Source organism: Lepidochelys kempii, chromosome 3, assembly GCF_965140265.1.
Source record: "Lepidochelys kempii isolate rLepKem1 chromosome 3, rLepKem1.hap2, whole genome shotgun sequence".
In the NCBI taxonomy this organism is placed as follows: domain Eukaryota; kingdom Metazoa; phylum Chordata; order Testudines; family Cheloniidae; genus Lepidochelys; species Lepidochelys kempii.
In genome coordinates, this window is record NC_133258.1 from 38670660 (window position 1) to 38959017 (window position 288358).

Here is a 288358-nt window from a genome sequence, read left to right on the forward strand (position 1 = left end):
GCCTGACCTTAAAAAACTCTAAGGAAGGAGATTCTACCACCTCCCTAGGTAACGCATGCCAGTGTTTCACCACCCTCTTAGTGAAAAAGTTTTTCCTAATATCCAATCTAAACCTCCCCCACTGCAACTTGAGACCATTACTCCTCGTTCTGTCATCTGCTACCATTGAGAACAGTCTAGAGCCATCCTCTTTGGAACCCCCTTTCAGGTAGTTGAAAGCAGCTATCAAATCCCCCCTCACTCTTCTCTTCTGCAGGCTAAACAATCCCAGCTCCCTCAGCCTCTCCTCATAACTCATGTGTTCCAGTCCCCTAATCATTTTTGTTGCCCTTCGCTGGACTCTCTCCAATTTATCCACATCCTTCTTGAAGTGTGGGGCCCAAAACTGGACACAGTACTCCAGATGAGGCCTCACCAATGTCGAATAGAGGGGAACGATCACGTCCCTCGATCTGCTCGCTATGCCCCTACTTATACATCCCAAAATGCCATTGGCCTTCTTGGCAACAAGGGCACACTGCTGACTCATATCCAGCTTCTCGTCCACTGTCACCCCTAGGTCCTTTTCTGCAGAACTGCTGCCTAGCCATTCGGTCCCTAGTCTGTAGCTGTGCATTGGGTTCTTCCGTCCTAAGTGCAGGACCCTGCACTTATCCTTATTGAACCTCATCAGATTTCTTTTGGCCCAATCCTCCAATTTGTCTAGGTCCTTCTGTATCCTATCCCTCCCCTCCAGCGTATCTACCACTCCTCCCAGTTTAGTATCATCCGCAAATTTGCTGAGAGTGCAATCCACACCATCCTCCAGATCATTTATGAAGATATTGAACAAAACCGGCCTCAGGACCGACCCTTGGGGCACTCCACTTGATACCGGCTGCCAACTAGACATGGAGCCATTGATTACTACCCGTTGAGCCCGACAATCTAGCCAGCTTTCTACCCACCTTATAGTGCATTCATCCAGCCCATACTTCCTTAACTTGCTGACAAGAAGTTGGCTGACAAATCACACCTGGAGCTGCAGGTAGCGAGAGATGTTAAGAGTAACAAGAAGGGTTTCTTCAGGTATGTTGGCAACAAGAAGAAAGCCAAGGAAAGTGTGGGCCCCTTAATGAATGAGGGAGGCAACCTACTGACAGAGGATGTGTAAAAAGCTAATGTACTCAATGTTTTTTTTGCCTCTGTCTTCACGAACAAGGTCAGCTCCCAGACTGCTGAGCTGGGCATCACAACATGGAGAATAGATGGCCAGCCCTCTGTGGAGAAAGAGGTGGTTAGGGACTATTTAGAAAAGCTGGACGTGCACAAGTCCATGGGGCCGGACGAGTTGCATCCGAGAGTGCTAAAGGAACTGGCAGCTGTGATTGCAGAGCCATTGGCCTTTATCTTTGAAAACTCGTGGCGAACGGGGGAAGTCCCGGATGATTGGAAAAAGGCTAATGTAGTGCCAATCTTTAAAAAAGGGAAGAAGGAGGATCCTGGGAACTACAGGCCAGTCAGCCTCACTTCAGTCCCCGGAAAAATCATGGAGCAGGTCCTCAAAGAATCAATCCTGAAGCACTTACATGAGAGGAAAGTGATCAAGAACAGTCAGCATGGATTCACCAAGGGAAGGTCATGCCTGACTAATCTGATCGCCTTCTATGATGAGATTACTGGTTCTGTGGATGAAGGGAAAGCAGTGGATGTATTGTTTCTTGACTTTAGCAAAGCTTTTGACACGGTCTCCCAAAGTATTCTTGTCAGCAAGTTAAAGAAGTATGGGCTGGATGAATGCACTATAAGGTGGATAGAAAGTTGGCTAGATTGTCAGGCTCAACGGGTAGTGATCAATGGCTCCATGTCTAGTTGGCAGCCGGTGTCAAGTGGAGTGCCCCAGGGGTCGGTTCTGGGGCCGGTTTTGTTCAATATCTTCATAAATGAACTGGAGGATGGTGTGGATTGCACTCTCAGCAAATTTGCGGATGATACTAAACTGGGAGGAGTGGTAGACATGCTGGAGGGCAGGGATAGGATACAGAGGGACCTAGACAAATTGGAGGATTGGGCCAAAAGAAATCTGATGAGGTTCAATAAGGATAAGTGCAGGGTCCTGCACTTAGGACGGAAGAACCCAATGCACAGCTACAGACTAGGGACCGAATGGCTAGGCAGCAGTTCTGCGGAAAAGGACCTAGGGGTGACAGTGGACGAGAAGCTGGATATGAGTCAGCAGTGTGCCCTTGTTGCCAAGAAGGCCAATGGCATTTTGGGCTGTATAAGTAGGGGCATTGACAGCAGATCGAGGGACGTGATCGTCCCCCTCTATTCGACATTGGTGAGGCCTCATCTGGAGTACTGTGTCCAGTTTTGGGCCCCACACTGCAAGAAGGATGTGGATAAATTGGAAAGAGTCCAGCGAAGGGCAACAAAAATGATTAGGGGTCTGGAACACATGACTTATGAGTAGAGGCTGAGGGAACTGGGATTGTTTAGCCTGCAGAAGAGAAGAATGAGGGGGGATTTGATAGCTGCTTTCAACTACCTGAGAGGTGGTTCCAGAGAGGATGGTTCTAAACTATTCTCAGTGGTGGAAGAGGACAGGACAAGGAGTAATCGTCTCAAGTTGCAGTGGGGGAGGTTTAGGTTGGATATTAGGAAAAACTTTTTCACTAGGAGGGTGGTGAAACACTGGAATGCGTTGCCTAGGGAGGTGGTGGAATCTCCTTCCTTAGAGGTTTTTAAGGTCTTACGAAGAGAGGGAAGAGCATCTTTGCCAGCAGGCTGGCTAACCTAGTGAGGAGGGCTTTAAACTAGGTTCACCGGGGGAAGGAGACCAAAGCCCTGAGGTAAGTGGGAAAGCGGGATACCGGGAGGAAGCACAGGCAGCAATGTCTGTGAGGGGAGGGCTCCTGCCTCATACTGGCAATGAGGGGCGATCAACAGGTTATCTCAAGTGCTTATATACAAATGCACAAAGCCTTGGAAACAAGCAGGGAGAACTGGAGGTCCTGGTGATGTCAAGGAACTATGACGTGATCGGAATAACAGAGACTTGGTGGGATAACTCATATGACTGGAGTACTGTCATGGATGGTTATAAACTGTTCAGGAAGGACAGGCAGGGCAGAAAAGGTGGGGGAGTAGCACTGTATGTAAGGGAGCAGTATGACTGCTCAGAGCTCCGGTACGAAACTGCAGAAAAACCTGAGTGTCTCTGGATTAAGTTTAGAAGTGTGTGCAACAAGAGTGATGTAGTGGTGGGAGTCTGCTATAGACCACCGGACCAGGGGGATGAGGTGGATGAGGCTTTCTTCCGGCAGCTCACGGAAGCTACTAGATCGCATGCCCTGATTCTCATGGGTGACTTTAATTTTCCTGATATCTGCTGGGAGAGCAATACAGCGGTGCATAGACAATCCAGGAAGTTTTTGGAAAGCGTAGGGGACAATTTCCTGGCGCAAGTGCTAGAGGAGCCAACTAGGGGGGGTGCTTTTCTTGACCTGCTGCACACAAACCGGGTAGAATTAGTGGGGGAAGCAAAAGTGGATGGGAACCTGGGAGGCAGTGACCATGAGTTGGTTGAGTTCAGGATCCTGACGCAGGGAACAAAGGTAAGCAGCAGGATACGGACCCTGGACTTCAGGAAAGCAGACTTCGACTCCCTCAGGGAACGGATGGCCAGGATCCCCTGGGGGACTAACTTGAAGGGGAAAGGAGTCCAGGAGAGCTGGCTGTATTTCAAGGAATCCCTGGTGAGGTTACAGGGACAAACCATCCCGATGAGTCGAAAGAATAGTAAATATGGCAGGCGACCAGCTTGGCTTAATGGTGAAATCCTAGCGGATCTTAAACATAAAAAAGAAGCTTACAAGAAGTGGAAGGTTGGACATATGACCAGGGAAGAGTATAAAAATATTGCTCGGGCATGTAGGAATGTTATCAGGAGGGCCAAATCGCACCTGGAGCTGCAGCTAGCCAGAGATGTCAAGAGTAACAAGAAGGGTTTCTTCAGGTATGTTGGCAACAAGAAGAAAGCCAAGGAATGTGTGGGCCCCTTACTGAATGAGGGAGGCAACCTAGTGACAGAGGATGTGGAAAAAGCTAATGTACTCAATGCTTTTTTTGCCTCTGTTTTCACTAACAAGGTCAGCTCCCAGACTGCTGCGCTGGGCATCACAAAATGCGGAAGAGATGGCCAGCCCTCTGTGGAGATAGAGGCGGTTAGGGACTATTTAGAAAAGCTGGACGTCCACAAGTCCATGGGGCCGGACGAGTTGCATCCGAGAGTGCTGAAGGAATTGGCGGCTGTGATTGCAGAGCCACTGGCCATTATCTTTGAAAACTCGTGGCGAACCGGGGAAGTCCCGGATGACTGGAAAAAGGCTAATGTAGTGCCAATCTTTAAAAAAGGGAAGAAGGAAGATCCTGGGAACTACAGGCCAGTCAGCCTCACCTCAGTCCCTGGAAAAATCATGGAGCAGGTCCTCAAAGAATCAATCCTGAAGCACTTGCATGAGAGGAAAGTGATCAGGAACAGCCAGCATGGATTCACCAAGGGAAGGTCATGTGCATAAGGGTATGTGTACACTGCACACTAAACCCGGTCTCTGACTCAGGTTTAAGCCCAAGCCCCACTTCTGTCCACACACAAATTAGTCTGACTCGGGTCAACAAGCACTCAGGATCCAGGTCCTAGCACACTGCTATGAAAGTGGGTCAGAGCCTCACTTTGTAACTCAGGTGCAAGCTCTGTCATTTTGCAGTGTGGGTACAGTTCAAGCTGCAGACCAGAGTCAGAAGCTTTGCATAGATGGATGCCTTAGCATGGCTGTGAGACCTGTGTCCAGCAATTGTAAACCCAGCCTTATAACGCAGTGTGGATGCTGAAGGATGGACTTGGAAAAACCAAGTCTACAAGACCCGGTCTCACAGACATGGATTCACCAAGGGAGGGTCATGCCTGACTAATCTAATCACCTTCTATGATGAGATTACTGGTTCTGTGGATGAAGGGAAAGCAGTGGATGTATTGTTTCTTGACTTTAGAAAAGCTTTTGACACGGTCTCCCACAGTATTCTTGTCAGCAAGTTAAAGAAGTATGGGCTGGATGAATGCACTATAAGGTGGGTTGAAAGTTGGCTAGATTGTCGGGCTCAATGGGTAGTGATCAATGGCTCCATGTCTAGTTGGCAGCCGGTATCAAGTGGAGTGCTCCAGGGGTCGGTCCTGGGGCTGGTTTCGTTCAATATCTTCATAAATGATCTGGAGGATGGTGTGGATTGCACTCTCAGCAAATTTGTGGATGATACTAAACTAGGAGGAGTGGTAGATACGCTGGAGGGCAGGGATAGGATACAGAGGGACCTAGACAAATTGGAGGATTGGGCCAAAAGAAATCTGATGAGGTTCAATAAGGATAAGTGCAGGGTCCTGCACTTAGGACGGAAGAACCCAATGCACCCCTACAGTCTAGGGACCGAATGGCTAGGCAACAGTTCTGCGGAAAAGGACCTAGGGGTGACAGTGGACGAGAAGCTGGATATGAGTCAGCAGTGTGCCCTTGTTGCCAAGAAGGCCAATGGCATTTTGGGATGTATAAGTAGGGGCATAGCGAGCAGATCAAGGGGCGTGATTGTCCCCCTCTATTCAACATTGGTGAGGCCTCATCTGGAGTACTGTGTCCAGTTTTGGGCTCCACACTACAAGAAGGATGTGGATAAATTGGAGAGAGTCCAGCGAAGGGCAACAAAAATGATTAGGGGTCTAGAACACATGACTTATGAGGACAGGCTGAGGGAACTGGGATTGTTTAGTCTACAGAAGAGAAGAATGAGGGGGGATTTGATAGCTGCTTTCAACTACCTGAGAGGTGGTTCCAGAGAGGATGGTTCTAGACTATTCTCAGTGGTAGAAGAGGACAGGACAAGGAGTAATGGTCTCAAGTTGCAGTGGGGGAGGTTTAGATTGGATATTAGGAAAAACTTTTTTCACTAGGAGGGTGGTGAAACACTGGAATGCATTACCTAGGGAGGTGGTAGAATCTGCCTCCTTAGAACTTTTTAAGGTCAGGCTTGACAAAGCCCTGGCTGGGATGATTTAATTGGGGATTGGTCCTGCTTTGAGCAGGGGGTTGGACTAGATGACCTCCTGAGGTCCCTTCCAACCCTATATTCTATGATTCTATGATTCTATGATTCTATGCCTGACTAATCTAATCGCCTTTTATGATGAGACTACTGGTTCTGTGGATGAAGGGAAAGCAGTGGATGTATTGTTTCTTGACTTTAGCAAAGCTTTTGACACGGTCTCCCATAGTATTCTTGTCAGCAAGTTAAGGAAGTATGGGCTGGATGAATGCACTATAAGGTGGGTAGAAAGCTGGCTAAATTGTCGGGCTCAACGGGTAGTGATCAATGGCTCCATGTCTAGTTGGCAGCCGGTATCAAGTGGAGTGCCCCAAGGGTCGGTCCTGGGGCCGGTTTTATTCAATATCTTCATAAATGATCTGGAGGATGGTGTGGATTGCACTCTCAGCAAATTTGCGGATGATACTAAACTGGGAGGAGTGGTAGATACGCTGGAGGGGAGGGATAGGATACAGAAGGACCTAGACCAATTGGAAGATTGGGCCAAAAGGAATCTGATGAGGTTCAATAAGGATAAGTGCCGGGTCCTGCACTTAGGACGGAAGAACCCAATGCACAGCTACAGACTAGGGACCGAATGGCTAGGCAGCAGTTCTGCAGAAAAGGACCTAGGGGTGACAGTGGACGAGAAGCTGGATATGAGTCAGCAGTGTGCCCTTGTTGCCAAGAAGGCCAATGGCATTTTGGGATGTATAAGTAGGGGCATAGCGAGCAGATCGAGGGACGTGATCGTTCCCCTCTATTCGACATTGGTGAGGCCTCATCTGGAGTACTGTGTCCAGTTTTGGGCCCCACACTTCAAGAAGGATGTGGATAAATTGGAGAGAGTCCAGCGAAGGGCAACAAAAATGATTAGGGGACTGGAACACATGAGTTATGAGGAGAGGCTGAGGGAGCTGGGATTGTTTAGCCTGCAGAAGAGAAGAATGAGGGGGGATTTGATAGCTGCTTTCAACTACCTGAAAGGGGGTTCCAAAGAGGATGGCTCTAGACTGTTCTCAATGGTAGCAGATGACAGAACGAGGAGTAATGGTCTCAAGTTGCAGTGGGGGAGGTTTAGATTGGATATTAGGAAAAACTTTTTCACTAAGAGGGTGGTGAAACACTGGCATGCGTTACCTAGGGAGGTGGTAGAATCTCCTTCCTTAGAGGTTTTTAAGGTCAGGCTTGACAAAGCCCTGGCTGGGATGATTTAACTGGGAATTGGTCCTGCTTTGAGCAGGGGGTTGGACTAGATGACCTTCTGGGGTCCCTTCCAACCCTGATATTCTATGATTCTATGATTCTATGATAAGGTCAGGCTTGACAAAGCCCTGGCTGGGATGATTTAAATGGGTATGGGTCCTGCTTTTGAGCAGGGGGTTGGACTAGATGACCTCCTGAGGTCCCTTCCAACCCTGATATTCTATGATTCTATGATTCTATGCGTGAATGGAAATTGCACCCTGGAGCTATGACTTCACTGAAAAGTTGTCCTGTAACTAACTTTGTTTTTGTGGTCCAAGTCCTTGAACACATCACACAAAACCAGCTACACACAATCTCCTAGAGAATTTCCCATCTAGTTTTGCATCACAAGATTGGAATGGCTATTGTAAGGTCCATGAATTATGTTTGTGTAGTTAAGTGTCTGCTCAGTTGGTTTATCTAAAACAGAATCCACATGCCAAGCTTCTTCAGGCCCTCTGGACCCTGCACATGGCTCTAGGTTTGTTCTGGGCTCTTCTTGAATGGTGGAGGAATTAGAACAAATATCCCTGGCAGAGTGAGAATGTTTGGAATTTATTTTCCAACCCACCTGACCAGAAGGTATGTGCGCGACCCTCACCCAGGATGTGGTGAATGAACTATCTGGAATGTATGCCTCTCACAGAAACCAGAGCAGAGAGGATGCTTCTGCATTATGTCTATGACCCTTCCCCTTGTCCACACCTCCTATAATAAAAGCTGCAAGAGAGGTAATGTCTAGTCATTTTACTGGCTCTGAACCACTGACAGAATCCTCCTACATCTTTCCACATTTTTTTGCATTAGGCAGCTGAGCTCTCCAGATAGAGACAGAGATGTACTCTGCAGTGTCCCCATCACCTCCCTGAGATCCCTCCATTAGGGAGTATTGTCTTGCATTGTCCCCAGTGGATGGCTGTGCTTTAATGATAGTTTTATCCTTAATATATTTGAGCAGTGATTGAAAGAGGATTTTTCATATTCTGTACTACACAAAATAAATAGAAAGTTGTAAGAGAAGAAAAGAATTTGGAAAGAGGCAACTCATACAAAAAGTACACACTCATACACCACCACCCCCCCACCATCGACCTCCCACCATATAGGATTAAATAGTCTTTAATACATCCTGTTGCCCTTTCTACCACTCTTACTAATTCAGAACAGCAGAAGTGATACCTGTTTTGGGAGCTCAGGCAACATGATTACAAAGAAATCTTAAGGTGCTAACTGAAGCAGAGCTTCCACAGCTGTATTGTTTCCTTTTATTAAAGCAATCTAAGGCCAGTTAAAACTGATTTTTAAAAGTTAAGGGTGACTGAAAAAGACTACTTCCTAAAGAAAGTTAGATCTTATACTATGGTGCATATGGAAAAAAGACAGAATTTATTTTGGTGCTTTGGGTTGCTACGAAAGGAACCATTCCCACTAGCCTTATGGAGTCCTGTTCCCTATAACTCATTTAACAGACGTCTTATATTAGAAACAGAATGCCCTTGTCACTCTGTTTAGAGTGGCTCCTGACCATACGTTCCTACCTCAGGGCAGACTGTCCAAAACAGGACAAACACCACACCAGGTGGCATGATCTATAATTAGATTTCACTAAGCCAATGACAAATGTGAACTCCTGGATCACTCTAACAGTCTTATCATGGACTCACAGACAGTCCCCTTAGAGACTCCAGTCAATCTTGCCACCCAGGCAAGCTGGATTTAGTGATAAATAGTCACTTACACCAAAAACCATAAAATATTGAGGTTGCTTCCAGGCCCAAGAGACCAGTCTCTTACCCTAGATCAATTTGTATCTTAGATCTCATGTCAAAGATGACGCCTGTAGCCAATCCAGTAATACACCAACTTAAAGGTTTATTAACTAGGAAAAAGAAATAACAGACTTATTTAGGGATTAAAGCAAGAAAACATATACCCACAAATGAGTTGCAATCTAAACCCTAAGAGTGACAGAGTTGTAGTGATCTGTCAATTCAAAATGTCTTTCAGGGCGGACCCAGGGACAACCCCTGAGGTTCTCTGACTTCAGTTTAGTGTGTCTGGCCCTGTGAGAGTTCAACCAGCAAAGAGATGGAAAATGTTCCTGTGTCTTTGTTTTATTTCCCTCATTTGGCCTCCAGGTCTATAGGATGAGCTTCCTTGCACATAGCATTTCCAAGGTGCGATAGCACTTCCTTGCACATAGCATTTCCATTCACCAATCCTTTGTATTATGATGTTCCTTGATGGTCCATCTGATTTTGATTAGTTCTTCTATATGGGCTGGGGAGGGGGGGAACAGCGGGAATTCTTCCCACCTGAGTTCACAAGTTTAGAGAAAACATTTTTAAAGTTATAAAGCAAAACTTACATATTCTTTATAGCATGGAATACATATATTACAAATAAGATTAATGCATGCAGTAACTTACAAACATCCTGTCTGAACACTAAATACATTCTTATAACACTAATTCCTACTTTGAGCCCCACTAACACATAAGTGAACTGGTCTGGTCTCCAGCTATGAGTTTGTCAGTTCTTAACTAATGCCTGCAGCTTTGGCAAGAGCTGGCACCTGTCCTGCCAGCATCACAGCCCCCCATGATGCAATTCCTTTCTAAATCAGGAAAGATGAACGTGTAAGGGGTGCAGATCCTTTTGCTAGGAGTTCACCTACTATTTTACCACAGATATATGTTAAGAATTTGCACTAGAAATATATAAAGGAAATAAACCTGTATAAAATATTCTTCCTCTAAGATGACATTTACTTTAAAATGGCTCTTTTGTGGTGTTGGTAAATATAGTCATTTAGTAAACTGAAAATGTAATCTAACAGATAAATTCCGTTAAAAGATCATTTTTGTGTTGTTTTACATTTTAGATAAATGGAAGTTTGTTTGTTTTTTTAAAACAGGTTTAGGCCCTGATTCAGCAAGGTACTTAAGCATGCATCTAACTTTAAGAATGGGAATACATCACAATGATTGACTTCAACTTATTTCTATATTTAAAGTTAGGCACATGCTTAAACACATTGCTGAATTAGGGCACTATTCCATATGTGTGAGCATGCAGCTAGACCAGGGATCGGCAACCTTTGGCAGGTGGCCTGTCAGTGAAATCTGCTGGCGGGCTGGGACAGTTTGTTTACCTGCAGCATCTGCAGGTTCGACTGATTGCAGCTCCCACTGGCTGCGGTTCACCATTCCAGGCCAATGGGAGCTGCGGGAAGTGGTGTGGGCTGAGGGATGTGCTGGCCACCGCTTCCCGCAGCCCCCATTGGCCTGAAACGGTGAACCGCGGCCTGTGGGAGCTGCGATCAGCCGAACCTGCGGACGCTACAGGTAAACAAACCGTACTGGCTTCCTGCAGCTTTCCCTGATGGGCCACGTGCCAAAGGTTGCTGATCCCTGAGCTATACTGTATAGAAGAGTACACTCACTGCTGACATACCCCATTGCAGCTATACGTAGCATAGCAGACTCTCCTGGTCCAGTGCCCCATCAACAGCCACTCCAGTGGTATGCCTCTTCTTGTGACTCAGTCCTCTGGCCAATCATTTTACAGTCTCACCCTTTCCAGGATAACCAAAGATCCACCAAACAATACTCCCACAACCTCAAGCCCAAGTCCCAGCTCAACACTCTTTCCACCCTTGATCACCATTTTCCCAGTGATCAGTAAGGGCACCCAGCCCACCCTCTTCTCTGGGCTCCACGAGAGGATCGCTGTAATAAGCATGCAAAGTTGGTATATTCAGGCCCTCTGCTTCCTTCCTGGGCGTCTCTGTATCTCAGCCTGTCTGCGGGCCTTTTCCACAAAGCCCTTCCTGGGCTCACTGTGTACCTGCATTCCTTTCAGGCTTCACTCTTCCTTTATGGCCATGGCTTACAAGATTCTTCCCTGGAGTACTTCCACTTCCACCCTTCCCAGGCTTGAACATTAGCCTCTTACAAGTCTTCCCCATTTCTCTGCTTCTCAGCTGAACTCCAACACACTAGAGCTGCCTCCATGGAGTCTTGCCCCTATTTTGAAACCCAGCAAAGGAGCTAACAGCTGCCTGTTGGCTTTTCCCAGATCTTTTCCCTGACATCTATTACACTGTTGCCAGAGAGCAGGCACTCCCCACTTTCTCTTTTCTCAATCTCTCTCTAACTGAGGTTTCTCAGGCCTCAAGGAACCCTGACTCCTTTCCAGCTGACCAGCTAATTTAGATACTTATAGAGTCATAGAAATGTAAAGCTGGAAGGGCCCTCAATAGGTCATCAACTCCAACCTCCTGCAACAAGGTAAGACCAAGTAAACCTACAACATCCCTGACAGGTGTTGGTCCAACCTGTTATTAAAAACCTCCAGAGATAGGAATTTCACAGCCTTCCTTGGAAGCCTATTCCAGAGCTTAATTATCCTATTGTTAGATTTTCCTTACATCTAACCTAAATCTCCCTCACTGCAGATTAAGTCTATTACTTCTTCAGTGCACATGGAGAACAACTGATCCCCATATTCAGCCCTTAATATATTTGAAGCCTGTGATCAGGTCTCTACTCAGTGTTCTTTTTTAAAGACTGGACATGCCTAGTATATTTAACCTTTCCTCATAGCTCAGGTTTTCCAAACCTTTTCTCATTTTTGTTGCTCTCCTCTGGACTCTCTTCAATTGGTCCACATCTTTCCTAAAGTGAGGCATCCAGAATTGGACACAGTACTCAAGCTGAGGCCTCACCAGTACCATGTAGAGTGGGACAAGTTCCTCCTTTGTCTTATATAAGACACTCCTGTTACTACCCCACAGAATCATATTAGCCTTTTTTCAACTGCATCACATTTTTGACTCCATTATCCAAGTCATCATTGAAAATATTGAATAATACTGGCTCCAAGGCTGAGCCCTGCAGGTCCCACTAGATACACCCTCCCAGTTTGACAGTGAACAATTGACAACTACTCTTTGAGTATGGTCTTTCAACTAGTTATGCCCCACTTTATAGTAATTTCATCTAGACCACATGTTCCTAGTTTGCTTATGAGAATGTCATGTGGGACTATATCAAAAGCCTTACTAAAACAAGATATGTCATGTCTAATTTATTCATAAATGATCTGGAGAAAGGGGTAAACAGTGAAGTGGCAAAGTTTGCAGACAATACTAAACTGCTCAAGATAGTTAAGACCAAAGCAGACTGTAAAGAACTTCAAAAAGATCTCACAAAACTAAGTGATTGGGCAACAAAATGGCAAATGAAATTTAATGTGGATAAATGTAAAGTAATGCACATTGGAAAAATAACCCCAACTATACATACAATATGATGGGTGCTAATTTAGCTACAACTAATCAGGAAAGGGATCTTGGAGTCATCGTGGACAGTTCTCTGAAGACTACCATGCAGTGTGCAGTGGCAGTCAAAAAAGAAAACAGGATGTTAGGAATAATTAAAAAAGGGATAGAGAATAACATGGAGAATATCTTATTGCCCATATATAAATCCATGGTACGCCCACATCTTGAATACTGTGTACAGATGTGGTCTCCTCATCTCTACAAAGATATACTGGCATTAGAAAAGATTCAGAGAAGGGCAAATAAAATAATTAGGGGTGTGGAAAGGGTCCCATATGAGCAGAGATTAAAGAGGCTAGGACTTTTCAGTTTGGAAAAAGAGGAGACTAAGGGGGGATATGATAGATGTATATAAAATCATGAGTGGTGTGGAGAAAGTGAATAAGGAAAAGTTATTTACTTGTTCCCATAGTATAAGAACTAGGTACCACCAAATGAAATTAATGGGCAGCAGGTTTAAAACAAATAAAAGGAAGTTCTTCTTCACACAGCACACAGTCAACCTGTGGAACTCCTTGCCTGAGGAGGTTGTGAAGGCTAGAACTATAACAGGGTTTAAAAGAGAACTAGATAAATTCATGGAGATTAAGTGCATTAATGACTATTAGCCAGGATGGGTAAGGAATGGTGTTCCTAGCCGCTGTTTGTCAGAGGGTGGAGATGGATGGCAGGAGAGAGATCACTTGATCATTACCTGTTAGGCTCTCTTCCTCTGGGGCATGTGGCATTGGCCACTGTTGGTAGACAGGATACTGGGCTGGATGGACCTTTGGTCTGTCCCAGTATGGCCATTCTTATGTTCTTATGTTAATGCTTCCCCTTACTAGACCAGTAACTCTGTCAAAGAAAGAAATTAGGTTGCTTTGGCATGATTTATTTTTGACAGATCTATGCTAGCTATTCCTTATAACCCTACTATCCTCTAGGAGTCTAGGTGCTGACAAATTGATTGTCTAATAATTTTTTCCAGTATCTTTCCACATATTGAAGTTAGCTGACTGGTCTATAATTCCCCTATAGTTCCCCTTTTGAAAGATAGGTACTATTTTTGCCCTTCTCTTGTCCTCTGGGACCTCACCGGTCCGCCATGAGTTCTCAAAGATAATTGCTAATGGTTCCAAGATTGCTTCAGCTAGTTTCTTAAGGACCCTGGGATAAATTTCATCAGGCCCTGCTGACTTGAATATATCTATTTTATCTAAATATTATTTAACCTATTCTTTCCCTATTTTGGCTTACATTCCTTCCCCCTTGTTGTTAATATTAATTGTGTTGAGTATCTGGTCACCATTAACCTTTTAGGTGAAGACTGAAGCAAAATAGGCATTAAACACTGCAATCTTCTTAATGTCATCAGTTATTACCTTTCCTTCCCCACTCAGTAGAGGACCTACACTTCCCTTCATCTTTGTCTTGCTCCTAATGTACTTAAAAGAATTTCTTCTTTTTGCCTCTTATGTTCTTCCTGGGTGTAATTCATTTTGTGCCTTAGCCTTTCTGATATTGTCCTTACATATTTGTGCTATTCTTTTATACTCCTTCTTAGCAATATGTCCATGTATGGTTCCTTTTTGATTTTCAGGTCATTAAAAGAGATCATGATGGCCTCTTACTGTTCCTCCTGTCTTTCCTGTGGATTGGGATAGTTTGCAATTATGCCTTTAATACTGTCCCCTTGACAAACTGCCAGCTTTCCTAAGTTCATTTTCTCCTTAATTTTTCTTCCCATGGAACCTTATCTGTCAGTTCTCTGAGTCTGTTAATATCTTCTTTTTAGAAGTCCATTGTCCTTATTCTGCTATTCTCACTCCTTCCTTTTCTTACAATCATGAAATCTATCATGTCACATTTCACCCAAATTGACACCTTTGGCTTCACTACCAATTCCTCCCTGTTGGTCAAGTCCAAAATGGCTCTCTCTCTCAAGGTACTTCCTTCACTTTCTGAAACAAAAAGTTGTCCTTAATACATTCCAAAAGTTACTGGAAATTTTGTGTGTGCCATATTAATTTACCAACAGACACCAGGGTAGTTAAAGTCCCCCATTATTACCAGGTCTCATGACTGAAAGAGCACCATCTTCAGGCCAACGGTAACAGGGTTCTCTTCCCACATGCAGGGGCTTTTGCAGATGACATTTCAGTGATGATTACAACTGCAGGGAACAATGAGACTTTGTTTCTGTTTACAGACTAATGAGAGAGCCTTGGGGCCCAACTCAACCTTCATAAGAGTAAGGTTATGTGACTTGGTGGGCATGGGAGGCCAAGGACTGCAGAAGGTGCAGGAGGATGGGAAGTTTAAAATATTAGGGTTGGATTTCTGTATTTGACATGTAGTTGGAACTATGAAAAGACCTTCAGGAAGGGATAGCAGGTTGTAGAAAGGTGGAAAAGGTGATGAGCTCCCACCACCTTCCAAAAGATAGAGGTTTTACATCAGTGCCTCCTTCACCTCTTCTCACACTTGAGGTGGGTATAGCTTCCACCCTCAGACAGAATTCTGAGGAAGCTGGTGGTGATCTTTTTTGAGGGTTCCTGGGGAAGACCAATTAACCTCTTGCGAAAAGGGCCTGAGTACATAGGGCCAAGGAACATTGAGTGGCTTGGGGCTCAGGGTCCCAAAGTGCTTTTTGTTACTTTATTTGTTCATTTTTATTTTCAGTGTGTGCAAAAGTTTTAGGAATCTCAGCAGAGCCAACAAAAACCACTGACTCCATCCATATGTGACCCACTGTCCAACGTTCCCTCAGGGAAGGCAGCTGGGATGTGCATGGCAGGGCTGGCATGTTGAGTAAGAAAGGGGTGTTTTCTTGATGGAGGTAACATGTCTTCCTCATGCCACTTGCTCAGATCACCTCAGGCAGGGAATTTGATAGTAGTGGCAGCAACATTCAGCCCAGAGTGAGTCAGGATTCACCAGAGAATGGGATGCTGACTCCCTTGTGAATGGAGGAGGGCTGGTGGCAAGAAGCAGCAGTATAAAAGATGAGAAAGAGAGAAGGAAAAGCTGGAAAGCAGACAGACTACATGGTGATAATGTTTAAATATCTACATTCCTGGAGAATGTGGTGGGAGAAAGTCTGGGGTCTTCCATGGGTCACGTATTACCAGTGAGTGCTGGAAAACCAGACATATGAAACACATCAGCTGGTGGAGTGTCCAGATGAAACCATCCTATCTGCTCTAATCTGCGGCTCTTAAACTCCAGCATTTTGCCTTTTAAATATAAGGAGACAGCTTGGCACATGATTCATGGAAGTTTGCAGTCAGGGAGGTATGGAAAAGAGACCCAAGGCATGAAAGGCTGTGTCCCAGAAAGGAGCTTTGACCAGGGGTGGTGGAAACTGTAGAACATTGCCTTATGGGCTGTTCCTGGGCAAGGGAAGTTAGGCAGAGGCTGGCTAAGTTGAAGGCCTTCCCTGTGGTGTTGGAGCAAAACGGGTCACAGTGTGCTTTAGGGGACTTTTTGGGATCAGCATTTCAGCAGTGAAATAGAGAGACTCTATTTTTGATCAATATAGTTATTTTCCTCACTTTTATGCCAGATGAGGTGCGAGGTGTGTGGCTGAAGTGTGCCAGGTAAAACAAAAGGAGGGAAAGAGGTGTGGGGGAAATGTATGCCAATGGTGGAGGAACATATGGCTTTGGGTGCTAAACTGTGCAGTAGGGCTGGGTTTTTCTAGTCTCTCTGTCATTTGTTTTCTTGGGGGAAGGAGGGCCAGAAGGACATGCTATGTTTAGGGATGTTATTGCCCTACTGCAACACTGTTGATAGGATGATGATTGGTTGCTTGGTTTATTTTGCTATACATCATTGATATGTATATCAATCCTCAGTCCCCGGAAAAATCATGGAGCAGGTCCTCAAAGAATCAATCCTGAAGCACTTACATGAGAGGAAAGTGATCAGGAACTGTCAGCATGGATTCACCAAGGGAAGGTCATGCCTGACTAATCTGATTGCCCTCTATGATGAGATTACTGGTTCTGTGGATGAAGGGAAAGCAGTGGATGTATTGTTTCTTGACTTTAGCAAAGCTTTTGACACGGTCTCCCACAGTATTCTTGTCAGCAAGTTAAAGAAGTATGGGCTGGATGAATGCACTATAAGGTGGGTAGAAAATTGGCTAGATTGTTGGGCTCAACGGGTAGTGATCAATGGCTCCATGTCTAGTTGGCAGCCGGTGTCAAGTGGAGTGCCCCAGGGGTCGGTTCTGGGGCCGGTTTTGTTCAATATCTTCATAAATGATCTGGAGGATGGTGTGGATTGCACTCTCAGCAAATTTGCGGATGATACTAAACTGGGAGGAGTGGTAGACACGCCGGAGGGCAGGGATAGGATACAGAGGGACCTAGACAAATTGGAGGATTGGGCCAAAAGAAATCTGATGAGGTTCAATAAGGATAAGTGCAGGGTCCTGCACTTAGGACAGAAGAACCCAATGCACAGCTACAGACTAGGGACCGAATGGCTAGGCAGCAGTTCTGCAGAAAAGGAGCTAGGGGTGACAGTGGACGAGAAGCTGGATATGAGTCAGCAGTCTGCCCTTGTTGCCAAGAAGGCCAATGGCATTTTGGGCTGTATAAGTAGGGGCATTGACAGCAGATCGAGGGACGTGATCGTCCCCCTCTATTCGACATTGGTGAGACCTCATCTGGAGTACTGTGTCCAGTTTTGGGAGGCTGAGGGAACTGGGATTGTTTAGTCTGCAGAAGAGAAAAATGAGGGGGGATTTGATAGCTGCTTTCAACTACCTGAGAGGTGGTTCCAGAGAGGATGGTTCTAGACTATTCTCAGTGGTAGAAGAGGGCAGGACAAGGAGTAATGGTCTCAAGTTGCAGTGGGGGAGGTTTAGGTTGGATATTAGGAAAAACTTTTTCACTAGGAGGGTGGTGAAACACTGGAATGCGTTGCCTAGGGAGGTGGTAGAATCTCCTTCCTTAGAAGTTTTTAAGGTCAGGCTTGACAAAGCCCTGGCTGGGATGATTTAATTGGGGATTGGTCCTGCTTTGAGCAGGGGGTTGGACTAGATGACCTCCTGAGGTCCCTTCCAACCCTGATATTCTATGATTCTATGATTTTATGATATGCCAAAGGTCAAAAATGCAGAAGTGTGTGCTTATTTCTGTGCTTTTTAACTTTATAAACTGGTTGATTGGTCCTGTTGTAAGTGTCTGTGTACGTGTGTGTATGGCTCAAGGTTTGGTCTGGTTTTTAGTTTGTTTGTTCCCCACCCCCACCCCCCTGTTGATGTCATATGTATGAAGAGTTTTAATTTAAAAAAAATAAATCAGGTCCCTGTTAATCCTCTCAGTACCAGTGTGTGCTTTAAACCCGATCACAATAGACAGAGTATTTTAAGCATGTATTTTGCTGTGTGGCGAGAAAAGTATTAACCATAAGCAGTGGTATAATTCGGCAGAAACGGCTGTAGGGTATTTTAACAGGATTTTTTTGATCAGAACTGATACATTCTTCAGGATTCTCACAGAGACTATAAAGGCATACCAGCACCAGGGAAACTCTTAAAATAACAGGTCCAAGCTGTTGGGACAAGGACAGAATAATGCATGCAGTAAGGAAAAGAGATAAGGAAAAGAGATGTTTCTTAAATACCAAGATAATGTTACTTCAGTAAGAACAGCCACACTGGATCAGACCTATGGTCTATCTAGCCCAGTTCCCTTACAACCTTCATTCAGCATCTTTGTGGATAGGCATTATGATAGTCCATAATTACATGATCATATCATTATTTTTTTCACAAGACCCTGTCTTGTTGAGAACAGACTGTACTCTGGGACTGAATTAGGGTTGTCAGACATCCGGTTTTTAACCGGAACGCCTGGTTGAAAAGGGACCCTGACGGCTCGTCATTAAAAGTCCGATCAGCAGCGAAGCAGGGCTAAGGCAGTCTCTCTGCCTGCCCTGGCTCTGTGCAGCTCCCCAGAAGCAGCCAGCTTTTCCGGCCCCTAGGCACAGAGATGATCAGGGAAGCTCCGCATGCTGCCCCTACCCCCAGCGCTGACTCCACAGCTCCCATTGGCTGGGAACCGCCTCCGCCGAGGGACCAGACATACTGACCACTTCCGGGAGCAGGGAGCCTGCCTTAGCCCCGCTGCGCCATGGACCAGGAGCCGCCTGAGGTAAGCGCTGCCCGGCTGAAGCCCAACCTCCCACCTGCACCCCAACACCCTAACCCAGATCAGAACCCCCTCCCAAACCCTAACTCCCTCCCAGAGCCCAACCCCCAACACCCACCCCTGAGCTACCTCCCAGAGCCTGCATCCCAGACCCCCTCCCACACCCCAACCCCCTCTCCCAGCCCAGTGAAAGTGAGGGAGGGTGCGGGAGAGCGAGTAACGGAGGAAGCGAGGCTGGAGTGAGTGGGGGACAGGGCCTCAGAGAAGGGGCAGGGCAGGAGTGAGGCCTTGGGGAATGGGTGGTGCAGGGGATGGGGCAAGGGTGTTCAGTTTTATGCAATGAGAAAGTTGGCAACCCTAGACTGAATCAGGGTTGTGAGATGAATGAGGCTGTTATGTGTAACATCATGCTTTATTTGTTGCAGAAATTGGAAGGCATACATGGGGCCTCAGCCCACAACTACCACCCAGTAGCTCATCTGAATAACCAGGGAAGGGGGCAGTGAAGAGTTAGCTCACAAAGGGCCCCACCCTCCAAACTCCTGATTGGGGGAAATATTCATCCCCCCGCTTGGCTGAGGGACTCTATATAAACCAGGAAGTACCAATTGGAAGTTGTCTGAGCAACTAGAGGAATCCCTGGCTGGGTGCTGCTACAGACCTGTCCTGCTTATCTGACTCCTGAGCCCTGAAATCCTTCCTGCTTCTGTTTCCTGTTTACCCACCTTCGCCTAGTTCTGTCCTCCTATGCTAGACTCCCATCTACTCCCAGTTCCTGTGTCCTGCCCTACTCCAGGTCCCTGCTCCTCCACCTTAACTCTAAAGATGTTTCTGGCTCTGACCCCTGGACTGGCACCTGACTCTCTCTCCAGCTTGGTACCTGATGCAGTCTTTGGTTTAGATCCTTGGCTCCAATCACTGGGCCCAACTCCAGTTCCAACCACTATGCCTGACCACTCACACCTGCTCACTGCAGGTTGCTTGGGCCTGTACTAATCTCTCCTTGTGGGCCAAGCTGAGGATGGACACAGCAGAGCCCCCTGTACCAGAAGGGGCATCTGTACTGCACCAGCAAGTGAGCTGCCTCCATGCAGACAACTGAGCTCTCTTGGTGCAGAATGTGCAGCTGGCCACTGAGAAGGAGGCATTGCGGGATCAAGTCCATCAACTCCACACAAAACACTGGGCTCTGGACTCATCCAGCTGTGCTGTTCCCTGAGCAAGGACCCGCTGTCCCTCTGCCCGAGTGTTTCGATAGGAGCCGCTTCAAATTTCAAGGCTTTATGAATCAGTGCTGCCTTTTGTTCTTACTTTGACTGCAGGTGTACACTTCTGACCCTACCACGGTGAGCTTGATTGTCAGCCTGCTGACAGGGGAGGCAAGGTATGGGAGGCCTCTTCCCTGTTGAAAACCAACAGTCCGGTTCTGTCTAACTGGGATGCCTTCCATCAGGCGATGTTGACCTTCCAAGCCTAATTGCATCTGCAATGCTGAGGCCACCCTGCGGAATCTCTAACAGGGCCCAGCCACTGCCTTTGTAGCTCACTTCTGCCATCGCATATCAGACACAGAATGGAATGAGGTGGCCCAGTTATATCAATTTTGATGGGCTTCTGGGATGAGGTTAAGGACAAACTGGCCCAAATTGAGACCCCAATGGCTCTGGACACCTTCATAAAGCTTGTCATCTATATCAACAATCATCTACACAAGTGACGAAAAATGAAGAGGAGCACCGCAACCGGGCCCTCACACTATTGGATTGCACCCAAACAGTTGATCTGATGCAGGTAGACCTAACCTGATAGCAACTCACTCCTCAAGGGGAAGAACACCAGCAAAGCCTTAACTTGTGCTACTAATGTGGCAATCCAGGCTATTCTATCTCCTATTGACCCATGAGGAATCCAGTCCAGAAGGAATCTGAGAAATGAGCCAGCCCAGGATTGGTGAAGGAGGCTAGCCTGGGTGTCCTTACAGAGTATGCCCCTGAAATACAGCTGAGGTCCTGACAGGGATATTCACTGTCTCCCATTGACCAGCATCACACCTAGAAGTCCCAGTCAAGGTGCGATGGCATAGGCGGTTGGGCCTAGTGATCAGAGCCAAGAGTCCAAACCTAAGACTGTGTCAGGTGCCAAGCCAAATATCAGAGCTGGAGATGGTGTCAAGTGCCAAGCCAAGTGTCAGAGGCAGCATCAGAACCAGGAACAAATTCAGGTGGCAGATCAGGGGTCAGAGCTGGAGACAGTGTCGGAGGCAAGGCAGGGAAGTGGGGACCTGGAGTAGGGCAGGATAGCAGGAACTGGGAGTAGACGGGAGTCTGGAATATGGAGACAGGAACCCAGAGCAGGCAGCAATGCAGGGCTCAGGAGCCAGGTAAGCAGGAGAGGGTCTGTAGTAGCAGCCAGCCAGGGATTCCTCTAGTTTCTCAGACTACTTCCTGTTGTTACTTCTGGATTTATATAGAGTCCCTTTGCCAATAGGGAGGACTGGATGTTCCCCAAGTTGAGAGCCTTGGAGGCAGGGCCCTCTGTGTGCTAACCCTTCACTGGACGTTTCCCTGGTTACTCAGGTGAGCTGCTGGGTGGTGGTCTTGACCTTAGGCACATCCTCGGGCTGCTCACGTTTGAGGCCCGTGATCCCTCACAGCATATAACAAATGAGAGAGGGGATTGTAGGAAGAGAAAAGATAGTATCATGGTTAAGGCAGTTGATTGTTGCCTTGGAGAACTGGATTCTATCCCTGCTTCTACCACAGAGTTCCTGTGTGATGCTGGGCAAGTCAGTTAAACCAAGCTTTTCCCGAGTGGCCACAATGTTCTTCATTTTTTGGGCAGCAACTTGAGATTCTGGGGTCTGATTTGCAAAAGTACTGAGCGCTCAGAACTGCAACAGAAGTCAATGGTAGCTGTGCTTTGAACAGATAAAGTGACATATAAAGCTAAGTACTCCGCAAAGTTGAGTCCTATGCTTCTCAGACTGGGCACCCAAAATTAATGGATACTTTTGACAATTTTGACTTTAACCTCTATGCTTAAGTTCCCCAGGTGTAAAATGGGGATAACAACACCCATCACCTTGTAGTGGTGTTATAAAGATAAATTCATTGATATCTGTTAAGAACTAAGGTTATGTGACAAGAACTCCAAAGAAAAGCTCATGAGGAAATTAATATTTCTGTATTCAATGCAGAATTTGACTAGTGTGCAGTAAATAATGTATGGAGACACAGACTGAACAATAAGGATAACAAGAAATATTGACCTGCTCATTCAGCAAGGACTGTTTATTCTGTGCACTAGATGAGGCAGGTGTCCTGTGGAAAATATAGCATGTGGTCATGTAACTAAAGACTGTATGATAACGCATATGTAAGAGGGGGGCAAATTAAGGTTGCACAGAAAATTCTCTCAGAAAAGTAAACTGTGGCTCCATTCTTATACATGGAACTCAAGAAAGGTCCAGAAATCTGTATTTCTATCAAAATATTTATTTGGCCGCATCACCATAGTCTGAACTAAATTTACTGCCCTTCCAAAACATCAAGACACTGTACTTCAGAATCACGAGTGGGAAATAGGGCATCTGTCTCCAAAAGGGCACAAGAATATTGTTCTTAGTATCTGCCCTGGATATTTACATTTGTTGTTCTCTGCACCAATTTAATATTCTGATCTAATTTTGACATTTTCTTGACATCATACTGCAAGTCTGTGCAACTAACTTTAACTGAAGAAGAAAATAATTGACTTCTACAGACTTGTATCGATTATCATGAAAGTATTGTGTGGTGCTAAATCAAAAAAGGGTAAATGAAGAGAGAGAGAGGGGAAAGAGTTCACAGGTGGCCCACGCTAAGCTAAAACCAAAACAAAGATTCTTTTCTGGGACAGCTGGTTATTGACCGGGGCTTTTGCTTAACAAAAGTAACACAAACCAGCAAAGTCTCTGGTGTGGCCATATTCCTTTTATGGAGCTTCAATTTAAAAGCAGCATCACCAAACAAATTATATATACGCAAAGCAGTTCCTGCGTATATATACACAAACAACACCCCTAGTTGCTCATGACTGATTGTCTCTCAACCTTCCTTCTCAACCCCCATCTCCCCTTTTTAAAGTTCTGAACTCAACTGGGCTTAGCTGCACCCAGTCCTTAACTTGTAATGAAAGAGGTGCCAGGGCTCAAGCAATTTTTTGACTTTCATAACTGATGTGGCAAGACCAGAGGTGCCTGGGCTATGAACTGCCCAACCTAGAGGTGCCGGGACTCAGCCCTGGCATAAATTAAGCACAGGCTGCACCTGATTGCTTCAGCTCAAACAGACCCTTTAAGCAGGGATTCTGAAAATCTTACTGGAGTTTAACTCAAAACTACGTAGCTGCAGTCTGGCTCAGTGGAGCTGCCTCCTACAGGAACTACCTCAAGGGGCTCCAAATGATCTATATATCTCATTACATGTGTACAGTAGCAACCTTTTACCACTTATGTACCAAAGCTAAGTAAGCACACAAAACAGATGGATTATGTACTCAATTTTAAAGAGCTGCTAATTATTTAGCTGGTTTAATGACTAAATCTTGCCTTCCCCTTTGCAAGCTCATAATCATCTTCCCTGCCATGCTATGGTTCCAGTGCATGGAAGAGTAGAATACTAGCAGCATAGGTAAGGCAGTAGGTTCTTCATCTTCTCTGTACTATGTACTAAAGGAGCTCTGCTCTTCAGGGGCTTTCTCAGACACAAAGGCACATGGGACAGAGAAAGCCAAGATAGACCTGAGAGAATCAGAGCATGGCAAAGCCATTGCTTCTAGCAATATGGACTCTGTCCTGAGCTGCGCTTTTCCATGCTAACCTCAGGACTTTCTCATGCTATAGTCCAGCTGACTAGTAAATACTACCTTATTTTGAAAAGGCTACCCTGGCTCACTGTAAATACGCTGCTGGTTTCCTTGCTCCTTAAGAAAGTAAAGCATCTCTCAGGATTCTGATCTCAGTTGGACTTTCTCTTGAGAGTCACAGTGGAAACCAGGAGGCACTGGAGCCCGAAGGCTCAGTCTAGGAGTTGCTGACACTGTGTGGCCTATTCTTGTGGGAGAGTATGGGCTCTTGAGGGCTGGTATACTAATGGGACTACTCCCAGGAGAGTGTTTAAAAGCTGGGGCAGAGCACAGAACCTGTAAATCTTTTTGGTGAATGGGGAGGTGGGGCCCGTATTAAATGAGGGGATTAGACCCACTGAAAATATTAACCAGAATGAGATTTGCATTAAACTTGTAACCTTGATGTAAATGACAGTTTGCAGGTAGAGGTCTGGGCCTGTGCAGAGCCCCACTGAATCCTGCACAACAGTCTGCCTGTGTGCTATCAATTGCAAGACTGGGGCCTTTGGCTTCATAAAAACAAGTTTTTACTAACATGAATCCAACAGAAATATCCTTTTGAATTTTTTAACAATGAAATAGGCTATTTCAAAGACAAATTAATATTCCTCTGCAATGTTTTTTGCTCAAATATTGAGCTAGTATATGAAAGTCTGAAACTGAATATGACAACTGGAAAAGGTGAAACAGATTAGCCTATTTTTTATTGCCCAACCTGAGATAACTGTAAAACCTAAATAAACAACATAAGTAGTAAATGATATGTTAAACTTTTTAAAAGCTTTCATTTTAGTAATATAAAGTGTTATTAGTACAGAAACATAAGGAATTTGAAAAGTACATGTTTTTTTAACCCAACTATCCTTTCAAAATAAAAATTAGTTAGTACCAGCCAGTGCTGGAGCTAAAGCCTGTACATATCAGCATGTTTTTATAGGTCCTGTACCATTTTAATAAAAAATTGAAAACACATACAAATCAGAGATCGGTTCTATTTTGTAATGAATGTCAAATCCAAGTCAATGTTCAGTTTCAATGCACTAACCTTCCATGAGAAAAGTGTAGACAAATTTGACCTTTTAGCCTAAAATGAGACAGAAACATGTAAAGTAATCATAATATTTAAAAAGAATAATTAAGTGCAACTAAAATATATAAAAAGGTTCTGACTGGCACCAAAACATGACCCATTCTATATACTATAGTGTGTGAAAGTCCCTCTGCTGAAGAATGGTAAGAATTTTAAGTTGGGATGTCATGTCATAGCAGAGTCTGTAGAAACAGATCATGATAATTAAAATGTACAACTAACAGGAGTATACCTTGTTAGAAATAATACAATGTGATGCCTGAAGCCTCAAGAGAGAAAAGATCAGATTATTAAGGTTATACCAAATGATGGATTAACCCTTTCTGGCTCCCTGGGCTGAAACTTTAAAACATTGACAACTATCTAAATGTGTCATGTCCCCCATTAGCCCCAGAAACAAACTGCAGTTGCTGCTTTAGCTCGGGTGGTAGATAGCAGTGCTAGAGGTTCAAGCATCAAATCCTGAGGAGAACCCATGTAGAGAGATCATTGTTTGCTAAGGATAGAATTTGTTTTTCAATGTTTCTGTTTAAAAAGCTGATTCATTTAATTCACACAGTGAGAAAATCGTTTTAAATAGGTTTTATCATTAAAACTTGTTATAATGTGTCAATTTCAGCACTATGTTCCACAAAAACACGGGTGTGCTGCACTTTGTTCATTTGTCACATATTCTGATTATTAGTGTCACACAGTGGCAAGTCTGCAAGCTGAGAGCTATGTGCAGGGGATGTCGGAGCCGCCTACACTGTCTCTAAAACCATTGGGGATTCTCCTCACACTAAGGGAATCCTCAGCTGGGGAGTTGCAGCCAGTCTTCATTCTTTTATGCTATGAGAACAGTGCAGAGAGATCAAAGCAGGCCAGGGGTTGTATCCCATTCTGTCCAGATGATGAGAGAACATTCACTAGGGACTTTACTGGTGCTATTGATTTTACATGAATGGGGCTCAGATACTATGGTAATGGGCAGAAGTATAAAATTCTTAGATAGTGGGCCACAACAAAGCACACAGCTGAATCAAATAAATCCATGATGGAAACATTTTATGAAAAATCATGTCTCTCTTTTCCCTCTCTTTACTATAATTATCATTTATAATATGTATTGTTTTTTGTTTGTTTTGCTCCAGTGCTGTACAATACACAGAAATAAAGGCTGTCCTTGCCCTGAAGTTCTTACAGCTTAAAAGACAGACACATACTGTAGAAGGCAGGAAGCACTTATGTAACTCTTCTGCCAGGTGCAGCCAGCCGCAACCAGGGCTATCTAGGGGTTCGTTTTCAATAATACAGCACTGAACCGGCTCGAGCCCCCACTCAGTAACCTAGGAAAATTACACACCACCTCTGGGCGCCTCTGAGAGGCAATGCTTCCCCACTCACAAGCACAGAACCTGAGTGTAGAAAAGAAACTTCTAATGAAAGGAGAGATGTCACCCAACATTAATTAAGGAAAATGCCACAAGCAGGATTCATAAACATAAAACTGTGAGTAGGACACCCACCCCAGAGTCCGTGGGTCAGAGTCTTCTGCCTCATGTTCTTGAGTTCTACAACCAAAAGTTCCTTTACTGTGCCCCCCTCAGCTCCCACACCATACCCCACTCAGTGGTTGTCCTTGGTCAGTGAGGACCCAGAATTCAGAGGTGCATCTATGTGAGTTCACCTCCCACCCATGGAAGAAGGCACCTTGCTTGCTCCACCATCTGAGCACTTGCTCTGGCTGGCTGTCCTGCCAGCCACTGTTCCTCGCTGCCTGGCCACCCTGCCAGCTGAAGTTCCACTAGTCAGCCAACTGCTTGCCACTTTCACCAGCTGCCTGTCAGCTTCCTTCTACTACTACCTCTGTAGATCAGTCTCTTAGTGATTTTTAGCTCTCAGCAGGTTGGGCAGAAACACCTCCTCGCCACAAGTGATTTCAGCTCTTACTGAGTACTTGAAATAACAAAAGGCTCCTAATGTAGCCTATTTAGCTGTATCTTTGAACAGTGGAGAGGAACAGGTTAAACCAGACTGGGGACCCTTATGGAGAGGTTATGCTAGCTGGGATGGCTGGGATACCTGTCCCCTCCTACTACTTATTTGCACAGGGAGCTGGCATTTGAGCCCCTGGCTTAGCGAGTTCCTTTCAGTTGAGGGTGACCCCTCATCTGGAACAAGTTCAACACAGTTCTGCTCCCCTTTCATCATACAATAAAGATAACATTGATAACATTTCTCTATCCCTGCATTCAGTACTAAAGTGATTTGTAACCCAAAGCTGATCACTTGGAGCTACACAGCTCCCGTCTGCTATGTACTTATGCAGAGTACGTGTGTTCATGTAAATACAGTTTGCTCCTGAAGTCTCTCCCCGTCCCCAACTAGCTGTCAGAGAAGAGTTCATTCAGACCCTGCTTACACTTAGAAATCCAGAGAATGGAATAATATGGAGCTTTTTCTCCCCTTATATGTAAGAGAAACTCCCCTTATGCTACTCGTGGGGCATAGTGAAAGAACTGAGTTTTTCAGGGGGAGCTGAGTGAAGTGAAGGCAGTGTTCAGTGAACTAGGATTGGGGGGAAATCATTCCATGCATGAAAGCAGTGTGGCAAAATGCATGGAGGTTTGAATGGGAGAAGGAAACAAATGTAGCATAAAAGCTGTCTTAATAGAGCACCAATGGCTACATTCACCAATATGCTCTGGCTGAGTGAGTTGGGTTTTCATTTGCTTTGCATTGCTGCAGCAGTAAAAGGCAGCTGGAGCATAATCGTGAATCTGCCCCAGGGCTGAGAAGTAGGTTGATGTGGAGTTGTGCATGGTCTTAAATTCACAGACTGAAAGAGAGGAAAAAGACAGAAAGAAAATTGTTTTATAAATATGCAATGGAACATTAGACCAGCTGAGTCTGTGACACTGATGCTTAGGAAGTAGATTGAAGGTCTTTAGTTTTTGTTCCATCGCTGATTGATGGGATTTTAATCTTCTTGGCATTTGAACCAGGTAGGAAATGGGGAGAGCCTTTAATGTGTTCCGTTGACTTAAAAATCCCTAACATCTGTTGAAGTTATATATGTTATCTGGCTGATTTCAGCTCTGGAGAAATTTTTAGTTTATCATCTCTGTCCACATCAGCAGCTGTTGCTGCAGTGGGCATTACTTTTGAGAGTTGGAGACTCAGAGATGACTGAGCCAGGCACATAAGTATTATTTTACATGTATGCACTATGTCTCATATTGAAAAAAGCATTTTGCAGTTTGGTAAGTTTGAAAGGAGATCCTAGAACAGGTGTGGCCCAAGGGCCACATCAGGGAATAGAAATTGTATGGCGGGCCATGAATGCTCACAAAATTGGGGTTGGGGTGTGGGAGGGGGGTGCGGGCTCTGGGGTGGGGCTGGGGATGATGATTTTGGGGTGTAGAAGGGTGCTCTGGGCTGGGACTGAGGGGTTTGGAGGGTGGGAGGGGGATCAGGGCTGGAGTAGGGGTGCAGGAAGGGGTGCAGGTTCCAGCTGGAGGTGCGGGCTTTGAGTGGGGCTGGGGATGAGAGCTTGAGGGTGCAGGAGGTGCTCTGGACTGGGATTGAGGGGATTGGAGAGTGGGAGGGGCATCGGGGCTGGGGCAGAGGGTTGGGGCATGGGGAGAGGCTCAGGGGGTGCAGGCTCCTAGTGGCACTTACCTCAAGCGGCTTCTGGAAAAAGTGGCATGTCCCTTCTCTGTCTCCTATGCGGCAGCTTGGCCAGGTGGCTCTGCACGCTGCTCCGTCCGCAAGCACCTCCTCTGCAGTTTCCATTGGAGCACGTGGGAGCCGGAGCGGGGCCATGCCATGGCTTCCGGGAGCTGTGTGGTGCAGCCCCGATCCAGCGCCCCAGCCGGAGCACCGGAGCAGGGCCGAGCCGTGTGGTGCGGCTTGCAGGACGGCTTAAAACAGCTCGGCCCGCAGGCCATAGTTTGCCCACCCCTGTCCTAGAATAATGTTTGTTGGATGCAACACATTTTTCTATTTATTGGGACTTTAATATCAATTATTATAATTGCTTATACAATTTGAATGCTTGCTAGAATATTAACAGAAACTGACACATACACAAACATATATGATTAAACTTATACTGAACAGAAAAGAAAAAGTATGTGTCACCTACTCAGGTTTTCTTTATTAATCAGTTAGGATGTTTTCTGTTCAAAGGACTATTAACTGTTATGTCTAACAAGAGGCTGAGCCATAAACAATATTTCTGGTTGTAAATTTTGAATTTTGAATGATGGATGTGGCCAATGCTTTGGAAGTCCGGTTGTTATGTCAACCCATTGATATCCATTTCAGTGAACCAGAGTTACTAGCACCTTCTTGTTCAGTCAGATTCATCTGTAGCTGCAGTAGGACAAATTTTGCTTCTTATTTGCTAGTGCTGCAAAGTCTGTTTGTTTGTTTGATTTTAAAACAGAAAGTTTTACTGTTTGATTTTAAAACAATCTCAAGCAAACATGAGGTTTTAGGAAAAATGGATTTAAAAACATTATTTTGAGTATCTGAGTTCAATAAAGAGCAGCTGACACCAGAATGTATTTTTATAGTCTCGTCATAAGGACACTCATGGGAATTTTCTGCTAAGCACACACACTGTTCACATGCTGGATATAACTTTGATTCAAGCAACCAGCGCTGTTCTGCAATTGCTTCAGAAGATGCAGCACTTGGCTTTTATTAAACATAGATGGGAATCTTTATGTCTGTTATAATCAGCTGGAACAACAGCATGGTTGAAATGCTAAGCCTCTTAGCATGAAAATTTCACCAGTCTTACATGGGAGAGGACCATAAAGTGCATATTTGCTTGTTGTTTTTATGTAGGCCAAGTAAGTCAAAATTCAAGGTATTTCCCTTTACATTCTAGCATGGTATGGTATTATCAGAATCAGTGCTTGTTAGTGATTTGATACCCAAAAAAGTGTGACTAATGTGTTATTTCACAAGAATATTAATCCTGCATATTGTTTTTGAAAACAAGCAAAACTCCAAATCCCAAATTTAGTTTCTGCTTCAAGGACCACTTTGTTAGGTTTCCATATCCAACTCAGGGAGTGAAGAACAATTCACCAAATGAATTACTATACCAAACAGCATATCAGTTGTTGTTTTATATGCTTGCTTACAATACAAGGTGGTCATTCAGAGGATTTGGAACATTTCTTTTAAAGACCAGGTGATGTTTTTGATTATTATAGATGTGTAGATTCATAGATTCTAAATCCAGAAGGGACCACTGTGATCATCTAGTCCAACTTCCTGTATAACACAAGCCACAGAGCATCAACTAGTAATTTCCCACTTTCTATTCAAATCCCATATGGCAGGATTGTGTCACTCTTACTCACATTGAATAGTACCTTACTCTTTGAATAGTTCCATTGAAATACATTGAATTATTTGCAGAGTAAGGTACTACTCAACATGAGAAAGGGTAACCCAATCTGGCCCTTAAATTCTTATCACATTTATACTGGTGTAAATCTGGAGTAACTCAACTGAAGTCAGTGGAGCTATTCCAGTTTTGTTTTGTTTTAAATACACCAGTGTAAAACAAAATCAGAATCTGGACCTTAATCTCAAAATGCCTCAGCATTTATTTCTGTAAAACATATAATTGTATTTATCTACTCAACTCACTTTGGTTCAATTAACATGTGTAAAGCACTTGGAGAGTCTTTGTTGAAATGTGCTAGATTGGTGCAGATTATTTCTTGTTTGCATGACATTAATTAAAAAAAAATACTAAAAATCAGAAAGAACAAGTGCTCATAAAATAGAATAATGTCCATCCAAGTTAATTTTTTTTAAAAAGTGTCTGATCTGCAATTGCATATGTCTGCTTCCCAAAGTATGTATTTGTATGAATGTTTGAAATGCTAAAGTAGAAGTTTTCATGTAATTAAGCAACCCCACTACTACATCCTAATAGAAGGGCAAATGAAGCTTCTCGAATGAGAACCCATAGGGGAGTGGCAAACCCTGTGTTTTGAACAGCACTGTGTATATGATACCTAAGTAATGTGTACTTCCCTAGATGACCAGAGGTCACTGTTTGATATGGATGCACAGTGAATAATAATCATATTATTTGTATGTTATACAAGTATTATACTCTTGCAAAGCTGAGCTAATCTCTCCAAGTTTCCCTGCATTTCAAACTGACAGAAAATAAATAATAAAGTAGAAAAGAACATATTTTCTGGATTCCTATCTAAACTGATCTTGCTTTGGATGTCTTTCTTAATTATGCAATGTTATGTATTTCCCATTGGTTTCCAATAGCAACCTAGATGTGACTGCATAGACTGAGAGAGTATGGAAGGGGGAGGCTGTTACATCATGTATGCAGGGGTGCCATTGGGGGGGGGGGCTTTCTCCCCCCCCCCCCGGAAGTTTCATACAGGAGGTGTGCTCCCAGGCAGAGCTCTTAATTGCTCAGCATTAGTGTGGAATGTGAGTTCTGCAGAGAGGTGCTTCTCCCAGCTTGCACCCCTAGGGCAGAGTCAGTATTTTGTTTACAAACAGAGGCAGGGTGATTAAGATGAGAAAGGGCTGGTAATTAAATTAAGGATCTGGAAATCATTAGATGAACCTGTAAAACAGAAATCCCACTGCAGGGAGTGGGAGGTGTTGAAGAACCCCCCACCCCAAGTCTGCAGGGGACTCAGAAGAAATACAGCTACGCCCTCTGAGCCAAGTTTACATTAAGGCTTTGTCTAAACTACACACCTTTTAGTGACCCGGACGTGTCGCTAAAAGTCGGGCAATGTAACCGCTATTTGTTAGCACTTTTGCCGACATAACACTTTCACCCCCTATGAGTGGGTTTCACATTGTCGACAGGAGAGCACTCCTGCTGGCAATGTGGGCATTCACACAGGCACTTTCTGGGGTAAAACTTTTGTCTTTTGGGGAGGAGGGGGCTTTTTAAAGCACTCCTTCAATTGGCAGTGTAGACAAAGCCTCAGAAAAGAGGGAGATGTGAGGGGCATAGGTGAAAAGAAGGGGCTAAAACCCAGGGAAGGGATAGCAGTGGTATAGAGAAGTTCCCACACTACCTTACGTGGCCTCATCACCATAGCATCTGAGCACCTCACATCGCAGCCCCTTGGTGCGGTAGAGCAGTGCTGTTAGCCACATTGTACCAATGGGGCACTGAGGCACAGAGAGAGTAAAGGCCAGATTTTCAAAGGTATTTAGGCATGTAGTGGGATTTACAAAAGTACCTACAAGGCTAGGTGCTTTGTAAATCCCACTAGATGCCTAGCTGCATCTTTTGGTGCTTAAAAACCTTTGAAATTCTGTCCCTAAGGCACTGGCCTGAGGTTATACACAAAGTCCATAGAGGAGGGGAGTAGAAACCAGATCTTTCAGATCTAGTTCTCTATCCACTGGACCAGCCTTTCTCTTTGCTGCATGTTGCAAAAAAAAAAAGAGGACTCTGATCTATGGAAGCAAAACCAAAGCAGCCAGTTCTCTGAGACTCCAGCAATTGGTCCCAGGCAATTGGGAAGGATGTCATGGTTGACAGTATGAAAAGCAGCACAACGGTCAAGAAGGATGAAGAAAGAAAAGAGAGAGAATGAGAGTCAGATGAGAGGAGAGCACTTAACTGCCAATGGGTGGCAGGTTCTGTCCCAGGGTGAGTTGTACAGCAATGCCTGCTGTGCAATTTTAGATTTTAACTGAAAACCATTTTGTTTTGTCATTTTTTGTTCTGAGTTTGAGAAAAGGAAGGAATGAGAAAGTGTCATCTGAGTATCAGATGTGATTATACATCAAATTCTTGGAGTTTCAGCTGGATTCAGGCCAATTCCAGAACAAAGAACAGAAATTGTATCCACAGAGTGCATAATGTCAATGATTATTGCAATGATTTGTATTATTCACTGGGCACCATCTCTGTGCTCAGCACTGTTCAGAATGTGCCAGAAAATGTAGTCCCTGAGCCAATGTGTATAAAATGTGTAACTCTGGATAAGATGGCTAAGATATTTAAGTATGAAGTGTACAGTTATTGACCATATATTATTGCATATTTACTGTGATGTTAATATCTATGAGTGGAAGCCCTGATGGCAATAGAAGTTTTACTTGATTAAAGACTAGACGATTCGACCCTCCAACTTTCTTTCAAGAGGAAGAGCTGCCTAGAGCTCCTGTGCCTGTTTATTTTCCTTTCCTGCCTGCAGTGGCCCTGATGTACTTCAGAAGTCTCAATTTTTTTCTCAACTTTAAAATGTGGAATTTTCTTGATGTTTGGTTTTAAATGTTCTCCTGTGAAAACTGCAACTCAATCACTGTAGTGTTGTGTTTAAGACCCTTCTGGAAAGTAACTAGCTTTTAAACAGAAGTGAAAGTAGTGTTGCCAATTCTCATGATTTTGTCATGAGTCTCATGATCATTATTGTTTTCCTTAAAGCCCCAGCTGCTGGAGTCAAGTGGATATGTGATTATTTCAGCCTTCATTCTTAAAGAAAAAGTTTCTGAAGTTTCTAGCCCTCGTGGCTGTGAAGAAAACTTAAAAATGTGACCCCAGTGCATCCTAAAGGCTCAAAAAGCAGAATTCAAATAAAAAGAATACCAGATCTATTATTTTTACATAATCTCATTATTTTAAAGCCAATATCATGATTTTTGGTGAGTTTGATTCATGATATTTGAACATTTGGGATTGGAAATACTATGAAAGTGACTTGAAAGTTTCAAGGAGTCCGGTGGCACTTTAAAGACTAACAGATTTATTTGAGCATAAGCTTTCATGGGTAAAAACCTCACTTCTTCAGATGCATGGAGTGAAAGTTACAGATGCAGACATAAATATACTGACACATGAAGAGAAGGGAGTTACCTCACAAGTGGAGAATCAGTGCTGACAGGGCCAATTCGATCAGGGTGGATGTAGTCCACTCCCAACAATAGATGAGGAGGTGTCAATTCCAGGAGAGGCAAAGCTGCTTCTGTAATGAGTCAGCCACTCCCAATCCCTATTCAAGCCAAATTAATGGTGTTAAATTTGCAAATTAATTTTAGTTCTGCTTTGTTTCTCTTTGAAGTCTGTTTCTGAAGTTTTTTTGTTCAAGTATAGCTATTTTCAAATCTGTTATAGACTGTCCAGGAAGATTGAAGTGTTTTCCCACTGGCTTTTGTGCGTTACCGTTTCTGATGTCCGATTTGTGTCCATTTATTCTTTTACGTAGGACTGTCCGGTTTGGCCAATGTACATGGCACAGGGGCATTGCTGGTACATGATGGCATATATAACATCAGTAGACATGCAGGTGAATGAGCCTCTGATGGTGTGGCTGATGTGGTTGGGTCCTCTGATGATGTCACTAGAGTAGATATGGGGATGGGATTGTCGCTGCTCATACAAGCCCTGTCTGCCCCCCCCCCAAAGCTCTGCCTCCACTCTTGTATGGGGCTGGCATTGCTGCTCCCCCCCACATTCCTCCGCACCCCACTTTTTTGGCACAAGTGGGCATTTGCTCTTGTGATCAACTGATCAAGTTGGCAAGAGCAAATGGGACAAATGCCTACTTTTGCCAAAAAAGTCAGGAAGGCCGGAACTGCGCTTAAAAAAGGGACTGTCCAAACCAAACCGGGTCTAGGGTCACCCTATATATAAACTACTTGTAGGGTTTAATGAAAAGAAAATCCCCTCTGCTCCGTGTGAGTGTATGTGTGTGTGTGAGAAGGGCTTTAAGTTGTACTGATGAAAAGTGCTATATACACACCTACACAAATACAGAGTTTTCTCTCCCTCACACACTCTCTTTCGCTCACACACACTGTATGGATACAAAGACGCGAACTAGACTCAGGCATGGAAAGCACGTTCACCGGGCTTCAGCAGAGCAGTACTCTAGCCATTGTAACAATTTTATTGTAAAGTTTCGCACGCCCTGAAGAAGTTTACATGCACAATCTGGAATGTACACCCAAGAGAAAGGAAGGCTCGGGGGAATGGCTTCTGGAGGAAGGGCTCGGCTTAATTGCAGCCCCTGATCTCGTTCCGTTTCTTTCACCTCGGCCTCCCAGTCACTTTCACTTTGCAGCGGGACCACCCCCTCTAGCGAACGCTCCCCGGAGCTTAATTACACTCGCTGCCACTACGTGTCGCTGTTGTCAGCGCCTGCCTAGGGGATGGCACCGTGTTCACGGCTTGCCTGACACAAGTGTAGCAGGAGAAGGGGAGAGGGCGAGGGGACCGCTCTGGCTTTCCAGCTCCTAGCTTCACCTACCGATCGAGGTACACAGGCGCTGGGGGGCGTCCCCTCCCCTGCGTGGAGAATATGCGCCCCCCCCCCCCCCCGGCTCGATCCGACTGGATAGGTGTCTGTTCGCTGCTGCGAGGGTGAGGTTTAGCCACGCAGTAAAAGCAAACAGAAAAGTTCAGCTGGATCATGTTTCAGCATCAGCCCCTGCCCCCCTTTCAGTGCGTTTTTTTGAGGCTGGGTGGGTGAGTATTAATGTGGCAGGATTCCGACTTAGGGGGCAGGGTTTTGCTGGGTGTCTCAAGGGGGCAGTGGGAAAGCTCTCTGCCCCGCGGCACTCCCCGCCGTGTGTGTGTGTGTGTGTGTGGGGGGGGGGGGGGACCGGGAGCGGCTCCGCTTGGGACAGCGTCCGCGCGGGATCGCGGCGCCTCGCTCCCCGGGCTGGCTGGGGGGGGGGGGGGGGGATTTCCAGTCACGGCTCCTAGCGCTGGAGAATTACCCTTTACCAGAATAACTGAGGGAGGCAGATGCCGGCTCCTACCCAACGCTCCCGCGGCCACCTAACCGCAGACTTCCCGACTGAGGTGCCGCGCAGCTCCGCCCCAGACAGACGGACGGACGGACAGAAAGTTCCTGGCAACCACGCAGCTTCCCCCCGCGTGACCGCCAAGGCGCGCAGGCGGCGGCGCGGGGTCCGACGGGGGCCGGCGGACGGGGCTCGGCGCGGCGGGCGATGCCGAGGTCAGAGGCGCCTCCGCGCTTTCCCCGTTAAAGGCAGGGGCACAGCCCCACTCGGGACCGGCTCCTTACGTCGGCGCGAAGCTGAGGAGCGAGCGAGCCTGCACTGGGGAAGGGGGGGCTCGCCGGGTTGCCAAGCGGACTTTTGTTGCTTTCCTCCCACTTGCGAGTGACTCGATCCCATCTGCCGGAGCCGCCGCCTCGTGTATGTCCCGTAGCCTTTATAAGCGGCGGCGCCGGGGCTGGCCGCCATGGAGTAGCTTGTGGACGCAGCCTGTGCACCGGGACGGGGCGGGGGGCAACAAGGAAACTCCGGCACCGCGGGCTGCTCCTGCCGTGGGGGGAGCGAGCCAGGGCGGGCCGGGGCGGCGCGGGGGAAGCAGAGACAGGTAACGGCGGTGCCGGGCTGGCGGGGCGGCGCTGGGGCCAAGCGCTTCCCGCGAAGGTCAGACCCGGAGAGCCGGGCGCGCCAGGGATCAGCCGCGGGGCTGCTGCCGGCCGGCGCGGGAGGGTTACGCGACAGAGGCAAGGCAGGTGCGAGGCGCCTTCCCCTCTCCGGGTGCTTTAGGAGCCGGGAGGGGACTGAGCGCCGCTGGGCTCCCACGTGCCTTCCTTCCCTCTGCTGGGGCAGACTCGTGCCCGGGCCCTTGCGGTGAGACTGCGCAGGAGCTTCTCGACTTCCCTAGGGCAGGAGGGACGGACTGCGCTGGGTCCCCAGGCTCCGGCAGGGCAGCAGGCACAGCCCGCTCGTTTGCAAGCCCCTGGGGAGCAGGCTGCCTCTCTGGGCAATGGGTCCCCAGCGCCCTGTTGCCGCAGCCGGGTAGCGGGAAGCGGTGACTGCGCATGCCGGGGGGGGGGGGGGGGGGTTAAACTTCACTCACGCCAGCGCTTGGACTGGCTGGGCAATGAACGCTCGCCTGTGGCTGTAGCAGTCAGAGCGGGTGTTAAGGTGCAAGTTTTGGAAAAGTTTCCGCAGCGGGCTGTTCCCTACTGCCTCTCGCTGGGCGGGCAGACGCCTCTGTTTACACAATTGCCCGCCGCCGGGATTTACTCTGCTGTGTTTCAGCGCTCAGGGATTACCCTCTGCTGCCACGCTGGAGATAAGAAGTGGGGGTGGGATAGGAAGGGCCAGGGGAGTCCTAGGAGTGTGCTCCTCCGTGCAGCCGCCTCGCTCTCTCCATCGGTGTAGGCTACAGTGACTTTTAAGAATGCCTTTCCTCTGGATCTGTGCGAGTCCCCCTTGCCTGGGCACTTCGGAGTCAGCACTGGCTGGACTTGTGTAAAACGTGAAGGCAGCATGGGAGTACTTTGACTCCTGTAGCTTTCGGGCGGCTGAGCGGCTCTCTAGTCCGCACTGCAGGCGAGAATAAAGTTGCTGCTGGCAGGGCAAGTAAAAGGCAGATTGGGTCATCTCCTCAACTGGTGCAAATCCTCTGACTTCACTTGAGCCCCGCCAATTTGCACCAGTTGGGAATCTGGTCCATTTTAAAATCTAAGGAGGTGGTGGGAGGGAGGAAACAAGGCACCCTGATTACATAATGTGCAAAGTAGCCTCTTTGCTCTTCCCCTGTAGTATTTCTGATTTCACCCCCGTGACTCGCCCTCCCCCCACCCCCATTTTTCTCTTTCAGTGAAATAGGAGTCCCCCCAAAGTGGATCATTTCTTTTCCTCTGATCATTCACTCTCCAGTTCAGACTTGCAATGAGTGGACTGAGGTCTCCTGTGCTGCTGGTGCTGGTGCTCTTAATGTTGTCAGCAGGTTATTGCAAAGAGAGAACTGACTCCATAGACCTAAAAGACAGGCAAAGCCTCTTCAATCTCATCATGGAGATTATTCAGGAACTGAAAAGGTACCACATGGAAGAGGACAACGGGGTGCAATACTTCTCCAACCACGATTATACTTTAGACCGAAGAGAAGTAGCTGATTATGGAGAGTACCAGGACGAGCAGAGAGCTGGTAAGTCTGCTCCTTTCCTTTCCTGGCAACTTTGCTCCCCTTGAAGGGGAAATCAGGCATCACTGTGCTAGTTCTTATAGGAGGTGCAAACCCCCTCAGGAGATCTGCAGACTTGCTTCAAAAATACAGAGGATTCCTACACAAGAAACTGCCTTTGAAAATCCCAGCGTAGAACTCCACTCTCACTTCAGTCTAATGTACTTCAGAAATGCATTAAGTTCAAAGCCAGAGCTGCATGAGTTTTGGTTTTATACACTTTATATTTATAAAGAAGAACAGTGAGATGGACTGGGGTAAAAAAATCAGGGATGAAAAGTCCTGTTTATCCTAGGTCATCTAGTCCAAGGGCCTGTCTTGTGGATTATACTGTTTTAAATAGCCCTGGATTTGACCATCTTGCCATCTCTCTGGGGAGACTCCACAACCTAATAGATCCCACACCTGGAAGTTTTTCCTGCTAGGCAGCGTCATTCCCCTTTTTGCTAACCTTATTCATTCCTTTAGCTTTTTGGTACTTGCACCTTTCAAATATTTGTCAATTTCATCATTTGTCCCTCACCACCATAGATTTTAATTCTTTCCTCCTAAATCAGCCCCTACGCCATTCTAATAATTTGAGTTGCTTTTCTTCAAGCTCTCTCCAGTCAGTATTGTTTCTGGTAATAAGGTTTTTCAGAATTGTATGTAATATCCCAGATGCAGTCACATCAGACTGATGTAGAGAAGGGACAGTTATATGCCTGTTTCATGATATCCTGCTTCTATGCATGCAGCTCAAAATTGAATTGGCCTTTCTTGCTTCCCTATTGCATTGTAAATTCATGTCTAGTTTGTTGTTCACCATCTCTCCTAAACAGAACTACTGCCTCTCAATTTTCCTCTTCCCTTGAGTATCTAGGTTTGGGATTATTTTTCACTAGAAATTTCAGTTTACACTTTCCGAGATGGATCTCATTTTGTTATTTTCTACCCATCTCTTTTGATGTCTCTAGACCCCTTTGTATCTTCTCTTTGTACTCAAAGTATTCACAGCTGCTCTTAATTTGGTGTCATGACTGTCATTAAAATGTGATTTTTAGCCCCTAATCTAAATAATTAGTGAAGATATTAAATAAAACAACCTAACAGTTCCCCATAAACTCAGAACAATAAGAACTGGTTCCTTTTTCTTAATATATGGTACAAGCTTAATGGGCCAAGTAACCAGTGCACTCTTGCTACAGTTGCACAGAGTAGTTAAGCAAAGCCAGCTGTAAACCCAGTTTTACAAGGAGGTTAAGCAGAGTTTATGGCCGTCCTGCATAAGCAAATCAGTGCAAAGCATCTGTCATGTACTGATGAATATGGCTCAATGAGAAAATCACTTCAGAAACAGACTAGTTGGTACAAGTGTCATTGGCTCTTGAAAGGGATGTTTTATTATTATTGTTATTATAATGGAATTTATTCCCAGAAAAGCTGCTGCCACTGAAAAGAAACTATTGCTTGGAGCCCTCCTTTATTTCAGTCTTAGCATCACTTTCCCAGCGCGTCTGTCCCATGGGAAACTTCTGAGAGAAGCATGTAAGCTTTCAATGCTTGTCATGACACAATTAGGTCAAATATGATATGGTAAATTTTACTCAGACTGACTAAAGTTAGAAGTAAACGAAGAATGACTTTTGAGAAATTTCTAAGCTCACCAGTGAATCAGATCTGGGTGGAAATGTTCTCTGATTTAAATGTGATAAGAGGTGCCTGGGGAATGAAAAGGCTGTGTAGGCATTTATGGTCAAATAAATAAAGTACAGTATCATATGCAATCAATGTGTCAGCATAGAGTTAGTAACTGAAAGCAATCAAAGATAACTGTAAAACAAGACACAAACAAGGGTTGACGCTAACATGGATTTCAGTAAACCAGTTTCATTTTGGCATCTGCTGAACACAAAATCCAGAGAAGCAAACCACAAGAGTGGGGAAAAGCAATTTGTTTTTTATATTCCTTTCCTGTGAATTTTATTTAATGCTAGAGATAAAACAAGGACTGTTTCTAGATTTCCTGTAAATATAACAATTCGATCTCATGTTCACAATAGTTATTTCAGATAGTGCTTGTCAATACTTGCCTGTGTGACAAAACCATGCAGGTGCTTGTAGGAGAATGTTGCATAGACAGCCACAGAGCAGCCCAGAGAGCATTCCCTGGTGTGTCTTTGAACCTTTACCCCTGGTAGAGTCTGCACGGTTTCTAAGCACCAGTGATCTTAAAGACCTAGATAAGGGGTAGCCAAAATGTGGCCCACAGAGCCCTACAATGACAGTGACTCATGCTTACTCTCATTTTTATGTGATTGTGGTGGGGCTGCTGGACACTAACGGTCCCAGCATTGTAATGCTCCATAGTCCTTTTAGCCGTCTCGCTATATGAAAGATAAAGGCAGCTGCAACTTGTTCCACTTTATGGCTCTCAATCTCCTAGTAAACAGTTATTCTGAGTCTCAGCTGAGCAAAATTTTGGCATCTCCTGTGGTTGCCCTACCATCCTGGACAAGTATATTTGCAGTGGAGTATAATTACTACTTTTTTTTCCCCCCAACAGAAATAGTTCCTAGAGATTTGAGGATGAAAGACAAGTTTTTAAAGCATTTAACAGGTAAATTTAGATTTTGCACTGTATCCATCATTTCATACACATACCACCTAAGCCCCACTTCCCTTCTGGTAGGCCTTTTGTGCTGTGTTGACTCATGAGTTGTTCTTTTTCTGTATTTCAGGTCCTCTCTATTTTAGTCCAAAATGCAGTAAACACTTTCATCGGCTTTATCACAATACAAGAGACTGCACCATCCCAGCTTGTAAGTGCCATAAACCAAAACTAACTTTTTAAAAAAAGAAAGCTATTAATTGGGGTGGCTACAGGAGATAATAGTGGCAATACTGTGCAACTATACACTGCCTTTCACTTAAAGGGTTCAGAGTGCTTTATGGATACTTATTGATCTTCACCTCCTGCCTGTGAGGTAAGTATTATCATTCTCAGTTTAGAGATGAAAAAATTGAGGCACAGAATTTCCAGTGGATATACTGTGTAAAATGATGGTTAAAACTGCTTTCTAGGATTCCAGGTTTATTGTCCCTTGATGTCTCCAAATCAAGTGCACTCAGTTTACCAGAAAAAAATTAATTGCTAGTGCTGCAAACTTAACCTGGGATCTGAACGCCAAGTGGGGCTATTTCCTTTTCATGCATCATCACTTGTAACACATACTCTACAGACAAATTATGGCATGTTACATTTTGGCAACTTCCTGTTCTTCCAATTATGCCCTCAATGGCATCTTTGAAACCCTCTTGCCTTCCTCCAGTACATTTCCTAGTGCTTTGTGTGGTTTGGTAGTATCATAGATTTTAAAGGTCAGGTTTTATATATCAAGAACTACTGACACTTTAACTGTAACCCAGGCTGCTAGCTGTAGGACTGCAGGAGGTCTTTAACTGAGCACGTGAGCAATCTTTGAATAATTCCTTTTCCATCTGCACTGCACAGATTGTACTGTACACAAAACAGATCACTTGACTGAACTTTGTAGGTATGAAACATTGTCTACCGTGACTGCTTCAGTTTTACTCATTACAACACCACCACTTCTTATCTGTGTAACAAGACTATGCAAAGATCTAAAGAATATATTGTAGGGAACTATCCTATACTGCCGGAGGAAACAAGATGTAACTAGTCTTTTCTTTTAATTCTATGAACTCAAAGATATTTGGACACCTAACTTCTATTCATTTCAATAAGAGTTAGATACCTTTGAAGATCTGAGCCTCTAAGACTTTATTGCTCTGTTCCTCAATTGTTCGAGAAGGACAATTAGTTGGAGGACTGCACTATTATTTATCTTAGTATTAGTTCACTGAGAGCTGCATTTCAATGATGGGACAGTGCCATTTCAAACACCTAATTTGCACAATCAAATGCCATGATTGCAGCTTCAGATCCCGTACTTGTGCACACCATAGCTAGTTAGATGTATAACTGGCCATATATTCATACACACAAGCTGTCTGCATGCACAATTTTGCTGTTTGTGCACAGAACCAAACAATTTGCAAAGAAAATGCACAGCAAATAGGCATCTAATATTTGAATGGTAATTCTTAAGCATATGGGGCCAAGGTCTACCCTGTTATAACCTAAGTCTTTAAATTAAAGTACTTACTAAAGTTAATTATGATAATTTGCACAGCACCTCTATCAATTTTATTTTATTTTTTGAAACCAAAATTAGTGATTTTAGCAGTGTCATTAAGTTATTGCATTTATGGTTTTTTTCATGGCAGACTATAAAAGATGTGCCAGGCTTCTTACTCGGTTGGCAGTAAGTCCAATATGCATGGAAGGATAAGGTAAGCTTTTTGAGAGAGGTAATAACATTCTACTGCATAGCAAAGCTGTGGATTTTGCATTGTGGACATAAAAAATTCATGAGTGTAAAAACAATCTTCCTTTGGCTAAGGTATTCCCTTTTCAGAGCACTTGACATAACTATCTTAATCTGGGAAAATACTGGCCATAAATAAAGGGTACCCCCTACTGGAAGGCATTATAAAGACCCACAGACATCAGCTGTGAATTATTCGTAGCAGTATGCAGTTAGCAGATAGTGACCTTGCTTTTATAGAACAAAACACAGCAGCCATAGCTGATTTTTTTTCAAGTGGACTCAATGTACAATTCTGTGTACTGGCACTGGCTGCCCTTTCACATGCACAGCTTTAAATGTATTAGGTACATTTTAATATGGATTAATATACACATGCAAGTTTTTAAAACATAGATGTCATTGGTATTTTTAGAATAATTCAGTTACCATTTACTTAAAACATTAAAAAACCCCAATATGTATGTTACTCAGATTTCTTTGGATTTCCATTATGTTCAACTTCTACTCCAAGGAGTTATTTTTTCTTGATGCACATGCTTAACTCTTTTTAGAGAGAATGGGAATTTCAGTGCACAAAAGGAAGAAAGTCCTCCCAAAATATCTATACCTCTAGGAGTTGACATCTTGTACACAAAGACTAGTCCATGTCCTCTCCCCCGTCAGCTGAGACAAAAATACAGTTGTATGTGATTTGAGAATTTTTAATAAATTCTATATTTTAGTTTTCCCTGGATATTAATATAATATAAAGTCACTAAATGAAGGTGGCAGGTCAGAATTAGGACTTCAAATTCAGCCCAAATCTTTCCTCATGTTTCTTGCCTCTCTGACTTTCTTCCCTATTTTTCTGTTCATACAAGAGATAGCTTTACAAGTAAACCAAACCAGCCACAAATCAGGTCTGTAGGTTCCTGAGGTCCTATAGCTGGAGAACTGCCCCCTTTTCTGAAAGCTTCATTTACCCTTAGTAATGTAGTCACGGAGGCAACTCCATGATCCAGATCTTGCCTGGTTAAGGGAGAAATCACAGAACCTATTGCATATGGCACTTAGGCTCATGAGACTGATGTTGGGTATGTGAGGTAAATTCCTTGTTCTAGGTAAGGGAACTCTGCAGTTCTAAGGTAGTGAATTGTGCAATTCAGGGAGCTAGTTGGCACCTATCATCCATACAGTCTACTGCAAGACACAGATGGAATGGTACTGCTACAAATACCTGCCAGTAAGCATAGATGGGGGAGCACACCCTAAAATGCATTATTTCTTTTCCCCTTTCCCTGAAAGTCTCTCTGCATCAACACCTCCCACTGGCATTTTATGAGTTTTCAGGGTGAGAAGGGACAGCTTCTTTCAGGGGCACTTGTCCACTCTGAAACTTGGAGAGTTTCTATTAGAAAATCCATAATGCCAGGGGCTCAGACTCTCCTGAGAATGGGACATAAGGCGCAACCTCTGTTGGGTTGTCACTGATAGCAGCATAATTCTTGAGTGATTTGCTTTAGTGGGAAGGAGGACTGATTGTCATCACAGGTGCCTCAATATTTATAGATTTCACTAGCAAACTTGGAAGATCTATAGAGGACCATTCTTCCCCATAGAGATAATGCACTGAAACTGCCGCACAGTTCAACTTTTCCATGTAAGATACCTCCTCCTGTGGAAAAGCATGGTGGGGCTGTCATCATGTCCCATCAGCTCCCCGGAAGGAGCTCTGAGGAAGATCGTTCTCTTGCTCTTTTACACAAGCCCATCAAACCCATCTCTGTGCAGGCTGTGGATAATTTCTGTTGGAGCCAGCATTCTAGGTGCTTTTAAGAGATATTCAAAATTTTGCAACATAATGCCAATTAAATACATATACATACCAAACTGTAAAACCCATATCATATACTTAAGATAATTTAGCTAATAATCAAGCTCTAATAATCAGAATAAACAGCTGATATACAAGATAATAGAATGTAAACACGTCTTGCTTTTGCTGTCATCTTAGTAGCTACTAGTAAATCAAGAGTTAAGACAAACATTAAACATCAGGAACAAGGTTTTGCTTTGTTCTACCACTCTAAAGCAGTTACTTATGTGGAATTATTCCAGATTTACATGGGTCTAAAAGAGAGTGGAATTTGGCTCTAAATTCATAGTAGTTATAATGATGATAGATCTTTGGAATATTTTGCCACATTATGAGACATGTTTCATGTATACTCTTTCACTTTCCCTCACAATTTATACTCCAAATCCTCCCCCCCCCCCCCCATTTCATACTGCATCCTAAATTTAAGACAAAATTCATGGATGTATTCTTAATAAAAGTGCACAGCGATACATGGCTGCCTTTCCTCATTCGTTATTGCCATGCTAGCTTAAGTAGTGGTGTATAGGCAGTGATCACACATTTGGAAACGAATGAACCATACACTTGGAGGGCCCATTCTAGCAAAGCACTTAAGCATGTGCTTAACTTTCAACTCATGCTCAATGCTTTCCTGAATTAGGGCCTGAGGATAAGAGGACAAATTATGAAAATTCAGGAGAACTTTGAGATCTACAATATGTTTCTCTTCAATTTTAAAAAGAGGCTCTCTTGTTCTCAGTGGTGGGGAGTGGTTGCCTGCCTGCACTCACATCCTGCTATGGATAATACACCTTTTTATTCCACAAGTTTAATATGACCGCACTGTAAATTCTTAGTTATCTTTAAATCATGCTTTTGGGCACCTCTACCTAGTGGGAGATAGAAACAAACTCTTCATGGGGGCTGGTTATTCCATAAGTGCAGGGCTTCTTGCATATTCCTCTGAAGCATCTGGTACTAGCACCTGTCAGAGACAGGACACTGATAGAAGAACCACTGGTCTGATTCAGCATGAAAATACCCATGGTCCAAACTAATTAAATGACATTATTTTCAATTTCCATGTCTGGAGTATTTTCTTTATACAAGTCAAAACAGTAAGAGCTAGGGATTACTATATTACCTGGTGCTTTTCATTAGTAGATATCACAGTGCTTTACAAAGAAAAGTCAAGTTTCATTATCCCTATTTTTGGTACTTTCTGTCTTGCTCAGTAGTTCCCACTTTTATTTCATTCATCCCTTCCTGGCAGCAGGCTATGGATGTATTAACGCTAGTGACTGTTTGGAAAGCTGGCAGGTAGCTTTTGCTTATTTGCTTTGGAGATGCATGGACATATGTCCATGTTTTGAGATTATTTTGGAAAAAGGTTAGATTTGTTTTGGATTTCTACTCACAACATGTTCGGGATTATCACAACTTCAAGGTAGGCAGGAGGCTTCAGATTCCAGGAGGGAGATAAAATCAGTAGACACAAAGACAGCATTTAAACAATTGTTTCAGTGACAATACTTAACATTATGTACAATTTCTGCATAATACAGTCTTGAACAAAGGTGGATATTCACTAGCAAACCCAGCACAAGTTAGGCTGTGTGCTCTCAGGTTCAACAAAAGATTCTTAACATCCCTCTCTGCCATCAGATTCATAGAGCGACAAAAATCAATCTCGAGCAGTAGGAGTTCATTTACAGGTGCCAAAAAGGTTTAACCACATCCTCAATGAGAACATAGTCTCCTTTGTTCTTTGCTCAGCTGTTTATCTTAGACACTTGCACCACTGGCTGTCTATCCTTCCTTGTGAATTTTGGACACTTAAGATTTTTAGAAGTGACTAGTGATTTTGGGTGCCCAAACTGAGGCACCATAAAAGGGTCCAATTATCAGAAAGTGTATGTCATCCATCCTCTGAAAATCAGGCCCCTTTAAGGTGTCAGGTGAAGAATCTTAAAATTGTGGCACCCCAAACACTTTTGAAAATCTTGGCTGGTGTCTGATTGCTATTCATTGTGAAGCAGAATAGCCTGACATTAAGTGTTATCTTTAGGCTTAATTTTTGGCTGGATTTCTAGCTCTTCAGTATGCACAACTCCTTTGTGCCTGTGAGTTTCCCATCCAGTTCCACAACTTGCATGTGGGGAAATCCCTGATTGCATGTGCACCTATCAAGCCACATGCAACTATGATCATACTTTTGAGGTGAAAAATACGATTCCCTGGGGTAGAGCCACAATGTCAGAGACAGGGGCCTGTTAAATATTTTGTATACGGCTTGCTTTTTCTACTTGACTATAGTAAAACCGTAACATGCATATCATATTAGCCATCTCCCTTTTAGAGCATAATGAATTTTCTTAACATCTACTGAACTTCACAATGCAATGAGCCCTGAATATTACACCCTTCTGTAATTTTTTTTATTTTAACTGTTTAGCTATTAACTATTATCTTCATAAACAAATATAATTAACAAGTATTTACTAAAAAAATGGAGAATAAGGTTATAGTAATTCTTTATCTAAAACTTTTTTTTCCATCCAGCCACTTGATAGGACTAAAGATTTTTTTAAATGGCAGCTGTAAAGAAATAAAAATGCTTGAAATGTACAACATAGCAAGAGAATGCAATTGATACATCTTTAAATTAGAAAAATCAAAAGTCCCAACTATTAGTGAATCTAGGAGTAGTAAACTAAGGCTAAAAAAATAACTTTAATACCATGTAACAAGAAAGCATCATGATCAGCCAGTGAAATTTTTTCTAGTGAGGTACAGTAATTATAGTTTTCAAAGAAAAATAAGATCATTTTATAGTAAGGGAAACACTACTTTCTGCTTAAAGATGTAGGTTTCAATAGGGCAAGAATAGACCTTAAATCATATGGTATATAAATATCATAGGATGGTATATAGTATTCTTCTTAGCAGCATCTTAAAACTGGATGATGATAGTATTCTTTTGATGCACAGCTCAAGGACTGTAAGAACTTTTAATAACAATTTTTATCTAATGTGTTAACATTTGGTTATCTTCATGAAAGTTATCAATTCAGAGCTGTTAGAAATGCAACATAATACTTGAGATTTTTAAATGTACAAATTGGAAAACTGAAATACTGGTGTGTAGTGTGTTTTAGTCATTATTTCACAATTTCTAAATCAGAGCTGGGGTTCTTCTAAAAATGTACTGGAAATTACTTTCAACTGATGAGCACAGATCTCCCCCCCCCCCCCCCCCCCCCCCCCCGCCAGCCTCTTATTCAAAGCCTCAAACAGAACAGAATTAAATGTCAGTCATCTACTCACACAAGCCCTGTTTTGCATAAACTTCAGCGTAAGTTTGTTTCACAGCCATGGGCCCTCTGCCAAGATACCTATGATACCTATTTCTGCAAGGTGTACCCTGATCTGTCAAATACAGTATCATGGACATAAGCCACCAAAACAGGCTGTTTGGAAACAACTGCTGAGGTAACAGGCCCCAGATGATTTAGACTTTGTAGGTGAGGACCAGATCTTTGAACTGGACACTCAACTAGCTAGGCATTACTTGGTTAATACCATGTATAACATTACAGCTTTGTTACCTCCAAGGTGTGAACCACTGCAGTTAGAGCCTCATCCTACAGAAAAGTAGTTTCCTAGGCACTCACAGGTGGAAAATAAGGATTTCTGACCAGTGTTGCAATCTGGAATCCTACAGTGGCATAGGATTCTACAGACTGTGTGCCGCAGCTGTCAGGCTGATTAGACTGGGGCCTTCTAATGTCCTACAATTCTATTTTATCTGTCACAGCTCATCACTGAACCAGGTTCTGTGTAGTCAGTCATGCTGGATGGATAACAGGATGCTATGGCAGCATAACTTTAAATTTCTTGATTTTTGGTGCTGCTTAAATCTTAACCATCATGCTGAATATAGTTTCTTGTAATATAAAAGGAAATAAAAAAGGATGAAATGAAAGTGGCCTATTTGATTTTGCAGTCAAAGGGCATTCAGGGTCTCCAGCAGAATGACAGACTGAGCCCTGGTCTACATTACAAACTTATGTCGGTATAACTATGTCATCCAGCGGTGTAGAAAGCGCTATGTCAATGGGAGGGCTTCTCCAGTCAACATAGCTACTGCCTCTCAAAGAGGTGGAGTACTTAAGCCAATGGGAGAAAAAGTAAAAAGCATGTTCAGTAAGCACTGTCAGCGTACAGGAGTCCTAAGTGTTCTCTCAGCCGAGTCCTAGTCTATAGCAAAGTTGAGGTATTTAGTTGCTTGCAGCAGTCTAGTTCAAAATTTCAAAGATGTGGGGAATTTTGCAGCATTAGGATATCAGAGGAAGGTAACTACTAGCCAATTTTTGGCCCCTTAAGTGGGTTTCTGAAAAGGTAGGGGAAACAGGAATGAAGGTGTGATGTGCCTCAGCATAGAGCATCAGACATCCTCAAAGTCTAATAAGATATCCAGACAAACACACATGTAAGTCTGAAAATCCCACTCTACACCTATCAGTTTCAAGGAAGCTGCACCTATTTTCCCCCCCTGTGGTCCATTAAGGACACCCACTTAAAGGTTTCCAGCTCCTAGCAGTCATGTCTCTTGGGCAGAGAGCCGCGTCTCATTCTTTACTAATCAGGGGTTCTTTAAAGCTGCAGTTCCCTGCCTACACTATGATATCCACAGGAAGACAGACTGCTTAAAAGGCTAGCATCTGTGCTTTGCTTTCTCTCCAGAAGCTATGCACAGTGCATTGCCCGCAATTATAAATTACCACACAGCTCTTTCTAAGCAAGCACACTTAAGGTGAAAGCATTACAGAGAAAGTATTACCAAAAAAAAAAATAAATAACCTACATGCATGCTAAAAAGTTTACCAGAGGTCACCCCCATTCCAACCTCAGGCTCTGGTAGATATGAATCCTTCAAAACCCACCACAACTGGGTTCTCCCTGTTGTTTCAAGTTCATAACTGTCTCCGATTCCAAACCTGAACCCAGGGTGGGCAGTTCAGTTGTTTCTTTATACTGTTAAGACCTTTGATCTCCAGTCTCCAGAAACAAGTAATTAGCAGATAAAGACCTCAGGGTGTAACTTCAAAAAAGGACAGCTTATTGCATAACCAGATGTAAGGAATTTGCATTAACCTCGCTTTCGGTATTCTCCAGGAAATCCATTTTACATTTATCCCATCGTTCGTTCTTGTCTGGCACATTTTCAGTATAGTTCTTTGAAATCCCAGGCCTCATATCACACTTTCCCTCCTAGAGAGATTCCATACAATTCCAGTCCACAATACATTTGCATTTAATATAATGGACTCCAACATACCTAAACTTAATTCAGTAAGGTCTCCAACTGATATGGCATATCTGTCACAATGCACACTTAAATTAGTAACTGTGTGCTATACACTATTTCCTATTTTTCAAACTTAGCAAAGCACAAATTCCTGATTAGCAATTTATATGCCAAATTAAACATTTTAAATTCCCCTGTCTGAGTTCTCAATGGAAAATGCCTCAATTTTATTAAACAAAGTTTTTTCATGCTTAGAAAAAAATTTTTTTAACCTCACCAAAAAAAAAAAAAAAAAAATCACTTTGGGGTTTAGAAGCAGCATGCATTTTCAGCTAATTTTTTCCTAGTGATTATGAGCCACTGAAAATAACTTAGAATGAAAAAGCCACATTCAATTAGAAGGGCCTGTCTACACACACAGTGAAACCAAAATAACTAAATTGGGTTTTATTAATTATTTGTATTGTGGTAGCACCTAAAAATCCCAGGCAAGGACCAGAACTCCACTGTGTACAAATGCAGAACATGAAAGCCATTGCTGCAAAAGGTTTACAATCCTGCTATTTTGATGCAAAGTTAATTTTTTACTGACTTGAGTTAACATCAAAATAGGATACTCAACTGAAAATAGAGTGTCAACACAGACTTGTACCAATATAATGAAAATATGTGAATTAAAAGTAATTTAATTATTTTGGTCCTGGTTTGTGTGTAGACAAGCTTTAAAATATTAGACCCTTAAAATTAGACATAAAAATAACTTGAGAACATGGAAAAATAAAATACACCAGTTAACCAGTTTGTGGGGGAGGGATAGCTCAGTGGTTTGAGCTTTGGCCTGATAAACCCAGGGTTGTGAGTTCAATCCTTGAGGGGGCCATTTAGGGATATGGGGCAAAAATTGGGGATTGGTCCTGCTTTGAGCAGGGGGTTGGACTAGATGACCTCCTGAGGTCCCTTCCAACCCTGATATTCTATGAACCTCTCATTTTGTAATAAATATCCATTAAAATGCATACTGTTGCTTTGCCTGCAAAGCTGCATCATGGAGATAATACTAAACTTCACAGTAGTTACAATGCTATGCATAATTACAACTTTAAGTCTGATGGTAAATAAATACCACTCAGAGATAAGTGTTTTGATAAGCTTCCATATCTCAACTACTTTTGACTTAACATTTCTAGCCCATTAGGTAGTATCTACATTATTCAGCTACCAGGATTCAATATGATTCAGTATTAGTCATTACTTCTCAGGAGATGTTCAGAGAAGGGTTAATACTAACATTCTATAATTTGCTGGGGGGTGGGGTAGATTTCCAGCAAATAAAAGGTCCACTGTTACAATTCCTACTTGAGTTGTCCCACTGTAGTCAGACTATACTAGTAAGACTAGGTCTCAAAACACAATACTAAATTTTTTGCTGTCATCTCTCAAGATCTTTTCTTTGAACTGAGTAAAAAAACTCCTAATCATAACATAAGAGCTGCCACATAAACTCAGTGATCTATCTTGACCGGTATCCTATCTCTGACAGTGGCCCATATTAGAGCTTCAGGGGGAGTGTAACAGAACAGGGCAATTATGGAGTGATCCACCCCTGTATTCCACTCCTGGCTTTTGGTAGTCAGAGTTTTTGGGTCACTCTGAACATGGGGTTGTCTCCTCGTATGGAAGCTGTTCCATACCCGTGATCATCTCTGTTGCCCTTCTCGGTCTCTTTTCCAATTCGAATATACCTTTTTTGAAACAGGATGACCAGAAATGCACTCATTATTCAAGGTGTGGGCATACAATGGATTTATATAGTGGCATTAGGATATTTTCTGTCTTATTTTCTATGCCTTTCCCAATAGTTCCTAACCTTTTTCACTGCTGTTGAGCATTGAGCAGAAGTTTTCAGAGAACTATCCAAAATCTTTCTTGGCTGGAAATAGCTAATTTAGAACCCATTACTGTATGTGTACAGTTGGGATTATTTTTTTCAATATGCACTACTTTGCATTTATCAACACTGAATTTGATATTTTGTTGCCCAGTCACCCAATTTTTGTGAGATCCCTCTAATTTGTCGCAGTCTGCTTTGGACTTAACTACCTTGAATAATTTTGTATAGTCTGCAAACTTTGCTATTTCACTGTTCATCTCCCTTCCAGATCATTAATCAATATGATAAACAGCACAGGTCGCACTACAGAACTCTGAGGGACCCTACTGTTCACCTCTCTTTTGTGAAAACTGACCATTCATTTATTTCTACCCTTTCTTTTGTATGTCAACCAGTTACTGATCCATGTGAGGAATTTCTCTCTTATCCCATGGCTACTTTTATTTCTTTAAAAGCCTGAAAGATCTTGTCAAAGGCTTTCTGAAAATCCAAGCACACTATATAAACTAGATCATGCTTATCCACATGCTTGTCTATTCCCTCAAATAATTCTAATAGATTAGTGTGGCATGACTTCCCTTTACAAAAGTTGTGATGACTCTTTGATAATTCTGTTCTTATAGTTTCTACTATAAGTTTGCTAGTTTGCTTGATACACTAGTTTGCTTGATACACAGGTTAGGCTTACTGGTTTGTAATTTCCATAATCTCCTCTGACGCCCAGCATTACATTAGCCACCGGGCACAGAGGCGGATATCAGTAATTTTGTTACTAGTTCTGCAATTTCATATTTGAGTTCCTTCAGAACTCTTGGGTGAATACCATCTGGTCCTGGTGACTTACTGTTTTAGTCGATCAATGTGTTCTAAAACCTTTCCTACTAACACAATTTGGGACGTACTTCAGATTTGTTACCCACACCAGAGCTATTCTTTTTGGGCATCTCCCCCCACATCTGCTGCAGTGAAGACCGATGCAAAGAGTTAATTTAGCTTTTCTGCAATGGCCGTGTATTGAGTGCTCCCATTAACATCTCTGTCGATTAGTGGTCCCACTGCCTGCTTGGCAGGCTTCCTGCTTCTGCTGTATTTAAATAATTTTACTGTTAGTTTTTGCCTCAATGGGAGCATGCCTAGGCTCCTCAATCTTGATCCTGCCATTGGATCTATGTGGGCAGACCTTATGCCAAAACTATATTGGTAGTGAGATTTTAAGACTACAAAAATGACAGAACGTTAATAGCATTGTTGATATGTATTCAGATTTTGATTTCACTACTGCATTTAGAAATTGATTTATTCTGAAAAACTAAGCTTAAAGTATTAAATATTTAAAACAGTGGAATTTTGTAGTTTTCAAAATCTGTTTTCCAGGCATAGAGCATCAAAGAGATAGGAATAGCACAAAGAAGGATGCTTTTCCAAAACACTAATCTGTAAGGTTTCGTTAGTGAGTAGTGCGATATGAACAGAACAAGAAATGTACTACCAGATTTTCCAGAGACAGTTGTTGCAAAAATCTTTATTTACTAACTCTATTCAATCTGCCAGATGCATTTTAAACAGCTGAATTAAAATATGAAAATGATAAAAGGCAACTATCTTTTTTTTCCTTTTCCTTTTTTTTTTTTTAAACAGATATCACCATACAGAAAAGACACACCAAGAACCAGGAGAAGTGCCTTGGAAACCAACAGGGAAATAGAACTTAATACCTTTATAACATATTCCATTGTGAACAAGAGGGTTTATTTTTGCAGATTGACAGACTATTTCCCATAATTCTTTTAACTGTTTTGTATGTTTTCAACAGTTTGCAGATCTACATTCTTTACAGTAGTATAACTGCCAGTAGTACTTACTGCTCCATACTTAAAAGTACACTCCACATTTGATGTGTAGTGCTGCCAAAAATTACATGAACATGTACCCTTCAGCCAGAAATTAATGTTCTGTTGCTGAATTCTGAGACTTGGAGGGATGTTTGTTTATATACCCAGAACTCTTAATGAATCTACTCCACAGCAGTGGTTTTCACTTGATATTCTTCATGCTTATGCAATTAAGAGAGATTTTGGATAAAACAAACATGTTGGAGGGTCACATTGTACCCTTGGAGTACAAGTTACAAATTGCATGACAAATACAAAACACAATTCCAAGTGAACATGTTTTCTCAAGACAGAGGAGTGTGGATTTTGCATACACACACAAATATGCCATTAGTTTTCTGTTCAATAAATGTGTAAACATTCCAGCTAACGTGCAATATGTAAATACTGTAAATAACAAACATAAGTAATAAAGTGTTTGATATATTACATGATCTTCAATGTGTATTCTTTAAATGTCCCTTTAGAACAATGGTTTTCACAAACTAAACTCATGGTTACTCATGATGTTTTAGAGCAAAATAATCCGTAAATTATAATAAAATCCAATGCAAAATTATATCAGGAGCGTAACCTGTGAAAAGGTTAAACGAAGACTGCATCAGGAGGTCTCACTATGAATTTCACTTTTCTTTAAAATCACCTACCCAACACATCTGGTGCATGGGTCATTTTATTTATGACCAAAAAACCCAAACCAAAAACCACACACTATGGAGCATTTCTAATAAATGCACTCCAGACACACAAGTTTTGACACTTAAGCTTTCTTTCAAATAACCATCTATTTTACACAAGTCCTTTAAATCATATTAGACTGTATGGTATAAAACCTTTGAGTATGATACAAGTAACTGGGACTAGGATTCTCATAGAGTTTAAGGCCAGAAAGGACCTTTAGATCATCTTGTCTGACCTCCTGCATACCTCACACTATTAAATTCCATCTAAATACCCTATGTTGAGCCCAACAAAGTAAATTAAACCAAAGTACTTGAGTCCTCAGAAGACTAAACTAATGTGTGCCACAGGCAGTGAATAGGAGATACCAAGGTGCCACCAATGCCATGCCACAAAACTGATTAGGAGAGATATGCTCAGATGATCCTAGAAGGCAAACCACACCCCAGGCTGCAAAGGATGACAAAAAGTCTTCAAGGTTCCTGCCAAACTGACTTTGGGGAAATTCTTGTGATCAGTTACACCCTAGGCAGCTGAGGAAGACACACTAGCCAGTCATCTGAGACGGAAAATTATGTGTATCAAATCAGAGTGCATGTCCACCCTAACTAGGAACCTGCATCTAGCTGTGGCATATCTCTGATGCATCAGGGGAAGATGACCCCTTTACCCATGATAACTGATTTGGGAGGGAAATTCCTTCCTGACCCCCTGCAGGTGACCAGTTGAAGCCCTGCTGCATGAGATTAGATTATAATCATTATCAAATACAGAGCAATAGTGTTATGAGCAAACTGAAGACAATGTAAGCAAGCCTGTTCTCCCCAAGGCCTATGAAGGAAGGAGATTAACAACAGGGAGATTCATAGATTCACAGATTCCAAGGCCAGATGGCATCACCATGACTAGCTAGCCTGACATCCTGAACCTGAATTCTCCCAGAAACTGACTTCAAACATACCTTTCAGAAAAATATCTTTCTTCAAGGCTCCAAACAACAGTGAATCCACCACCTCCACTGACACTTCCCACTTAAATTTATGTTCCCAGTCAGTTGTGCTTAAACTTTTGAAAACTGGCCATTTGAAGATCCAAATATGCGCATTATTGGTTGGTGCCCCCACAAAGCACATATAACCACATCATGACCGCTGACATCATAAGTGCTAATTTTTAGGCCAGCAAAAAGTATGTATGCTGGCTAGCATATTATATGTCAGATTAATAACGTGTTATCCACACCATATGAATACGTATTAGTATGTATTAAGCACAAATATTGTAACAGTAATATAGCATAAACTGGCCTGTACCATAATCCTGTTCACTTATGCTAGGTATCTCATAACTCTTTGCAGTTGCTGAAGTAAGAATATGGTCTAAGCAGACAGGAAACCTGTCAAAAAATCAAGATACATTCATTTTATGTCTTAATACAAACTAGGGAAATACCTTCATGGACCAGTACCCGGAATGCTAGTCCAAAATAAAGATAGGAAGGAACAGAACAATAAGTTAAGGAATTGGGACAAAATGATGGGTTGGATTTTAGCGATGTGTAAAGAGATGTGTAAACTGTGAAATCATATAAATAATACCATCTAAAATGTATAACTTTGGGAGCACATCTTACGCTAAAGGTGAATGTAACATCTCTGCACAAGAGGGCTTCCCAGACACTGGCATCATATAGAACCTTTTTCCTGTAGTATGTTATTATTGGCTTATAGCAACAAACCTGACTGACATTGGTTATTTGGTCTCTTGAGTATATTTTATAACAAACCAAAGTGTGGTCAAGCAATTGACTATGCAATTTACCAACAACTGGTAATTAACTCTTTGTCCATCAGAATGAGATCTAATATTGAGTTATCCTTTGCTGGGTGCAGGACTTTGTGTTAAAGAATCTTCATCTATCATTTTTAGGAATTCCAAGGAAGTTTTGTTGTTGGTCACATAAGATGCCAAGCAAATATTCCCCAGTATTCTTAAGTAAAAGAATTAAAGGTGTCCATATCCCATCAAAACCCCAAGTGGATTTGAGCACCTAACCTCCTCAGGCTTCTTTTAGTAAGAGAAATCCATATTATGTGATTTATATCAGTGTTTCCCAACCTTTCCAGGCTACTGTACCCCTTTCAGGAGTCTGATTTGTCTTGCGTACCCCAAGTTTCACCTCGCTTAAAAATTACTTGCTTACCAAATCAGAGACAAAAATACAGAAGTGTCACAGCACACTATTACTGAAAAATTGCTTACCTTCTAATTTTTACCATATAATTATAAAATAAATCAATTGGAATATAAATATTGTACTTACATTTCAGTTTATAGTATATAAAGCAGTATAAGTAAGTCATTGTCCGTATGAAATTTTAGTTTGTACTGACTTTGCTAGTGCTTTTTATGTAGCCACTAGGCAAATATCTAGATGAGCTGATGAACCCCCAGGAACCCAGAGGAATGTGGTTGATAACCATTGATTTATGTGACCTCATGAGGCATTAACATGTCAACTGTCATCGACAGTTCTTACTACATTTGTAACAAAGTTCAGCTGAGAGAATAATGGGCTCCTATACAACACATTTAGGGCCAGATCCACAAAGGGACCCAAGTCTCAGTTTTAGGAGCTACTGCGATCCACAAAAACTCTGCTTGGCTTCTGCCTAACCCTGTAGGTATGAAAACTTGCTCAGAACCTAAAGTTTTGCTGTAAAAGTTTTCTAGGCGCCTAAATTTCTGCTTCTGGGCATGCTGCTTCACTTTAGGCCTCCAAACACCTGTCTCATTGCTACGCCCCAAAATAATCCATAAACCTGGGGAGCATCTATCTTGCCTGCAGGGCCTGACCCAGTAGGCAACCTTAGAGGCTGCTTAACGCCACACAAAATGGGGAAGGGGAGAGGACCTTCCTTATAACCTTTAGCCCAGTGGTTACATACTCACCTCAGAATGTGAGAGACCCCTGTTCAATTCTTCAATTATTTTCCCTGATTAGAAGTGATGTTCTCTACCAGTATGATGAGTGCCCTAGCCACTGGAAGTGATACTCTTGTGTGGGTCTCATTCTGTCTCTTGCTGAAGCTGTTCCACTTTAATTAAATAATTAAAATATTAATTGGGCTACAGCGAATCACTCTATAGTGCAGTGGTTAGGGCACTCAGAGAGGCTCCCTGACTAGATCTAAACATATCTTTTCATCTACTTAAGGTGAGCAGCTGCAGATAGAAAAAGAAGAAGGGGAAAGGAGTCCAGGAGAGCTGGCTGTATTTCAAGGAATCCCTGTTGAGGTTACAGGGACAAACCATCCCGATGAGTCGAAAGAATAGTAAATATGGCAGGTGACCAGCTTGGCTTAATGGTGAAATCCTAGCGGATCTTAAACATAAAAAAGAAGCTTACAAGAAGTGGAAGGTTGGACATATGACCAGGGAAGAGTATAAAAATATTGCTCGGGCATGTAGGAATGTTATCAGGAGGGCCAAATCGCACCTGGAGCTGCAGCTAGCCAGAGATGTCAAGAGTAACAAGAAGGGTTTCTTCAGGTATGTTGGCAACAAGAAGAAAGCCAAGGAATGTGTGGGCCCCTTACTGAATGAGGGAGGCAACCTAGTGACAGAGGATGTGGAAAAAGCTAATGTACTCAATGCTTTTTTTGCCTCTGTTTTCACTAACAAGGTCAGCTCCCAGACTGCTGCGCTGGGCATCACAAAATGCGGAAGAGATGGCCAGCCCTCTGTGGAGATAGAGGCGGTTAGGGACTATTTAGAAAAGCTGGACGTGCACAAGTCCATGGGGCCGGACGAGTTGCATCCGAGAGTGCTGAAGGAATTGGCGGCTGTGATTGCAGAGCCATTGGCCATTATCTTTGAAAACTCATGGTGATTGGGGGAAGTCCCAGACGACTGGAAAAAGGCTAATGTAGTGCCCATCTTTAAAAAAGGGAAGGAGAATCCTGGGAACTACAGGCCAGTCAGCCTCACCTCAGTCCCTGGAAAAATCATGGAGCAGGTCCTCAAAGAATCAATCCTGAAGCACTTGCATGAGAGGAAAGTGATCAGGAACAGCCAGCATGGATTCACCAAGGGAAGGTCATGCCTGACTAATCTAATCGCCTTTTATGATGAGATTACTGGTTCTGTGGATGAAGGGAAAGCAGTGGATGTATTGTTTCTTGACTTTAGCAAAGCTTTTGACACGGTCTCCCACAGTATTCTTGTCAGCAAGTTAAGGAAGTATGGGCTGGATGAATGCACTAAGGTGGATAGAAAGCTGGCTAGATTGTCGGGCTCAACGGGTAGTGATCAATGGCTCCATGTCTAGTTGGCAGCCGGTATCAAGTGGAGTGCCCCAAGGGTCGGTCCTGGGGCCGGTTTTGTTCAATATCTTCATAAATGATCTGGAGGATGGTGTGGATTGCACTCTCAGCAAATTTGCGGATGATACTAAACTGGGAGGAGTGGTAGATACGCTGGAGGGGAGGGATAGGATACAGAAGGACCTAGACAAATTGGAGGATTGGGCCAAAAGAAATCTGATGAGGTTCAATAAGGATAAGTGCAGGGTCCTGCACTTAGGATGGAAGAATCCAATGCACTGCTACAGACTAGGGACCGAATGGCTAGGCAGCAGTTCTGCGGAAGAGGACCTAGGGGTGACAGTGGACGAGAAGGTGGATATGAGTCAGCAGTCTGCCCTTGTTGCCAAGAAGGCCAATGGCATTTTGGGATGTATAAGTAGGGGCATAGCGAGCAGATCGAGGGACGTGATCGTTCCCCTCTATTTGACATTGGTAAGGCCTCATCTGGAGTACTGTTTCCAGTTTTGGTCCCCACACTACAAGAAGGATGTGGATAAATTGGAGAGAGTCCAGCGAAGGGCAACAAAAATGATTAGGGGTCTAGAACACATGACTTATGAGGAGAGGCTGAGGGAGCTGGGATTGTTTAGCCTGCAGAAGAGAAGAATGAGGGGGAATTTGATAGCTGCTTTCAACTACCTGAAAGGGGGTTCCAAAGAGGATGGCTCTAGACTGTTCTCAGTGGTAGCAGATGACAGAACGAGGAGTAATGGTCTCAAGTTGCAGTGGGGGAGGTTTAGATTGGATATTAGGAAAAACTTTTTCACTAAGAGGGTGGTGAAACACTGGAATGCGTTACCTAGGGAGGTGGTAGAATCTCCTTCCTTAGAGGTTTTTAAGGTCAGGCTTGACAAAGCCCTGGCTGGGATGATTTAACTGGGAATTGGTCCTGCTTCGAGCAGGGGGTTGGACTAGATGACCTTCAGGGGTCCCTTCCAACCCTGATATTCTATGATTCTATGATTCTAAGAGGTAGAGGAAATTCTGTATTTGTCCATTTGGCACAATATTTTCCTAAAAGCTGAGAAAATTTAGACCTGTAACTAGTCATCTTTATGGATAATTATTAGTGCATTTTCTTCTTGTCAGTTGCTCATCTTGCACATGTATGTTTGTATAATGCCATTGTGCAACTGTCCTCCCATGAAGGCTAGCCATTTACTACTCTTTCACCTTCTGCAAACAAGTCTTCTTTTTAAATGCAATGTTACTCTCATGGGGTCCAGTTTATCCAAGCTTTTAAGCACATTGAGCACTCTTCCTGAAAAGGGATGCACTCTTGAATTGGGGCCATGATATTTTGTCCTGCCACTTCCAACTTTATACATAGTTAAAGGTAGAGTCCCATTTACAACAATGGGAAACTGACCAGATCTGAAAGGAAAAGATGTTGAAAATTTAATACAAAATGAAAATTTCTGAGAGACTGTGATGGGGTAGACTAGGCCCAGAGGCCTCTGCTGGAAGCCTCAAGGTCCTGCCACACTTGCCTCAGAAAAAGGGCAGTGGAAAGGATCCCTCCAAGCTGCCTAGAGAGGCTGCATGGGACACAGCCAATCAGGAAAGAGGTTGCAGGAAGCAGTCAATCAAAGCCCAGCAGATTAGGATAAAAAGAGCTGCAGACCCAAAGTGAATTCAGTCAGCTGGTAGGGACTGGGAGAGTAAGAGGTACTTCTGGCTGACTATAGAAGCTGAAAGGCTGGACAGAGCAGCTGATGGCAGGGGCCGAGGAGAAAGGAAGATGCTCTTGGCTGCCTGCTGGGACGCATAGAAGACAAGGGCTGTAGGGAAGTGGCCAAAGGAAATACAGTTAGAGGGACATGGTTACTATTTAGATGGTCCCTGGCTTGGGGCCCAGAGTAGTGGGTGAGCCCAGGTCCTCTCTCCCAAACAGCCACCAGAGAAGTGGCGATGACTGTGGTTCTCAAATTGGGGGGTGAGGACCCTTCAGGGGGGTCGCAAGGTTATTACACGGGGGGGGGGGGTCGTGAGCTGTCAGCCTCCACCCCAAACTCCGCTTTGCCTCCAGCATTTATAATGGTGTTAAATATATTAAAAATTCTTTTTAATTTAGAAAGGGGGGGGGGCGCGTCCACACTTCGGATCAGCGGGTAGTGATCGATCTATCAGGGATCGATTTATCGCGTCTAGTGTAGACGCAATAAATCGATCCCCAATCGCTCCGGAACTCCACCAGGGTGAGAGGCGGAAGTGAAGTCGACGGGGGAGCGGCGGCCGTCGATCCCGTGCCACGAGGACGTGAAGTAAGTGATTCTAAGTCGACCTAAGATACGTCTACTTCAGCTATGCTATTCTCGTAGCTGAAATTGCATATCTTAGAGCGATCCCCACCCAGTGTAGACCAGGCCTTAGAGACTTGCTATGTGAAAGGGGTCACCAGTACAGAAGTTTGAGAACCACTGGGCTATGCCTTGAGAGAAGGGAGTTTAAGCAGACCGAGGGAAGGCACTGTATGTGGAACTGTTACCCGTGCCCAGAAGGTACTGAACTGAGCCTGACCCAGCTGAAGAGCTGGGGTCAGAGGACTAAAGGATAGGCGAAGAGTCTCCAGGGAGAAAGTCCAGGAAGCATTGCTGTATCTCAGAGCAGGAACCTTCACATGTAAACTGACCAGCTAGGATACTGAGATAGGCCCTGTTGGTCAGACTGAAGACTGAGTCCCGGGAGGGCTACAGGAAGACCTACCAGCTGATGGGGTACTGCGATAGGCCCCTGTTGGATTAATTAAGGGCCTGAGCCCAGGGATGGCTGCAGGTTGACACCAGTGGAGAGGGTACCGCGATGGACCGTGTTGGACTGTTAGAAGACTGAGCCCAGACAGGGCTGCAAGACATTTTGGACTCTGTACCCCAGAAGGGGTTTGTTTGTTTTGCATACTGATTGTGAATGACTCAGACGGAGATCTGAGTCACTGAAAACCTGCCTGATGAGCGCAGCAGCTGACAGGAGGCATTGTGAGCGGAGAAGCTGACAAAAATTGCAGGCCCCCACACACTCAGCTACAGAGATGAATGCATCTATTACAGCATTACTTTAGTTGGTCCCCTATTATCAAGTCACCTAATGCTGGATTGGTATTCAACTACTGGACATACAAATTTTCCTTAAGAACCTGAATTTTATAGAAACACATGGTTATAAATTCATGCACATAGAACTAGGAGTACTTGTGGCACCTTAGAGACTAACAAATTTATTTAAAAAAATTTATAAATATATATTATAAATATTTAATAAATAAAAAATAAATTTGTTAGTCTCTAAGGTGCCAAAAGTACTCCTCGTTCTTTTTGCTGATACAGACTAAAACAGCTATCACTCTGCAACCATGCACATACTTTTATATGTTAATATAACATCTAACTGTTTTCCCCTTCAATTCTTTCATATAAGCCTGGAACAGAAGTTTGTGTTGAACACTGGCTAGGGCGATGGTCAAACATGCCCACATGGGTAAGTTTTTACATTAATTGAACTTTCTCAGGACAGAGCAGAACTACCTCCCCATGGAGTAACCTCACACTAGTATTGTGAGACCTGTTGTCTTTAGTTTAAAACTGAGCTTTCAAATGCATACTTTTGATGTGCCACCTACTCTCCTTTGAACAGCGTTCAGTGACACTGGCTATTAACAGAGACAGGGATTATGAGAGATTTCATTTTCAGCTACAGTTTTGACTTGAATAGGTTAATATTGCTAGATCAAAATATGAATCTCAGTTATGTTTTTATATTGTACTACTTTATCTTGAAAAGCTCTGCCTGGCTGAGCTTTGAAAGAATGTCAAGATAAACTGTAAACTTTCAGGTGCATCGCTCTAAAAAAAAAAAAAATACTATGTGGAGGGGATGGAGTCTGGCAGCTTATCTTCAGTCAGGGGAGTCACTCATTTTCTGAGGATGCCAAAGTGTGCTCTACTTTACAAATTAAGATGTGGCCTCTGTCCCAAAAAACATGCAGGCTGATTTCAACAACTGAGACATAACAAAAGGTGGGAAGGGCGGAGGAAGAAGGGTGAACATCAAAAACGTGTGGTAACTCAGAAAGGGATGTATCGTTCATGAAGGATTTTAAAAATTTAGTATTTATTTTAACACTTTTCATCCCCCTTGATTTTCCATAGGCCAGCCAGCAGAAGTGAGTTTTTAGGAGAAACTTGAACAAATCAAGGAGTGAATGAATCTGGGTTAAAGTGTACCAGCTGGGTGAAAGTGTACCAGGGCATTCCAAGCATTAAAGAAGATCCCGAGCCCTTTGAAAGTGCTATATGAAAGGCAGAGCAAGCCTGGCGTTGTGGGGATCCAAAAAGACCAGGAAGAGATTGCAGCAGTTGAAGCAGGAGATTAGAACACGGATTGGTGATCTGGTTTTTGATTAAGAAACAGAGGGGAGATATTTGAAAGGTTGCAGAGAAAAAAATTCCCTCAATTCTTACTCGACAGCAGGCAACTATTTATCTAAGGGAAAGAGAGGCTTAGATGTTAGGGAAGTACAAGGAACTGGTCAATGTTCCCATTAGTTTATGTATTGGGAAGTTAACTCCAGCTTTAGGACTGCAGAAGTTTGCAAATACTACCCAGCTTTTATACAATCCCAACTCTAGCGACTTGTGTTGGACAGGATGACAGCTGAAGCGTCTGATGATGGGTTAAGTATCCACAGACTTGTCTGCAGCAAAGTCAGCCTTGTCTGAAATAAACAGTCCTGAAGGATGCAGCTATTTTTGTTGAAAAATACAGCATTCATCAGTTAATGCTCAATATATGTAAATCTGTGTCAAAACATTAAAGCTTCTGTTTCTCAAATCCCTTTTTAAGAATTCTTAAATGGGATATATGTACAAGAATGTAAGTTTGTATTACACACAAAAAAAAGCAAAACGTTAATTTTATAGTACTTAGACACTGAAAGAGTTCATAAAACATATTTATTCTGCTGATCTCTGAATGAAATACATTGTTACACTGATGCCTGACAAAATGGCTGATCCTCAAATACAATTTTTAAAACTTTTCCAAATTCTTCTGAGTTAGGCCATAAAGTAGCTACAATACAAAACTAAAATTAAGAAGCTGCAATTAGGATTTACCGCAGAGATACAATATTACATTTTAAATACATCAATCAATTGAAATTTATATAACACTTCAAAGAAGGAGCTAAATATTATTTCCTTTTAGAAATAAAATAGCGTGGCACTAATGAGACTTCTCCAAAAATGCCTTACAGCATCTAACACACTGCTCATAAACAGTCTCAAAGTCTTTTTCATTTCCCTGGAAAAAGATAAGAAAAAGAAAGGGTAAAAATATCTAGCCACCCAGATTTAAGTTTTCAACAGCTACTTTTAAAATTGTGTTTGTTTTACAATCATACATACATATTAACGTTTAAAAGTTCTCAACTCAATTTGTGATACTTACATAGTATGGATCTTCAATAATAAGCTGTTTCTGTGGATCATAGCACCCAAGGAGTTCAATTTTAGCTGTACAGTTTTTAACTTGATTACTTTTTCTTTTCAGATCTCTGTAAAGTAAAAAAGAAGCAATTTTGAACCATTGTTTTTATGGCAATGGTGATGTCTGCTCCATTTGGAATCAGCATTATAAATTCAATCATTCTAGAAAGTTTACAGGGTATGAATGAAGATGAAAGAGCTGCAATACTTTCACAGTGCTGTGTACTCTATGTTGTTGCTTACTTTTGTTAAATGTCAAGGTCATCTATATAAAACGAAGACTAACTGGAAAACAAATAAATCAAGCAATTGGGTTCTCGACAATGACCTTAATTTGGCTTCAGTCACTAAAAAAAGTTTAAAATTTTTTTCTCCCGTCATTTTATGCATTATTTTCAGTGTCTCCCTTTAGCTTTCATTATACAAAAGTCTCTCTGGAACATAGTCAATATATTTCTTAAAAATATGAGTAAGCTTCTTCCAGGTGTCCATGAAATGCTACTTCAATTGTTCTGTTTTTGTAAATTCTCTTAGCTCTGCCTTCAATTCATTTAAAAAATTCTTCTGTTGTATTCATATTACATTGATTGCTGAAATGCTAAACAAAGTCTTTCTTCCCATCAGTGTTTGTAAACATGTGGACGAGCACTTCTGATCATTCCGCTTGCTTCTGTTGATAAGGTATGTTGAGAGCCCTATGCTGTAATACTAAAGTTCTTATATAAAACCTGACCCAATACCAATCACAATGGCTAGCCAGTCTCACTTTAGGACTCTCAACACACCTCAACAGAAGCAAGCAGAGTGCTTTGATTCTGGGGCATGTGTGGAACGAAAGGCTCCCAAACCTGTGAAGGTATCCCCTTTCCTCCCGCTGCTGGTAGTATGCCAGCAGATAGAATGAGTCTGCCGTCCCAGGCACTGTGGTAGAACAACTTCGAGCACCACAAGGCTGTTCCTAGGGAAAGCTGGACGATACTGGGGCCGAAATCTGAGATCTAGAATGGTAGCGTAGATGGCAGAGGTGGCTGGGTGCAGAGTCCTCTTCCCACTGTTGGGCTGCTTCCCTGGCAGGAGCCAGAATGAATTTCAGTTCTCCCAAGTAATGTTAAGATCTTTTGAAATCACTCCAGTTCTACACTTCCAATATTTTTTCCACTTGCTTCGGTACAGCTCTTTTCACTGTGTCACTGACATCTTGGTAAGTGTAAAGGACACCAATATAAATGAAACTGGAAGTAAATCACCTAAGTATATCGTTTAGGCACTGACTAACACGTCAGTCAATTCAAGTGTCATACAGACAGTTGTTTCATGATTGGGTTGTAAAAGAGGTGGCCATTCACAACCATCTGAAAAAACTTGACTGATTTGTATAATTTCATCTTTATTTTTTAGTCTTTAAATCCTGAGAACTTTCAGAGGGCCATTGCTTAGAATTTCATACCCATTTAACCACTTGGCCCTGGACAAATGCATCCCCCAATTAGGGAGAAATTTTGCTACTGCTATCCAAATTAGCAAATTAGTCAGCTATTGTCATGCACAATTATTAAGCTCAACATGGTCCTGGGGAGACATGTTACCAGAATTACAGTGAATAGCAGCAAACCACCATTATTTTTCCTAGGATAATAAAGTGGCTTTTTCACACAGAGCCCTTTCTGCCCTCTCTAGCTGTAATGATAAAGATTCTTTTGACAGAACAGAATCTTTGAAAATCTGGACCTCACACCACTGTTTCCACCAGCTATGGAAGGTGGAAAACGGAGCAGGACAGGATCTCTCTGTCAATTGAGACCTGCTAAATTTTCTGTTATTTGCAGGTGTGTATACCCTAAAGCCCCAAGTTTTGCCCAAGAGTCTTAAGGTGTGAAGTGAGCTGTCTGTGAAATCTGCAAAAAGCTTCTGGCCATCAAGAGGTAATTCCCCATGGTAGATTGTAGCTCTTATGGAAACCCAGACAACTGAAGCCAGGAAGCTCACCTCATCACTACTGTGATGGAAACAGACTTGGCTGCAGCATTATTTCAGGTTTCACTAGATGCTGTGAAAGTCTTTGAAAAAAGCTGGCCCTCCCTCATTATGGCACTGAACTGTTCGCAGTGTTCCTGTGGTAAATGGTCAATAAAAGCCTTAAACTTCTCATGGTTCAGGTAATCATATTTTGACATCAGTGAATAGCTATCCTGAATTGAAGTGTTGATGATGAATACTCCTACGGCCAAACAGGTCCAGACATCTGGTCTTTATTATAATGGGTGGTCTTTTGGATATGCTGCCTGTCCCTGTCACTGACTGCATCCACAACCTGAGAGTTTGGTCCCATGTGAGAGAATAAAAACCTCAGCATCCCTGGCCAGGACGTAGTATTTTCTTAAATCAGTCCTCTTGTGAAGGGGGCTGGGAGGGAGGGAATTGCTGGAGTTTGCCAGATGATCTTGGCTGGCTCAAGGAGGACTTCATTGAATTAACAGTGCCACCTGTGCTGAGGTAGAGGTGTGCAATACATTCAGGAGCCTGTGATGAAAATCCTGGGCCTTCCTCTAGGGAAATTTGCAGGATGTCAGTGACCCAGTTAATAAAATCCTGGAATTGCCTAAAGTCATCAGCCAGCAATGGTAGTGATGGCCTTTGCTGCCTCATCAGGTGATGATGATGATGAGATTTTTGTAAGTGAGGGTAATCTCTTTGTCTGCTCTTGCTCCTTAAAGGTCCCCTTCGGCTCAGAGTGGAGAGGAGAGAGGAATGGTACCGGGGGATACAGACTTCTGTGTTTCCTGTGGACTGAGTGGAGGTACCTCAAAACTATTGCTGGTACACTGCCCATGGATCCCAGTAGAGCCAATGAGACCATAAGGAACTGGGGGAGATCCAGTATTGGTCTCTTCATCTGTTGGAAGCCAGGGCTCTGGTGTCTTGCCTTTGTTGCATTTGCAATGGAGGCAACAGGTAGAAAAAAATGGAGATCCTTGAACCAAAAGTTTTGAATTGGAATGCTTCTCCACATTCTGTATGGGAGGTGACAACCCCTCCTCATGGATAGTTGAAGAAGGAGAAGAGGTAGATCTCCCATAAACCTGAGCAGTCAGGAGTACTTGTGGCACCTTAGAGATTAACCAATTTATTTGAGCATAAGCTTTCGTGAGCTACAGCTCACTTCATCGGATGCATACTGTGGAAAGTACAGAAGATATTTTTATACACACAAACCATGAAAAAATGGGTGTTTACCACTACAAAAGTTCTCTCCCCCCCACCCCACTCTCCTGCTGGTAACAGCTTATCTAAAGTGATCCAGCATGGATTCACCAAGGGAAGGTCATGCCTGACTAATCTAATCACCTTTTATGATGAGATTACTGGTTCTGTGGATGAAGGGAAAGCAGTGGATGTATTGTTTCTTGACTTTAGCAAAGCTTTTGACACGGTCTCCCATAGTATTCTTGTCACCAAGTTAAGGAAGTATGGGCTGGATGAATGCACTATAAGGTGGGTAGAAAGCTGGCTAGATTGTCGGGCTCAACGGGTAGTGATCAATGGCTCCATGTCTAGTTGGCAGCCGGTATCAAGTGGAGTGCCCCAAGGGTCGGTCCTGGGGCCGGTTTTATTCAATATCTTCATAAATGATCTGGAGGATGGTGTGGATTGCACTCTCAGCAAATTTGCGGATGATACTAAACTGGGAGGAGTGGTAGATACGCTGGAGGGGAGGGATAGGATACAGAAGGACCTAGACCAATTGGAAGATTGGGCCAAAAGGAATCTGATGAGGTTCAATAAGGATAAGTGCCGGGTCCTGCGCTTAGGACGGAAGAACCCAATGCACAGCTACAGACTAGGGACCGAATGGCTAGGCAGCAGTTCTGCGGAAAAGGACCTAGGGGTGACAGTGGACGAGAAGCTGGATATGAGTCAGCAGTGTGCCCTTGTTGCCAAGAAGGCCAATGGCATTTTGGGATGTATAAGTAGGGGCATAGCGAGCAGATCGAGGGACGTGATCGTTCCCCTCTATTCGACATTGGTGAGGCCTCATCTGGAGTACTGTGTCCAGTTTTGGGCCCCACACTTCAAGAAGGATGTGGATAAATTGGAGAGAGTCCAGCGAAGGGCAACAAAAATGATTAGGGGACTGGAACACATGAGTTATGAGGAGAGGCTGAGGGAGCTGGGATTGTTTAGCCTGCAGAAGAGAAGAATGAGGGGGGATTTGATAGCTGCTTTCAACTACCTGAAAGGGGGTTCCAAAGAGGATGGCTCTAGACTGTTCTCAGTGGTAGCAGATGACAGAACGAGGAGTAATGGTCTCAAGTTGCAGTGGGGGAGGTTTAGATTGGATATTAGGAAAAACTTTTTCACTAAGAGGGTGGTGAAACACTGGAATGCGTTACCTAGGGAGGTGGTAGAATCTCCTTCCTTAGAGGTTTTTAAGGTCAGGCTTGACAAAGCCCTGGCTGGGATGATTTAACTGGGAATTGGTCCTGCTTTGAGCAGGGGGTTGGACTAGATGACCTTCTGGGGTCCCTTCCAACCCTGATATTCTATGATTCTATGATCTCTCTCCTTACAATGTGTATGATAATCAAGTTGGGCCAATAGATAAGCTATTACCAACAGGAGAGTGGGTTTGGGTGGGGGGGGGGAGAGAAGAAAACCTGGATTTGTGCTGGAAATGGCCCAAGTTGATCATCATACACATTGTAAGGAGAGTGATCACTTTAGATAAGCTATTACCAGCAGGAGAGTGGGGTGGGGGGAGAGAAAACCTTTTGTAGTGGTAAACAGCCATTTTTTCATGGTTTGTGTGTATAGAAAGATCTCCTGTACTTTCCATAGTATGCATCCGATGAAGTGAGCTGTAGCTCACGAAAGCTTATGCTCAAATAAATTGGTTAGTCTCTAAGGTGCCACAAGTACTCCTTTTTTTTTTGTGAATACCGACTAACACAGCTGTTACTTTGAAACCTGAGCAGTCAGTGACTCAGCAGACCGGAGGTTGCAAGGAGTGGAGACTCCAGCTCATTCAGTACCGCAAGCTCTTTCGGGTTTAGGAATTCCTGTGATACTGGAAGCACAACAGAACTTGGTATTGTACCAGTGATTCTGCAGAACCTATGAGAGGTACTGATGTTGGTACTGCAAGGTCCTTCTGTGGTTCTGGAAGTGCTACTGAACTTGGTACCAGTGCTGATGATGTTGCAGATGTCATGTGAAGGACTGACGTAAGTACCAAGGATTGCATTGAAGCCAGTCCTTTGGTGACAGTGATCTTGGTGGTAAAAAGCTCTTTACCACTGAGGTATGGAACTTTGATGAAGTCTTAATGTGCTTCATGGTAACTGAAGTACCCAGAGCCTCACTAGTACTCCTCTTGGGGTCTGAGGTCTCTAGTGACTGGATCTTCTTTGGAGAGAACTCTGATGTTTTGCTCCTCTTATTCCCCTTCCTTATACCTGGAGTGGGAAACTCATGATACCAGGGGCACAGTTATTGGTATCTCAGTCAAGAAGTGTTGGAGATGGAGGTTTTGATGTTCTCTTCCCCTTGGAAGCTCTTGGTGACAGTGATCTTGATGACGACAGGGCACTGACTGATAAAGGTGGTCCCTGTATGGGGAGGGGTGTTCTCTGAACCCAGGTGCAAAGTCAGTTCTTAAGACTTGTTAAGACTTAAAAGTCTATGATTAATTCCTCCCTCCCACCTACCCGCCCCCCATTTCTTTTTTTAATGAAAGAAGAAAGGGAACAAGTGCTCCATCTTTCCAACTATTAGGTACTAAACCTACTCTACTAACCAATTATACAGCTAAATACTAATAAAATAAGCAAACAAGTACACCCTAGACTCAGTCTCAGGCCGTAGGCAGTTGAAAAGGAACTGAGGGCAGTTTGCCTGCTCAGCCCTATCTAGTCTCGGTACAGGGCACGAGGATCTGTACGGTCCATGCCTAGGCTGAAAAGGCACTGCTATCAAAAATCTCTGATCAAAGGCGCAGGAGTCCTAATGTGGAGCATCACAGAGATACTATTCAAAGAAGAACTTCAAATTTGATTAAAAGTATATTTACTCTGTATATTTTGATATAGGTTGACAATTTGTGTTTTAATGGTTATAAAGTTTTAACTTTTTGAATCTCAAGGTCTATTGTTTAATAATTGTCTGACCCCCCACCCTAATAATTATCTGCAACTGAAAATTTAAATAGATATAAACTGAAAAAAAATGCGTAAAAATAAACATCTCATCTGTTGAAATTATATATATAGAAATAAAATTCTGCCAAAGCTAATTATAACTCATAAGAAAACAAACGGCAAAAGGTTGCACATTAGGCAATCAAGTCCATCTTCTGGATTTATCATCATCTACAAAAGCAGATAGTCAAATCAGAATCTCTCTTAGCATTCTACCATACCTTACCTTAGGTTGCTTTCATCCATGCAAAGTATATAATCAAATGTAAGGAAATCATCTTTAGTAATCTAGAATTAAAAAGATTTGCTTTAACTTTTGTAGCAAAGATGTGTTTGCTTAAAATACACAAAATATTGCAAAAGAAGTTACAATTTTACAATTCTTACTAATTATAAATATGTACATATAAAAATGGAATTGTGAACCAGCAAACTGGTTAATATATTCTGAGTCCAAGAGCTATCCTTCAGGTCAATTGTAACTGTTTTAACAAAACAATGAACAAAATATTATTAAGACTAAAATATGCAGTTGCACTTTTACAATAGTTTATTTTCAAAAGCTACTAACTAATCTTTTCATACCTAAGTGAAGATACTATGTCAGTTATTCATCCAGAATTATAAAAATTTTTACTCCACTCACAAACGTATAAAAAATAAACCAAGTCCGCAATAATTTTTATGTCCCCTAGAAAATTAAAGAGACAGGGTGGGTGAGGTATTCTCTTTTATTGGACCATCTTCTGTTGGTGAGAGAGACAAATATTCGAATTTACACAGAACTCTTCTTCAGATTGTAATTTCTACTGAAAAACTAGATTAACACATAGAAACAACATAACTGAACCATTTCCTATTTTTGCTTATGATTTTTCCATCATATTTTGCTCTTCTAAAATTAAGAGAGACAAGTCTTATCTTTAAATAGTTACCAGATGAGGAACAAATTATTTTTCCTTGATAATATGTAATTAGTTTCTATAGTCACTGTCCAGCTATTTGTGTATAAAGACAGGGTTTTTTAGACAGACTCAGATACAAGACAAAATTCGGAAGGAATATGTAATGTGATACTCCCTTAAACTATTTTTCACCCACATAATGCATTAAAGAGCATAAACTGTTTAACATTTTCCAGATTTTTTGGCTTGTAAAAGGTGTAAATTTAAACAGGCTGAGGGGCTACCTTAACCTACACCCTTGCACATCATATTATCAATTACTTTTCTTTCTATACATTCCTCTACTGTCGCTTAAGCATGAAAATTAAACAGAGTGAGCCAAGTTCAGAGGTATGTGTGGATCTACACTGTTGGTAAGTTGCTGTTGAAAGTGTGAATTTCTAAAAATCTTGACCACAGTAAGAAAATTTGTATTGGTGAAATTACATTGATTTAGTTACACTTTTGGAAACCCTTTTACATATTCTGCATGAATAAGGCTGTGTGTCTCTCATGGAGGTCACGGTTTCTGTGACTTTCCGTGACTTCTGCAGCAGCCGGTGCTGGCTTGGGGGCTGGCTGAGCAGGGCAGCTCCTGGGCCAGCAGCAGTTTCTGTGTGTGGGAGGGGGGTCAGGGCTCGGGAAGAGGGTTGGGGTGTGGGTCAGTTCCCAGCCAATGGGAGCTGCGGAGCTGGCACTTATGGTGGGAGCAGTATGCAGAGCCCCCCCAGCTGCACCTCCCCCTAGGAGCTGCAGGGACATGCTGGTCAGAGCCGGGTAGGGAGCCGGCCAACCCTCCACCCCAGAGCCAGTAGGGGTCCTGGGCTGTGCACCACTGCCCACCCCACCACCATCGTGGGTCCCGGGCCACTCCTCTCACCAGCACCTCCAATGCCACCGGACCGACCCCGCAGAGCACCTGGCACCCCTGGCCTAAGTTTTATTTAGGGGTGTATAGTAAAAGCCATAGACAGGTCATGGGCTATGAATTTTTGTTTACTGCCCATGACTTTTACTAAAAATACCTGTGACTAAAACATAGCCTTATGCATGAACTAGGTAGGGTTTACTGCACTTAAAGCAAGGGCTCATCTGTATAACCAGCAGAAGTTCAAAGATATAATCCAGTGTGCACTCTTGTTTCAGAATAGAGTGCCCGTTTTTAGTTTAGTTTACGCACATTTCCAACTGACATACACTAAACTAAAAAAGCAACTTTTATACCAGACAAGACTGTCCATGTAAGTGGTTATACTAGTATAAGCACACTGGTTTAAATTCACAACTTAAGTTATTCTGAAAAAGCTTTCCCACATCAGGCAAGGCCTACATCAATTTAAGGCCAAACTTTGTGCTGGTGCACTGCATTGATATTGGGGGTTTACAATGTGAATCAGTGAAATTAGCTACATAAATACTGCACAGTTCTACCCACAGTTACATATATAGCATCATAATTCAGCTTCTTGGAAAGTCTGCCTTGTAGATGTACTTTTTTGGGAGGAACTGGGGTAAGCAAAGGAAGCGTATGAGAAAGTGTCCTAGAAATAAAATAAGTTCACAGCCTGTGGAAAATCTGAACTTGTAAAAATTATGCATATGAAAAAATAGCCTCAATAGTAACTTGTAATGGATTATGATTAGACTTCCCCTAAATTGAGGTGGAGTGGGGTCTGGAAATCACATATGGGCTAAGAGCAAACATGAAACATTTCACTCATATAGGGAATTTTTCCTGCAGTAAATGCAAAGTGTAAAACAGAGTTAGAATAGAAGTCTCAATATAATCTCATCTAAAACTTTTGATAGTACTGAGAATTAGTGAAGATGTTTATTTTCAATGTAAAAATATTTGCTGTATTCATACTGTGCCTTTGACCTACAAAAATATTTTTATCGTGGAAATAGCTCTGTCTTCTAGCAACTCTAATAAAATCATTCCAGGCTTACCCTCGTGGCTCTCTGCTGCTAAATGGTGGCCCAAGTGAAAATAATCTTACACAATTATGGTTGCACTGAGGACAACAAAAATAAAACATGAAGACAGATGTACTGTACCCTGAAGCTACTTAAAAATTAAGTTATGGACCAGCATTATCAATGATGATAGGGCACCCCAAGTTGCTCTAAGGGTAACTTAGTTAAAAAGGAGAACAGTCCAGTAAAGGAGACTGCCGTTCAGGAGTTATTTTGACGTCCATTGCTTCTCTGAAGAAGAGCGCTGAAGAAGTCCCCCATGCCTCACTTGTAAAGGAGAGGAAAAAGGTTTGATTCCATAACTGCCTTCCACACCTTCTCAGGAGGAGATGCTCTCAGTGCTGTCAAGGCTCAACTTTCTGATGCTGTCTGAGCCTATACCGAGGAAGCAGGCTGCTGGAGTCCCACTGGGGGAGCATCTGACCCTACTGGGTTATGTTTAGGTTGCTGCTGCAATACCATGGAAGCCTGTGGTAATTCACTTTTCAGCAATTCCTTAAAGCTTGGGGCTGAAGTAGAGGCAGATCCTTCTGGTATTGCACCCCTACAAGTGAGAAGATTTTCCCAGCTTTGCTTTCAGCTGCTCCTTTGATACCAGAGAACTGGGGAAGGGGATTGCTTCATTACAAGAGATCTTGAAGAGTAGTGACTCAGATAGATACTTCTGATAGATAATTGGGTTTCTGATGCCCGGGAAAACCACATGGTGAACTGGCTGCTGGGTGTGAAAGTTGCAGCCCACTCCAGACTTCTAGATAGATGTATGTGCAGTGTTGGGGAGATGCCAATGGTCGTGGTACATGTAGGTACCAATGACATAGGGAAAGGTAAGAGAGGTTATGGAGGCCAAATTTAGGCTGCTATATATGAGATTAAAAGTCCAGGACCTCCAGGGTAGTATTCTCTGAAATGATTCCAGTTCTACAAGTAGGGCTAGTTAGACAGGCAGAACTGCAGGGTCTTACTGTGTGCATGAGATGGTGGTGTTTGGAGAAGGTATTTAGGTTTATTAGAAACTTTTTGAAAAAGGAGGAGCCTACACAGAAAGGATAGGCTCCAACTAAATTAAAACAGAACCAGATTGCTGGCATGAAAAATTAATAAAGGAGTTTTTAAACTAAGGGCAGGGAAAAGCCAACAGCTGCGGATGAGTACAAGGTTCAGACAGAGACATCCATTAGGGAATAGTTTATTAAAGTGAATACTCTATATCCTAGCAAAAAGAAGAGGATGGAAGTTGATAAACAATACGAACTGAAGAGAAGCCTATCAAATGAAAAAAAAGAGTCCCATTCAGCTATATCACATGAATGCAGACAACTAAACACCGACAAATTCAAAAACTGCTTCTAAACAAATGCAAGAAGTCTAAACACAAAGATGGATGAACTTCAGTGCTTGGTATTAAAGGAGGATATTGATACAATAGGCATCACCGAAATTTGGTGGAATGTTGACAGTTGATAGGACATAATACCACGGTACAAAATATATAAGAATGACAGAGCAGGTCATGCTGAGGGGGGCGTGGCACTATATGTCAAAGAAAGCAGAGTCAAATATAGTAAAAATCTTAAATGAATCAAACTGTACATAGAATCTCTATGGACAGAAGTTCCATGTTTCAATAATAAGAGTATAACAGTAGGAATATGCTACCAACCACCTGACAAGGATGATTACGATGATTGTGAAATGCTCAGGGAGATTAGAGAGGCTAGAAAAACAGAAAACACAATAAGAATGAGGGATTTCAACTATGTCCACATTCACTGGGTACATGTCGTCTCAGGATGGGATGCAGAGGTAAAATTTCTAGACATCATTAGTGACTGCGTCTTGGAACAGCTAGTCCTGGAACCCACAATGGGACAGGCAGTTCTTGATTTAGTCTGTCTGATGCAAATTTTTAAAAAGGATCCACAGGAGATCCTGGCAATTATAGGCTTGTAAGCCTAACTTCAGTACCAGGTAAGATGGCTGAAACTATAATAAAGAACAGAATTATCAGACAAGCAGATTGAACATGATATTTTGGGAAGAGTCAACATGGCTTTTGTAAATGGAAATCATGCCTCACCAATCTATTAGAAGTCTTTGAGGGGGTCAACAAGCACATGGACAAGGGTGATCCAGTGGATATAGCGTACTTGGATTTTCAGAAAGCCTTTGACCAGGTCCCTCACTAAAGGCTCTTAGGCAAAGTAGACAGTGAGGTAGCAAAATTTGCAGACAATACAAAGTTACTCAAGATAGTTAAGTCCCAAGCTGACTGCAAAGAGTTACAACAGAATTTCACAAAACTGGGTGATTGGGCAACAAAATAGTAGATGAAATTCAATGTTGATAAGTGCAAAATAATGCATATTAGAAAACATAATCCAACTACACATACAAAATGATGTGGTCTAAATCAGCTAAATCAAGAAAAATCTTGGAAGCATCATGGATAGTTCTCTGAAAACATCTGTTCAGTGTGTAGCAGCAGTCATAAAAGCTAACAATGTTAGGAAATATTAGGAAAGGGAAAGAAAAGAAGACAGAAAATACCATCGTGTCACTTTATAAATCCATTGTATGCCTATATCTTAATTACTGTGCGCAGTTCTGGTCATCCCATCTCAAAAAAGATATATTAGAATTGGAAAAGGTACAGAGAAGGGCAACAGAAATGACAAGGAGAAGAGAACACTTTTCAGATAAGGAGAGATTAAGAAGCCTGAGACTGTTCAGTTTATAAGAGAGACAATGAAGATCAGATATGATAGAAATCTATAAAATCATGAATGGTATCAAGAAAGTGAATAAGGAAATGTTATTTACCCCTTTGCATGAAACAGGACCTATGGGTCACAATGAGATTAATAGGTAGCAAGTTTAAAACAAAAACATAAGAAAGTACTTCTTCACACAATGCCCAATTAGCTTGTGGACCTCCTTACTGAGGGATGTTGGGAAGACCAAAAACATAACTTGGTTCAAAAGAGAATGAGGTAAGTTCATGAAGGATAGGTCCAACAATGGCTATTAGCCAAGATGGGCAGGGAAGTAACTCCATGTTCTGGGTGTCTCTAAACCTCTGACTGCAAGAAGCTGGGACTGGACAAAAGCAGTAGATCTATTCTATTCTATTCCCTCTAAAGCATCTGGTACTGGTCACTGTCAGAAGACAGGGTATCAGGCAAGCTGGACTATTGGTTAGAAGCAACTGAGGCAGTTCAGCAGGATCATGCCGACCTTTATTTTCTTAGGAGTGGGGCTTGAGGATATGGAGGGTGCATGTGACACCCCTACTGGATACTGCTTTTGTCGCTTCTGAACTGTGCAAGTCGTACAACCACACCATGAGTGGGAGCCAAATGCATGGGAACTTGAAGAACTCTAGTGCTTAATTATATGAAGTAGTAATAATATTTGGACAGCAGTAAGGAGCCAAGAAAAGAATAAATGCTCCTTAATGTGTTTGGTTATTTCCCCACCAGCAGATGACTTTCCCAACCTGCTCTAAAAGATATCCCACATGCTCAACTCCTTCCTTGGATTTGGCTTTATTAGCAAAGAAACAAAATTCAGTTCAAGCCTTTTCACTAGGCTTGGCTGATTCCAAATATTCTACCTCAATACTTCTTCACCTACACCTTTCATTCCCCCCTTCCTAGAGGGGCTTTGCTAGGTGTGGTCTCAAACCATCTGCTTCATCAGAGAGCCAGAAGGACCCACTTTGGTGAGATTTTCAAAAGGTACAAATGACAGTTAGGTGTTTAACTCCTACTGTCTTTGGATACCCAACTGCCATTTGTGCCTTTGAAAAGCCCCTCATTAATCCTTTTCCACCTGGATCAACACCTACCAACATGGTTGGCTGTTTTGAACAAACATTGCTAGCCTGTCATAGTCCCCCCAAAATTGTACATCTGTGTTTAGTTATATGTACAGACAGAGGAAATATATTTTATGATCAAACTCATCATTGCCTTAAGTTCCCTTTGCTGTAATCTCACCAGGTCATGTTGCAATTTTACTCTGGATATTTCCACAAATTTTTTCATGGTTGCATTTATACCATAAAAGATTTGACAAAGGAAGATTTGAAGCAGTCACGCAGAATGCAGATGTGCATGTGTGTTAGAGATTTGGTTTCTTTTTAGTTCAACTGGTCATAAGTGATCTAGAAACACCAAAGGAGAGTCTTTACAAGAAGCCTTGAAGACCTCTACATGTTTCACCATGGTAGCTGAAACAGCTTCACAGGTGAGTTTAAGAACCACTTACCTAATGTAAAAATAAAAGGAAATATGCTGCTTACAAGCAGTAAAAAAAATAAAAAAAATAAAAATCTGGTACCTGTAAATGGAAAAGACAGAACTGTTCTAGTATTAAAAGCGGCAAAATTTGCAATAGTGTGTTATGTTCAATTCTGTTTGTCATAAATATAATGGGAAGGGTAAACACCTTTAAAATACCTCCAGACCAGAGGAAAAACCCTTTCATCTCTAAAGGGTTAAGAAGCTAGGATAACCTCGCTGGCACCTGACCAAAATGACCAATGACGAGAAAAGATATTTTCAAAACTGGAGGGGGGAGAAACAAAGGCTCGGTCTGTCTGTGTGATGCTTTTGCTGGGAACAGAAACGAATGGAGTCTTAGAACTTAGTAAGTAATCTAGTTAGCTCTGAGTTAGATTCTGTTTTGTTTAAATGGCTGATAAAATAAGCTGTGCTGAATGGAATGTATATTCCTGTTTTTGTGTCTTTTTGTAACTTACGGTTTTGCCTAGAGGGATTCTCTATGTTTTGAATCTGATTACCCTGTAAGGTATTTACCATCCTGATTTTACAGAGGTGATTCTTTTACTTCAATTAAAATTCTCCTTTTAAGAACCTGATTGCTTTTTCACTGTTCTTAAAATCCAAGGGTTTCGGCCTGTGTTCACCTATGCAAATTGGTGAGGATTTTTATCAAGCCTTCCCCAGGAAAGGGGGTATACGGTTTGGGGAGGATTTGGGGAGGAAAGACGTTTCCAAGTGGGCTATTTCCCGATTATATATTTGTTAGACGCTTGGTGGTGGCAGCAAAAAAAAAGTCCAAGGGCAAAAAGGTAAAAAAGTTTGTATCTTGGGGAAGTTTTAACCTAAACTGGTAAAAATAAGCTTAGGGGGTTTTCATGCAGGTCCCCCCATCTGTACCCTAGAGTTCAGAGTGGGGAAGGAACCTTGGCATGGTGGCAGAGCGGTGGGATTAACTTGAAATCATTTTGAGATCAATTTGAGATTTTTTGAACCAGAAGCACAGATTTTAAAAGGAAATATTTTTTTTTTCCCCTTTGGGCTGCTGGAAAGCAGGTTTTAAGCTGAAAGCAGTTAGAGTTGGGTTTTTTTTTTTTTTTTTTTGGTGTCTGTTTGGGGGCCAGAGCAGAGACAAACGATAATTGTCTTTTGTGAGCTGGAGTTCTCTCTACCTAAAGGCAGGGTAGTTAACCTCCTGCAGGGAAATTCATAAGTCTTCACAGACCTGAAGTTGTTTTTTACCTAAGAGCAACTAGAGGGGTTTTCTGTCTATTTGCCTGGAGACAAAGGTGTTAGGGTTTTTTTGTTTTTTTTTTTAAGGATTTTTCTGTAGGCTGACAATCACTATCAGAGAATATAGGTATCATTATACAGCACAGCAAAATTTTACAAGCCAAGTTTTTTTTGTTTGTTTTATTTCTAACTCTCGAATGTAAAGTTAGTTAAAAACAGAGAAGCAAAGATGACAGAAACCAAGACACAACACAAATTGGAGTTAATCAGACTGGAGGCAGCAAAAGAGGTAGAAAAAGCCCTAGAAGCTGCCCACAGGAGAGAAATGGAGGCAAAGGACAAAGAAATGGAGGCAGCGAAAAAGGCAGAAAAAAAACAAGAGGCTGCCCACAGGAGAGCTATGGAGGCAAAGGATAAAGAACTGGAGGAGAAGGAAAAAGAGAGGAAGCATGCACTGGAGATGGAGAAGGCAAAGGCTCAGCAGAATATACCAACAAACCCTTGCAATCCTTCTCCAGGTACCACTTCCCATCCCAGAAAGTTCCCCACCTACAAGGCAGGCAATGATAAGTAGGTCTTCTTAGAAAACTTCAAAAGGACCTGCCTTGGGTACAGCACCTCTACAGACCAATACGTGGTAGAGCTGAGGCCGCAACTCAGTGGACCCTTAGCTGAGGTGGTGGCTGAAATGCCTAAGGAACACATGAACAAGTATGAACTGTTTAAAACCATGGCGAGAGTCAGAATGGGGCTAACACCCGAGCATTCCTGTTGGCGGTTCAGAGCCCAAGGTGGAAACCAGACGTGTCATTTACCCGACATGCCTGCCACATTGTGAAAACATTGGGATGCCTGGATATCAGGAGCAAGTGTTAAATCTCCAGAAGATTTGCCCTTCCTAATGCAAATGGAGCAGTTCTTAAAGGGTGTTCCTGAGGAAATAGAAAGATACATCCTAGATGGGAAGCCCAAAACTGTAATTGAGGTGGGGTAGATTGGAGCCAAATGGGTGGAGGTGGCAGAAAAGAAAAAAAACTGGTTGCAGTTGGAGCAGATACCAGAAGGGACAACCTCAAACCACACCCTACTACCGGGGGCAGCCCAAGGCCCCAACTACCCCCACAAGGAACCCTCCAGACACCTTATCATCCCACCACACCGTTCTCCAGCAACCCACCTCACTCCAATGACCAGTCAGGTGGACGATGTTTTAAATGTAACGAGCCAGGGCATGTAAAGGCCAACTGCCCGAAGAATCCCAACAGATTACCGTTCATTGCACGGGAATCACACCAGAGGTCCTCAGGCCCAGGTACCTCCCAGATACCCTCAGAGTGGAGGGAAACTGAGTGTGGGCAGGAAGAAGGTCACCGCGTGGAGGGACACTGGAGCACAAGTGTCGGCTATCCATGCTTCCTTAGTGGACCCCAATTTAATCGACCCAGAGATCCAAGTGACGATTCAACCCTTCAAGTCCAACTCTTTCAATTTGCCTACAGCCAAGTTGCCTGTCCAGTACAAGGGCTGGTCAGGAACGTGGATTTTTGCAGTCTATGATGATTATCCCATCCCCATGCTGTTGCGGGAAGACTTGGCCAATCATGTGAAGCTAGCCACGAGGGTGGGAATGGTCACCCGCAGCCAGGCTAAACAAGCCGTCATGCCTAGCTCTGTTCTGGAAACTTCTAACAGGACCCAGTCAGAGGTGACAACATCTGCAACAGCAGTAGTGGATCCAGTCCCAGAGACCCAGACAGAGCCAGTCCCAGAACCGGCAGCAGCCGATAACCCTACACAAGAGACTCAGCTAGAGCCTGAACCCCAACATAATGCACCAGCGGATTCACAGTCCACAGTAACAGCCCCATCCCCTACATTGCTTCCAGAGGGACCAAGCATAGGTCCACAATCCAATGAGGAACTGATGTCTCCAGCATCAAGGGAACAGTTCCAGACCGAACAGGAAGCAGATGAAAGCCTCCAGAGAGCTTGGACGGCGGCACGGAGCAACTCACCGCCTCTCAGCTCTTCTAATCAATCCAGGTTTGTTGTAGAAAGAGGACTTTTATACAAGGAAACTCTTTCTGGCGGACACCAGGAAGACTGGCATCCTCAGAGACAGGTGGTAGTTCCAACTAAGTACCAGGTCAAGCTCTTGAGCTTAGCCCATGATCATCCTAGCGGCCATGCTGGCGTGAACAGGACCAAAGACTGTTTGGGGAGATCATTTCACTGGGAGGGAATGGGCAAAGATGTTTCTACCTATGTCCAGTCTTGTGAGGTATGCCAAAGAGTGGGAAAACCCCAAGACCAGATCAAAGCCCCTCTCCAGCCACTCCCCATAACTGAGGTTCCATTTCAGCAAGTAGCTGTGGATATTCTGGATCCTTTTCCGAAAAAGACAGCCAGAGGAAAGCAGTACATACTGACTTTCATGGATTTTGCCACCCATGGATGGCCGGAAGCAGTAGCTCTAAGCAACACCAGGGCTAAAAGTGTGTGCCAGGCACTAGCAGACATTTTTGCCAGGGTAGGTTGGCCCTCCAACATCCTCACAGATGCAGGAACTAATTTCCTGGCAGGAACTATGGAAAGCCTTTGGGAAGCTCATGGGGTAAATCACTTGGTTGCCACTCCTTACCACCATCAAACAAATGGCATGGTGGAGAAATTTAATGGAACTTTGGGGGCCATGATAAGTAAATTTGTAAATGAGCACTCCAATGATTGGGACCTAGTGTTGTAGTAGTTGCTCTTTGCCTACAGAGCTGTACCACACCCCAGTTTAGGGTTTTCCCCATTTGAACTTGTATGCCGTGAGGTTAAGGAGCCATTAGAGTTGGTGACGCAGCAATGGGAGGGGTTTACACCTTCTCCAGGAACTAACTTTCTGGACTTTGTAACCAACCTACAAAACACCCTCCGAACCTCTCTAGTCCTTGCTACAGAAAACCTACAGGATGCTCAAAAAGAGCAAAAAGCCTGGTATGATAAACATGCCAGAGAGCGTTCCTTCAAAGTAGGGGACCAGGTCATGGTCTTAAAGGCACTCCGGGCCCATAAAATGGAAGCGTCATGGGAAGGGTGATTCATGGTCCAGGAACGCCTGGGAGCTGTTAATTAGCTCATGGCATTCCCCACCTCCAAACAAAAGCCTAAGGTGTACCATATTAATTCTCTAAAGCCCTTTTATTCCAGAGAATTAAAGGTTTGTCAGTTTACAGCCCAGGGAGGAGATGACGCTGAGTGGCCTGAAGGTGTCTACTACGAAGGGAAAAGTGCTGGTGGTGTAGAAGAGGTGAACCTCTCCATGACCCTTGGGCGTATGCAGCGACAGCAGATCAAGGAGCTGTGCACTAGCTACAGCCGATGTTCTCAGCCACCCCAGGACTGACCGAACGGGCATACCACTCCATTGACACACGTAATGCTCACACAATTAAAGTCCAACCTTACCGGGTGTCTCCTCAAGCTAAAACTGCTATAGAACAGGAGATCCAGGATATGTTACAGATATGTGCAATCCGCCTCTCTGGCAGTGCATGGGCATCTCTAGTGGTTCTAGTTCCCAAACCAGATGGGGAGATACGTTTTTGCGTGGACTACCGTAAGCTAAATGCTGTAACTCGCCCAGACAACTATCCAATGCCATGCACAGATGAACTATTAGAGAAACTGGGATGGGCCCAGTTCATCTCTACGTTGGACTTAACCAAGGAGTATTGGCAGGTACCACTAGATGAATCTGCCAAGGAAAGGTCAGCCTTCACCATACATCTCGGGCTGTATGAATTTAATGTACTCCCTTTCGGGCTGCGAAATGCAACCGCCACCTTCCAAAGACTTGTAGATGGTCTCCTAGCGGGATTAGGAGAATATGCAGTCGCCTACCTTGACGATGTGGCCATATTTTCGGATTCCTGGGCAGAAAACCTGGAACATCTACAAAAAGTCTTCGAGCGCATAAGGGAGGCAGGACTAACTGTTAAGGCTAAGAAGTGTCAAATAGGCCTAAACAGAGTGACTTACCTTGGACACCAGGTGGGTCAAAGAACTATCAACCCCCTATAGGCCAAAGCGGATGCTATCCAAAAGTGGCCTGTCCCAAAGTCAAAGAAATAGGTTCAATCCTTCTTAGGCTTGGCCGGTTATTACGAACGATTTGTACCGCAATACAGCCAAATTGCCGCCGCACTGACAAACCTAACCAAAAAAACAGCCAAATGCCGTTCAGTGGACCAAAGAGTGTCAGAAGGCCTTTAACCAGCTTAAAGCGACACTTATGTCTGACCCTGTACTAAGGGCCCCAGACTTTGACAAACCGTTCCTAGTAACCACAGATGTGTCCGAACGTGGTGTGGGAGCAGTTTTAATGCAGGAAGGACCAGATCAAGAATTCCACCCTGTAGTGTTTCTCAGCAAGAAGCTGTCAGAGAGAAACCAACTGGTCAGTCAGTGAAAAAGAACGTTACGCCATTGTCTACGCTCTGGAAAGGCTATGCCCATATGTTTGGGGATGGCGTTTCCACTTGCAAACTGACCATGCTGCGCTACGGTGGCTTCATACCACCACGGGAAATAACAAAAAACTTCTTCAGTGGAGTTTAGCTCTCTAAGATTTTGATTTCAACATCCAACACATCTCAGGAGCTCCTAACAAAGTGGCTGATGCACTCTCCTGTGAAAGTTTCACAGAATCAACTGGTTAAAATCGTCCTTGAGATGTGGAAAATATTGTTAGTCTTTATATACTTGGTAGTATATTTAGAGGTGCATGTGTCTTATTAACTATGTTTTCTCCTAGAGCTCCAGGAAGAAATCCCAGCCAGCATTTCACCCTATCTGTGATTTTGGGGGGGGGGGGGCATGTGTCATAAATATAAAGGGAAGGGTGAACACCTTTAAAATCCCTCCAGGCCAGAGGAAAAACCCTTTCACCTCTAAAGGGTTAAGAAGCTAGGATAACCTCGCTGGCACTTGACCAAAATGACCAATGAGGAGACAAAATATTTTCAAAGCTGGAGGGGGGAAGAAACAAAGGCTCGGTCTGTCTGTGTGATGCTTTTGCTGGGAACAGAAAGGAATGGAGTCTTAGAACTTAGTAAGTAATCTGGTTAGCTCTGACTTAGATTCTGTTTTGTTTAAATGACTGATAAAATAAGCTGTGCTGAATGGAATGTATATTCCTGTTTTTGTGTCTTTTTGTAACTTACGGTTTTGCCTAGAGGGATTCTCTGTGTTTTGAATCTGATTACCCTGCAAGGTATTTACCATCCCGATTTTACAGAGGTGATTCTTTTAAGAACCTCATTGCTTTTTTCATTGTTCTTACGATCCAAGGGTTTGGGCCTGTGTTCACCTATGCAAATTGGTGAGGATTTTTATCAAGCCTTCCCCAGGAAAGGGGGTGTAGGGTTTTGGGAGGAAAGCCATTTCCAAAGCAGGCACTTTCCTGATTATATATTTGTTAGACGCTTGGTGGTGGCAGCAAAAAAAAAAAAAAAAAAGTCCAAGGGCAAAAGGTAAAATAGTTTGTACCTTGGGGAAGTTTTAACCTAAGCTTGTAAAAATAAGCTTAGGGGGTTTTCATGCAGATCCCCACATATGTACCCTAGAGTTCACAGTGGGGAAGGAACTTTCACAGCGTTGTTACATAAAAATTAGAAACTGGAAAAGTCAACGGAGGGCAGTTAGTACGATTGAGGGAATGTAGTCAGAAAGGTTAGAGGAACTAAGCGTGTACTCTTTGGAAACAGAAAAAGTAAAGGATGACCTCAATAAGGTCTACCAAAATTCTGAAGGGAACAAAAAAGGAAAGATGCTAACAAGACTACTTGATTTTGTGTCAAATGCAAGAACTAGTGGGATGAACTCAAGCTAAGGAAAGGTCAGGTCCTAAAGGAACACTCTATACACAGAGAATAGTTAATGGAAATAAGTTATGTGCATTTATTTGAATGTCTAAGTCATTTAAATACATGAAGTTATGTTTATTTCAGTGCATCTCTCTCTGGAATGCAATGCCTGAAATATACTCACTAAATAAAAACTGAGGTAGGCATTTCCAAAACTTCAGACTGTTTCCGTTTAGTGAATGGTGCTTCCCTGACTCTTAGCGAGAGTGCCCCAAGTTATGTTTACAAAAAATATCTAGTTGTAATTCTCCTTTGAAGATATTTTGATATTATTTTCACTCTTGGTCTGAGCTCCTTAGTGTGAGACAGGAGCTCCTTCAACTCAAAGAATTTTGACCCTAAGAGCAGCAGTACCAGGGCAGAGTACAAGCCAGGTCATCTATTGGACCTGTACAATATAAATGCTGCCCTTCGTATCAGTTCCTTCACGTGCCTGGGATGTGCCATGGACTCACAAGATAAGACAATGCAAAATTATTCAAAATAGAAGAAATATGCCTCAGAGAAAGAATATTAAACATTTAAAGGTAGGGTTTTCAAAGTCACTCAACTGTTGGCCTAAGTCTCCTCCCACATGACTTCAACTAGAAGAGTGAAGCCAATGCTGAGTGCTTTTGAAAATCTCACTTAATAGTCAATCCTCCTAATATTTAATATTCAATCTGACACATACCATATACTCATCAAACGGCTGTTAAGATTGGTATGAGAAATTATGGCTGAACAAAATTATTAGTTCTGTCAAGAAATAAAATGTACTCTTTTCTACCTGCTGCGCTTTATGGGCTGTCTCAATGCCGTGATTTCTTAGACAGCTTAAAGCCCTTGCATCTGGGGAGCACCCCACGTTCCAGTCAGAAACAGCAGCACTGTCTGTCATCCACTGCAACAACAACAATAAAAAACACAAATACACATTTAAAGGAAATAAGAGTACAGTACCTGTCTGGCAATATGATTCATGATAATGCCATGCTGTCTCATACAAGTCTGTCCCCGAAAATCAGGAGGGTTGCCTATTTCATAAGTAGATGTTGCTGCACTGTCTATCCTCCACTACAGAGAAACAAATTCAAATGTTTATGTTTTCCTTCCCGCAGCTTATATAATACTGACTGGTAGAAGAAAGTATATTTTGGCAACAGTAAAAATAAACAACTGACCTTATTTTCAATGTTTTCATCAGTTACAAGTTTTCTAAAAACTGCTTCAGCTATGGGTGATCGGCAAATGTTCCCTAAAGAAACAAGAGGTTGAACTAAAGTTTATCTATGGTAAAAGAAGCAAGATAGGACAGGATTTTAGTTCACATAGTACTTTTACAGTTTATTTTATCATATCCCCTAGATGAATCCACAGCAGTGGAGTCAAGCCAAGGCCTCTGGAGCAGTCTCTGTTTATTTCCATTTCACTGCACCAGGGGAGTGAAGGTACTGCCCCATGGAACTTGCCACACAAGGGGTCACGTATCCCTTGCATATGATCCCAAATCTTGTACCCCTCCTGTATGGTGTAATTACATTGCTTTTTTTGTCCCCCTCCACAAAAAGACTTTCTGAAACCATAATTGAAAAAGCAGAATTTTGAACTGTATCTCAAATGGATGTTAATACTGACATTTTCTGTCTTGTCTTTCATAGTTTTACTCATAACAGTCTGGAACTTCTAGGGTCTTCAGATGTCCCATCCCCAAAAATCCTCTATGCACTGGCAACAAGTAGGATAAATTTCTGACTATGATTTACTGGATGATTTGCAAAAGTTTGCTTGAAGTATTTATCTTAATGGCCAGCATCGTTGAGAGAAAATTTTCCATTGCCTTTTTACCCCTTAAAAATGTTTTAAACAAACACTGCAGAATGCTAAAAATATTTGGGAATATATCACATCCTTGCCCAAAGTAAATAAAGTTCAATACCAAAGCAAGAGTCTGCCAATGCTATTGTTTGGGCTCCTCTTTTTAATGATACCTCCATAGATAAAACTTTCATCCCACAGTCTGCTTTTTCATATTCTACCCTTTCCCCACTTCAAATGTTTTGGAAAATTGAAAGCACAGTTATGATATGCCATTTATGTTCATGATAACTAAAAAGTATGATATTATTCCACTGTAGTAAAACACTATACTTCCATTCTTTCAGACTCAAAGGGAAGGTAATAAAGTATTCTGTTGAAGACTCAGGAAAAGTCAAACCACTGATCTGGTGGAAAACACTGGCTCAGCACCTGGAACTAGGGGGTTGTTGAGCTACTTGTGATGGCAGGAGCCTCTTCTGGAGGTGCACAGAGTGTTTCCTTAATTTGGACTAGTTCATTCAAGTTTGAGAAACTAAATGGGAGTTGAAAAAAGTAGGAAAGCTTGTTTTCCTTTGCTAATCTACGAATACATTTGAGGAGGGAGAAGATGAGCTCTACTAGCTCTAAAAACCTCAAAGGGCATGGTGACCAGAAGCAATCAATTAAAGTCACTAACAGTTAACACTTCCTGTTTTGTTTAATAAATCAATTAGTTTTAAATGCAAAAGATGTTTTTGAAAAAGAAAAAAAAAAAAGGAGTTTATGCTCCCAGCACTCTAAGGTAATTTTTATTTAAATAATAAACAACTTTAAAATGGATTTCTGTGAATTTTTAATTGAATTCAAATTTGTCAAGCTGCATTAGGAAAATCACGAGTAAAAAAATTAATATAGTAATAAAAAAATTCCATTTTCCAAAATAATAAAAATATAAAGATTAAGAATCTACATAAATGTACATAAACCTGTGTAATTGCTTACATAAGTGTATATGGTGCATCCTCATGGTTAGCAAAAAGAAATACAAAATTTAGTGTAAAGGCTATATTTACTTGCAAATCAAAATGCTTTCACGATTATACCAATCAATGTGAATGAACCTGTCTTTAGGAAAACAAAAAGAACAGATGCAAAACAAGATTAAAATGGATGATCTAAATAAAGGTTTCCTGCTTGCTGATTTAAATCATGATTAAAAATGGTGATTTAAAATTAATCCAGCCTGACAAAGGCAGGTTTTTAAACAGTGAATACTGTCTGAAGGAGTAGCCTGTAAGGAAAAGGAGTATTATTGGACACACAGTAACCTACTGAGAGGACAATGGGATTTTGCTGGTGTGCCAATGGTTGAAGTAAATGTCTTGCCACATAATTAAACTGAAACAACATTAAATAAGCCTGAAATACATTTCACTTTCAGCCTATTGCATATTGCACACTAAAATAAGTTGAAGGAAAGTTATATAACATGGTTATAGACCTTCAGATGAGTGGTGGATACTAAATTATAGCCTAAGCAATCCAGTAATACTTGCTACCCAGATGAATCTATTCTGAAGCATCTCACAGAGACAATAGCGGTTATCATTTAATATTCTGTTACAGCGGTGCTTGATATCAAACAAACAATTCACACTTTTCTGATGTTTTAGTTCACATTCAAATCAATAGGGTATATTTGTTTTTCCATTGAAGGGAAGTCACTTTCTTTCACCTCACAAAAATCAGAGTTCCATTTTTGATTTTGAACAGTACCGGATGGTGGCGGTGGTTTTTGGCAGCGATACAATAAGATGAGATCAGTTTTTAAAAAGTTTAAATTACTGCTTCATTAACATCACCTTTTGAAGGGTCATTCAACAAAAGAAAATAATCCTACAGTAATTAATAGATTTCACTTCCTTCTAAAACATCTGTTAAAGTCATTTAATTCATTAAAAAATATGGAAGCGAAACGAAGATATTTTAATGCAATATTAACTTTTGAGACTGTCTCAGTCATGTCCTGAAATTCAGAATTAAGACTCTGAAGCAACTTAGTTCTAACCCCTTTTGTGCAAATTATCTTATTACAGTAAATAAGATCTTCACATTTTATGATCATACAGAAACTATGGTAATTAAAATGCAACACAGTATGTGCATCTGCAGTTCGCGAAACAATGTGGTTCTTTTGTAGTACATAAAATTTATTATTTACCACACTGGTAAATCTATTTGGAAAGCCACCATATAGAAAGTGATGACAATATACACAAAATAGACTTTTCCCTTCAATCTCTTAAGCAACAGAGTAGGTACCACAGACAGGAGAAAAATGCAAACTTCCCCATATTGTACCAGCAATATGCCTCAGCCCTGCAATGATTAACTGGGGCAAGAGATAACTCGATGCCAATCGACACCCTTGTTGACAGACTTAGGGGACATCATGGGTAGAACACATACGAAGAATGGACTATTTTCTCAGAAGAAATAGTCCCTCCACTAAGAGAGAAGTAATGTTAGCATGGTTGAGTGATGAAACTTGCTTTTTCTATAGGCAGAATGCTTCATAGCTATGCAAGGCTAGGAGGGGTCAGAGTACACTTCTAGATATGTGATATTGCACAAAAGCCCTATATACCAGAGGTTCTCAAACAGTGATCCGCGAGCTCCATTCAGGAGGTCCGCAGATAGTTCCCTCTAAGGTGCATGCCTGGGTGGCTGCATAAGAGAGAATGAAGCGCCACCCACTTAACTAGTGGAGCCGCTCAGGCGTGGCTCCACTAATTAGGTGCGTGGACCCTGGAAAAGATGCACATATAAGGTGAGGTGGTGGCCTTGGAAGGAATAGGGGGTAGGTGGTAGGGCGAAGTGGGGCTAGAAGAGGGGGTGGGGGGAAATTGAGACGTGCAGGGCTGCGGTGGCCAGAGAAAGATGACTTTCCCCAGCTCCAGGGCTGCAGCTACTATGGAGAGACTGCCCTCCTTCCCAGCCCCAGCTCAGGGGCTGCCGTGGCGGGGGGAGAGAGGGCACATCTATCACATTAGAGAGATAAGATTACGGATATTAAAATATGAGTTGTATGCTTTTATTTGCAGACCAAAAAAACGTTTATTATTAGCAATTTTTTTTAGATAGCGCTTTTATCCAAAGTGCTTTACAATAGTTAGCTAATGGTACATATAACATGTGGAAAGATCATTAAGTGGTCCGCCGAGACACTCAGCAATTTTCAAGTGGTCCATGAGAAAAAAGTTTGAGAAGCACTGCTATACTACTTCAATAAAAGTAAAGGATGACATACCTAATTGAAACTGTAGGGGGAATACAAGCATGCAAAAGATATTACCTAGTTTTATAATAAATAAGATAAATTGGAATTTCACCAGAACACAAAAGCCATCCATCAACTCCTGCAAAAAGTGTATGGATTATTTTTTAAAAGGATTACAATCAGGGTCTCTCAGATGAAGAAACACAACGTCCCTCATCCACTGTCTACATTATAGAAATTTGCACTGGTAATGTACACATGCAGCATCATTATAAAGATGAATTTACATCAATGTAACTTAATCTGAAACTACCAGAGTAAATGCACCTGTGTAACCCACACTTTAGAATGGTGCAGTACATACACATTAAAGGTTTGCATTGGTATAGGTAAATTAATGGGTGAGCTACTACAACAAAAGATACTACATAAGTGTAAAAAGAGTAATTTTTTTAAAAAAAAGTCTTCCCTTAAATTAAATAAAAACTGCAACTTGTTCACCTCTTCTCAGTTCCAATTCCTTTTTATGTATTTGGGTTACTTATGTTGCTGGATACTTCATTTATTCTTCTGTGGTAGGAAAAAATTCAGAAGCAATCTAATTATGCAACTATTAAGTAAGTTATATTTTGCTGTGTAATGAATATCTGCTTCTCTTGTTACAAATAGAAAGCAGATGTTAAGTGAATATTTGACTATTAGTTTTTCAAAACAAATGTAGATGTAAACAACCTGACTTCACATGAATCCTTGTACTCTCTAGAATCAACTCTCAAGTGGATATCTTCAGAAATGACAGTCTGTCTCTCCCTTCAAACAGCTGAACACTTGAAATATTGGAAGTTTCAGATATTTGCAATGGGTGTTAAAAATAACATTCATATTTTTGAATTGATTGGGCTCAGCTTTTATTCTTTTTAAATCAAAAAATATCACATATACTTAAAATTATACTAATGCATCAAGATTACTTTTTAGGGCACAGGGAAATTTTAGATAACTGCTGAAACACAGCAAAACCCAACACTGGCAGAAGGAAAGCTCAATGCAATCTTAAAATACTTTAAATGAATGAAACTTTGACAGGTCAGCCTTTATTAAAAAAATAAAGCTGTTTCCCACATCATTCAATCCTTGTTGTCATATGGCACCAACTCTTTTGGGTAGCTAATATAAGATGAAGGGAAATTCCAGGGAAGTTGACAACATTTATTACAGTGATTTCACCCCATTGCTTGCACTTTCTGACTTTGTTCATTCTTCCCTGAAAATAGCGAATATGATTTATTCTCTCCATTCCCAAGTTTCTCTAGTATTATTTAACATTGGACTAGACACACAGAGTAAGCCATGTCCCTGCCCCAGAGAGTTTACAGTCTAGATGTGTTCCATTAATGGTTATTATCTGTTTTACTTACTGCAGACAGAAGACATTATCAAGCACTAAACTGTAATTTGCTGTGTAATGAATATCTATTTATCATTACAAATGCAAAGCAGATTGTGTGCATATATTTACTGATGGTTCCATAACACAGATCTAATTTAACAAATGAAGACTTGTCTTCTCAAGGATCATCTTCCAGTGCATCAGGGAGATTTTAAGGGCCAGGTAACCAGACTCACAGAATCATAGTAATACAGGGCTGGAAGAGACCGTCAGAAGTCATCTAAGTCCAGCCCCCTGCACCAAGGAAGGACCAAGTAAACCTAGATCATTTTTGACAGGTCTAACCTGTTCTTAAAAAAAAAAAACTCAGAATGATGGGGATTCCACAACCTCCCTTGGAAGTGTATTCCAGACCTTAACCACCCTTATATTAAGCAGTTTTTCCTAATATCTAACCTATATCTCCTTTGCTACAGATTAAGCCCATTACTTCTTGTCCTGCCTTCAGAGAATATACAGAAAAATTAAATATAGTCCTTTTTTAACAGCCCTTAACATATTTGAAGACATCTATCAGATTCTCCCTCAGTCCTTTTTCTCAATACTAAAGATGCCCATATTTTTTAACCTTTCACCATAGATCAGACTTCCTAAACCTTTTATAATTTTTGTTGTTCTCCTCTGGACTCTCCAATTTGTCCACATCTTTCCTAAAATGTGGAGTTCAGAACCGGACACAGTACTCCAGCTGAGTCCTCACCAGTGCAGAGTGGAGTGGAACACTTACCTCCTGTGTCTTACATATGACACTCCTGTTAATACACCTCAAAAAGATATTAGCCCTTTTCACAACTGCATTACATTGTTAACTCATATTCAATTTGTAATCCACTAACTCCCAGATCCTTTCCAGCAGTACCACCACTTAGTCAGTTTTTTCCCATTTTGTAATAAAACATTTAATTTTTCTTTTTAAGTGAAATACTTCTCATTTCTCTTCACTGATGTTCATCTTGTTGATTTTAGAAAATTCTCCAATTTGTTTGCAACCCCTCCAAGCCTGGTGTCACATTCCAATTTTATAAGCATACTCTTTGTCCCATTAGCCAACTCATCAATGAAAATACTGAATAGTATCGTAACTTCTCTGCAAACTTCGGTAGGTAGGTATTAAACATGAACACACAGCCTGGCATTACACTTACTATGACACTGTACTAAGCCCTCCGGGCAGAGATAACAGCTTGTTGGGGTGGGCAAATAGATTAGGAAGGGGAATGATGGTGGGTGGGAGATACCAGAAGTGTTTATTACATTGACAGGAGCTCCTCCCCTGTTCAGGGTGCACATCAACCCTTCCCCTGAAAGAAAGCCCCCCCACTGATATACTCACCTTCTCCTCCTTCCTGGTGGGGAGGGGAGACTCTATTCAGGGTACGGGAGGACGGACTCTACTCCTATCCCCTTTCCAGTAGGGAGGCTGCTAATTCCCTCCCCACCCGTCCTGCGGCTGTCCCGGAGCGAGGCGGGAACGGCCTTCTCTCCATCCACCAACCATGGGTGCCTCAACCTCCAGGAGCCCCGTCCCCTTCCCACCACAGCGCTGGGGACGCGTCCCCGCTCCAGTCCTGCTTGAGCGGCCGCCCCGCACTTACCCAGACACACGAAGAGCACAGACTTCGCTTCCCCAGCCGCCATCTTCTTTCCCGGGCAGCACCAAACAAGGGGGGTCCTTCCTTCTCCGAACTGTCGTGCAAACCTCACCGCGCTTTGCGGCACCACTCGTTAAAGCCGTCCTTTGTTTATGCCTGATCGGAAGCTGGGTGGGGAATAAAAATAATTTAAAAATATGCTCTCAGAGTTTGGCAAAGGGGCCCCGACCAGCCACTCCAACCAATACACCCCTCATGGCGTTGGCGTTTATGTGTGTGTGTGTAAAAATCAGGCACTTGAATAGACACCCCCCCAGCTGCACCTGTCCCAGGTGAGCAGCTCTCGGGGTCCTTCCTTCACCTTGCACGCATGTACGCACTCAGTGATGAGAGGTCGAGTTTGGGCCTGGCCGCGCCCTCTCTCTTCTATTGTAAAGCCGCAGCCAGGAGCCTTTGGAGGGTGTTACAGGGAGTGAGTATTGACACTGCTGTGTTCTCAGACCCGGGGAAGGGGATAACCCCATTGTGGGGAAGGATAGTGGTTCCTTGGGTTCTGCCTTCCCTACTTTTGCTGGTTAGGTGGAGAATGAGGGCAAGACTACCCTAGGGTTGCCAGGCATCCGGTTTTTGACGGGGCTGTTAAAAGTCTGGTTGCTAGCCTGGGGCTAAGGCAGGCTCCCTACCTGCCGTAGTTCTGTGCTACTGCCAGAAGAGGCCACCAGGCCCCTAGGCACTGGGGTGGCCAGGGACTGGGAGGGTATGTTCTGCAGCTCCCATTGGCCGGGAACTGTGACCAATGGGAGCTGCAGGGGACAACGCCTGTGGACGGGGCAGGGTCGCCTGGCTGCACCTCCACATAGGAGCTAGAGGGGGGGACATGCTGCTACTTCTGGGAGCTGCTTAAGGTAAGTGCTGCCCGGATCCTGCACCCCTGACCCCCCTGTGACATCCCCCTCCTTCCCTCTGAACCTCTTGATCCCAGCCTGCAGCACCCTCCTGCACCCCAAACCCCTCATGCCCACTCCAGAGCCCACACCCCAGCTGCAGCCCTCACACTCCCCTGTGCCCCAACCCTCTGCCCAATCCTTGATCCCCCCCTCCGAACCCTTCAGTCCCAGCCCTGAGCGCCCTCTCTACCCAAACCCCTCACCCCCATCCCAGAGCCCTCACCCCCCATGCCCTCAACCCCTCCTGCACCCCAAATCCTTCATCCCTGGCCCCACATCAGAGCTTGCACCTCCAGCCAGAGCCCTCACCCCAACTCTCTGCCCAAGCCCAGTGTCCCCTACCACACCCTGAACCCCCCATTTCACCCTGAACCCCACCCTGTAACCTGCACTCCATGCCCAGAGCCTGTACCTCCTCCTACACCCCAATCCCCTGCCTTGGTCCAGAGTCCCCCTCTCATACTCCGAACACTTTGACTCCAACCCCCACAGCCCGGAGCCCCCTCCTGTACCCCAAACTCTTCATCCCTGGCCCCACCCCAGAGTCCGCACTCACAGTCGGAGCCCTGACCCCTTCCTGTACCCCAGCCCCCTGAGCCTGCTCAGTGAAAATGAGCAAGTGAGTGAGAGCAAGGGACCGGGGGGTGGGGGCTGGTGGTGCCTCGGAGGAGAGGCAGGGCAAGGGTGTTTGGTTTTGTGCAAGTAGCAAGTTGGCAACCCTATCAAACGCCAGTCTAATGTAAGTAACGCAGTGTTTGCACTAACACTGCGTTGACCTAATTACATTGACCTAAGCGCTACACCTCTCATGGAGATGGAGTTATTAAGTTGATGTAGTTGGTGACTTACATCAGCAGGAGCAACATTGTAACGTAGATGCTTACAGAGTTAGGTCGATGTAAGACAGCTTACATTGCTCTAGTGTCACCTTCGGTACTCCACATCAACGAGAAGCGCAAGGGGAATCGACGGGAGAGTATTTCCCATCGGCACGCCCCAGTGAAGACACTGCAGTAAGTAGATTAGGTATGTCGCCTTCACCTACGTTATTCTCGGAACTGAAGTTGTGTAACTTGGATCGATTTTTTTCCCCCTTCTCCCTCCGAAGTGTAAACCAGCCCTAAGTTAGCTGCTACTCTACTAATAACTGTGTGGCCCCAGTACATCTTGGCATGAGTGTGCCATAAAAACTCAGCTCTGGGATCTGCTGGAATGTAGATCTAGCTAGTTTTTGGTCCCCACCTTGCAAATTAGACATCTTAAATACAAAACAAATTTATCAGCTAGTGCTTCAGCAAAAACATACAAACTAAAAAGATGTTATTGCAGCTCAGTACAACAGTGAGTACTACAAAAGCCTCAGTCTGGTACTGGGATTCTAGGGGATCCTGGTGGTTTTCAAGCTTTCAGTTTTCATTGGAATGTAGAACATAGCAGATACTACTGCACTTTAAAAATCTGGCCCCAAAATACTGATCTGACATTTCAGTCCTTCCAAATTTTGGCCCCAAATTAGATATCCATATTATTGAAATGGAGAGTAAGCGTTGCTTCTACTATTTAACCAAAAAACATCTAGGCCTCAACACTTCCTGATTTAAAAAACCCTGCAAAAACTCTAATTTGGCAACCGTATTATGCTGGTCCAGATAATTTTGATTGGCACCTCTTTGTCCAAATGTTGTTGCCTAAATTTAGTCAAAGTTGATTTTAAAAAAAGATTTCTTAAATGCATTTTTTGTTATAAAAATAAACCTATTTAAAATGTGAAAACATGGCAACCTATATTAAGGACTAAATTTACTATAATCTATTAAGGTCATTTAAACTACATTTTAAAAAAGTATGCTTGCTGCTAAAGTGTTAAAGGTTACTGAACTGTTGGAAATCATTGGCTAAGCACCTGGAACCAGGTTTTGGTGAACAGCTATGCCAGTTTTTGACAGCAGTAGTCTCTTCTGCAGGTGCAGAGACAATATTTTCTTCTTTTCAGTTTATTCAGCTAGTGCATTTCAGTGATTAATTCAGTTAAAGTTGAAAAATGGACTGGGAGTTGAAAAAGAAGAAAAGCTTGTTTTCCTATTCCAATCTGTGAATAAAAATGAGGTGTGAGAGGATGAGATCTGCTAGATTTCAAATCTTGAAGGACATGCTGACCAGAAACAACCTTCATTGCACCATGGGCTTTTGTTTGAGCTTGTGACTTGTTTACATGTTAGACTCCTTGGTCCGTGCTGGAGATCAGACTAGATGATCACGAGGGTCCCTACTGACCTTAAAGTCTATGAGAAACAACCCATTCAATTAACCACAGATAGTACTTTATTTGTTTAAATCATTAATTAGTTTGATAAATTTAGGGTTTCCCCCCATTTATCATGCATATTTAAGGTAGTTTAATTAACAAAGAAAAAAACCATTTTACAATGCTGGTTTTGTGTATTTTTAATAGAATTTCAAATGCAGCTTGACACAAATGATAGGTAAAAATGAAATCATCAAGTAAATAAAAAACATGTCATTCACCGTTTTCTAACATAATAAATGTTAAGATATATAATTGCTTAAATAAGGGTGTATAGCTCTAGTGTATCCTCCTTGGTAGGTATAATTTGGAACTTCTTTTTGCAAACAATCAGAATCGACTTTCTTTAGAATAATAAATAGAAAGTATAAATGCAAAAGTATAAAATTGATTATTTAAATTAAGGCTTCCTGTCTGGTGATTTAAATTATGATTAAAATCAGTGATATAAATCAATCCATCCTGAATTTGGCATGCATTCTCCTATTCCATCAGAATAATCCAGATGTTCTCTAAATAGCAGCTGAATTTGTGATGGGATCAAAAGTTAGCTAGGTTTAGATGCCATGTCTAAGTTTTGAGGTGCTTTTCTGCTATTATGTGGTGTCTGGAATCCTTTGGTGCAATAGGAACAGCTAGACTTATTCTCTATTTAAGTGGTGGAATTTCAGGGATGAAGGCCTAGATCAGTGGGAGGCAACCTGAGGCCCATCGGGGTAATCTGTTGGCAGGCCACCAGACAGTTTGTTTACATTTGCATGGCCGCCTGCAGCTCCCAGTGGCCGTGGTTCGCTGTTCCCGGCGAATAGGAGCTGTGGGAAGCAGTGTGGGCTGCAGGGACATGCTGGCCGCCACTTCCTGCAGCTCCCATTGGCCGGGAACAGCGAAATGCAGCCACTAGGAGCTGCGAGCGGCCATGCAAATGTAAACAAACTGTCTGGCAGCCTGCCAGTGGATTACCCTGACAGTCCACAGGTTGCCCACCACTGGCCTAGAACCTGTAGTTTTTAGCTTTTACCAAGATTCTGCAATTGTCAAATGGTGATGATTAATATTGGGTGCTTAAAGAGGGCACTGGGGCACCTATGGGCCCGTTCCTGTGCCTCTGTGTAATTGGGGGGCCCATGATCATCTATTTTTTTTTTAAATAGATGATTATGAAGATGGATGAAAGTTTATTTTCAACACACACAGTTTTGCGCACACTGTCATCACAGTATGCATATGTGTAACACCGACAGACCCCAGTCATCAGTGGGCAGGATCGAACCTGGGATCTCTGAAACTAAATACGTGAGTCTCTACTGCATGAGCTAAAAGCCACATGCCTTTTAGCTAAGGCTGTAGCAGACTCATTAATCTCTAAGTGGTCCCAGTGCCACTAGAGGGGACAGAACACCATGTCCAGGAGGTGTGTGGGTTACATATGCACAATGGTTTCTCTGTGGTAAAAACTATGTTGCTTTTGTGCAACAGATATCACTGTATGAAACTACTCTGTTTATTCAGTGACGTGCTTCTGAGTTGCTCTTAATTGTAACATTTCTTTAAACTATGCTCTGTGGAGCCTCTCCTGGTTCCCCGCAGACTAAAACACTTGGAGAACCTGGTAGTGGGGAAACCGGGAGATGTGTGTGAGAATTTCTCTGACAAAGTTGTTTGCAAAATATCATCATTGGATAGCCACTGAATATGAGTGGTGGGTCACGATTATTTCAGCCATTTATTATATGATTCTTTTCTCTGTGATGATAGGTCGGGGTAAGATGAGGTCCATGTCTAAAGAGTAAAAATATAATTCATACCTCTGTAATACTCTGTGGCAAAATTCTCTGTTCTGCACCTTGTGTAATTGTTTATGCTAGTGGCAAGTAGATATAAAATACTACCAGATCAGAATGGTAGTGTTTTACACCCACTTTGAATTGATCATATGACTTCCTGGCTACACCGGAGAGAGAAAGCAGTACAGAGTCCAATTTGATCTGAGAAATAGGTTGGGTAAGCCATTTATGTTACAGCTACTTTTACAAAACAATCTCATTTATGTAAAAACATATTATCTTGCATTTTTGTTTATCCATTTTGTGAGTAGGGTTAGGGAAAGGGAAAATAATAGAAATCCTGGCTCTTGAGTTTAATAAAGTCTGAACAAATATAATTTAGCTTAGATTACTCTGGTCCTTTGTTTAAAATGCTCCTTATTCCTCACTGTTCTAGTTAAAGCAAGGGTGGGCAATTTTTTTGACCTGAAGACCCATCTGGGTATGGAAATTGCTTGGTGGGCCATGAATGCTCACAAATTGGGGGTTGGAGGGCAGGAGGACCCTGGCTGGGAGTGCAGGCTCTGGGGTGGGGCTGGGAATGGGTTGGCGGTGCAGGAGGGTGCTCCGGGTTGGGACCGAGGGGTTCAGAGGGCAGAAGGGGGATCAGGGCTGGGGCAGGAGGGTAGGGGCACGGGACGGGGTTAAGGGGGGCAGGCTCTGAGCAATCATAGAATCATAGAATATCAGGGTTGGAAGGGACCCCAGAAGGTCATCTAGTTCAACTCCCTGCTCAAAGCAGGACCAATGCTTACCTCAAGCAGCTCCCAGGAACAGTGGCATGTCCCACCTCCAGCTCCTACATGGAGGTGCGGCCAGGCAGCTCTGCGCGCTGCCCTGTCTGCAGGTGCTGCCCCTGCAGCTCCCATTGGCTGTGTTCCCGGCCAGTGGGAGCTGCGGGGGCAGCACTTGGGGTGGGGGCACCGTGCGGAACCCCCTGGCTGCCCCTACGCATAGGAGCTGGAGGGGGGACTTGCTGCTGCTTCCGGGAGCCATGCAGAGTGAGTGCCGGAGGGGGGCAAGCTCCAGACCTCGCTTCCTGGTGGGAACTCGAGGGCTGGATTAAAATGTCTGGAGGGCCGGATGTGGCCCCTGGGCCGTAGTTTTCCCACTTCTGAGTTAAAAATATTTTGAAATTAATTAATTTCAGAAATTAATGCAGTAACTTGTGAACTTTGACTCTGACACGCAGACATAGTTGACGACTGATGTCAGAAGGTGGATGTAGGGGTAAAATAGTGGTGATTTTGTTAGTGCAATTTATTAAATCTTTATTATTTGTTATTGCTAGGGTAGTGTCTGCTGGTAATGGCTGGAGTCTGTGTATTTTATGAGATTATTATTAACCATGTTTATTATGATAATACCTAAGGGGCAATCCAGAATGGGGCCTATTGTGCTAGGCACCATACAAACACGAGTAGTAGACAGTCCATGTCCCAGAGAGACTACAATCTAAATAGACAAGACAGACAGGGGAAAGAGGTATAAGACACAAGTAGACTGAACAATGTGATATTGTCAGATGTTACATTTCCTATTTTTTAGGGTGTGTTTACTTAGGAGGGGATCAGCTAAATAGAAAGAAAAAGGAAGGGGGTGAGGGGAACAGAGCAGGAGAGAAGGTAGAAGGGGCAGGTGCAGAGTGAGGCTGAGGTGAAGAGACTCAAGGGAGAGGAAGGGTTGGAGGAAAGAAGCAATCATCACAGGGCAATGAAAGTTAGAGAAGTTTCTACAGGTGTGATTGGAATATCCAAAGGTGAAAAAGGTCCCTGCTTTGGTTGCTTCTGCTCCTATCAGCTGGAGTCTTTGGCTGGCTGCTTTCTGCCCCCCGTCACCTCCCACCACCACCACTACTTCTCCTTTAGGGAGAACTGCAGAGGAGGCACCCCTGGGGTCCTAGTGCCCCAGAGTATGGGAGTAAAGTTGTCTGCCCCGAACAATTCTAGGGGAAGGGATGGTCCTGGATGGGCTCTATTTTAACCTCTTTCCCCTCATGCAAAAGTCCCTACTTTGGCTGCTTCTGTTTCTATCTGCTGGTATCTCTGACTGGCTCCTCTCTGCAGTTTTTTCTTTAAGGCCACATGAGTTTAAGGATACTCAAGCCTATATAGGTCAGGGATTGGCAACCTTTGGCACACAGCCCGTCAGGGAAAGCTGCTGGCGGGCCACATGCCAAAGGTTGTTGATCCCTGATATAAGTTCTTATACTGCATTCATCACTGTAGTATTTGAGCACCTTCCATTAGCACCTTCCATTAGCACCTTCCACATTCCACCCTCCCCCTGTGTGATTAATGAGGGAGTAGGGCTGACCTGGGAGAGAAGAGTTTAAAAGCCAGAGTATAAATGACCAAGGGCAGCTAGCAATTAGGACAGCAGAGGAGTTTGAGAGAGAATTTGTAAGAGGGAGACATAATATCGCCCCCCTCTATTCGACATTGGTGAGGCCTCATCTGGAGTACTGTGTCCAGTTTTGGGCCCCACACTACAAGAAGGATGTGGATAAATTGGAAAGAGTCCAGCGAAGGGCAACAAAAATGATTAGGGGTCTGGAACACATGACTTATGAGGAGAGGCTGAGGGAACTGGGATTGTTTAGTCTGCAGAAGAGAAGAATGAGGGGGGGATTTGATAGCTGCTTTCAACTACCTGAGAGGTGGTTCCAGAGAGGATGGTTCTAGACTATTCTCAGTGGTAGAAGAGGACAGGACAAGGAGTAATGGTCTCAAGTTGCAGTGGGGAAGGTTTAGGTTGGATATTAGGAAAAACTTTTTCACTAGGAGGGTGGTGAAACACTGGAATGCGTTACCTAGGGAGGTGGTAGAATCTCCTTCCTTAGAAGTTTTTAAGGTCAGGCTTGACAAAGCCCTGGCTGGGATGATTTAATTGGGGATTGGTCCTGCTTTGAGCAGGGGGTTGGACTAGATGACCTCCTGAGGTCCTTCCAACCCTGATATTCTATGATATAATAACTATGATTAGGAAAGACCACATGACCAGTGCCAATGCTACTCCTGTCTCCTCTGCCTACACCTATATCCAGACATGGAACCTGACCCTGGATGCCTTTACCAAGATCCTGTTGTGGATTTGCAGAGACTGTGGCCTGCCTTTCCCCTTCATTGAAAGCCAGGTTGGGGAGACCATCCAGTGTGAAGAGTGTCTGCTGGTAGAATCTCTCAGGAAGCAGGTGGGAGTGCTACAGAAGGAGGTGGCTAGGCTGAGGAGCATCCATGCACATGAGTTCATCAAGAGTGTTCATATAGAGATTGCCAAGGCTGAAGAAGCTATCCACCTAGAGAGGACTGCTGTCACAGCACAAAGGGAGGAACATACGGCTGTGTCACAGACTACACTGACTGCTAGTTATTTCTGGATGCAGGCTCCATCCCGGTCCCAACCCACCAACTATAGTGATAAAAAACCATTGTGCTGTCCTGGCAACCAGGGACAGGGCTCAAATTCAGCTGGAGCTGTTTGGAGTGGAGCCCAGTAAATTTTTCAAACATTGACTCCAGCCTGATGCTGTTGCAGTTTTCAGCTGGGAACCTGTAGCCCTCAGCGGTTCCAGTTTTGGGGATCTGCAGGGTCCTGCAGCTGAAGTCCAGAGTCCTGGCACACCCTGTGGGGCTGAAGCCCCGAGCCCCAGCGTGCCCCTTGGAGAATGCGGGGGGAAAAGGAGGTGTTCTGGGGTCTGGGAAATACTCTGTGAATTTAAGCCCTGACTGGGGATGATAACTTCATAACTCAAAAATTGTTGTAGTCCACAACGGGGAATTCTTTATTAGACCTTGTCCTAGGAGAAGAGGGACTGACCACGGAACTAAAAATTAGTGGTATCTTAGATACAAGTGATTATGACTTGATGTCATGTGTAAGCAGAATAAGGTGAAAATGCCATTTGTCCATTACTAAATGGAAATGGTAAAATTTTCGCTAAAAATGAAGAAAAGGCAGAACTGTTCAATACATAAATCTGTTCTCTATTTGGGGAAAAACAGATGATGTGTCATATGGTGGTAATGATACTCTTTCCGTTCCACTAGTATCTGTGGAGGATATTAAATAGAAGCTGCTAAAGTCAGACATTTGTAAATCAGCAGATCCAGTTAACTTACATCCAGGAGTTTTAAAAGAGCTGGCTGAGGAGCTTGCTGGACTGTTAATGCTGATTTTCAATAAATCTCAGAACACTGGGGAAGTTCCAGAAGATTGGCAGAAAGCTAATGATGTCTTTGCGTAGTACATCAGTTCGATGATGATGTTTTCATGCTTTCTCTTTTTGTGGATTCTAGAGTGACTCTAAAGTCCAAAGCTTGACACGCATGCTTGTGAGCAGATCGGACAGAGAAAGTCATTGGTGAGCATCTTGGTAGCTATAGCAGTGGTATGACGCTTTGCCCTTGCAGCGAACAGTAGATTATTTCTGTCTTCTTCAAAGGCTTGGAAAGCTTTGAGTATTGTGTCACCATGCTGATCTATTTGACACAGCCTTCTCGAGATCATTGGGTTTTATTGCACCGAGATGTATGCTGTTCTTGATGCTGTCCTTGTAGCACTTTCTGGAGCAGCCTTGATTCTGGTGTCCTTATGCCAATTCTCCATAGGAAATTTTTCTGGGTCGTCAATGTTCAGGCATCCTAATGATGTGTTGTCCAACCCAGCATAGCTGGGCTTTTATCAGCATGGCCTCGATGCTTGTGGCAATAGATTTTTGGAGAGTCTCCAGGTTGATAATTTTGTCTTGCCAGCGGATCCCCATAATGGAGTGCAGAGACCACATATGAAAGGCCTCTAGTTGTTTGATATGCCATTTGTATGGTGTCCAGGTCTCACAGCCGTAAAGCAGAGATGTAAGCACAAAACCACTATAAAGTTTTATTTTTGTTGAGAGGGTTATGTTGTGGGGTTTCAGGACTTTGTTACATAGCTTTCATAGATTCATAGATTCATAGATATTTAGGCCAGAAGGGACCATTATGATCATCTAGTCTGACCTCCTGCATAATGCAGGCCACAGAATTTCACCCACCACTCCTAAAAAAGACCTCACACCTATATCTGTGCTATTGAAGTCCTCAAATTATAGTTTGAAGACCTCAAGGAGCAGAGAATCCTCCAGCAAGTGACCCGTGCCCCATGCTACAGAGGAAGGCGAAAAACCTCCAGGGCCTTCCAATCTGCCCTGGAGGAAAATTCCTTCCCGACCCCAAATATGGCGATCAGCTAAACCCTGAGCATATGGGCAAGATTCATCAGCCAGATACTACAGAAAATTCTTTCCCGGGTAACTTGGATCTTACCCCATCTAAAAACCCATCACAGGCCATTGGGCCTATTTACCATGAATATTTAATTACCAAAACCATGTTATCCCATCATACCATCTTCTCCATAAACTTATCGAGTTTAATCTTAAAGCAAGATAGATCTTTTGCCCCCACTACTTCCCTCAGAAGGCTATTCCAAAACTTCACTCCTCTGATGGTTAGAAACCTTCGTCTAATTTCTAATCTAAATTTCCTAGTGGCCAGTTTATATCCATTTGTTCTTGTGTCCACATTGGTACTGAGTTTAAATAATTCCTCTCCCTCTCTGGTATTTATCCCCCTGATATATTTATAGAGAGCAATCATATCTCCCCTCAACCTTCTTTTAGTTAGGCTAAACAAGCCAAGCTCCCTGAGTCTCCTTTCATAAGACAAGTTTTCCATTCCTCGGATCATCCTAGTAGCCCTTCTCTGTACCTGTTCCAGTTTGAATTCATCCTTCTTAAACATGGGAGACCAGAACTGCACACAGTATTCCAGGTGAGGTCTCACCAGTGCCTTATATAACGGTACTAAAACCTCCTTATCCCTACTGGAAATACCTCTCCTGATGCATCCCAAGACGACATTAGCTTTTTTCACAGCCATATCACATTGGCAGCTCATAGTCATCCTATGATCAACCAATACTCCAAGGTCCTTTTCCTCCTCCGTTACTTCTAGTTGATGCGTCCCTAGCTTATAACTAAAATTCTTGTTATTAATCCCTAAATGCATGACCTTACACTTCTCACTATTAAATTTCATCCTATTCCTATTACTCCAGTTTACAAGGTCATCCAGATCCTCCTGTAGGGTATCCCTGTCCTTCTCTAAATTAGCAATACCTCCCAGCTTTGTATCATCTGCAAACTTTATTAGCACACTCCCACTTTTTGTGCCCAGGTCAGTAATAAAAAGATTAAATAAGATTGGTCCCAAAACTGATCCTTGAGGAACTCCACTGGTAACCTCCCTCCAACTTGACAGTTCACCTTTCAGTAGGACCCGTTGTAGTCTCCCCTTTAACCAATTCCCTATCCACCTTTCAATTTTCCTATTGATGCCCATCTTATCCAATTTAACTAATAATTCCCCATGTGGCACAGTATCAAACGCCTTACTAAAATCTAAGTAAATTAGATCCACTGCGTTTCCTTTATCTAAAAAATCTGTTACTCTCTCAAAGAAGGAGATCAGGTTGGTTTGGCACGAAACTTTCCTAGTGACTGAGAAGCTTCCTGTATCCTGTTCGTGATCTTTTTGTCAAGAGATCCATCATTGGAGATGTTACTGCCGAGATAGGTAAAATTGTCAACTTGCTTTAGTTGATTTCCATTAATGGATATGCTACGTGATATGGCATGGAGTGGTGAACATGATTGATGTGTTTTCTCCAGGCTGATTATGAGGCCAAACAATTTGGATGCTTTGACAAAGCCATCTATGATGCACTGGAGATCTTCCTCTGTGTGCTGGGAGGGCACAATCATCCACAAAGAGTGCTTCTGTTAGTAGTAGTTTGTTTTCTTTAAGCCTTATAATATTGAAGAATGAGCCGGCATGTCTGTATCTGATGTATATGCCTCTTTTGAGCCCATCTGTAGCATGGTTGAGAATTTGGGTGAAGAAGAGGTTGAACAATTCAGGGGCAAGGACACAGCCTTATTTGACTCCATTTGAAATGGGAAAGGAGTCAGTGAGATCACCATTAAAAAGTGCCTGACCTTGCATCCCCAATGGAATAAACGAATTATATTTACCAGTTTTGGTGGGCAACCAAATTTGCTGAGGATCATCCATAAGCCTTCTCTATTGACTGTATCAAATTATTTTGTCAGATCAGAGAAGATGCTGAACAGATCCATATTATGTTCGAAACATTTTTCTTGCATTTGCCTGATACTGAAAATCATGTCTGTGGTGCTACGATCAGGTTTGAATCCTCACTGAGCCTCATGAAGATTGGCTTCTGAGACAGATGAAATCAGTTGGCTCAGAAGGATATGAGCAAAGATTTTTTTTTTTTTCCCCAGCAACAGATAGGAGAGAGATCCCACAGATCCGTTTTGCTGCCTAATGTGTGCTAATTTTTATAAAAGGTAAATGGGATGATCTGAGTAATTATAAGCCTGTTAGCCTGTCATCTATCCTGGGCAAGATAATGGAGTGACTGTTGTGGGACTCAATAAACAAAGAATTAAAGGAAAGTTACTAATGCAAATCAACAAGGGTTTATGGAATAGATCCTGTCAAGTTAACTTGACATCTTTGTTTTTGTGGGGGTTTTTTAATGAGATTACAAGTTTGGGTGATAAAGGCAATAGTGTTGGTATGGTATACTTAGACTTTTATAAGGCATTTGACTTGGTACTGCACCACATTTTGATTTAGAAAACTAGAACAATATAAGATTATCATGGCACACATTATATGGATTAAAAACTGGCTAACTGATCTCAAAATGTAACTGTAACAGGGAATCATCATCAAGCAGGTGTGTTTCCAGTGGGGTCCGGAAGGGATCGGTTCTTGGCCCTACTCTCTTTAACATTTTTATCAATGACCTGGAATAAAATATAAAAATATCACTAGTAAAATTTGCAGATGACGCAAAGAATGGGGACGTGGTAAATAATGAAGAGGACAGGTCACTGATTCAGAGCAATCTGGATCGCTTGGTAAGATGGGCACAAGGAAACTGTGTGTTTAATACAGCTAAAAGAATACATCTAGAAACAAAGAATGTGGACCATACTTACAGGATGGGGGACTCTGCATTGACTCTGAAAAAAGATTTGGGGTTGTGGTGGATAATCAGCTGAACATGAGCTCCCAGCCTGATGCTGTGGCCAAAAGGCTAAGGTGATCTTGGGATGCGTAAACAGGGGAATCTCAAGTAGAAGTATTTGGCACTGGTGCAACTGTTGCTGGAGTGCTGTGTCCAGTTGTGTTGTCCGCAGTTCAAGAAGGATGTTGACAAGTGAGTTCAGACAAAACCCATGAGAATGATTGAATGATTAGAAAATATGCCTTATAGAGATACACTGAAAGAGCTTAGTTTATTTAGCTTAACAAAGAGAAGGCTAAGGAGTGACTTGATTACAGTCTATAAGTGTCTAGATGGGGAACAAATATTTAATAATGGGTTCTTCCATCTAGCAGAGAAAGTGTTATAACATGATCCAGTGGCTAGAAGTTGAAGCTAGACACATTCATACTAGAAACAGGGCATACATTTTAATGATGAGTAAACTGTTGGAACAGTTTACCAAGGGTCATAGTGGATTCTTCATCACCGACTATTTTAAATCAAGATTGACTCTTTTTCTGAAAGATATGCTTTAGGAATTATTCTGAGAAAGTTCTGTGGCATGTATTGTAATGGAGGTCAGACTGGATCAAAATGGTCCCCAGGCCTTGGAATCTATGAATTCCTGTAGTATAGACAGTCTTTCTTCTAAACTTTTAGCAGCAAACAATGCATTGCTTGAATGTTTTTTTAATTTAATTTTTAATCATTTAAAAGATTATAGTAAGCTTAGATCTTAATATAGATTGTCATAAATTTAACATGAATTTTAAATAGTTTAACGTCCTTAATTTATATTAAAAAAATTCAATTTCAACAAACATTTTGCTTTTAAAAGAGTTTTTTCTAGCCTGATTTCAGTTGTGGTTCTGTTCTGGAAATTTCACTTTTAAAAATGGCATGGTCATGCTTGGTGTATGTGTTGTAATGATTTTCGTATGAAACATGCTTCGTTTACAAATAAATATGTTTTTTGTAACTGCCAGAGCTGCAAAGTCAACATGGGATCTTAGAGGGAAGTTGGGCTTTATCCTTCTTTAGCCTCATCACCAGTAACAGGGCTCTGCAGGCCAAATGAGGCCTTTAGTTGCACCTGCTCAACTCCATTGCCTTCAGCGGGGCTGCACAGATGCTTCTGCATTCTTCTTAGCACAAACTGCCTGACTCACTAGTTCCTCAGAAACTTAAACACTGTTTTCCTCATGTATTCCAGTTAATTAAAAGTGAGGAAGCATCACATAGCTGACTAGATTATACCTGAAACTTCTTCTCTGTGTGCTGTAAACATAGATTATTTTTCTTTTTCTAAAAAAAACAAGTGCCCCGTACAGCTGCGGCTGTATCCTTTTACTCTGTTCTGTTATCAGCCCTCATTTAGAGAAATTATCTTTCTAGCAGAATGAGAGGGAATTCAGTCTGTTTATTTAGGGGCTTGTTTCAAGCTGTTCTGAATACAGAAGCCACTAGGAGCTGAGATCTCCAAATGGTTTTCATAATACTTTTTTCCTCTGGACTATAATTGTCAAGAGTCAATCAGATTTGCCTGAAAGTTTTCTCAAGGCTAATAGTATGTGGGACGGAACATATATATGAAAACTAGTTACTAAGTGATGCATTATCTGGATGAGCTAATTTTCTGCCTTAAGTGAGCAAAGTAATGTAATATAAAAATCTGTATGAAAAGGATGCTAGATTATAAAAGGGTTTAATCTTCTTAAAGAAATACAAGTTTTGTGTCCAAAGTATACTTTTTAAAGAGCAACTACATAATTAGTGGCAAAAACTATAGAATTATGTAGCTGCTCACGTGAAAAGGAGAAACTAGGGAAAATACAAGAGGCCAACAAAACAATGTAAAATTGGAAGATAAAATACGAGACTGAGGAAACTGAATTTGTATACCGTAGTCTGGAAAACAGAAGTCTTGTGAGGGAAGGGATATTATAAGAAACTAGAAAAGAACTATGAGGTAATAGTATAAAAGAAAACAATACTCACAGATGGAGAAGTTGGTAAGGGCAAGAAGCAATATACCCTAATAAAAAAAAATGTAAACACTGTGAAAAAGTTCTTAATAGGCAATGAAATAAACTACCAAGGAGAAGGTACTCTGCAATCACCATAAATATTTTAAAATGGATTAATAGGAGGGAAATTAGGAGTAGTGCTGAAAAGGGTAGATGGTAATTTGAGGCATTCAGTGTAACCTTTTCTGGCTCTACTGACTATGGTTCTATGAAGTGTATAGTTTGATTCATGGTAAGAGCACTAGAACTTCTTAGTTTTGCTTTGCTCACCTAGGCCTAGAGCTGTGTGGAGGTTGCAAATTCGATATCTCAAAGATTTGAAATTTGGCTTCGTCCCAAATCAGAATAAACTCAAATTTTGAAGTTCTCCACAAAAGAAAATTCCCTTCACCCCATAGCTTTTGATTGATTGAAATGTTTCATTTTTGTTTCAACTTTAGTTTGTTGTAATATGTAACATAATACAAAATAAAAAAGTAAAAAATATTGAATTGTTTCAGTCTGAAAATGTTGAAACAGGATGTTTTGACATTGTCAGAATATTTTTTTTCTGGTTTTTCCTCTAACAAAATTTCAGTAAAATAAACATGATTTTGCAAACCATTTCAATTTTGACAGAACTGTATTTGTTCACAGAAAATGTTTGTCAACATTTTTCCGACCACTTCTACCAAGCTCTAATTCAGCACAGTGTACTTAAATATGTGCATTTCTTAAAGCATCTGAATAGCCCTATTGAAGTCAACTACGAATGTACCCAAGGTTATTCATATACTGAAGTACCATGCTGTGTCAGGATCCTAGATTACATATGACAGCAATTTTACTAAAAGTAGAACTCTAGATGGTAAATGCTTATTTTTTTTAAAAAAAAAATAGTCGATGTGGATTTGCATGACCGTTGTTAATCGCTTGTAGTGCTACTTCCACCATTTGAACTGAAGACTCGGTAAGGAGACTTAGATAGACGTTCATTCTTCAGATCATAGAATCATAGAATCATAGAATATCAGGGTTGGAAGGGACCCCAGAAGGTCATCTAGTCCAACCCCCTGCTCAAAGCAGGACCAATTCCCAGTTAAATCATCCCAGCCAGGGCTTTGTCAAGCCTGACCTTAAAAACCTCTAAGGAAGGAGATTCTACCACCTCCCTAGGTAACGCATTCCAGTGTTTCACCACCCTCTTAGTGAAAAAGTTTTTCCTAATATCCAATCTAAACCTCCCCCAAGATCAAGATCAAGATTAAAGAGGATAGTTCTGACTAAATCAGTTTAAAACCTTATTTAATATGCCAAATTACACACTGGGAGATGATCGGGCCATCAGATTTCTCTGTGTGAGGAAAAGATATATGAATATTCATTTGTTAGCAATAGCTATACTGTAAGTTTTAAGAGCCTTTGAACAATGCAAGGAGATAAAATAGCAGAAGGGCCATTTAAAAGGAAGCAGAAGAGGCAGAGCAGTTAGTTGCTGCCTGGAGCTCAAAGAGGGAGGACCAGGTGACTGACTGGCTGGAAGAGCAGCAAAAGCAGGGACAGCTCATTGCAGGCAGACTGAGCCTAGGGGACTGAGCCCAGAACCTAGCCAGACCAGATGAGGGTACTGTGATTTGGCCCTGCTGGTCTGGTTGAAGACTGAGTCCAGGCGAGGACTGCCGAAAGGACACCAACCGACGCTACTGACACGGGCCCCTGTTGGTCTGTCAAAGAAGGCAAGGCCATAGGAGAGAACTAGAGACTATACCGCGGAAGGGGAGTCAGTGAGTGTGACTTGGCTGGAGGGCTGAGTTGATGAAGATCTGCCTAACAACCATCGGCCAGAGGGGCGTGCTCAAGACGTGGGTGTCACCCCATTGTAAGAACTGAAAGAAAAGCAGGCTCATACCCAATCAGGGAGGGGTTGCCTGCAAGAGGTGGGTGCTGCCCCGCTCAAAAATGAGTGATTGCAGGCATATATCTGCCAGAGAGGAGCTGTCCATGAGAGGTGGGTGCAGACGCCATTACAAACATAAATTGTAAAATGAAGATTAGAGTGGGGAAACATAAATGGCTGGAATCCTATAGTCAGTGAATCATTTTAAAGATCATTGTTATAACCTGGCCTTAATTGTCTCTTCTGGACGGACTCCAGGGTGTTGTATACGCACTACCATAATACAATTAATAATAATGTTTCATTCAAAACTGGGACAGGTTCATGTGATTCACAATTCTACTGATCAGGTGTATTTGCTTGGGAAAACAGTGGCGAACCACACTTGTCTCGATTTTGAAAATTAAGACACTTTAGAGTGTGTTTGAATGAAGTTCCTTTGGTGCCATTTATTCAACAAATTACTATTAAGTAGAATTAATTTTAAAAAATTACAGGTATGATGCTAGGTATGATACCTCCTGTTGTTAAATCTACTACCAAAGCAAAACAGTTACCTGCTATACAGGGAATCCTCAGACTTACAACATAGCGCATAGGGCTGGTCACCTCCTCCCCATGCTGTGCTGCCCAGTGCCATAGTCTGGGAAACATCACCTGCACCGGATTTATGCTTTTCTGCCATTTAAAAAAAAAATTAGAACCACAAAGAATAGCAACTGGGTGTCTTAAGTTAGGCTGGACAGCAAGGCAGACTGCTCAGAATGCCAGCAAGGCAGGCTGGGCAAACAGGCAGCAAGGCAGGTGGCTGCTCAGAATGTCAGCAACATACTATGCAGAATTGGGCTTGCTTTTTACAGAGTTGCTTGTAAATAACTTTGGTCACATTATAATGAATGGAACTGGAAGAGGGTCCCTTGCAGTCCCTTGTCTGATTGGCTTCCACAGCCAGGGTAGCTTGTTGCTGGGTAGCCTTGCCGCTTGTTTTTGATTGGCTGAGCCCAGGGCCGGGAGCCAGTCAGAAAGCTTGAACAGTGATTGGCTGAGGCTTAGAATGTGATGTGTGCTGTTCTCCCTGCTGGCTTTTGTCATAAGGGCGAAACAAGCGTCGTGGGGCAAACGAGCAATCAATTGAAAAGCATTGTAAGTGGCGTCCGGCATAAGTCGGGCGTCATAAGTCTGAGAACTCCTTGTATTGTGCATACATTTACGACATCTCCAGAACTCCACTGAGGAGAAAATGTAGAACAATAAGTTGTCAGTGACGGTAACTCTGATGATCCTGGGGCGCAATCAAGACCAGTAAGGGGTTGTCACCATTTACCCTGGAATCCTGGTTGCCTCACAATGCTTTGCTACTGGAGCTCCCAGCCTGGGCCACTCACAACGGGCTTACAAGCTTGTAGGTCACACCCTGCGTGTCTGTGTGCTTAGACCAGAGGTTTTCAAACTGGGGTGCGCCCTCCCGGAGTGCATGGAGGAACATTTGGGCGGGGGGGGGGGGCGGAGGCGAGTGGCAACACCAGGTGGCTAATGTCAAGCCCGCATGGCGGGGTCCAGGGCAGCCCCCATGGGAGGCAGGGAGTGAGCACTCTGTTACACCCTGACACCCCAATATTTGTCACTGTCATGTAATTAGCATATGTCTTGTACAAAGTATGCCTTGTGAGGTGTCAGTCTAACAGTCTTGATCTGCTAGAAAGTAATATCTCGTTGGATTGTATGTGCTATCGTCATGTGCAAACTTATGAAATTTGGCTATGTTTGTGTTGCTGAAACATGTCCGGAGGTTGAAAACACCCACAAGCAGCCTTTCAGGTCTGACAGTAAAAAGGCCAAACAATGTTAATGGCTTATTGAGGAAATGCACGCAAGCACAAGGATTACCCCAGCTATTGTGTTACATAGAAACAGTAATCTCAGAGATAGCACTACACAGTGGGAACTGTTTGACCCAGGTCACAGCAAAAAGAGTTTTCTAGCAAGTGGGGAGAAGATATAAAAGGGGGAAAATAACATTATGGGAGGACCTTGCTCTCCCTGCAACAACGCACCTGGAAACACCAGAGGAACAAAGACTGAACTGTGGGAAGTGATGGTCTTAGACTGGAAGGATTTTTAGCCTGTGTACGAAAACCTGAGAAAGCCAAGGCAACTTGTGCCTTAAGAATCTCCCAGCCTGTATATAACTCAGAGTGAGAATTTGTTAATTTATATTTTACCTATCTAGTATGTGAAGCTCAGTTTGTGTTTTTTGCTTATTTACTAAGGTAATCTGCTTTGATCTGTTTGCTATCCCCTATAATCACTTAAATTTTACCTTTTGTAGTTAATAAACTTATTTCTTGTTTATAACAACCCAGTTTGTGGTTTGTGCAGTTCATATCTGGGGGGGTGGCAAGAAGCTGTGCACATCTCTCTCCACATTGAGGGGTAGGGTGAATTTTTATGAGCTTGTGCTGTGCAGATTTTTCTATACAATGCAAGACTATATTATTTTGAGTTTATCTCCCAAAAGGGGTGTGCACGTGAGTGCTGGGTGAGTCCCCTCACACAGAGCTGACTTCAGTTTCTATCTGTAGCTGGGTGTGGCCCTACCTGTGTGTGTGTGTGTGTGCGCGCGCGCACAGGCTGGAGAGCCTAATTCAGCAAAACAGGGAGAGGGAATCCAGGCTGGTGGAGCAGGAGAGGCTCCATGAAACCTCAGTACCTCAGGTGGCATCCCAGACAGAGGGGTCCAAGCCGTCACAGTGGCGTAGTCGAGCAGGGTAATGTGCACAGCTTATTGCTCTGAAACACTAGTGGTGATTTAAATGTGTTGGCTAGAGAACAGACAAAGTGGTTACTGGTTTGTTGTTTTTCTGTTTGCTTATTTTGGGCAAGAGAAATAGGAACAGGAAAAGCAGGAAAATGAGTGAAAGTGTGTAATTCTACAGAGTACCTGACATATAACTGCCCCAAATTGAAGGAAAATAAGCGCCCACCCTGCCTCCTGTTGGCTCGGTTGTCCTCAGCCCCAAAGTCTCGGAGAGTACCCCCACAACTTATCACACCTGCATGGTGGACACCAGCCCTGGTGAACCAGACAAGGAACACATTAATGTTGTCAAGATTGATGTCACAGAGTGCTTGGGTTGGAGGGATACTAGGGCCCAGTTCTCTCTGGTTTGTCTCAGTGTGGTCCCAGAGGCTAGTATTTTACCAGGGCAAATGGCCAGCATTAACAGGGTGGGGCCAGAAAGGTTCTGCGTACCAAAGATTTGTGTGGAGTGGGAAGGTTTGGAAGGTGATTTACTTGTGGGGATGCTAGATGGCATCCCGGTAGACATGTGGGTAGGGAATGATTTTTTCCACAAGGCCAGGGCTGTTCGTGTGGTAACTTGCAGCATGAAGGAGTATTGTGTAGGGTCCTTGAAGGGGGGAGCAGAATGTATTACCTGTCAGAGAGAAGGCTGTTCCAGCTGGTGGCTGCAAGCCTGTCACAGCTAAACCAGGGATAGATCCTGCTCTAGGAAGCACGGAGGTGTGTCTTGGAGAGGAGCCCGGAGAATGGTGTTGGAATCTTAGAATCCACAGAGGAGGTGGGTGAGGGTTCCACTGGCACTGCAGGATGGCAATGTGCTTCTAGGTGTGGGAGAGGCGGAGTCAGGCCTCTGGCCAACTGAAAGCAACAGGTCCCCAGGCCAGGTGGCAGGAAAGATGTCAGTGTCTGAGGACGTTATTCCAAGTGTTAACTGTTGGGAATGTGCAGCTAAGCAAAAGGCAGACCCCTCCCTACGCAGCATAAGGAAGTGTGTCCTAGAAGGAACTCTAGGAAGGGAGCAGGGAGGGGGAGAAACTGTATAGAGAGGCTCCTGTGGGAAGGAACAGAGGCCCCAGGCAACCCTTTAAGCAGTTGATTGTACCCAGCCAGCACACAGGGGCAGGGGAGGGAATTAATGCTGGTAGCACATGATGGTCCTTTTGCTGGTCACTTCGGGGTACAGAGGGCTTATGACAGGCTAAGGAGGAATTTCTACTGACCAGGATGATGTGAGATTATTTCAGGTCTTGGGTGGTGTGTTAGGGGATGAAAAAACCTGTAGGACCCCAGAAAGCTCCCATGCGTCCCTTACCTGTCATACAGGAGGCATTCCTGAAGGTGGCAATGTACATGGTGGGTCCTAAGCCATGTGTTACCAAATATGCCAGTTACTTTGGGGTATGCTCATTTATTAGGGTTACTCTTCAGGCGGGGGTGAGGGAGGGTTCTGTAATTCTATTAATGTACTGTTTATGTCACTTGTGTTTTCATATGGAGCTCTACTCGTTCCTTCTGCAAGTCCCTGCAGGATAGCTCCATTGGGAGGGACCTAGGTTCCCCAGAGCTGGGGTCCTCCAGCCCTAGAACTAGATGAACTCACACACTCTCACTCTCGCTCTCTCTCAACAGAGCACGTCGGAGCGGACTGGGTCAATCAGCACTCTCAAGCTGATACCCTCATATGTCCCTGTACTCAACGGGCTGGGTGTGGTGTTTAGATGTTGCTTGTAATTCTTAGAATTGGGAGCACTGGCTGTTAGGAGTCTGAAAGGACAGGAAACAGGAAGGAGGGGGGAGGAGTTGAGAGGCTGGGAGAAAGTTTACAGAGGGTGCAGGAGCAGCTTGGTAAAGCTTGTTAGTACCTTGCCTGGTTGATACAACATTTTGGCGACGAGGATGGATCTTCTGCCTCTGAACCCACCTGCGCCCTTTCTGCAAAGCCCTGGTGAGCCTCCAATTGCTTTTACTACCTGGATCCATATGTTTGATTGCAAGCAGAGAAGTCTCAGTGCTACAGAGATTTTTGAAGTAAGAAAGTGTGCTCTGCTAATCCACTGCCTTGGAGCAGAAAGGCAGCGTATATTTTACACTTTTCCCCTTGCAGATGATAAATATGAGACTGTACTCACTGCATTAAAGAATTTTTTTGTGCCAAAAGTGAATGTAGCAGCTAATCGCTACAGATTTCGCCACTGTGAGCAGAAACCAGGGAAACTACAATGCAGTATATTGCTTCCCAGAGGAGTCTGATTGTAATTTGTGACTTTGGGAATATGACAGATGAGATGATTAGAGACCAGCTCATTGAGAAAACAACCATGCTTTGTGTAAGAGAACACTTACTTCTAGAACCACAACTTACACTAGAAAAAGCAATAACCATTGCTACTCAGATTGAGTCAGCTACAGCTGAAGCCAAAATAATGAGCATGGATACAGGAGGCACAGTCCAGGCTGTGACTCCTTTGCAGAAAAGTTCACTACCACTGCAGACACACAATTGCAAGAGGAAAACTAATGAAAAACCACCGAATCAGAAAATTCAAAATACAGTAAAAGCATGTTTTCACTGTGGATCCCCACAACACCTTGCAAGCTACACAGGATATCCAGCAAAAGTAGCTCAGTGCAATCATTGCAAAAAGATTGGCTATTTTGCTAAAGTATGTCGCAGCAGCCAGTCCAATCAACAGGTGCATGCAGTTACAATGCCAGATGTTACTGTGCTGAGTGTGGACAAAATCACTACTGCACATATTCCGGAACAGATAAAGTGCACGGTAAATGTTTCCGCCATACCCTTAGGCAAACCACACTCTATTCAGCTAATGTTGGACACTGGCTGAGCAGTATCTACACTACCTGATTCAATCTATCTGCATTACTTTAAAGATGTGCATCTTACTGAACTCAAACTTCACTTGGTGTGCTATTTGAAAAACCATATTCCAGTACATGGCTGCCTGCCAGCAATAGTTGCTTTTGGTGATTGCTGTGTAACTGCATAGTTCTACATTGTCCACAAAGGCACTCCTATCCTTAGCAGAGATTTATTGGCTGCTCTAAATCTCAGCGTAGTTAATGGATGAATTGATCTTCTTCAGCAAAGCTCTCTTGCAGTACACACACCAGTTTCAGCTGGGACCCAACACCAGGTTGAGGAGAAACTCGGCTGTGCTTATGGCTTTCTGCATAAAGTTAAAATGCGGAATAATGTGATGCCTGTACGACAGAAATTACGGCGCTTACCATTTTCAGTCAGGGAAGCTGTTTCAGAGGAACTTAGAAAACTTGTTCAAGAGGACGATATTGAAGAGATTAACTCCTTGGAATGGGTTTCACCTGTAGTAGTGACGCAAAAGAAGGGTGGAGGCATTCGCCTTTGTGTGGACTTAAGGGAGCCAAATAAAGCTATTGTGATTGACCGCCTCCTCTTCCTCACATAGAAGTATTTGCAGAACTCTGTGGAGCAAAGATGTTTTCTACTCTTGATTTGCAGAGCACATACCACCAGGTTATGTTACATGAAGATAGCAGAGACCTCACAGCATTTATTACACATGAGGGCCTGTTCTGTTTTAAATGTGTTCCATACGGTCTCGCATCAGCCTCAAGTGCCTTCCAAAAAAGGATGTAATTGATTTTTGAAGAATCAACATGGAGTTCAGTGCTATTTGGATGATATTATCGTGTTTGGAAATACTTCGGAGGAGCATGATAGTAACCTGCATTCTGTACTAAACTGCATCAGCAAAGCAGGCCTCAAGCCCAAAGGTCCAAATGCAAATTTAGACAAACTAAACTCTCCTTTCTGGGGCATACAATTTCACAGGCTGGACTAAAACCTGATCCAGCTCATATCCTGGCAATTTCAAATGCTGCTCCTCCAACAGATTTGCAAACCTTACGTTCCTTCTTGGGTCTTACCTCCTGGTATGCAAAATTCATTCCCAATTATGCTTCTGTCATTATGAGAATTACTACGGGGAAGTTCAACCTTAATGTGGACAATGGATGAACAAGCTAGTTTTGAAACGGTAAAAGACTTGATTGTACATAGTCCAGTACTTGCACTATTCGGTCCTGCATTGCCCACAGTTGTAACTACTGATGCTTCTGATTATGAACTTGGGGCTGTCCTCACACAACTTCATGAGGACAACACAGAGAGGACTGTTGCATTTGCTTCAAGGACACTAAGTAATGTTGAGAGAAAATATTCTAAAGTCAAAAACGAAGCGCTTGTGTCTGGTCTATTGAAAAATGGCTGGTTGATACAACACTGGGTTAAGCAGCACCTTTAAGCTGTCACCCTTATGTGCCCCTGGTCTCAATCTGCTGAGATGAACAGCACTTTCATCTGCCCCCCCCCCCAACCCCCACCCCTTATATGCCACAGGTTTAAAACGTCCCTATCCCACTTTCACGATAAAATTGTACTGGTAGTAACCCACTTGATGAGCAAACCCCACAGTATTTTTGGGCACTACAGGGATCCTCAGCTTAGGTAAAAAGTGTTGCTGCAGAATAAATGGAAGAAGCTAAAAACACAAGAGTAAAGTTCAGAGAGAGAAGCAACCAGCTTAACCAGAATATTTATTTATTGAATAATAGTGATAACTACGCAAGGAGGGCTAAACCAACATGACATACATTAGTAAAGGTTAATACCTAAGGTAGAAAGGAAAACACAGAGAGAGAGAGAGAGCGGGATCTCACCCACTCCACGAGGCTTGAACTTGTTGGGGTTCGCAGGTAATGGTGGTAGCTCAGGGTCTTGAGTGCTGGAGACAAGCAGAGCCCCCAGCACAATCAGTCAGGAGAAGATGAAGTCCCAGTGGAATTGATGCATAGTTTGGATCTAAGCATCCGAACACTCACTTGGGCATAGGTAGGGGTTTTTGTAGAGAAAATACAATGGTTCAAGGGAGAACACTACATTTGTTTATAGGTAAACTGATAATTTAAGGGTTTTCTTTAGGCTAGACAATAGGAGCTGATCACTTTTGGCTATGGGTGGTGTTTTCTTTCCAGGGAGCTCAAAATGCAGGTATTTTCCACTGAATGCATCCGATGAAGTGAGCTGTAACTCACGAAAGCTTATGCTCAAATTTATTAGTCTCTAAGGTGCCACAAGTACTCCTTTTCTTTTTGAGAATACAGACTAACACGGCTGCTACTCTGAAGCAATGCATCTAGGCTGCTTCAGTATTTTGGATATCAGTCAAGGATTTATTGGTCTGATAATTGCTGAGCTGGGTGTGTGCAGACGTAGGTTCATTAACATCTGGAGCAGAGATTCCCAGGATGCAGTACGTCCCTGCTTTTGTGATCCCAGAGTTCATTGCGGTTCTCTGTGCTTCATTCTTTATGCAAATTGAGATGTCTTAATCTTGTCACCCTTGTCAGGAGTGGTCTAGGTGTGTCTCCCAACGCCCTTCACTGCTCTCTGCAAGTTTTTTTTCTCTGATGGGTTTTGGTTTAAACAGAGCTGGTATGGGGGGTGTCTTTCATGAGTCAGACAGGCTGGATACTGCACCCTGGTTCCCCAAGAACACAGAGCTGACTGTTATCACATGCCCCACTCGGAGAGGGAACAAGTATATCTTGGGGTGGTGGATTTTACCACTAGATACCCTGAGGCAGCTGCTCTTTCTAATATAGAAGCTGAGACAGTAGCAAGAGCCCTACTCACTATATTTAGCAAAGTGGGCTTCCCTAAGGAGATTTTGTCTGATTGGGGGGCAAGCTTTTGTCGCAGTTATTCAACGAGTGTGAAACAACTTAAGACTGCCCCCTATCATCCCCAGGCCAGTGAGTTGGTGGAAAGGTTCAATGGGATCCTAAAATCCATGCTAGGAATGTATGCCAAGAAAAGGGACAAGTTGTTGCCGTCCTGCTGTATGCTTACAGGGAGATACCCCAAGAGTCCACAGGATTGTCTCCATTTGACCTATATGGGAGAAAAGGGAGGGGACCCCTTGATCTCATTAAAGACATATGGGACGGGTACGGCAAGGTGTTTTCCGACAAGCCAGGGAGAATGCACTTGCTGTCCCATAAAATCCTCAACAAAGGGATACAACCCCTCCCTTCCAGACCTTACAGGGCCACTGGCAAGGTGAAAGAGCAAATTCATGCAGAGATACAGAACATGTTGGACCTGGGAGTAATTAAGGAATCTGACAGTTTGTGAGCATCCCCTCTGGTCTTGGTTCCCAAAAGAGATGGCACTGTAAGATTTTGCGTGGACTATAGAAAACTTAATGCTGTTACTGTAACAGACGTGTACCCCATGCCAATAATTGATATGCTGGATGTGCTGAGCCAAACCAAATACCTCAATACTTTTGATTTAACTAGAGGTTACTGTCAGAGCCCTCTGGAGGAGGAGGCACAGCAAAAGTCTGCTTTTATCACTGATATAGGGCTCTATGAATTCAGCGTTAACCTTTGATTTGGTCATCACTGGTGCAACCTTCCAGAGACTGGTCAACAAAGCGTTAAATGGTATACAGAACTTTGCAAGGGCATACACTGATGACATAGCTGTATTCAGCAATGTGTAGGACAGCCACAAGAAGCACCTGGGGGTTGTGCTATCAAAGCTCAGAGGCTGGTCTAATCATAAAATCCTGTCAGTGGTTCTCAAACTTTTGTATCGCTATACTCATTGGTGTCTGTAGCTTCTCTGAATTAGGCCTGGTCTACACCGGGGGTGGGATTGATCTAAGTTACACAACATCACCTATGTGAATAATGTAGCTGAAGTCGGCATACTTAGTTCTACTTACTGCGGTGTCTTCACTGCGGTAAGTCGACAACTGACACTCTCCCGTCGACTCCGCCTGAGCCTCTCGCCCTGGTGAAGTACTGGAGTCAACGGGAGAGCGCACGGTGGTTGATTTATCACGTGTAGTCTAGTCTAGACGTGATAAATCAACCCCCATTGGATTGATCACTGCTCATCCATCCAGCGGGTAATGTAGACAAACCCTTAGTATCAACTACGTATTCCACTAAATGCTGTTAGCTCGTTTTTCTAGGTACTTAGTGAAATTTAAATAATTATTGGTTTTCGATAGCTGATACTCAGTCATTTCTCTGTTCTCTTGTGTCTTGAATCCAAACTCAGAGACTTTTCCAACTATGCTCTTCCAAGTTGACTTATTGTGCGTACAAGATTGTGACACACAACCTTGTCTGCATCTCTTCTTACATCTCCCATCTCCTGCATAAACTGTACTTATTTCTGTTGAGTCAAGTTTTGAGAAATCTATCATATTTGTTTACCCATTGGTTCATAGATTTATAAAATTGGGATTAGATCAGAATTAGTTTTTAAAGAATGTAATAACTTTTGTATATACTACACCTCGCTCAGACAATTATGCAAAATATTTTTTGCTCTGTATTCAAATATTCAGTCAACACTATGTTACTGCTAGAATCTAAATGAGAGGCTCATGCACTTTATTTATAAGCTTTCAAATTAAGTAGTTAATCAATTTTCATATGATATTCTCCTTTGCAGTACGTGGTGCTGACTCTCATGGGCTCTGTCTTATTTCTTCTTCATCAAGCGACTATGTAAATGAAGCTTGGTCCCATTGGGTATTCCCTGATCATGGCATTCCATATCCATAAGTTGGTAAATCCTCTAGATGGAAATTGTCTTACTGCTTTTTGCTATGTCTCTTTCTTGAATGCTGGTGGAATACAAACCAAACAATTATGTATCTATTAATGCAAGGCATGCTTAAAAGCTAATAGTGAAGAATGTGCAATGAAAAGAGAGGCTACTGTATAATTCATATTCTACTACCAGAGTGGTACAACATGCTGACTAGAGAAATAAGTAAAAGTTCTATAAAGTCTTATTATAAAGTATTTATATTTAGGAACAAAAATTTGTATGGTAGCATAATACCAACAGACCCCAGTCATCACTGGCCAGGATCAAACCTAGGACTTATGGAGCTTAAAGCATCAGCCTCTACTGCATGAGCTACAAGACACGCCTCTCTTGTTTGAGGCTGTAGCAGACTCATCAATCTCTAGCTGCCAGTAGAGGAGGACAGAGTGCCACACCAAGCAGGCATGGGTTACAGTAGCATGATATGTTGTAGTTTATTATATAGCAAAATATATTCTAAACTTCTTTGAGCAAATTAAAGGAAAAATCATTAGTTTTCAAATTACAATGGAGTTCTATGAAAATTGTGGGACTAAGAACTAATATGGAGCAATATAATATTATTATTTGTATTGTAGTAACTTTTAGAAGTCCCAATTAGGATTGGTTCCCCATTGTTCTTGGCACTATATAAACGGGGTAGAAGAACATTTTTTGTCCCAAAGAACTTCAGTGTAATCTTCAATCAGTTCATAGAATCATAGAATATCAGGGTTGGAAGGGACCCCAGAAGGTCATCTAGTCCAACCCCTTGCTCGAAGCAGGACCAATTCCCAGTTAAATCATCCCAGCCAGGGCTTTGTCAAGCCTGACCTTAAAAACCTCTAAGGAAGGAGATTCTACCACCTCCCTAGGTAACGCATTCCAGTGTTTCACCACCCTCTTAGTGAAAAAGTTTTTCCTAATATCCAATCTAAACCTCCCCCACTGCAACTTGAGTTCTATTATTACTATATAGTGCTTGGACAAACACTGATCTTTTTTTATAAGACAAATGTCTGTTTCCTGGGTTTCTTTCCTATTTTTTTGTCTCTTTCATATTGTGCAAAGGTAGTCAGATCTGTAAGAATTACTTGCTCTGTCTCAGATTGTGTCTGAGCTTTTCCATTATGAAAATATGCTATACTCTCCTGAACTACAAGATACTATCAAGGGATTCTTTCCTCTTTCAGAATTCTTCTAGGGCAGGGGTTCTCAAACTGGGGTCAGGATCCCTCAGGGGGTCACAAGGTTATTACGTGGGGGGTCAGGAGCTGTCAACCTCCACCCCAAACCCCACTTTGCCTCCAGCATTTATAATGGTGTTAAATATATTAAAAAGTGTCCTTAATTTATAAGGGGGGGTCACACTCAAAGGCCTGCTATTTGAAATGAGTCACTAGAAGAAAAGTTTGAGAGCCACTGTTCTAGGGCACACCTTAATGTTATCAAGTGTGTCCAAACTTGTGTTTATAGAATTCAAACATAAATCAAAACTGTTTTAAGAGACCGAATACTTTATTTTGATTGCAAAAGCACTCATTGTACTTTCCTTGTTGAAACTATTGATAGCATTGCCTTTGTTCAGTAGCATAGGCACACAGGAATTTTCACACTTAATCAGGCTACCAGTCCAGTCCACTTCTTCTGAAACTTCAATGTCTAACAGTACGTCATCTTTATTATCAAAAAGGGCGGGTCCAGAGTAGGTATTGTCTTAATATTCTCAGTGGTGAAGGTTGATGCAAAGAAATCATTGCCAGCAGATTTAGGGACGTGATCATTCTCTATTCGACATTGGTGAGGCCTTATCTGGAGTACTGTGTCCAGTTTTGTACCCCACACTACAAGAAGGATGTGGAAAAATTGGAAAGCGTCCAGCGCAGGGCAACAAAAATTATTAGGGGACTGGAACACATGACTTATGAGGAGAGGCTGTGGGAACTGGGATTGTTTAGTCTGCGGAAGAAAAGAATGAGGGGGGATTTGATAGCTGCTTTCAACTACCTGAAAGGGGGTTCCAAAGAGGATGGATCTAGACTGTTCTCAGTGGTAGCAGATGACAGAACGAGGAGTAATGGTCTCAAGTTGCAGTGGGGGAGGTTTAGGTTGGATATTAGGAAAAACTTTTTCACTAGGAGGGTGGTGAAACACTGGAATGCATTATCTAGGGAGGTGGTGGAATCTCCTTCCTTAGAAGTTTTTAAGGTCAGGCTTGACCGAGCCCTGGCTGGGATGATTTAGTTGGGGATTGGTCCTGCTTTGAGCAGGGGGTTGGACTAGATGACCTCCTGAGGTCCCTTCCAACCCTGATATTCTATGATTCTATGATTCCTTTTTCCCTCTTATCCCAGGTGAGGCAGAGCAGATGCACTGATTCTTTTGCAGGCCCCTTTTCTTTTGACATACTTAAAGAACCTCTTATTTGTTTTGGCATCTTGTTACACTTCGATGCATCCCAGAATAGCAGTCCAAAAAAGAAGCAAGACACACAGGTAGTTTGTCAATCAAAACATGTAATAACCTTGAATCGGTTAGGTCAGGAATAGTTTGAACAAAACGTAAGTAAACAGCAGATACGTAGCAGCAGGCCTTGAGTAGCTACACACACCCAGTGCTATGCACACATACAACCTTGAACAGGAACACTGAATTCGGAGAGCAGGAACAGAAAGACAATACACACACCAATCATGACAATTTCCTTCCTTTCTCCTGAAAAGTTCAGCAGTAGTGGCCAGAGGCACTAGGTGATCCTGTGGCCACAAGTTAAACCTCTAATGCAGCTCAAGAAGTGGATGCTGTTGCTATGGTGTAACTTCCCCAACTGGCCATATGACAGAATCATACGCAGAAGGAATATCCTCTTCCCTATCTGTTCCCCTTTCTGCAGACAGCATATTTTGCTGGTTAAATGCAATCACCACACTCCACCTGCAGCCTGCAAGATCATGTCTTGAATCTTGAAAACCGTATCAAACCCTTACCTAACACACACTGTTTGTTGAGGATAGAATACTTGGAGTGTTGTATGGATACACTTGTTGAAACTTGCATATTTTTTAATCACCTCAGTCAGCTTCAAGGATGGTGAAGAGATTGGATGAACCTTTTCCATCAGCATAGAGAACTTGATCCTTTTTGGTTGTCTGAAGAGCTGATACAATGAGGTTTCGCAAATACTTTTATGAGGGGTACTCCTAATATTCTATAAAGCATGACTTAATGCGATAGGGAATAGTGTATCTTGATGTTCCTCCAGTATGCGAGCTACATACTTATTTAGAGTCCCATGCATTATCTCCACTATCCCATTTCCTTGGGCATGATACACAGCAGATTGGTAATGTGCTATTCCAATATTCGTCAGCCTTCAAACTGTCTTGATGCAAAAGGTGTCCTATTATCTGAAACAATACTCTCGGGTAGGCCAAAAGTAGCAAATAAAGCGGTTAAACAAGAAATGAGCTCTGATCCATAGGTCCTTCCACCTCCTGAATTATACCATTATCTTTCATATTTTACATTTCTGCTTGGATCCTGTCCACAAATACAGGAGATACACAAGATATAGGTGGTGCAAAGGGCTTGGTACTCAAATCCCAGCTGTAGAGAGCATGCATATTCTACTCGAGGGGGAATTCTGTGCCACTGTGCAATGCAGAATTTTGCAGAAATGTTGTGTGCAGAATATCCTTTCCCCTACAGAAATGGGCTGCACTGCTGGTGGCCGCAACTAGAGGCTGCTGGACCTGGCAGAGCCCAGCTCGCACATAGAAGACACTGCCAGGGGAGGCAACTAGAGGGTTCCCAACAGCTGTAGTTCCCTGCACACCCTGAGAGAAGGCGATGGCAGCATGCAGGCAACTCCACAAAAGCCTGGGACCAAGCATCAGCTGTTTTTCCCTTTGGATCCCTAAGCTCTTGGGGGAGGAAAGGAAGGGGTCTGGGTATCTGGGCTAGGGGAGTTCTGCAGCTGGGCTCTGGGTTGGGAGGGGGTGTGGGTATCCAGACAAGAGAGGACCCCACAGCTGAGCTCTGAGCGGGGTTGGGTGTATTGGCGGGCGGGGGGGGAGGCAGCGAAACAGGTACTGGGTTATCATAGGAGTTTCTTTCTACTTCTGGGGCAATTTTTGTGTGTGTATTAATATAGACATACTTGCTGACAAGTATTTTGAAATAAATTACCAAAATAATTGAAACTGGCATGATTATGCTAATTTGCAAAATTTTAAAATATTGTGTGCAGACTTTTTAATTTTTTGGTGCAAAATTCCCCCAGAAGTAATATTCCAGGGACAGAACACTATCACCATGGTGTGTCTGAATGATAGTTTTGGGTATCACTTTCTATTCTAGCTGACATAACCACACTTGAGGTGTCCTGTGTGAGTTAATGGGTAATACCAAACTGAAGCATGGATCATAGGACAATAATGGAACGACATTCACAGCTGCGCACTGAATAATGTAAAAATGTTGCAGGCAAAGCTATGCCTTTTGTAGAGCACAGAACATTACATTATCAGTCACTGTCTACAAGGCATACAAATCCCAAATATTTTTAACCACTGTAGGGAGGTAAATGTCCAGCATATGAACTAACTCAGAAGGGAGAATGTTAACTTCAGCACCGATATCCACCATGCACTTCAGTGGAAGGCCATTAATATCCGTGACAGCAAATACTAGCTCCAGTACCTTGCAACTTGAGAAAATCATACTAAAGGAAACATCAGGGATCCCAGTAAAGGTGGTATCCTGCAGCTTCACATGCACTTCATGCCTCTTGTCTTTGTGAACCAGTGTACCTCTGCATCGTGTCCTTCCTTTCCACAAGCGCAACATATAGCAGTGCTAGCCGGACAGGGAGAGAAATTGACCAAGTTATCCAGACTACCACACAGGAAACTGCCGACTTGGCAACGTTTACTGCCTCGGTCATGGAGCAGGAATAATTAGTGTCATGTGACTCTGGGCTACAGAAGTAGGAGGAGCAGCTGGTGGTTTAAGCATAGACACAAAGGTAGCAGCAGTCTGACACACACCAACCTCTCAGCCTGAGCCCTCTCCAATGCCTTGCATCAGAGAGTTACACGATCTGCACATAGTTTTCAAAATTCTGAATAAAGTCTGGCTAGTCAACAGCCTAAGGATGTCCAGGCAGCATAGGTTGCACATTAAAAACACTTGTTGCCATAATGCTCTTGTTATGGTCTGATGCACCCTAGAATAGCAGTCCATCTCTTTCTCCCCCTTCCTTCCCCCCCCTCAAACGAGCAAGACCTGCAGGTAGGTTGTTAATCAAAAGATGTAATAAGCCTGAACTGGTTAGATTAGCAACAGTCTGAACAAAACCTAAGTCTGAACAGCAGATATGTAGCAGTGCACATACCTATACACCCTATGCTATGCATGCATACAGCCTTAATCAAAAACAGGAACTAGGAAACAAACCAGGAACAAGAAATAGGAAGGCAACACCCACATCAGTGATCACATACCTTTAAATGTTTGCTCTTTGAACTCCATTTTGGCCCTTTAATTTCTTTCTTGTTTAATGCCTTCTATAACGTAGGCTTCTGTTTACTGGTTTCACTAGAGTCAAAGTTCCAAATCTTGCAGGATTTCTGTTTTGGCTCAAATAGGCTCTCAAAACTTGCCATTTAGCCATAATTGTTTCCTCCTTGCCTTCCTGATTCCCTTTTTGGTGGTGTATTGATATTTCAGTGGCAAGATTTTATGTTTTTAAGAGGTTTAATTTGTTGTTCTACCAGGCTGTTTTGTTAAATTTAAATTTAGAGCATACTTCCCTGTAGTGCCTAACTCCCACTCAGTCCATTCTTCCCTGTGCTCACTCCATCTGTTTCCTTCTTGCTCAGTAGCAGTAGAAACTTTCATAATCAAACAAATTTTCAAACCCTTGTCAGGCAATGTGGAGGACACACTCCTGAGCAGCACAGTCATGATAGTTGTTTATATGAACATTGTGCTCCAGATGTATTGGCAATGGGATGACCAAAATATCCTTGGAATTTAGGATGTGGAAGGCCACTTTTCTCAACGTGTGTAGAGCTCGCCGTGGCGCTACAGTGACCGAGCACCAATGTGTGGGTCCCCCTCAAAGCAGAGAAACATGGTCATCACCCTACAGAAGCTTGCCTTCTTTGTTTGCTACCAGTCAATAGCTAATTCATTTCGTTTTGAAAATCAACTGTTGTCACAGAGCTGTGTGCTGCTTCCCTGGATAATAAAATTTGGCAATGCAAATTTGTGAGTAATCTCCGGTGAATGCTTGGAGTTATGGAATTGTATAGGAGCCACTGATGGGATGCACATGTCTATTATTTGTCTGTCCCCTTGCTTGCCTCCCATACACTCCCCAAATAGGCCTTGGAGTTCATCAGCAGAAAAAGGGGTATTTTTTTCATGATCATACAAGGCTTGTTTAATCACAATGGTGAGTTAACTAAATTAATGTGGGGGGTGGTCTAGAGTGGTCCATGGTGCTAGGAACTTTAGCAACTAGATGCAATGAAAACTGGAACTTTTGCTCCCAAAATCACTATGAGCATTGATGGTGGTGTGTTTCTAGCTTTTATTCTACCTGAAGTTATATAGTTAATTTGAAATTGGAGTACAAGTCTTATAGTGGTATAACTCATTCCAAAATAGTTCTCTGTGTCTCTTCCAAAGCAGTTATAGCAGGATAAAATGCAAAATGGGGCTGGGGAAATCACTTATGTGGATGCAAGGCAGTTCATACTGAAATAAACTAAAGATACATTGAAAAAACTTCCCCATGTAGACAAGGCCTGAGACAGACATTCTGTAGAAGATACATCCTTTTCCCTACTTTCCTTCCTCTCTTCTCAAGGAGGTTTTCCATCCACTAAATTGTAGAAATACAACCAGACCTTCTAATCAAGGGATAGTGGGTTGGCCCCACCTTTGTAGAACTCTTCATAGACATTTTTTTAAAATGCTTTAAGAATTGGTAACCACAAAGAAAATTGTATTAAAAATATACAAGTAAGAGTAAAATACAAGTAATATATAAAAAATATACAAGTAATTGCTGTCAAGCAAATAAAAAAATTAATTGTGATTAATAGTGCAATTAATCGGGCTGTTGAACAATAATAGAATACCATGTATTTAAATATTTGTAGATGTTTTCTACATTTTCAAATATATTGATTTCAATTACAACACAGAAAAAGTGTACAGTGCTCACTTTATATTTATTTTTATTACAAAATTTGTACTGTAAAAAACAAAAGAAATAGTATTTTTCAATTCACCTAATACAAGTACTGTAGTGCATCTCTTTATCATGAAAGTCGAACTTACAAATGTAGAATTATGTACAAAGAAACCCTGCATTCAAAAATAAAACCATGTAAAAGTTTAGAGCCTACAAGTCCCATCAGTCCTACTTCTTGTTCAACCAATTGATTAGACAAACAAGTTTGTTTACATTTGCAGAAGATAATGATGTCTGATTCTTGTTTACAGTGTCACCTGAAAGTGAGAACATGTGTTTGCATGGCACTGTTGTAGCCGGCATTGCAAGATAGTTACGTGCTAGATGCAGTAACGATTCATATGTCCCTTAATGCTTCAACCGTCATTCCAGAGGACATGCATCCATGCTGATGACAGGTTCTCCTCGATAACGATCCAAAGCAGTGCGGACTCATGCATGTTCATTTTTCATCATCTGAGTCAGATGCCACGAGCAGAAGTTTGATTTTCTCTTTTGATTATTTGGGTTCTATAGTTTTGGCATCAGAGTGTTGCTCTTTTAAGACTTCTGAAAGCATGCTCAGCACCTCATCCCTCTCAGATTTTGGAAGGCACTTCAGATTCTTAAATCTTTGGTTGAGTGCTATAGCTATATTTAGAAATCTCACATTGGTACCTTCTTTGCATTTTGTGAAATCTGCAGTGAAAGTGTTCTTAAAAGGAACAACCTGCTGGGTCATCATTTGAGACTGCTATAACATGAAATATATGGCAGAATATGGGTTAAAACAGAGCAGGAGACATACAATTTTCCCCCAAGGAGTTCAGTCACAAATTTAATTAGTGCATTATTTTTTTTAATGAGAGTCATCAGCATGGAAACAAGTCCTCTGGAATGATAGCCAAAGCATGAAGAGGCATATGAATCTTTAGTGCATCTGGCATACAAATATCTTGCGACACCAGCTACAACGGTGCCATGCAAACACCTGTCCTCATTTTCAGGTGACGTTGTAATTAAGAAGTGGGCAGCATTATTTCCTGTAAATGTAAACAAACTTGTTTCTCTTAGCGATTGGCTGAACAAGAAGTAGGACTGAGTAGACTTGTAGGCTCTAAAGTTTTACTTTTTGTTTTTGAGTGCTGTTATGTAATTAAAAAAACTACATTTGTAAGTTGCACTTTCATGATAAAGAGATTGCACTACGGTACTTGTATGAGGTGAATTGAAAAAATTCTGTTTCTTTTGTTTATCATTTTTACAGTGCAAATATTTGTAACAAAAATAATATAAAGTGAGCACTGTACACTTTGTATTCTGTGTTGTAACTGAAATCGATATATTTGAAAATGTAGAAAAACACCCAGAAATACTTAATAAATTTCAATTGGTATTCTATTAAGTGTGATTAATCATCATTAATTTTTTTAATCATCATTAATTTTTTTGAGTTAATCGCGTAGTTAACTGCAACTAATCGACAGCTCTAGTAAGAGCACATAACCTTTCCTGACTAATTTATTTACAGTTGAATGTTTGTTTCAAATCCATAGTGTATGCCTCCTATAAAGGGAGGTTAAAATACAGACCAAATACATTTTTAGCAGTTTTTACAGCAGGCTTGTTTGTCATAAAACTGAATCAATAGCCAAAGGTTTTTATGGACTTTTCTGAAGTACCTCAGAGTTTAGGTTTTGGTATTAATACAAAGCGTAAGTATTCCCCACATCCAGTGATGGGACTGGAACATAAACATGATTCTACAAGAAGCATCATAGAATGATGGAAATAATCTCATATTGTTGAGCACATTCATAAGGAAGAATGATGATCTTTCAAAATTAGGTGCTTTACATGAAGACATCTAACCAGATAATCACAAGTTTTGTCATATAAGAAAATTTTGATGTAGAAATATGTATTTAATTGAAAATCATAAAATGTGTGTAAAATCATCACTTTAAGGTGTTGGGTTTTTTCAGACGCAGCCTAATGTCTCATCTCATTCTGAGGCTTGTAGGGCTTAGTGATAACAGGACACTTCTTGTACTGTTTGGCCAACTTAGAAATCCTACTCGAGTCATTGATGCGTCTTCCTTGTTGATTGAAAGCTTGACTAGTTGCGCTATGGCTATGGGTTAAAAAGTTATTTAGAGCAAAGGAGTGAATGAAAATTTTAGACACTCTAATTAGTGTGGCTAACTTTTCACTTAGTCACTGCCCTGCAAATGTGAGGTTTTTTTTCTTTTTGTTTAAACTTTTTTGGGTTTAATGTCCAAAGGATTGCTTGTTCTAAAATCATTTTCTGCCAGTAAAACCAGAAATCGTGAGAGGCAGTAATATTTCATGTTGGAAAAAGTAGCATTATACTCCTGCTTCCTTCAATATTTTTGAGAACCAGTACTGGCTTTTACTCTTTTATCTGACACAAGGGAAGAGTGCTGGCCCTCCTTGATGTGTGGACACAACAGTACTACTCACATGTGTAAAGTAATTCACATAAGTATGTGTTTACAGAATTGGAGCCAAGATTTTAGTCTTTTAGATAGGGTCAGTGATTTGATATATAAGCACCTAGCATATTTTAGGGGTGCTATAAACAAGTAATAATTGCTCGTAAACGAGTGACAAACATTCTGTCTATGAATTGCTTAAATGAAACAAATCTAATTAACTTATGGAAAGGTTTGAATATAATTGTCATTCTTACTAAAAATTGGCTGCTTTGTGGGTTTCCAGAGTGGAGCTGATGCTGATGTGTGACATCTAAAACCCTAATTGACATAGTATCTTCCTTCCTGTGAGGCTGTCCCTCTACCTGTGTTGCACTTCCACAGCTGAAGTTTACAGAGGTTTTTCAGCTGGATCCCTCTTGGTATAAAAGAGAAGTTGCTGTTGACTGGGAGTTCTTTGTGAAAGCCTTTTTCCTTTGGAATTTTGCTCCTCCCCGCCACCCTCCCACTGCCCTTTAGTCCACAATAATCTGAATTTGTTCACTTTCAGGGCCTTTTAATAAAAAGGGCTTCTGAGGAAGAGAATAGTGCTTGTGGTGTAAAGTATACAGAAAGTGGAGACCATTTCTTCTTGTTTTTACTGTATCGTTATTAGGTGGTTGGTATATATATTTAGGATTCCTATATACAAATGTATGCTGATTGCATTAGTTTATTGTGTTAGGTAGCTCTTGTCACTTTAAAAATGCAAACCAGTAAAAAAGGATAAACTCTTTTAAACTGTGACTCCAAGAGTATAATTTCAATAGTCACATTATATATTTTTCTATTGTTTTACAGTGAATAATCCTATACCTTCCACCTTGAAATCAGAAGCAAAAAAGGCAGCTAAAATATTACGAGAATTTACAGAAATAACTTCCAGAAATGGACCTGATAAGATCATACCAGGTTAGTAAGGATACAAATTTGTTGCAATTGAAGGACCAACTTCTCCAGACCTCACTTGGGCAAAACTCCCATTGTCTTCATGATTACTTACTGTGTTATTGTGCATTTTCTCCAAGGGTAATGAAGACCTGGACCCTACAGCTATAATTTTTGTGAAATGAATTTACTCTTAAGAGATAAAATTCATTCTCGTCCAGGGGTCCTGTGTTGAATATTTCTCACACCTTGTTCCCACCCCCCCACTACCCCCATTAGCAGAAGTCACTGTGAGAGTGGCTATGTTGGTGGACATCTGCATGATGTGGATGGAGGCTCCATATTTGCCCTGTATAGACTGGCACATAGGGAGGACCAGATATAGTAATTACAACCAGAACATCTGTAGTAGTTTGTTAATATCACCAGAATCTTCAAGATAGAATTGTAGCCTTGATATACACATTTTTAAGATATGTTATGCGGCTAAAAGTAATCTATTTTCAATGATTTTCCTATGACTCTACTGTAAATCAAAATGGAGGTAAATGGAGTCACACCAGTATAAAACTGGTATTAGAGGAGAATCAGGCCATCTGACTTTTTTTCCCACTGTCCTTTTTTTCTGCCATATTCATCTTTTTTTTTCCTCTGAGTTCTAATTTCCTTCCTTGTTCCATATTCCAAATTTTATTTGAATTTTAAATGAGTTGTGTTCCAAAAGATATATAATAAAACTTTAGATTTTCTTTTCTGATGTCATTTTATTATGATCCTAAGTATTGAATAACAATGGGGATGTTAATCATTTTTATAAAATGATTACAGATTAACATGTACTCTGTTACTGTTAAAATCCTCCACCTGAAAAAGCTGTTGAGGCAGAGATGTTGAGTCTCCATTTCTTTTTATATTTCACTAATTTAGCTCACTATTTTGTTATAAATTTGTCTCTTTCTTATTCAAAATTGTTAAATGTATGGTTGTGTTTTAAGTCCCGATTGTGTTTTAGTATGTTCTTTATGCTCTTTTGAAAATGTCAATTTTAACTAATTAATATTTGTTTTCAGCCAATGTAATAGCTAAAGCTAAAGGCCTTGCAGTTTTGTCTGTTATCAAAGCTGGATTTTTGGTAACTGCTCGAGGAGGCAGCGGGATTGTATTAGCACGCCTTCCTAATGGAAGTAAGTTGACGTATTCTCAATCAAACAAAGAATTACAGTGTGTATCTTCCTTTTCTACATCAGGGGAAACTTCAAAATAAGTGTCATTCATTTTTCTTTTTTCCTGCTTTTAATAACTAGAGCATAGGAAATGCCATTCTGGATCAAACCAGGGATCTGTCTACTCTAGTAGCCTGTCTCTAAGGCTGATTTTTACATTAGAAAATTTTGTATCTGTTCTCCAGCAACATTGCAGCAGTAGTGCTGCGAGCACCACCGTTGACTAGACTTAGGTTTTTCAGCATCTTTGCTGCTTTTCTAATGCACATGCCGTGTAACAATAGCTAGTGCTAGAGCCTTCAGAACAATGTGTAATATCCCCATAGTGAACAATTTTAGAATTGTTTTGAAGCATGAAGGTTAATATGTTTAACCGAGTAGAGTATCTATATATTATCATTATTGTTTGTGTGTGATCTTTTGAAAATGAGTTTCATAGGTAAGTTTTATATGTTGTGTTGGGAAAACAATCCAGTTTTAAACTTGTTACTTTTTAGTGGACTGATTTTGAAGGTCTCACTGCAGCCCCTTGCACCACTTCTTAGGAAGAAAACCTTTTACAGGTCAATCTTCATCACTACTTATGGAGTTCACACACATGATTATTGTTCTAGGAAATCTCAGGCCTGCTGACGGGGAGGGCAAAGGGGTGAATTGCTCAGGAGCACAGTGATTTAAAAGGTCCCGGGTGGATGGGATAGATAACGTATTTTTTAAATAAAAATTAAGATTACAAAAAAAAATCCGGTTTGCTGCTGCTGCTGCTCTGTACAGAGCACCATCCCTCCCTGTGACAGTAATAGTTTACTAGAGCGCTGCTGCACCCTGCTGGTCTGGCAGTCTGGCAGAGTATCAGCAATAACAGCCTGGGAACCGTGGAGCTTGCTGCCTCCTCTGGCTGCTGGGCGAGCACAGGGAGACTTTAAAGAGGAACAAGCTCCCTCTGCGCTATCAGACTTCCTCCCCGAGGGCTGCAGCTCCTCACCAAACACAAGCCAGCAAGTTCAGCCACCCTATCGAGCCACCCTAAGTTTGCCAAGAGGCAGCTGGGGCTAGCCCCCCACTTCATTGCCTCTAGCACTGGCTGACGAGATGCTATCACAAGCACATTATGATGCGCCACCTCCACCACTCAGCCAGGGAATGAGGCACGGGTTTTCCCTCTGCCTTCACCCCGGCCGCCTCCCAATAGATGTGGCCGCACCATGTCTGCCATCTCCTCATTGCTCTGGGTGTTGATGTCCCACAGCACCAGTAGTGCAAGTATTGTATATTTTAACATTTTAACATTCTTGATCATATTCAGTCACATCTTGTATATCAGTTTTTTCCTTTTCTTTAGATTACACATGAATCATGATTAGGTGTTTAATTCGCCTAGTTGGTACTTTAGGTGTGTTGTTACTTTGTGGTTCTTTAAATGTTTTATGTATTAATTTCATTCCATAATGTATTTATTTAATTTAAATATGTAATTCAAAATAACAAATTCTACATCTTGCATTTAGTTTTACAGTTTATTTAATACTGGTGCTGTAAAAAAAAGTTAACTAGGTCAAGCAATGCCACAACTTATGCCTAGTGGGTTCTAATGTGTTATCAATAGGATAAAAAGTAGTGTCATAAACCTCAGCCATCCCTTTCTAAGGGGGCAATGGACTTTTCTGCCCTGGGGCCCAGAATTGCTGTCAGCGGGCATGGAAAAGCTACCCAGAATGCAACAATTTACATCCAAATAAACCAAATGAACTGGCTTGGGGACTTTTGGAGGGGCAGGTAGGAATCCTGTCCAGAAGAGAAACTGTAAAATAGCTATAATGAGTGCTGACATAAAGGTTCTGCTTACTGGGTGTCAAAACTATAAGCATTTTGATATCCTGAATATTTGTTCACCTGTGTTCAGATGAGAGACTATAGTTCAACTCTTAGTTACATAATGCCAAGAATTCTAACAAGGAAAAAATCCTAAATCAGAGGCAGAGTACACTGAAATGGTGGAAGTAGAGATGTAACTAGGCATTTTAGGAATGGGGTAAGCAAGCATATTTGCACCCCCTGCTGGTTTTTTGGGGGCATTTCTCTGCCCATTTTTCCTCCTCTATGACTTTGCTCCCTGGGCAGCTACCGCTTGCCCCATCCTGGTTATGGCCCTGGGAATATAATATTTCAAAATGCTCAATGGTGTTTCTTACACCATCGTTCCTATTCTGTTACTAAGTTACCAAGGCTTATTTGTCTGTCTCTCTGTTGATTTATAATTAGAAATAGTGTTTTGTGTTTAAAATCAGTATTTACCAGTAGAAGTATTACAGTAAGTAACATTAGGTAATATGCATTAGGAATTCAATATGCAGTAGCTCACTATAGTGTTATGAAATAGTTCCTTAGCTAAGGAAGATATTTAGTATGCAATAGATTTCTGCTCTGTTGGTCAGTTTAAATGTGAGAACTAATTCTTTGTTTGCTTATAAAAGTGTTGTGAAGCACACAAAGGCATGCAATAGGAAGTAACTGTTTGCAGAAATACATGACCACTACTAAAAGTAACCGAACAAAAACATTTAGCTACACTGATGCACCCCATAAACCTTCATATTTTCAAACCTCTGATGTTCTGTGTGAAGTATTGTGATACCTTTGTAAACAAGCCTTGGTATCCAAGAGATTAACTGAACCTAATTATATGATGTTTGAAAAATGCTTTTGAAAACATGCACATTAATATATTAAAAAAAAATTGCAGACAGTTGGCCTAAAATAAGAGTTCTTCAATGTAAATGGTGCTGTCTCTGAAGTGTCCCTTCGATATGTAATCAGAATTACAGTGAAAATTTCCAATGTGCAGTTTTGTTTTTCAGTAATTATGTCCTTATAACTATTGAAATGCAATTTTATAATTTGGATTTTTTTCTTTACTATTGCAATACTATTTATCAGACAAACTGTTCCCAGGCAGTACTGTTTTTATTTGCTGTCTACTTGATGTTGCCAGTTCTTCAGGTGCCTTCCATGAAAACCAATTTTTACTTTGAAAACATGACTTTCAAACTGAGTTTTGGATGGCACTGAAAATTTTGAGGCACATTTTAAGAACAAGAGAAAAAATATATTTAGCTGTGTAATTTTTTAGGTTTCAGTTTGAAAATTTGGATGTCAAATGCAATGACTTGTAATATGTTTCATATTGTATTTGTTGAGCTTTAGTTTCTGTAAAGGGGAGAACTTATTACTGTTAAATGGTGATATGGTTGAAATTTTGTAATATGTATCTTATTTTGTGTGGGTCAGGTTGGTCTTCTCCTTCTGCAATAGGGATAGCTGGCCTTGGTGGTGGATTTGAAATTGGAATTGAGGTAAGGGTTAAATACATTTGTAAAATCTTACAAAAGTAGAGTTTTCTATGCTACGTCCATTGATGTCTTGCAATATGCACTGTTTCAGTGTACATGAACTATACTTGAAACTTATTTTATAATATTGCATGTGCAGTATGAATTTTTCTCATTTTTTCATAAAATGATATATATTGAATGGGATGTAAAAAATCGAGCAATGAAGATTCATAGAATCATAGAATATCAGGGTTGGAAGGGACCTCAGGAGTCATCTAATCCAACCCCCTGCTCAAAGCAGGACCAATTCCCAGTTAAATCATCCCAGCCAGGGCTTTGTCAAGCCTGACCTTAAAAACTTCTAGGGAAGGAGATTCTACCACCTCCCTAGGTAACGCATTCCAGTGTTTCACCACCCTCCTACTGAAAAAGTTTTTCCTAATATCCTACCTAAATCTCCCCCACTGCAACTTGAGACCATTTCTCCTTGTTCTGTCATCTGCTACTACTGAGAACAGTCTAGAGCCATCCTCTTTGGAACCCCCTTTTAGGTAGTTGAAAGCAGCTATCAAATGCCCCCTCATTCTTCTCTTCTGAAGACTAAACATCCCCATTTCCCTCAGCCTCTCCTCATAACTCATGTGTTCCAGTCCCCTAATCATTTTTGTTGCTCTCCGCTGGACTCTTTCCAATTTTTCCACATCCTTCTTGTAGTGTGGGGCCCAAAACTGGACACACTACTCCAGGTGAGGCCTCACCAATGTCGAATAGAGGGGAACAATCACATCCCTCGATCTGCTGGCAATGCCCCTACTTATACATCCCAAAATGCCATTGGCCTTCTTGGCAACAAGGGCACACTGTTGACTCATATCCAGCTTCTCGTCCACTGTAACCCCTAGGTCCTTTTCTGCAGAACTGTTGCCGAGCCATTCGGTCCCTAGTCTGTAGCGGCTTAGGCTGCTTATTGGTCATGTTTCTCTAAGGGGTTGTCTACACTACAAAATTAAGTTGACTTAAATCGACATACAGCCACCGCAGTAATTAAAGCGGTTGTCCACGTCAACACTACGCTCCTTCTGTTGGTGCTGTGCATCCTCACCAGGAGTGCTTCCACTCACTGTAGTGAATAGGACACTGACGGCTGGAGCCTGGCAGCCCTGGCACTGACAGCCCCAGCATCAGCCAGTTGTTGGGCTCTCTCCCCTGCCCTGGTGCTGACAGCCCCTGCTATCAGCCTGGTGCCTGTCTGACATCTCAGGTTGTCAGTGCCAGATTGGGGAGATGTAGGGGCTCCAGCTGTCAGCCCCATTCAGGACGGACAGCCAACAGGCAATGTAAGTATTGCAGTGTCTACACGGGCACTGGGTTGCCCTAACTACATTGACATAAGCACTACGCCTCTCGTGGAGGTGGAGTTATGTCGGCGTAGTGAGCAACTTACTGTGATGGAAGCAGCACTGTAGTGTAGACACGGACATAATTAGGTTGACACAAACATTGTAGTGTAGGCCAAGCCTCATCCTCTAAGAATCGTTGTCCCTTTATATTTGTTCCATTATTTTAGTTAGGATAAAAGTTTTAGTATTGGTGCTACATTTGCTTTCCTTGGGTGAGATTCACAGCCCAAAGGATAGGGAGGTTTATGTGGCTTTAATCAACCTTTCTACCTTCCTGATCCTGGGCCAGTTGACTGACTGGAGATGCCACAAATGTAATTTAGAGAGCTTTGGGGGCCTGTCTAAATTACAGTAGCCTCCCTGGACTGCCCTGTGGGATGCAGTGCTGTGTGCTGTAGCTCTGCCCCTGGCACACTCCCAGCCAGCCTGTGCTTTTTGCAAGGCATTCTAGTGGTCACTTAATAAGCACCTATTCAGTATTTTGTAAAAAGAAAAGGAGGACTTGTGGCACCTTAGAGACTAACCAATTTATTTGAGCATAAGCTTTCGTGAGCTACAGTAAAAAGCTTATGCTCAAATAAATTGGTTAGTCTCTAAGGTGCCACAAATACTCCTTTTCTTTTTGCGAATACAGACTAACATGGCTGTTACTCTGAAACCTGTCAGTATTTTGTGTTTTCCTCATTGTTCAATGTGTGGCCTCAGACCTTGTTATTGCATGCTGTTCAAACCCCGCCATGAACACAGAATTACTAATTTCCTCCTGGGCTTTTCTGTAGGCTCATCATTAGAATATTCGAGTCCTTCACAGACATTAATGACTTTACTTTCAGAGGACTCTCTGAGAAATGTGCGTCGTATTTAGATTTACTTTTTTACATTTCTTCCCTTTACAAGTGAAATGTCAAGACTATTGGATGTAGTGACTGATCATAGAAATCTTTATAATTAATCATATCTGGCATCTTATAACTATTCTAGCAATTCACTATTGATTTTTATACAAAAAATATTTTAATGTACATAATCAGCTCTGAAAAAAATGAGGAAAATATAGCAATCATTCTGAACAATTATGTGCCCTGAGTTGGATGCTTCTGAAAATTTTACCCACAGAATATACAACAGCCTCCTTCAGGTATTCAGCTTCATATTTATACAGCTGATTATATGCATGTGTTTTGTGTATATATTTGTCTGTGTATACGTCTTTTCTCATAGTTTGAGATCTTTAATTTCACAAATAATAGTATTTACTTCCATGCTTTCTTAGTGTGTTAGCCAGTAAGTAAATGGGAACTACAGCTTATGGCATATTACTTTTTAAAAAGTCCTATGTTCTCTAGGTTGTTTTTTTTCTGATGTGGCTGTATAAAGTGTGTATCTATATTATTATACAAGCTACAAAAGCGGGCCTTCCTAGGATGGATTCAGAATAAGTTTATACTTGTAGCTTCTGTTCTGAAGATGTTCATATTTATGAGATTTATAAGTGAACAAAGAAAAGAGCTCCCTGATCCCAGTTCAGGATCACCAACATGGGGGTGAACATCATCTCTGGAAATGATTCAGAAGCTGCAATTGCTGGCCACCTCTTTCCGGCCAGTGAACTTACCTCTCTCCTATTCTTCATGATACTTCATTCCCAAATCATCCAGCAGTTCCTTCTGCTGTCCCTGCTCTGACCACTTGAAGAAACTTGGAAAAGTTTCTCCCAACCCCATCATCAGTCAAGTACTTAACCTGGTGGATGACCAGGGATATCCAATGAGTCAAATGAATGGCTGCTTAACACACCAACCTCATTTAGAGGTAACAATGGATGCCAGCCTACTGGAGTTACAGAACCCATATTTCCACGAAATCTTCTGGGAAGCTTATTAACCAGAAACAGAGACGCATAGCAACATTTTTGGAGCTAAGAGCAGTCTGCCTGGCCACTAAAGCTATGTACTCCGATTTGTTATAAAACAGATTTGTAAAATTTGGAAACATAATGATATTGCTGTTTAGGACCCAGACCCAGTATAGGACCTTTCCACCATTTTTTTCCTAAAAAAAATAATTAAATTTATTTAGCTCTTCTTATTAAACTGTTTGCCTTGTAGTTTTTCCAGTCTAAATCATCCTGTTAGAACCAGGCCTGGGTTTTAGACACATTTTCTTTTCCTATAATGCTTCCTATTGATATTACTTAGAAAAAAATTACAGGAGGATTCCCAGGCCAAAGAGACCATTGTGATCATCTAGTCTGACCTCCTGTATAACGCTGGCCATAGAACTTCCCCAAATAATTCCTAGAGCACATCTTTTAGAAAAAATGTCCTATCTTGATTTAAAATTTGTGCATACGGGAGAGTCCACCAGGACCCTGGGTAAATTATTCCAGTAGTTAATTACTCTAATTGTTAAAAACATACACCTTTATTTACAGGCTGAATTTGTCTAGATTCAACTTTCTGCCACTGGATCATGATATACTTTTTTTCTGCAAGATGGAAAGGCCTATTGTTAAATATTTGTTCCCCATGTAGGAACTTATGAACTGTGATCAAGTCACTCCTTTGTAAACTAAAGAGATTGAACTCCTCGTGGCTGTCACTATAAGGCAGGTTTTCTAATCCTTTAATGATTCTTGTGGCTGTTTTCTGACCCTTCACCAGTTTTCTACCATTTTCTTCAATTGTGGGCACCAGAATGGCACACATTATAACAGCAGCAGTTGCCCCAGTGCTAAATATAGCAGTAAAATAACCTCTCTGCTTCTACTTGGACTTCCTCTGTTTATGCATCCAAGGATCTCATTAGCTCTTTTGGCCACCAGATCATACTGGGAGCTCATATTCAACTGGTCATCATCACAACTCCCAATCTTTTTCAGAGTCACTGCTTCCCAGGGTAGAGTCCCTATTATGCAAGTATGGCCTACATTCTTTGTTCCTAGATGCATACATTTTTATTTAACCATATTAAAGTCAACATTATTTGCTTGTCCCCAATTTACCAAGCAATACAGATCTCTTTGTACCAATGACCTGTCCTCTTCATTTTTTACGACTCCCCCAGTTTTTGCGTCTGTAACCATCCCTTTGTGGGTCACAACTGAGAATATGAAATTCAGGGCAAACTGCTGAGAAATAGGGCAGATACACCCCAAAATGCTGTGGTCATTCTTCCTTAAGATATACCAATCCAGGCAACAAAAGTAAACTTCTGTTTCACCATACTGACTAATAAGAAATCAGAAAAGCAGTTTCCTTAGGCACTCCAGTCCTTGTATCCCCACCAAAAACACTAGACTTAGATTTCATAGTAGCAGCTGTGTTAGTCTGTGTTCGCAAAAAGAAAAGGAGTACTTGTGGCACCTTGGAGACTAACTAACAAATTTATTTGAGCATAAGCTTGAAGTGAGCTGTAGCTCACGAAAGCTTATGCTCAAATAAATTTGTTAGTCTCTAAGGTGCCTCAAGTACTAGACTTAGAGATGAGTGGTCCTTTAAAAACAATTTAATAAAATAAAAGGTTCTTCTGATCCCAAAGGACCAGGCACACACCCAGGTTAATATATAACTCAGATCTTACCTAAAAATCATGCTGATGCCAATCCTTTAGTATCTAAAATCTGAAGGTTTATTTATAAAAAAGAAAGAAAGGTGAGAGTTAAAATTGGTGAAAGGAATCAAATACATACAACAATTGAAAAGTTCTTAGGTCAGGCTTGTAGCAGTGATGGAATAAACTGCTGGCTTAAGTCAAGCCTCTGGTTGCTTCCAAATCATTGGAAGGTCCTCGATCCCTTGGTTAGAATGCTCCCATTAGTATAGGTCCATAGTCCAGAGGCTGGAGTAGGAAAGAGGCAAAATGGAAGTGTTTCCAGGGCCTTTTATAGCTTCTGCCATGTGGAGGGAAACCCACTGTTTCAAACAAAGCCCTCAGCACAGCTAGTGGAAAATCACAAGTGACAAGATGGTGTTTGGAGTCACCCGGGCAATTCACATGTCCATGCATGGTTCCACTTAGTCACAGTAAAAGTCCATTCAGGGTAGATGGGAGGTCTTCCATTGTGAGTTAAATGCTCCTTGATTAGCCACTTAATTTGAATAGTCCCTTCAAGATGTACAGGCTAGATACTTTGTGGGCATTACCCCAGGAACAAACATTTGAAATCCAGGTGTAGAGCCAATACTCTCAACTACAAATACAAGAATGATACATGCATACAAATAGCATAATCATATTCAGCAAATCATAACCTCTCCATAGACACCTTACTTGACAACCTTTGTACAAGATTTGTTGCAAATATTTAACAGTGGTTGCAACAGTGAGCTAAAATATAGTCATTTTTTAATCAAATAACGTCACAGTGTCATCTGCAAACTTTATCAGTGATGATTTCAGGTTTTCTTCCAGGTTACTGATAAAATTGTTAAGTAGCATAGAGCCAAGAACTGATCCCAGTGGGACCCCACTAGAAACACACCATCTTGATACTGATTCCCTGTTTACCATTACATTATGAGGTCTATCAGTTAGGCAGCTTTTAATCCATTTAATGTGTTAATCTTGTATTGTTCTAATTTTTAATCATAATGTTGTACAATGCCAAGTCAAATGTCTTTCAGAAATCTAAATATATTTTATGAACATTATTACCTTTATCAACCAAACTTGTAATCTCAACCAAAAAAGATATCAAGTTTGTTTGAATGGAACTATTTTTCATAGACCCATGTTGAGTGGCATTAATTATAGTTCCTTCTTTTAATTCTTTATTAATCAAGTCCTGTATCAGCTGCTCCATTATCTTTCCTGCAATCAGTGTCAGACAGGTGTAACATTTAATTGGTAAAGCATCATAATTCAGCTTGCTGTGGCCAGAAAATGGGTTTCCATTGATGTAGGAAACTGTAATCCTAAGTATTTTCCTCGATGACTTTTTTTCTTGTTGCTTCCTTCTTTCAGGACAGGTGAATGGTAGACAAAGAGGAGAGAGAGAGAGAACAGCAACAACAACAAAACCCTCTAGCTGCATCCTTGGCCATGTTGCCACAATACTTAAATGATTAAGAGTAATAAAAATGCTCAGTTTCTTAGTCTAATTTTTCAGTGGGAGGATATCTTGAAGTTGGCTAACTTCATGGTTTATATACTCTTGTGTTTTTGCTGATCTACAGGTTTGCATGTTTGTGTTCTTTCCTTCTTGAGATAGATGAACTTTCAAATATTTGTTTCAAGCAAATATAGTTGTTTTTTACTTGATTTCTAGGTGTCGGATTTAGTAGTAATACTGAACCATGAAAGAGCAGTTGAAGCTTTTGCAAAAGGTGGCAATCTTACACTTGGAGGAAATTTTACAGTGGCAATTGGGCCTTTGGGGAGGTGAGTAGCATTAAAATATAAAATTCAAGTAACGTGTTTTAAACGTATGTATTAACAAAAAAGTACTTCCATAATCCTATTTAAAATATACTTGCAAGTTTTATTTAGTTTATTCTAACAATCTGCTCAATAATTTTGTGGAAAACCTATCGTTCACTTGGCCAGTGTTGTCTTCATAGTATTATGCCACTTTAATTAGATACAGATTGTGCAGTCTCGGTCAGTTCTTGTCTTTCTCTCAACCAGACCTACAAAAAGCAATGGGAAAGAGGAAGCTAATAGAAGTTCAGTCTAGCTTAAATGGAGATTGTTTGTAGGTGGAAAGAAGAATTGATTGCCTCTTTCTATGTATGATTGAGAAAGGTAGGTTCACAAAGGCCCTAGATTTGAACATCTGGGAACTAGTAAAGGAAGTTCTTAGTGGAGGGCCCTGAGTTCTAAGATTAGATTACCTTGTTGGTCTATCGGACCCCAAATTTGTTAACCTTGGGCCAGCTTAAGACTCCTCTTTTTCACTCAGTCTTTTGCTTGAGAGAAATGACTGTGGGGAATATTCTAATTTTTATTCTGGTGTGGTCATTTGTTTGGGTTGGCCAATTGTTTGACTGTTTTAAAGAAGTCAAAAAATTTCTGTCAAACCTATTTTTTGACAGAAAATTGGGTATTGATTAAATGATTTTCATGAAAAGTGTCTGCTTTCCACAGATTTTTGGTCCAAAAAAAAAAAAAGAAAAAACCATAAACTGAAAAAAATGGGGCCAAACTAAAAAACTTTGATTCAGTTATGCTTTGCTGTCTCATGGAAGTTGTAGTTCTGTTGCTTCAAGTCCCCATTCTCCTCTTTGGGCCAGATTCCCCAGCTGGATGTCATTTCTCATAATGTACCACAGCCTTGAGACTCCCATAATGCACCGCCCCCAAAGAGGGGAGAGAGTGCTGCATCATGAGGGTTGGAGTCCAGCCAGGGAACCCAACCTATAGAAGAGAGTGAGAGTATGAAGCACTTGAACTACAGCTCCTATGAGACACCACTGCAGCATTTCCAATTTAAAAAATGTTTCGGTTTTCACGCAGATGTTTCACAAAAAAGTCACTTTTTTCCATGGAAAAAAACATTTTCTGGCCTTTTTTTTTTTTAAACGTCTCTGTGCAGAGGTTGTGTAATATACATTTCACAGCTTTGTAATACAATGTTCTGAGAACTGTACTGGCATGAAGTGATGATGCTGATACAAAAAGATTTATTATAGCAAGTCATTGTATACCGTAAGTTGTATTTTTAAAATCAATTTTATTTTATTTTGCAGTATAAAAGTGAAAAGAATTTACCAAAGAGAAAGGATAGTAGAGTTTTTTTGGGATCCTTAAAAGTCTGTTACAGAGCACTTTTTAATACCAGTAAGTGCTTTAAGTGTCCTTTTAAACAACAGGTTTCAGAGTAACAGCCATGTTAGTCTGTATTCGCAAAAAGAAAAGGAGTACTTGTGGCACCTTAGAGACTAACCAATTTATTTGAGCATGAGCTTTCGTGAGCTACAGCTCACTTCATCAGATGTATGCCGTGGAAACTGCAGCAGACTTTATATATACACAGAGAATATGAAAAAATACCTCCTCCCACCCCATTGTCCAGCTGGTAATAGCTTATCTAAAGTGATCATCAGGTGGGCCATTTCCAGCACAAATCCAGGTTTTCTCACCCTCCACCCCCCCACACAAATTCACTCTCCTGCTGGTGATAGCCTTGACATTGGCTATATTTGCTTTGGAATTACTCCTTTTAGTCTGTAACACAAAGGCATCTACAATATACAAATTGAAGAAGTTTAAAATCAGAAATAAGTGAACTAGAATGCCTTCCAGTGTACTAGGACCTTTATGTAATAGACATTATTGAACCTTGGTGAAACGACAACAAAACAAAACAATGGTATACAATAATACCTGGGTTACAAACTATACCGGAAAGATAGACTAGTCCATAGAAGTAGGATAGTAGCACTGTTTCTAAAGGATTCCATTGAATTTAGCCAGATGAAAATTCTGAGTGGAGGGAACCACCCAGTAGAATGGATACAAAACCTGAGATTAAAGATTGTGTATATTAGTAGGGCTATACTACAGTCTCTGGATCAAGAATGAAACAGAGTGTGCAGAATGTTGAGTAAGATCAATGAGGCAGCCAAAATCTAACAAAATGATGGTAATGGAGGATTTTCAATGATCCCGATATAAAATGACACAACAGGACAAAGTTGAGAGAAAATGTCTGAACGCCTTAGCTAGTTGTTTCTTGGAACAACTACTTGCTGAACATGAAAGAGGAACAATTTTTGACTTAATTGTAAGTAATACACAGGAGCTAATTCAAGTAGTGACATTCGCTGAGACACTGAGCTATAATGACCATGACAAAATTAGGTTCAACATCCAAAGTGTAAGTAGGGCACCATAAAGTCATAGTGACACTTATCATTAGAAAGGGAGATTTAAATGAAATGAGAATGTTAGTCAAAAAGGCCCTAAACCTAAAAGTAAAGGAAGAAAAATTCCTAGAGGTGGCATGAATGGTACTAAAAATACAATAAGAGTCTCCGATTATCTTCACTACAACAGTTAAATCAAGTTTGTTCATCTGAGTTCCTTCTTTCCCTGCTGTTTCACCACTAAAAAGAGCAGTGTAGACATGGGAGGCACTGCATGGACATGTAAAGAACATGTAGGGTATGTATTCTGTGTGTTTACATATGTAGGGCACTCTACTCTACCTGCGTAAGTCATGCCTCGCCATCAACATTGATATTTATACCCATGCTAGCTGGGGTGTTCAGTGTCTGTACTTTAAATGCCACCACATATGCAGACTTGCCTTCTGAAGCAACACACTTGAGCTATACAAAGTGACTAGATTAGCAGAGGGAATGGACTAACACCTGATGAGTTGTTGTGGCTTCAGCTGTTGCATTGCCACTGCATTACTAGCTTGAGCAGCAGTAGCACATGAGCTTCAACTTTCACCTCCTGACAGAGCAGCTAGCTCAAGTTTAAACCACCACCTGTCTTGAGCTAGAGATGTTTTTGTGTGGATGGGAGTCATGTTATGGGGGGAAACTTGAGCTATACCTTGAGCTAACTCTAAAATAAATTTGTTAGCCCTAGTCTACACTAGGACTTTACGTCGAATTTAGCAGCATTAAATCGATGTAAACCTCCACCTGTCCACACGATGAAGCCCTTTATTTCGACTTAAAGGGCTCTTAAAATCGATTTCCTTACTCCACCCCTGACAAGTGGATTAGCGCTTAAATCGGCCTTGCCGGCTCGAATTTGGGGTACTGTGGACACAATTCAACAGTATTGGCCTCCGGGAGCTATCCCAGAGTGCTCCATTGTGACCACTCTGGACAGCACTCTCAACTCAGATGCACTGGCCAGGTAGACAGGAAAAGAACCGCGAACTTTTGAATCTCATTTCCTGTTTGGCCAGCGTGGCAAGCTGCAGGTGACCATGCAGAGCTCATCAGCAGAGGTGACCATGATGGAGTCCCAGAATCGCAAAAGAGCTCCAGCATGGACCGAACGGGAGGTATGGGATCTGATCACTGTATGGGGAGAGGAATCCGTGCTATCAGAACTCCATTCCAGTTTTCGAAATGCCAAAACCTTTGTCAAAATCTCCCAGGGCATGAAGGACAGAGGCCATAACAGGGACCCGAAGCAGTGCCGCGTGAAACTGAAGGAGCTGAGGCAAGCCTACCAGAAAACCAGAGAGGCGAACGGCCGCTCCGGGTCAGAGCCCCAAACATGCCGCTTCTATGATGAGCTGCATGCCATTTTAGGGGGTTCAGCCACCACTACCCCAGCCGTGTTGTTTGACTCCTTCAATGGAGATGGAGGCAATACGGAAGCAGGTTTTGAGGACGAAGAAGAGGAGGAGGAGGAGGAGGTTGTAGATAGCTCACAGCAAGCAAGCGGAGAAACCGGTTTTCCCGACAGCCAGGAACTGTTTCTCACCCTGGACCTGGAGCCAGTACCCCCTGAACCCACCCAAGGCTGCCTCCTGGACCCAGCAGGCGGAGAAGGGACCTCCGGTGAGTGTACCTTTTAAACTACTATATGTGTTTTAAAAGCAAGCATGTGAAAAGATTACTTTGCCCTGGCATTCGCGGCTCTCCTGGATGTACTCCCAAAGCCTTTGCAAAAGGTTTCTAGGGAGGGCAGCCTTATTGTGTCCTTCATGGTAGGACACTTCAGGCCAGTAACACATACTCGGGAATCATTGTACAACAAAGCATTGCAGTGTATGTTTGCTGGCGTTCAAACAACATCCGTTCTTTATCTCTCTGTGGTATCCTCAGGAGAGTGAGATATAATTCATGGTCACCTGGTTGAAATAGAACGCTTTTCTTCAGGAGACACTCAGAGGAGCCCATTCCTGTGGCTAAACAGAAATGTTCCCCACTGTTAGCCACAGGGAGGGGGGAGTGTTGAGGGGGAAGCCACGCGGTGGGGGAGGCAAAATGCGACCTTGTAACAAAAGCACATGTGCTATGTATGTAATGTTAACAGCAAGGTTTACCCTGAAAGAGTGTAGCCACTGTTTTATAAAATGTGTCTTTTTAAATACCGCTGTTCCTTTTTTTCTCCACCAGCTGCATGTGTTTCAATGATCACAGGATCTTCTCCTTCCCAGAGGCTAGTGAAGATTAGAAAGAAAAAAAAAACGCACTCGAGATGAAATGTTCTCCGAGCTCATGCTGTCCTCCCACACTGACAGAGCACAGACGAATGCGTGGAGGCAAATAATGTCAGAGTGCAGGAAAGCACAAAATGACCGGGAGGAGAGGTGGCGGGCTGAAGACAGGGCTGAAACTCAAATGTGGCGGCAGCGTGATGAGAGGAGGCAGGATTCAATGCTGAGGCTGCTGGACGACCAAACCAGTATGCTCCAGTGTATGGTTGAGCTGCAGCAAAGGCAGCTGGAGCACAGACTGCCACTACAGCCCCTGTGTAACCAACCACCCTCCTCCCCAAGTTCCATAGCCTCCACACCCAGATGCCCAAGCACGCGGTGGGGGGGGCCACCGGCCAACCAGCCACTCCGCCACAGAGGATTGCCCCAAAAAAAGAAGGCTGGCATTCAATAAATTTTAAAGTTGTAAACTTTTAAAGTGCTGTGTGGCATTTTCCTTCCCTCCTCCACCACCCCTCCTGGGCTACCTTGGTAGTCATCCCCCTATTTGTGTGATGAATGAATAAAGAATGCATGAATGTGAAGCAACAATGACTTTATTGCCTTTGCAAGCGGTGATTGAAAGGAGGAGGGGAGGGTGGTTAGCTTACAGGGAAGTAGAGTGAACCAAGGGGCGGGGGGTTTCATCAAGGAGAAACAAACAGAACTTTCACACTATAGCCAAGCAGTCATGAAACTGGTTTTCAAAGCTTCTCTGATGCATACCACGCCTTTCTGTGCTCTTCTAACTGCCCTGGTGTCTGGCTGCGCGTAACCAGCAGCCAGGCGATTTGTCTCAACCTCCCACCCCGCCATAAACCTCTCCCCCTTACTCTCACAGATATTGTGGAGCACACAGCAAGCAGTAATAACAGTGGGAATATTGGTTTCGCTGAGGTCTAAGCGAGTCAGTAAACTGCGACAGCGCACCTTTAAACGTCCAAATGCACATTTTACCACTATTCTGCACTTGCTCAGCCTGTAGTTGAACAGCTCCTGTCTACTGTCCAGGCTGCCTGTGTACGGCTCCATGAGCCATGGCATTAAGGGGTAGGCTGGGTCCCCAAGGATACATATAGGCATTTCAACATCCCCAACAGTTATTTTCTGGTCTGGGAATAAAGTCCCTTCCTGCAGCTTTTGAAACAGACCAGAGTTCCTGAAGATGCGAGCGTCATGTACATTTCCCGGCCATCCCATGTTGATGTTGGTGAAACGTCCCTTGTGATCCACCAGAGCTTGCAGCACTATTGAAAAGTACCCCTTGCGGTTTATGTACTCACCAGCTTGGTGCTCCGGTGCCAAGATAGGGATATGGGTTCCGTCTATGGCCCCACCACAGTTAGGGAATCCTATTGCAGCAAAGCCATCCACTATGACCTGCCCATTTCCCAGGGTCACTACCCTTGATATCAGCAGATCTTTGATTGCGTGGGCTACTTTGCATCACAGCAGCCCCAACAGTAGATTTGCCTACTCCAAATTGATTCCCAACTGACCGGTAGCTGTCTGGCATTGCAAGCTTCCACAGGGCTATTGCCACTCGCTTCTCAACTGTGAGGGCTGCTCTCATCTTGGTATTCATGCGCCTCAGGGCAGGGGCAAGCAAGTCCCAAAGTTCCATGAAAGTGCCCTTACGCGTGCGAAAGTTTCGCAGCCACTGTGAATCGTCCCAGACCTGCAACACTGTGGGGTCCCACCAGTCTGTGCTTGTTTCCCGAGCCCAAAATCAGCGTTCCACAGCATGAACCTGCCCCATTAGCACCATGATGCATGCATCGGCAGGGCCCATGCTTTCAGAGAAATCTGTGTCCATGTCCTGATCACTCAAGTGACCGCGCTGACGTCGCTTCCTCGCCCGGTATCGCTTTGCCAGGTTCTGGTGCTGCATATACTGCTGGATAATGCGTGTGGTGTTTAATGTGCTCCTAATTGCCAAAGTGAGCTGAGCGGCCTCCATGCTTGCCTTGGTATGGCGTCCGCACAGAAAAAAGGCGCGGAACGATTGTCTGCCATTGCTCTGACGGAGGGAGGGGCGACTGACGACACGGCTTACAGGGTTGGCTTCAGGGAGCTAAAATCAACAAAGGGGGGTGGCTTTACATCAAGGAGTATTTCAGGCAGGACTTCACGGAGGGTTCCAATAAGAAATGGTGAATCTAAGTTATTGTTCTTATTGGAACAAGGAGGTTAGTCTGGCCTCTGATTGATACATGGCTAGATTTACCTCGCTGCACCTTCTCTGTGAGTGACTGCAGTGTGACCAGAGGAATGAGCCCTCTAGATGGGGGAGGAGGCAAATGAGTACAAAACAAATCTGGTCTATTTCTTGTTTTGATCCACTCCATCTATCTTTTACATCTTTGGCTGGCAGCAGATGGTGCAGAAGGACTGCATGCCATCCACATCTAATGGCTGCTCGGCAGAAGATGGTACAGTACGACTGCTAGCCATCCTCATCTCTTGCCTGCCCGGCAGAAGATGGTACAGTACGACTGCTAGCAATCCGTATCGCCTGCCTGCTCACCATAAGACGGTTCAATAGGACTGACTGCAGGACTAAAGAGAATGACCTGGTCAAGTCACTCCAAATTTAGTCCCTGCGCCCATGTCTGCCCAGGCGCTCCCAGCCGACGTGGCCAGGAGCACCTCGGACACGACGAGGATGGCTACCAGTCGTACTGCACCGTCTGCTGCCAGAAGGCAATGGATTGCTGCTACTGTGTAGCAATGCCGTACCGCGTCTGCCAGCACCCAGGAGACATACGGTGACGGTTACCTGAGCGGGCTCCATGCTTGCCGTGGTATGGCGTCTGCACAGGTAACTCAGGAAAAAAGGCGCGAAACGATTGTCTGCCCTTGCTTTCACGGAGGGGAGAGGGGGGGCCTGACGATATGTACCCAGAACCACCTGCGACAATGTTTTAGCCCCATCAGGCATTGGGATCTCAACCGAGAATTCCAATGGGCAGCGGAGACTGCGGGAACTGTGGGATAGCTATCCACAGTGCAATGCTCCGGAAGTCGACTCTAGCCTCGGTACTGTGGAAGCACTCCGCCGAGTAATGCACTTAGAGCATTTTCTGTGGGGACACACACACTCGAATATATAAAACCGATTTCTAAAAAACCGACTTCTATAAATTCGACCTTATTCCGTAGTGCAGACATACCCTTAGTCTCTAAGGTGCCACAAGTACTCCTCATTCTTTTTGCTGATACAGACTAACACAGCTACCACTCTGAAATCTAAAATGAAGATAAGCACTCGGAAGACATGCATGCTGTTAAAAGACAGTGTACAGCAAGGAGTGTAAACCAATATGGCTTCACTGCAAATTTTGAGAGTCTCTTCAAACAGAAATCCTTCAAAATCTGGAAATCTGACCCTAGTAAAGCTAATATACAGGAGCATAAATTATAGCAGGCAGTAAATACAAGGGGAAATTGAAAGGGCCAAAGTGGATTTCAAAGAGCAAATAGCTAAAGTTGTACAAACAAATGAGACTGCAACCCTGTATCGTGCTGACCAATGTTATTATGTCTCCTCTTTTGTCTCTGTCCATCTGTCTGTATCCACCTGTTGTCTCTTGTCTTATGCATAGATTGTAAACCTCTGGAGGCACGGATCTTTTTGTTTTGCCTATACAGAGCCTGGTACAGTGGGGTCCTGGTCCATGACTGGGGCTGCTAAGTGCTACAATACAAATAATAAATAATGTAATGTTGATAAATAAAATGTAATAAATATTGAAGGAGAAAATCTAAACTACTCATACACGTTAACCGAGTTCTGAATTAACTGTATTAGTCCAGGAAAGGAACATGGGCATCATTGTTGACAGCTCAGTGAGGACCTTTGCCTAATGTGCAGCTAATGTGGTCTAAAAAGCAAAGAAGATGCTAGGTTGTATGAGGAATGGGATGATGAATAATACAGAGAATATTCTAATGCCAAGTCACCTGGAATACTGTTTACCCTACTGGTCACCCCATCTCAAAAAGGATACTACAGAACTAGAGGGGTTCAGAAAAGAGCAACAAGAATGATCAAGGGCATAAAAAGAGCTCTCATAGGAAGAGAGACTTAAAAGGCTGGTTTGCTTACCTTAGAAAGGAGGTGAATAAGAGGGAACATAGTAAAAGTATATAAAATAATGAATGGTAGAGAGAAGAGATCAGGAATTTTTGTTTAACTTGTCTGATAACACAAAAACAAAGGGATATTCAATAAAATTAAAAGATAAATTCAAAACTGGTAAGTTGTTTTTCATACATTAACATGTAATTAAACTCTGGAAATCACGGCTTTACAAAGTTGTTCAAGTCAGAATTTAATCCAATTCAAGAAGAATTGAATATTTTTAATGGATATCAAGAATATCCAGAGTTGCCTTATTAATGATAGCAAATTTTGAGGAAGAGATGTTAAACCTCATGCCTCAGGGCTTAACTGATTTTTAAATATTAAAGACTCAGCTGAGACTTAATGTGGGGGGCAGATTATTCCAGAATTTCCTGTTGTAGGGTTCTTAAACCTTCTGCTGAAGCATCTGGTACTGGCCACTGTTGGAGACAGTATACTGGATTAGATGGACCTTGGACCAGAGACAATAGGGCAATTCCTATGTTTCTACATACTCCCTTGCAAAACAAAATTCCTGCTTACTGCTCTGCTCCCTAGCATAGCAAAAAATGTTGTATGCCAACAGTCTAAAGATTAGCGTTCTAGAAAACTGCAGTTCAAACAATGTATAATATGGAAAATAGCTATTTTATCTTTAAAATAGAAGTAGTATAATGCATTGAGTTGTCTGACAATATTTTAAAAATACATCAATTTAAATTTATATTGCACTGGTTTACATTTTTTTAAAATCTTCAGTGGAAATAATAGGATTGATCAGAGGGAAAAGGAACAGATAGACATGAATCAAAGGCTACTTACAACCTATAGGTAAAAAATACTTACATTACAGGTGAACATGTGGCTGCAGCTTAAATCTGAAAATCTATATTTTTAAAAGGAAAATGGCCATCTTTCTGTACAATTTTATCACGTTTCCAGAATGGCTCTTTATTTCATTGTCTGAGAGACTGGATAATTTAATTACTGTTTTATTTCCCTACGCATGGTATTTCTCATCCATAGTGCACTTTCACTTTTACTTTTTACTCCCCCTCAAAATCCAGATGTGGAAAATAAGCAAGGAATGCATTTGTTCAGTTGTAGCAAAGTAATTGGACAATCAGAAATGCAGATTGTCAGAAATAATTTGATCATTGTGCCAGAATTGTAAAATTTAGAATGAGCAATTGTCAGTTGCTATTCTTGTTACAATAGCATGTTGATAAGAGCCATGCAAACTTTTTTCTTTTTTGTAGAAATTTAGAAGGTGATGTTGCCGTACGAAGCTCAGCTGCTGTCTATACATACTGCAAATCGCGAGGGTTGTTTGCAGGGGTATCTTTAGAAGGAACATGTTTAATTGAAAGGAAAGAAACTAATCGCAAGTAAGTCGGATTCAAAATCATAGACTCATAGAGTTAGAAGGGACCGCAAGGGTCATCTAGTCTAACTGCCTGCCAAGATGGGGGATTTGTTGTGTCTAAATTGTCCAAGACAGATGACTATCCAGCCTCTTTGTGAAAACCTCCAGTGAAGAAGCTTCCACAACCTCCCGAGACAATCTGTTCCATTGTCCTACTGTTCTTACAGTTAGGAAGTTTTTCCTGAGATTTAATCTATATTGTTCATGTGTGTTTCTTCCATATCTTGTACTGCATCATCAAATGGGTTACACTGGAATTTTAGTGGGATGGACTTTTAGGAAAATATTCAAAATAAATCTTATAGTTAACTTTCGAGACTAACCAATTTATTTGAGCATGAGCTTTCGTGAGCTACAGCTCACGAAAGCTCATGCTCAAATAAATTGGTTAGTCTCTAAGGTGCCACAAGTACTCCTTTTCTTTTTGCGAATACAGACTAACACGGCTGTTCCTCTGAAACCCATAGTTAACTTTGTAGAATTGAGATGCTCTGATATACTACTTTTGGTTGTGTTGAGTTCACAGCCAGTTCCGTAATTTATAAACAAATCAGGGTAAGGTAATTCATTGTTCAGATACTTTAAATGTCTACTGTACTTTCAGGGTTAATAGGTGAATATTTGATACATATTGGTATAGTGCAGTGGTGTGCAACTTAGTGTCCGCGGGCCTCATTCAGCCGATCGGGTAATCTGATTGCGCTGGCCCGCTGCTTCCCACAGCTCCCATTGGCTGGGAATGGCAAACCGCAGCCACTGGGAGCGGCGGGGGGCCATGCCTGTGAACGGTCAATGTCAGCAAAATGTCTTGCAGCCTGCAATCAGCTTACCCTGTTGGGCCGCAGGTTGCCTACCACTGGTACAGTGGAACAAATTCTATCCCTGGAATGATTTCAGTAGAAATTGCAGGTCATTATCGAAAGCAAAATTGGGCCCATGGTATCTCCAGAAGCATTAATGGTGGAATTTGAGTATTGAAATTATATTGCCTCCATATGAACATTTATTCCACTGCACCATGCCAAGAGTTTATTTTTGATGTGAGTTATCTGTCTTTTTTTCATTAAAACAAGAAGTTTTTGAACTTCTGATGTATTAGATTTGGCAGGGAATGGCGGATATCTGGTTCAATGTCTTTTTAAAAATAAATTGGGGATTGTGGTTTAGAGCCTCACTAAAGATGCTCAAGAGCTGCTTCTTTCTGTTTTGTTTTGTTTTGTTTTTTACCCATTGCTATCAAAACTGTCAGAATTGATGGGAGATTTAGGTCCAGTTTTCTAAATCTTAAAATTCTTTTCCCTTCTGGTGCCATTGTTGTAAACATACACATACTAGATTTCTTTAACTTTATTGTCAGCTGCTTTCTAAGATGATAGCAATACTGTAAAATCAAAATTATACATAGATAATATGATAAAACTAAAATCTTTCCAAAATACTTTATTTTTTATCCCTCCTCCCAAGAAAATTATACATTTGCTTTAACACATGGCTCCAAAGATGCACTAAAATGCAAAGAAATGAGGTTTTCCATGCTGTTTTCTGACAGGTTTGAAATCTTGTTTGAGTCAAACCACTTGGATGAAAAATACATTAAAATCAAACCAGTCTGAGTTGGAGACAATTAAAATTTTAAATTGAATGTCTGCTTTTTCTAAAAATCTCCAATCCTAGTATTGCTGTTTATAAGAGTAAAGGTTTTTAAAAATCCGAAATGTACTGTACCAATTTTAAGCTGTACAGTAGCAAAGGCATTAATTCATATTTCTTAAAAGCACAGTTTTGACAGGCCCTTATGTGAGTACATGTAGAAGATATGCGGGGACGCATGCGAGCAGGTTCTCCCCTTGTACAGCTGAGGCAAGGTCAGAAAGCAAGATGCACACACAGCAGGGAGAAGAACAGGTTAGGGATATGTCTCCCATTGGAACAGGCAGACCATGCTAGTGGGTGGGTCCTAAAGGTTTGTGTACGCTGTGAACTAGGCCACTCAAGGAGTCTAAGTCTGTGAATTAGGCCACTCAGTGAGTAGTTAATTGTACATGCTTAGAAACAAATAACACATCCACTGAAATGTTTATGGCATATTTGTGAAAACAGATACTGTTGAACATTACCAAGAGTCCAGTTTTCCTTCTTGCTCTAATATGAAAGGACTCTTTAAATAAATAAATAAAATCTGTAATCACAATATAGCAAGAGTTTTAGCAAGTTTGTCCCACTTGTTTTCTATGGTTACCAAGAGTTATTGTGGTCGATATTAAAAAGGCCACATTAAAAGCCCTTTAAGCTATAACTGTTTTCTGTGAAATCACTGTTCTCTTTCCTTGTTTAATGCTGACTTTCAGTGAAGCAGATGATCCTGCAGCTGGCATCTGCTAGTGCGTGCGCACAAAAAAATCCTGATGTTTCATTTTTTGCACACCACCATGCTTTTCTGTAGAAAATGAGCTGGAACAAAATATTGGTGAAAATTAAGATGAAGTAATAATAAAGGGAAACAAGTCTGTTCCCTGTACTTTATTGTTCTCAATTTATATTGGGCATTGAACAGCTTCTGCCATTCCTTCGTGGGTAATCAGTTTAAGAAATCAAGTAAGTGTTATTTATACAACATGTCGAAATGGCATGGTACATAGGGAGTCTTTTAAACTGTAGGCTAAACTAAAAGTATAGATGAGACGATGATTAAAGCAACTGATATAATTTTTTGTGCTAGATTTTATGGTCAAGATATTCGAGCTAGTGCCATTTTATTTGGTGATGTACCTCGTCTTACTCAATCAGAAGATCTGCATGAAATTCTGGATTCCTTTACTGAACAATATGAAAATGAGGAGCAGAAAAACAGGAAAAGGAAAGCAGGAAGGGAACAAAGGAAGGTTTGCACACATCTTTTTCCATATTGGCTCTCTGTTGCTAAATCCTTTCATCTACAATTAGACCTAATCCTAATATTGCTGTGTTGATGGCACTCACATTGAAGTCATTGGATATGTTAAGTGCTGACTGATGGAAGGGTAGGGTGTCTTCTTTGAGTATACTGTATTCACTCAAGCGCACTGTTCAGTATTGCCAGGGGAACCTCCTCCACAGAAGAACCCTACTATTACATTAAGTTTTGCATACTCCAGTCTAACAAAATAATTCTTCATTTCACTGTTTCCGAGAAGACAACCAACTTAAAGAGACATATCTGTATTTGACGCACTACAATCAGAAATATTCAAAATGTTCTTTTCAGCTGCAGCTTGATCTTCAAGAAAAATGTTAATTCTTAAGAATATATGGAACAAACCAGGGTTTTTCAGTTGAGTGTTCTGCTCCTTCTGTTTTCCATCCAAAATTATAACTCTTGAATTGGGCCATCATATTTAATCTCTGAGAATTATGGGAAAAGACATTATCAATGTCTAGGCAATATTATCTCTCTAGATGTAACAGCTGATGCTATTGAGAGAGACTATAATATATATAATTTATTTTCCACCTTTTTGTTAAAACATCAAGCAGTAACATTTATCATTTACACATATAACTTCGTAGTGAATTATTGTGTGGCTATATCAAAATCTGTCTTTAGTTTTATAGTTTGAAATGTAATGTCATCAAGAGGAAATATGTGATGGGTGCTTCTTAATTTCTTCTGGACTATCTCCAGGCCTTCAGTTACATTAACCTATACTTGCTAGTGAGGAGTGATTTTTGCTATTTTAAAAATTATTTATTTTAGGCTAATGATCCACCTGTTAAACCATCATCGAGGCCACAATCACGTAAACCACCTGTGTATGCTGCAACAGCAGGTATGAGTGTTTTGATGATTACATTAAATTGTTGCTATATGTGAAAGAAGAGTATTAGAAATACTCTGAGTATTGATGTTTTTATGCTATTCAACCCCCTTTTCTTGTGTGAGATGGTAACTTCTCTATAACAGTTTGATTTGTCAAAAAGTGGAAGTATTTTGGGATAGATTCATGAAAGATAATGGGTGAAATTTTTATGGTTTTTAACTTCTAATGTACTTTTATCGAATTTCTAAATGCAACATAACGTTTACTAAACAGACACTACAAAATGGCTGATTGTATTATTACTACATATTGTAGATGACAGCTGAATATAGAAATTAGTGCCAGTTTTACAGTCATGTATGTAATAGCTCAGAAGGGATATTAAAGTTAATTGGGTACATAATGGTCCACTTTGTATTGTTATACCAATAAAATAAAAACCAGCAGGATCTTATTAAAGGGAAAAGGGCAAAATACCACATTTATTGTGAATACAGAAAGAATCATAGTAAGCAGTTAGTTATAGCTATAACATTCCATTCAATTTCATATTTATTCACACATTCATACACACACACACAGGTTCTGCAAGGTTGTTATCATAGTTACCAGCCTAAGAGTTGCTCATGCCAAACCACTGGCCAGGTGGCCTGGACATGAGGAGGGAGCAGGGCCTTGTCAGATGCTCATCTGATGCCCCTGGAAGTTGGTTTGCAGAATCAGAGTTCCCCAAAGTTCTCACTTTTTAGAGTCTATTTTTATAGGAATTTCTTCCTATGCCAGTCTATGGGAATTGCTTCATCATGCTGTTGCTGAATCAATCAGCAGATACCACATTCCTGACAGCTCCGTGCTGCTAGATGTTATCTTGTTCTTTGGTTCTCCCATTCTTGAGGCTGTTGGGTGGATTCCAGTCTGCCCTCTGGGGGGGGTGGGGGGTCCTCTGGTTATTTCCACTCGACGCCTTCTTCAGCTGATGGACACTGGATTCTTAGGCTGGCACCTCCCTGATCATTCAGTTATTATCCACACCAAGCATCCATCCACATACATCCTCTATCTCTATTTTAATCACAATTGTTAATACAACAAAAGGGCGGGGAGTCTCTGGGTGCTGTTTCTGTTGTTACAGAGTATTGCTTTGAGTTTCTCTCTCTCTGTGAATTGCTTTGAGAACAGACTCTGTCTTAAAATGTACTAACGCAATTAGCAGCTTGCAAGTTTCACACATAGAGGGAGAGAAACAGTACCAAAAACCAAGAGACCTCTTAATTAGTAATACCCTGGAATTTAAACTGTGGGGAATCAAACTCATTTGTGATTTTAATACAGAACTTCTTTAATATGATCCAACAGTATGATGGATTTTTTTTCCTATTTAAGGGGAATGTTTTCTTGTAAAAACTACTGACTTTTAGGAGGAAGTTAATCTCTTCTGGTCTAGGCCCAATGGGCTGCCTCTTTTCATCATCCTCCTCAAATAGATAGATGAATCTTTCACTAGGATACTATCTTAATTCCTTACTCTATTTTAGTCTTCCTTCTGCCACACAGCAAGTAGGGTATGTGATGCTCCTGCTGATATTTTTTTCCCCTGAAGCGCCTTTCCTATTCTATTGGGAAATAGATTAATCAAGAGTTTCATTCCTCAGTCCTAGTGCAGTAAATAGCTATTTCTTCTCTCCACCACCACTTCTTGGCTAACTACAATAATTTTGTGGATACTGAACATATATTACAAGAGCAGAAAACAAAGTAAATTGACCTGTATTGATATGTTATATAAATTAATTATTTACATTTTTCTGCAGCTGTAAAAAATCCACACAAACTTTATCCTGAACTTCCCAATTACCATCCCACGGAGGGTAAGTACTACACTTTGAATTTATTTTATAAAGGCCACATACAATGGGTGTGAGACCGTATGGGAATATTTTGGAAAACGTTATACTTTTTAAAAAAAATTCTGTGCTGCATCCCTTTGTTATATTTATTATCCAGACAAATCAATATTTCCTTCTGGTTTTTTTATGTTTCAGAGTAGCAGCTGTGTTAGTCTGTATTCGCAAAAAGAAAAGGAGTACTAGTGGCATCTTAGAGACTAACCAATTTATTTGAGCGTAAGCTTTCATGAGCTATAGCTCACTTCATCGGATGCATTCGATAAAGTGAGCTGTAGCTCATGAAAGCTTATGCTCAAATAAATTGGTTAGTCTCTAAGGTGCCACTAGTACGTGTTAGGGGGCGGCTTATTCCTTCACCCGCTTCCTTCCCTGGTCCTTCTCGCATGAACAGAGAGCAACAATACCCGAAGTCCAAAGGTGCAAACAATTCAATGTTTATTGGGGTCAACTTCCAGCAAGCATGATTACAGTTTCCTTCCTTAGTGTCCTCCTTCCCAGCTCTGACACCACAGAGCCTTACGCCTGTGTCCTTGTTCCCATTCCTACCCTTAGCCAAACATGATTCCAATTTCCTTACCCACATTCCCTGTTCCCATTTCCCCCCACACACACACACACACCCACCCACTCACTTCCTGATTGACTGCAGGCTATGTAGTAAAACTTGAGTTCTGCTTTGCTATACCTTAACCAATCATCTTCCTGAAATTTAACTAACCAATCCTAACATATTGTAACATGATTATGTAACCAATTATATCCCACCACCTTAATTAGTTTACACTCAGCAAAATTAATTATACAGCAGACAGGAACAATCACAGAACCAGACAGAGATTATACAGACAAACAATAGCAAAGTGGGAACGAAAATGACAAGTCAATACAGAAGTGAGGATTTCACATCCCAGCTATTGATAAGTGAGTTCTTGCCAGACAAGATGCTATCAAACTAAGTTTCCTTTTACATTTTCTAGGCACTTCTCTTTCTCTGGAGGCGATAGGCATTATCGGGACAGGATTGTATTCCTAACAGCCCAATAGCACCTGATTTCAATGTGACTAGTTTGGAATGTGAGGATGTAACTGTTCGCTTCCTAGCTTATGGCTGCCTCTGCTGCTTAGCCAAAGGCCTTAGCCTAAGCACAGGTTCTCAGACTGTCACAGTAAGAGAAGGCCCTTACACCGGCAGACAGTTATTTTGATTCTTTCTTTTGTACCTCTATAACTAGCCAAGTGATAAGAATACACCTAAATTCTTAGAGTATCTATATCCTAACAGTACTCCTTTTCTTTTTACCTTTATCTTGTTCCCTGGCTTTATGCTCAGACAGTAGGTGAATCTCACCTTCCTTTCTGTCTCCTTGTGGCCTAACTTCTTACATTTCAAAAATCCTTTTCCCCCATTCAATATACATGTTCAGTCCTATAAATAGACTATATTTAATGATACCACCTTAATGAGGCAAAGGAGATCACTATGACATAATAACCTTTGACCAAGTCTACCTTCTCGTCTCTGTGCACAAAGTAGTGTAAATCCTGTTTTAAATAAACAAATACCCACAATGGTCAAATCTGATTAGCATCATAAGGTTAGTTTGCCATTGCATTTACATCCTTTCACAGGATTATGCAATGGTTTGAGATTATAAATCTGCTTTTTGGTGTAACACAGAGATCACTTGTGCTGTGGTCTGGACTGTCAAGTTTTTTGAGGTCATAACAAGGGCCTGGCTCATTTTCATGCCTAACTCATTTATGATTCTGTGGCACCCAGCACCACGTGTAGTTTATGGAGTTTGTACTGTGAGAGCTTGCCATCACAGATCATTAGAAGTAATTTTGAAGCCCAAACAATTTAACCTTTCTTCTGCACCTGGCAGAACCCTATGGACAAAGTGGTAAATTCACTTAGAGAATGTTTAAGCCCATGTGGCTTTTGTTTCCCCAAGTATGTCTCACCCTTCCAATGGAAAAAGCAAGTTTGAATTGATCTCCTGAAACCACTTATAAGGTCCACAAACTATTTTGCAAGGCAGTGAAATATAATATTATCCAAATAAATTGGATAGGCTTTTTGATCTATAAAATACATTAGCTGCTTGTCAACCATGAAGTTTTATACAGACAGTAAGTCTTGGACAGTGCGAAGATCAGACCCAAAACTTTGGTACTGCATAAACATACACATTGTCTCACATACACACAATGCTTAAAAAAAATTAAAATATTTCACCAGAATGTTTCAATGTGTTTTCAATTTAAAAATTTACAAGTAAAAATAACTACAATGATCCAGTTATATTAAAAACCATTACAAAAACAAATTAGTTGTGGTGTTCAAAACATCCACGAAGTATGATTTAATTTAACCCCAAGGTCTTGACCAGTGTCCCAATTACGTTATCTCATGTGCACAAATCATTAATAAATTAACACGATGCATTTTTAAACACACAAAAAGAGAAAAAAAGTTAAAACTTATAATACTTAAAAATATTTAATCTTCATTTTAACCACCTTCCTTATTGCTTCACCTCTGCCCTCTCTGTTTGTAGTTTTCTTAAAAGGAAAAGCTATTTCTTGTAATTTCTGATAGTAATACATATACTTGTTGGGGAAAAGTGTTCAATTTAGGAGATAGGTGTCAGGTTTCATTGGCAACGTCCAGTCCTACTTCTGAAAACCAAACGAGAGAAATGCACACAGGGGAAAAGACAGAGGTGGAAAAAAGATAGGAAGATTCTACTTTTTTCTGTAATGTTTGGTTTCTGGAAACCCACAGAAACATCACACATTCTCTAACCTTTTTAGAAACATTGGAACCTGACAAACATTTGTCACAGTCAGGCTGCTAAAATAGAACTTTCAGTTCTGCCTCTTCTGAAGGGGAGAGGGAGTTGGGGGTAGGTGATATTTTGTCTTAGGGTATGTCTACACTGGCAAGGTTTTGCCCCACAAGTTATACCACTTCTATTAAAACGCTGGAATTAAACCACTGTTGTATGTCCACACTGCGCTCCTTGTGACACTGGAGCGCATCCACATTAGCAGCTCTTGCAATGGCAAAGAGAGCAGTGCATTGTGGTAGCTATCCCACTGTGCAACTGGCCACAGGGTGCTTTGGAAAGGGTTTGCAATGCCTCTTGGGGGAAGGCATAGTGTCACATGATGCAGGTTTCTCAATCCCATTGTTCCATGGGCATCCTACCACATTGCCAGCTGCTTTTCAACTGAAGTGTGTGGGGAGGGGAGTGTGTGTGTGTGTATGGGGGAGAGAGAGTTGTGTTTTGGGAGACAGAGTGTGTCAGCATGCTGTCTTGTAAGTTCAGACATCAGCAGAAAGCAACCATTCCTAAGGCAGGGAGAGGGGGAAAACCTGACATCAGCCCCTGCCTCCTTCCCTAGGCTCTTTGCACAGCAATCTCTCTCTCTCTCTCTCTATCACACACACACACACACACTCTGCCTCTGTGTTCAACAGCATGAGCATTCTGCACTAATGGTTTGCTTTGTGTTCCATAACAGGTTAGCACAGCATGCTTTGAAAGGGGAGGGGTGCATGTCTCCAGGGCAGGCTGAGTTCAAAACAATGAGCAGAGCGGTCACTTGAGGCATTATGGGACAGCTCTGGAAGCCAATTACAGAGCAGAAAGCAATCAAGTATTTACATTGGCAATAGAGTGCCAGAGCCTCTGCACAAATAGTCTTACGACTCTCGTCGAGGTGGTTTTTTTGCAACTCTGCAAATGAGGAGTTTCTGCGCACAAAAGAGGCTTGGCAGTGTGCACACGTCTGCAGTTTGAGTGCAAAAAAGCTGCTTTACTGCACAGAAACTTGCCAGCGTAGACAAGCCCTACTCAGCAGACCAGTTTTCCTTGCATAGTAGTCCTGTCATCCAGGATATCTGCAGCCTTATAGGTATTACGCAGCTCTGAAAACTATGGATATTTTCTGTCATTAAGCTCTAAAATGCTGATATCTTATTCTTGTAGTAAAGAGATAAGTGGCACATAAGAAAATTGCTGCTAAGACTAAGGCCCTGATCCTGCAACCTGGTCTTTTAGCACTGACCCCTGTATTTATGTGTAGTGCCAAGACTGATTTAAACAGGACCCCACCTAGGAGCAGAGGCCTGTGCTACCAAGTTACCATTGCAGGGTTAAGGCCTGTTGTTATATTATTCAGGTCCTTAAGTAATAATATATGGTTTCAACATTTAACATAAATCTCTTCTGTTGCCAGTGAAGAAAACTACAATAATTTGTAGACAACACATAGAAGTAGAAATAAAATGAATCCTCTAGAAGCCATGTTTTAGATTTTATATCATAAACATTATTGCTGGAATACTGGACCTTAGCATATAGCAACAGTATGTCCATTGTCATCAGTAGGAAGGGATTAATTGCAAAAAAAAAAAAAAAAAAAAACAGTAACAGAAGAGTTGAAACATTTTATACTTCTATGATGTTACATGAAAGAAGAATTTGATTTGTGTTTGAGACATTTTTAATTATCTACTATGGAGACCTTCTGAGTTATCTTGATGAGTAAAGTTTTATATAACCTGTTTCAAGTCCAAGACAGAATATTAAATTAAAAACATGTCTCTAAACTGATACTGTGATACTTGATTCATATGCAAGCAGAGTAGACTGAGTTTTTATACAGCTCAATTCTGTCAAGACTAATTCTTAGATTAATGCAATAAAATGTAAATGGTGTTTCCAAAGGAAGATTTTAAACGTTACCAGAAATGGGAATTATTACATATTTTAGTGCCTGTTTCTTTAAAGTGTTGTAAATCACTAGGAATTATTACAACTCTGAACATAAAACATCACAGTAGTACCATTATTAACTAAATAGGCTGGGATTATCAAAGAAATCTCATGGATTTGGCCATACAGCTCCCTTAGGGTCTTTTGAAATTCCCTGTCCTAGCAAATACCATTGTGGTTGGCAGAAACCAGTTCTCCATCTACTGGAAGAAGTCACTGATTTTAATCTGACTTTTCAAAAAGAAGCTTTGAGTCTCTATCTTTTAGTTTTTAAAAAATATGTTATTTTTGAAAAATGTTACATATTACCTTTTTTGTTTGTTTGTCTTGCTTCCTGTTTGCCATCTTGCAAAAGAACCTATACCCCCTCTGTCACAAAGTAGCATGTCTTACTCTATCAGGTAGCTAAGAAACAAAAATGATGGTCAATTATAGCTCATATGATGAGACCATTAACTTCCTCCTTAGTCTTTTTGCATTTTGGAAGCATTCGCCATGGTATGGGAAGTTAGGTGTTTCTGATTCACATCCTCAAATGTTAACACCCTATTCCACCCTATGAGGGTAGAATACTTTGGAGATAATTGAGATAAGACCAGAAAAGAGATCTTGTAATTGCACATAGGCCAACTGACCAAACATCCAGATGTGCCTCCTTGCCCTACTAGAAGCAGAGATTTGTAGAGAGGGGATTTTTCAATTTCTTTGTGTTCCAGCTTGACACCCCAGGTGTCTTCCTGAGCTTATGAGAAACCTACCAGTGCTTCCAATCATCCTTCACGCACTAGCTTTTTTATTGCAACTGCACAAACGACATCTGAAGGGTTTCTTCAGCAACCTTAGGGCTTCTCTTTACTGCTAAAAAATATGTTTTTAATGCATATGAGCGATCCTGAGCTAAAAACACAGTGAAGAGAAGGCCACTTTAATTTTACCACCGGCACTGAACCTCAGGCGGTGTGTATAGGGCTGACATTGGCGAAAAGCCGAGAGATAGGACAGGAGAAAGATAGTGGGGATAGAAAGAAACACATGAAGGAAAGGATAATAGAGCAGGATCTCACATGTATCAGGCTGGGGTTCTCATGCTGGTGATGGTCAGGTGTCCCCACTAGTGCACTGAGGTCTGAAATTTGGGAGGGAATGGGGTCTGAAGCTGGAGTTTTTTCAGACTTCTGTGCTCCAACTCAGACTACTTGGGGAGGACTGGTTCTTGCCTTGGCAGACTGAAGTGATTATTTTCCAAGTTAGGAAACCATCAGGGAACAGCTGGGATAGCAGAGAAAAGGGAATAATTTCAGAGCCTTCCTCCCCCAAGCTGTGTTAGTCCAGGGAGCTCAAAGATCAACTGGAACAAGGTCGAGGCATAGTGGTCTCATTTTGGATTGGATTTTTAAGCTATTCTGTCATACAAAGAATATTTCAGGTAGACTTGTACAGTCTGTGCAAAATAGAAGTGGGAAATCAAGATCTTACTTGAAACAGAAAGCTAGTTACAACTTTAAATACACACTGAATACCATCTCACCAATTGCTTTACAATTTCACAGCACTATGAAGATATTAATGGCTCTTAAGGACATCCTGTGTGGTAGATAAGAATCCTTATTTCCCATTCCACATTTGAAGAAGCTGAGACAGAAATTTTACTGACCTATCTCAGAGATACTGTAGTTTACTGATTTAGTCATGGAACTGGGAATTGGTAGGCTTTAATTGTAATCCTAGTTCTGCCACAGATTTGCTGTGTGATTTTATGAAAGTTTCTTCATAGACTCTCACATATTAGGCCAGAAGGAACCATTAGATTAGTCCCAGTTTAGATCATATAATCTGACTTCTTGTTTAGCACAGAGCATTGAATTTCACTCAGTTATTCATGTATTCATGTATTCAACTGGTGGTTGAACTAAAGCATATCTTCTATAGATGCTGTCACATCATCTGGAGTGGCTAATGAGAATGAGTGTCAGCCTCAGGGCAGACTGCAAAAAGCAGGGCAGAAACCCCAAACTGGTTGTATGTTCTATAATTATGTTTCATCAATGCAGTAAAAAGAGTGAACTCCTAAAGCACTATAACAATCTTACCACAGAGTTTGACAGTCCCCTTGGGCATTCCAATCTATCTTGCCACCTTGGCAAGCTGAATTTATGTAATAGATGGTCACTTTACACAAAAATCTCATAAATATTCAGGTTACTTCCACACCCAAAGGACCAGTCATTTACCCCAGGTCATTTGTACTTAGATCTCAATGCCTGTAGCCAGTCCTGTAATAAACTTAGTAAGGATTTATTAACTAAGAAAAGAAATAGAGTTATTTACAAAGTTAAAACAGGAAACATACATACACAAATGAATTACAGTCATAGGTTTAGAAGGGTATTATCGGCTTCTATAATAAGCAGCTCTATGTGTCCTTTAGGGCTGACCCATGCCATGCAGCATGGGGATCTCTTGCTTTATATTTAGGAACCTTTGCCCCTCAGAGTCCAGACAGCATAAAAGATCCAATTTCTTCTTGTCTTGTCTTTGTCTGTCATTACCCCAGAATCCAAGGTCATGGGGTGAGCTGTCCGCACATAACCTCTTCATGAGGGATGTGGGGAGCAATTGACAAAGTCTTTGTTTCACAATGGCCAATTTCGATTTAGTAGCCTTTCCTGGTGGGCAGGAAATAACACCACCTGGGGTAAACTTACATTTCACACTTAGTAATGCTTTTCCCTGGACTGTAGGGAATTTGCAATCTTAACAAATATTTTTATAGTTACATAGAATCATAGAAGATTAGGGTTGGAAGAGACCTCAGGAGGTCATCTAGTCCAACCCCCTGCTCAAAGCAGGACCAATACCAACTAAATCATCCTAGCCAGGGCTTTGTCAAGCTGGGCCTTAAAACCTCTAAGGATGGAGATTCCACCACCTCCTTAGGTAACCCATTCCAGTGCTTCACCTAGTGAAATAGTTTTCTTAATATCCAAGCTAGACCTCCCCTACTGCAACTTGAGACCATTGTTCCTTGTTCTGTCATCTGCCACCACTGAGAACAGCCTAGCTCCATCCTCTTTGGAACCCCCCTTCAGGTAGTTGAAGGCAGCTATCAAATCCCCCCTCACTCTTCTCTTCTGCAGACTAAATAAACCCAGTTCCCTCACTTCTCCTCATAAGTTGTGTGCCCCATCCCACTGATCATTTTCACTGCCCTCCGCTAGACTCTCTCCAATTTGTCCATATCCTTTCTGTAGTGGGGGCCCCAAAACTGGATGCAATACTCCAGATATGGCCTCACCAGTGCAGAACAGAGGGGAATAATCACTTCCCTCGATCTTCTGGCAACGCTCCTACTAATGCAGCCCAATATGCCATTAGCCTTGTTGGTAACAAGGGCACACTGTTGACTAATATCCAGCTTCTCATCCACTGTAATCCCCAGGTCCTTTTCTGCAGAACAGTCCCCAGCCTGTAGCAGTGCATGGGATTCTTCTGTCCTAAGTCCAGGACTCTGCACTTGTCCTTGTTGAACCTCATTAGATTTCTTTTGGCCCAATCCTCCAAAATTTGTCTAGGTCACTCTGGATTCTATCCCTACTCTCCAGCATATCTACCTCTCCCACCCACTTTGTGTCATCCGCAAACTTGCTGAGGGTGCAATCCATCCCATCAAACAGATCATTAATGAAGATTTTGAACAAAAACGGCCCCAGGACAGACCCCTGAGGCACTCCACTTGATACCGACTGCCAACTAGACATTGAGCCTTTGATCACTACCCGTTGAGTCTAATGATCTAGCCAGCTTTCTATCCATCTTATAGTCCATTCATCCAGCCCATACTTCTTTAACTTGCTGGCAAGCATACTGTGGGAGACGGTATCAAAAGCTTTGCTAAAGTCAAGGTATATCATGTACACTACTTTCCCCATATCCACAGAGCCAGTTATCTCATTATAGAAGGCAATCAGGTTGGTCAGGCTTGACTTGCCCTTGGTAAATCCATGTTTACTGTTCCTGATCACCGTCTTCTCCAAGTGCTTCAAAATTGATTCCTTGAGGACCTGCTCTATGATTTTTCCAGGGACTGAGGTGAGTCTGACTTGTCTGTAGTTCCCCAGATTCTCCTTCTTCCCTTTTTTAAAGACGGGCACTATATTTGTCTTTTTCCAATCATCCGGGACCTCCCATGATTGCCACGAGTTTTCAAAGATAATGGCCAATGTTTCTGCAATCACATCAGCCAACTCTCTCAGAACCCTTGGATGCATGACATCCGGCCCCATGGATTTGTGCTTTTCTAAATAGTCCTTAACCTGTTCTTTTACCACTGAGGGCTGCTCACCTTCTCCTCATACTGTGCTGCCCAGTGCAGCAGTGTGGGAGCTGACCTTGTCTGTGAAGACCAAGGCAAAAAAAGGATTGAGTGCTTCAGCTTTTTCCAGATCTGTCACTAGCTTGCCTCCCCCATTCAGTAAGGGTCCCACACTTTCCCTGACCACCTTCTTGTTGCTAAACATACCTGTAGAAACCCTTCTTGTTACCCTTCACATCCCTTCCTAGCTGCAACTCCAGTTGTGCTTTGGCCTTCCTGATTGCACCCCTGCATGCTCGAGCAATATTTTTATACTCCTCCCCAGTCATATATCTGAGTTTCCACTTCTTATAAGCTTCCTTTTTGTGTTTAAGCTCACCCGACGATTTCTCTGTTAAACCAAGCTGGTCGCCTGCCATGTTTGCTGTTCTTTCTGCACATCGGGATGGTTTGTTCCTGCGCCTTCAATAAGGCTTCTTTAAAATACAACCAGCTCTCCTGGACTCCTTTTCATAGAATCATAGAAGATTAGGGTTGGGGGAGACCTCAGGAGGTCATCTAGTCCAACCCCCTGCTCAAAGCAAGACCCACACCAACTAAATCATCCCAGCCAGGGCTTTGTCTAGCTGGGCCCATACAAACTCTAAGGATGGAGGTTCCACCACCACCCTCGGTAACCCATTCCATGGCTTCACCACCCTCCTAGTGAAATAGTGTTTCCTAATATCCAACCTACACCTCCCCCACTGCAGCTTGAGACCACTGCTTCTTGTTCTGTCATCTGCCATCACTGAGAACAGTTGAGCTCCATCCTCTTTGGAACCCCTCTTCAGGTAGTTGAAGGCTGCTATCAAATCCCCCCTCACTCTTCTCTTCTGCAGACTAAATAAACCCAGTTCCCTCAGCCTCTCCTCATAAGTCATGTGCCCCAGCCCCCTGATCATTTTTGTTGCCCTCTGCTGGACTCTCTCCAAATTGTCCACATTCTTTCTGTAGTGGGGGCCCCAAAACTGGACGCAATACTCCAGATGTGGCCTCACCAGTGCCAAATAGAGGGGAATAATCACTTCCCTCAGTCTGCTGGCAATGCTCTTACGAATGCAGCTCAATATGCCATTAGCCTTCTTGGTAACAAGGGCACACTACTGACTCATATCCAGCTTCTCATCCACTGTTATCCCCAGGTCCGTTTCTGCAGAACTGCTGTTTAGTTCCCCTCATATTAGCCTCCCAGGCAATCCTGCCCATCAGTTCCCTGAGGGAGTCAAAGTCTGCTTTTCTGAAGTCCAGGGTCCGTATTCTGCTGCTCTCCTTTCTTCCTTTTGTCAGAATCCTGAACTCGACCATCTCATGGTCACTGCTGCCCAGGTTGCCACCCACTTCTACTTTCTCTACCGATTCTTCCTGTTTGTGAGCAGCAGGTCAAGAGGAGCATTGGCCCTGGTTGGTTCCTCCAACACTTGCACCAGGAAGTTGTCCCCAACACTCTCCAATAACTTCTTGGATTGTCTGTGCACTGCTGTATTGTTCTCCCAGTAGATGTCAGGGTGATTGAAGTCCCCCATGAAAACCAGGGCCTGTGATCTGGAAACTTCTGTTAGTTGTCTGAAGAAAGCCTCGTCTACCTCATCCTCCTGGTCTGGTGGTCTATAGCAGATGCCCGCCACGACATCACCCTTGTTGCTCTCACCTCTAAACTTAACCCAAAGACACTCAACACGCTTTTCTCCAGTTTCATACTGGAGCTCTGAGCAATTATACTGCTCTCTTACATACAGAGCAAATGCTTAAACATTACTTTATAATATGGGATACAGATATTGTAAGGAATAATACATGTAGCATCCTACAAGCATTCCATAAAGTCTAAACAATAAACACATTTGTTATAACTCTAATATTTATTTTGATAGTGCTAACAAACAGGTAAATGGGACTGGTTTCCAGCTGTGCATTTGTAAGTGTTCAATAAGGGAGAATCCAGGTTTTCATGACAGTGTGTTCCAATGGTTAATTAATCACCCTAACTATTCAAAATAAAGCACACATTTTTAATGAATTTATCTGGTTTCAGATTCCAGCTATTGGTTCTTTTTATGCCTTTCTCCTCTAGATTAAGATCCATTTAGTTTCCAGGATTTTCTCCCGTTGAGGATGCTGGAATCAAGTCACCCTTCAGTCTTCTTTTTGATAAAATAAACAGACTGAGCTTTAAGTCTGTCAATGAAAGGCATATTCTTTGGTCCTCAAATAAATGTGGATCTTTTCTGTCCCCTCTCCAATTTTTCACCATTATTTTAAAATATGGGCACCAGAACTGGACACAATATTCCAGTATAGATTTTACCCATGACACATACTGAAGTAAAATCACTTTCATCCTTACTACTCCCTTGTTTATACATCCAAGGATTTAGCTCTTTTTGCTGTAGCATTGCACTGGGAGATTATGTTCAGTTGTTTGTCCACTATGACCCCAAAATTCTTTTTAATCCTTTTGCTCTCCAGAATATTGTCCCCCATTCTGTAAGTATGGCCTGAATTCTTTGTTCCTAGAGTATGACCTTGCCTTTGGTTGTATTAAATCCAAATTGTTCTGTATGACTGCCCTGTCCTCATCATTATTTATTACTTCACCAATCTTTGTCATCCACAGACTTTATCAGCAGTAATTTTTATTTACTTCCAGATCATTAATAAAATGACTGTATAGCATTGGGTCTTCAACAAATCCCTTCAGAAACCTCATTAGAAATACCCCAGTCAATGATGATTCCCCACTGACAATTTTTTTGAGATTTTATTTGTATTAGTGTAGTGCTTAGGAGCCCTAGTCATGATCTAGGCACTGTACAAAAACAGAACATGGCCATGGCCCAAAGATCTTACAATATAGGCCTTCAAGGGACCTCCTGTGTCACTAAATCCAGTTCTTTGCTTTCTCAGGCAATCTCATCATATAATTCCATTCATAAATTTATCAAGCTCCATCTTAAAACTAGTTAGGCTGTTTAGCCCCACTACTCATATTAGAAAGCCTTTCCAGACCCTCACTCCTCTGATGATTAGAAACCTAATTTCCAGACTAAATATATTCGTGTCCAGTTTGTGCCCATTTGTTCTTGTGCCAACCTTGTCCTTTATATTAAAAAGCCCTTCTCCCTCCCTGGTGTGTTCTCCCCTCCTCCCTCTTCAATGTATTTCTAGAGAGCAATCAGATTCCCCGTTAGCCTTCATTTTTCTAGGCTAAACAAGCCAAGCTCTTTTAGTCTCCTCTAATAGGATAGGCTCTCCATTCCCCTGATCATTCTAATAGCCCTTCTCTGCACCTGCTCCAGTTTGAATTCATCTTTCTTAAACATGGGTGACCAGAATTGTACACTGTATTCCAAATGAGGTCTCACAAGAGCCTTGCACAATGGCATTAATATACTTCCTGTCTCTGTTGTAAATACCTCACCTGATACATCCTAGGATCACATTTGCTTTTATTTTTATGGCCACATTACACTGATGGCTCGTTGTCATCCTGTGATTGACTAATATCCCCAGGTCTTTCTCCTCCATTTTCATTTCCAGCTGATGAGCCACCAGTTTATAGCATATTTTTGTTAGTCCCTAAATGCATGAACTTGCACTTAACGCTGTTAAATTCCATCCTGTTTCTGTTACTCAAGTCCTCTGGGTCATCCAAGTCTGTTTTTATAATATTACAGTCTTCCTCTGTATTGATGATGCCTCCCAGCTTCGCGTCATCAGCAAATTTTATTAGCACTTTCCTACTTGGTGTTGTCAGTGAAAAAATTAAGATCAGCAACAAAGAAATCAGAGAGATCTGATCTTGATGAAGATGAAGTCAAGTCAGTGGCCCTTTTGGTGAGTGGGCAAGTTGAACCAAGGCTGCAGGTTGAATTAAGAGGTGATGGCAAGGAAATGTGTATCTAAGAGTTGGCTGGATCATCAATATGGAAGTTGATGTCTCAGAGAGTAAGTGTGGAAGATTGCGTGGAGAAGAAGAGAGACCAGGAGTTGAAATCAGAAAGACTGACTGATTGGGAGGAGTTGGGGGAATGCTAGATGACTGCAAGCCCAGGTAACACTACAAGAAGAGCAATGCATACTGCAACAGGAGCACGTAGAGAAAGACAAGGAAATAAAGGAGGTATGTCAGAAAAGTAAGAAAGAGTTGCTTGACAAAAAAGCAAGAGAAACCAAAGAAGCATCAGTGAGAAGTGACTCTAAGGCAGGGGATCCCAAACTTGGAAGCAGTGGCCCAGCCTGTGCTGCTTCCCGCAGCTCCCATTGGCCAGGAACAGTGAAACCATGGCCACTGGGAGCTGCAAGCAGCCATACCTCAGGTAAACAAGGGGACGCTCAGGTAAACAAAGTGTCTCACAGCCCGCCAAGGGCTTACCCTGAACAAGCTGTGAACCAAGTTTGGGAACCCCTGCTCTAAGGACACATCTTCACTACGGAGTTATATCGGTGCTGCTGCAATTGATGCAGCAGCATCAATGTAGCGGGTCTGGTGAAGACGTGCTAAATTGACAGGAGAGCGCTCTCCCATCAATTTCTGTACCCCACCCCTTCAAGAAAATGAAGGTAAGTTGATGAGAGAGTGTCTCTCATTGACACAGCGCGTTATAGATACTGCGGTAGGTGGATCTAGATATGTCGACTTTAGCTATGTTGTTCACGTAACTGAAGTAGTGTAACTTAGATCGATTTGCTGTGGTAGTGTAGACAAGACCAAAGAAACTTTCAGTTGTAAAAGCAATTGTCAGCATCATCCCAGAGTTACAGTGGTATTGGAAAAGAGAAGGATGGAAAATCGTTAACAATGAAAGCAGAACAAAAGAAACAAGGGTGAGGACATTTTAATGACATGCTCAACCAACTAGAGCCAACAATTCCAATTAATGGATGAAAAGTAGGTGAAGAATTGAACATTTCACTGTTAGAAATTTCAGAAACAGAAATAGGATTCTGTTTGATTCTTTTCAAGATCATTGCTGAAATGTATAAAGCTGGTGAGGAAACAGTGGAACATGAAATACATAAACTGTGTAATATTGTTTAGGAGAAAGAACTCTGCCCAGAGGATTGGAAGAAAGGTGTGATCTGTAAATTACCAAAGAAAGTCACCCAACTGGTGTGCGATAATTGGCAAGAAATAATACTACTTTCATGTCCCGGAAAGGTGTTCTACAGCATACTGTGGAACAGAATCAAACTGGTAATAGATGTAATGAGCAAGCAGGCTTTAGACCAAAAAGATCATGTGTAGCTCACATCATTACCTGAGACAATTGATTGAGAAATGACTCGTATACCAGAGAAGGCCAGGGTTGGGACAAATGTCTCCAGAGGTGAGGAGGGAGTGGATGTGAGATCTGGATTTGTGTTGGTGGAAGGACTGGGGAAATTGGTTTGGAGAGGAAAGAGGAGAAGGTAGAGCTTGTGGGGGCTGTAGACTGTTGATGGTAATAAGAATGAGGGAAGGAAGAGGATGACAAATGGTATAAGGCAGAAGAGGGGTGTGGTGAGAGCCATAGGAGAGTGCCAGATAGACAAGTTTACTGTCAGCCAGTACTTAATCCATCTAATATGTGCTTTATTGATATTGTATAATATTATATTTTAATCAGAATGTTGTGCAGTACTAAATCAAAGTTACTTAACCTCTTAATCTGTTTCCCCTCTGTAAAATAGAAAGCATACTTACTATTTTAAAGGGATATTTGTGAAGTTTACATAAGTATTATAAAGTGCAGTCAGTGTGAAAATTATTAAATTCACAACATGATTCAGTGACAGAGGAGAGATTAGAATTCAAGAACTCCCAGCCCTAAATTCAATTCACTAGACCATCATGTTTGAAGAATTTTTTCCTTTGTCTGTTTCTTTGCTTAGCAGCCTTTCACTAGTCTCTGAAATCCCAGATTTGATGCGGGATCAATATGTATTTTAAAGTCCATATGTTGTGAGTATGCAAAGACACACATGGCTTTAATGTCTCCTTTAACATGTGTCTCAGGAAGTTCACTGGCAGCATACAAGGTTCCCAAACTACAAGTTAGTTTTAGAATCCGTTGCCCCACACTGTCTGATACTAATCAGTGCTCATTAAGGCCAACAGAAATGAACAAATCTGGAGTTTGTAGGCCTACCTGTTTCTAAGGGCTTGTCTTCACTACCAGGGAGATCGACGCTGCTGGAATCGATTCAGCGGGTGTCAATTTAGCAGGTATAGTGAAGACCAGCTAAATCAAAGGCAGAGCTCCCCGAGAACAGTAAGGTAAGTTGACTAGAGAATGTCTCCTGTCGATGCAGTGCAGTGAAGACACCAGGGTAAGTCGACCTAAGCTACGTTGACTCGAGCTACGTTATTCACATAGCTGGAGTAGCGTAACTTAGGCCAACTTACCCCAGTAGCGAAGACAAGCCCTGAGACACAAAGTAAAAAAAGGGGAGGGGGCTTCAGAAGCTTCCCCAAAAGCAAATTGCACCTCAGATTTGGAACTCTGGCATCTCACAAATGACTTGTCTGGTTATCCTGAAACCTTCCAGGAAAACCTCCATTGTCATAAGATCCTGATCATGACTTTACACGTGGATTGGAAAGTTCTGGTATTTACTGAGCTTGGGGTGGTGAAAATCATAATTGCATTTATATTGTGGAAAATAGCTTCTAATCACTGGCATTTAAATTTTGAAAAGCCTGATGAAGAATTACAGTTAGTAGCCACTTGTTCTTTAAATTTACTCTGAACCAATTTTATTTCAAAATCAGCAGCCTTTCTATATTTTTTGTCAAGATCAAGTCTATTCACAGACATCACAGTGTCTGGGATATAGCTGAAATGGTTCTCCTAGGTGATGCTACTGGGCAAATTCAGAGGGAAGACCAAATGTGATGTGGATCTTTGAGAGCATTGTAATTTTTCCATTCACAGATACCTCAAATTACATGTACTGGTGGTGTTGATGAAGTACATTACAAGTTTGATATAGGCAACATTTGTATTTAGAACCTTAGAGACAGTAATACTCTTTTCCCAGAAGTTCCACAGTCCTGAAATTCGAAAATAGGCTTTCTCCACAAGGGGCTAGATGACACTCTTTATTTCACTTGCTCCAGCATTCATTTTCAGCTCACCTATCCTATGTATGACAACACTGGCACTGTCTTGGCAAGTCTCAGAGCTGACTGGGAAGAGATTTAACCAGGGATCCAGTGTTCATCTATTTATTCTCATTCATCTTGTTCCACACTGTAGAAATACTTTCACAGTGACAAAGGCCACCATGGGAGAGACGCAAGTGTCTGCAAATTCTGTGTTGCTGGCAGTCTCCTCACAGGACTTCAGAATTTTGATCGCAAACATGGCTAAGGTCCACTCTACCAAAGTCTTTTGCCTCCTCAAAGCAAAAAATGTCAGGGAGTGCCTGTTTTGCACCAGATTTTGTAGCATGTGATATCTGGAGTTTCACCTTGTATCCTGAGGGGGCATGCCCTTAAGAATTTTCATCTTTACAGAACACAGTCAATTTAGCAGTGTTACTCTGAGAGGAATGGCTTTTTCTCTCTCCGTTCTGGCCCAAGAAATTTTAAATGGTGGCTTCAAATTGTACTAACTAAGATTGGTCAAAATTGAAATGCAGATACATTTGCATGGCAACAGGTGCAGCTTAGATGACTATTTGAGATTTAAGCAGTTTTATCTGGATCAGAAATGTGGTAATCACTATGGTAGAAGACTGGTTTTCTAGAGATCTTAGGGAAAAGTCCAAAACCCTTGAAAAATCCAGCATAACTCTTTCTTAAGCTGAGGGAGACACAGGCATTTTGATTAAACAGAATTGTGAATGAGAATTCATAAGATTAGGTCTGTGCAGTATTCAGAAAGAGGCTGTTAATATGATCAGGATGTACCTATTTATAGAATCAAGGATGGTAGGTATTTCAAAAATGATGGGTCTGAATTTTCTCTCATGCACAATAGAATTATATTGGTTGTAAAAAACTAGTGATCTCAGTGTATTTACTTCTGATTAACATAAGTATGAGAATAGATTTAGGCCTACAGAGTGCTATATAAAAATCGAAACCATGCCATGTATAGTAGGCATATTAACTAGACCTTTTTCTGTCATTCCCCTCTGTTGTTGCCACTCACTGTCTACAAAAAGAAAAGGAGGACTTGTGGCACCTTAGAGACTAACCAATTTATTAGAGCATAAGCTTTCGTGAGCTACAGCTCACTTTACTAACACGGCTGTTACTCTGAAACCTGTCACTGTCTACAATTTACTGTGGAATAGGAGATGTATTGGTTCCATTTAATTTTGTAAATAAATTTGTCATCTCTGTTGTATAATTTCAAGGTGCAGCAGAGCAGACATTTTTGAAATAGGATGATGATTAGCTACTAATAACAATAATTCAGTGAAAGTTGAATCAAATATTTAGTATCACTACTTAATATGTTAATAAAATTATTGCTATTCATAACATTAATTTGTACCTATGTATATAGGCACTTAAATAAGACATATGTCTGTATTTGGGTAAACTGCATATTAAATTGGGACTAAAAAGGAGAATTATGGAAAACGTAATATTATTAGAATAATAAATCTACCCTCGAGGAAAGGACAAATATATGTCAGAATCAAACAGTAGCACTTCATGATGGAAGTAGAAGTGTTCACACACAAACCTATCCAGTAGTATCTTCTTCCTTTTTATAGTAATATGTGGAGCAATTTATAGCAGATTATAACCTGTAAAAGCAACAAGCCAGCTCAAAGTGACTAATAGATATTTCTTTTGGAAGATCCTTACACAGAGGGATAATGTGGCATATCTATCATAAGCCTTAGTGACGTGTACAAATTTAGTAAACATTCGGGAGTTAACCACTGGAAAGTACTTAGTTTTTAAAGGTTTTATCCAAGCCTGATCTATTTTTGTGGTTTCCTGGCCAGGCTTGTGACATGTTTATATTTAGTTACAGGAATAATAAAAATCCATTTGGTGGTCCCTCAGTATTAATTTTGTTGCCGTTAAGAACTGTATGTTAATACTAATAGCAAAGTAGGAAATCCCAGGAAACTATTTCAGACTCTCTTTAATTTGGGATTCACTTTTACTAGGATCACAGTATTCTTAGGTTGTATGCAGTAAGTCAAATAATCAAATACTGTTTGGCTTATGTTGTGATAAACTGAGCAAAAATATGTAACATGTGTGACTCAGTTGGTCATATTGGAGCAAATACCTCATAAACCACATATAGTATTCTGAGCTAGCTGATTATAAGATATAAAGAGATTGAGGTCAGGACGTGCTAGTATTAGAAAATATGATTCATGAATGTAATGGAAAGCTTGTATTTTGTTAAATATCTGAAGTAAATGCATTTATTCAGGAATCTGAAATTGTGTGCATTTTTAACTTTTGTCTCAGCATTTTTAATAATGTTTTGATTAAAAATATTAAATGGTTACTAGTAAATCACAGCACACATTCCAATACAAGAATATGTTTTGGGAGCAAGGCAGTACTTAATGTATTGTATCTAATTTACAAAAGGTAAAATATGTGAAATTAGTTGTGTGGCTCTAGAGAAATCTGATAACATAATATATTAGCTGATTTCTTGTTGTCTGAATTTTGGTTTTGGGTTTTTTTTCAAGCATTTTGGTTAAGTGCCATGTAGTCAGTATATAGTATTTCTTCAGAATATTTATACATGCTAAAATGGCAATTCAGAACTATGTATTGTAGGAGGCTAGTGATGCTTTTTCCTAATCTTTCAAGTAAGGGCAGGAAGAAGGTAAAATTAAAAGTCTACTCTTCGCCTAGGAAAGCAGTATTTAAGACTAACTAGACTTCCTTCAGTAATACAGCTGATTAGAAATTTGCCCTAGTCCCAAAAGTATCTCTAATCTTTTGTCACTAGCCCTAGTGTATCTACCCAAATGGCATTTTTTAAATCCATTAAATTGCCAACTACATCAAGAAAAGAGTGTTAAAGATTTTACGTAGGCTGAGATTTTTTGACATTTTTTTCTGAAATCCTAAGGAGAACTGTGGATTGTTTCGTTTATCTTTACCACAGGTATTACAATAATATCATCAACTTTTGCAATAAACTTTTGAGCTTTTAAAAGCTACTTTTGGTATATTTCTTCACTTTGCTTTCAACTAAATGAGATACATTAGAAAAGAAATCTTATTTGTAATACTTGAAATAATTGGATTCCTGGGATGCTGTCAATGAGATTGAATTACAGTCTATTACTATAATGAAAAGATCCACAATATTTAGCAGTGATGTTACAGTAATGGAAAAAATAGATTTTAATGCTACTTTAGTGTCAGTATTGCTCTCTGAGTAATTGCTGAAGGTGATCTGAAATGCTATCTTAAAAAATACAAAAAGTTGTTGAATATCCTGGCTAATTAACGGAATGCAAATGTAGACTTAAAACCTACTTATTTGTAAATTTTTAAATGAAGATTTGTAGATTATAATTGAAAATCATTGCTTCACTGAGTTCTGAACTGTGACAGTGGGCGAAATAACTGATACAGATACTGTGGTGATCACGGTATAAGAGCTTATATGGAATAGAAAAAGCAAGACAAGGAATATTCTGGTCAACTGTTCAAGAAGTCATCAGCACTAGTAGGGAAAGCAGTTTTTAACTCCTTGAACTTAGGTCTTAATAAGTAAATAGCTTTATACTTAATCAGTTTTATAGAATTCTGTTACAATAGAATTATTCAAACAGTTTAAGGCCAGAAGAGATCACTATGGTGATCTGGTCTGGCCTCCTGTATGTCGCAGGCCATAGATAAGATTATTTCAGGGGCAGTTGACCAGAAGGATTGATATCTCCATATACCATGATGTGATGCTTTTACTTACTCAGTCTGAAGTCACAGCTATACGGCATTGTGAACGCACATAAAATTTGCTCTGCATTGTAGCCCCTAGGTCTCTCAGTTGTTATGCTTTCCCAAGTTCCTTTCTCCCACAGAATAACAATATTATGCATTAATTTTCCCTGGATGTATTAGCTTGCATTTTTCCATTTTGAATTACTGTTCATGTTCTGCCCATGCTTTTTTCTGTCTGTTTGTACTCTACATCTACCACAGTGCCTGTTTTCCATCTGTTCTCCCTCAGTGTTTTGTACCCTGTCTTCTACTGGATGGAATGTTGGACATGTTTGAATAGGTGTGATTATCACCTTCTAGTGGTTACAGTGCACAGAAGATCTAAATCCTAATACTGGCACATAAGAAAGCATGTTACACTACTAGAAATCTGTGAAAGTCCACATTCATGCAATAAATGCAATTGATAACACTTGATAACCACTTGAAAATTTTTGCCCATTAGAGCAAAATCAGAAAATGTTGGGCTTTTTGCTAATTCTGTTTTGATACAGAAATTTCTGTTTGCTCAGTAGAATAGGAAATAGTGTGGTTAAAAGATTATGCATGGTATAAGCTTAGTATAACAGGTCTACTTTTGTGAAAATTATTTATTTCTTTGGCACACGAGGGCATAGATTGCTGGTCCCACGTTTCCTGTTTTTGTAGGCCACTGTTTGGCTAATGGGGTATTCCACTGCAGCTTTCCTATACCTGGACACTTTGGGATGAGATTGTGTGGTTCAGTGCTCTGCACGGCTCTTATCCCTGATGCTGGAGACACAATTAACTTTGTTTAAACACAAATGTGCATACTAAACATGTGGGCCAGCCATTTGAGTCCTCTTCTCTCATAACACTAGAGGAGGTAGAGGTTAATAACTTGAGTGCTGTTTCTCAAGACTGACTTCAGCAACAAAAACACTATTCACACATACTAAAGGCCATCCAAAAGTCTTGAACAATTGCCCATTAAAAACCTTCAGACTCCTCAAAGAAAACATCTTACTTCAAGACAATCCTGTGTGTGTTGAATTTTGTATTTCTTCTGGTTTAAAACATTCTTTTATTTTTTGTAAAGATTTGAATCCGAGATCATGACTTTAGGTGGAGAATAAGTAGTATTCAAGTTAGTCTCTAGCACTAAAAGAAATGAGGAAAATATTTGTTTTTGGTACACAGGTCTATGTGCAAATATTTTCTTTATGCTGATTAAAATGAGTTTTTGACTTTCAGGCTTGTGTGAACCAAATACTTGGTTCTTGGTTGCATGGGGTTCTATGTATCTGCACAGGACTTAAGTCTTTATTGCAGGTGGTGTCCTGCTCATTGTACAGTGCCGTCCAGTCTTTCCTTTCTTTTACAGTTAAAAATAAGCTGAATCTTGTGGATTTTTTTTCTTCCATTAGTATAGGATCTTATATTAACTCAAAGAACTCCTAATTTGAAAAGTGAACTGTTGGGATAGTATATGCATGAAAATAGTCTAATTAAAATAGAAAGTTTTTGTAATATAATTAGCCATTATTTCATCTGCAAGCTTCAATGTATTAGATCCAAAAGTCTCAATGATCTAGACATCCGATGCTGAATGTAGCACTGTAGCACCATCTTGTGTGAGCTGGAAATTTGATGTTTTAAGAAATGCAGTCCTGTTTCAAAGGTTTTCATGTATTCAGAAATCTTCATTTTTCCACTATAAAATGAACAGTGTTAACTTTGACAGTAAACTTTAGAATATTTTATTACAATTGAGTTTGTGAAATATAAAACATATATTCTCCACTGTAGTATATCAGTGTTTTATGTCTATATCATATGTCATATATCAAGTTGCAGTGGGGGAGGTTTAGATTGGATATTAGGAAAAACTTTTTCACTAAGAGGGTGGTGAAACACTGGAATGAGTTACCTAGGGAGGTGGTAGAATCTCCTTCCTTAGAGGTTTTTAAGATCAGGCTTGACAAAGCCCTGGCTGGGATGATTTAACTGGGAATTGGTCCTGCTTTGAGCAGGGGGTTGGACTAGATGACCTTCTGGGGTCCCTTCCAACCCTGATATTCTATGATTCTATGATATTGATCAAACTAATATATAGTGCAGTAGATATTCAAACCATATTCTGTCCAATGGAAATTAAGAGGAAAAACAAGTTTAAGATGTTTCCTCACAGTTTACATCATCACATATAGCACTTCTTAAAATGCACAGAACTTAGTACTTTTTGAAGTCCTAGATCTGCCCAAAATTAAATGCCCTGCCCCTCATCGAAGGGAGAGGAACCACTAAGTCCAAGTTCCAGACAGGGGACATCAAAGGAGAAAACAGGAAGGGTGTGAGGTCAAAGGTTAAAAATAGCAGATGAGGACACGGAGCAGAAACCCCCCGAAAGTGCCCTGTGTTCCTCAAAGGCATTTAGGGAGTCAATGGATACTGCCCAGATGAACTCTGCCTGCAGGCATGATTGGATAAGGGACCAGAAATAGGTCCCACAGTCACAAAGCTCTCCCTGACCCTTGTCCAACTTCGTCCTCCTGATATGATGGATGACCATCGTGGCTAGCGCCAGAAGTAGGTTGATGAGGCGGTCCCAATATTTTGTGGGGCCACAGATGTGGTATGCATAAGTCAGGACTTTGGGAGAAATGCAGCCAGAACCTCAGTAAGGTTCTGGAGGAGCCAGATGAGGCACTGCAACCTGATGCATTCTACATAGATGTGCTCCAGGGTCTCCCTCTCATCACAAAAGGGACAGCTGTTGGGAGAGTTCATAAACCAGACCAGGTACACACTTGTGCTCATGGCTCCAAGGAAGAGCTGCCATCTAATTTCCCTGGTGGGCCATGGAACCAGAGTGGAGTACAAGCTGGCCCACTGGGGTTCTTTGCCTTTATTAGGTGGCAACAGGTCCCATCACTTGGTATCAGGGCTGGACATAAGGGTGAGGAAGTGGATGGTATGAGGCACCAGCAGATACAGACATTCTCTGGGTGCAGTTTGGAGTTGGACCAGCTGGATAGCATGCAGCCAGCTCAGGTGGTATGTCAGGGACAGCCAGGAAGGGTTGTGGGGCAGAGGCCCAGTGAAGAGTTCTGAAGGGCCAGAGGTAAGGGATGGTTTTGTCAGTAAGAGTTGAGGTAGTGGTGCATACATACTGCGTCCCCTCTACCTTCCAGAGTTCCTCTTCCCCTACATAGACTCCAGCCCATCTTGCACAGCATAGCTCTCACATTTTAGCTTCCTTGCACTCCTCCTCCTGCTTCTCTCCCCTGACAGCCCTGCTTAGCCTTTGTGCTCCCTTAAAGGCCCAGTTTACATCCCCTGCTGCTCAGCCTGTCTGCCTTTGCTCTGTGTGAGTAGGTCTGGTGAGGCAGGCTGGGAGCAAAACCAGAAGTAGCTGACAGAATTTAACAGTTCTAGCTGATGGCAGTGTTGATCAGCTAGGTTATGATGGGTATGGAGAATAAGGCTGTGTTTAATTAGTCAGCTTCATAGAATCATAGAATATCAGGGTTGGAAGGGACCTCAGGAGGTCATCTAGTCCAACCCCCTGCTCAAAAGCAGGACCCATACCCAATTAAATCATCCCAGCCAGGGCTTTGTCAAGCCTGACCTTAAAAACTTCTAAGGAAGGAGATTCCACCACCTCCCTAGGCAACGCATTCCAGTGTTTCACCACCCTCCTAGTGAAAAAGTTTTTCCTAATATCCAACCTAAACCTCCCCCACTGCAACTTGAGACCACTACTCCTTGTCCTGTCCTCTTCCACCACTGAGAATAGTCTAGAACCATCCTCTCTGGAACTACCTCTCAGGTAGTTGAAAGCAGCTATCAAATCCCCCCTCATTCTTCTGCAGACTAAACAATCCCAGTTCCCTCAGCCTCTCCTCATAACTCATGTGTTCCAGACCCCTAATCTGCCAGCACGGGGCGTTGGCTCCTGGGAATGACTGTCTCACATTCTGCTCTTTTCACCACTGCGGTTCCCGGGAAAGCCTGCAGTTCGGCAGATACCAATTTATATCTGTGAATATCCACACCCACGAACATAAATTTGTATCGGCACAGCGTTTCAGAGGTCACTGCAACTTCAGCCAGGAAAGAGGCAATTTCTGGTATTCCCTTATGCCACACTTACTAAGAAATCAGTATTGCTCCCACTGAAGTCAGTGGCAAGACTCCCATCAACTTCAGTGAAAGTAGGATGTGGCCATGAACTTCCTCCCTAGGAATTATCAATTATCATGTCTTTCCAACCCTGTTGTCATTGGTTGGTCAATGTTTATTTAATCTTTCCTCTTCAGTCAGTCCACCCATCCAACCTCCTAATAATTTTTCTTGCTCTTCTCTGAACTCCCTGAGATAAACTTAATTGAACTGAGCCATTTGAGTATTGATTTAGGTGTGTTCACACAGAGGGTTTTGCACTTGTTTCATTAATTCAATTTAAAAACTGATTTTAGTTAAACCAGTGCAACTATTTTGTGTAAAGCTGTCCAGAGTCAGAGCTCAGGGAGTTAAGAGCAACAAAAATCATGAGGAGGTTGGAAGGATTAATTTATGAGGAAAGATTAAAAGTACTAGCACCATCGAGCCTGCCCTGGCAGCAGCAGATAAACCTACGCAAGAGGCTCAGCTGGAGCCTGAAACACAACCTAGTGCACCAGCAGAGAGCGGTTCACAGTCCATGGAAACAGCCCCATCACCTGCATCGCTTCCAGAGGGACCAAGCACAAGTCCACAATCCAGTGAGGAACTGATGTCTCCAGCATCAAGGGAACAGTTCCAGGCCAAACAGGAAGCAGATGAAAGCCTCCAGGGAGCTTGGATGGTGGCACGGAGCAACCCACCGCCTCTCAGCTCTTCTAATCGATCTAATTTTCATAATCGTGTCTAATCTTCTAATCGATCCTAGTTTGTTGTAGAAAGAGGACGTTTATACAAGGAAACTCTTTCTAGTGGGCACCAGGAGGACTAGCATCCTCAAAGACAGTTGATTGTTCCAACTAAGTACTGGGTAAAGCTCTTGAGCTTAGCCCACGATCATCCTAGTGATCATGCTGGGGTGAAAAGGACCAAAGACCATTTGGGGAGGTTATTCCACTGGGAGGGAATGGGCAAGGATGTTTCTACTTATGTCCAGTCTTGTGAGATGTGCCAAAGAGTGAGAAAACCCCATACCAGGTCAAAGCCCCTCTCCAGCCACTCCCCATAACTGAGATTCCATTTCAGCAAGTAGTTGTGGATATTCTGGGTCCTTTCCCGAAAAAGATACCCAGAGGAAAGCAGTACATACTGACTGTCATGGATTTTGCCACCCAATGGCCAGAAGCAGTAGCTCTAAGGAACAGCAGGGCTAAAAGTGTGTGCCAGGCACTAACAGACATTTTTGCCAGTTAGGCTGGCCCTCTGATATCCTTACGGATTCAGGAACTAATTTCCTGGCAGGGACCATGAAAAGCCTGTGGGAAACTCATAGGGTGAACCACTTGGTTGCCACCCCTTACCATCATCAAACAAATGGCATGGTGGAGAAGTTTAATGGAATTTTGGGGGCAATGATACGTAAATACATGAATGAGCACTCCAACAATTGGGAACTAGTGTTGCAGCAGTTGCTTGTGGCCTACATGGCTGTACCATGTCCCAGTTTAGGGTTTTCACCATTTCAACTTGTATATGGCTGCAAGGTTACGGGGCCATTACAGTTGGTGAAACAGTAATGGGAGGGTTTTACGCCTTCTCCAGGAAGTAACATTCTGGACTTTGTCTACAACCTACAAAACACCCTCTGAACCTCTTTAGCTTTTGCTAGAGAAAACCTAAAAGATTCTCAGGAAGAGCAAAAAGCCTGGTATGATAAACATGCCAGAGAGCGTTCCTTCAAAGTAGGAGACCAGGTCATGGTCTCGAAGGCGCTCCAGGACCATAAGATGGAAGCGTAGTGGGAAGGGCCATTCACGGTCCAAGAGCACCTGGGAGCTGTTAACTATATCATAGCATCCCCCACCTCAAACTTAAAGCCTAAGGTGTACCATGTTAATTCTCTAAAGCCCTTTTATTCCAGAGAATTAAAGGTTTGTCAGTTTACAGCTCAGGGAGGAGATGACGCTGAGTGGCCTGAAGGTGTCTGCTATGAAGAAAAAAGTGACTGTGGCGAGGAAGAGGTGAACCTTCCAATGACCCTCGGACATATGCAGCAACAGCAGATCAAGGAGCTGTGCGCCAATGTTCTCAGCCAAACAGGCATACCACTCCATTGACACAGGTTATGCTCGCCCAATTAGAGCTCAACCTTACGGGGTGTCTTCTTAAGCTAAAACTGCTATAGAACGGGAGATCCAGGACATGCTACAGATGGGTGTAATCTGCCCCTCTAACAGTGCATGGTCATCTCCAGTGGTTCTAGTTCCCAAACCAGATGGGGAAATACACTTTTGCATGGACTACCGTAAGCTAAATGCTGTGACTTGCCAGACAACTATCCAATGCCTCACACAGATAAGCTATTGGAGAAACTGGGATGTGCCCAGTTCATCTCTACCTTAGATTTAATCCAGGGGTACTGGCAAGTACCACTAGATGAATCTGCCAAGGAAAGATCAGCCTTCATCACCCATGTAGGGCTGTATGAATTTAATGTGCTCCTTTTCGGGCGGCAAAATGCACCCGCCACCTTCCAGAAACTTGTATATAGTGTCCTAGCGGTATTGGGAGAATCTGCAGTTGCCTATTTTGACAGTGTGGCCATATTTTCTGACTCATGGGCAGAACACCTGGAGCATCTCCGGAAGGTCTTTGAGGCATACGAGAGGCAGGACTAACTGTTAAGGCTAAAAAGTGTCAGAAGGCCTTTAACCAGCTTAAAGTGACACTCATGTCTGACCCTGTGCTCAGGGCCCCAGACTTTGAAAAACCTTTCTTAGTAACCACAGATGCATCCGAGCGTGGTGTGGGAGCAGTTTTAATGCAGGAAGGACCGGATCAAGAATTCCATCCTGTCGTGTTTCTCAGCAAAAAACTGTCTGAGTGGGAAAGCCACTGGTCAGTCAGCGAAAAGGAATGTTACGCCATTGTATACACTCTGGAAAAGCTACACCCACACGTTTGGGGATGGCGTTTCCATCTGCAAACCGACCATGCTGCGCTGAAGTGGCTTCATACCATCAAGGACAATAACAAAAAACTTCTTCAGTGGAGTTTAGCTCTCCAAGATTTTGATTTTGAAATACAATACATTTCAGGAGCTTCTAACAAGATGGCTGGTGCTCTCTCCCATGAAAGTTTCCCAGAATCAACTGGTTAAAATCGTCCTTGAAATGTGGAAATTATTGTTAGTTTTTATATAATCAGTAGTATATCTAGAGGTGTATGTGTCTTATTAACTCTGTTTTCTCCTAGAGCTCCAGGAAGAAATCACAGCCAGTGTGGTACAGGCTGTCCAGAACCGTCTGTGATTTGAGGGGCGTGTCAAAACTGTACAGCTAAGGGTAGCCTAGAAATCCTCCCTACCTGTAAGGGGTTAAGAAGCTCAAATAACCTTGTTGGCACCTGACCAAAAGGACCAATGGGGAAAGAAGATACTTTCAAATCTATGCGGGGGAGGGAGGCTTTTTTTGTGCTTTTTGTTTGTGTGTTCCCTGGGGAAGCAGAGAAGCATCAGGTCAGAAAACTCCTTCTCCTAAAATCATCCTAAAATGAGTCTCAGTATTGCAAAAAGAGTAAGTAAATAAGGCAAGGCACATTAGATTATCTTTTGTTTTTAGCTCGTGAATTTTCCCTGTGCTAAGAGGGAGGTTTATCCCTGTTTTTTTGTCACTTTAAAGTTTTGCCTAGAGGGGAGCCCTCTGTGTTTTGAATCTGATTAGCCTGTAAAGTTACCTTCCATCCTGATTTTACAGAGGTGCTGCTTTTACTTTTTTTTCTCTTTATTATAAAGTTCTGTTTTTAAGAATCTGGTTTACCTATTTGGTTGGTAGATTATTCTCAAGCCTCCTCAGGAAAGGGGATAAAGAGGATTGGGGGGATATTTAGGGAAACAGGAACTCCAAGTGGTTCTTTTCCTAAACCTTTGTCTAACTCACTTGGTGGTGGCAGCAGTACCCATCCAAGGACAAGGAAGGATTTGTGCCTTGGGGAAGTTTTTAACCTAAGCTGGTAGAAATAATCTTAGGGGGTCTTTCATGTGGGTCCCCACACTGTACCCTAGAGTTCGGAGTGGGAAGGGAACCCTAACAGTACTAAAATATTTATACATTGGCTAAACAATGACAGCAGCGCTAGAGAGATATGATAATTATCCACAAGTATTTAGATGATGTAAACAGCAAGTAGGGAGAAAACCTATGGGCTAATCCTGCTTCTACTGAAGTCAATAGGAGTCTTGCCATTGACTACAGTGGGAACAGGGTTATACAAATGATATTAAGGGGCCCAGTGGAGGCCACATAGGTGTTAACCATTCCCTTTGAGGTGTCTCCTTTTACTCAATAGCATCACCTGTCTCCATTAACAAACTCTGAATGTGCTATTCAGTGCCCAACGACACGTTTAACTATAAACTGTAAAGACCGAGCAGGGAAATGGGAGGAAATTATTAAATATATAGCAAATGAGACATGACACAGTGTTTGGAGAAAGAGCTCAGAGCATGAGTTCTACATTTATAAGAGTAGATCATATAAGCAATGCTAATGTGTTGTTGTTACATTTAATAGACAAAATTATACCTTTAAATTTGAACTGCCTTTCCAAAGAAGTTATAACTGTTCTAATTCTTCAAAATGTAATTTGTTAGGTGACACTTGCATTTCTATTTTTCCTCTGAGTTATTTTACCCTTTTTATTCCTTCAATGCTTTAAACCACCATAACATTCAGGAATGTGAAACCTCTAAAGTAGAAAAAATACTTAAGAATATCATTTTATTGGGGTTTGAGTCATTTCAGTACCAGAATGTTGACTGAAAAAATTGGTGAGTTTCTCTCAGAATTGTAAATGTGCTTTTGTTGATTGCTTTGTCATGTAGTACGTGTTTGCACTGGTAATCTGGCATTTTAAAGCTATAAATGTTCTTTAAGTGACGTGTGCTAAAATGTATTGTGGTAGCTGATTAATTAAAGCTGTCTTACTTTCCATCAAAAATCCAATTTTAACTTCCTTGGCATCCTCTCAAGTCACCAGTAAAAATCAGACCATAAAAGGCCAGAATGTGATACCCTACTCACATTGAGTAGTACGATACTCGGTGTGAAAACCATTCATATCATTTGGACTATTTACAGAGTAAGGTACTACCAAATGTGTGTAAGGGTATCACAGTCAGGCTCAAGCAAATTGGCTCAAACGTCTCATGGCCTTTATCCTTCCTTACAAAGTTAGAAATAGTATTTAGCAGATATTTTAAAATATTCTGGGGACTTCTGAAGGGAGAGTTAGAAATAGTAAACCATGTATAAGGAGCAGTTCCCTGTTGATTGTAGCCACCATTCCTAACCATGACATTTTCAGTGGGTTCGGTTTTGCCAATATTTTATTAATTTGTGATATCACTTCTTACAATTTATCAAAGTTGATTAGAATATTTATTCCTCAGAGTTGCACAAAATGAGGCATCCATTTCAATTTATGAGATCTTACATTATTTTACTTTTTCTGTGTAATATTAGTGGCCAGAAGGGCTGTCAAACGATTAAAAAAATTAATTGTGATTAATCGCACTGTTAAACAATAATAGAATACAATATAATTTAAATATTTTTGGATGTTTTCCACATTTTCAAATATATTGATTTCAGTTACAACACAGAATACGAAGTGTACAGTGCTCATTTTATATTTTTATTACAAATATTTTCACGGTAAAAAACACAATAAATAGTATTTTTCAATTCACCTAATACAAGTACTGTAGTGCAATCTCTTTATCATGAAAGTTGAACTTACTAATGTAGAATTATGTACAAAGAATCCTGCATTCACAATAAAACAATATAAAACTTTTGAGCCTAGAAGTCCACTCAGTCCTACTTCTTATTCAGCCAATCGTTTAAACAAACAAGTTTGTTTACATTTGCAGGAGATAATGCTGCCTGCTTCTTGTTTAGAGTGTCACCTGAAAGTGAGAACAGGCATTCGCATGGCACTGCTGTAGCAAGCGTCTCAAGATATTTACATGCCAGATATGCTAAAGATTCATGTGTCCCTTCATGCTTCAGCCACCATTGCAGAGGACATGCGTCCATGCTGATGATGGGTTCTGCTTGATAACAACCCAAAGCAGTGCGGACCAATGCGTGTTCATTTTCATCATCTGAGTTAGATACCACGAGCAGAAGGTTGATTTTTTTTTTTTTGGGTGATTTGGGTTCTGTAGTTTCTGCATCTGACTCTTTTAAGACTTCTGAAAGCAAGCTCCACGCCTCTTCCCTCTCAGATTTTGGAAGGCACTTCAGATTCTTAAACCTTGGGTCGAGTGCTGTAGCTATCTTTAGAAATCTCACATTGGTACCACCTTTGCATTTTGTCAAATGTGTTCTTAAAATGAACATGTGCTGAGTCATCATCCGAGACTACTATAACTCGACATATATGGCAGAATGTTGGTAAAACAGAGCCGGAGATGTACAATTCTCCCGCAAAGAGTTCAGTCACAAATTTAATTAACGCATTATTTTTTAATGAGCATCATCAGCATGGAAGCATGTCCTCTGGAATGGTGGCCGAAGCATAAAGGGGCATACGAATGTTTAGCATATCTTGCAAATACCTTGCAATGCCAGCTACAAAAGTTCCAGGCAAACTCCTTTTCTCACTTTCTGGTGACATTGTAAATAAGAAGTGGGCAGCATTATCTCCTGTAAATGTACACAAACTTGTTTGTCTTAATGAGTGGCTGAACAGGAAGTAGGACTGAGTGGACTTGTAGGTTCTAAAGTTTTGCATTGTTTTGTTTTTGAGTGCAGTTATGTGACAAAAAAAATCTACATTTGTAAGTTGCACTTTCACAATAAAGAGATGGTACTACAGTACTTGGATGAGGTAAATTGAAAAATGCTATTTCTTTTGTTTATCATTTTTACAGTGCAAATATTTGTAACAAAAATAATATAAAGTGAGCACTGTACACTTTGTATTCTGTGTTGTAATTGAAATCGATACATTTGAAAATGTAGAAAACCATCCAAAAATATGTAATAAATTTCAATTGGTATTCTATTGTTTAACAGTGTGATTAAAACTGCGATTAATCATGATTAATTTTTTTGAGTTAATCACGTGAGTTAACTGCGATTAACCAACAGCCCTAGTGGCCACAATTTCCGATTTTATGTAATTTACTTTCAAACTGGACTCTTTCAAACCTTCAGTTTCTTTTTATTTTGTCAAAGACTTTCAGGTAAGATAATATTCATGTAATATGGTCTGCATACAAAACAGTTTTTGGTGTTACTATTTTGTTTTAATTCCTTTAATTGCTGAATTATTCCTTATTTTAGATACATATTATTCCATTGCAAGGTTCACCTAGGTAGAGGGAATAACTCTTATATACATCTTCTTACACATACTGATGTCTTATTTTATAGATGGATTTGATTGTATAATAATGACCCAATATCATGGGGAAAAGACCCATATATTATTTGGGAGATGGGGTGCTATTTGGGTATGATTGAACTCAGAGCTTAAAAAAATATACCTGACACTTATTGTTATTCCATAATAGCTCTTAAGATTTTGCACACTGTGTTCAGCTATGTCTTAGGGTATGTCTTCACTACCCGCTGGATCGGCGGGCAGCGCCAAGGTGTAGTGGTTAGATAAATATTTTTTTTACAAGTCTAATATCAATATATTTAGTTATAGGACAAATAATTCTATACAGATTCTTATATAGCCCTAATCATTGTAGTATCCAAGCACTTTCCAGTAGTACATTAAAAGAATTGACTAATATCTGTTGCATGTGATTCGTTTTTTCTCTCATCCTCTTCTTGGAGGACTGTGTGTGCACTGTAGTGTTTTGTTTGGTAGGTTTTCTTAAAAATTGTGTGTTTTTATATTAGAGAAGAGGCAAGGTTGAAGAAGTGCATCTTGTATTTGAAGCAGAATGGGGTGGGGGTTGGTCCTTAGTTCCCTGAAAAATCTCTGTCTTCTGCACAGATAAGGTTTAGAGTGTAATTTAGAATGCACTAGAATGTAAGTTAGCAAAAAAGAGCAATAGTCTAGACGCGATAAATCGACGCCCGAGCGCTTTCCCATCAAGTCCTGTACTCCAGCGCCGCAAGAGGCTCAGGCAGTGTCGATGGGGAAGCAGCAGCAGTCGACTCACCGCGGTGAAGACACCACGGTAAGCCGATCAAAGTACGTCGACTTCAGCCCCTGAAGAGGAAGACCAGCAATTTGTGTATTGAGCTCTTAGAGCTCTTACACCAGTCTGAGAATGTATTGAAAATGAGCTTCATCACATCTGCAGTTAGAGAGAAAGAGAGTATGTGTGTGTAAAACTATAATACACTGAATTTGTTACCCTCATTCGTGGTTCTTTCCATCTTTTAGGGATACTGAATTTGAGAATATACTGTACATGAAATTCAACATGTTAATAAAATCTTTTTAAAATAAAATAAAACTTCAATTGATCTTTCTTTTTAGGGAATTCTGAGACTAAACGTATGGAAGTGACAGCACTTTATTCATTTGAAGGACAGCAACCAGGTGACTTGAATTTCAAAGCTGGAGATAAAATAATTGTCAAAACCAAAACAAATTCACAGTTTGACTGGTGGGAAGGAAGCATCCGAGGACAAACGGGCATCTTTCCAGCCAATTATGTTACCACTAACTGTAATTAAAATGCACTCAATGGCCTTAATGGTTTTGGTTTTTTTCCTAAACTTCTTTTCTGAAATATCCACTGGATGATGTACAATCAATTTACAATTTTTATTTTTAACAAATTGTCCTATAAAAAATGTTTTTATTCTGCTTCCAATTACAACAAACTTTTTTTGGAGTTGATTTTTGTATGGAAAAAATTATAAATATAAAGATATATTAGAAGAATATTTTGATTTTTAATAACTTATTGTGTCTCTAATGTTCTCTTTCCTTAATCCATAATAAATATTCTCTAATTAAACTCTGTTCAAGCTACCTTTCAGTTGTAGTTTTCCTTGTCTCTCAGAAAATGTGTGGGCATTTATTTCAGGAGAGATTGTGGAAAAAGGTATATATGACAGAAGAAATTTCCTTTTTTTAAGTATCCTGGACTTCAGGAAAGCAGACTTTGACTCCCTCAGGGAACGGATGGCCAGGATCCCCTGGGGGACTAACTTGAAGGGGAAAGGAGTCCAGGAGAGCTGGCTGTATTTCAAGGAATCCCTGTTGAGGTTACAGGGACAAACCATCCCGATGAGTCGAAAGAATAGTAAATATGGCAGGCGACCAGCTTGGCTTAATGGTGAAATCCTAGCGGATCTTAAACATAAAAAAGAAGCTTACAAGAAGTGGAAGGTTGGACATATGACCAAGGAAGAGTATAAAAATATTGCTCGGGCATGTAGGAATGTTATCAGGAGGGCCAAATCGCACCTGGAGCTGCAGCTAGCCAGAGATGTCAAGAGTAACAAGAAGGGTTTCTTCAGGTATGTTGGCAACAAGAAGAAAGCCAAGGAATGTGTGGGCCCCTTACTGAATGAGGGAGGCAACCTAGTGACAGAGGATGTGGAAAAAGCTAATGTACTCAATGCTTTTTTTGCCTCTGTTTTCACTAACAAGGTCAGCTCCCAGACTGCTGCGCTGGGCATCACAAAATGGGGAAGAGATGGCCAGCCCTCTGTGGAGATAGAGGTGGTTAGGGACTATTTAGAAAAGCTGGACGTGCACAAGTCCATGGGGCCGGATGAGTTGCATCCGAGAGTGCTGAAGGAATTGGCAGCTGTGATTGCAGAGCCATTGGCCATTATCTTTGAAAACTCGTGGCGAACCGGGGAAGTCCCGGATGACTGGAAAAAGGCTAATGTAGTGCCAATCTTTAAAAAAGGGAAGAAGGAAGATCCTGGGAACTACAGGCCAGTCAGCCTCACTTCAGTCCCTGGAAAAATCATGGAGCAGGTCCTCAAAGAATCAATCCTGAAGCACTTGCATGAGAGGAAAGTGATCAGGAACAGCCAGCATGGATTCACCAAGGGAAGGTCATGCCTGACTAATCTAATTGCCTTTTATGATGAGATTACTGGTTCTGTGGATGAAGGGAAAGCAGTGGATGTATTGCTTCTTGACTTTAGCAAAGCTTTTGACACGGTCTCCCACAGTATTCTTGTCAGCAAGTTAAGGAAGTATGGGCTGGATGAATGCACTACAAGGTGGGTAGAAAGTTGGCTAGATTGTCGGGCTCAACGGGTAGTGATCAATGGCTCCATATCTAGTTGGCAGCCGGTATCAAGTGGAGTACCCCAAGGGTCGGTCCTGGGGCCGGTTTTGTTCAATATCTTCATAAATGATCTGGAGGATGGTGTGGATTGCACTCTCAGCAAATTTGCGGATGATACTAAACTGGGAGGAGTGGTAGATACGCTGGAGGGGAGGGATAGGATACAGAAGGACCTAGACCAATTGGAAGATTGGGCCAAAAGGAATCTGATGAGGTTCAATAAGGATAAGTGCAGGGTCCTGCACTTAGGACGGAAGAACCCAATGCACAGCTACAGACTAGGGACCGAATGGCTAGGCAGCAGTTCTGCAGAAAAGGACCTAGGGGTGACAGTGGACGAGAAGCTGGATATGAGTCAGCAGTGTGCCCTTGTTGCCAAGAAGGCCAATGGCATTTTGGGATGTATAAGTAGGGGCATAGCGAGCAGATCGAGGGACGTGATCGTTCCCCTCTATTCGACATTGGTGAGGCCTCATCTGGAGTACTGTGTCCAGTTTTGGGCCCCACACTTCAAGAAGGATGTGGATAAATTGGAGAGAGTCCAGCGAAGGGCAACAAAAATGATTAGGGGACTGGAACACATGAGTTATGAGGAGAGGCTGAGGGAGCTGGGATTGTTTAGCCTGCAGAAGAGAAGAATGAGGGGGGATTTGATAGCTGCTTTCAACTACCTGAAAGGGGGTTCCAAAGAGGATGGCTCTAGACTGTTCTCAATGGTAGCAGATGACAGAACGAGGAGTAATGGTCTCAAGTTGCAGTGGGGGAGGTTTAGATTGGATATTAGGAAAAACTTTTTCACTAAGAGGGTGGTGAAACACTGGAATGCGTTACCTAGGGAGGTGGTAGAATCTCCTTCCTTAGAGGTTTTTAAGGTCAGGCTTGACAAAGCCCTGGCTGGGATGATTTAACTGGGAATTGGTCCTGCTTTGAGCAGGGGGTTGGACTAGATGACCTTCTGGGGTCCCTTCCAACCCTGATATTCTATGATTCTATGATTCTATGCCAAACTGAGACTCAGGACTCTGCAGGCGTGGCTTCCTCGGGTGTACCGCCGAGGCAGGGACTCCCTGGACTTGGTAGTGACAGCCCCAAGGGACATGCTGGACTCCCTGCTGTGGTGTCAGTCCCAGCCTGTGGTTTGCAAAGGCATCCCCTTTGCCGCTCCACAGCCAGACCTGACGCTGGTGACGGACACATCAGACCATGGATGGGGGGCTCACCTAGGGGACTTCATGATGCAGGGGATGTGGTCTGGAGCAGAGCGGTCACTCCTTATCAATGTGAAGGAGCTCAGGGCGGTTCATCTCGCCTGCCAGACCTTTCACACCACTCTGAGTGGTCACAGCATGACAGTTCTGACAGACAACACTATTGCCATGTTTTATATACAAACAGGCCAGGGCTCGTTCCTCTCCACTCTGTCGCGAGGCTCTCCTCCTTTGGGATCTTTGCATAGCCCATGCAATTCACCTCGAGGCGTCCTATCTCCCAGCGGTACGAAACGAGCTGGCGGATTCCTTCAGCAGGTCATACCGCATGCACGAGTGGATGCTCAGGGCGGACGTCGTGCTTTCACTCTTCCGCAGGTGGGGGTTTCCCTGGGTAGACCTGTTTGCCACCAGGGCCCACGCCCAGTGCCCGCAGTTCTGCTCGTTCCAGGGCCGCAGCCCAGGCTCGCTCACAGACGTGTTTGCGATCCCGTGGAGAGGGGGCTTGATGTATGCCTTCCCCCCACTCCCCTTGGTGCACAAAGTCCTACTCAAGGTGCGCAGGGACAGGGCGGCAGTGATCCTCATCGCCCCAGCCTGGGCCCACCAGCAATAGTACACATCGCTCCTAGAGCTGTCGGTGGAGGCCCTAGTAGTCCTGGCCCTACACGGGGACCTCATTACACAAGATGGCCGGGAGCTTCTCCATCCTGACCGACAGTCACTGCACCTGACAGCATGGAGCCTCTGTGGCTAAATGCCCTGGATAGCCAGTGCTCCCTTCCAGTGCAGCAGATTCTATTAGGCAGTAGAAAGCCCTCTACCAGGGTGGTCTATATGGCCAAGTGGAAAAGGTTCTCATGTTGGTGTGAACCTCATCAGGTGCGGCCATGCCAGGCCCTGGTGCAGGCCATCCTGCAGTACCTCCTGCACCTCAAGCAGCAAGGGCTAGCCCCGTGTTCACTCAGAGTGCACCTGGCAGCCATCTCCACCTTCCATCCGGGGTTCTTGGGGGGTTCGGTGTTTTCCCACCCAATGATGGAACGGTTCCTTAAAGGGTTGGAGACGGTGTTCCCATACTCCTGCCCACCAGTCCCTCCATGGAATCTTAACCTGGTCCTCTCTAAACTCATGAGACCCCCTTTCAAGCCTCTTGCTTCCTGTTCCCTCCTGCACCTTTCCTGGAAGGTGGCATTTCTGGTTGCCATTACCTTGGCCAGAAGGGTGTCCAAACTGAGGGCCCTCACCTCTGAGCCACCGTATACCGTATTTCACAAGGACAAGGTGCAGCTCCGGCCACACCCCAATTCCATTTGGGCCAGGACATTTGTCTGCCGGTGTTCTTTCTGAAACCCCATACGGACCCACGTCACTGCAGCTTGCACACCCTGGATGTGCGTCAAGCGCTGGCATTCTATTTGGAGTGCACCAAGCCCTTTCACAAATCCACGCAGCTGTTTGTGGCTTTAGCCGAGAGGATGAAAGGTCTCCCAGGGTCGGCGCAGTGGATTTCATCTTGGATTACAAACTGCATCCAGGCGTGCTATGAGCTTGCAGATGTTCCGGCCCTGGTGGTCATGGCCCACTCGACCAGGACGCAAGCGACTTCCATGGCGTTCCTAGTACATGTCCCGATCTAGGAGATCTGCAGAGCAGCCACCTGGTCCTCGGTGCACACCTTCACGACCCACTACACGGTCAACCAGCAGGCCAGAGAGGATGCGGCAGTTGGCAGAGCAGTCCACCGAGCAATTGTTCCGTGACTCCTACCCTCCTCCAGAGGTATGGTTGTGATTCACCTAATGTGGAATGGACATGAACAAGCACTCGAAGAAGAAAAATCGGTTACTTACTTTCTCATAACTGTTGTTCTTTGAGATGTGTTGTTCATGTCCATTCCACCACCCACCCTCCTACCCCTCTGTTGGAGTTGCCAGCAAGAAGGAACTGGAGGGGGTTAGGCTGGCGGGGGTATATATGCACGGCGCAGTGATGCCACTCGGGGGGCCCCGCCAGCCTGATGGGAGCCGCTAAGGCAAAAAGTTTCCGACGCTCGTGCACACGGTGCGCGCACACCTAATGTGGAATGGATGTGAACAACATCTTGAAGAACAACAGTTACAAGAAAGTAAGTAACCATTTTTTAAACAGTACCTCTCTTTCCCCTCTCAGCAGTGAATAGGTAATCATTACTCATTAGAGTGGCTAAGTTCTCCTGAAAAGTTTGGTTAAATAAATAAATTCTTACTAATGGTAAGAAGTACATAGGTTATCTATAGACGCTAATTGTGGCCTTTTAAAGCCAGATCATCCATTGGGCGTATAAACGATATTATAAGCTTTGTAAATTTATTTTCACCATGATATTTGCAGTATCCGCTTCTACTTTGAAATATTCTCCTCTTCATTATCCAGTCATATAGTGTCTTTTATCCTCGAACGTCAAATCACTTTATTATTCTAATTGTTACTTAAGTAATTAATTACATGAATTAAATCTCACAAAGTATCTGGGCAATACTGTTGAGCTGCATGAGAGGAAATATAGAGATACAAGTGTATTTTTACTACTGACAGCCTCAGTTCCTACAGTTTACTACAGTTCCTCAGTTCCTTCATGGGGGATATTTGGGGTTTACAAAGTATCACATATACATGGGTACCATTGTACATAGTTTTCATTAACTATAAGTTTTAGCCTAAATGAATTTCCTTTAAACAGAGATGCAGTCTTTTTGAGGATTGATCTTGATTTAAGTTACAGCGAGACTTTCTTCGGAGTGTTCATTTTCTGAATAACACAGACCTGCCAACAACACTTTAAAATTTGACTCACGTTATCAGTTGCACTCAGTCTGGCATTTCCTTCAATGTGTCCTTTGTATTTTAATGTTCCTAATTTCCTTCCTTCATATTTAATTTCAAAATTAAGGCCACATTTCAGCCATAAACCCAAAGTAGGAATCTCACTAGAATTGGTTTCTTGTCAGCAATCAGATTCTGACAAACATATATAAAACCAAAACCCTTTATAAATCATAGCAGCCGTAAAATATGTCTGACATGTTTTGGGTCACTTCTTTTGCATATCTGATTTAATTATTTTCAGATGTGGACCTTAAGTTTCCTCTTAGCAAAACTAAAATAACTAACAGCATGGACATAATCCAGCTCTGCTGGAATCAATGGGATTCCTTCCATTAACTTCATGGGCTTTGGAACAAACCCTCTATCATTTGAAATCTAGGATTATTTCTGTTTTCAATGGGAGCAGGATCCTGTTCAAGTAAATACAATATAGAGAAGATCATTATTGATATCCGTTTACATAATCTTGAGGATCCATCCAATCAGAATACTTTTTAGAGCAAGCAAACTCACTAGCCTCACGTACCAATTTAGTTTTCCAGTATCTCATATAGAGCAGCAGACAAGGTATTTATTTTTCCTCACTACATGTTTACATACTAGCCTTTATCTGAATGGTTATAACCACCATATTGTCAAATTGTTACTTATTCTCCAGGGCTGGAGCTTGCATCACCAAAGAAATTCTGTCCATCTCATTGAAATGTACCCAGCTTGATATTTATCCTCTGCAGTTAAATATTTATCAACTACATGAAGAATTTGAAGATCTGTCAAAAATACTGACTAGTTTCATTCCACTCTGCAGCTGCCCTCTGAGCAAGAAAGCGTTTTCTTTGTCCTCACCATAAAGGGACAAGCAAGGTACCATTTTCCTCCACACTTTGTCAGATAAAGGGTTTGCTTTATGATAGGGAGTCTCCAAAAGGCTGCTTTTAGTTTGCTGTACTACTGAGTGCTTTCATACCTGAGAAAGCCTTTCAAGAATTGCACTAAATGTAATTTAGTGTTCGTGCCATGAAGTGACGTATAAACCCATCATATGAAGAGCACTTGTGCTACACGAAACATGCAGTGTCAAAGCCTATAATATTGAAGATTACTTGCCCTTCTAGACTGTCATTTCTTCAGCCAGTTAAGAGATCAGTCTACATGATAAGCACCATACACAAATGTTGTTCTTTCAGTTCAGATGTAGAGGTTTCATGTCCATCCTTTCCTCTTCACATGACCCACTAAGTTGCTCAAGGCAACCCCATTTCAAACTCCTAGTAACAAAAGTTCCAAAGCTGGATCATACATCAAACTGATATACCAGTGCAAACCTGAGTGAAGAATGAAAAATTAATGGAGGGGAAAGATATTGGGAAAAATAAACTCATATCTATTTTAGTAACAGAAAATGATGCAGGATACTGGCAATTAATGTGTCAAAAAAAGCAACAGGAATTAATAAAGTTGTTACCTCTTTTTTTTTTTGTTCTGTTTTGTTTTTGTTACTCAGATGGAAGCTGGATGGAAAAAATATAACCCCTGGCTCTTTATGTTCAGAAGAATTGTGTCCAAGCCTTTCATTCAGATTGCCAAAATACACAGCAGGTTATTGTTCACTTAACGTTTCTGAACTGATTGGCAAAACGAAGAGAGAAACAATATAAAATGAAGGGAGAAGTTCTCCATTGGTACAGATCACATCAAAGCATCTTTCTTATTTAAGCATTGTAAAAGTACTGTGCTGCTGAATGGATGGTCTCACCCCAAGGTTACTTAATTTAAAACTGCTAGTTTTCTACAGTATATATTCAGAAATGTGCTCTCCAAATCCTAGTCATTCATGTACCTTGAAATCCCTTTCTGTTACAAATTATTACATTAATAATTACATTTCTGTGATTCTCTAGAGGAGGAATATGAAAAAAATTAGAATGTAGGCATTTCATTCTCTTACATAAAAACCTCCACAATTATTTTCTGTAATGTGAAAAGGTTTCCATTAACAGCTAGATTCCCAGATCTAGGTGAACAAAATGTTTAACAGGAGACTCAACAACTTCACATTAATAGCTCTCAGCTGACAGTGTGAAATTTTGACATTACTGATTACAACTCAAATATGATATACTAACTTTAATACAGCATGCAAGCAACGTGTGCAGGCAAGCCAGATGCAAAACGTAAACATTATCTAAACAGAGCTGATTTCAAATGTTTCGAATGTAAATAAAACACCGGGTGGTCCTTCAGACTGTCAGCAATCATTATTTCCTCCAACATAAACAAGGCTGTCAAACGGGATTTTTTTCACAACTATAAAAATTCATTCTTCACTAGTAAATCCTAGGCTGTTTCTTCTTTTAAAAAATAAAGTTCTTTACCTTTAGAATAGATGAGTTCCTTTCCAGATTTGCATGAAATAATTTTGCAAGTTACTTCCTCAAAACAGCAGTAGATGTTGGAACAAAATTAGAGTAGGAAAAAATAAATTGTCGGCTTAGTAAAGAGGTGGCCCTTAAGATTTTCCATTTGTCTTCAATAAATACATGACTGTTTTCACCTACCTAACCTCAGGTTTGAGGTATTTTCTACAGAGAGTGAAGTATAGCATATAGATAACAAAGAAAATTTTTCTAAAGGCCACCATTTGGACTGAAAGAATACTAAATTATTAGTTCGAAGTGAGCCAAAATATTTGTATGGCTGAAGTCCTTATACAGTAAGTAACTGGGTTCCTACATATTTGTTGAAGTATACACTGTATTATCATCTATGTTACCAGTTAGATAGACCCTAACCCTATACCCACTGAAGTCAAAAGGACTGGCCATGGGCTTCAATGTGGACAGGATAGGTTGTTAGAGAATAGAACACAAAAATGTTCAATTCATTTCACTAATTTATTAATATATATGAAAGACTAACTCTTACATAGTGTTCATGGAAAATAATCAATTTTTCAGGCTCTCTTTGCTGCTTGGTTCAGGTTTCCATATGGGAAATGGCCCTCTTGGCATGTGTCCTGAGACCCACAAGAGAATCTGGTTTCCCTCATACGAGATGTTGGATTGCTACTGAGAAGCTCCTGCTCCCAGTTTCTCCTGGCAGGAAACCATGGAGAAACAGGACCATGTTACCATTGGTTCACTGTCTTTGCAGAAAGTAGAGCCTGTAGTTCAGAAGGGGGAGATAATGTTACAAGCAGCAGCAATAACTTCCTGGGGCAGTTCCACTGTGAAATATACCAGTTTTTGAAGAGAACGTGAAATGAGTATCTTTGTGCTTGCAGGGATGTGAGTGCATCTCGCACATGTTCCTCTTCCTCCCCTCCTTTTCTTTTCAGCCTGTATTTCACTCTTTCACTCTTCTTAGCCCTGCATCATGGAAAGGAGCTTAGGGCTGCCTAGCCTATCAAGAATTCGATTTAATATCACAAAGACTTTCCTGGCAGAGAGAGTCCTGAATGTTCCCTGTGGCAACCAGAAGCAGCAGCAGAAGGGAAGAGGAATTAATACTTCCTGTCCTCTTTGTCACTTGTGGAGGCAGGGTCGGATGGAAAGGTCCTGAAAGCCTGGAACCAGCATGTATTTAATTTTTTACATGAAAATTATGGAGAGCTTTTCAAAGCCACCTGTCATGGTGACAGGGCCAGTTGTACTTGGGTACTTTGCAGACCCTCTTGAGTGCACCCTTCATGGAACCGGTTTTGCTACCTTTACCGGTCTGTGCACAGAAGCCTGTGACTCTATCACTTTTAGTTTGGCTCCCTGGGTTGCAGCCCCTTTGTTCCCCACCTCTGATAGCATGACAGGCCCAACTGTATTTGGCATCTGCAAGAAACTTCCCCCTAGGAGCCTATGATCAGTTGCTGATTAAAGTGACTGAACAGTTCCTTCAAAAGAAATTTATCATTTATTCATCCAAACGTACGTAGCAAGCAGAGAAAGAGTTAAAACAACAAGCATCTGTTTACATCTTAATTACCTGAATCCTATCATTTCCTCGTACGTTTTGTTAAGTTCCACTTAGCCTAGATACCACCTTCTCTGGGCTGGGAGAGACTTCCTTGCTGCAACTTCTCTCTCTCTCCCCCACATCCTCAGTAGCTGCTGACCACTCAGTTCCAACCCCCCACCTACTGTCATCCTACTCTCTCCAGGGGGGTGCTTTTAACTGCTTATGATCCTTATGATCTCTAGCCTCAGGCCTTGGCAAAACAGCTGTATAACTGTCCTGGCACCTGAAAACATCATCTTCCCAATTAATGGTCCAGCCATTGTCATCTTAATTCTCATGAAATTGTTTACCTCATATGCCTTATCTCTACCGTTTTCCTTACCTGCTTGCTATTCCTAAGAGCCCATTTTTATTCAACTCCATGTAGTCAGAATAATATCAAACAGGTAAACTGAGGTACATACTATTCCTTAAAAAAATAGTACTAATAGCTCCCTTATTCTCCACACCATCCAGGTAATTTAGGTGCCCAATTCACTTTAATTGTAATGGAACTGGGTGTCCACATCCCATAGGTAATTTTGAAAATTCCAGCCTTAAGGCACAATGTTTTTGGAAGTAACTGGTAGTTGAAAACTCTCAACACCTTGTAGAAAGGGGCCCTTTGTTCCTTCCTTGTAAACCCACTCTGAGCCTATAAAATGTTAATAGCGACATGGACTATTACCACATGTTTCTCAGTTGATTTTAAATTTAACTTTCATCAAACTGACAGTGTTTTAAACAAATCCTTCACACATATGTTAAAAGGTTTGGGCAAGTGTTTGCATGGAAGGAAGCTATAAATGGAGCAGCTTAATCCCAGACTGGCCTGGCCATGGTGATGAAATATAAAGAAGAGGGCCTGAACAGAAGAGGGAGATAAAGCTGTTGGGTGCTGAGATACAACAGCAATGGGGCTATAGAAGCACTTGGACAGGTAGATCAAAAGAAGCCTGTTGCAAGATGTGAGATTGTCGATTTGAACGACAAGAAGGCCTTTAATAAAATATTGAGTACTCCAGAATTGTAGTGACATCCCTGTCTCTGGACTAATTTGAATGTACATTAATGAAATGGCTGTGAATTGCTTCCTTGGTGTGGATGGTTTGTTTTTGTTTTGCCTTGATTTTTAATTTTTTAGTCTGTGCATCTATTACTCACTAATTTTTATTAATACGCTTATCTTATTCAGTATATGCATATTGACATTGGCCAGGAAGTGTGACAAAGTTAGAAAAGCAACATCCTAGTAGGTATTCATATAGACCATATATTGGTTTTCTCCAATTACCTTTCTACCCCAAGCTTTACTCCCTCAACAAAATCATTTTATTTCCCTTATTCGCTTAAATGGTTTGGTTTGTCAATGTACTGTTTTCTCTAAGGGTTGACAAACTGCATTCTTCAGCATTATGGAAGGGTTTGATCCCAAGGCTACTGAAATCCATGGGAATCTTTCCATGGAGCTCATCTGGCTTTGGATCAGGCCCTAACTGCCCACAGTCAATATTCTGGAGTTTTATTTCAGTGATCGCTACAAAGGAAGGCAAATATTACAGTGAGGCAAAACTGTTTAATAGAGTAATAGACCAACCTTGCGAGATATCAACTGCCTTGATAGTCTCATGATTTTAGAGAGTTGAAGCCACTAAACTCTGTCCAAGCCTGCTTTTAATAGTGTGGTTTTATTTTACTTCTAAGTACAGTTTATACATTATTTATCACTAATTTTTAGAATTGTTTGGTTCATGTCACAGATTGTTTAATTTAGGTCAAATAGGGCAGATGTTTGGTTAACCAGTCTTTCTGTGTGAATCCAGATTTATCTGCAGGATACTACAGTTATTGTCCTCTGTAAAGTTTTGGCCCTGAATTATGCAACGGTGGGCAGTCTGACAAAGTCTTCTTAATAGTATTGTTAAATAAAGGATGCTTAGATTTGTCAGTGTGTTTGCTTTGCACCTAAACTTTTTGCTTAGTAAAGATGGTACTTACAAGAAGAGAGACAGAAGCCTATCTTGTCTAAATGTGATGTGTGTGGTATGGAAAGCAGAGTTTTGACTACATTCTTTCAACACTGTGCTGGAGGAATTGTGGATCACTTTCCATAGACCCATCAGTAAGGATTTCTTATTTTTTAAAAACACAATCTACAAAAATGGTCCAACACCTTATATCTTGCAATAGTGTTAATATTTTGTTTGGGACCATTCCTGAAGACACAGGGGGCTTGGAGCAGTGTTCATGTCGCACTCCCTGTCAGTACCTGGCCCAAGCCAGGGAAACTAATAATCCAACCAGCAGACCAAATTCGGTGATGAATCCTGGTCACGTGCCACCTGTGGCAGTTTGTGCATATGCTAAGAAAACTGGAGACCCAACTGATAAAGGGTCTCCCACCAAGTAGTAATAATTAGCACTAGGCAGAGGGAATCCAGGGAAAAAGGTAAAATAAATAATTGTCTCAAAGATAAAGTAAGGAGAATGCTGTATTAGCAAGAAACATTTTGTCTTTATTCTGCCAGGGGTCTGAAGAGAGGAAGCATGACAGAGGAAATGAAAGGACCAGTAAAGGGAAACAAAAAAAACAAAAAAAAAAAAAGGGCAATCCCCTCACAAACTGTGTGTTTTACACACACATGAAAAATATTTTATTTTTAGTGGTTTGAAGAGCTTTATAAAGGCAAATAGGTTGTTGTGGGGCAGGGCAAAATATGACTACCTCACAAATATATTTTGCCACTAATTACTCATTTCTCTTAATTTATTTAAAAATTCTATCATAGAGGAGATTACAACTGTATCAGACATACAGGGTAGGTGCATACTATGGGTTGGGCTATAAACTGAAAAAAGTATAATCTGGAATGAAGAAAGCAGAAATGCAGGGTGCTGTACCTACATATATATTAAGGGGTCTGAGGAGGATAGAATCCCAACTTAAGAGGATAGGCCTCTTAAGAAAATGTGGGGTCCTTCTGGAAACATGGCACTTGAATTGTCCTTTCTAACCTTATCCTTCCACAGAGTGCTATGAACTTTGCAAATCGAAGAACTCATGCATGAATTTCACAAAGCACTGTTTCAGTGTCTAAATATTTACTAAGATACCATCCAGGATGTTACAGAGTATTTCTTGGGGAACAGATCCGAGAGTGGTGAGTTAAGCTCTAAAGGGAACGGAGAGCTCATCTGAAGAATTGGCTAGAGACATAAGTGTACGGAAGTCTTCAGTTGTCTTAATGGGGTTATAAGCATCTAGAAATCCTAAAACAGAATACAGAGAGAGCACTGTAGGTGGGATGCAGATCATTAAATCACTGAGAAGTTAAACCAAACTGGGTGAAACTCTGCAGGCTTCCTTCACAAGGGTTCAGAGAAATCTTTTCTTTGTTTTTGATTCAGCAGATTCATACCATGTTCACTTAGAATGCAACCCTGTGTTCTGCATTTTGTCTACTTTTGTTTCACTTTATGCTCCTCATGGGGGACGCCACAAGAAGGCAAGTGAACACGCCCCCCCCCATTTGATTTAGCCCAATTTTCACAGTGTGATGGCAAGGCAGCAATGCAGATGGTCAAATGTAGTTGAGAAGTGCACAATTAGATTATTTGAGGGTGGATTCTGCCCTCAATGATGCAGCAGTTAGATAGCTGAACAATGTAGATATCAATTTGTGTAGGGTGACCAGATAGCAAGTGTAAAAAATTGGGGTGGGGGAGGGGGTTATAGGTGCCTATATAAGAAAAAGCCCCCAAAATTGGGACTGTCCCTATAAAATCGGGACATCCGGTCACCCTAGACTTGTGATGCATACAAAAGAAGAATGCCTTGTTAATTTTTTTTACTTTAAATGTGTATTTCAAAGAAACCTCAAAACAAAATTCCAACAAAACTGCAGATTACTATGTGGTTTTCCATCCAAATAATGGAAAACCAAAAATCTCAGTTGGGCTTGAATGCAAAAACAGATCTACCCAGGTTAACATTGAATTGGATCTGGGTTCACTTGAAAAGTTCACAAACCTTAATGAGCATCATGACAAGCCTGGACAAAGCTTTGAATTTTTAATGTCACCAGAAAGCAGGTGCGCTTCACACGGTTTCATTTTGTTTTGAAAGCTTACCTCACAGTTTGGTGCAGTATGAAAAGTTCAGCAATTTCAGAATGGTGAGATCTTGTGGACTTTGGTTCACTTTGTATGAAACATTTTTTCCTTCCCAGTTTACAACCTTATTTCTGGATAACCAAGAGGATGCAAAGTCCAAATGGTGAACAAAATGGCTGTGGTAGGTGGAGTTTATTTTTTGGGAGGGACAGAAAATGGTTTTTCAACAAAGTGGAAATCTATTTACATAAAATAAGTTTTTTAACCAAAAAACCTGAAAATATTTTGGTTTTCAGCAACTTAAAAATGTTTGATATTTTGTTTTTTGACAAACCCAAAATTTTTTGGAGTTTCTCTCTTTTAAAATTAATTTTTCCCCATTTTTGTTGAAAAACTTTCCTAGATGCCCCTTCTTCTCCCGCCCCCCCAATTCACAGGCTTTAGTGCATGGAGACCTTTTCTTATTTATTTTTTTTAAATCTTAAAATTTGTTCATTTTAGGTTTCATTTTTCACCTGAAAAGCTGAGTTGTTTAAATAGTTTTGGGGTTTGTTTTTTGCATGATGTAAGTACTTTCACTGAGAATCACTGTACAGTGCTCCTCATGCATAAAAGCTGTGGGGTTTACTTTTGCTACAAGTTGTGTCTTTATGCATTTCTGGATTTGTGTAGAGTACAAGTCAAAAAAACATAGTCAAAGGAAAAGTGAATGAAGTTTCTAGATTAGGTATTTGCTTTAGAGACTCAGTTAGAAATAAACTGCTGCTAATCATGTTCCCCTTCTCCCTTTCCTGTCTAACTCAAAATAGTCTTTTCTCCTTTCCCTGCCCACAAAGAATTGCATCTCCCGTGCTGCCACAGAAGCCACCAGAGAATGACTTTTCCCCTGGCCTGAAGTTGTCTGCCTTTCCCACCCTCTTCATAGTTGCCTTTTTGGTTCTATTAGCTTCTGACTCAATTTCTCATGCCCAGAGTGACCTTCTCACTGCTGGTATATTCAGTGGGCTTTATACCTGTCAATCACACTAGGAGACAGAAATTGGCAGCCTCACTTTCAGCCAGCAAGACAGCTAATACTATTCCCTTTCTCCTACCTTTTTGGCTGACATGTGCAGAGACTGCAGGTAGGAGACCCTCAAAGGTGAAATGGAGGAGTATATGGCACTGCAGAAGAGTTCCCAATGAATGATGTTTGGAGAGCATATGCAGATAGAAGGAAATCTATTCTGTGTAGTCCAAAACAAAATATAAAAAGTACATGAAAAATACAAATCAAGCTCACAAGTTATTAAAGCACTGTTTAGTTTTACACATTTCTTGCAATATAATGCCATTAGCCTCTTTAGTTATTAATGTTTATTTATTCAGCAGCAGTGGTATGCTGAAGACTAAACAAACAGAGGACATGGCCTACTGTCTTGATTGTGAGCTAGCTCAGACACACCACAGTTCAAATCTATATGATCAATGTAGCATATTTAAGTCAATTGGAGTTGTGTGTGCTGAACAGTAAAGTCCTTCAAACTATACTGTTTTTAATTGCTTTTTATAAATACTTATTGTATTTGTTAAATCAATGTCAAAAGACTCTGCTGCAGGGGTATGTAGCAAGCAGAGATTTCGGGGTGGGGGGGGAGGTGGATTTTGTAAAAAGAAAAGGAGTACTTGTGGCACCTTAGAGACTAACCAATTTATTTGAGCATAAGTTTCGTGAGCTACAGCTCACTTCATCGGATGCATACTGTGGAAACTGCAGAAGACATTATATACACAGAGACCATGAAACAATACCTCCTCCCACCCCACTCTCCTGCTGGTAATAGCTTATCTAAAGTGATCACTCTCCTTACAATGTGTATGGTAATCAAGGTGGGCCATTTCCAGCATAAATCCAAGTTTAACCAGAACGTCTGGGGGGGGAGGTGGGGGGGGGGAAAAAACAAGGTGAAATAGCCACTCCCAGTCTCTATTTAAGCCTAAATTAATAGTATCCAATTTGCAAATGAATTCCAATTCAGCAGTTTCTCGCAGGAGTCTGGATTTGAAGTTTTTTTGTTTTAAGATAGCGACCTTCATGTCTGTAATTGCGTGACCAGAGAGATTGAAGTGTTCTCCGACTGGTTTATGAATGTTATAATTCTTGACATCTGATTTGTGTCCATTTATTCTTTTACGTAGAGACTGTCCAGTTTGACCAATGTACATGGCAGAGGGGCATTGCTGGCACATGATGGCATATATCACATTGGTGGATGTGCAGGTGAACGAGCCTCTGATAGTGTGGCTGATGTGATTAGGCCCTGTGATGGTGTCCCCTGAATAGATATGTGGGCACAGTTGGCAACGGGCTTTGTTGCAAGGATAGGTTCCTGGGTTAGTGGTTCTGTTGTGTGGTATGTGGTTGTTGGTGAGTATTTGCTTCAGGTTGGGGGGCTGTCTGTAGGCAAGGACTGGCCTGTCTCCCAAGATTTGTGAGAGTGTTGGGTCATCCTTCAGGATAGGTTGTAGATCCTTAATAATGCGTTGGAGGGGTTTTAGTTGGGGACTGAAGGTGACGGCTAGTGGCGTTCTGTTATTTTCTTTGTGAGGCCTGTCCTGTAGTAGGTGACTTCTGGGAACTCTTCTGGCTCAATCAATCTGTTTCTTCACTTCCGCAGGTGGGTACTGTAGTTGTAAGAATGCTTGATAGAGATCTTGTAGGTGTTTGTCTCTGTCTGAGGGGTTGGAGCAAATGCGGTTGTATCGCAGAGCTTGGCTGTAGATGATGGATCGTGTGGTATGGTCAGGGTGAAAGCTGGAGGCATGTAGGTAGGAAGAGCGGTCAGTAGGTTTCCGGTATAGGGTGGTGTTTATGTGACCATTGTTTATTAGCACTGTAGTGTCCAGGAAGTGGATCTCTTGTGTGGACTGGACCAGGCTGAGGTTGATGGTGGGATGGAAATTGTTGAAATCATGGTGGAATTCCTCAAGGGCTTCTTTTCCATGGGTCCAGATGATGAAGATGTCATCAATACAGCGCAAGTAGAGTAGGGGCGTGTCAAGGTTCCTCCCCCACTCTGAACTCTAGGGTACAGATGTGGGGACCTGCATGAAAAACCTCCTAAGCTTATCTTTACCAGCTTAGGTCAAAACTTCCCCAAGGTACAAAATATTCCACCCGTTGTCCTTGGACTGGCCGCTACCACAACCAAACTAATACTGGTTACTGGGGAAGAGCTGTTTGGATGCGTCCTTCCCCCCAAAATACTTCCCAAAACCTTGCACCCCACTTCCTGGACAAGGTTTGGTAAAAAGCCTCACCAATTTGCCTAGGTGACTACAGACCCAAACCCTTGGATCTGGGAACAATGAAAAAGCATTCAGTTTCTTACAAGACGACTTTTAATAAAAATAGAAGTAAATAGAAATAAAGAAATCCCCCCTGTAAAATCAGGATGGTAGATATCTTACAGGGTAATTAGATTCAAAAACATAGAGAACCCCTCTAGGCAAAACCTTAAGTTACAAAAAAGATACACAGACAGAAATAGTTATTCTATTCAGCACAATTCTTTTCTCAGCCATTTAAAGAAATCATAATCTAACACATACCTAGCTAGATTACTTACTAAAAGTTCTAAGACTCCATTCCTGGTCTATCCCCGACAAAGACCAGCATATAGACAGACCCACAGACCCTTTGTTTCTCTCCCTCCTCCCAGCTTTTGAAAGTATCTTGTCTCCTCATTGGTCATTTTGGTCAGGTGCCAGCGAGGTTACCTTTAGCTTCTTAACCCTTTACGGGTGAGAGGAGCTTTCCCCTGGCCAGGAGGGATTTCAAAGGGGTTTACCCTTCCCTTTATATTTATGACAGGGCGTTAGGGGACGAGAGCTGAGGAAGCTTTGGTTCTAATTCAGCCATAAAAATGTTGGCATACTGTGGGGCCATGCGGGTACCCATAGCCGTGCCGCTGATCTGAAAGTATACATTGTCCCCAAATGTAAAATAGTTATGGGTAAGGACAAAGTCACAAAGTTCAGCCACCAGGTTAGCCGTGACATTATCGGGGATAGTGTTCTTGACGGCTTGTAGTCCATCTTTGTGTGGAATGTTGGTGTAGAGGGCTTCTACATCCATAGTGGCCAGGATGGTGTTATCAGGAAGATCACCGATGGATTGTAGTTTCCTCAGGAAGTCAGTGGTGTCTCGAAGGTAGCTGGGAGTGCTGGTAGCATAGGGCCTGAGGAGGGAGTCTACATAGCCAGACAATCCTGCTGTCAGGGTGCCAATGCCTGAGATGATGGGGCGCCCAGGATTTCCAGGTTTATGGATCTTGGGTAGTAGATAGAATATCCCAGGTCGGGGCTCCAGGGGTGCGTCTGTGTGGATTTGTTCTTGTGCTTTTTCAGGAAGTTTCTTGAGCAAATGCTGTAGTTGCTTTTGGTAACTCTCAGGGGGATCATAGGGTAATGGCTTGTAGAAAGTGGTGTTGGAGAGCTGCCGAGCAGCCTCTTGTTCATATTCCGACCTATTCATGATGACAACAGCACCTCCTTTGTCAGCCTTTTTGATTATGATCTCAGAGTTGTTTCTGAGGCTGTGGATGGCATTATGTTCTGCACGGCTGAGGTTATGGGGCAAGTGATGCTGCTTTTCCACAATTTCAGCCCGTGCACATCGGCGGAAGCACTCTATGTAGAAGTCCAGTCTGCTGTTTCGACCTTCAGGAGGAGTCCACCTAGAATCCTTCTTTTTGTAATGTTGGTAGGGAGGCCTCTGTTGATTAGTATGTTGTTCAGAGGTATTTTGGAAATATTCCTTGAGTTGGAGACGTCGAAAATAGGATTCTAGGTCACCACAGAACTGTATCATGTTCGTGGGGGTGGAGGGGCAGAAGGAGAGGCCCCGAGATAGGACAGCTTCTTCTGCTGGGCTGAGAGTATAGTTGGATAGGTTAACAATATTGCTGAGTGGGTTGAGGGAACCATTGCTGTGGCCCCTTGTAGCATGTAGTAGTTTAGAAAGTTTAGTGTCCTTTTTCTTTTGTAGAGAAGCAAAGTGTGCGTTGTAAATGGCTTGTCTAGTTTTAGTAAATTCCAGCCACGAGAAAGTTTGTGTGGAAGGTTGGTTTTTCATGAGAGTATCCAGTTCTGAGAGCTCATTCTTAATCTTTCCCTGTTTGCTGTAGAGGATGTTGATCAGGTGATTCCGCAGTTTCTTTGAGAGCGTGTGGCACAAGCTGTCAGCATAGTCTGTGTGGTATGTAGATTGTAATGGATTTTTTACCTTCAGTTCACCTGCACATCCACCAATGTGATATATGCCATCATGTGCCAGCAATGCCCCTCTGCCATGTACATTGGTCAAACTGGACAGTCTCTACGTAAAAGAATAAATGGACACAAATCAGATGTCAAGAATTATAACATTCATAAACCAGTCGGAGAACACTTCAATCTCTCTGGTCACGCAATTACAGACATGAAGGTCGCTATCTTAAAACAAAAAAACTTCAAATCCAGACTCCAGCAAGAAACTGCTGAATTGGAATTCATTTGCAAATTGGATACTATTAATTTAGGCTTCAGTGCACATTACAGACTTTGATACAATTAACTTAGGCTTGAATAGAGACTGGGAGTGTCTAAGTCATTATGCAAGGTAGCCTATTTCCCCTTGTTTTTTCCTACCCTCCCCCCCCCCCCCCGACGTTCTGGTTAAACTTGGATTTATGCTGGAAATGGCCCACCTTGATTATCATACACATGGTAAGGAGAGTGATCACTTTAGATAAGCTATTACCAGCAGGAGAGTGGGGTGGGAGGAGGTATTGTTTCATGGTCTCTGTGTATATAATGTTTTCTGCAATTTCCACAGTATGCATCCGATGAAGTGAGCTGTAGCTCACGAAAGCTTATGCTCAAATAAATTGGTTAGTCTAAGGTGCCACAAGTACTCCTTTTCTTTTTGCGAATACAGACTAACACGGCTGTTACTCTGAAACCGGTGGATTTTGTGTGGCACTTTGTGTGTGGTATTTTGTAAAGAGGCAATGCCGGAATGAATATCCTTGGCTGTTTGTATTGTATTTGGCTCATATTCTGAACTAATGTTTACTTTGTTTCATAATTGTATTTCTACTACAATGGCAGCGTAAATAAAAGTCTGTCTTAAAGTACAGTGTTGTAATATGCGGGGGATGTTCCTTAGTAATGGGATAAAAAGAACAATGGATGAGTTGAGTTAAGTTTGTGGACTGTATGGCTAAAAGTCATCAAAATTCTAAAGGCCTGATCACACAAACTTTAATCACGTGTCCTTACTCACACAAGTAGTTCCACTGATTTACTTGCATGATTAAGGGTTCAGCTTTAACTTACAGTGTAAGATGCTTGGAAAGTCAGCCAGAGACTTTGACCCACGTAAAAAAAATAGACCACAAAAGATAAGATTATGTGGGATTTTTGCTCCCCTTCATTTGGAATGTTAATAATCCAGTTTAAACAAACAGTGTAGAGTGGCTCTAAACCCCAATGATGGTTGCCTTGAAAAGGTGTATAGTAATAATATCAATACATTTTGAATCTTTATCATAGAATCATAGACTCAAAGGACCAGAAGGGACCTTGAGAGGTCATCTAAGCGACCCCCCTGCACTAATAGCAGGATTAAGTATTATCTAGACCACCCCTGACAGGTGTTTGTCTAACCTGCTCTTAAACAACTCCAGTGATAGAGATTCCACTTTTCCCCAGGTACTTTATTCCAGCTCTTAACTACCCTGACGGTTAGGAACTTTTTCCTAATGTCCAACCTAAACCACCCTTGCTGCAATTTAAGTCCATTGCTTCTTATCCTATCCTCAGAGGTTAAAGAGAACAATTTTTCTCCCTCCTCCTTGTAACAACCTTTTATGTACTTGAAAACTATTATCGTGTCTTCTCTTTCCCAGAGTAAACAAACCAAATTATTTAATCTTACCTCAGAGATCAAGTTTTCTAGATCTTTAATAATTTTTGTTGCCCTCCTCTGGACTTTCTCCAGTTTGTCCACATCTTTCCTGAAATGTGTCACCCAGAACTGGACACAATACTCAAGTTGAGGCCTAGTCAGTGCTGAGTAGAGCAGGAGAATTAGTTCTCATGTATTATTTACAATACTCCTGCAAATACATCCCAGAATTATGTTTGTTGCACCAAAAAAAAAAAAAGCAGTGTTATGCTATTGACTCATATTTAGCTTGTGGTCCACTATGGCCCCCAGATCCCTTTCTACAGTACTCCTTCCTAGGCAGTCCTTTCCCATTTTGTATGTGTGCAACTGATTTGTTCCTTCCTAAGTGGAGTACTTTGCATTTGTCCTTATTGAATTTCATCCTACTTAGTTCAGACCATTTCTCCAGATCATTGAATTTTAATCCTATCCTCCAAAGCATTTACAATCCCCCCCCCACACTCCCCACTGCTTGGTATCATCCACAAGCTGTATAAGTGTACTCTTTATGCCATTATCTAAATCATTGATGAAGACATTGAACAGAACCGGACCCAGAATTGATCCCTGCGGGACCCCACTTGATATGCCTTTGCAGCTTGACAGTAAACCACTGATAATTACTCTCTGGGAACAGTTTTCCAATCAGTTATGCACCCACCTTATAGTAGCTGCATCTAGCTTGGATGTCCCTAGTTTCTTTATGAGAAGGTCATGTGAGACAGTATTAAAAGCCTTTATTTTTATTTTCAATGTCTAGAGGCACTTTTCATGATTATCAGAATACATCTCAGAACACAGCCCTCTCAGGTCAGTTTATGTTGTGATGGTGTTTATGCTAAAGCCTGCAACAATCTGGTCAGTTGGCCATGTATGATAGAATACCAGGGTTGGAAGGGACCTCAGGAGGTCATCTAGTCCAACCCCCTGCTCAAAGCAGGACCGATCCCCAATTAAATCATCCCAGCCAGGGCTTTGTCAAGCCTGACCTTAAAAACCTCTAAGGAAGGAGATTCCACCACCTCCCTAAGTGTTTCACCACCCTCTTAGTGAAAAAGTTTTTCCTAATATACAACCTAAATCTCCCCCCACCCCGCAACTTGAGACCATTACTCCTTGTTCTGTCATCAGCTCCCACTGAGAACAGTCTTGATCTATCTTCTTTGGAACCCCCTTTCAGGTAGTTGAAAGCAGCTATCAAATCCCCCCTCATTCTTCTCTTCCACAGACTAAACAATCCCAGTTCCCTCAGCCTTTCCTCATAAGTCATGTGTTCCAGTCCCCTAATCATTTGTGTTGCCCTTCACTGGACTCTCTCCAATTTTTCCACATTCTTCTTGTAGCGTGGGGCCCAAAACTGGAAACAGTACTCCAGATGAAGCCTCACCAATGTCAAATAGAGGGGAATGATCATGTCCCTCAATCTGCTGGCAATGCCCCTACATATACATCCCAAAAAGCCATTGGCCTTCTTGGCAACAAGGGCACGCTGTTGACTCATATCCAGCTTCTCGTCCACTGTAACCCCTAGGTCCTTTTCTGCAGAACTGCTGCCTAGCCATTCGGTCCCTAGTCTGTAGTGGTGCTTGGGATTCTTCTGTCCTTGTTGAACCTCATAAGATTTCTTTTGGCCCAATCCTCTAATTTGTCTAGGGTCCTCTGTATCCTATCCCTACCTCCAGCATATCTACCTCTCCTCCCAGTTTAGTGTCGCCTGCAAACTTGCTGAGGGTGCAATCCACACCATCCTCCAGATCGTTTATGAAGATATTGAACAAAACCGACCCTTGGGGCACTCCACTTTATACCGGCTGCCAACCAGACATGGAGCCATTGATCACTACCCGTTGAGCCCGACAATCTAGCCAACTTTCTATCCACCTTATAGTGCATTCATCCAGCCCATACTTCTTTAACTTGCTGGCAAGAATACTGTGGGAGCCCGTGTCAAAAGCTTTGCTAAAGTCAAGGAACAACATATCCACCGCTTTCCCCTCATTCACAGAGACAGTTATCTCATCATAGAAGGCAATTAGATTAGTCAGGCATGACTTGCCCTTAGTGAATCCATGCTGACTGTTCCTGATCACTTTCCTCTCCTCCAAGTGCTTCAGAATTGATTCCTTGAGGACCTGCTCCATGATTTTTCCAGGGACTGAGGTGAGGCTGACTGGCCTGTAGTTCCCAGGATCCTCCTCCTTCCCTTTTTTAAAGATGGGCACTACATTAGCCTTTTTCCAGTCGTCTGGGACTTCCCCCAATCACCATGAGTTTTCGAAGATAATGGCCAATGGCTCTGCAATCACATCCACCAGCTCCTTTAGCACTCTCAGATGCAGCACATCTGGCCCCATAGACTTGTGCTCATCCAGCTTTTCTAAATAGTCCTGAACCACTTCTTTCTCCACAGAGGGCTGGTCACCTCCTCCCCATGCTGTGCTGCCCAGTGCAGTAGTCTGGGAGCTGACCTTGTTCGTGAAGACAGAGGCAAAAAAAGCATTGAGTACATTAGCTTTTTCCACATCCTCTGTCACTAGGTTGCCTCCCTCATTCAGTAAGGAGCCCACACTTTCCTTGACTTTCTTCTTGTTGCCAACATACCTGAAGAAACCCTTCTTTTTACTCTTGACATCTCTGGCTAGCTGCAGCTCCAGGTGCGATTTGGCCCTCCTGATAACATTCCTACTTGCCCGAGCAATATTTTTATACTCTTCCTTGGTCATATGTCCAACCTTCCACTTCTTGTAAGCTTCTTTTTTATGTTTAAGATCTGCTAGGATTTCACCATTAAGCCAAGCTGGTCGCCCGCCATATTTACTATTCTTTCTACACATCGAGATGGTTTGTCCCTGTAACCTCAATAAGGATTCTTTAAAATACAGACAGCTCTCCTAGACTCCTTTCCCCCTCATGTTATTCTCCCAGGGGATCCTGCCCATCAGTTCCCTGAGGGAGTCAAAGTCTAATTTTCTGAAGTCCAGGGTCCGTATTCTGCTGCTCTCCTTTCTTCCCTGTGTCAGGATCCTGAACTCGACCATCTCATGGTCACTGCCTCCCAGGTTCCCATCCACTTTAGCTTCCCCTACTAATTCTTCCTGGTTTGTGAGCAGCAGGTCAAGAGCAGCTCTGCCCCTAGTTGGTTCCTCCAGCACTTGCACCAGGAAATTGTCCCCTACACTTTCCAAAAACTTCCTGGATTGTCTGTGCACCGCTATATTGCTCTCCCAGCAATATCAGGGTGATTGAAGTCTCCCATGAGAACTAGGGCCTGCGATCTAGTAACTTCCGTGAGTTGCCGGAAGAAAGCCTCATCCACCTCATCCCCCTGGTCTGGTGGTCTACAACAGACTCCCACCACGACATCACCCTTGTTGCTCACACTTCTAAACTTAATCCAGAGACTCTCAATTTTTTCTGCAGTTTCATACCAGAGCTCTGAGCAGTCATACTGCTCTCTTACGTACAATGTAACTCCCCCACCTTTTCTGCCCTGCCTGTCCTTCCTGAACAGTTTATATCCATCCATGACAGTACTCTAGTCATGTGAGTTATCCCACCAAGTCTATTCCAATCACATCATAATTCCTTGACTGTGCCAGGACTTCCAGTTCTCCCTGCTTGTTTCCCAGGCTTCTTGCATTTGTGTATAGGCACTTGAGGTAACTCGTTGATCGTCCCTCTTTCTCAGTATGAGGCAGGAGCCCTGCCCTCTCGCGCGCTCCTGCTCGTGCTTCCTCCCAGTATCCCACTTACCTCAGGGCTTTGGTCTCCTTCCCCCGGTGAACCTAGTTTAAAGCCCTCCTCACTAGGTTAGCCAGCCTGCTTGCGAAGATGCTCTTCCCTCTCTTCGTTAGGTGGAGCCCATCTCTGCCTAGCACTCCTCCTTCTTGGAACACCATCCCATGGTCAAAGAGTCCAAACAGTCAAGAGTTTCTCTCCCACCAAGATGAAATGACCAAAGAAACCTTGCAAATGGACATTCCAGTTAGAGATCAACCTGGGTGAAACTTGATCTTCAAGACAGTTATATCCCTTTGGGATTTACCATGATAATGATCTCAGGATGCTGATACATTGAGGTCTTATTCTGCCTTCAGATTTATGGACACAACTCCTTTCTGAGAGTCACTTATGTATCCAAAGACAGAATGGACAAATGATTTTTGTTTGCCATTCTCAAGAATCCATTTCAGTACCTATATACTTTAACCAAACATGAAACATCCTTCCAAATTAGCACTGTGTTAGCCATCTCAGCAGTGACATCAAGGATCAAATGGATATAGGGAATGAACTTCTCATTTATCCTTAGAGGTAGTCCTCTAGGTAAGAGTAGAACTTAGGCGGGTAAAGGAAATGATTCATATTGCCCCTAATAAAATTATACCTGATCGATATATAAATAGAAGACTTATTTTTCCAGGGCTGACAGACTGTCTCCTTTCACAATCCAAAATTTAAATAAATGTTTTTCACCTATTGTGAGGGCATGGGTGGGAGGCTAGATGGTGTGAGTTAATGCACCATTTTGCATATCTGAATACTTTGGGGTCTTATCCTGCCTTGGCCACAAGTAGAAATAAATTGGGAGCTGCTATCTTAGTCTCCAGTGGAAATGAATCTACATCACCAAAACACAGTGCAGTTGGCTAGGATTGGTAATCTCTGCTCAAGAGATCTAGGAGTAAAATACTGGAGTGCTTGCGGCTCAGTGACATGGTTAGAGAAAGGGGCTGGACACTGTGTTCAGCTTCTGACTGCCACCTATGAAATGTCGACCAAGTCGTTTGACCTTTGTGAGCCTCAGTTTCCTCATGTGTAAAATGAGGGAAATACCAATTCATGTTTGTAAAGCACTTTGAGAACTAAGATGAAAATTGCTATGTTAGTGCAATGCATTATTGCTATTTCATCATTTCATTCTGTCGATTTGTAATGAACCATTATTGTATTTTACTGTGTAGAGGACTGAGCAAAGTTGCACAATTTGCCAAGTTTGCACAGTACTTCTCCACACTATCCCTGACTGGTCTGTTATTAGGGTTCAATTCTGTAAAGTGCTGAGCTCCCAAAGCACTGATCTTGTCTATAAGAGCTAAGGACATTCATCATCTTATAAGATCAGACTTCGTTGGCAGTCAGTCTATTGTGCTGTACATCTAAACTTGATGCCCAATATATGAGATGCAAAGAGACATACTAGGTACTGTTCAAAACTCCACTCATCCCCTGCAATGACTAATCACTTGTTTGCAGACCTAAATTTCACAGGACATTATTTTCTACATTACAGAATTTGCAGCATTACTATATTCCCACACTTTCAACAAAACCATATCCTGAAGTAGAATTGCAATCTCATGCAAACTCCAGCTGTCCTAAACACCCATTGCTCCAGAAGCAACCCTTTGGCCCATTTTCATAATTATATGTATGTTATAAAAAAGAAACAAGAACAGGGGAAAGGAAAATAAGTTTAAAATAAGCATCAAAAACTGGGAACCTGCAGGGAAAAAAAGGAAAAATAAAAGAAATAGTGAATTTAATAATTCTCCTTTGCAACAATATGAAAATCTAAAAAAAGTCCAGCCATGTATGTATTGATTTTATTTATAGGTGAACTCATTGCCTGAAATCTTGTCTGCTTTATACTAAATAAAACAAACCTCTACATAAATAGGTCTTTTTAAAAAAAGACTAAAAAAAATCTCCATTCCCTGCCACTAAAATGGTCCAACAGTCAATTGGAGGCCTGACTAAAGAGCTGCATCTTACATTGCACCTACAGCTTGTCCAGGTTAGGGTCTGGCAGCCTGCAAGAGAAAGCAATTTCCAGAGAGATGGACCTTCTGCTATGGTCCTATTTTAGTATGGAAATATCTACCTTAAAACGGGCATCAGGAAATCTCTATATTCCACAAATGCTGTAACATCATGAACCCAGAAAAATGAGTTTCCACTGCTATTGAGTATTCAGGGAGGGATAAGCTCTCAAATGGATGAGACCCTCCGCCTGCCACTTAGGGCTTTACAGATCCTAAACAAAGCTGTACAGTCGGAATCAGTGACAACGGATGTCGTATGTTTATAGGGCCTGATCCAACGCCCATTGAAGTCAGTGGTGGTGTTTCCATTGATTTCAGTGGGCTTGGGATCAGATGCTAATGATATGCTCCACTTAAGAAATGAGCCACTATATTCAGCACGAGGTGGAAATTTTGGGGTACATTTAAAAATGAAGCACTTTAATCTGTCCTTTTTAGTTTACAAAGCTGTAGGTTCATAGATTCCAAGACTAAAAGAAACCATTATGACAATCTAATCTGACCTGAATAGCAAAGGCCATAGAAATTTCCCAAAATAATTCCTAGAGCATAGCTTTTAGTCAAATATCCAATCCAATAGCCAGTAATAGAGAATCCACACAACCCTTTGGTAAATTGTTCCAATGGTTAATTACCCTCACTGTCACAAATTCATGCCTCATTTCCAGTCTGAATTTCTCTAGCTTCAACTTCCAGCCATTGGATTGTGTGTTATACATTTATCTACTAGATGGAAGACCCCATTATTAAATATTTGTTACCCATGTAGGTATTTATAGACTTTGATCTTTACCTTCATAACCCTTCTTTTTGTTAAACTAAACAGAGTAGGTCATTGTGATGAGAACCTAATACAAAGAATGGTCACAGCCCCGGGCAAACCACAGAAGGTAAAAGACCATCAATGTTGTGAAGAACAGCAATGGATTCAATAGCATCCAAAATTGTGGTGGTATATGCACATGCCATCTCCTGCCAGGATGGCTAGTGCGTGTGTGGACACTGCAATTACTGTCTACCCAAATGTCTCAGACCCCACCACACTGAGGTCAAGGGTCAGAGTGAAAGCCCTGGTGTTCAGGTCAGCGTGGCTTAGCAGCCAGAGTCAATACAGCAGCCCTGGTGTTCAGGGCAGCATGGCCTAGTGGCCAATACCCAAGGGGCTGAAACTGGGGAGAGGGGGTTGGCAGCCCTGGTAGGGGGGCCCAGGCCCATCTGACTCCACCAGGCCCATCTGACTCCACCAGGCCCTGACCCAGGCGCCTATCAGTGGCAGAGTAGTCTGCCACTGGTCAGCAGGGAATCCCACTGAAACATGTTGATCTCACACAGGTGGGAGATACCACTCGCTCACTCTCCCTGGGTCACTTCCTACCGTGCTTTCTGAAGCTGCAGTCATTGGGGTATCAGGGTCACTGGACTCCTCAGTGCAGGTAATTCCCTGGTGCTCCATTGGCCACAGATCTCCAGTCCAATTTTCAGGCTCTCCAGATCCTACAAGCAAGGACTATTGACAGTTCCTCAACTAGAGCCTCCATCAAAGAAGTCAGACCACTCTCTTTTATACTAGTATAGCATTTTGTGCTTGCCCAGTATGGTCTGAGGGGTGGGACTTTCTCTGCCCATAGTGTGGTGTTAACCCTTTCTGGTCCAGTGCGGGGTATGCACACCCTGTCACACAAGTGTGTGGACTATATTGGCACAGATCAGGCACATGCCTCCACAGGAAGAACAGAATGCATAACCACAGTTCTAGTCCATACTGCTAGGGGTTTTCCTCTGCTAACCAGCATCTCTACCATTTTACCTGGATTAAGTTTAAATTAGTTTAATCATCTCCATCTCTCCACTTCCATAAGACATGGGGAAAACATCTGGGCTGCATGAGAAGCAGATCAGATGTAGATCTAAGTGCCATGCATATATGACGCTACAAAACATCTGACTGTTTTCTCTCATACATTGCACAGGAGAAGTCAGAAGATGAAGCTCTGTGGGACTCTGCAAATAAAACCCTTATGGATATGGCCCTATTAACCGAAAGGGACATGATGACTGGGCATACGGTACAGCAAATGTGAAGGGTGGAGCACTAGTGTTCAAAGTATTGTGAAGCTTTTCATTTCTCTTCGCTTTGTTTAATTCAGGGGCAAAGAGGAGAAGTAAAATCAATGCTATCAGGGAACTTCCTGAAGGAGATGTCCGGATAAATAGGGTGAGGTATTTTGGAGGAGACTGTTGCAGGGAAAGAGAGAGGTGTGACAGGTCAGAATGAGGTGGAGTGGGAGGTATGGAAGGGGATGGAGAAGAAAAGTAAGGTGTGGAAGCAGCAGCAGTTTATGCAGCCAGCTGGGCAGGTGGACTAATAAGCATCTGGCCAGCTGACAGGGATTTATCAGCTGGCCTTAATAAGAAGCAGCTGCTGTGTCCCAGCCATGCCCATCAGAAGAGTGGTGTACCAGCTGGTGAGGGGTGGAAAAATGAAGAGCTGGAGCTGGAGGAGATACAAGTTCATGGGAGCAGCTGCAGACCTGTCAAAGGATAGCAGGGATGAATTTGGCCTAGTGTTTTTCAGCTTGCATGGAAATCTCATTTGCTTCATTTTGGGATTCATTCTCCATTACTGGGGTGGGGTGGGGTTGGATTGATTAAAAATAGGGTCACATTCCTTCCGTGTATTAATAATTAAAGACCCCTGTGGGTCTATACAGGACTTGGATCCTATAAAACTCCCTTCTTTTCCTGCTCATCCTCTGTTCATAAACCTAGGAAGTCAGAGGCCCTCTGAAGAGAAACAGTGTCTCAGCTAGAACAGTTTGTAATTTTCAATAGCAAAGCATTGCCTTCTGCTGATTATCAGTAGCTGCCATGAGCTTTAGCTAAAGTAAGCATGCGAGCTATAATGGAATGAATAGTAAACAGAAACCATTCAGCTGTGATCGAACGTGCTAGTAAGAAAACGTACAGATCTCCAGTGAAGAAATTATCCTCTTGGTATTCATATACATATCCCCAAATCTGTGATTTCCCAAGCCATAAGATCTAAATATAAAATTCCTGTTGTCAAACTTGGCATTCCCTGAATAATTCTTTATTGCGCACAACATACCTGCGTGCTTTCTCAAAGAAAAACACCCTTTTAAGCTAATCGCACAATTTATCTTCCAAACTAGAGAAAAGGCTTGTTATTTCTATTCTTAAATACTTGTGAGACACTAAGGGACAGATCCTCAAAGGCACTTAGGCACTCATCTTCCTTTTTAGGTGCCACTGACATTTCCAAAGCCAGCAGTCAGCCACTGTCTAGCCCTGTAGGGGCCTAGGTCCCCTGGGCACTTATGTTTCCACCAGGCCCTCTCAGAGGTCCAGAGAGGCCCAGGCCACTTCCAGCTTTGTGCCATCAGAAGCGATATATTTTTATTAATATTTATGAACATTTTTAACTCTTTAATATGACAAACCTATCAGTTAACAAAAAAATTATGTCTTTTATCAAATCACATCTCTTATTGGCTTAAATGTGCAGCTCTAAGCTCAGCAAGTGTGTCATGTTTTGGTCTGATACGGATGCGCATAAAAACAAGTTGCAAAACTTATCAAATTCAAAAAAATTAACAAGTGTCTAAATTTGAGGCTCCTTTTGAGCTTGAGACCAAGGCCAAATAGCCCTCCTACCCTCCCTCCCGCCCCCCCCCCCCCCCCATTGGCCCTGGTTTCCACTAGTCAGCATTATAAAGCTGTCTACGCACTGATGCCATGTCACAGCTAATGAATAGCTTGGAGCCCTAGCTCAGCCCAAAGCCTTAGAGACCCCAAAGTGGGATTCTCAAACTAGGTGGGAGGGAAATGCCTATCCTGAAAACGAGGCCCAATTGTGTAGATGTGCGCAGAGCAGAGTGATCACCTGCTACCTGTCAGCCTCTGCATGAGGAGGGCTGGAGGCCAACCAATGATAGAGGGAGGGACAGCACAGCACCCACACAAGAGACACATGGGGGTACAGATAGTGATGAGCTGCCAAAAGCTGAAGAACCGGTTCCTTCAGTCGCCCTGGGTCTTTGGCGGCACTGAAGGACCTGCCGCCGAAGTGCCGCCGAAGACCCGGAGCGACTGAAGGACCCGCTGCCGAAGTACCGCTGAAGACCCAGAGCGCCGCTGGGTGAGTAAAAATTAAAAAGGGATTCTCAGGGGAGCCTCCCCAGCCAACAGCTCAGATGGGCCAGACAGGATGTGGCCCGCGGACCGGAGTTTGCCCACCCCTTTAACAACCAGTTCTAAACCGTCTTCAAAATTTAGCAGCTGGTTTGCGCGAACTGGGTAGGGGAAAATGTATGGCGAGTGTGAAAGAGCTATCAAGCATGAGCAAGAGACCGACGGTTTCAGCTGCTAGGGCATAAGCTACCTAAGGATATGGCTTGGCTTAGGTGCCTCACTTCAGGAGATGGTTCGTTGTCGAGACAGGCACCTATTTCAGACCTATCAGTCAGTCACATCAGGTCAGCCACCTAGGTGCCTAAGTCCCTCCCTTCTCCCTCCTCCCTTTCTGCCCCTCTGCTCAGCATCTCACTCCTAGCTAGCTTAGGTATATCCCTGCTCAGCCCTGGCTCCAGAAAATCCCTTTCTTAGGCATTTAACTCTCCCCATGCATTGTATGGGGAGCCTGGGTGCCTAACTTGAGGCGGAAAATTCATCAATAGGCTACTTAGGGCAGGGGTTCTCACAACAATTTTTTTGGTGGCCTCAGAGTGCAGCCACCAAATCTTGCTGGTGGCTGCTCTGACAATTTTTCCTAAATTGCTTAGTTAACTTTAGGAAAAACAAATAAATATGCAGAGGTACATGTCCAAATCATTGTAGTCTATCTATACAGGGTGGGGTTTTTTTTACAGACTCAGTAATAAAAACAGTGTGTAGTTGTCTCTATTCTTTATTGGACTTAAACAGAATAGAAACACAAATAAGATGCTTTGAACGTTCTTGTCATTTTTCTTACTGTTTCTGTTGCTTTTTTTGGTTGCCTTTTTTGTTACTAAGTGTGCTGTGAAAAGTGATATTAACAAACATACAAATATCACTTTTCACAACAGACTTTCTCTGCCCCGGCAAGCCTGGGGACAAACGGTACAGAGGCAGCAGGGGCCAAGGGTGATGGGGCACTTGGGGAGACAATGGGGAGCAGAGGTGATGGGGGGATGAGCTTAGGGCCAGAGCCCGTCACCACACAGCCAGTGAATGGAGCCCGAAGCCCCATGCCCAGGGGAAAGAGCCTAAAGCCCCGTGGCTGGAGCCTGCCACCCCAGGGCTGACACCCAATCCTACTGCCCCCAGTAAGGTGGGGAACTCACTGACTGCCTGTTCCTCCAGCTTGTGTCTCTCCACAGGGGGACAGGGCCCAACTACTCCTGGTGGCCCCTGGGGAGGGGCCACTGCTTTGCGCCCGCCCCTCCACCCCAATCACCGCCCAGGGAGATGTAACCACAAGAAAGTGTGGTGGCCACATTTGAGAAACATTGACTTAGGCTATGTCTACACTGCAATATAAACCCAGGCTCAGACTCTGGCTCAAGCCTAATCGCTCTTCCATCCACATACAAATCATGCTAACGTCGGGCTGCAGGGTCAAGTTCAAGTCAAGTGATTTGCTTTGAAGTTTAGATGCAGCCCACCTTGACTTGGGTCCTGGATGTCCACTGAAAGTGTCCCCAATCCTCTGGGCCAGTTTGCTTTATTCTCTCTATCCCAAGAATCTCCAATCCACTCCAGTGAAAACAGAAGCAACCCCCCTCCCCATTGGCATACAGCAGCAGCTCATTAAGGCAGCATTAATCCTCCCATTTTCTTCTGACCCCCCTGAGTTGCAAACACACAGCACAGAGACTTCTGTATTTGCAATGGATATTGCCCAGAACAAGCCTTTTGCAAGCGTGCTGCTTCATGGTTACAGGAGCACAGCCAGATTTTGGTATATCTCTGGTGCGAGGCTAGCAAAACTCTGAACTTTAGTAAGAGTACCAGGAATATTGAAGAAGCTGGCAGCTTCTGGCACACATACCAGTAAATATTGAAGAAGCTGGCAGCTTTGTAAATTTGGCAACCAGTGCAGGAAGTGGATTAAGTGGCTCACAAGAGAATATTGGAAAACCAGGGATCAGAACCACACCTCTGTCAACTCGCTGACATCATGCCCATTGTATGAGGAGTTTGACCCGTTGCTGGGCACTGCACTCAGTACGGAGCCAGTGGTGATGCATAATGATCTGGTCAGCCAGAATGGTCCCTGCTGGCCCCAGAATCCAACATGGTGACTAATGGGAGCCAGCAGCAGGCACTGACTGAGGACAATGAAATCATTCTGTTGCTGAAACCGGTACCAGAGCAGAAGCAGTAGCACAGTTTGGGTCCATACTTGGAGGAGCTGTTTGATGTGAGGAACAGACTGCCATGAAGCCTGCAGCAAACACAGAATGGACAGAAGCTGCCACTGAGCCCAGTACATTCCTGGCTCCATTTTAATGTTTATTAATAGAGTAATAGGAGAGATTTCCACTGTGTAAACCCATGCAAAAGTTATGGGAAACCCCAGCTAGCAGTGTATATCCGCTCAGGGTCGCCCGGGGGGGGCCCAAGTGGGGCAATTTGCCCCAAGCCCCACAGGGGCCCCCATGAGAATTTTCAGGGGCCCCCACGATAGTTTTCGGCGGCACTTCGGTGGCGGGGGGGTCCTTCAGTGCTGCCGAACACACCCGGAGTGAAGGACCCGCCGCCGCTTCTTCTACTCCGGGTCTTCAGTGGCAATTTGGCAGTGGAGGGTCCTTCCACTCCATGTCTTCAGCGAAGTGCCCCAAAGACCTGGAGCAGAAGGACCCCCACCACCTGAATTGCCCCCAGACCCCCTGAATCCTCCGGGCAGCCCTGTATCCACTAATGGTGGATTTTATGCCAGTTCCTTGGCTTCCCCTGCTTCCTCTCTCCCACACCACATGGAATTCAGAATGGTGACCGGGAAATGCAAACAATAAAGAACACCTTTCAGATCTATGTTTACTAGACAGGCACGGATTTTTGCTAGGGCCATTCCTGTTTCTTAATAATAATAACCACACATTGCCAGGTCTGTAAATATGCCGCTTTGTAATCATTCAATGATCTGTTGAGCTGCCTGGAAACAGTGAACTGTGTGGAGATGGGGGAGGTTGAAATGTGTTCCATTTACAAATCTAGCCCATTTCAGTTAGAGGTAGTCCATGAAATCCATAGATGATAAAATACGACTGAGGTTTGAAACTTTGTCCAGAAATATTCCAGGGATAGGGAGCAGGAAGGCTGTGGAGTTCTGTGTGTTTGCATGAAACCATAACAAGCTAAGTCATGTTGAAGCTAATGCAGCATCCTGATGATTCCCTCCTGAATTCTGACCCAATCCTGGGTGCCATAGGCACCAACTCCATGGGTGCTCTGGGGCTGGAGCACCCATGGGGAAAAATGGTGGGTGCTAAGCATCCACTGGCAGCCCCCCTATAAGCTCTTCCCAACCCTCAGCCCCTCTCCCCCAGTGCTTCCCACTTGTCGGCAGGCCCCACAGATCAGCACCTTCCCCTCCCTCCCTGCGCCTTCCGCCCGCAGCAACCAGCTGTTTCACAGCATGCAGGATACTTTGGGAAGGATGGGAAGGAGCAAGGACGCGGCGCACTTGGGGGACGGGGGCAGAACTGGGCGGGAAGAGGCAGGCCAGGGTCGGGAAAAGGCGGGGATAGAGCAGGGAGGAAAGAGGTGTGGCATGGGTGGGGCTTTGGGGAGGGGTGGAGTTGGGGCAGGACCTGGGGCAGAGCCGGGGTTGAAGCACCTCCCAGCACTTTGGAAAGTAGATACCTGTGCTGGGTGCTGATAGCTGCAAACTTTTCCTGAAGCAAGAACTCCAGATAGGTAGTCACACTGTGGGGAAGGGCGTATTTTACAGGGCCACCTTGGTAGCTGACCAGCCCACTCCACTCACAGATGTGTCATTCAGTCACTATACATTTGAATGCTTTAGCTACATACACTCCAGGTTTCCCACTGGCAGCTTGGAATAACATCTCCCTTTGCCAGTCGGGCACCACAAGATCTGTCATGTCCTCCAAAATGTGGAAGGCCTGAAATAATAGGAAAAACTTTTGTAGCATGGCCACTGATTGCCCCGCCCATAATCCCCAACCCAACCTAAGTAGTTCTGCAATTTGTAGGAAACTAAAATCAGCTCTGAATTTTCAACTTGCCATTGTCTCTGCACCTCTTTCACTGTGATTAACCAGGTTGTTCAGGGAGCTTCTGTGGACTGAAGTCTCCCTCTCAGAAAATACTGAAGTTTAGGTTTGAAAAGTAACATTTTCTGTCCTTGAAATTTCACAAGTATTTTTTCTGTGCTCCTGTACTGGGGTATTTGAGACAATAACCCTCTGTGTCTTGTCCTATTCCAAGCCCCTTGACCTCTACAAGTTGCTGTACCTCCACAGCTCACCCACAGTGCAGTGCAAGCCTGGCCCAAAGTACCATCATGGTCCAAGAGGAAGCGTTTCCCTAATGAACTTATGGTTGAAGTTCTGGAGAAGGCCAACAAGCATGTCCAGTACCAAAAGACAGAGACACGTACAGCTAGAGGAAAGGCTGAGACTGGCTGTGCAGCTTGAGAACAGGATTTCGACACTGGAGCAGGTACTTGCTTCACTGTTTCTGGAACAGAAATGGCCTCCAAGGGAGGAGGACAGAACTCAGCAGAGAATCATTTGAGCGGCTGCTATCAATAATGGCTGCAATAGTACCTGCTCCTCTGTATCACCCACACAATATCCTGAGTCTCCTGCACCATGCTCTGGAATGCAGGCCAGAAACAGTTTGGAAAACTCCATGGCGGGGTGGCCCATGCAATCAGGCCCCATGAGCGGCTGGGCAGGGCAACTTAGCCCCATACAGTTCTCCATCTTCGCTTCCTCCTCTGTGGATGCTTCCACTGCCCTCCCCTGAACCCGAGTGCAAGGCAAATGGGGAAAGAAGTGAAAGGAGAATGGGAGACTTGAGGACATGCAATGGTAGGGGGTTTCCCTCTTGTACATGGTTTCACGGTTTGCAATTACTTATGCCCTTTTTTTTTTATTTTGTTTTAAAAAGGTTCCGTTGTTACTGGTGTTTTTTGGTGTTGCAGTGGTAGGTGGCCTGCCTGGCAATGGGTGAATGCTGTACTTTTCTAATACATGTTTCTGAATAAATCTTTTTATGTCACCAAGCAAGTATACTGCTATCACTGCATCTCATCATACAATGTGTATTTGAAATAATAAAGGTAAACACATGATCAGGGACAATTAGGAGTTAGCAAGCAAATATTACTCCTCTACACAGTTATGTACTTCAATTCACACATCAATCACTTCCTCATATGAATCCAAACTGTGAATCAGCCTCATCCCCCATTTCATAAGTGGCCATATCATTCATAAATACATTTCATGGCAATCAAGTCTCACCCCTCCTCAAGCACTGAATGCCCCCCCAATCAATTAACCTCATCCCCACCCCCCACAAACACATTTATAGATGAACTATGTGAAACGGCACCCCATAATGCTTTATAGAAATATGCTTATGAGAAATATCCTTATTAACATAACTGGAATATGTTTTATGCTAGATATGCCATGTACCATATCTCTGCAAAGGTTATGATCTACTGGACATATTCATCCTATTTGTATGCATGTATCATTTTTGTATTTGAAGTTATGAATATTGGCTATGTACTTGTTTGATTTTAAGTACGCTCAGTGAAGCATTTGGTCAGCTTGATGAACAATTTGTGAACAATTTATGAGTTTACCCTGTATAAGCTTTATACAGGGTAAAATGGATTTATTTGGGGTTTGGACACCATTGGGAGCTGGGTATCTGAGTGCTGGAGACAGGAGCACTTCTTAAACTGTTTTCAGTTAAGCCTACAGCTTGTGGGGGATATGGTTCAGACTGGGATCTGTGTTTGCAGAAGGCAAGCATGTCTGGCTCAAACGAGGCAAGGTACTGAAGTCACAAGCTGGCAGGGAAAACAGGCTCAGCGGTAGTCTAGGCACATCAGGTGGCAGTCCCAAAGGGGTTTCTGTGACCCAACCCATCACAAACTATTCCCCTTCATCTTTTGGGCCATGCAAGTCCATAATGTGGGAGCACAAAGGAGCCCTCACTTCTGTTGCCCAGGTACATACCGTTCCAGCAGTGGCAGGTGCACTTTATGGCTGAGTGCGCCAATTCAGTAGCCCCCTGCTGTCATAGGTCCATTCAGGGAGAAATGGCTCCCCTCTTGTGAAGAGCACAGCAAGCCACAGTAATGCAGAAGCATTGATGACACTGGCATCCAAACAGGTCTGTAAACATATCGAACACTGGGATTTCAGTCTGCCAAAAGCATATTCAACAACCATGCTACAGCTGCAGAGAGTATAATTAAACTGTCTTTTGCCAGGACCTCTAAAAATCAGGCAAAAGGGGGTATGCAGGTCCCCCAGAATAATGGTGGGGACAGTAACTCCATTTATGACAATGTCATTTAGTGGGAATGGTGTCCCAGCCTATCCATCAATGTAGCCTCACGATTAGCAAAAAAACTGGCATGAACTTTCCCAGTGCAGCCAGCATTGAGATTCCTGTGATCCATGAGGGCCTGCATAACAATTAAGTAGTACTTTTTTGCATTTTATGTACTCTTGTGCTCCTTGAGGAGGGCAAACTATGGAGTCGCATCAATGGCCCTGACACAATTTGGAAATGTCATTCTCTCAAAGCCAGCAGTTACTTCACGAATATCTATTATACCTGCCACATTGGGGTAAACCACATGCCTGATTACCTCAGAAACCTCCACCACAACTTTACCCGTAGCCGACTTTCCAACCCCAAACTAGCTGGCGATGGACCTATAGCAGTCTGGGGTAGCCATCTCCCAGGTGGCCATAGCAATCCACTTCTGGGCTGGCAAGGGTGGCCTCATGCGTGCTTCTTTACTCTGGAGGGTTGGGGCAAGCTGCTGACAAAGCTGCAGAAAGGTAGCTTTCTTCATGCAAAAGTTCTGGTCCCAATACTGGTTGTCCCAGGTCTGCACGATGATGTGATCCCACCAGTCTGTGCTTGTGGCCCTGTCCCAGGAGCATCAGTCTACGTAGGGAGCATCAGTGGCTATATGGAGTATCATGAGCAGCATCAACCAGTTTGAGTCTGCCATGCCTGGGTTCTTCTCTCCTGCTCCATCATAAACTCTGTCAGCAAACACCACCAAAATGTCCACCAGTGCCTCATAGAAGCTCTACCCAATTCCTGAATGAAATATGAAGTGAAAGTGCAAGCAAGAGAAGTTCTTAAAAGGTGCCTCCACCATGTTGCTTGGTGGGCTGTTCAGACTTCCTCTAGCAGGCAGGGTGGATAGCAAAGTTTTTCCACAGTACACCACAGTCAAAAGGCTAGAGTGGCCACATTTTGGGAGGGGAGTCTGGGAGGTGGCTGGTTTGACTCAGGTCTAAATGCTACAGTATGAATACCAGAGCCCCATGTTCAAGCCCAGATTAGAAAATTTTTAACATAGGGTTAACAATCAGTGTAGATGCTCAAGGCCTAGGGTCTCTAACCCAGGGTCAGCTGACTCAAGTCCCACTAACCCTGGGTTTACATTGCAGTGTAAACATACCCCTAGGGGTTAGGCTGAGTGGAGGTAATGACTAAGTACCTTTACAGATCTGGGCCTGAGTACTATGATGCTTGGAGCCATCTGATTGCTCTCTATAAATACATTAGAAGGGTAAATACCAAGGAGGGAGCAGAGTTGTTTAAGTGACGCACCAAAGTGGACACAAGAACAAATGGCTATAAACTGGCCGTCAACAAGTTTAGGCTCGAAATTAGGTGAAGGTTTCTAACCATCAGAGCAGTGAAGTTCTGGAGCAGCCTTCCAAGGGGAGCAGTGGGGACAAAAAACCTAACTGGCTTCAAGACTGAGCTTGATAAGTTTATGCAGGGGATGATATGATGGGACTGCCTACGATGGTATGTGGCCCAACAGTGACTGCCAGTAGCAAAAATCCCTAATGACCGGAGATGGGACACTAGATGGGGAAGGCTCTGAGTTATTACAGAGAATTCTTTCCCAGGTGTCTAGCTGCTGGGTCTTGCCCACATGCTCAGGGTCTAACTGAACATCATATTTGGGGTCAGGAAGGAATTTTCCCCTTGGTCAGATTGGCAGAGACCTTGGGGTTTTTTGCTTTCTTCTGCAGCATGGGGCGGGTCACTTGCAGGTTTAAACTAGTGTTAATGGTGAATTCTTTGTAACATGAAGTCTTTAACCATGATTTGAGGACTTCAGTAACTCAGCCAGAGGTTAGGGGTCTATTTCAGGAGTGGGTAGGTGAGGTTCTGTGGCCTGCAATGTGCAGGAGGTCAGCCTAGATAATCATGATGGTCCCATCTGACCTTAGAGTCTGTGAGGCTATATACATATCCGGAGCTGTGTTCCCTGTAAGCTGCGTGCTTTGGCAGCCACACAGGAAAGATTTAAGTGCCACCCAGCTGATTAGCTGAGCCCACAGCCAGCAACATTCAGGTGCCCATCCCCCCACATTGCTCTGTCCTGACCTGCTCTTGGGATCATCCTGCTGGCTGTGCAGAACAGGGAGTGGGGGAGGGAGGAAGGTGCTGATATCAGGGTGTCCCCTTCTCCTGTACCCCATCTCCACAGAGCAGGGCAGAGGGGACAGCCTGGCTCAGGAGGACTTGGAGCTGCTGCAGTCTGAGGTCTGAATGATGAGTGGCTGAATGCCTTTCTTAAAGAGACAGTGCATTCTTTCTGAGATTTCCCCAGCAGCCAGCTCACACAGTCTCTCTCCCTCTTCCCCCGCCTCCCTGCCCATGTACCCCATCTCCACAGAATGGGGTGGGGAGACAACAGGGCTCAGGACAGAACAGGAGCTTTCAGTGAGTGTCTTAAAGAGACAGCGCACGGCTTTCCCCAGCAGCCAGCACACACACTGTCTCAGTGTCACACACAGTCTCTGTATCTCTCTCTCTCTCACACGGCCTCTGTGTCACACTCACCTCCCAACACATACTTGTATTATTGTTGTTGTTACTTCTTGGTATTTTCTGCAATGCACATATATTCTCTGTAATTTTATTCTTTCAAAGTGTGTTATTTTAGTGTTTTGACTGGTCTATGCATTTCATAATTTTTATTTCTCTTACACTTAAATTTAATTCTTTGAGTAGCGAGATCTAAAATGCCCAACCTGTCCTGGCTGGAGTAATTATCCCTATGGTAACTTTTAAAAAATATATATTATATCTAGGTTTTTTGTTTCTACTGGTGGCGCACATAGGCACATACCAAAATTTATTCCACACATGGATGGAAAAAAATTAGGGAACATTGATCTGGGGACATAGTTTTTCACAAACAGAAACCTAAAGAGCATATTAGCATTTTACACTACCCTAAAATTACTCAAAATTGAAGATAACTAATGTTTTGCACTGACAAGTTTTGGCATCTCAGCCTTTCTGGTAACTTGATATGTTGTCAATAAGCTGCGCTTAATATGAATTTCATAGATTCATGAAGAAGAGCTCTGGGTAGCTTGAAAGCTTGTCACCAAAGGAAGTTGGTCCAATAAAAGATTATCTCACCTACCTTGTCTCTCTATAGATTCATTAATTTCATAATACTTTACATTGTTTACATGCCCTAGTGAACTTTTGAATTAAAAATATCTGTACTTCAAATTCTGAAATAACAGGATCTACTAAAGAAAAAGTATATGGAAAGGGAAAAGCCTTCAGAATAAAAGTAAATTTTGATTATAGTTTAGCTGACATTCAAAAATGTAAAAATTCTAATGGCTCCATTCATTTTGGTGGAATTCTTATTATCAAGCAGTCTAAACTTTCTGATCTGTCAGTGGCAGCTAGCATAGGGGTGGCCAAATTATCCCACAGTAAATGGATTTTCTCCTTATCCATTCTGGTTGATAAACAGTTTTGAAAGCTTTTGAACTCTGAAGAAAACTTTGCACTAATGAAACAGACTGAAAGTCTGAATTTGAAAGGAAGGTTTTGCAGCTTCAGTGTGTTTGAAAATGTTGTATCCATACTGCACTTACAATGGGATATTATTTATTTGGGGGGAAAACTGTCATTTTTTTACTTAAATTTTTACCTAAAATTTATAAATTTATAGGTTTTTAAAGGCTAATAAAATGCAGAGTCTCTGAATTGCTCTTTTATCACAAAGGCAAATATGTGCTAAGACTGAGATAGGTGGTAGGACACACTTCTGTTAAGTTTTTTTAAATTTTAACATTCCTCATGTGGCGTTATAGTCTGCAAGATTTTTTCTTCCTCGAGAGATGAGTTCCAGACACCAACATATAGCATACTGAACAATTATTAAATGGATAGATGCTGTTCCCCACTGAAGTACAAGACGGTAGTCCTTTTGACTTCAGTAGGAGAAGGATCAATGCAAAGTGAGGGATATTGGCAGATGGAAGTACTAGTATTAATAACTATGGCCCTGATTCAGAAAATCTCATAAGCACATTAAAGTCCATCACTATATAGAAATCCATATATACATGTGCATATGTGGGACGTCAGCATGTGCTTACAGTTCAGCATGTGCTTAAGTGCTTTGCTGAATTGGGGCCTACAGGAACTAGCACTAAATAGAAAAGTGTTTGTCTTTCTAAAAGCACATAAAGAGTTAAAAACAGGTTAAAAAAATTAAAGAAGACAAAGAAAGTTTTTACAATTGAGAGTAGGAAACGGTTAACCTATTTTCAATTTTGTTTAAATGGTTACAAAGAAAACCACTTGAAAATAGGAAGCATAAAATCAATTAAACCAATGAAAAAGGAAAGGAAGGAAAGAAAAATGGAAAACAGGACTGAAAAAGGTCTAAAAATCAATTTGTGTCTTGCATCCCATTTCAATTATGGGACCAGCTCAGATGAGGTGCTAACTGCCCTCCCCTCTTATTAATTGCCTTTGAACACTTACTCTAAATGGGACCCTGACCAAAGTCAGTCTGAGCACTCAGCATGGTAAGTTTTAAGTGTTTTCATGATCCGGACCTTTAAGCATTACAAGCCAAAGGAGTAAATAGAGATCCATAGTATATTAGCCTGATTTTCCTAGGTGCTGTGTTCCCGCAATTCCAGTAGAAGTCCAGGGGAGTTTTCAGATGCTCAACACTGCCAAAAATTAAGAATGAAATCCTGAACCCACTGAAGTCAATGAGAATTTTACCATTGACTTCAGTAGGGTCAGATTTCACTCTAGGTCTCAAAGAAAGTGCTTGTTTTTCCTGTTCCTTTTCTGTGCACAATATGTTTAAGTAAGTTACATGAAACAAACTTGCTTGATTTCGAGAACAAAAGCAGGGCTAATGCCAAAATTGCAGATGCAATTTGTTCATAGATCGACCACTGTGCGATCATTTCAATTCCATTTGGCACATGTTGAGTGTAAGAATAGAACTTCTCTCTCCTTGGATTACTTATAAATACTTAAGAAATTGTGTATACTCCTGATATAGTTAGCTGTGGAATTGCTTGGCTGGTCTCCATTTGTTAAACAAGTACAAACTTCCTTTGATTTCTCCCTAAACTGGCACAAACTACAGCAAACGGGCCATACGCTGTCAAAGGACAATTGGAGATGTACCTACACAGGCTTGCTGAGCCCTCCCAACTACCTATGGGTATCCAGATAATTTTCCCATAGACAGGATCCAGGATCTATGTGACACATTAGACCTAAATTATGCCACAAAATCACCCCTCTCCTACCTACCAAGGGTAGTCAATAGGCAAACTGCTGGCCAAATCCAGAGTGCCAGATGCTTTTGACCAGACCAGGAAACACTTCGGGGCCGGGGGCAGTTAGTGCGGGGAGAGGGCTAGTGTGGGGAGAGGAGTGACTGGCAGCGTGCTGGTGGGCTTGGGGAGCTGGGGCTGCAGGATAAGGTGGAGGAGCTTGGCACCAACATTTACCCTGCTGCTGCCACCTCCACCTTCCTCCAGCCACCACCGGCCTGCGACTGAGGAGCGGCACAAGCCAAGGGGCCCAACTGCCTGCTCCACAGCGCACTGAAGTGGCCCAAAAGCGCAACCTCAGCTCAGTCCCACCCACACTTTAGCCCATCTGTGGCAACCATGCTTTGTGAGCCCCTGATCAAAGGGGGGGTCACAGAGGCACCATTTAGGGAGGGCAGAGGAGGATCTGTCCCCCCCCCCGGGTTTCATGTCACCCCCCTCAGGGCTCCCACTGTCAGCCCCGTGCATCTGCTGGAGTCCCGCTGACAGCAAGAGCCCCAGTCACCTGGAGCTAACACAAAACTTGGGGGGGGGCAGGTGCCCCCCCTTCCTAAGTGGCACCCCTGAGTGGGAGCCCCGCCAGGTGTGGGGCTGACAGCTGGACCTTGACAATACCTTGAGCAAGAAGTTTGGACCTTGACAAAAAATAATGAACTACCCCTGCACATCTCTTTATGCAGCATTGCTGTGCTGGCTTCTGCTGCAAAATGAGAATTATGCAGGAGCAGTCACTGATTACATAGTCCTGCTCTTGCTTTCACTGTTATTGAAATAATTTAAAAACATGCTTCCCATAGTGAAAACGTAAAATCTCTGCGTATTATTTAATTGCACTGAAGAGAAGCTGTGCGGCAAAGGGAGAAAGTGAGCATGCAGAGTTCTCTGGATTGGAGCCACCTCCTCTAGCAAACTTCTACCACTTCTACCCCCACCTCCCAAAGACTACTGGGGCAGGCAAGGCAGGTCATTCATTCTTGCTGTTGCCTTGAATTACAAAAGATCTCCCTCTTTCTGCCTCATGCTCTATCCTTTCAAGGGTATCAGCCTAGGAGTAGGTTTAGGAAAGCCACTGATCTCCACTTGTGAAGGAAACAGAGAAATATACAGAAATGGAAGAGACAGGCAAAATGGAATGTGGACATACCGAAAAGCGGGATGGTGGCTGAAAAGTGACCAAGTCTATAATACTGAGCTCTCATATAGCACTTTTCCATCAGTAGATCTCAAAGCACTTCACAGCAGGTCAGTAACCCTATCCCAATTTTACAGTTGGGGAAACTGAGGCACAGAGCGGTAAAGTGACTTGCCCAAGGCAATCCAGCCTGCTAGTGGCACAACCAGTAACAGGACACAGAGTTCCCGAGTCCCAGCCCAGTGTTCTACCCACTAATCCACATTGCTTCCCCTCACTGCACGCACACACACAGAAAAAGATTTATGGGGTCATCTTGACAAGTAGGTAAATGATGTGGCCCTTTGCTTTCTACACAGGGCCCTGCGCAGAGATTTTCCAGGCACTGAGAAGCCTCCACAGTTTTATCTTTCAAAGGCAGGATTTCTGGAATGGATTCATAGCTTCCTACTCTCCAGTGAGATACCATTAGTCCACAGGAGGAATAAAATGGGAGGAAATTGTGGCATTTTCAGGGCTTCTTCTTAGGAGTAGAAAGGCACCATCAAGGGAAAATATGACCTTGTGCTTATATTGACTCCCTTTGTCTCATTTAGTTCTAGAAAATTCCTTTTTTAGGAGAAAGGGTGAAGCTGTGTTGCCTAATACAGATTTCATCAAAACCTTCCTTCCATGGGTGGGGCTAATGGACAGTGCAAAAGTAGGGACTCTGTATCTTTTAAATTTAAATGAAAAAGCAGTGTGACATCCCCACTTGTGTGGCTAGAGTTCACTCTGTGTTTGCATTATAAACCTGTATTTCAGGTTAATCAGGATCTGATCCAGGATCTGATCCAGTCAGAAACTTGGCTTTCAAGTTCTTCGCTTAGGAGAGAATTATTTTTACTAAATTTGACAAAAATAGGTTTGATCGTTTGTAAGTCACACTGCAGGAATTCAGTCAGTAAATTACATATAAAAGAGACAGTAGTCTCAGCTGTTTTCAGTGTTCTAACTCAAATGACATTTAAAAAAATATTTTGTTTTTGCAGGCATTGAGCCTGATCCTGGGTTCATTTGCCCCCAAAATTCCTTTGGACTTCAATGCATGTGAGGAATGCGGGATTGGGCCCAAGGTAAACAAAGATCCATGTATAATGAAATGACAGAAGTTTAGAAAAACACGAGTGAATCTGTGTCTGAGAGATTTTGCACCAAATATTCCGGAAGGTATGAATACTGTGCCCATCCTGCATGAGTGCAGAGGGCTCGCATGGCAGTGGAACCAATGGGATCATTGTGTAGGGAAGCAGAATTCTGGGCATCTGAGCAGGGAGTGCAGAGCACCCGCATCTTGGGATGTAGAGTTTCTTGAGGGTCTATGGCTACCTTGTTCTCAGTGTGCTTTAGAGGGTGGGGCAAGATGCAGATGGGGAGGGAAAGGAGACAGTCGACCTGCTATTATAACTATCCTCCAGTCATACCCCCTTTCAATCACGTGGTTGCAATCACAGCCATGGAATGGATTTACGGCTGCTCCACAGCTTGTGGGAGGATTCCTCTCCTCCCAGGCCCTTCAGGAATCCCATGGTTCTCCCTTGCAGCACAGCCCAGCTACTTGGGCAGTGAATTGGGAGCAGCTTTTGGCTCTGAGAAATGTTAGTACGAGGATGTGAGATCTCATAGGGATTCTGCCTGAGGAAGGGCTGCAGGTTTTGAATGTTGATGCGTAAGTGCATTCACGGCTCTAACTCAAAAGTCTCTAATATCCAGATCTCACTTTAAAACTTTCCTGAATGCACAAAAGATCACCCCAGTGAACTGACAAGTGGGTCCTTTTTGAACTTGTCCATCTACAGTGTAATGAGCATGACACTGAATTAGTTAACAAGCACATTATATGCTGTTCAAAACTCTTTGGATAGAGAAATATCTAGGGCAGAGGTAGGCAAACTACGGCCCTCAGGCCACATCCGGCCTGTGGGACCCTCCTGCCCGGCCCCATAGCTCCTGGCCCGGGAGGCTCGCCCCCAGCCCCTCCCCTCCTGTTCCCCCTCCCCCGCAGCCTCAGCTCACTGCACTGCCGGCGCAATGCTCTGGACTGTGGGGCTGCGAGCTCTTGCTGGGCAGCACAGCTGCAGAGCCACGGCCTGACCCGGTGCTCTGTGCTGCGCCGTGGCGGGGCTGCTCCAGCCGGGCGGTATGGCTGCCTGTCCTGGTGCTCTGGGCGGTGCGGCTGTAATGCTGCCAGCCCCTGGTGCTCCAGGCAGCACAGTAAGGGAGCAAGGAGCGGGGGGGTTGGATAGAGGGCAGGGGAGTTAGGGGTGGTGGTCAGGGGCAGGAGCGTGGATAGGGGTCGGGGTGGTCAGAGGGCAGCAAACAGGGGGGTTGGATGGGGGCAGGAATCCTGGGGGGGGGCAGTCAGGAAGGAGGGGGAGTGGATGGGAAAGGGGTCCCGGGGGGGCTGTCAGGGGACGAGAAGCAAAGCTGGTCATATAGGGGATGGGGGCCGGGCCACGCCTGGCTGTTTGGGGAGACACAGCCTCCCCTAACCAGCCCTCCATACAATTTCAGAAACCCAATGTGGCCCTCAGGCCAAAAATTTTGCCCGCCCCAGCCTAAGGGCAGATCCTTGCTCCCACTAATTCATCTTTGTGATGCTCTGATGATGGCAGGAGGTGTTCCCAGTTTGGGAGCATAGAAAGGACATGGTCTGAAGCCACTGTAATTTGCATTTAGGATTAACAGCTACCAGGACCAGGAGGAAATGGGGAAAGGCACACCTGGTGATCTAGCCTGTAATATCCTAAACATCTACATATTACTGGAATAATATTCAATATTCCATCTACATATTAATGGAATTTTGAAAGCATAACATAAAACAGACTTTTAAAAAATATAGGGCAAACTGATTAAACAGTGTTGATGAAAGTTCTTGAATACAACCTTTTTGTGTTCAAAAGAAAAAAAAGAATCTGAAATTACTGTGAGATCTTTGGCAAGTAATTTAATTTCCATGGACCTTAATATAATTGATCTATAAAATGAGTATTATAATAACATCTATTCTGTGCAAAGTTTTATTACAGTCTGTGTCAGGGTTCCCTCCCCACTCTGAACTCTGGGGTACAGATGTGGGGACCCGCATGAAAGACCCCCTAAGCTTATTTCTACCAGCTTAGGATAAAAACTTCCCCAAGGCACAAATCCTTCCTTGTCTTTGGATGGGATTGCTGCCACCACCAAGTGAGTTACACAAAGATTCAGGAAAAGGACCATTTGGAGTCCCTGTTTCCCCAAAATATCCCCTATAGCATCTTCACCCCCTTTCCTAGGGAGGCTTGAGAATAATCTACCAAACAAATAGGTAAACAAGGTGACCACAGGACACTAAAACCCAATCAGATTCTTAAAAACAGTCCTTTGTTATGAAGAAAAAAGTAAAAGAAGCACCTCTGTAAAGTCAGGATGGAAGGTAATTTTGCACGGTAACAAGATTTAGAACACAGAGGATTCCCCTCTAGGCAAAACTTCAAAGTTACAAAAAACAGAAATAAACCTCCCTCTTAGCGTAGGGAAAATTCACAAGCTAAAACAAAAGATAATCTAATGCATTTCCTTGCTTTACTTACAATTTTTGTAATCTAGATGCTTATTTCAGGTAGGGTTTTAGGAGAGGGTTTTTTTTCTGCCTGGTCCCTCTCTTTGTCCCGAGAGAAAACACACACACGAAAAGAGAGCACAACAAAACCTCCCTCCACAGATTTGAAAGGATCTTCTTCCCTTATTGGTCCTTTTCATCAGGTGCCAACCAGGTTATTTGAGCTTCTTAAACCCTTACAGGTAAAGGAGGGATTTTATGCTACCCTTATCTGTATGGTTACGACAGTCTGCAAAATGCTTTGAGTTCTGCATATAAAAGGTGCTACAAAACTGCAAATGAATTATGATGTTAAACAGCAGCTATTAAAAGTAGACATTTTAAAATCAACAGGCATGGATAACTTACATGTGAGAGTTTTAAAAGAGCTGGTCGAGGAACTTGCTGGTCTAGTAATATTGATTTTCACTAATTCTTGTAACACTCTTGACATTCCAGAAGACTCAAAGAAAGCTTATGTTGTGCCAATATTAAAAAAGGGTGAAAAGGATGACCTGAATAGTTATAGGCCTGTCAGACTGACATCAATTCTAGACAAAGTAATGGAATGGCTGAGATGGGACTGGATTAATAAAGAATTAAAAGGAGGGTAATATAATTAATGTCAATCAACATGGGTTTATGGAAAATAGATCCTGTCTAATTTGATAGCTTTTTTGATTACTAGTTTGGTTGATAAAGTTAATAAGGTTGACATAATATACATGACTTCTGTAAGGCATTTGGTACCCCATGACATTTTGATTAAAAACCTAAAAAGATACAAAATTAACATGGTACACATTAAATGAATTAAAAACTGGATACCTGACAGCTCTAAAAAGGTAATTGTAAATGGGGAATCATCATTGTGCTGATGCGGGGTCCTGCATGAGGGATCAAATTGGTTCTTGGCCCTGTGCTATTTAACATTTTTGTCAATGACCTGGAAGAAAACATAAAATCTTCACTGATAAAGTCTGCAGATCACACCAAGTTTGGGGGGTGATCAAAAATGAAGAGGACAGGATCTGGATAACTTGGTAAAATGGGTGCAAGTAAACAATAAGTATTTTAATCTGACCCTAATGTAAAATGGTTTAGGCAGCCACTTTGGTTTAAATTTGCATATTGCAACAGCTGATGTGTACCTTTAGCAAGGAAGTCAGACCAGGAGGTGATCTCATACACCACTCTAGCTTGATCTCATACACCACTCTAGCTGCAATACCATGTTACAGGTGTGAAATAAGAACAGAAGTTTGGGGTCTGTACAGAAAGTGTTTGTTTTTGCTATCTTTAAGACAAACCATTAGCATTATTAAATCATACTTTTCCTGTGTGTGTGTTTACAAAATACCCCTCAACTGGTCTCTTCACATTTGTCTTATTTTACAAAGAACTCACATTTTTTAAAATGGAATTTTGAAAGCATAACATACAACAGACTTTTTAAAAATATAGGGCAAACTGATTAAACAGTGTTGATGAAAGTTCTTGAATACAACCTTTTTGTGTTAAAAAAAAAAAAAAAAGAATCTGAAATTAACCAGAAGGGAACTCATTTTTGCCAATCTCTTTTTAAATTTCAAAGAGGCAACAGCATTAACCTGTTTATATTGTACCAAAATCTCCTGTATGCCCAGAGCTCTGTGCTATTTTTGACACAACTGTTAGACTAGGGACTGAAATAAAGTTAGTTTTTAATCATGATAATGTAAGAGCATCAATTTGTCTCTTAGGGATTAAGAAGTTCTCTATTATGAGTTGTAAGGTCAAAAGGGAAAAATATGGGAATCCAATTGTACACAGAACTGCAACTGAGTAAACAAAGTCAGTGATGTTTTATGTTTAAGACAGTCCAATAGTACTTTGCCTTTGAAGTTGCTAAAGAAAATCTCTTGCACATCTTATCATTGAGGTTTGGAGATCTGGGTGCACTGCACGCTAAGTGAAACAATTCATCATGTTCTCTTTTCTGGTATTTTTTCAGCGGATACAATCTTTGATCAGCTGACTGATATTTAGAAATTGTCAGTGCTGGCAAAAATACCCTAACTATTATTATCCAGGAGCCTGCTCCATGGTGGTTGGTGGTGGGTGTCTTTGGAGGTGATCAGTCAGCTAAGAAATATATGTAACTGTGATAGCCTGGCTTGCGTTTAGCAATCCTTTGTGTTCTCTGTGACAAGGATTTCTCAAAAAGTTATTCCAGAGAGTAGGTGCACAGCGACTGTAAAGCAGACCATCAGAAAGATAAGTTAGGTAGACTAAACTGCAATAGTCTAGAGTTCGTTCATCGCTTAGTTATTATAGTGGTGGTAGGGCAATTCTTTGCATTGAGACTGGCCAAAGGTTTCTTTCTGAGGGAACCTTGGACTGCGAGCATCTTATTCATAAGCAGATGAATAGGTTGGTCATTAGCATGAGAAAAGACTGTTTGAAGCCGCCAGTAGGAGGGAGAAGAGCCAGAAACTCAGGTCTTAGTGACCTCTAAACAATGGGAAGTAGCAATCTAGATGCTTTTATAGTCCCATTATGAGAGAATCTGAGGGCTTCCCACTCCCAAATGTATTTAGCCTCACAATAGCCCTGTGAGGTAGGGAAGTGCTATTATCCCTTTTTTTAGATGGAAACTGAGGTCCAAACAGGTTAAGTTACATGCCCACGGTCACACAGTAAGTCTGTGGTAGAGCAGAGAATTGACCTGAGGTCTGCGGAGTTCCAGGCTAGTGTTCTAACCAATGGACAATCCTTCCCACCATATGGAGGAAATAAATGAACTATGACAAATTATTCAAAGAAATAGACATAAATGGTTGACATAAGTCACTGAAACAAAGTTTTAGAAACTTGTATGAGGTACTCAGGACTGAACCAGATTTCTTAGAATATGAGCAAAAGTGAGCTACTTAATTTTCAGTGATGACACACTCTATATGGAGGATCTTAGATGAGAACAGAACTCCAGTTGCTGAGCTTCAGAACAGGACAGACATCTGGCATGGTTACTGGCGGGGCGGGGTGGGGGTGGGGGGGAATCCACAATGGGAACAAAAATGCAAAATCAGACTCACATTTTCTTTAAAAAAAATTGTAAAGCAGCTATCTGATAGTAACGTTTAGACTTTTTTATCCCTAGTCAATACTTTAAAACCAAAACCAAAAACAAAACCAAAAACAAACCAAAAAAAAAAATAAAGAACACTAAATCCAGTCATCAATAGGGAGGTTTTTAAGTTTTGCTCTCGGTTGGTAGATGCTCCATTTGCTAGCGAATGCCATTTAGTGCCTGAAATTCTGGGATTAAGACTGAAGCAATGGGCAGTCACCTGAAGATAGGCTGGGAACTACCCAGTCACAGCCTGTTCATTGAAACTGGATATATCATTTTTTCTGGAAGCAATAAGTCTGTGTGTCATCAGCAAAAAGAGAACTGTATAAATCCAAGGCAGTAATCAATTCCAGAATGTATCTTCTTGATACAAAAAAGAACAGTTTCAATCTGAGCCTGGAGTAATTTACTTCAATATGGGATTACTGGCCATGGAGTGATCAGTTTGCATCTGACTAGTAAAAATGCATCTCTAAAAATGTGGAAAACTAAATTCAAAATGAACAGGATTAATTCGTCAGTCATAGACTGATAACAGGAAACCATGGGTGCAATGTAATGCAAGTGTGCAACAAGTGGTTTCCAAAGAGCATCCTCAAGTCTGCAGTTGTTCCCTATGCATTGGAGACGTAAGGGATTACAGACCTCAGACTGCATTCCATGGGTTCCCAGGCCACAGCCACCACCCAGGAGCTCCCCTGGATAATTAGGGAAGCGTTAGCTTATGGAGGCCTCACACCCCAGCTCCCGATTGGGGGAAAATCAGCTCCAATCGGCTGAGGAGTGCTATATAAACCAATACCAACAGGAAGTTGTCTACGCAACTAGTGGAAAGCATGTGTGGCCTCCTGCTTACCTGACTCCTGAGCCCTCCATTCCTGCCTGATCCTGGTTCTTGTCTTCCTATCCCAGACTCCCATCTCCTCTGCCTTTCCCCTGACATTGTTTCCAGCCCTGATCCTTGGTTTGGCCGCTTGAATTTGTTTCTGGCTCTGACCCTGGCTTAGCACCTGACATAGTCTATGGCAGTACGTCTCAACCAGGGGTACACATACCCCTGGGGGTACACAGAGGTCTTCCAGGGGTACATCAACTCCTCTAGATATTTGCCTAGTTTTACAACAGGCTACATTAAAAGCACTAGGAAAGTCAGTACAAACTAAAATTTCATACAGACAATGACTTGTTTATACCGATCTGTATATTATACACTGAAATGTAAGTACAATATTTATATTCCAATCGATTTATTTTATAACCATATGGTAAAAATGAGAGCGTAATCAATTTTTCAGTCATAGTGTTTTGTTACACATTTGTATCTGATTTTTGTAAGCAAGTAGTTTAAGTGAGGTGCACAAGACAAATCAGGCTACTGAAAGGGGTACAATAGTTTGGAAAGATTGAGAGCCAATGGTCTATAGCTCTGAACTTTGGCATGATACCTGATGCTGTTTTTGGTTTTGACTTCTGTTCTGACCACTGGCCCCCAACATTGCAGTATACTGTTACAGAAGGCATTCAGAAAATGAGCGGAACACAAGAACACCTCTACTGAGTCAGACCAATGGTCCATCTAGCCCAATATTCTGTCTCCAATGGTGGCCAATACCAGAGCTAAAAGGGGAGTGTACAGAACAGGGCAATTTTGAAGAGATCTACCCCTGTCTTCCACTTCTGGCAATCAGAAATTTAGGGTCATCCTAAGCATGGAGTTACATTCCCTGATCACCTCGGCTAATAAACCATTGCTGGACCTATCCTACATGTTCATTTTTGAACCCAGTTAATACTTTTGTCCATCATATCCCATGTCAATGAGTTCCACAGATTAATTGTGCGTTGCATGAAAAAGTACTTCCTTTTGTTGGTATTAAACCTGCAGCCTATTAATTTCAGTGAGTGACTCCTGGTTTTTATATTTGGGGAAAGAGTAAATAACCCTTCTCTATTCACATTTTCCACACCACTAATGATTTTATAGACCTCTATCATAGTCCCCCCCCACCTTAGTTTTCTCTTTTCTAAGCTGAACAGCCCTAATCTTTTTAGTCTCTCCATTCTTAAGCTGTTCCATACCCTTGATCATCTTCGTTGTCCCTCTATGAACCTTTTTCAGATCCACTACATCCTTTTTGAGATGAAGCAACCAGAACTAGACACATTATTCAAGGTATGGGTAAACCATGGATTTATATGGTGGTATTAGGATATTTTCTTTTGCTTTCCAAATAGTTCCTAACACCGTTAGCCTTGTTTACTGCTGCTACGCATTGAGCTGAAGTTTTCATAGACCTATGTATAGTGACTCCACAATCTCTTTCTTTGTTGTTACCCGTTCATTGCTGTGTAGATGTCTGGGCTCGGGATGGGCTGTAAGTGCTGCTTCAAAAAGATTTTCCCAGATCCCTGCATTGTTTAATTTATGTAACTGAAAAAACATTTTGGTGGGAGGTCTTGTAGAAGCTAAAAATTTAGAACTCCATTATAGCTCTTGCAAGCCTGTGCCATACTGGCCGGGAAAGTAAGATGACCTGCTGCTCAAGTATCTGTTTCTGCAGACATTATGTCTGTGCAAGGCCTAACGCTCCCAGGAACCCTCTACACTTGTATGTACAACACCTGCTACACTTGTATGACAGGTGTAGCCCGTGGGACCTCCAGTGTAACTATTCTGATGCTTGGGTGTGAGCGGACATTCCCTCAATCTTGCCTTGCCCAGAAATGCCTGTTCTCAGCCGATTAGCATTAATGGCAGCTCTAGCCTTCAGGCACCAAATTATGCAGCAGTTGGGGATAAATTGGTACTCGATGCCCATTGAGCTTCCCCATTCTCAGAGCCAGATACCTGCTGACCTCTTCAGAGAGGCTCTAGGGAGAGAATAGCACCCCCTGCCCGTCCCCAAGCAGTACACCCATACGGGAAAGATGGCTGCTATTTTCATTGTCCCAGCTGAGTGGTGTGATGGGGAAAACGAGACAAATAATGGTGAAAAGAAAATTAGACTTATTTTTTATGTTTAATAATTTAAAGTAGATGTAGGAGCACAACTGAGGGAATGTGTATAAACACACCCATACACACACGCACACATATATGCTTCTGATAAACATTAACACTTAGCACATAGTATTTATTCAACACACTATACGGTATAACCCTAAGTAACCCTGATCCCAACCCGGCGAGGTAGGAAGTGGAGTATTACTAGTTCCATTTTATGGATGAGGAAGCTGTTTAAACAAACACTGATACAGTGGGCTATATTCTTCTCTTAATCACACTGTTCAGCCTCCCTGGCTTCAATTTATTTTCATCAGGGTAATTGAGAACAGAATTTGACCAACGAGGTTAAATGACTTCCTTACGGCCACACAGCAAATCACTGAGATTAGCTCTCAGCATCACCTGGCTTAGTTCTGTGTTCAGCGCAAAAGGGAATTCTCGCCTTCTCTAAAATATGGTTTTTAACTTGACTGCATCTCTCTAAACTGTGGAGGATTAAAATAGATTGAATAATCTTTACAATCTATGAGTCAGTATACATGTGGTGGCTACCCAAGTAGTAACAATATTTTTAGGTTGTTCGATATCTAATTCATAATAAAATAAAGTTGATCCATACTCATAAGCATAAAGGTTGTTCATACTTTAGGATCCTGAAGCACAGAAATCTCATTTCTTTGAGCTAAAAATGAAATGCTTTTCATAGTCAACCACAATGGACACATATGATGTCTTTTATAGTACATCCCAGTGAGTCTGTACTCTGCTGCATTTTTTTTTAACCTAACATATATGTGCAATTTAGAATATCCTGGACAGCTGTTTTAGCTTTGGAAGAAAATACTAATTGGTCACAGAAGTTTAGAATTGTATGGGGAAGTACTTATTTCTTCTGTTCAACAGAATTATCAGGGGGAACACCACATTTCCCACTGCAAATATTTAATAAATGTAAATAGCTTGGTCAGAATATACTAGGATTACTAGTTGCAATGTTGTTGTAGCTGGGTTGGGCCCAGGATATGAGAGAGACGAGGTCGGTGCAGTAATGCTTTTTATTAAACCACCTTCTGTCGGTGGGAGAGACAAAGCTCCACACAGCTCTTCTTCAGGTTGAAAGCTTGTGTCTTCCATCAACAGAAGTGGATCCATTAAAAGGCATTCTCACCCACCTTGTCTCTAGGATTATTATGGTATTTCTTTAAAAGTAACCTACAAGTGGTATATAGCATGTAATTTCATAGGAGAAAAAAAATGTATAGTCAAAGTCACAGGGAAAGTTTCCTGTTGCAGTCATAAATTTCAGGATGTAAATAACTCAGATTAATGTAATGTTTGAGCATCTATTTATTCCCACAGACCATCAACTATTTTATTTCTCAATCATCATAAAGATGAAAATGTCTATCTGCAGTCTAAATATGCTCACAGCCACAGTTGGATGTGGTGATCTAGGTTTCAAATCTTTGATTGCTGTCTGTACGTACATACTAATGTTTGATACCAAAGTTTCAGAAAGTGTAGTATTAAAGTTAGTCCCTAGATGTCACTAAATACCATGGATGGTTTAAAAATGAAACAACGAAGTTCTACATCAATGTCACCCTTCACATTTTTCAAATATAGATCATTCCTCGTTGCCAGATCTGGATTTTTTTTTTAAATCCAGTTAATGAAATAAATACAAATGGAAAATATACAAATATGAATATAATAAGTAGTACAAACAGCAATCTTGTAAGGAAGGATTATAAAAACACAAAAAATTGTATACATATGTTTGGGTTCTGTCATAGACTGTGTGACTTTCAGCAGTCACTCAGGGCCTGAGCCAACAGCCTTTCAAGACAATGTTCAAATCCCATTGACTCCATGGGGCAGAATTAGTTGGGTATTTCTGACAATCCATCCTTCAATTTTCTGTTTTGGTTTATGGTAACAGGTATCTCTTTTGGCTCGTCTATGCCAAGCTGACAGCTCAGGCATCTGCTCCCCAAAAGGAGGAGAAATATATGCAGTTCGATCCAAATTCTCCAGCCTAAGACGGGTTGTGGAAAGCCCTGGAAACCACGGAATTGGTGTTTCTTTTGTCTGGCAGAGACTGACGAGACTTCTTCTGTGCATTGGGTATGCCCCCTTCCACATCTCCAAATCTGTGCTCCATGGGGGCTCCCTGTGGCCTAGCATATGGATGCTGGGTTGAGTTTGAGAAGGACTGTGGTGTTACAAATGTATCTGCAACTGTACTGAGTTGCCAGTCAACTTTCTCCCCCTACAAAAAGGGATGTAGCCACTGCAAAGTTTATTATAGCCCTCAGGATTCTGTCTCCTCACAGACCTCAATGAATCCCCTCTCACACATCCCATTTACTTGGGCTACATGCAGGGATCAGGACCCTGAGGAACAGAAAATCAGTAGGCTCTGCTAAGTTTTGCCTGACTTTCTGTTACAAGTTTCATTTCACCTCCTTTTTCCTTCTCTGCCATCTTCCGTTGTAAATTTATCAAACCCAACCTCCTGGAAGGAAACTGACAAATGTTATAGCCATTTATGGAAAGCTGGAGATTATTATATGAAGCCAAGGGAATCAATCTTCACAGTGACAATCTAGTGCCAAAATATAATTGGCTAGGGGACAGCAGATCTGAGAAAAGAGAGCCCATAAACTTATTGTCCTTGGCCATCAGGTTGCTTCCCAAGTCCAGAATGGCACCTTGAATAGCCATGCTCAAGTTATATGGCCCAGAGTCAAAGGGCTCTTGCCTGCAGTGGCAATATGTTTGTAAAGCCTTCTGGATACTCCTTCAGAAAGTGCCCATTTAAGGTGGAAAAAAGTCAGCTGTGCTTTGTGCTTACAGAAAGGTGAATGCAAAGCAAAAGGACGCTCTAACAGAACATCAAGATGGATTTGGCTGTTACTGCTACAGACTCTCAGTTTCTCCAACAGCCGCTTCTCACTGACAGGGAAAAAATTGCTCTTTAGATTTGGAGGTAAGGTCATCTTGTAATTTTTTGTGTGGCATATCATATCTTGCCTGAAGCTATACGGTCTTCTCTTGGGAAGTACTTTGTTCAGTATGTTCTGATGGTGGGAGTTTAGCTCTGTATACAAACTTTTCTTCTCCATCCCTCGCTGCTAATTCAGCTGTCTCCTATTGTGTTTATTTGGCACCCCGGAGCAGTACTGTTAGTCTGTCTTTGTCAGGACTATGTCTACATAGACAAGGTTAGAGGAATTTAATGTAGCTCCTATATTGCTTCTATCACCTTGCAAAGAAAAGAATAAAACAAATAATTGTTGGGGAAAGCAGGTAGCAGGAGGTGTGTCCTAGGTGACTGGAAGTTCCTTTGACTCAAAGCACTGGGACTCAGTGAGTAGTAAGGTACACAGTATTTACACTGCTTGGACTAAAAGCCTAAAGTCCTGCCCCACCATTCCCTAGACTTAGTGTATTTATTTTATTGCTGTGCTGCCCAGGAGCCCCACTCATGGACCAGCATCCCTTTTTGCTAGGCACTGTACAAACATAGAACAAAAAGACTACATATAGACTGAATATATAAATGTAGCCACCTAATAGCTTACAATTGAAGTATAAGACAAGAGACCATAGGTGGCACAGACAGAGAGGGGAGCACAAGGTAACAATATTGGTGAGCATGATAAGCAGGGATCTCAGCACACCAGTGGCCTAATCGTTGTCAAGTCTTGTATAGGCATCACGGAAAGGAGGGTTTTAAAGGAGGGATTTGAAGGAGGACAATGATGGAGCTTTGTAGAGGTTTGTGCAAGGAGCAGCATGGGACAAAATGCAAGACTGCTTGTTTGAAAATTTAACAAATGGGCAATAAAAGTTGGCATCTGCGTATGTGTGTGTTGGAGTGAGAACCACTATCTCAGTAGTGTATGAGAAATGAATGATAGGCCATGAAGGGCCTTGAAATTGAACACAACTAGCTTATGTCTGATGTGATAGAGAAAGAGGAGCCAGTGGATGGCTGCAAAGAAAGGGGTGCCATACTGGTAACAAGAGGGTGCAGAAATGATCTTTGCAGTGGTATTTGAATGGACACAAGCAGGACAAGATTGCATTTGTCAAGGTTAGAGAAGAGGACTGTAGTCTATACTATTATTTTTCTACTTCAAGTTCTTATACTGGGATCATTGTGTAGTATCTGTCATGTGTTTGTTCTTTCATCCTCTCCCCAAGAGGAGTGCAATAGAGTGTCTTGTTTTGACAGAATTTCAGCTTTTTTTAAAAAAAAAAAATCTTGTTTTGTATTTATGGTAGAGAAGGCCAGGTCAAAGGAATGCACTTTGCTCTTGAAGAAGAAAGTGGTGTTGTTTGTGATGGTCCTCAGTTTCTGGGGGAGTTCACTCCACTCTCAACCCAACTCCTGAAAAAGTTCTGTCTCCTGCACAGATGAGAATTACCCTTATTGTAAAGAATTCCCTTGGGCTAGAGGAGCAAAGCAATCAACCAGTCTTCAGCCTGGAGCTTTAGGAAATCTATTAGTTATCCTGAGCCCATGTCATGGAGCATCGTTGCAAGAAACAATTTCCATTAAAAGAAAATGCATCACAGTAGAGAGAATTTCGTGATGATAGTTTGCCTGTTACCAGGTTGGCTGTATTTTCCTTTCATCTTCTGGATCTTTACATACTGCTGAGATTTTATGAAATCCTCACTGTGAAACACTGTTCATTTTAAACCTAGGATTTATTGTAGTCCCTATATTTTCATATCTGCAAGACCAAAATTCCCTTCTTTTCAGAATTATAACTAGTTTGTCATTGTTTCTCCCTTTCACCCTCAGGGATCCTCAGTGCTCTAAGGATCTTCCCATACTGTTCAGTTTATTTAATTCCAGTGCCGAGGCCCACAAATCATAACTGACAATCTTTCCAGCCAAAGTGGTCCTGATGCCTTTTCACAAGGAGAACATTTTCTCCATATTACCATGTACAATAGAAAAGATAATTCAGAAGAAAACAAATGCAGTGTGCCGATTAAAATAAGGCACAAAACCATTTGAAAAGATTCATTGATGTTAAGGCCAGAAGGGATCACTGTGGTCTTCTAGTCTGATCTCCTGTATAACACAGCCATAGAACATCCCCAAAATAATTCCTGTTTGAACTAGAGCGTATCTTTTAGAAAGACATCCCAGCGTGATTTAAAAATTGCTACCGATGGAAAATCCACCATGACCCTTGGTAAACTGTTCCAGTGGTTAATTAACCCTCACTCCTAAAAATTAATTATTTCCAGTCTGAATTTGTCTAGCTTCAGCTTCCAGCCATTGAATCTTGTTATACCTTTCTCTGCTAGATTGTAGAGCCCATTATCAAAAATGTGTTCTGTTCCCCATTTAGTTATTTACAGATGGTGACACCATTGAGATACCCTAGACAACAGAAGAACTGGTTTTCTGAGGTGCTATAAACCACAGCTCCCTGGGCCTTCTGTTTAGGGTGTCCAGCATTTCTGAAAATCAGGCCGAGAGTTATTGAAAGAAGGACGGGCCAAATTCCACACTAAGTTACATCAGTTTCAATTACAGTAATCCTCCTGATGCCGAGCCCCTAGATTCTAGTTTGTGCAGGCCCTGCACCTGTTAATTTGAAGGGAACCAGTACTGGAGTATTGACAAAACCCTGAGGGAATAAGGAACAAAGCCCTTGTCTTTCACTTTGAGAGACATTTTAACAGAATATCACCATTTTTTCCATTAGCACTATCAACAATGTAAGGCATCCTATAAATCATATGGACCTATTCAGTCCTTTCATAGAAACACAGCTCACTCATATTCAAACAGGCAGCACAGTGCATTTGACATCTGTATCTGCAATCCTCTGAACTGTTGTAACATAAGACTGATTGCAATAAATGATTAGATTTGGCAAACTCCACTATAGTGGAGGGTTTTGAAAATCTTTGTTGAAAAGATTTCTCAGACTCCATCTATTCCATGATGTGTATTAGCTATAATGACTGTATCACACTCTGAGATTTAGGTTTATTTTTCATTCTTTTTCTTCCAATGTTCTTTTAATGCAAGTTACACCGACTTATTCCTCCTGACTGATTTGTAAAATAAAATTTTATTTTTATGTTTTTGTATCACATAAACAGTACCTACTGTTGTGGTTTTTAATTTTATTTTCAGTCTCTCTTCCATATCATCTCAAACACACGTGCAAAGGGAACAGGACTAATTCTGCCCTGGAAGCAGCTCTGGTAAGGACCAAACTGGTAAGAACTGTGATATAGTAAAAGAAACTTTTCTTCAAGGTATCCCCTTGAAATGAGCTCCAATTTGGGCAGGTAGACCAATATCTTCTGCTCTGGTCCAGGCTTGATTCTAGTAGCAGATAGTAACTTCAGGTGAGCTAAGAAGCCTGTATTTAGCCTTTTCATATTTTCAGTTTTAAAAGTTGTTTCATTTTGATTTATCTGTTTTATTGAAGTCCCATATACACTGTTACCAAAGATTTTTATTTCCTAAACCTGTAGGAATTATATAAAGTGCCAATCTAGAGGTCCTAAACACAGGAGTTACATCAAGCTTATAAGGCTTAAACTTTTAATTTCAAACTGCTAATGTCATAGCATACAACCAACAACAAAAATCACATTTATATGATGTTCAAATGATGCTTATTCTCCACACAAAAAAAGAATAAAAGTCACATACCAAGAGAACTTGTAAATCACATAAAGCCTATTTAAGAAAAAATGTTTTACGAGCATCCTTAATGCAAAGTATCACAAATCACCCTAGACACCATCATTCACTAAAAAAGTAATTGGGCTGGTTTCACAAGTGTTAGAGGTTTTTCCTAGCACATTGGCCAGTGCCAGAGCTTGTTATAATGATCTTACCTAAATCTCGATAGCATTTAAATTTACTCTGTAGTTCCAGCTTAATTTACACACAGAACAAGGTTGGAAGGGAATCCACTGGGGTGCATCTTTAGAAGCTCAGAGCTCCTAATCACTTTTCAATCACTTCAGTGAGGGCTGTGGGTGCTTAGTGTTGCTGATGATTTAAATATTTTACTTATTGTGGATGGGAAGTTAGGCCTGGAACCTCAAAAAGGTATTTAGGTGCCTAAGCCCTATGAACTCAATTTAGGCACCTAAATATTCCTGATGATCTGGGCCTCAGTTATGCACTCAATGAGCTAAATTCACTCCCTTTTTATAACTTGCCATCACGCCTCTCACCTCTAGAGCGCATCCCTATGCCTGAGTGCAGTGTCGCAGGGCTTTCTGGTTTAGCACTCCCTGTAGTCCTTTTGGTGTCAGTGGTCTGTCATTGTACCTGGCCTAGCCCTTTGGCCAGGTCACCACTCATTCCATTCCCTCTTCCAGGGATTAACAGAAAACTCAAAATCTAATGGCCTTCAAGCTTGTCTCCCTGACTGACACTTGGTGTTCTTGGCTTCTTTTATTCTTGATGCCTCTGCTTTCCCTCTTTGTCTGGGGAAAGGAAAGGGAACCCAGGGCTGCCCTCTTCTCTGGGTTCCAGCCAGGGGGCCCTGTTGAGGTAGCTAAGGACTGTTCCTTCAATCCCTTTACAATCCCTGGGCTGCTCCTACCTTTACCCTGCTCAATAGCATCTTCATGAGATCTGTAGGCTCTGCTTCCCCCCCCATCCCCACCCCCACTTGACTTTGGTAGTTCCTCACAGCTTCTCCTGAGGCCAACAACAGAGGCATTTCCTAAAAGCCAGTCTCAGCAATTCCTGCATCAGGATTGTCCTGCTAGCTACTCTGCTTTAAAGTAGTCAATGTTACCTTACCTCTAACAGGAGTTTCCCCTCAGCCGTCTCTGTGAAGCTGGTATTTGTGTCTCAGGCATGTTGCTTTAGCTTAGTCAGTTCCAGGGCTTTTGCCAGCTCCCTTCCAATGAACACTCTTCCCAATTAGCCTTCCAATCTAAGAGACAAGGCTTAGAGACAAGCCTTTTCTTTTCAGTGTCTGTCTACTGTGAGGGAGGAGGCAGCCTTGAATCTGCTGCCCTCCTCCCAACTCTTTCCCAAAGTCACTGCTTTCCAGAATGCAGTCCCTCATCCTGTATGTGTATAACTTTGCATTTGGCTGCATTAAAAGAGTTTGTTTGAATGAGCCAAGTTTACCAAGCCTTATAGATCATTCTCTATGACTAAATCAAATATTTAGTCTCCTCACTTCTTCAAAATGTGGATTGGTGCAGGTTTGTCTCTAAAATCTTTTCAAAATGTTCTTTAATTTCTTTTTTTTCCCCCATAGATTTTAAGGTCAGAAGGGACCACTGTGATCATCTAGTCTGCCCTCCAGCATCACACACGCCATAGAATTTCACTAAGTGATCCCTGCCACAGGCCCCTAACTTTTGGTTGACCTAAAGCAGTGTTTCCCAATCAAGAGGTCACAACTACCAAGGTGAAGGGCACTCAAAAAAGGCAATCGGGGTGGGGAGGGGGTCACGAGTGTTGACAATTTTATTATAAATGAAAGCAAAGAAAATCTTACTTTCCCATTCTCCGCACTCTTAAGGATCAAATATTCTCTCACAACCTCTCGAAGAGGCCCAAATAAATTTTATAGGCTTATCATTGTTATCATTGATACATTTTTTATTTTTATTATAGTAAATGTAAGAGGATGTGATTTTTTTTTCACATCAAATAAGGGACTGACAACCTGAAAAGGTTGAGAAACCCTGAGCTAAAGCATACCTTTTAGAAGGATATTGCTCTTTCAAGGCTGCGTCATCCCCTATGAAGATTGTGAGCGCAAAAATGTAGCATGAAATTTTGGTTGAAGAGCTTACTACCATTCCTGTTTTTGAAATATTGAACAAGAACTGAAATATGCTATTAATGGTCTATAAAGTTCAAAGGCACCGATAGCGCAACATAATATGGAACTAGGTGTATTTGCAGAGGTTATTAACCTCTTCTGCAGATTCCCATGTTAGAGCAATCTGTGGATGTCTTCAGTAGTTCCGATCTGCTGTATTATTTTCAGGAATTTTTTTTTTTCCGCAGCCCTACTTCTCAAATCTTTCTTGGTTTAATTACTCCCCTCAAAAATATGAAGAAAAAAACCAATTGCCACTGTGTATCAAGTCTGAGCCCCCAACATATTTTTTCAACATTTTTAAAAGCCTTAGTAATGGGTTTATAATGGCACCGCTGATAGAATTTTTAATATCATAGTGTCAGAAAAGGCTGCTACTGTATAATACATATAAAATGTTCCTCGGATAAATAAAAGATTAACTTCCCTGCTTGGGACTCTGTAGAATACAGATAAATGCAGTAATAAATTGGAATGAGCTGAACCTGAAACATTTTTATGCCTCTGAATTTCCTGATACAGAGGAAACAGAAAAGTTCAAAAGAAATGGGAATCAATTGGATTAGTTTCAAGAACACTGCAGTGTTCTCCTTATAATTCACCCAAATAAATTCTTAATTCCTTACTCCCTTGCATCTAATCTTTCTCTATGTCTTTGGTGCCACTAGTCTACAGATAGATATTGGGCCAAATCTTGATTGTCTTATTCATATGCGTACTCCAACAAAGTCTCAAATTAAGTCCTAATGGACTCGCTGAATAATTGCCCAACAGAAGTCAGTGAATGGTTGACTAGGTGAGGTAACATTACTTCATTAATTCACTTCCAGCTGCAATGTCAGACACTGGCCAAATTAGATAACAGAAAACTGAATCCAGTATGAAATGCCAGTTGTGTGACATAAAAGCCCTTTCCCCTCCCCAGTAATCCAGGAACCATATCAATCCTACAACAAAGGAGAAATTTGTCAGCTCTAAAACTGAGGCAAAGGCTCTAGGAACCCGAACTACACTGCAATAGCAATCATATATTGCCCTATGACACAAGAACCGGGCTACAAGAAATAAAGTATAGGGAGGTTGGAAGCCAATGCAGGAGCTCAAGAAGAGGAGTGAGTGATGTTGTCAGAGAAGCAGAGGAAGGTAATTATTTTTGTGGCAGCATGTTGAGTAAGCCTGAAATGTTCAATACAAAAATTTGAGACCTGTGAGGAGGAGGATTCTGAAATCAAGGCACGAGGTGTCCACAACATGAGCTGTTATTTTTGTGATCGAGATAAAGGGACAAATTGTTGAAGCTACTGTTGAGGAAAAACCAGCAAGATTTTACAAAAGCCTTGATAAAGGGGCGGGGGGTGGGAAATGAGAGGAATTGCATATGACAGCTACATATTACTGAACGTGCCCCTTCTACTCCTCACAGAGACTTGTGGAAAGAGCACATATAGCAAGTCTATGCATAACTTCCTAAAATCCATTTAAAAATATTAAATTGAAAGAGTAAAATGAGCTCAACTAGATTAAGGTATAAACTCTGCTGCCTAACAAAAATGAACATCCATTTAGTCATCTTCCTGTGTGTATAAAACAGGGCTGAGGTGGTAGTCTTCCAAAGCTGATTACACTTGGCAAGTAACATTGTGAGATCAGTGAAAGCATCGCCAAAACTTGGATCATACCAAGGAACAAAGCAACGACACTAGAGAAGGACTGAGTAGCAATGGTGATATATTTAGGAGATAAGCTCTATGTACTCAAGGGTGGATGAGTACATATAGCCCATTCCTATAATTGCCTGCATGCAGGCAGCCCTCCACGCTTACTCAGAGCCACATTGACTTCAGCAGGGATCCACATGTGCACAAAGGTTCATCAGTGTGAGGTTAGGTGCAGGATCAGAGTCTAAGGAATTAATTTAACATGATCATTATTGACTCTCAGTCCTTTTTCTACTAAGAAAATTTTAGCTAACAATTTATCAGACAAATGTAAATGTCAGATAGGAAGCATTAGATTGATTTGTTAACAATCTTTTCTTTAAACAGGCTCAGGTGCTTAATATACCTACACAGCTTGGCTTAGATGAGTAAGCCAGGCAATTAAATATGAACCAAATGAAATTGCTCTCTGCTTCTAGCACCCCCAGGAAGTTCTCTACAGTACTGGAAATATTTTCATAATGATGGACATTGATAGGTAATAAGTTTATTCAGTCTAGCACATGCCATGCATACTTAATAAAGAAATATATTACATATGATTATTCATTTAAGCGCTGAAGGAAAAACCTAACACTAGGCCAAATTCAGTTGTCAGAATTGCACAAGTGTATGTCCAGAGGAAGTCTAGAGAAATCAGTAGAATAACTCTAGAGTCACACTATTGTAAATGAGAGGAGAATTTGACAGGATGTCTAATCATGAACACCAACCTAGCTTTGAGTTACTAATACACATATACATTACAAGAAAACTTGACATATTTATTCAGCCTAGAAATCAGAAGTTCAAAAGAGAAGAAGCTCTTATGATAATAGACTGAAATATATTAATATTTTGCTGGTGTAAATAGATTTGCTGGTGTAAATAGATTTGTGCCAGCTGAGGAGTTGACCCATAACGTATAATGTAAATTTGAAAATCTAACATGCTCTTTGTGGTAGGTGTCACAGGGTGCAGCCCTCCTCGCCAGACTGGCATCTCCTCCTAGTTGTTCTGGGGATTAGCTCAAGGCCTATGCCCTCATCTGCAATCTGCAAGCCCTCTCTGTCTCTGCTCCTGCCTAGGGCTCCTCTCTCAGCTCCCAGAACCACAGCACCCTCTCTGTGACTCAGCCCTCCAGCTAGGTCATCACCTGTGTTTCCCCCTTCCGGGGGTGGGGTACCTCTGTCCAATAGTCTAGCCATTTCCTCAGTGGTTGGGGGGGGGGGAGGGGAAGGGGAAGAGAAACCAGGCCCATTCACTTCTCCAGGCCCAAGCCCAGGGACCTTCTAAATAGCAGCCTCTTGCTGCTCCTCTTTCCCTGGGTTACTTCCCCATGGTCCCAGCACCTTCTTCCTCCTCACCTGAAGGCACTTAGCTGCTCAGTCCCAGCAGCCAGCCACTGCTCTGTTCAAGGAGCTTACGGTTCCCTCAGCCCTCCAGGGACACAGTCCTTACTTCTTGGGCTCCCAGCCACAACTGACCCTACTCTGCCCTGCAGCTCCCTTTTATCTGAGCCTGCTGGGCCCAGACTGGTTGTTCCCTGCAACTCTCTGGGCCACTCCATGGATTCACCTCCATTGTTCCTTCTGAAGCACAGCATGACTAATCCTCTTTATGCTGTGTGGGGTAGGAACCACATCACAGTAGGCTTCTTCCTAAGAGGTGACATTCTTTGTGGTAATAAACAAGATGACACTGGAACCTTTTCTACTGCCTTTTCTACTTTTCTACTGCTGGGATGCCTAGGATAATTTTAGTCTGCAGTGCTGTTGTTCTAGAACAAACATCTTTAGGTGTCTTTCAGATGCCAACATGTTTTTGAGTAAAACTTCTAATATTTATGCCAGTATGAGTTCTTTCTACACAGAAGGATTTGGTCCACGCTGTCCTTCAGTTCTTCCCCTCCCCTCATTATGCCTAATAACCCTGCCCAACTTTAGAATGTAGTCTTTAATTACATGATCACATACTAGTTCTCTACAGGACCCATCCCTGACATAGTGACTGAATGGACAGTGCTCTGAGAATGAATCATGGTTATATAGTGAATATCTTCCTTAATGTTCCTTTCATGTAGTTTTTTGGGAAAATAATGTCTACATTTAAAGAAAAACAAACAAAAAATTAGAAAGTCCATCATGTGGCATCATATTTCCACCTCAGCTTTAGGATTAGATAGGTAGGTATAAAAGGTTAAATTAGCTTGCCTAAATATATATATATGCCTTGCAGTTAGTCTATACTTCAGGTGTAGTTTCTAAGAAGTTTCTTTGTAGTTTCTGAGAAGGTACTTCCAGTTTTGGTAAAAAAACATTTGAAACTCAGAGATTGTACCCAAAGTCAAAGTCAAATTGACATTTCACATGAATTAATCATGCCCCAAATTCAAGTAAAACTAAGAGTGTTATGAACACATGGACTGAAACAACTTACCCAAAGTCATCATTGAACCCACGTTAAAGTTTGGCACAGCTCTGGTTCAGTAGCTAATTTTTCCCCTTGAGTCCTCTCTAAAACAGCCCCATAAAGCCAAATAACCTGGACTCATGTTAGATTCGAAATTTTCCCCTTTCTCCCTTACTGAACTTTGAGACCAAGCAGAGAGTACACAGTACCTGTACTCTCTCTGTGGATGCTAAACAAATGGTGAAGTTATATAAGAGGTCATCTAGGAGATAGTGATTTAAAAGAATTGTGTTTATTGGGAAACACATCAGAGGCCTTATAATTTATCTTCTGAATCAGGTGGAGTGAAATGTTCATGATCCAAAGGATGAGAACTAATGAAAAAACCCTCTGTCTCTCAAAACTCTGTCTCCTTAAACATTAATCATTATCTGGCCAAAGAAATTGAGAGTAACATGCAAAAGAGAAAGAAACTAGAATTAGTGCAGAAACTAATTTTTTGAGTGTTTTCCCAACTGCTTTGATTAACTAAACTATAAGGCTGAAATTTTCAAAAGTGGACACTAATTTGGGGAATCCAACCTGAGGCACCCAAAGACCTGATTTTCAGAAGCGCTGCTGAGTATCCACAAACTAAATTAAAGTCAGTAGAAGTTTAGTGTCTCAAGCTGGGCAACCCAAAACTGAGGCATGCAAACCTTAGAAATATTGACCTAAAGGCCTGGTCTTGTGAAGTGGTGAGCACCTTCAATTCCCATTGACTTCAAGGTCAAGGGTCCTCACCCTCGACTGCCTTGTCCTGAGTCCTTTACATTTGTGCAAAGTGCAACACAGACATAAAAAAATGATCAGAGCAACATACTAGCTGATTTGACACCTACTACACACAGGTTTAAATTATTTCACAAAGTGCAAGGTAGTGGAGAGCTAGGCCCAAGGACTCCAGGCTCAGGCATCATCTCATTCCAGGCTCAGCAAACCACACAGTCAAGCCAAGTGTTAATTAGGACCAGATTCTGCAGACATGTACTACTAGGTCTAGTGTAGGAGGAGTGCTCAAGACGTGAAGTACTGTTTCTGGTAATAAGAGCCTGTAGGGAGGATCAGGCTGTCAGTTACAATGGCTTGAAGTCACCCAAATCTATCTGAGGTGTTTAGATACCAAGATGATGATAATATAAAGCCATAGGTGCCATGGGTGAAATCCTGCCCTCATGGAAGTCAATGAGAATTTTACCACTGACTTCAGTGGAGCCAGAATTTCACCTCATATAAATACATAGCATCCCTTGATAGTAGTGGACCAAATTTCAGATAGTGCGTATTCATAATTTTGATGTTTGACTATTGTTATTTGTGTGATTCATAAAATCCCATGAGCTGTCTAATTTGCTTGTTTTTGACAAGATATTTCTTTAGCATCTAAGAGAAGGAAATTTTTAGGCAAAAATGTCTTTTAAAACTAGCTTAGAAAAGATGCTAGGAAAATTGACTGTAGGGGACTATCCCACATTTGCAGAGACATGGCCTAAATGATTTTATAGGCCTTTTCAGTTAACCACCGGGATGCTATGCATGTGTGTGTTATCTTTTCATTGTAGTGACACCAAATGCAGTACAACAGAATTGAGCACTATTAACTGCAGTGTCATACTTTTTGGGGTCTATAATTTCCCAGTCCTGGTACAATAGCAATATCAGATTTCTGCTATTGAAAATGTATTAAAAGTAGATTTGGGTATTTCAGAACCCAAAGTTTGAATGTAGCATGTAAATGGTTATTTTATATTTTGACCCCTTGATCCAGAACGATTACTCTTATTTTGGAAAACCTTTTAAACAAAGTTTGTCCATTTTTATTATATGAGAAATAGAAAAGAATAGATAATTTGCTCTTTCTAAGTATTCCTACTGGTTAATGATTCTCCAGTGAAACAAATCTATGAAAAAAGACAATTACACTTTCTTACCTTCCACTTCATCTATCTTGTATTTAACCAGTTTAATGTCCTATCCACAAATCAGTTTTGATTGACTATTCCAGCCATCTATAGGATGAGATGAATGTCTTCTACCACGTCACAAGAACAAATAAGCTACAAATCACTCTTTGTTGGGGTTTTAGATACACAACAGGTTCAACTACAGTATCTTGACATCTGTGTTAGTTCCTCTCACGATACTTTTAAAAAAGTACCTTGAATTTTTTCCCCATCCAAATGTGATGTTTAGTGTGACCACTTTGGAACTTATGTTATCTTTCCCCTCCAGTGCAAAGTACAAAAGGGAATTGTATTCAACACCCATGGTTTGTTTTGTCTTTGGCAGGGGAACATTTAAAATTAAAAAGACTGAGCCAAATCCTGAGGTTCTACGAATCTCTTAAATGCAACAATGATTTGAAAGAGGTGTCCATTCAGTGAGCCATTTTAAAATTTTGTAAATTTAATTTGGCATCTTTCAGAGCATTTAGCAGTCTAATTCCCTTTGCAGTACAGTGAATATGGGCATACTCTTTCCAGAGTCCTGTTGTCATAAAGCCTTTTAGGAGAGTTACTGGAGTTGAGTTAATTTGCAATACAAACTAGATGCCTGTTGTTGGCTGTACCATTTTATTGTGCAATTCTTTTTAATCATGTATAGTTTTACTTTAAAAATAAGGTAGATTAAATATCACAGAGTTGTTTCACATATATTATTAGTTCAAACATACCTCTTGGCTTGAGGGCTAAATTTTGCAGCCCTAATCAACAAACTCTCCTTTTGACTTCCATGGTATTTTGACTCACTAAGGACTATGAATTTGGCCATGAGGTTGGTTTCAAAGATTATGTGGTTCCAGCAGGGTGGGGTATGTCTGACAATGTTTTTTTACATGTGATAATAAATCATCCGTCTGTTCAAAAACATCTGGATAATGTTTCTATTTAACCTAAAGCAATATCCCAGAACAACACTTAGCACATTTTTGCAAGTTCCAGGTTCACATCAGAAGACAAAGTCAGGGATGCTTCGGGGACAGTCAGACTATGTCATGAACAGAAAGAACATGGACTGTTAATTGTTGATAAATGATGAGCTCCTGTGGTGACACTGTCTTTTTCTTTTCTAAAAGAAAACTGTGGTTAAGATATCAGAATCAAGCACAGTGAGAACATTTGGAAAAACAACTTTTGAATCAGAGTTTCTACACCTTTGGAGTCAATATTTTTTTCCAGACTTTTTTTGACAGGAATGAAACTGTAACCAAAATAATGAGAGGCATGTATCGGATTGGCTGTCACTCTTATTGGAGAAAATGTGAGTAAGAGGTTAAACACAACGGTCGAGGTAAGTTCAGTGTAGTTCCACAGATTTACACCAGCTGAGTATCTGGGTTGGTATTTTTAGGGTTATGGTCTGGGTTGTTTGATATACATGTGTGCATCTTTTGTTCTCCTGAATCTTTTCCCTCACAGGGCATATGGATTGGTATCCCACTTTTCTGCCCAATAATATCCAAAATATATGACTGACACTGGATTTATAGAGAGACAGGGTGGGTGAGGTCATATCTTTTATTGGACCAACTGCTGTGGGTGAGAAAGACAAGCATTCAAGCTTACATAGAGTTCTTCTTCAGGTATGGGAAACTAACTCAACACGTCACTGCTAAATACAAAATTTGAACAGATAGTTTAGCATAAGTAGTTAACAGATATTTCAAGGGAACATTCAAGGTGATGTGGCCCGTTAACTAGATTCTTAGCAGGGTTTTGGCCAAAGCTATGTTTTGAATGTGGAATTATTTCATGTTGATTCTTTGTGTTTTCTTCACCAAGCACACAACATACAATATTACATCATGCTATTTGTGCTATCGCGCTATCATTATTGGCATGCAGACTGCCTAGCTTCATGAGAAATGGGTGTAAAACTGCTTCAACCACAATATTTGATACCACTTTAGCAGCTGCTGACACTTCTGATATATGAGAGCTGTTGGTCTAGCATCACCTGGTATTGGTGTGATAGGATGGTAATGTCTGCTGGTTATGCAAGGCTGAGAGGACTGGTCAATGCAAAGGAAGAAGGTGATAATAGTCAGGTTGATTTGGACTAATCTAGAAGCATGAGTGTTGGGTACATACATGGCCGTGTAATCCATAAATGTCTTGTTTGGTGTACAACAAACAACAATGGGTATATATCACAAACCACTGAGCCAGAGGATGTCATCAGTAGTAGCAGACACAGACCCAAAGCACTGGAGCCAGATTATTCTATTCTGGTACAGCGATGATGAGTACGGAGTTACAGTGCTCCAGCGAGAGCTATAGGAAGTATAGGCCTCATAAGGGCTTAGTGCTTCCTGGATGTTTTGGGGAGAACAGCCACAGTATCATTCTGTAAGAGGATGCAGTTGTGCTCTCCTCTGCAGCCAGCCTATTCCTGTAAAGCATTGAGGGGTTAGTTTAAAACTCCTCACCTGATCCTTGTGGCCTCAGATCTGCAGCATCTGGAAGTAGAACCTGATATTTATTTCCACTGTAACAAAAACAAATAGAGAAATATTTCTTTTGAATGTGATCTTTACACCTAATAAAGAAGCAGCAGAGATCACAACAATTTTTCTTTTTACAGTTTCCACCAATTCAGCTTTAAAAAAAAAAGATGTATTTTTCTATTTTAAAAAATCAGAAGTACAGTAATATGAATAAAAGGTATCAGTCTGTTGAAAAACCTTACTTTGGTTTCCATCTGCAGTCAAGACAGACAGCGTGAATACATAGACTTTGGCAGGGATACAAAGTCTCACCTCAGCATGAAAACCTCTTGAATGGACAATTTTAAAAACACAAAATGTTTACACACTGCGTGAGGTATATAACATCAAAGCCACAGACTAATGTCTGCTGCATATATGAAAGAATTTCATTCCCATGTCTCTGTCATCCATTCACATATGGAGGAAGGGGGAAAACAACACAAATAGCGTGGTATATCATGGAATTTCACACCATTGCATTGCAGAATGCCATATAGTACCTTTGAAATACCAAATTATGTTACCTAACGTTTTAATTAGTATTCAATGGCCACAGCTTATTTAGGACCAGATTCAATAAAAACAATCTGTTTGGTCCCCTGCAAGGTCAGACAAGCTTCCAAATGAATTGATTTTAGTTGTTATTATTGAATATGGCCTTCAGTGATATGCTAGTATTGTGAAAGCAATAGCTGTGCCTCAGTGTAGCTTATATAAGATCTATGGATCAAATGAACTTCTTTTAGAGATGTATTAACCTCAAGAGATATTGCCGTGTAAACCCTGTGGCCTAGAGCCTTAAAGAGAAGGAAGCTCACTAATGTCACCTGTTGCTGAAATGGGAGACAAGCAGCCCAGAGCAACTTAAGAAATGCAGATGGCCAGAGGCTCCAGTGGCGAGGGAGCTCTGGGCTGGCATCTGTGGGAGAGCAAGGGGAACTGACTGAATGAGTCAGGCCTCATTTTATTTCATGAAAGTTTGGGGCATTTTGATGAAAATTCAGTGAAGTTTTGAGTTTGGGAGCAATAAAATTCAATTGCGCATATTGTGAGATGAAGGGGCAAGGGATCTACAGCAACTGTGCATTATTACAGACATGGTTGGTAAGGGAGTCTGGGCAGAGCTAGGTGAGGCAGTAAGGGGAAGAAGAGTTTCTACATTTCCTTCTGGGAGTGCCTTCCTGGTGGTAAGTACTCTGTAAAGTGACTCTAGATACCCACTAAACCCTTTCTAAATAGCTGAACTGGAACTATCTAAAGAGCTGAGACTGCAGTATAGCAGCAGACAATGCAGAGCTGAAAGTGGCTTAGGGCAGTGGCTCTCAACCTTTCCAGACTACTGTATCCCTTTCAAGAGCCTGATTTGTCTTGCCTACTCCAAGTTTCACCTCACTTAAAAACAGCTAGCTTATAAAATCAGACCTAAAAATACAAAAGTGCCACAGCACACACTATTACTTAAAAATTGCTGACTTTCTCATTTTGACCATATAGTTGTAAAATAAATTGATTGGAATATAAATATTGCACTTACATTCCAGTGTATAGTATATAGAGCAGTATAAACAAGTTATTGTCTGTATGAAATTTTAGTTTGTACTGACTTTGCTAGTGCTTTTATGTAGCCTGTTGTAAAACTATGCAAATACCTAGATGAGTCGATGTACCCCCTGGAAGACCTCTGCATACCCCCAGGAGTATGTGTTCTCCTGGTTCAGAACCACTGACTTAGGGTACGTCTACACAGCAGTTAAATACCTGAGACTGTTTTGGGTCAGCTGATTCAGGCTCATAGGACTGGGGCTCTGGGGCTGTAAAACTGCAGTGTAGATGTTCGGGTTTGGGCTGGAGCCCAAACTCTGGGATCCTGTGATGGGAGAGAGTCCCGGAGTCTGCTCTTCAGCATGAGCCCAAACATCTACACAGCAGTTTTTATCCCCACACCCTTAGCCCAAGGAGCCCGAGTCAGCTGACCTGGGCCAGCCATGGCCATGCTCACAGCTCTTTTATTCCAATGTAGACATATCCTGAGAGACAATGGCTAGCACAGAGCCCTCACAGCAGGAACAGAGCTGAGGCAGCTGAGGCTGAAGCCACAGAGAGCAGCAGTCTCCCTAAGGCTTCCCTAACAGCAACTGCATCTGAAATCAGCCCAGCTGAGTCAGGTGACAGAGCCTTCAGAGCAGCCCAGGCAACTCTGGCCTGCCAGCATCGTTGGACTTCTCCAACCCAGGACAGCTAACTGTGAGTGGGGAGCTAGGGAGGAGGGCAGAGGCTAAAATGCCGCAGCCATGCTCAGTTACCAGGAGGACTGAGCTTGGGACTATTGTTAAGGCCCCCCGGGAGGAGGGGTGGAAGACTTACCTCATAGAACTTGTTGACTTATTAATTGCTGGATTTCCTGCATTTGTTCTGTTGTCTCCCCTCACCCCTTCATAAAGTTCTCTTTGTTTTAAATCCCTGGCTCGGTGTTTTTGAGTGGGGAATACTGCCCATCAAGGCACCCACGATGGTAGAAAGAGTTTCCAAGGTTTCTGGGTGGGAGCTCGAGCCAGTATTAGTTAAGTCGTTAAGGAAACCACTAGAAAATTGAACCCAGCCCCTTTTGCTGCCGTCAACACCTGGCAGAAGGGCTGCCCCATTATTCATATTTATCTGCCTATGGTAGCACTCAAGATGTGCTAGGCACATTCCTAAAAGATGTAGGGCATGACCTTGTCACTAGGATGCTTCTGGAGTGAGGTCAGACAGACTGGTGAACACAGTAAGGTTAGGGGGATAAGGTACAACATATAAACAGAGAGATCAGTGTGATGCTCGGCTGAGTCTTAGGCTAGAGACCATGAGCTAGCTAGATTCCTTGGAGGCAGAAGTGAGACTTAAATGTGGAAAGGATAAGGTCTTAAAAATCAGCTCTGGAAGGGTGTAACACACATACTAGGGGCATGGAAAAAGGTGTGATGATTAGGTCATTATGGCAAATGGGGAGATGAAGCTGACATCACTGGATGGAGGAGACAACAGCAACTGAAAAGGGACAAAAGCAGATAGTTAGGGAAAGATGGAGCCATGCACAGCTTTGAAGGCAGTGACATGAAGGATGACTTTGATGTGGTAGCAGGAGGCAGAGCCATAAGAAGAATTTAAATGGGGGAGGGGCAGTGATGTGCTCAAAACAATGAGCTTGAAACATGTTTTCAGCAGGAGCATTTTACATGGCGTGGAGGGAAAGATGTGGCTTATTCAGGATTTATCATCCAGAAAATCTCAGGAACACTAGCTTTCTCACAGGAAATCTAGCACTTCATCTATAAAATATCATAGCAGCAGCCTCTTCTGATCTCAGATATCACCTGAGAAGGATGTAGCTGTGAAACCATTGTGTGCAGCAAGATCTATTGTAGGCAAAACTGCACATGTAACAGATTGATTTTCAGCCTTGGCTTTGCATTTGCTGGCTTCGGTAATTTAAGCCATACCTTTAAAATCAAACTTTTATATAGAATAAAGTTTTCACAACCATCTAGGTGTCTCAGGAGTCTAAATCCCATTTTCAAAAGTGACTTGGGCACCTAAATCTCACTGAAAATCAGTGGCACTTAGACTCCTTAGGGCCAGGTTTTTAAACGTATCTGGACATCTAAAGACATACATTTTGAAAATCCCAGTAGGTGCCTATCTGTATCTTTAGGCATCTAAATGCCTTTAAAGAGCTGGCCCTATAATCCTAAATCACTTTTGAAAATGGGACATAAGCTCCTACATCAGTCTGAGAAAAATTTTCAGTTGCATCTATCTTTTTTATCTGAATCTCTTTTCTTTCTAAAATTCTTCTATAAGTCTCTCTATCATGCCTATAGAATTTCATGCATAAAAATAATAATCTATTTTTACAACAATCATTTGCAAACTATTATCTTGTAAACACATTTTTGTCAGTTTATACATGGAGATACTGATTGGGGGAGAATGTATTAAAGCTATATTCATATTTGTACCGCAGAGTGGCTAGGAAAATGGGAATGATTTTTAAAAAAGGAATTTCCCCCATGCCTCTGCTTTCCATCAAAATCATAGTTTGAATAAAGTTTTCCAACCATCTTAAACAAGTACCCGGAGCCCTGTGTGTAGTCAGCTTCGGAAAGTAGATATTAAATGCTACGGTTCTGATCTGACAGTGTTTTACATGCATGTTGCACAGGCACCAGTGTCTGCACAAGAGCAATGCAGAGGAGAATCAGGCTGTTTGTGTATGTGTGAAGCATACTGATGGTAAAAGGCCCAATTTTGAAGACAGATTATGTGCCAGTGCATCTTAATTGATGGATTGGTGTATTGCTTATTGATTAATCTCTTAGACCACCATAGTTGTTAAGGGTTTGGTCTTCTTTGTGGCTCCAGCCTCAGGAAGATTATTACCAATATTATTTGAGACCCAAGGAGCACATGAGAAACAATTTATAACAAGTCCCTTTATTAACAAATTCACTAAGCACAGTCCCACGATCACTGAAATACAACAGCAGATAGGGCTGTATGCTTTGTACGCTCTCTCTCTTATATCTCGTGCTGGGGAACCCAGAGTGTCAATCATATTTCTTATCATCATCTTCATTGTCATCGTCACCAATGGGTGTCATCCTGATGTCTCCCAAAGTAAGTAAACTGGGAAACAATTTGTATTATAAAAAGAAAAGGAGTACTTGTGGCACCTTAGAGACTAACCAATTTATTTGAGCATGAGCTTTCGTGAGCTACAGCTCACTTCATCGGATGCATGCATGGATGCATCCGATGAAGTGAGCTGTAGCTCACGAAAGCTCATGCTCAAATAAATTGGTTAGTCTCTAAGGTGCCACAAGTACTCCTTTTCTTTTTGCGAATACAGACTAACACGGCTGTTACTCTGAAATTTGTATTATGTTTCACGCTGATGCCCATTGGGGTTTGTACATATTTATGAAAGTTTCAATCCCTTTTCTTTATCTATACTTCTGCACACCACTACGCTTGGGGTGCCCAGTTTTTCATAGGCTAACTTGTTAGTTCCACTTGTTATACTCATTAATATTTACATTACTCAGTCATCATAATAACTTGTGGTTAGCACACTGCTGATACCCTTTGTCTGCAAAAATCTCCAAAATACCTCAACTGGCTTGAACGGGTAAACCATGATAGATATTTCCTAAATATTGGCAGTTAACACAACTATTATTGTATCTGTTTTATCCTGTGACATAGGGTCACACAGCAGTTAGCTACTAGTGTCAGCCTATCTTTAGGCCTGAGGCCTTCTTTGGCTAAACTAAATATCTTACGGTATGGCCACACTGCAATTAAACACCAGCAGTTGGCCTGTGTCAGCTGACTTGGGCTCGTGGAGCTTATGCTGCGGGGCTATAAAATTGCAATGTAGACTTCTGGGCTCAGGCTGGAGCCCAGCTCTGGGACCCCACAAGGTAGGAGGGTCCCAGAGTCCAGGCTTCAGCCTGAGCCAGGATGCCTAACTGTAGTTTTATAGCCCCATGAGCCCAAGTCAGCTGACATGGTCAGCCACAGGTGTTTAATTGCAGTGTAGACATACTCCTAAAGGCCTGAAGCCTGTAGGCCCTGTACATATATCTACACCACAATGTTAGCCCCAGGATAGTAGAATTCAAGTTAGCAGATCCTGGGTGTGTTAACCTAGGGCTTAAGCATCTACACCTAATTATAACCCTAGGTTAGGAATTGTTTAACCCTGGGGCCACGATATGCACTGCATTATGCAGGCTTGAGTACAACCACCCATATTCCAGACTTCCTACACCCTCCCAAAATATGGCCACTCTAGCCCTTTGTTTGTGGTTTAGGGTGGAAAAATTTGACTGTCCACCAAACTTGACTGTCTAGAGGACAAAGAAAGTTGGCCCATGGGATTGGGGGGTATTTTTGGCAGAGTCCCAGAGCTCAAGTCCTGTTGGGTTGCATCTTATATTACAAAGAAATAGGGCTTGAACCCTGAGTCCCAGCTTGACTCAGGTTTGGATCCTTCACTCCCATGGGGTTTTGAGACTCTGGGTCCAAGCTTGGGTAAGTGCAATTTGTGTGTAGCTGGAAGCGGGGGGAGGGAGCTAGTGATGGTTTGTGACAGGATATTCATGCTGTACCAGCCTTGGAAGGGTAAATGGGGCTGAGAACAGGGCCAATTAACTTGAAAGTCTGCACCTGAGGGAGAGCCAGGGATGGCAAGGTTGATTGGAGATGGAGCCCAGCTGAGAAGGAATGGGAGATATAGAGATAGAAAGTTGGCAGCAGAAGGGGGCTGAAGTGGAAGTAGTCTGCAGTCACTCCCTGGGAGAAGGAAAGTGTGTTTGGGATTATAGTGTCAGGTAGCCTGCTTTTACTCCCTGGGAGGAGGGAGTTTGGGCTGGTAAACCCAAGAGTATGGGAAGCCAGAAGGTAGACCTGAGAAGTAGGAAGGACTTCAGAAAAAGAGCAACATAGTCTGGGAGTGACCAGGCCATCATTAATAAAGATAGGGTTGCTGGACTGGAACCCAGAGTAGAGGGTGGGCTGACCCCCTAGCAGCCACTGGAGGAGTGGCACTGTCAGGGCAGTTAAGGGATAACTGCCATTTTGTATAGAGGGAAAGGAAGGAAAAGGAGGACTATAGTGACCTGCCTGGAGGTTTGAGTCACAAGGAAGCTCCCCAAGTTCCAGAGAACAAGAGAGACCATGGGGAGAGGAACCAGTAGAAGGGGGTACTCAACCTGCAAAGAGCTAATCCTAGAGCACCAAGAAGGTGCTGTAGCAGTGAGTGGACCCCATGAAATGGTGTTTAACACATATTTACCATATGAAGAACAAATTATTTCTTTTTCATACACTGATTATTAATTATTATATTTTTAGCTGGTTAACTTTAATTTGAGTCTTATTAAATAATTGTGCTACTCAGTATATATTGTAAACCTTTTCTTTGTTGCTGAATGTTTTATTCCTTGTTGGTGCCTTTCTCTAATGCATAATTTACTTTCCTTTTGATACTTTCAACATATACTCTACTTAAAATTGACATTGAAGTGCCAAATAATCCTGACACTGTCCCCACAATTCCTAAGGATTGATTTCCTGTTTTCTTCAGGGAGAATACAGATGTGTTCTAACATAAATTTCCAAATTTAATGTGAATATTTGAATTTGCAATATCTTATCAACAAGGAATACTGAAAAGAAAAAAGCCACCTTTGTGTTTTTACAATGGCAAATAAGTAAATTCAGTTAATGTGACAGTTGAACACCACAGAGATGTGCATAAATTGAACCTGGTAAATTAATACTCCATGCATAGGTGAAGCAGGGAGGCCACTCAAACGATCTTTGTTTGAAACAGGATATTTAACAGGATTTTGTAGCGGATCATCATAGTCATAATCCACCACTGGTATCTGTACTCTTAATTTAAAATACTTATTAATTAGTTTACATTTCACATTTTCCAGACATTTAATTTGGAAATGCATTTCATATTTCCCTTTATTTCTATATTTTAATTTATTTTTTATGAAAGTTCCTTACAATATTGAATTTGTCTGTATACTTTTTGTTTTTCCACATTGCTTAAGGAATTTTATGCCCCACCACCTTTGAAACACTTCCTGTTGTGATATATATTTTGGATTCTCCCCCTCCTAGAGCTATTAATTAAGGGAAGACCTTTTGTCAACCTTATAGGGCAATGCTGTTACTTCCATTAATTTCTAAGGGTATGTCTACACTACGGAATAAGGTCGAATTTATAGAAGTCGGTTTTTTAGAAATCGGTTTTATATATTCGAGTGTGTGTGTCCCCACAGAAAATGCTCTAAGTGCATTAAGTGCATTAACTCGGCGGAGTGCTTCCACACTACCGAGGCAAGCGTCGACTTCCGGAGCGTTGCACTGTGGGTAGCTATCCCACAGTTCCCGCAGTCTCCGCTGCCCATTGGAATTCTAGGTTGAGATCCCAATGCCTGATGGGGCTAAAACATTGTTGCGGGTGGTTCTGGGTACATATCGTCAGGCCCCCGTTCCCTCCCTCCCTCCCTCCGTGAAAGCAAGGGCAGACAATCGTTTCACGCCTTTTTTCCCGAGTTACCTGTGCAGATGCCATACCACGGCAAACATGGAGCTCGCTCAGATAACCGTCACCATATGTCTCCTGGGTGCTGGCAGACGCGGTACGGCATTGCTACACAGTAGCAGCAACCCATTGCCTTGTGGCAGCAGACGGTGCAATACGACTGGTAGCCGTCCTCATCGTGTCTGAGGTGCTCCTGGCCACGTCGGCTGGGAGCGCCTGGGCAGACATGGGTGCAGGGACTAAATTTGGAGTGACTTGACCAGGTCATTCTCTTTAGTCCTGCAGTCAGTCCTATTGAACCGTCTTATGGTGAGCAGGCAGGCGATATGGATTGCTAGCAGTCGTACTGTACCATCTTCTGCCGGGCAGGCAAGAGATGAGGATGGCTAGCAGTTGTATTGTACCATCTTCTGCCAGGCAGGCAAGAGATGAGGATGGCTAGCAGTCGTACTGTACCATCTTCTGCCGAGCAGCCATGAGATGTGGATGGCATGCAGTCCTTCTGCACCGTCTGCTGCCAGCCAAAGATGTAAAAGATAGATGGAGTGGATCAAAACAAGAAATAGACCAGATTTGTTTTGTACTCATTTGCTTCCCCCCATCCCCTGTCTAGGGGACTCATTCCTCTAGGTCACACTGTAGTCGCTCACAGAGAAGGTGCAGCGAGGTAAATCTAGCCATGTATCAATCAGAGGCCAGACTAACCTCCTTGTTCCAATAAGAACAATTACTTAGGTGCACCATTTCTTATTGGAACCCTCCGTGAAGTCCTGCCTGAAATACTCCTTGATGTAAAGCCACCCCCTTTGTTGATTTTAGCTCCCTGAATCCAACCCTGTAAGCCGTGTCATCAGTCGCCCCCCCTCTGTCAGAGCAACGGCAGACAATCGTTCCGTGCCTTTTTTCTGTGCAGACGCCATACCAAGGCAAGCATGGAGTTCCGCTCAGCTCACTTTGTCAATTAGGAGGACATTAAACACCACACGCATTATCCATCAGTATATGCAGCACCAGAACCTGGCAAAGCGATACTGGGCGAGGAGGTGACGTCAGCGCGGTCACATGAGTGATCAGGACATGGACACAGATTTCTCTGAAAGCATGGGCCCTGCCAATGCATGCATCATGGTGCTAATGGGGCAGGTTCATGCTGTGGAACGCCGATTCTGGGCTCGGGAAAGAAGCACAGACTGGTGGGACCGCATAGTGTTGCAGGTCTGGGACGATTCCCAGTGGCGAATTCCCAGTGTTGCAGGTCTGGGACAATTCCCATGAAAGTGCCCTTACGCTGCTGCGAAACTTTCGCATGCGTAAGGGCACTTTCATGGAACTTTGTGACTTGCTTTCCCCTGCCCTGAAGTGCATGAATACCAAGATGAGAGCAGCCCTCACAGTTGAGAAGCGAGTGGCAATAGCCCTGTGGAAGCTTGCAACGCCAGACAGATACCGGTCAGTTGGGAATCAATTTGGAGTGGGCAAATCTACTGTTGGGGCTGCTGTGATGCAAGTAGCCCACGCAATCAAAGCTCTGCTGATATCAAGGGTAGTGACCCTGGGAAATGTGCAGGTCATAGTGGATGGCTTTGCTGCAATGGGATTCCCTAACTGTGGTGGGGCCATAGACGGAACCCATATCCCTATCTTGGCACCGGAGCACCAAGCCGCCGAGTACATAAACCGCAAGGAGTACTTTTCAATAGTGTTGCAAGCTCTGGTGGATCACAAGGGACATTTCACCAACATCAGCGTGGGATGGCCGGGAAAGGTACATGACGCTTGCATCTTCAGGAACTCTGGTCTGTTTCAAAAGCTGCAGGAAGGGACTTTATTCCCAGACCAGAAAATAACCGTTGGGGATGTTGAAATGCCTATAGTTATCCTTGGGGACCCAGCCTACCCCTTAATCCATGGCTCATGAAGCCGTACACAGGCAGCCTGGACAGTAGTCAGGAGCTGTTCAACTACAGGCTGAGCAAGTGCAGAATGGTGGTAGAATGTGCATTTGGATGTTTAAAGGCGTGTTGGCGCAGTTTACTGACTCACTTAGACCTCAGCGAAACCAATATTCCCACTGTTATTACTGCTTGCTGTGTGCTCCACAATATCTGTGAGAGTAAGGGGGAGACGTTTATGGCAGGGTGGGAGGTTGAGGCAAATCGCCTGGCTGCTGGTTACGCTCAGCCAGACACCAGGGCAGTTAGAAGAGCACAGGAGGGCGCAGTACACATCAGAGAAGCTTTGAAAAGCAGTTTCATGACTGGCCAGGCTACGGTGTGAAAGTTCTGTTTGTTTCTCCTTGATGAAACCCCCCCGCCCCTTGGTTCACTCTACTTCCCTGTAAGCTAACCACCCTCTCCTCCTCCCTTCAATCAGCGCTTGCAGAGGCAATAAAGTCATTGTTGCTTCACATTCATGCATTCTTTATTCATTCATCACACAAATAGGGGGATGACTACCAAGGTATCCCAGGAGAGGTGGTGGAGGAGGGAAGGAAAATGCCACACAGCACTTTAAAAGTTTACAACTTTAAAATTTATTGAATGCCAGCCTTCTTTTTTTGGGGCAATCCTCTGTGGCGGAGTGGCTGGTTGGCCGGTGGCCCCCCACCGCGTTCTTGGGCGTCTGGGTGTGGAGGCTATGGAACTTGGGGAGGAGGACGGTTGGTTACACAGGGGCTGTAGTGGCAGTCTGTGCTCCAGCTGCCTTTGCTGCAGCTCAACCATACACTGGAGCATACTGGTTTGGTCCTCCAGCAGCCTCAGCATTGAATCCTGCCTCCTCTCATCACGCTGCCGCCACATTTGAGCTTCAGCCCTGTCTTCAGCCCGCCACTTACTCTCTTCAGCCCGCCACCTCTCCTCCCGGTCATTTTGTGCTTTCCTGCACTCTGACATTATTTGCCTCCACGCATTCGTCTGTGCTCTGTCAGTGTGGGAGGACAGCATGAGCTCGGAGAACATTTCATCTCGAGTGCGTTTTTTTTCTTTCTAAGCTTCACTAGCCTCTGGGAAGGAGAAGATCCTGTGATCATTGAAACACATGCAGCTGGTGGAGAAAAAAAAGGGACAAGCGGTATTTAAAAAGACACAGTTTATAAAACAGTGGCTACACTCTTTCAGGGTAAACCTTGCTGTTAACATTACATACATAGCACATGTGCTTTCATTACAAGGTCGCATTTTGCCTCCCCCCACTGCGTAGCTACCCCCTCAACCCTCCCCCCTCCCTGTGGGTAACAGCGGGGAACATTTCTGTTTAGCCACAGGCAAACAGCCCAGCAGGAACGGGCTTCTCTGAGTGTCCCCTGAAGAAAAGCACTCTATTTCAACCAGGTGACCATGAATTATATCTCACTCTCCTGAGGATAACACAGAGAGATAAAGAACGGATGTTGTTTGAATGCCAGCAAACATACACTGCAATGCTTTGTTGTACAATGATTCCCGAATACGTGTTACTGGCCTGGAGTGGTAAGTGTCCTACCATGAAGGACACAATAAGGCTGCCCTCCCCAGAAACCTTTTGCAAAGGCTTTGGGAGTACATCCAGGAGAGCTGCAAATGCCAGGGCAAAGTAATCCTTTCACATGCTTGCTTTTAAAACATGTATAGTATTTTAAAAGGTACACTCACTGGAGGTCCCTTCTCCACCTGCTGCGTCCAGGAGGCAGCCTTGGGTGGGTTCAGGGGGTACTTGCTCCAGGTCCAGGGTGAGAAACAGTTCCTGGCTGTCGGGAAAACCGGTTTCTCCGCTTGCTTGCTGTGAGCTATCTACAACCTCATCATCATCATCTTCTTCGTCCCCAAAACCTGCTTCCGTGTTGCCTGCATCTCCATTGAAGGAGTCAAACAACACGGCTGGGGTAGTGGCGGCTGAACCCCCTAAAATGGCATGCAGCTCATCATAGAAGCGGCATGTATGGGGCTCTGACCCAGAGCGGCTGTTCGCCTCTCTGGTTTTCTGGTAGGCTTGCCTCAGCTCCTTAAGTTTCACGCGGCACTGCTTCGGGTCCCTGTTATGGCCTCTGTCCTTCATGCCCTGGGAGATTTTGACAAAGGTTTTGGCATTTCGAAAACTGGAACGGAGTTCTGATAGCACGGATTCCTCTCCCCATACAGCGATCAGATCCCGTACCTCCCATTCGGTCCATGCTGGAGCTCTTTTGCGATTCTGGGACTTCATCATGGTCACCTCTGCTGATGAGCTCTGCATGGTCACCTGCAGCTTGCCACGCTGGCGAAACAGGAAATGAGATTCAAAAGTTCGCGGTTCTTTTCCTGTCTACCTGGCCAGTGCATCTGAGTTGAGAGTGCTGTCCAGAGCGGTCACAATGGAGCACTCTGGGATAGCTCCCAGAGGCCAATACCGTCAAATTGTGTCCACAGTGCCCCAAATTCGAGCCGGCAAGGCCGATTTAAGCGCTAATCCACTTGTCAGGGGTGGAGTAAGGAAATCGATTTTAAGAGCCCTTTAAGTCGAAATAAAGGGCTTCATCGTGTGGACGGGTGCAGGTTTACATCGATTTAATGCTGCTAAATTCAACCTAAAGTCCTAGTGTAGACCAGGGCTAACTAAAGGTAACACTTTCACCGAATATGCCTTTTACAACTTGATAACCCTTCTTTGGGCATTGCTCATTTGAGTAAGATATAGGGGGTAGGAAAAACAATTTGACCATTTGGAACTTCTTTATGGATATACCTTCATGTTCAGGGATTCTTTTCAACATTTACTTGAATATATATCCACAACACACACTTTTTGGTTTGTCTAAAACCAAGCTAACACCTACTCTATATCTCCCTGATGTACAAATTGGCACCTTACTAAAGGTTAATGCAGTTTCATTAGTTCATGCTGTAAATTTAGGATTATTCCACATTTAGCAGTTAAACCCCAAGTTGCAAGACTGAGGTCTCCAGGTATACCCTGGATTACCCTGCTAATTCTCATGAAAGAATTTGAACAAACTCTACACGTGGACTGCTTCTTGGACAACCAATTGAACTGATTCTAGAAGAACTTTTAAAGTCAGCATCTTACAATCTCAATGAAATCTCTATGAAACTGACCTGAGAACCTTATTCATATTTGTATGTATAATCTATTAATGACAGTAATGCTTTCTTTTTTAATAAATCTTAGATTAGTTAACAAGAATTGGCTCTAAGCGTGTATTTGGGTAAAATCTGAAATATTCGTTGACCTGGTGGGTAATGTGTCTGATCTCTTGGGATTGGTAGAACTTTATATATGGTGAATAAGATTTTAAGTAATCCTCACTATATTAGACTTGGCTGTCTGGATGGGAGCCAAAGGCTGGTTTGCTTAGAGGGAACTATATTGTAGCTTCTTGGTAACCAGTGAGGTATTATAGAGGCTTTTTTGTTACTGGCTTGGTGAATTTAATTATAAGAATAACACCAGTTTGGGGGATTGTCTGCCCCATTATTGGCAGTTTGCCCTGATTAAGCATTTTCAGTGTGACCCCTCCAGTGACCCTGGTCACAATATTGTTACATTATAACAGATTGTAGTTATATAGCTATTAATACTACATTTATGTTGTGGTGGTTTCATTTTAATGAAATTATTAATTTTAACCTGGGTTTTGCCAAACAACTGGCCATATTGATTAATAAACCCCGAATCCAAATTAACAATAGGTAAAACAAAGTTTTTACAAAAATTGTTTATACTGTAATTAATTACTGATTGAGGCAAAATATAGCTATATTCATTATAGATACCAAACTTGGTAAAACCAGCCTGATGGCATGAGTTCAAAAGGAGATGAACCACACCTAACTCTGCATGTGGGAGTTTTGGAGCTAACACAGGGGTCAAGAGCTCACATATATGCTCTCCCCAAACAGCCTTACTCATCTCCCCGACCTGCTTTCTCTACACTGTTGAGATAGCAAAGGTATTGAGAGGCAATGCGTCACAGGAAGTGATGGGAAAAGTTCCTTTTACTTGGCATTTATTTATTTATTTACTTATTTAAAATGCCTCTGCAGGCACCCATCCAGTGCTCTGGATGCCTGCCCCATCCACAAAAAATTGCAGCACAGACACAGGCAAAGGACTGCCCATAAATATATCCACCTCAACCCACACACTCCTCAGCAGCCTTGAGAGAGGGAGAAAATATGGGCTTTGCAGCATGCCTAAAGCAGGCTCTGGCAGTTCACTGTGTGGGAGGAGAGTTCCTGGTGAACCCCATACAAATTGCTTCCTTTCATTTATATCGAGGGAGCTCAAGCTCAGTCACCTTTGCTGATTTCAACTATGGTTGTACATCATGGGGAAGAGCCTCAAACTACTGTGGGCTTTGTAGCATTAAAACCAACACCTTGAATTCCATCTGGAAGCTTACAGGAAGTCAGTGCAAATCACGGAGCACTGGTCTAATATGCTGTACTTAATATGCAGGCTACAGCATTGTGCCCTAGGTTCAGCTTCCAAATGTTGACAAAGGTATCGCCCCACGTAGAGTGCATGACACCAATCCAGTCCTGAGGTGACAGAGGCATGGGTAATTGTGACAAGGTCCATGTCAGGGAGAACAGATCTCACTTGACTTGCCAGCTGCAGATGGGGGAGCGGGGAGTGCACTTTGGGCTACAGCCTCCACCTGGGCACCCAGGAGTTGACCAGGATCTAACAACCATCCCAAAGTGCACACCTGTTTGACAAGTAGCAGCCACACTCATCAGCGGCAGGAGCCAATATAAATTCCTTTCAGCTGCTTCCCCCAGCTCACCTGCATTATCTCAGTTTTGTCTGGCATAACCATCCCTAGTACAAAGTCTGCATGATGTGGAGTGAGATTTCTGGCCATATATATAACTTGTCTATCACTGCCTTAGGGAACGTCAAGATAAGGAGTAGCCCCTTAATGCTTCAGAATCTAACTGAGCTGCAGATCTTCATTTGTACCCAGATGAGTATTGGGCACTGTGTATTGCAGGTATCATATCACCTATTGCCAGGGAAACTGCAGGAAGAACTTAGGTAGGCACAACATAATTTCTCAATATAAATTCAGCCAGGATGCCAAAACCTAAGGCTCTAAAAGGTGTGGAAGTATTTCTAATGAGAAAAAGTGGTCAAGAGCTCTCTTCTGAAAGACAGCACTTCCAGCAACAATGTGCTCCCTAACAGTGTCTATGTTGTTGGTTCAATTCTGATTTATGATCTGATCCTGAGAGGTGCTGGGCACCTACAACTGACATTGACATAAATGGGGTATGTGAGCTCTAAGCATCTCTATGAATTAGGTCCTTAGAGGGAAGAGTGCTACCTAGTGAATCACCCAAGAGGACCTAGGTATTCCTTGGAGGGCTCCTATATTGACAGTGACTCTGGTTACCATAGAGTCCCATGCCAAGGTGTCATAGCTGAAGGGTGAACTTTTAATTAAAGCTACTCAGATTCAGATTCTTATATAAAATGAAAATAGGCATTTCTCATGAAAATATTGACAAACATATATGCAACAGAATCACATCATGAGTATGGTATGATGAGGTAATGTGGGGCCAGATTCTGATCTCATTTACACTAGTGTAAATACAGAGTAATTGTGTGTTGAAGCCAATGAGATCAGAGTCTGACCCATTATCTGTATCTTCCCCTAGAGTGATTATATTCTCTGTGTTATTGGAGATGTAAGTTTTATTTCCATACTAATCTCTTTTCTCTCGAATGGAACTAGAATTACTTCCAGTTACAACAAGCCAACATGACTTATTAAACAAAAGGCCTGCCATAAGAGAATGTATGTTACCTCCTTTATCAACTATCTCCCTCCAAAATGTACATGTACTTTAAGGAGAATTTCAAGTATGGCAGTAAATGTATAGCAGTGATTTTTTTATGTACCTGTTTGGTCAGAGATTATAGAATTTTATTTGAGGAAGCACTTTGTTAGTCATTGTTGATTAAAGACATCCTCAGTTATACATCTTCAGGTCATAAACCTAACTGAACAGAGTAAATAAGTACAGACTGACTGTCTGGCCTGAAGGAATACTTTCCCAGTGCAAGAACTGGTTTAAAGCTTGACTCATCTTTGTTGGCTGTTATGCCTCAAAGCCATGTACAGGGTTGGGCGCTTTTTCAAACATGAACTGAGGCAAGAAGGATCTGACATTATCAGTAGCATGTAGATTTTACAGACATATTGCTATGCTCCAAAAAGTTTAACAAATATGCAAAATTAATATATTTATTTATCAGAGTCAAATGGGAACTAGATGAAGCATACATACTCTGGTACTTTGTAGACGGGTTCTCGCTCTTTTTCCAAGTGTTTATCTATTTTAATAATGGTGTTAGACTGTGCTTCCAAATAATGCCAGCTCTTATGTCACACACACATTGATAAAACCTGATGCTGTGTTCAGAGTTTTGAGACGGTCATGATTTAGCTTCTAGGAGGATGATGGGTGAAGTGGTTGCTTCTGTCCAAAAAATCTTATTAGCTCAATATGTTGGTCTGAAATTAGATTGAAAGCATCTAGATAGCATGGAAACCAGCAGTCCTTGCCAGTAGGAAGGTATTGTATAGGTGAAAGTTTTTAGCAGTCAAGATAAATCATTTCAGCAGGCAAATTGTCTAAATAAATCTAAGTAACAACAACAAAAGGCAGCTGAAAGAGCCAATTACAGAAATGAGAAGGCATTTTTGAAAAATAATGTTGGACATGAAGATGTTTATTACAAACATTTTAATCTTAAAATATTGGGCTAGGGAGACTGTGCCCTTATGGCTGCATTTGAAGAAGGATCTGTGTGGTCTCCTGATTAAGTTTCTTTTAAACAGATGAAATTAGAATGTTTGTCCCCTATTGGAAAACTGAGGGGATTTCCTAGCAAGGACATACAGGTAAAAATGAGATCATGTTGAGATCATATTAATTATTAATGATATTATTATACTTATTAATTATTATTCATTATTTTATCTCTTCAGAGATGAATAAAAGAGAAGGCTGAAGGGCACCATACGTATTCAAATACATAAAACTTTATTAAAGAGGAAGGTGATCAATTGTTCTTCATGTTCTCCAAGGGAAAGACAAGAAATAATCAGCTTAGTTTGCAGCAAGGGAGATTCAGGTTAAATGTTAGTAAAAACTTTAACTATAAAGATGGTTGAACACTGGAACATATGACCTAGGGAAGTTCTGGAATCCCCATCATTGGTGGTTTAAGAACAAGTTAGACAAACACTTGTCAGGGATGGTCTAGGTATACTTGGTCCTGGCATCAGTTCAGGAAGAAGGTCTAGATGACCTCTCAAGGGGTCTTCCAGCCCTACAGTTCTGTTTCAATAAACACCTCCCCTTCTACCACATCTACCCTGCTGCAATTATAGTGCCTGCTTATATGAAAGAGTACTACACAGAAAAGGAGACAAGACAAAAATAAACTAAGAGCTGTTGAAGTTCATCCCTTCATTTTGTGTCAGAGCTACTTTATCTATTTGCATCTGTGCAGTTTGATTCTCACCATAGATGTAGGCCTTTCATATAATCATAGATTAGGGTTGGAAGAAACCTCAGGAGGTCTTCTAGTCCATTTCCATTTATTGGTAGTGAATTCAGCTGGTTTAAAATGTTTCAGTGAAACAGTTTTCCATTGGAAAATGCAATTTTGTCTGAATTAAAATGTGTTGTCAATTTCAAGAAATTTTCAGTGGGGAAAAAGTCAAAACAAATTGTTTTGATTTTTCTCATTTTGTTTTGAAGTGTCAAAATGTTTCTCTTCAATAAGGTAAAATGTTTCATTTTGACTTTATTATTTCAATTCAATTAATTTCATTTAGACTTTTATATAATATTAAAACATTATTTTTATAGAATTTAAGGCCAGAGGTCAGACTAAATGATCTTCCTGTACTGTATCTCACAAGCCATTAAATTCCACTGACTCACCCCGATGTTGAGCCCAACAACTTCAGTTAAACCAAAACATTTGAGTCCTCAGGAGACTAAATTGTTGTATGCCAGAGGCAGAGAACAGGAGAGACTGAAGCACCACCAATGACTGAGGCAGGGAATTGACTAGGTAAGATATCACCAGATGATCCTAGGAGTTAAACCGTGCACCATGCTACAAAGAAAAGCAACCCATCTCCTCCTCACCTCTACCTCAAAATCCTTGACAATCTGACCTGGCAGAAAATTTCTTCCTGACCCCAAATGCAGTGATATCATAGTCTCTGAGCACATGAGCAGAACACACCAGATAAGCATCTAAGGAAGAAGATTGTCTGTGCTACCTCAGAGCACTGGTCCAGCCCAACTGGTATCCCATCTCTAGCTGTGGAAGATCTCTCATGCTTCAGATAAATATGAGATTAGATTATAAATAGGACTGCAGATTTGTCATGGCATTTGATTATCATAAATCATGGAGCAGTCATAGCAAATTTAGTAAAAGTCACTGGTTTCATGCATTTTGATAAAAAAACATTCTGTGACAAATGAGGAGGAGGGCCTCAGGGGAGAATGGGCTGGAGAGCAAGCATGCCCAGCACTCACTCCACAGCGACAGCTCTTGCAGTGCCTGTCCTGCAGAGCGGGGCCTGGATCCACACATCAGGAATTACAACCTGGCAATTGGGTCTCAGCGCCACTCAAATTTTGCCCATTCATGCCACTGTCATGATGATGAAGGCCAAACTTGAGTGGGGCTGTGACCCCGTGTGCCAGATTGGAAAACCCCCCACTCAGATTTGGCCTGGCTGACCCCGTCGTGATGGAAGGGCGGCCAGACCAAATCTGAGTGGCTCTGCAAACCATGAGCTAGGTCAGAATGCCCAGAACAGGGAACTGGGCCCAGGTCCATGAGACAGCAACCACAGGAGCCGCTGCTGCAGGGTGAGTTTATAAAAATCACGGATACAAAACCAAGTCATGGACAAATGGGAAAATCACAGTATCCATGACGTTTCCCCCACTGTGACAAACCTGCAGCCCTAATTATAGTCATTATCAAATACAGTGTCACAAGGTACCTACTCCCTGTGGATAGACTAAGCCCAGCTCCCCTGAACTGGAGCAGGTGAGCCCAATCCAGCTAATTAGAGAGGGCTGGACTACACCTGGGCCTGTAAAAGGGCTGTTTGTAGGCTGCTGAGGGGAGGAAGGGCTGAGTCCTGGGGAGGAAAAGCCACAGTGGAGTGGAGCTAACCCCTGTGGTGGGTCTCTGGAGCAAGGGCTCAGGGAAGCAACCCTGTGTCTGTAGCTCCAGGAGGGGAGCAGAGCTGACAGAGGCTGGGAGGCTGCCAGGAGCTGGAGTGCCAGCGATCCCGGAGAGGGGTCACCCTGGGGCCAAGGACTGAGTTAAGAATATTTTCTGTTTGTTTGATAATCTCTGTTTAAAGACATAGGCCTTCTTGAAAAGACTGGGCATGGCAGCTCATGCTCTGTAGCCAGGGAGATGCAATGTGTTGGGTAATCCTGTTCTGCCCCAATGCCTGTGAAGTAAGGGGATGAACAGGGGAATGCGTAGATTCACAGACTGTAAAATGGGCCCACCACAACCATGCAGCCCTACCCCCACCCCAAAGCCGGATTAAAGCATATCTCAGAAAAATCTTTTCTTAAAGACTCAAAGTGATGGTAAATCCACCACCTCCCTAGTGTAAACTTCCAATGCTTAATCACTTTCACTGCTCAGAAATTGACATTTCAAAAAAAAAAATGCTGAATTTTCCATGGAATGGAAACTCTGTTTTCCAAACAGCTCTAGTACTAAAACTTCCTTTGTTGCCCACAGCCCCCAAATTTATAGGCAGTATTGCAAACTCTTGAAATTCTTTCATAAGTTTTGCAATATTTTAAAGGATTTTAAAAGCCCCAGCTCCTGGAGTCATGTGAATGAGATAATCTCAGTTTTCACTTTTTAAAAGTTTCTAGCTGAAATGGTTGTAAAGAAAATCTTGAAAACATAACTCGAGTGTACCCTGAAGAACAACAATGTAATTGTGTTTTTAAATCTCATGATTGTAAAGCTGTCATGATTTTTGGAGGCCTGACATTATTTTTGAATGCTTGAGGTTGGCAATATCATACAGGTGACTTTGCCACTTGGTTTTCTCTTGCTGCCTGTTTGGAATTCCTTCAACTTTGATGTTTTCAAAAAGTTTGATCATATATAGTTGAAGATACACCTGACAAAGAGAATGTTTTAACAGCCTTCAGAATCTATGCTGCATTTCAAACAGGCAAAGGCATACACTTGGAGTTCTTGCAAATATCCAAGGGAGCTCTGATTGAAATTTGACACATGCACAGTTATAATGCCCTATGATGGCCAAACCACTACTTGTTACAATTATACAGTATTCATAATTGTAATGGAAGCTGCTCCAGGGACCATCTGGAAATGCTCCATGGACCACCTCTGGGCAATAGCACATAGTTTCAAAACCACTGGCTTAGACTATGATTATGACTGCCGTTAAATTTATGAGTTTGCAAATAATGGAGAGAGTGCTGAAGTTAAACCAACTGCAGGTGTGTAGCCTAACCGGAATATGGAACACTTAAGCAAAGGGCAGAGTGCACGGAAGGGGGAATAGAATAGAGAACATTGTTGCATTCATATAGCTATCAGCTATACAGATAATGACATATGTAAACTATATTTGTTTGTGCAGGATATTAATCTTGAGGAATAGCATTATTATTTATACTACAGTAGCATTTAAAGACCACCATTGTGCTCAGCACTATACAAACATACAGTAAGAGACACTCCATGCCCTGTAGAGCTCACAATATAGACAGACACACATGAGAAATAAGCATGTAGTGATTTGCCTAAGGTTACAATCGGGCAGTAGTAGCAGTAAGACTAAAGTCCAGGTCTTTTAAAGCCCAGGCTAGCAGCTGATTTACTAGACCATGTTATTTCTTTAGTAATTGAGATTAATGAGTATCTGCAATATTCCTCATTTGTTTTGTTTTACACATTTTATTTGTGTTAGAGATACTTACGGACAACAACAGAGGTAAATATGCATGTTAAATATACAAGTCCTGTAGCTGTATGGGTTTTAGTTGTGATTTTAAAATACAGATAATACCACAGATACTTGTTCTACTCAAGATACACAGTACACTTGTTCTGAACAAGTACACAGATACTTCTTCTACAGAAGAATTTATACATATATTTTATCAGCATTATAATAAAAAAGTAAACACTCAGGTATCTGCTGCAATATTATTCTACATGCATAGGTCCTTTAGTGCTTGGTGTACAGATTTTATATAGGGATAGCTGATGCAGAATTGTCTGACTCAGCTCATTATTGCAGGTGTTGCTTAATGGATATGTAAATGAGAAAATTGCGCCTTTCTAGATCCATTACAATGTAGTTTGAGGTGTTTGTTAACATTCTATAATAACCAGTGCTCCAGCTTCCCCTCATGTAAAAGCAGAGGGAAGTGGCAGTTTTCTAGACAAACCACTAGGTGTAGTTACAGTGTAAGACTGTCATTAGTGCAGGCTAAACTGATATTTGTCTTCAGGAGAAATGTACCCTGGAATGCCAAGAGAGGGGGTGGGGTGTCAGTTTGTGGTTTTCAAACGATATTTACAAACCTCTCTGTACGGTACTGAGATAGGAACTCAAAATGATGCTCATAAGAAACCAGCTGATTAAGTCTTCTACTTATTTATTATTCATTCTCTTGGTTTATCTCCTATTTTAAAAAAAATCCCCTCTGTGCCATCATGCTACAGACTAACCTTTGCTGAGTAACCACACCATGTCACTGATGTTGCTCCTGTTTGACCTCCATACAATCTTCTTCCCCTCCGTATTGCATCATTTCGGAGATTTATTTGGAACCTCCCCAGGGCAGGGCTCCTGTGTTTTATCTGTAGCATGAGGCACTCTTTTGGGTGATGTTGAAATACTAATAAGTAGATAATGATACAATCCCAAATGTAGTAATGTTCCTTTTCTGAATGCAGAAGTAGAATTCCTCAAATGGAAGAAGCTAATGTTTAAATTATCTAAATGGTGCATGAAAGAGCCTTGCATGGTTACATAGTTATAGTTCCTAAATCTTCAGGCCAGAGCCTTGGCTGGCATAAATTCAAGGGAGCTGCAGCTATTTACACCAGTTGTTGATCTAGCCCAATATGTCTTTTTGTGTGGAGTCAGCCTGGTCAAGAAAAACAGAACTTAGAGAAAGCATCTTCCCGTCAGTGATCTAGATAAAAGGGCTGTAAGATAGCATCAAGGCCTCGTCAGAACCTGATGTAAATTATACAAACTGCAGAATCTCTATCTCTCTCAATGCAGACACCCACTACTCACCCTAATAATTTACCTTATTGCACACTGAAAGTTTACATAGAGTGGGGTTACCCTGTGGCATACTTTGAGTATCTGAACATTAGCAGAAAAGAAAATCCAGGGAAGAATATTGTAAGTGGAGTAATTTGCCAAAGCAGAGTGTCTTAAAGAGGAGCGAATCAACAAGGAACATAAACTGCCTGCAGGCTGAATGGTACTTAAAAGAAATGAAGCCTCCAAAGTGACTATTGATGCAAATTGTTAGTTTTCAAAAACCGTAGAGCCACAGGATAATAACAAAGGACCAGGCCCTACACAGAGAAAAAATTCAAAACCAAAATGAGTGCAACTAAGCATTAAGGGCCACATTGTGAGCCCCCTACTCATTATGAGTAGTATTTTACTCCATGTTAGTCCCATCATAATTCATAATAAAAATTTCACAGTTTTACCTTGATGCCAAAGAGAATGGATTTCTAGGGAATTATGGTACCTTTGTCTGCAAACACTTAAACAGAAAGAAAACAACACAATGAATAAAATAAACTCTATGGACGATACAGCAGAGCGGACAAAAAGGGCGGGGGGGGATAAACATGGGGAAATAGTTTTACTTTGTGTAATGACCCATCCACTCCCAGTCTCTATTCAAGTCTAAGTTAATTGTATCCAGTTTGCAAATTAATTCCAATTCAGCAGACTCTCATTGGAGTCTGTTTTTGAAGTTTTTTTGTTGAAGTATTGCCACTTTTAGGTCTGTAATCGCGTGACCAGAGAGATTGAAGTGTTCTCCAATTGGTTTTTGAATGTTATAATTCTTGACGTCTGATTTGTGTCCACTTATTCTTTTACGTAGAGACTGTCCAGTTTGACCAATGTACGTGGCAGAGGAGCATTGCTGGCACATGATGGCATACATCACATTGGTAGATGTGCAGGTGAACGAGCCTCTGATAGTGTGGCTGATGTGATTAGGCCCTATGATGGTGTCCCCTGATTAGATATGTGGACACAGTTGACAACGGGCTTTGTTGCAAGGATAGGTTCAAATAAATTGGTTAGTCTCTAAGGTGCCACAAGTACTCCTTTTCTTTTTGCAAATACAGACTAACACGGCTGTTACTCTGAAACCTGGTTCCTGGGTTAGTGGTTTTGTTGTGTGGTGTGTGGTTGCTTGTGAGTTTTTGCTTCAGGTTGGAGGGCTGTCTGTAAGCAAGGCCTGGCCTGTCTCCCAAGATCTGTGAGAGTGATGGGTCATCCTTCAGGATAGGTTGTAGGTCCTTGATGATGCATTGGAGAGGTTTCAGTTGGGGGCTAAAGGTGATGGCTAGTGGCATTCTGTTATTTTCTTTGTTGGGCCTGTCCTGTAGTAGGTGACTTCTGGGTACTCTTCTGGCTCTGTCAATCTGTTTCTTCACTTCAGCAGGTGGGTATTGTAGTTGTAAGAATGCTTGATAGAGATCTTGTAGGTGTTTGTCTCTGTCTGAGGGGTTGGAGCAAATGTGGTTGTATCATAGAGCTTGGCTGTAGACAATGGATCGTGCGGTGTGGTTTGGATGAAAGCTGGAGGCATGCCCCTTGTCCCCCCCCCAGCCCCCGCTCTCCTGCTGGTAAAAGCTCACCTTACCTGATCACTCCCGTTACAGTGTGTATGGTAACACCCATTGTTTCATGTTCTCTGTGTATATAAATCTCCCCACTGTATTTTCCACTGAATGCATCCGATGAAGTGAGCTGTAGCTCACGAAAGCTTATGCTCAAATAAATTTGTTAGTCTCTAAGGCGCCATAAGTACTCCTTTTCTTTTTACATAAGTAAAGTTATACACATGCTTACATGTTTGCAGGCTGAGTCCCAAGATGGTAAAGTCTTTCAGGCAGGAACTCATCTTCTTTCAGGTTTGTAAAATACTTGCACAATTTGGGTTGCTGTACAAGTTTAATATTAATAACAGAACCATCAAGCTAGAGATAATGAACAAGATAACGGGAGAAAAATCAGCCTTCAGAATAAGTTCATGGAAGGAGAGTAAAGGGTGGTTAGATGTACTGAATAAAAACATTCAGAAGCTATTATCATTTGTATTAGGTTATGATGTAATGCCTCAGCCAAAATCAGGATCCCATAGTGCTGGGCATTGTACATAGTGAAACACAGTCCCTACCCTGTAAAGCTTAGGATCTAAGCAGACAAGAGATGGGAAAAAGGCAAAGTGACATACTGATGTCATACCGAAGCAGAGGTAAAGCTAGAACCCAGTTCTTCTGTATAATAGACTATTGATTTATTCACTAAACCACGCTCCCCTCCCTATAAAGGAAAGAGAAGATGAACACACACCTAACACAGATGCAGAATAAATTGACTCTGATTATACAAGTTAAACAATTGATACCAAAAAACCTGATAAATTCATAATAAATCTGTTAATGCCACTCACCTATTCATAAACATCATCTTCAGTGAGACTTTCTAAACCCATACTGTAAACAGGGCAATTCAACTAGTTGTTTCATTTCACTAATGAGATTCCAGCGTACTGCTCAGTATGTGCCAGGAGAAAGCCCTGATGTTGCTGACAGTTTGTCAGACATTCTTATTATCCAATATTCATAGTGAAAAGCTTCCAAAAGGAAACATTGTTATGTAGGGCCCATATTGTCCAGGGATTCTCCTTAATTGAGCAGGCCACAGTGACTGAGCCTGCTCCAGGACAGAAACTGTCCTACCCAAACAGAAACTGTCTGTGATGGGGACTCAATGACAGCTAGCAAAGGGCCAGATTTTATCTTGCGGAATGAAGGTTGGAGAACTGGACCCAAAAAGAGAAAATTATTGGTTCCGCCAAGACCAATAGGGAAAAAAAAGACATCTCATGTTAGGAACTTCTGCAGCAAATATTGACAAAAAGGCCAGAGATCAGCTGGTTTGTAGCCTTGGCTCTTCAGAAAGATGTTTCCTGCCCCTAAGGCCTAAATCCTTCCCTAGTTCCTGCACTAAGCCCAACTGGCCAGGCTAAGGTGACGGGTTCACTGAAGTAAGGAAGGGGCTGGAAACCCTCCCTCCAGCCTGTGGAGGAGCAGCGGCAGCAGAAGTGCTCTCTGGATGCTAATGTGGCCTAATTACTGTTTCTGCTATAACCCTCCGCCCCAAACAAATGAACCAGCCCATCTCCAACCTTTTGCCCCACAGAGGGAGTCATATGGAGGTGCCCAAATTCTGTTTCTCAAATGTAGTCGAACCACAGTAGTTCTGCTGTAGGTAAGGCCCTTCCTGGCCATAGAGGAGAGGTTAGGACTTGTGTCCAAGGAATGTGGTTCCAAGAGAATGGGGGAGGAACTGCTGCATTGTATTATATGACATATTCCCACCAGTGGGTGGCATGGCTCAACCAATAAGTCAGTGTGTGATGTGCCTTTAGCTTTACTATCAGGTTTTTCAATATTCCCTCTAAATGCTGTAAAGCACCCACCTAGCTGCCTGCGGACAATCCCAATTGAGATGCTGGGTGAGTATTCAGGTAGTCGCCCATGCTGCTGTGGCTACACTGCTATTTTTAGTGCACTACCTCAGTTAAAGCTAGCACATATATGTCTACCTGCATTGGCAATTACGCTTCCAGCGATTGTGCAGATGTGCCCTGTATACACCACCATCACTTTAGCACATTTTACATACAACAGTTGCCATTCTGCTGTCTCCTATTGTGCTTCAGACTTCCATCCTGGGAGTGCTACTTCAAAGGTTGATGTCAAATGCATTTGCATCTGTCTTTCTGAGTTCAGTCAGGCTGAAAGGAACTACTTGTCTTTTTCTATGATTTCCCAGTGCGGTTCTGAGGGGATTAGTGAAGGTTCCCATTAAGAAGAATGAAACACAGAAGAACCAGCTTATACCTATAGCAAACTGCCATTTATTAAATGGAATTTAAATCCTCCTCCTTGTCCCAAATCCATACAATGTTGAGTGTGAATATTTGCCTTGGGATCGTTCCATTTGCAGGTGTAGTATATAGATGAAAGTACATATATCCACATGTGAATCCTTTAAGGAGAGCCTTAAAGGATTCACATGTGAGGAAGCTGCTGCATATCAGCTATTTTACCCAAAGGCTGGAAAAACCATTTCACCTGAATTGGCCTCTCCTGAGCTAGTATCAAGGTGGAAGAACATGATGTACTGGTATGTGACCAAAACATGAACTCTTCTGAGTTTGCTAGTCCCAAGATGGAAGAGATGCAGCTCCAGTGGGCTTGCACCTTCGACTTAGCAGATCTCAATCACACATGGAAAGAATTTTCTTCAGACGATTCTTCAGGAGAGCTCTGTGTAAACTCGAAATCTTGTCTCTCTCACCAGCAGAAGTTGAT

At 42.2% G+C, this 288358-nt stretch overlaps 3 protein-coding genes and 1 long non-coding RNA gene across 12 annotated transcripts; 3 read left to right on the top strand and 1 right to left on the bottom strand.

Moving 5' to 3' along the window:
- Positions 1–35013: 35013 nt before the first annotated feature.
- ALKAL2 (ALK and LTK ligand 2) lies at positions 35014–53525 on the top strand. Of its 3 annotated transcripts, none has more exons than XM_073336171.1 (6): positions 35014–35099; positions 37434–37763; positions 40345–40398; positions 40520–40600; positions 42090–42155; positions 52871–53525. In XM_073336171.1, exons 2-5 carry the CDS (start codon positions 37505–37507, stop codon positions 42152–42154), a joined length of 459 nt encoding a protein of 152 aa, XP_073192272.1. In that variant the 5' UTR covers positions 35014–35099; positions 37434–37504; the 3' UTR covers position 42155; positions 52871–53525. The 3 variants fall into 3 exon arrangements, with proteins under 3 accessions (XP_073192272.1, XP_073192271.1, XP_073192273.1); XM_073336170.1 differs by lacking the exon at positions 35014–35099 and adding an exon at positions 35763–36007; XM_073336172.1 differs by lacking the exons at positions 35014–35099; positions 40345–40398 and adding an exon at positions 35763–36007.
- ACP1 (acid phosphatase 1) lies at positions 39649–92416 on the bottom strand. Of its 3 annotated transcripts, XM_073336169.1 has the most exons (7): positions 92309–92416; positions 85368–85441; positions 85147–85260; positions 70076–70137; positions 63618–63723; positions 45449–45489; positions 39649–44001 (listed from the first exon to the last, which is right to left on the bottom strand). In XM_073336169.1, exons 1-7 carry the CDS (start codon positions 92349–92351, stop codon positions 43995–43997), a joined length of 447 nt encoding a protein of 148 aa, XP_073192270.1. In that variant the 5' UTR covers positions 92352–92416; the 3' UTR covers positions 39649–43994. The 3 variants fall into 3 exon arrangements, with proteins under 3 accessions (XP_073192270.1, XP_073192268.1, XP_073192267.1); XM_073336167.1 differs by lacking the exons at positions 39649–44001; positions 45449–45489; positions 85147–85260 and adding exons at positions 63103–63470; positions 84974–85087; XM_073336166.1 differs by lacking the exons at positions 39649–44001; positions 45449–45489 and adding an exon at positions 63103–63470.
- Positions 92417–92670: 254 nt separating this feature from the next.
- SH3YL1 (SH3 and SYLF domain containing 1) lies at positions 92671–227003 on the top strand. 5 transcript variants are annotated; one of them, XM_073336165.1, is made up of 11 exons: positions 92671–92777; positions 130428–130538; positions 131585–131698; positions 135026–135090; positions 141739–141851; positions 151969–152097; positions 154855–155017; positions 155869–155941; positions 157744–157800; positions 204622–204686; positions 205621–206021. In XM_073336165.1, coding segments are annotated over exons 1-10 (849 nt in total). In that variant the 5' UTR covers positions 92671–92776; the 3' UTR covers positions 204645–204686; positions 205621–206021. The 5 variants fall into 5 exon arrangements, with proteins under 5 accessions (XP_073192266.1, XP_073192265.1, XP_073192262.1 ...); XM_073336164.1 differs by lacking the exons at positions 204622–204686; positions 205621–206021 and adding an exon at positions 225796–227003; XM_073336161.1 differs by lacking the exons at positions 204622–204686; positions 205621–206021 and adding an exon at positions 190547–190949.
- LOC140908630 (uncharacterized) lies at positions 196747–202337 on the top strand. The gene is made up of 2 exons (XR_012157939.1): positions 196747–197266; positions 197907–202337. It is a non-coding gene; the product is annotated as an uncharacterized lncRNA (long non-coding RNA).
- Positions 227004–288358: the final 61355 nt, after the last annotated feature.

Coding starts and splice junctions, on each gene's coding strand:
- ACP1 (XM_073336167.1), bottom strand. CDS start 92,351: ATGGCGGCTGGGGAAGCGAAGTCTGTGCTCTTCGTGTGTCTGG. Junction 70,138..84,973: donor CAGCCCATAAAGCGCAGCAG/GTAGAAAAGAGT, acceptor TTTTAATTCTAG/ATTACTAAAGATGATTTCCT. Junction 63,471..63,617: donor TTATTGAAGATCCATACTAT/GTAAGTATCACA, acceptor ATCTTTTTCCAG/GGAAATGAAAAAGACTTTGA.
- ALKAL2 (XM_073336171.1), top strand. CDS start 37,505: ATGAGTGGACTGAGGTCTCCTGTGCTGCTGGTGCTGGTGCTCTTAATG. Junction 37,764..40,344: donor CCAGGACGAGCAGAGAGCTG/GTAAGTCTGCTC, acceptor TCCCCCCAACAG/AAATAGTTCCTAGAGATTTG. Junction 40,399..40,519: donor GTTTTTAAAGCATTTAACAG/GTAAATTTAGAT, acceptor TCTGTATTTCAG/GTCCTCTCTATTTTAGTCCA.
- SH3YL1 (XM_073336161.1), top strand. Junction 130,539..131,584: donor ACCTGATAAGATCATACCAG/GTTAGTAAGGAT, acceptor ATTTGTTTTCAG/CCAATGTAATAGCTAAAGCT. Junction 157,801..190,546: donor CAATTACCATCCCACGGAGG/GTAAGTACTACA, acceptor CTTTCTTTTTAG/GGAATTCTGAGACTAAACGT.